The sequence below is a fragment of the Manis javanica genome, chromosome 2 (genome assembly GCF_040802235.1).
Source record: "Manis javanica isolate MJ-LG chromosome 2, MJ_LKY, whole genome shotgun sequence".
Classification (NCBI taxonomy): domain Eukaryota; kingdom Metazoa; phylum Chordata; class Mammalia; order Pholidota; family Manidae; genus Manis; species Manis javanica.
Window position 1 is genome coordinate 78,684,530 of NC_133157.1, and position 243,793 is coordinate 78,928,322.

Here is a 243,793-nt window from a genome sequence, read left to right on the forward strand (position 1 = left end):
TTCACCCTTACCAAGATCAGTTCAGTAGGGCAGCAGCTTTTTAACTTCTCTTTACTTGTACTCAAAATATTTCTCCATTTTGTTACTTGATTCCATCCCTTGTATTTTGTTTCAGAATTTCTATTTATTTTCAATCTCTCTCACTCTTTCAATTGTTATCATTCTCGATTTTCCCATTCCTAAAACGCTTCTCTCTGCTCTGACCAGACTAAGATTACCATGCTGCCTATCTCTTCACCTCCATGTACCCCCTTTTCAATAACAATTTATTGAACAAATACTCTAATTTCATTCCTCTCTCTAGCTCCCCACCCACTAACTCTTTTGGTCTAGTACCAGTCTTCTCAGTAACCACATCAGTGCCTATGCCCCTTACTCCTCTGTAGTGTTTAATGGCACTGCTAACTCCAGCCTCACTGGAATTTCTCTCTCATCTCCACTAAAAGTGGTTCTCCTCCTTCTCTGCCCACTTGTAGCTCTGCTTTCTCCTCCTGCTCCCCCTGTAGACAGCTTCACTGTGTCCTCAGCCCAGGAATCCTCTCTCTTTATACCCTTTCCTTCACTAATTGCATCATTCCTAGCATTTCCATCAGCTTTCTAGCCTTCTTCATTTTGTTAGGTAGAAAGATAGACATGAGCAGTCAGGGAAGGGGAAGACAAGATTCAAGGTAAAAACTGCCCAAACTGCCCAGGTAGGGTCCCACATGAGGACAACAAAGGCTTTACAGAGAGATAATGTCTTGCCTATCAGGACTGGGCCAAACCAGTCCCAACTGGTCCCAACACGGGCACAATCAAACAAAATAAAGAACCACCCAAACCATACCTCCTCATAATCTCACAAAAATAAAATTGTAGTTTGTTCACCACCACCCATGTGTGCATTTTAGGAAAAGACATGCACACCAGGAGGAAGGGGTGCAGAACTAGAGCTGTCAATCAAATGACCACACCCTGCCTCCCAGTTAGATGGTGATAAACAGACTCTTTCCTAAAAGTTTGGGGCCTTTGTCTACCTTGACTCTGGCCCACTTCTCCCTTGGAGTGTATTAAAAAAAAACTTTCACTCTGCTTCACTATTGTGTCTCTGCCTTTCAATTCTTTGTTGCAGCAGGGACAAGAACTGAGGAGAACAAACTTAATCCATAACAATTTGAACATCTCAGAGTCAGAAATCACAAAGTCGAACACATTCCCCACATACCACTTTCTCCAGAATTTTCTGCTCTTGGAAATATTCTTTATCATCCTTTAAATCACATAGAGCTAAGGCACAAAGTAGTTGCCAAGCCACACATCAACCTTTGCTTCCATATCTGGGCTGATCTAACAGCCAATATCTTCCAAATTCTATAGCTCTATCTAAAGTAACATTTGTGATCGCTCACTTTACTACCTCCTGTTGTTATGATTGGAATAACTAAACTGCCTCCCCTACCATCTGTTACTTCTCTAAGTCATCCCAGATACTTCAGTTGGACTAATCTATTTGAAGCATAACTCAAACAATAATACCACTTCTCCTACTCAGTCAGTCAATCGTGTCACATTGTCAATCTAATTAACTGCAAAAGTCCCATTCTGGCATTCAAGGACTTGTACACTATGGCCCCAGCCTATCTGCCAGTCATCTAGTCTACGTATCCTCTAATGGTCTAGTCATGTGAAGAAGCTGGAAGAAAAATACTGAGATGGGTTCAACCTGAAAAATGTCTTTTCCCCCTTCCTTTGTACTCCCTTTATACAGATTTACTTTATCACTTAAAATTACCTAGTTAAAATGTCTGTCTACTCTAGTAAATTATTTTATCTTTAATCTCCTGTTGGAGATGGATTGGGATGAGGGAAGAGGACAAATAAGCATATTTCTCAATAAACCAACACTAGTTGATCCTAAGCAGCATATAAACAAAATCATGTTACTGAAGAAATTTAATTGGTTTTAAAAAATTTCTAATGCAATGCCAGCACCAAATAAATGGTATTTATTGTTATCGCTGTTATTTAATCTAAACAAAACTCTTCAAAACTCTGTAAAGATTAAACTTAACTTTTTGTTTAATGAAGTAGTCTTGACATACAATCTTAATATTGGTTTCAATTATACAACATAGAAGTTTACCAGTTACCCATATTATTAAATCCTCACCCCCACTAATGCAGTTATTATCTGTCAACATAGAAAGATGTTACAGAATCATTGGCTATGTTCTGCATGCTGTACTACTATTCCTGTGACCAACTTATGATTGAGAAATTTTGGGCCCCTTTATCCCCCTCATCCTACCATACTTAACTTTTACAAACTAATAGCAATGTGAAGAATTCTTGCCCATAAGCATGAACATTAATTTAAATCCCCCCTTTCCAGCCAGTTTTGAAACCATTTACAAATTCATTTCAACATTCTTGATCCATAAATATATCTGTTCTTTAGAGTCTCCTTTGAACCAGTCCTAACGTCTTATTAGTTCCCTCATTTATTAATGAATTAAACAAGGACTTTGGGATATATTTACTTTTACAGGTCTTTACCTCTTTTTGAAAAGCACTCTTTAATACATAGCTTCACCACTCCAACTATAACTACCACCAGAGAAGAAGGGTGTCAAATCTGCCTTCCACCCACAAAGAACATTAGCAGTCACTGCAATTATAAACCTTGCTTAGCCTTCCAGGATGCAGCATGTTTGCAAGTAAAGGAATTTCTATGCTCCCCTCCACCTTTCCTCAGAGTTTATGGTGGGGTTACATCAATTTACCCTGATTTAAATACAATATTTAGGAGGACCCTAGCAACACACTTAATACTACATCAGGGTCCCATGAGTTAGTATACACTGTTCCTGAGGCCTCTGGTATGTGTCAAAGGAATGACTTAGATCTGGGGAATATCTGGCTGAGTGTAAGGAAAGAAGATTTTATAGATAAGGAGAACTAAATTGCAATGATAAAAAGATGAGTCTTGCCAACACTAAAAAGCAAGTCGGTGTGAGAAATGGGTGGCAGGCCTGACCCCCAGACTCTTGCTAACAGTGCAGGCCACGTGCTCTACCTGAGCCATCCTATAGTCTCGCAGAAGCTAGCAAAGGACAGACACCCACACAGGGAACCATCCTCCTGCCTGGAATGAAATCTGCTGAGAAGAGCTGCTGCTGCAGCAGAGCAGGAAACTACGAGGTCTCACTCTATCAAGCCTGAGTGAAGGACAATCTAGCTGTGAGTGCCTCCCACTTAGCAGTCACTCTATTATGGCTTCCATCCCTGCCTGAGAGGCAGACAGGGGAGATATCCACATATGTCCCCTGTATGTCTCCAGCATTTCCTGAATATTTGCCCCAGAAATGGACAGAAGAGAGCGCTATGTATTGGCCACCTAACCACCTGAATCCTCACCCTCTTAGGACAACAGTGCTGTTGCTGCAGCCCACACACATGCCCCCTTCTAGCCTTGGACAGCTGCCAAGGATGCTGTCAGCAAGCCCGACTTCAGAGGTTAGCCTGGAATGAAAAAATCTCTTTTCCCATTGTGTCTTTCAAAGTCACTTAATTCCCCCCTTTTCCCTATTAATTCACATTACAAAAACATTGTTCTGGTTTAGGTGGAATGTTTTCCTGCTTCATTACACTTGCCTTTCTCTCCCCCCATCCCCCCTCATTTTTTTTGGACTTCCCTCCCCTTCCCTTCCCTGTATCTGCAATGAGTACACACCACCTCCCTTGCAGCCTCTCTGCTTTTAGCAATAATTTGCACATAATGGAACAGCCAGAGGGGGTTTGATCAATGACCTCTGTCTCAGAGATGCTGTTCCTAGGGAAACACATCTGCCAACATAAAGTATTGGAGCAATCACAGCTCAGTGAACGCAGTAATAAGCAACTGTTACTCTGGCGCCATCAGTCATGTTCAGTTACAGACCTGAAAGGAAATGGCACCTCAGGGAGCAATGTCCTTCCATAAATTTGGGCAACAATGAAGAATGATTTGCAATCAAGTAATAAAAGGCCCAAAAAAGGTCCACCATGCATACTAACATCCAGTACAGCTGACAAAGGAAATAAAAAACCTTGGCATTGTTTGCTCGTTATGTAAACTACACAGCTGTCCAAGCAATTAAGATATGATTTTGGGAATTCTCTCGTAAAAATGTGCTAACAGTGCTTCCACTTGTGAAAGTGACATTCTTCTTTATCAGTAAAGTGCATTTCATTAAGGTAATGCAACTTCATCAAGCTTAATAGTAGGAATTGGTTAACCTTATGGCGAGAGTACGTAAACAACATAAAATTAATGTCGCTCCTCATGCAGGGGAATAGATTTGCATTAGTGACGGTGCTGATCGAGTCATAAAGAAAACCGATAGTGGAGCCTTCATGTCCAGGGGCTCCAGGGGCAAACAGCTGCTCCCTACCCCACACACTGGGAATCCATGCCTGCAGTAAAAGAGTTAAATGTCAACCTCCCTGCAAAGCACTGAGCTGGAAGGAAAGAAGAGATCTGACTAAGGCAAATTTGCTAGGGGAGGGGTGGGCTTTAAGACAAAACAGGACACCCAGCTGGCTGAGAAGGAGCACAGGCCTGCTAAGCAAGCAAAAGAAATGAAGAGGAAAGTACTCTGAACCCAAGCACTGAGTTGCATTGACCCAAAAGACAAGTGGCCCCTGCAACCTACTCTATACCCCAGAACCCTTGGATACTGGAGGAAACTGGGTTGTGGCTGGTAAAGGGAAATCCACTTTAGTCAGAATTCCACTTGAACCATTTTTATTTCCACCTATTCAAGCTAAGCTGAATTTCCCATCTCAAAGCACATATTGTAGAGTTCACACAGAAGAGTTAGTGCTTGAAAATAATTGTCAGTGGTAGAAAGAGCTATCTTCTCTATCAAGTCCAAAAACACAGTTATTCCTGAAAAGTTTCAGCCTTCTCTGCAATATATGCTTTCATCAAAATTGTTTATGATAAACACAATTGATTCATTTCAAATGCATTCCTCTAATCTTCCATCCATAATAAAGCAGTGAGAAGAACAAAACTAAATAGTCTAGGTTTTCCCAGATCATATAATTAACCACCAAATAAGTGCATGTCCATTGTGCAAGCAAGCCCCTTCCGTGTCAGCTGAGCGCAAGGTCACTGCTTGCTATGGACTGATTTCTAGATATGAGAAAGGTGGAGGCCCTGACCTCAGGGAGCAAGCGGCCTGATAAGGAAGAGAAGCATGGAAATAAGAGGACAGAAGGTTGAACAAAATAAGTAGTACTTCAGCATTTGACTTGGTATCAAGAGCAGAGAGGAAGGCGAGCTTAATTTTGACTGTTGAGTGGAGTATCTTCACGAACGGGGCTGCATTTCTCGATGAGTAGGACTCTCCAGAATCTGACTCCATTGTAAGGTCCTTTAAGGACTGGGAAGAGATTGTGAATGAGATGCATTGACAGATGTGGCTATTTGGGAGTTTAGACTCAGATCATGGCAAGCCTTGAATGATCAGGGCTTTTTGAGAGTCAGTTGGCAAGTTCAAATGAGATAATCAAGTAATGTTTCATGGTGGGATATTTAAAAGGCATGGACAGGATTAAAGGGAACTAAGAAGGGGTGGTGAAATAGTACAGCTAGCAATGACAGGGAGCCCTTATCACCCTGGAGGAGACTGGGGATGGAAGACTTCAGAAACCTAAAGAAAAAGCGATTGCTATTGCTGTAGGACTGGGTCACCCAGAGTGAGCTATGGTCTTAGGTAGAGGGATAGTCAATACCAACCAAGAGAGATACAGTCCAGCAAGGAGGAATGCAAAAGAACAAACACTTTGATCTCTGTCTGCCAAAGGGCAGTTCCAACCAGAAGCCAGAAAGCAGGGAGCACATTCACCCAATCAATAAATGTCAGCCCCAAGAACACGGAAGAGGGGAAAGAGGATCTAGAGTGGCAAACAGAAAATACCCAGTAAAGCCTACTCACCTGAAAAAGAAAGTTAGACCTGGGTTTAACCTTTTTGGTTGTAATTCTGGTAATAACACTATGTAAGGAGGACTGTAAGATTCTCATTTCAGATGAAGAGCTGCTTGAAAACAAGGACTATGTCTTCATCGTTGTTTTATTCCCTGCATCTGGCACAGGCTCATGTTGCAGTGTGAGGATGTGTCTAACATTAAACATGGTCAAGTCTCAAATGCCACAAGAATGTTAGATTAGGGTCTTTGGAAACCCATAACTGTCCACTAACAAGAAGAACACAGTATATGGATGTCAAATGCATGATGTGCTATATTTGAATCAGTACAATTTTAGATCAGCTCTGAGTATGTGGACCAGTCTTGAGAGGCTGTAGTTTCACCCTGCCACAATCCATCTACAGCAAAAGGAAATCTGAACATAAGTCACTGGGCTCTAGGGTCACCAAAACTTTAAAATCTACTGTAGAGGGTGCTTAGTGTAGGTTGGGTCCACTGAAGGAGGATAAAAGCACAGCACACCAGCTCCCTCCACTTGTAGAGAGCTGGAGACATGGTCCACTTTTCCCTGGGGATGAAAAGGGAAGAATTGGGGTAGCAGCCTTGCAGTGCAACGAGCTCTGGGCAGCACTTGAGACACCTCTCAGCACAGACTCTGGTTCCTGGGCAGCTCTGGTCCACTTAGAAGCAACCATGACATGATAGCAAGGACACTTGATAAGTACTCAGTAGACTGGGGTTTGAGTCCGGGCACACAAATTCACATAACAGAAAAAGTATTTGTCAGAAACTTTGCCTCCAGAACATATGGATAGATAGACTCAGGTGTGAGGATTATGCATGGGCTTAGCTCACAAATACACCTCAGGGTCTGTGATCCTTGCTAGCTCAGCTTCATTCAGAGGAAACTATGATATTGCTATTTCTGTTTTTTAATCAAAGGTGAGAGGAACACAGAGATGGGACAAAATATAGGTTGATCTGTTCACAAGTTTGGGGGATTAGGATACAGACATCTTTGGGAGTCCATTATCCTATCACACCAGTAGTACATCAGGGTGACGGGGACATTTTATGGCCTTTCACAGAAGGTGTCAGAGCACCACCCAGTGGGTTTCCTTCTGCACGTCTAGCTACAAGCAGGAAATGACTCTCCTACACAAGGAGATACCAAGGGCCCTTTCCAGTCCTACAGCCAAGACACTCAGAACCCTACTCATGGCCAGGAACACCAGAGTAAAACAGACAGATTCAGGGAGATCAATGTCCCAGAAATGATAAGTCAGGCAACTAGCCCTAGGCGCACATATTAAGCTGTATGCCCATAAGTACTAACTAACATAAAGCCCATCTACTGGGAAATGACATAAGACAAGAGAATTAAGGAATATAAACTAGTCCATAATGGGCTAAATTAAAGACTATTCCCTTGACCACACCATGTCAGTGCTGTCAGCAATTACCCCAGTCAACAGAAATGATAAGGTGATGGTAAAATGACATTAAACCAATGGGTCATTAGTTTGGTAGGGTCATTCCAGTGCCAGAAATTAACACCTGAAAGATAATAGGTGTTCAACGAGCATACAAAGATGTTGAATGAATGGATGAATGAACTGAGTAAATGCTCTTCTGGAGCCTTTCTCATATTTATACAAGTGATTATAATATTTTATTTTACATGCAGTATTTTAAAACTTCTAAAATTGAGACTTGATTTTTAATGAAGACCAGTGTGACGAAAGGCAGATGTTCATATCATGGGATAGTGTATATGTGTGTCTGGGTGTGTGCGTGTGTGTGTGTGTGTGTGGCATTTCATAATATCAGTGTTAGGAAGTAAGGAATGCCTAAATCCTGCTTTGCTCTATGACACATTAGTATGCGTATAGACTAGAAGTTGTAAAATCTCACACCCACAGAGGGTAGACAAGCCGCCAATAGAACTCAGGAAGGACAGAAAGCAAACGCTAGCACCAAGCTGGTCTCCAATAGCACTTACTTCCTAAGGTTGTTGAAAGAACACAGAACAGTTTAAAATGCACTGCTAGCCAACCAAGCCAACCAATAGAACAGCTCCACGGACTCCTCAAACAAGGACTGCAGTTTCCTTTAGTCAGAGGAGGGAATTGCTGTTTGAGCCCTCCCCAGACACTCTGTGATTCTGAAAAGTAAAGAGCTCCTTCCAATGGAAGCCAGCAGAGTAACAAGGGAAGTGATAAGACAGGTGATTAATTCTTTTAAAAGCAATAAACCGACAAATCTAGGGGAAAACAATCCGATCTGTATTGCCTAATGGCCCACCGCAAAAATGGTAGTGATCTATTATATGGGAGTAGAAGTGAAAAATAATGAAACTTGTTTAAATTATGACAATATATAATTTCTACAAGGTCCTAAAGACCATCAAATAAAACAGTTATTGAGGTGTAGTGCAGACATGCCCGTGCACACACACAGTATCATTAATTCATTTAGTGATACAGCAATAATAATTATGTTTTTGTTTTTTTGAGAGGAGAGACACTTCAGATTTTTTTTCCTGTAATTTTGCAATTCAGGACATTTACAGTCTAGGTTCTGAGGTTAGGGTTTTAAATCATGGTCAGTGCTACTGTAAATTTTTCTATGCCATATAAAGCATAAAATAAGATACTGACTATTTTGTAAAATATGCAACTAAAGATAAAAATCTCCCTTGATTTAAACTAAAAGGTTGATGTCATTTCTCTCCACAGTATCTGCAGTTTCCTGCCACTTCAGTCTTTTCATCAGAGACAAACTGGACTATAGAAAACCTGAGACTATTTTTCTTAAGCATTTGCTCTTTCAACAATGCAGATTAGTTTCCAGGGTACTCTTCTTTAGGATACAATGCATTGTTTTCAATTAATTCGGTGTCCACAGAAATTTGGAGACTGTCTATGGTTTCCCCTGTGACAAAATAGCAAAGCTTTAAATAGGAAAGTTTATTAGCTAAGACCTTATTTCACATTATATAGTTCCTGACTCTCCCAGCCTATGGTGGGCCATTACCATACACACACCGCTCTATGCAAAATACGGCATTTGGAAAGTGTTCTAATGATTACTTTTCTAAAGTTTTTCACCAGTAGCTACTCGTGCTTTACCTGATGCATGAAAAATGGCTCATCACAACAGAAATCAAAAGCAGAAATCAGAAACTAAAACAAAAATCAGAAGTCGTGGGTTGGGAGAGGCAGTTTCTAAGGGCTGAAGTTTAAAAAAAAAAAAACCACACACACTAAAGAGAACAATTAATACATCAGAGAATTCTGCCAGGGTTTTGTAGCATTACAGGGTTTCTCAGCTATAAAGAAACATATTGAATGTTTAGAGCACAGCCCATTCTTCACTGCTTCCGTTGCTTCCTTTTGTTTACAAGTCCCTGCCATCCTTCTTTGTGAATTGAATGCTAAGCTATCTCTGGAGAGATGTTATATTGCTTACAGAATGCTTCAGCAGATGGTGCTTTCTTCTGCAACAGAAGGCGGTGATTATACCTGAACTCTTCAAGAACTCTAACACTGAAAAACAAGATAAATGAAGTCCTGAAAAGTTTTACCAATTCCCTTACTTGCTACCTCGTCTCTCAACCACCCACGGGCCCCACTCTGTCACCTCAACAAATAGAAGTGACCTCCCCCACCCTATCTGATCTCCCCCAGATCCGAGGAAACCCCTCGCCCCACTTTTTAAGTGGTTTACACCTCCTGTCAGCAGAGTTTGTTTAAGAATTATTGGGAGTATTGCTCATTCGGATGCCTGGTCACTGCATTCGGATATTTGAACGACTCATTATAAACAATGAAGAAAAGAGAATAGGGCTTCATCAGGAAGTGTCTATAAAAATAAATTGAAATACGGAGAAGGCCACCTGGTGCCGAAAGTTCAGGGCTACAGAGAAATTTATTCCCCCACTTTTGGAGAGAAATTGTCCTTTTCAAAAGACTCTTAGACGCACCCTTTCCAGCTTTGCCGTCATCTCTGAAGCTGAACAGCACTTCTTGGTGAGTCTCAAGGACCTGTCACTTTATCCTTGAAATTCTTTTCTATTTTTCTCTTCCTAAATGTCTTTCATGCATTTCCTGCCATGATCCATTTAGTTCACTGTCCAAAGTGAAAGCTAATTCCTAATTTGTCCTGTTCTTCCTCTGTATACAAAGGAAAAGTATCATGATCTAATAGAAGCAAGAGAAAAAAATCTATATATACATACACCCACAGTCACTTCATAAATATAGATTGGAAGATAGCAAGGCTCCTCTTTAGAACCCTGCTCTCACACCTAGCATCTGGAAGCTTCCAGCCCTTTTGTATGATTCCCCGCTAGCCGGCCTTCCAGCATCCCAATGATGAACCAGTGAGTCAAAAGTCCTCCCCTACTTTAAAACTTAATCCCAGGGCTCTGTGCTGTCATATCACAAGGGACAAGAAAGACTGAGACAGTTAGTAGCTAAAGTGAAAGCCAGCCTTCTGATGAAATCTGTAACATGGAATTTCAGAGCTGGAGATGATTTGAACAATCATTGAATTCAAATCTCTCATTTCAGAGGTAAAATAAAATTTCCATTGGTCCACTCAAAGCCCTTGATAAAGTCAGCACAGTCCTAGAACTTGAGGTAGTTATTAAACATATGTAGTTACTAAACATATTGTCAGCCCTGGTTTGAAATATATAAACCTATAAGAGTGTTTATAAGACACTTGAATAAGTAAAATATTAAACATTTCAATCTGTCTCTGGGTTTGGCTGTTCAATATGTCTAGCCACAGTCTAATGTACCAGTAGTTAGAAACTCAACTGATAAGCATTTATTGAGTGACTTTACTACCTGTTCTGTGTCCATGATCACCATCAAAACCAGTCACTAAGGATATAATGATAATCAAATTATGTATCTTTATTTTTTACACAGAATAACAATTTTAATTAATATTGTGATGTATGCAAAAGCTCCAGGCTAGAGTAGGTTCCAAGCTCTGGGCAAATTTACTCTGGATTCAGTAAGACTGAAAAATGACAATAGAATTGTAATAAAAGGTGTCACACCGAGCTTTATTCTCACAGTGGCAGGTCAAGTGCTAGAATCACATCCACATCCATCAAGTCTGCATGCAGCTCCTCCATCTCCTTCTTTGCTTCCACTCCAGGCTGTGCCAAGCACTGGACAAAGCTCTTTATATAGCAATAGAGGCAATAAGGGTTTATTGCCAACACATGTGCAAACCTGTGCCTGCACAGTAGGCCAAGTATTACATCATTGCCCTTTAACAGTGGGTGACTAGATTAGGATCCGGTGAGGATCCTGGCCATGGAAATTCCAATTTCCCTACAGTTTCTATCTATTTCTGGTATTATTTTCTACGTTTACACATAGACTTGCTTGTACAAAATTGGAAAAAAAGTCGGTGTCCTTCTTCTCTTTCAACATTATATGGTGAGTATTTCCCACATCTTAAAATGTTTTCCAGCTTTAGTGAGGTATAATTGGCAAACAAAAAATCATATGTATTTAAGGTGTAGAGCATGATGATTTGATGTTCATGTATGTTGTGAAATGATTGCCACATCAAACTGATGAACACATCCATCACCTCACAGAGTTACCTTTTTGTGTGTGTGATGAGAACACCTAGGGTCTATTCACTTGGCAAATTTTAAGTAGCTAATGCAATAATATGAACTGTGTCAGCCTCTGGCAACCACCATTCTACCTTGTTTCTGTGAGTTGACTTTTTTAGACTCCATACATAAGTGATAACATACAGTATTTGTCTTTCTGTACCTGGCTTATTTCACTTAGCATGATGTCCTGCATGCTTATTTACACAGCTGCAAATGGTGGGGCTTCCTTCTTTTTTAAGGCTGAAAAATATTCCATTATGTGTGTGTATGTGTATATGTCACATTTTCCCTATCCATTCATTTGTCAATGGACAATTAGGATGTTTCATTATTGTGAATTAGGTGCAGACACTGTGAATATAGTGTAGATACCTCTTCAAGATACTGATTTCATTTCCTGTGGATATATACCCAGAAGTGGGATAGCTGGATCATATGGCAGTTCAACTTTTAATTTTTTGTGGCACCTCCATACTATTTTCCGTAATGGCTACACCAATTTACATCCCCACCAACAGTGTATAAGGGTTCCCTTTTCAACACATCCTTACTAACATGTGTTATTTCTTATATTTTTTATTACAGACATCCTAACAGATGTGAAGTAACATCATACTATAGTTTTGATTTGCATGATGATGAGTTATGTTGAGCACATTGTCATATATCCATTGGCCATTTATATGTCTTCTTTGGAAAAATGTCTATTCATAGCCTCTACCTATTTTTTAGTTAGGTTATTTGCTGTAGTGTTGAATGAATTCCTTATATATTTTGGGTATGAACCCCTTATCAGGTATGGTGATAATCACTTTAGATACTGTCATTGTCCTGATACTGCTTATATTCTAGTAGGGAAGAAAGAAAACAAACTAGAAAACAAACAAGATGATTTCTGGTAACAATTTATAAAATAAAATAAAATTGTGAAAGGATGATTAGGCAAGGGAGCAAAGGCAGTCTTGAGGCTGGTTTAGCTGGATTACTCAGGACGCTTCTGAAGGGATGACCTTGTTGCTGAGAGGAGCATGGAAGATGGAGCCACCCACACAAAGATCGGGGACAAGATAGGCAGAGTGTCGTTTGATCATCTGTCCTCCAACAAGACAGAATTTTCTGGAGCAAACATGCAAACCACCCCACCCAAATGCTCAGCAGTTTCCCAAAATGTGTGTATATATAACTTAAAATCTAAGCAGGCATACCTCACTTTATAGTGCTTCACAGATACTGTTTTATACAAATGTAAGGTTTGTAGCAGCCCTGCATACAACAAGTCTATCAGCATTATTTTCCAATAGCATTTGCTCACTTCATCTCTCTGTGTCACATTTTGGGAATTCTCACAATATTTCAAACTTTTCATTATTTTATTTCTTATGGTGATCTGTGATCAGTGATCTTTGATATTACTATTGGAGCCTGAAGATGGGACTGAATTGCTACAATCTCATGATAAAAATTTAATGGATGAGGAGCTGCTTCTTACAGATGAGCAAAAAAAGTGGTTTCCTGAGATGGAATTCACTCCTAATGAAGATTCTATGGAGATTGTCGAAAGGACCACAGGTGATTTGAAATATTGCATAAACTTGGTTGATAATGCAGTGGCAGGGTTCGAGAGGACTGACTCCAATTTTGAAAGAGTTCTACTCTGGGCAAAATGTTACCAAAACACTATTACGTGCTACAGAGAATTTGTGAAAAGAAGAGTCAATGGATGGTTCACTGTTGTGTTAGTTTAGGAAATCGCCACAGCACCCCAACCTTGCCCAACCACCACCCTGATCAGTCAGCAGCCATTAACAAAACCCCCTACCAGCAAAAAGATTATGACTTGCTGAGCTCAGCTGATGGTTGGCATTTTTTAGCAATAATGTATTTTTTAATTAAGATATGCTCATTGTTGTTTTAGACATAATGCTGTTGCACATTTAAAAGACTACAGTATAGTGTAAATGTAACTCATATGCACTGGGGACTTAGAAAATACATTTGACTCACTTTAGGATATTCACTTTATTGTGGTGGTCTGCAGCTGAACCTGCAATAATCTCTAACATATGTCTGTATAAACTTTATTTATATAATGTGACAGACATCAGCTCACAACTCTCAGAGCCATCTGTACCAGTGCTGTCCAGAAGAAAGAAAATGCAAAGCATTTATATAATTTAAAATTTTCTAGTAGCCACCTTAAAAACTCCAAGTATACTCAAATGAGATTAACATTAATAACAGTTTGTTTAATCCCATCTATCTAAAGCATTAATATTTTAACATGTAACAAAATAAAAATTTTAATGATATATTTTACCTTTTTAAACAAGTCTTTAAGATACAGTATGATTTTTTTCTTATACTCACAGCAGATCTCAGTTCAGACTAGCTACATTTCAAGAACTAAGTAGCTACATTTAGTTAGTGGTTACTGTGTTAGCTAGTACAAGTCTGTAGAGTTTGAATAGCACAGTGTCTAAAGGTTACAACATTTCTTTATTATACACTTCCTAGTGAATGAGAAAAATGCCAAAATATGCAATATCTGTGGGCTTTTTTTCTTCTTCTTCCAATATGGCCTGGCCTTATGCCACCGCATGGGTCAATACCACACTGAAAGTATTTAGAAATTAAAGCTTTTATTATTTTGTGATACAAAAATGTTGCTTCCTCCTTACCAGTTTTATCATCTCAATCAAGTCAAAGGCTTTTCATTTCTACGACCACACATTTTAAATCTTCTATCCCCTAAAAACGTATAGGCCCAGTGTCAAGCAGATTTGTGCAATTAGAGACTGAGCCAATAAAAAGGAAGTTTATTAATAACAAAAGGCAACGTGGCAGATAGGAGAGTCTAGGTTCATCCAACTTGGAAACTAAAGACCAAAAGGAATGTCTTATGGGACATATTGGAAAAATGTCTCCAAACGACACCAGCTGACTTCCTTCTGTTCTGCCGTTCACCTGGGCTTCTGACTGAATAAGAAAACTCTGGAGTTGCACATCAGTGAGAAAGAGCTTGAGCTAAACCATCTGTATTCATCTGGACGGCAGGATTCTTGAACAAGACACTATCAAACATGCGTGGAATGAAGAGGGAGAGCCTCTGTCCCCTTCCGCCTTCTAGACCATACTGTCCATACTCAGAATGCCCTGCCAATAAGACCCTCACTTGCCTGTGCAGCTTGTGAGGGCCTTTTCTTGTGTCTGTACCTGTGACAACACACAACCACTTGCGGAGCAGCCGAAGAGTAGCTGTTCCAGGTGGAAGGATGTAAAGCAGCTTGACGCTTGCAGGCGTGGGAATCTGTCAGCATGCACACAAAGCCACTCAAGATTTGGATGGAAGTCACAAGTGGGAAGAGAAGGGATCTCCTTATTCCCCACAAACGTTAGGGACCGGTGGCCTCTTCCGGATTAAGGCAGGTGGTTCAATCACATGGTAATTCCACATTTCACATTGGGTGAAAACATGCTGGATTAGGCCCTCTGATAATATTCTTCTTCACCAAAGGGTCTTTCTTTAATTGGCATCTCATAGTTAGTGGTTGCTGACTTGGGGCTGCTAGTTTTAACTTCCATATACCACAGGAAGAGCAGGCCTCAGTGTCCTTACTTCTGTCTGCATTGTGCGTGCTATCATTTATGCAGAAAGGGTGACACAAGGCAGGAAGCATTTCTGGTTTGAGAGCCTGAAATTACAATCAAAGAGCGACCTGAAGTCTCTGGGAGTCCAATCACAGTAGTCAATATTCTGCATAGCCCCCCTGACAATGGAACTGGAGGGGAAGAAAAGTCAGAAGTTTATGAGGCAAATCTGGAGAAACCTTTTAAGATATTCGGAAGGAGAAAGCCATCTGAATCAGACTGAGAATGCTTAAAGGCCTCTTTTACTTGGTGAGTTACTTTGGCTTTGGGGACACAAAGGTAATCAGAAAAAGATGGAGCCATGGTGATTTGAGCATATGGGGTCCTGAGGCATACATTCATTTTCCATTTCTTTCCCCCACCCACTTTTTGGAAAATTTATCCTAGCAATCACTTTCTTGATGGAGACATGAATTGTGCTTCCTGAATAATGAAGAGTAAATTTAAAAGGTTTCAGGGCTGAATGCATGAATACTCAGACAGTCAGCTTCTTCTTCCTAACTCGTAATTCCAGCCTTCCCAACCATTAAAATCAAATGGGTAAGCTTGTAAGAATAGGCTTGCATAAAATACAGGCAAGACTTCAGCCCCATTTGAATGAGGCCAGGTGTATCGCAAAATAGTAGCCTAAAAGAAAAGATCAAGGCAAAAGAGAATCTCAAAAATATCTCTAGTTAATTCAGATTATTGGTTAGATTTTTTAAACATAAAGTTGTTAATCTCTAAGATACAGAGCTATTTATCTGCATGATATTTAGTATGAAAAACTATTGTTCTGCTTTATTTTCCTTTACTTATTTTTTTGTATGAAGTAAAGAAAAACAGGTCAAAGAGAGTGAGAGATGTCTGTCTTTTTAAATAGCAACTTGAGCTTCTTAAACCAGTTGATATTCAACCCAAATCATCCTTACCTATAAAAGACAATGAGCTCACCACTTGTTGACAGCCTAAAGAAAATAAAAATTGAATACCATTTGTTACCAGTGTCTGATTTTCTGGGTGTGTATGTGTGTGTGTGTGTGTGTGTGTGGACATGTACATGCACACATGTCTCTAAAATTACTTTTGTGTTTCCTTGTTTCCTTTGTAAATTCTCCAAGAAGGCAGACCCACAAATGCAATCAAAGGGCATTATAAATTCCACATCTTACCTTTACACTAATAGAAAGATTGTTCCCATTAATCATTAAGTGCCCAACAATCTACATGGACTTGAGTTTCACCTATACTAACTCCAGTTGGCTAAATGTGGACAAACGGGCATTATTGTATGTGTTAAATGATGGGCTCTAGTCAGAAAGAAAAGACAAGTGCTTGATTTAGAGAACAGGGACAGAATTAAGTAGGCATTACACACCTCATGGAGTTTATTTGGTTTCATTATGCAGTATCTATAGCTAGTCACACAAGGGGAAAGGAATAAAAGAGGAGTGTGTGAGTTAGGTGTTTAAATTTGTTCAAGTATTACAATAATGAGTTCCAAAGTTTACCCAAAAAAAGTACTGTAAAGCGGTGTTCTAATAGCACAGCAGGCCCCATTAGTCACTGTGGGAAAAGCTAAGTGATTTAATTCCTTCCAAACTGTCAAGAAGGCAAGGAGGGATGGGGATTTGAAACTGCCTTTGTCAAAGATGTTTTTGTTAACTTATCTAGGAATAAAGGTGGTGCTAAGTTGGGGGCACACACAAAAAATCCTTTTTTGTACATCATCTGACCCTCTCCCAGCTGAAAGGGGTTTCCTGTGGCAGCTATAACAAATGACCACAAACTCGGTGGCTTTAAGCAACATGCGTTATTTTCTCACAGTTCTGGAGGTCATGAGTCCACCCATTTGCACTGGGCTGAAGTCAAGGTGTCCCCTGGGCAGTGTTTCCACCAGAGGCCCCAGAGGGCGCATCTGTTCCATGTCTTGCAGTTTCTGGGCACTGTCAGAATGCCCTGGCAGGGGATGCCTCATCCCATCCCTGCCTCCAAGGTCACGTGGCCTCCTTCTGTTTGAGTGTGTGGGGTCAAATCCTCCTTGGCCTCTCTCTTATATGGACACGTGTGTTTGTATTTAGGGCCCACCTAAATACAGAATACTCTCCATCTCAGGATCCTTAACTGACTCACATCTGCAAAGACTTGTGTGTGTTTCCTTTACTTTTGTTTTGTTGTCATACAGGGTAACATTCCCAGGATACAGGAATTAGAACATGCATATCTTTTGGGGAGACATTTTTTAGCCTGCATGGACATTGGAATGAATGGGAAATGACTCACGTCCTTGAGGGTAGTTTCTGCCAGCCATCATCGAAATATTAAAGATGATGGAGAAAAATTCCCTTATCTCTGTCCCACAGTAATTCTAATGAAAGGCCAACAGGGGTGGGGGCACAAACACAGTAATCTGCTCACCCCGAGCTACCTGATAGGCCCCAAAGTGGGATCCAGCTGTAAGAATGTGACTCTAAAGGGCTCTCTAACAAGCACAGGTTACCCTTATCTTGACAACCATTGCTGGTGATGGTGCCCTTTCATAGCACCATTTTATCACAGTCACCATTTCCAGGGTCTGCATTTTATCACCACCCGCTCACTCCTAATTCTCTAAATGTGTCTTCCATTTGTCTTCATCCCTCGACTGAAACAATTCCGTCTGTGTCCTCAGAGTCAGGCAGCAGTGTGCTTCTCCCTGTCATCCTCATGGGGCCCTGATCCTTTCCATCTCTAAGGGCTGCTCTTCCCTTTCTCCGGACTCCTCTCCTCTGGCCTTCCTGTTCAGTGTGAGTTGGATCTCACCCTTCTCTTAGAATACCCTTCCCTCCCTGAGAACTCTTAACCTCTTGTGGCTCTTCAATCAACAACAACTGCCCCTCAAGGTCTAGTCCAGTGACCTGCCAGCTTCTCCTAAAGCCAGATAAAATGCAGATTCCTAGGTCCCCTCGGAGTTTCTGGCTCAGCAGATCTGGAGAGAAATCCAGGAAGTTCCATTTTATAAGCACCCAATAAATTCTGATGCATGTGTCTTATAAGCCAGCATTCCAGGAACACTATTCTGGAACCATATCGCCACTGTGAACCTAGGAAATATCTCTCCACCAACAAAAACTAAACACATTAATTCAAACACAGACTTGCCAGATTTTGACTTTCCTGCTTCCCTTAGCGGCATTACCGTTCTGCCAGAGCACAACCTTGACTATCTTCCTTGCCCCACTGTGTCCAGATTCCAGTTCACATCTCAACTATTCCATTGAAACTCTCCTGGACACCTCTTGCAGACCACAGACTCATAGGATTCAGGAGCAGGAAGTATCTAAGAGGTCATCTAGCTATACCAGGAAATCAAAGCCTGGAGAAATTGTATCAGATGATAAAAAGCAACTGAAGGTACCTCTGGGGGCTGGGACAGACCTAGCAGCTGCATGACAGACAAAAGTAACCTCTCTGTGTCCCCATTGCACAGTAGTTCTTCTTCAATGGTGTGTTGTGAGGATTAATGGGCTGATATGCAGAAAGTGCATAGAACAGTACATAGTTATGCTATTAAGTGTTAGCTATGTCTATGATTGTTGTTACTATCATTGTTAGTATAAAAGCCATCAGGAGTATTCCCTAAATCAAAGCTTGACTTCTGTTCCTGATACCTTTCTGCTAACTCTCTGGATTTGCATCACACATGCACTGTCTTTAGCTCTAAAGGACATCATTTGACTCAAAAAAGGATTGCAGACTTTTTATAGAAATGAAGAGCAATGCACCACAGGTGTCAAAAAATCGAGGCGCATATCCACCATTTGCCCAAAAGTAAAGGTTATTTGTTGTCCATGCAGCTATTATTATAAAATATTTATTGGGCACTAGAAAATATTGCAGGCATTGTGAAAATATACAGAATAACAGTCTCTCCAAGCCCTAATTGATTATGGGCCATATATTTTTAAAGGAAGATGCTACTGAGTTACTTAACAGAGAATGAAAGATTCCGGGCTTCCAGGCAAAGGGAAACCATAAAGTCTAAAGGAATAGTGACGATTTATGGTGTGTGTAGAGGGTCTGTCTCTGTTTCTTCTTCAGCAGTGTCACATCTGAATTTTCCATGGCTGTTCTATACAGCATGCGGAGTGCTGGTTTTTACAGTGACCCAGCATATCTTCCAGTTACAGGATCCTTGAATAAACTAAAAACCTCTCCTATTTGAGGTCAGGCACTGGAGTATGAGGTGACCTTGGAAGTTAAAAATATCAGATCACAGCCATGGGACCATAAAACTTTCAATCATGTTAACATTGGAAGGGTGGGAGGGTTGCGACTGAAATGAAATACAGTATTTGAAAATGAGTTGTCATCTGGGAAATTTTCAAGTCAAAATATTCTTGCACATTGTATCATCACTATCCTTTCCATTACATTTTTGTTTCTGTCCTCTAAAAGGGGGAAATGCCCAGAAGATGAAATTTTGTGTAAACAAGCAGTAAGACCAGGAGAAGATATTCAAGGCTTAATTTTTAAAAATATAAAATCTCACGTCTCTTCCTCCCGTGCTCCTGAGCACATGTACAAACAAAGGTTCTTTTAGCTATTCTGTAACAATAATCTCCAAAGTCAGAGAAGAAAATCTAAGTCGAACAACCTAGTCATTCAAAAATGTACTGTGTGTTCCATAATCTTAAAAATAGCTTATACTAAAGAGAAATAAATGGAAAGAGGAATGCTGAGTATAATACCATGACAGCAGCTCAAAATACTCTCACCTTCCTTTTTTCCTGCTCTGCCCCTTTCATTCAGTAGAAGTTAACACAGTGACACCTAGTGTAGCTGGCGGGGCTATGACAGCCTGGAAGAGAGAAGCTGCTAAAATAAGCTAATTCAGTAAAGCTAAAAGGCTTGCTTTTCATCTCAGACCTCAATGTGCATGCATATCCTGATTATCACTTGAATCTATTTAAAAATGTATCATGCTTATGAACCATAATTCCAGCTCAGTTCATTTCCTAAGAGTTAGAAATGCTGGATCATTAATATCCATAATGAGGTAGAACTGCAATTAAGGGACTCAGCAAAATAGCCCCTCTCTTTCTGAGAGGCTTGCCAAGATGAGCTCGGCAGTTCTTGAGCTACTCATCCTAAGCATTTCTCTGGTACTCTTAACACACCACCTAAAGCACTCCTAGCCCCACTTCCCCTGAGTTCTCTTACAGGAAACCCACCAGGGACCTGCAGAAAATGCACACCACTTTTTGCAAAGCACCCTTCTTAACACGTTCTCATCATATGATCTCCAAGGCAGATGACTTTCTAACAAAAGGATTCAGAAGTTCCTTTGGCTACTTTAGATGCCCTTTGAGAGTTGAGAGTGCTTCCCCACGTTGCCACCTTCCCAATAGCCACTTACAATGCCTTACCCAGAGTAAGTGCTCAATAAAGTTTTGCTGAATGGATTTTCTCTTGTTTTCTTTCAGCTGAGAGCTGCCTCTCTAACTTCTCATTTCTCCCTTTCACTTGTCACCCATATGCATTATTTCATACAAATACTGTTTGGAGATTGGGTAACAGCTAAGAGAGAATCTAATGCTAAAGGTGGGACCCCTTCGAAGACATATATTCTACACACGCAGACTTAGCTTCTGCATTGGGGCAGGCCTGTAGAACTGCAGTATTTACTGCTATGGAGGATGTATTGGTGCAAGATGAGGCAGTCTTCCCAACAGCCTTCTGAGTTCAGAGAGTAGGATTAGCTGAGGAATATTTTTTTAGAAATTCATCTTAATAGCTTTAGGTTTGAGTCTATAAGCTAAGTTGCCCCAACATGTATCAACAAACTCCAAACACCATGCCATTTGACAAAGTAATTCAACATCTAAGCATGTCTTCTAAATAAATAAACAATAAAAATGTATGCAGCACATGTGTGCTCATTAGAGTAAGATTCATAATAGCAAAATTAAGGGATTTCAACCTAAATGTCCAATACTGGGAGAATGGTTCATTTAATTAGTGTGGCTGATGATATATCCTGGTGTCCTGACCCTAATTCCCTGGGCCCCCCACGCTCACCAGCGTTTGCTACAGAATTGCCAGCCTGCAACAGCTTGAGCAGCCTGGGTCTCTCTTCCTCTTGGTTTGAGGGCTCCCCTTAACTAAAGAGTCAACACTCCTGGGTAACCTCAAGGAATATGGACGAGAGATCGTGGATGTTCCACTAAGTGTCTCAGCGGGTGTCCAGCAGGACTGCAGCCCAGGTGATCCCATGATAAACCTCTCATCACTGCACTGCCTACCCTGCCTCACTTGCCCCATTTATCAATTGTGATTGCTGAGATCATCTCCAAATAAACTACCTGCACCCAAGTCCTGGTTCAATCAGCGGAACCCAAAATAAGACAATTAGGCCCCATGCATCATATGCAGTAAGTCAAATCAATGCCACATGGCAGGTGAATGCTGGTCTCACTGGAGTCAACACCTATGCCCACAGCTGCAAACCAAAGGTACCACCCACCCTGGTCTTTTAAAGGGTTCTGCAGAGGAGTTCCATGCAGTCAGGGGCCAGAAGTTGCCTCATTTTATTTATTCAGAGGCAGCAAAACCAGCCATTCTCCTCCCAACCTTCCCCTTCCCAATGTCTCTACAAAGACAGCTGGGGAGGACAGAAGTCATCCTGGGTCTTTGCGAGGTGCTGAGTTCATGAGGTGATGCTACCTCCCCTGCCCCTGTAGTCAATAGGGGAGGCTCCGAAGCAAAACTTGTAAGGGTTGCAGGATAGACCAAAGGAAGAGAGATAAGAATCTGCTACCCTGCCACCAGCTTGCTGAGGTGCAGCAGCCCGCAGCCCGAGCTGACGCCGTCAGGATTTGGGGGAGGGTTTGATATGTATCCTCTGAAGCTCCAGGCACCGCAGACACAGAAAGTGGAGCCAAGGGTGGTGGAAAGATTTCTGAAGGAAGAAGTCCCTTTTGGAGTAGCCAATGCAGGAAGGCATGAAGGGCCAGCAATGCAACCTTCCGGGAAGAAAGCATGGCAGTGCCTCTACATGCAGTTCTCTGGGGCCCTTGGAGAAAGCAAAGGCACCCTCAGAAATTCCCGCGGCTCCTTGTGAAGGGGCATCAAGATTTGGGGAGAGACTGGACTCGTGAGAAACAGAAGGCTTTTCCTGGAGAAGGCATCAGAGGGCCAAGCAGAAGCCCACTGAGGGGTGAAGTAGGAGGTCAAATGAATCTGAACACCACCCCAAGAAAACCATACATAGCCCTCCAACGGGATAAGCACATCCATCAACATCGGATGGAACCAGGACAAAGCAGAGTAAGGTGGGGACCACCTCCTCACCACGGGCCTAGGGCCAGTTACTCCCTGCTCCACCATGGGAGGGGACACGCTGAGAGCAGGACAGGGACAGTGATCAAGAGCCAAATTGGCATACCCTCCCAACACCCCAAACTCCCTAGCACCGCGACATAGAGCTCCCCTGTTCTGGAGATGAAAAGAGCCAAGTTTTGAAACTTGGCTTATTAAAATGCACAGGACACTAAGCCTTCAAGAACCTAAAACGGGCCTGTTGAAGTAAGAGAAAGCAATGGGAAAGTTGGGAGGAAAGGAGTGCGGGCTGAATACAGTAGCTGGGAATCTAAAACCATTTCCCATGTATGCCCTCCAAAACTGACTTTCCAATAAACCCAGTTACATTTATAAAATACTCTCAAAAATATCACAAAATACTTTTATATACAGAAAAATACAAAATAGTAAATGAAAAAAGGATAGAACATGACAGGAGAGAGAGATAGAATGATAGATAGGAGATTCATTGGCAAGGAAGAAAATACTCTCACAGTGTTAAGCAAAGTTATCTCTAAGAGATGGAATTATAGATGATTTTATGGTCTATAAATTTCTTAAGGCAAGTAAGTATAACTGCTGGAATTACGAAAAAAAAGAAAGAAGTTGCTTTAGAAGGATAAAAAACAAAGAAAATAAATGCCAAGGTATAGCCTACTCTTAAAAATATAAATTTCAGGACCTGCTCCTCAACCCCTTTGCGTATTAGCCCCTAATGCGTATTAGCCCCTACCATGGCTGCCAGCACACTGAAGAATGTTCTTCTTGTCCTTAGCTCATCTTTTTAAATATTAGAAAAATAAAATTCTCATGGGGAGCACAATTCTATTATTAAATGATATGCATTAAATACAAGGTTAAAAAACCATAAATTATTGTGGGAAAAGAGCATTAAAGGAAAATTCCTTAACCTTACACTCCATTATATGAATCATGTTTTGTTAATACAGCCAGCCTGGAGGGAGGAAGGAATTAGATAACAGATCATCTGGGCAAGGCATCCATTGAACAATATTTTTTAAACCACTGTGTTCCAAAGACAAATTCCTTTTCTGTTTTTGAGAAAAGTTGGGGACCTTGAACTCCTCAGTCCTAGACACAACATTGAGACACAACAGCACAGGGGTTACGGGCCCTGTCTGGTGCCAGGTGAGCCTGGGTTCTGATTCAAGCACAGACTGCCATTTCCTGCCTTTGCGACCTTAGGCAATCACTTAACCTCTCTGTGCCTCAGTTTCCTTGTCTAAAAGATGGAGCTACTCAGGTTTGTCACGAGATTTAAATAAGTCAACAAATGTAAAGTTTTTGAAAGAGTGCCTGACACTCAATTACTCAGACCCATGATTCTCATAGTAAAACTGAGCCAAGAACTGACTAACAGACAGTTTTCATTTATTTAGGAGTATATCATCCATACAAGGAACTTCCCAGGTTCTTCTCTTTTGCCTATCTTTAGGAGGTTCCATGACTTTAGCACCTGTACTCTGGGAAGAAAGGTCAAAAGTCACAGGTTCTAGTATCACATAAATGGCCACTGTCATTGTCACACAGGTAGTGAAGTCACCATTTAACTGTCTTGCTTTCCTCAACTCTAAAGAAAATGTAAAAAACATTACCTAAAACAAGTAATTTCAAATAACCAATAATTAAAATATGAAGGTAAACCTCAAATTGGCCCATCCTACTTTGTAAGAACCCTTGCAAAAGGTTAAGATCGAAATTATGTCTGAATTTTATGACTCCATGTTTTCCCAAGCCATTACTGATATTAAGAACTACAAGATGAATATGTATGATACCAATACACTATGTGATTCACAACAGTAGCCACTAACCACAAGTGGCCATTGAGCATTTAAAATATGGCCAGTCCAAATGCAGAGGCGTTGTATGTGTAAGACTCACACCAGATTTTGAAGAGAGTAAGAAAGAATGTAAAATATCTCATTAATAAACTTCATATAGGCTACATGTGGATCCTTTTATGTTGATGACATATTTTATTGATTACCTATTGGCTATATTGAGTTTAATATAGTATATTAATTAAATTAATTTCATGTTTCTTTTTACCTTTTTGATGTGGCCCATAGAAAATTGTCAACTACATATATGGCTCACAATATGTTTCTATTGGGTGGTGCTGCCTTAATCACAGATCCAGTTTTAAGAAGGACTTGAAGATAATTCTCAGTAAATGAAGTGCCTGGAGGCATGTGAGATGGGAAACAGCAGGTTCCTGCATTTATGTTTTTGTTGCCCATCTTCCCATTAGGAGAAGTTGCCTCAGCGTTAAAGCACACCGGCATGGTAAATAAAAATTCTGGCAGACCAAACAGAAACATTCAGTGATATGACCCTTTTTAGGACGAGTCATTGCTGTGGAAGAGTCACAGCTAAAGTCATGAGAGTACACTTTGGGACCCAATAAATGCTTTCAGTGAGCATAAAACGTCATAGCCCACCACCCCCTGGCTCAATTTTTACCCCAACTGAGGCAAGGTGGGCTTGGACAGACTTGGATAGAACATCTGAGTCAGACATTCAGAGGCTACAAAAATCACCAGTGCCTAGGACACCTTTTATGGGCAGTGTGGTCTAAGAGACGTCAGCTTCATAGAACAGTATGAGAAAAATGCATGCAATGTGCTTGGTTCTAAAAGAACACTTGCGAAGTGTGAGACAGCAGCAAGGAAGGCCTTTTTTTTACCTGTTCAACTCCACCTACCCCAAAATTTCTGAAGTTTCTGGACCACGAGTAAACAGAATATAAAAATAGTTTGCCTTTAGCCAACAAAGAACCTGTGGCTAAATAGCCAGTCACTTCTCCATTCAGGGCGCAGTTCATGTTTTGTCCCAGCCACCCGAGTTCAAGAAATGGCCAGTAAATAGGCTGTAAAGGACTTGGCTAGTCACAATGGATGCACTTGAGGCCAACTGCATGATGCATTAAAGAGAAAGAGAGAAAATGTTTCATTATAATAGGAATCCATTTTATGGTATTTAATGTCCTGTTTGTTTCCATAAAAGCAGCAGGGGGACCCAGAATTAGTCATGAATGTTGGTTTCCAAATATTGGAGGTTGAAAGGTAAGAATTTAACAATTAAGTGAGAAGAAAATATCACTTTTACTCCAACATAGACCTAATGTGAGCAGATGAAAGTAAAATAGTGCACAGAACAATTAAAATAAAAATTCAGAAAAAATGTGTTTTAAATGTTCAGTATCAATAGCCAGTTTTCAAAAATGTATCAAGCCAGCATCCTTCTTCCTCATAGGAAGTAGGCAATAAAGTTTGGATAGAATCGATTTTTTTATCTCCAAATATTTAGAATACAAACGAGAAATAAATGACTACTGAGAAATATATCTGGTCCTCAAAACACTGAAAATTTTTATGAATATCTTTTGAAGAAAATCCAAATGGACTTTCAACACTCTTCTGCATTAAATTCTTAGGTTTACATGGAAAGCAGATGAAAATAGGCTGCAAATACTATTGTATACAGGACATTAATGTTGCAGAACTTGTAAGAAGACCGTTAATAAGGAGAAAGGCTATGGGAAATCCATCTTAATTAGATTTTTACTTAGAAGCTGCTCAGCAAATTGAGCCAGCCAATATGTCAGTTTGCCACAATATTTTTCAGGGTTTGTCAGGATGTTGGCAGGGATGGTAAATAGATTTCCTCCCAGAGGCTGCCCAAGCTCTGTGTTGAGAAGGGCTCTGAGGTCATGTCTGAGCTTCAGCTCAGCTGATGGAAGTGCTGCCATTGATTAGTGATGTCTGAGTAGGAGAGCTGATCGTTATCCTCTCACCATGTCTTTGCTTCCTCTACAGGGGAAAGTGTAGCTGATGAAACCTTTCCTACCATTCTGCTCTGGGGCTAGCTCAGTTAGAAGAGATCATTTCACAAGCTACTGGTTGCAGTCAGATTGCTGTACTGAAAAAGCAGAGTGTAGGGGCTCTTGTTTCCTGAGCTCACCTCCCTCTGCTCCTCCAACCCTCTCTTCTTTACATAAGGTACTTCTATTTGTTCACCACCCCTCTTTTAGGGCACATCACCCTCTTCTTTCCACCTCCAGCACAAAAAGTTCCTGCATTTGAGAATTTCTCTGTGGGGTATAACCTAAGGGATGACAAAAATTCAGCAAAAGCAGAGATTTTTACCAGAAAAAAAATTCCATTTATTACCAGAAGGAACATTATAATGTTCTCCTCTCAAATTATTCAGACATAACTTTTGGGAGACTTAATTAATGCCAACCCTGCCCTTCAGCTTGCTGCCATCTGTCAGGAGTCATCTGCCAGGCAGGAAGGTCACAATGCTGAGTGTGACTCAAGCACTAGGGGACAGGCAGGGTCCAGGCTCCCCTCCCTGATGTCATTCACCTCTCTCACACCAACACCAGCCAGTGTCAGCTATCACTGTCAATGTCAGACAGTCGAGTGTCATCAATTAGAGGTGGCAAAAGCTCAACACTTCTGCGTCAGCCTTAAAACACAGCCAGAGCTCCAACCCACTTGGCAAAAACTTACTAAAATCTGTACGAAGGGAAGCACATCTTTTCCAATTAGAATGATATCCATTAATGCAGAAAGAGAAATAACCAGATTGTACCATGTGACACTGCCCTTCTTTCAGGCCAGAGATAGTCAATTAGCAGCAGTTCCACATGGTTCACACCAACAGAATGTAGACGATTGTTTGTACCAGTATTGGCATTTACTTCACCAGGACTGAAACTGTGACTTGGTTATCTGAGACGTGTAACAAGATAACCAAATATCCAATTTCAGAAACATTTCAGACTGCAGCAATTTCCTTATGAAAGGAAATGTACTTATTCGTCACATATTTCTTTTCTTACATGGCCTTTTGGCACCCATTTGTTGAATATTTATGTCAAGTTCTGCTGTGGATGTCCAATGAGACCCACGTTCCAGTGGAAGAGACAGATGTGTAATGAGTGCTCTGTGAGAGGGAAGCCAGGGTTCATAGGAATATATCAGAGGAAGAATCCAGGCAGACTTGGAGGAGGCAGCATCTTGGCTGGGTTTTCAAGGATGGGTAGGAAGAGCCAAATGAAGTTCAAGAGTCAGTAGAGGGAGGGTGGGGAGGACAGGGTCAATTTCTAGATCATCCTGGTTCCAAAAAAAGTTTGGCATAAAATTTTTCCCTTCACAGCATCTCTGGCTAGCTCCTCTTATTCTGATTCATTACAACCCTGTCTTTTCCAGCATAGATAGGGCCATGGGTTGCAATGAATAAATAGCAATGTGAAAATACCATCAGGGAAGATTCATCACACTCAATTTCTAATTGGAGAAGAAAAATGTCCTAAAACATCATAGGTTTAGTCTGGAGACCAATGTCATCTTAACTGATTAAATACTTTGGGAACCTGATCTTGCTGCTCACATAGTAATTGCTTTGGCTCTCTTCATATTTTGCCTCTTTGGTCACTAAGAAGAATATAAAACAGACCTAAAATTCACTTTCAGGGAAAAAGAAATATGCAAGATGTAAAATCCATACCTGCAATAATCTTTTTGGGTGGTGTTGCCATTGGTGATTACCCAAGCTGGCATTTGATTCTCACAGCACCTGGCGCCTGCTCTCTTGTCATTTAGCTGCAGGTCGACCAGCCCTCACACTGCTTTGAGACAGCATTAAGGGAACTGTCTTCTCTGGCTGGGAACAACCACTGGAGTCCAGAGAAGGAAAACAAGGGCAATCAGACCTTTCATGTTGAGTTACACTTGTCACCCTGAGTTGTGTGTTACTGGCATCTTCTGCCCAATCTGCTGCCATCAGACCCTCCCCACTCAGAATCCACAGTGAGCCTCCAACTGCTGCAGCCCAGGGAGAAAATCAAATACCTCTTCTACATCTCATTATCAAAGTGAAAATGAAACAGTAACTGCCCAGTTCAGCTTATATAAAAAAAATTCAGTGAATTACATTTCCATAAGTTAAAAAAGAAAAATACAAATGTTACCATCTCTAGGACTGAGATGGCAATGCTAGAGATACCTTGGCAGGCCTTGCAGACCTCTTCAGTCAGAGGCCAGCCTCCTCGACTAAGGGGTCATGTTAAGGGTCAGCCAGGCCTTTTCTGTTCTACTCTTGCTCAGTTTGCTCAGATGGTTCCTTCTGCAGCCATTTCCGTCTTTGAAACCTTAATCAAGGAGTAGGCAGTTCTACTTGGTCAGCTAAACTGAGCTAAAATCCTAAACCATTTAGCTAATGATCTTACTTTGATGAACAGCATGGAAGTGGAGGCAGTGATGGGCAGAGCATGAGGGTGTTTCTGAATTGGAACACTTAAAAATCATCTTTTGATCAAAGCATAACAGACACAGAGAAGGGCAATCATATGCACACGGTGTCTACCCCTGTGGAAAGTGCACCCAGATCAAAAACAGAACATTTCCCAGAACCCCTTCCCCATGCCGTGGCCCTCACATTATGCTGGGGCAATTGGCATAAACCAGTCCACTCCGAGACAAACCCAGAATATGTTACCATAAATATTAGTCACATTTGGCCTGTTTCCCAAGCACTTCACACTCACCCCTCTTCCAACATGTGTCACATTCTGCATATTTACTAAAAACGCAACAAAGTCCCTGCTATGTCAAATTTCATTGTTCAGGGTTTTCTCCCAGTACCATTCAGTGCCATCAGGGGCTAGAGGACCGACCCAACCAGCACTTGTATTTCGAGACTCCCCATCCCTCATTATCAAGCTGAGCAGAGAATGCACGTTTTTATCTCCTCCTGGCCTGATGGTGGGTTTTCTGGAAGAAGCTTTGGCCTGAGGAAAGTCTCCTGTCAGTCAAGAGTTGGCCGGGCCCCTCCCTGCAATCTAGTCATCACGTGACCCATGGCTCTGGCTAGTCTTGCCCATTCCCTGTGCCGTGTGCCTCCACCTTATGCTCCTGGCTTTGTGTGTGCAATTGGAAGGGTGGCAACAGATTCTTACCTTGACCGTCAGGCTTCTCTAAGTCTCTCTAGGCCTGGGCCCTCAGTGTCCATCTTTGTCAGACCTGCATGACCCAATCTTAGCAAAAAATCTTCGAGAGACCACCCCTCCTCGATATCTGACGACTCTCAGATAGCTGATGACTGCTGGTATCTGACCTCAGCAAGAATCCTGTCAAGGCCTTGCAGCCAGAATGCCCCCTTATTCCTGACATCTCCTCTGAATGATTTCCCCTCCATTGCCCCCCACCCTGCCCTGCAGCTATAAATCCCCTCTCAGCACTGCCGTACTTGGAACTGAGCCCAGCTCTGAACTGAGGTTTTCCTTTCCCCAGTTGCAACCTTGCCTGAGTGAAATCTGTTTTTATGCTTCAACTACTGCAGACTCTGGTTTTCTTTGGGAGGGAGAGAACACGAGCGCACACAGGCCTGTGTGTGTTCTCCTTGGTGTTGCTGCCCCTGGTCTCTGTTAAAAGAAAAAGATTCCTTTCCAGCCCCCACCCCCTCCACTCCTTGCAACCCACCATTTGACCCGCAGGCAAATGAAGCCATTCAAATATTTGTTCACCGTGTCATCTGTTCCCATCCGACCTTGCAATTCCTGTCATGCCCCACATGTCAGTTTGAAGCATCACGTCATTAATACCTCCGGTGCACTAATGGATGCTTCACACACGAGCGCATTAATGAAATGTGTGATTGTTTTCCCTCACATGCTGCGTCCCGAAGCCCCGCGGAGCCGCTGAAAACCACTAGCTATCAAATGAACCCTCAGTTCCGCCTCAGTAACTTTAAGTTCAAGTTTATCACTGAAGCGTCACTCATGCGAGAAGAAGATACAAGGCTCGGAGGGCTTTGGGGCCCAGCTTCAATTACCATAAAGAGGAACAGGAGGCGATGCTGTGGGAAGGTGGGGGTGGCCAGCGCCCGCATGGACGCAAACCCTGTCAAGATGGAATAGGAAAGATCTGGGTGTCGCTGGGATGGTTTGTTTCTTGTTCCTCCCCTTTGTCTGTGGCTGATGGTTTGAATGATGAAGACGGTATTGGTTTTCTTCTCGAGTATGCCAGCACAGGTCTGCTTTTCTGATGGCGCAGCTGACATATTAAGAGGGATTAAAGTTTCTGTACACAGGCAATGTTTAAATTGGCTTCCTTAAGCCCCAAAGAAATCTTTCCAGCTGATTTGCAAAACGAACCCCTGCACGGCTTGCAGCCGCCCTGCCCAGGTTGCCTAAACCAAGCTGCGGTGTCCTGTTTGGCCAGCTGTTCTGCCAAAGCAGAAGAAAAGGAAAGGTAATTCCCTTTCAACGTTGCCTCAGCCAGTGTTTCTTCTGTAATTAAAGTTGAAAGCTTCCCCAACAGGTTCTCTTAAGCTCTCCCGGAGAAACAGATTCCTCTTTTTCCTGTATAATTAAGCACAAATTGTAAGGTGCACGGCTTTGCCTTAGAGGAGCAATGAGTGGTCAAAGGTGCTCCAGCCAAGGCTGGGGGAAGTTTTTGTGTTTGGTTAGCTGTTAGGAAATGCTAATTGCTTTTTCTCTTGCCATTAGGCACTAATCCCAGTGCGCTGGAAATTTTCACAGGCTGCTGCCAGAAAGGTGAAGGGAGATGTACAACACAAATGTCACACCCGGAATCACCTGTCCTGGGGAATCGTTGCATGGCCTGGAAGACGGTTGTTTGCCCTGCATTTGTGCCAAGCAAGCACCCCACATGTTTACCCTTGTCCTGGGGAGCAGGTTTAAGAGTAGGTACTAAATGTGGTCTCTGGACATCTCAGGTCACTAGCCATGTAGCCTAAACATTAGTTTCCCATCGCAGTTAAGCATCTAATCAAAATCTCCTGGTGCAGGAACAAAGTCAAGGTTGAACTCTACCCCAGGCTACTGACTGCAGGAACTTGGTTGCTGCCAGACAGAATCCTGCCCACATTCCCCCATCTGCTCCTTTGAAGGGGAGCAAGCCCAGAGCACAGGCTCCCCGAACAGCTCAGGGAGGCCGCTCCTCAGAGGTCTGTGTGCTTGGCCTCTCACAAGGCAGCAAGGCCACCGCGCTGGAGCCACACAGCCCTAAGGCCCTAGGCCTCTGCCAGTCTGATCTCGGGAATGCTCTTCAATTTAAAGAACCAAGTGGCTAGAACTGTGACCACAGAGGACAATTTCCTTCCAGTTTGTTTTGGCTCTATGGGAAGAGCCTCTAGGGTGGCCTGGGACTCCTGCCCTCCAACATCCACACCCTGAATGGTCACCCATCTTTGAGTGTAGGCAGGTCCTGTGACACTTTCTGAACTGAATATGGCACAGGTGAAGGGGTTTTGCTGATGTTATGAAGGGCCCAAACCAGTTGATTCTGAGTAAATTAGAAGGAAGATTATCCTGAGAGCCCTTGACTTAATCAAGTGAAAGCCCTTAAAAAAGGGACTGGGCCCCCTCAGGTCAGAGATTCTGCCTGCCAGCTAGAAGCAAGCAGCCATGTTGGGGCAGCCCACATAGCCAGGACTGCGGGTGGCCTCAAGACCTGGGCTGGCTGCCACCCAAGAGCCAGCAAAACACTGGATCCTTCAGTCCTACAGCACCCAGGAACGGAATTCGGCCAGCCACCTCAGTGAGCATGTAAGTGGATTCTTCCCCCAGTTCCTCATACAGATGACAGTGGGGTCTGGCCGAAAAACTCCCAGAGAACCTGGTGAGACCCAACGAAGATCCCCAGTTAAACAGCACCTGGAATCCTGACTCATGGAACCTGTGAGATAAAACCTGTGTTGTTTTAAGCCCCCAAGTCTATGGTAATTTGTTGTTCAGGATGAGATAACTGATACAAACCCAAGGCACTCATAGCCTCCATTTTAAAATTACAGGTGTTTCACTTATAGCACAGCCATGGCCCTTATCACTAATATCTTTAAATCACCAGCCAATTAATATGTTCCTTCAGTGCACTGCCCTTTGGGTCCATAGTGCATATTTTTCAACAGGTTGTCTTGCCAATGGGTTTCAGCCCCGGGCAAGTTCGCTATGGATTCAATGTGACCAAAGAAATTGACAGCAAAACGCTCTTGGGGTGAAAGGGTTATACCCAACTTTATTTCCAGGTGGCAGGTCAATCACTAAAATCCCGTTCACTCAGAGTGAGTCTGCAGGAGGTAAGCCAGTCTCTGCCTCTGGGCCTCTCTGCCTACACAGTCGTCCCACACAGCCGTTCTCTGGGCCTCTGTCCTCAGTGCTGCCACCACTCCAGCCTCTGCTCTGCTCTCCTGCAGCTTTGCAGCCCTGCCACCATGTCATGCCCAGAGCACTGGGTGGAGCTCTTTATATAGACTCAACAGCCATGTATGGCCCACAGGTGTGCAGTGAGCTAGTCAGCTACAGCCTGGTGAGAATCCTGGCCACAGGAACTCTCATTTTATCCTCACTGGTTAAGATTTCTGTCGTTCATTTTTCTCTTCTTTTCCATTTTGCCTTCTTTTGTCTCTGAGACAGACCACATTGTAGGATCTCAGAGTGAATGGAAAACTACATTAAACAGAGAGATAGAGATCCTATGCTTGCCATACAAAAATCACAAAGATATATTTTTTCTTTTAATCAAGCTTTCTACATGCTGCTAAAAAAACACATGCACAAATAAGGAAAAACTCATATTTTGTTCCTGTTTGTCTTAAGCTTCAGGCTTCTGTAGTCTTCAGTTTATAAACTTCTAGAAAATCTTCAAAGTTCTCAACAAATACCTTTTATGGTTCAGATCGTTTTAGAAATCAACTGCTATGTATGAAGAGGGAATTCTCCCCACCCCACCATGAAGTTGGACAAGCCGAATCTATTTAAATGGAAGAGCAGGCCAAGAAAGGTCAGGATACTTTTGAAGACTCTGAACACCGTAAATGAAAATTATTATAAAATGATACTAATTCAGACAGTGGGATATTGGCACAATGATTTGAAAAATAATAAACCAATGGAATAAAAAGACATGCCATACACAGGCCCATGCATGTACTGAAATTTAATACATGGAAGGTATGACATTACAAATCAGGGGACAAAGTTCTCTGTAGTAAATGGCACCCACACAGGCTCCAGATATGGGTGTGGAGGACAGAACTAAATTCCCAAATAAAGTTTTCTTTCATTTAACTGCAAAGCAACGAAAAAGAGAGAGGTAAATAAGGGTACAAGCCAATATTTTAAAACTGTAACACAGTAATAGTTATATAAAAATCAAGTGACTTCATTGTATTTGGCCACTAAACCTTTCTCACTTTTAAAAAATTTAGGGTAAAGTGGCTGACTTACCTTTTAAAAATATATCCATTCCTGCTTATAATTCAGCTCTGAAACATGTGCTTACTGTGGTTGAGAAAAGTAATCCATCAAAAAATAGTTATAACATGCCTTTGATCGAAGAAAAGCCAAAAATGGGATGATACGATTTGGAGGAGATACTAGAACATCTTGGGTGGTGGAGATAGAGTGCGTGTATGAATGAAACAAGACTAGTCATGAATTGACAAGTGTTGAAGCAAGATGATAAGCATAAGGGGTTTATTATACTATTCTCTCCACTTTGATATATGCTTGAAATTTTCACAGTTAAAAAAAAAGAGGAAAACTGGCTCAACTCTCTCTCCAAGTATCTCAAGTAAGAAGGCAAAAGTTATACAAAACTCATGAGCTATTTTCAGAAAACACACACATGTCATATGTGTGCATGTATGTAATATGTATATATGTATTTAGGCATAATAAAAATACGTGTGCATAAAGAATAATGACATATACAGTATATAACATAACTTTCTGGAGAAGATGAGTTCATATTCCCACACCTTTATGTTAGTGGTTGATCCTTGTGTGTGGCTACCTTCTGCCTGCCTCACCAGGCCCACTCTCCACGTTTCTCTGGTGACCCCATGGGTGAGGTTTACAGGATCCCTGCCCTGGGGCTTCTGATTGGGTGTGGGCAAGGAGACCACCAGAAAGACCAGAGGGAGGAAGGAGGAGAAGGAACTCAGGGGGTTTGATTTGTCCCCCTGGCGCTAGATAATCTCGAAGCGGGCTATGTCCTGCCACTAAAGGTCACTGTACCTCTCAAGGAGGCCAATTCTACAGGCCCTCCTTCTGCTGGGTTCCAGTAACTGATTACTCTCTTTTTCCCTTAGGACATAGAAGTTGTATCAGCTCAGTGCTTCCACCCCCAGATTCCTGCACAATCTTTAGTGTGGGGGTTGTATGTTCACCTTTGTAATAGTCCTGTGTGCCATCTGTTTTCTGTTAGGACAGTGATTGGCACCCTCGTGGTTAAGAATAGATGACCCATAGTTACTGTAAGTAGAGACAGGGAGGTTATTATACTCTGTTCATGTACAAGGCTTCCAATGCTGCCATTAGGTCCGAGGTGACTCCCAACGGCACTGCATGTAGAGGCATAAAGGGAAAGAGAGATGTGGAGTTGGGAATATTGGCTAGATACTGAGTGGCCCACAAGATCCCCTTGCTAACAGGCACAGAGGGAACTGAGGGTGAAAAGCCCAAATGTGGAGGATAACTCAGCTCTTCTAACTCTCTGCGCATCCAAATCTAGACTCGGTGCTATAGCACTGTTACAGCACTTCAAACATTGCACTGTAATTACCTGAGTACACGTATTTATCTCCCCCACTAGGATGTGAGAAATTTAAGGAAAAGGGTCTATCTCATTCAACTTTTTTCTCCCACCATCTAGCACAGTGCCTGGCACCTAACAGACAGTTAGTTGAGTGGATAAATGAATGCTTGAATGAATGATTGCCAGTGGGGCTAGTGTATCCCAGGGCGTACAGACGGTCTTCTCACCCTGTAGTCGCCATCTGGCTTCCAAAAGCAGCACCAAATCCAAATGTGACCATGACACCCTGGAAAAAAGAATATTTCTCTTCCAAATCACCCCCAGCTGCCTGGCTACAGCCAACACAAGGTCTTAAGGCTGAGACACACCTTCATTTGTTAAAAGGGGGAGGGGAGCAGATGGTAAATGAAGATACTAAAGCTCATTAATTCCTAGTGGAGGCTTCCTCCTGGATGTAATTAGAGCAAAAAGAAGGAAGAGCCAAAGGAGGAGTGTTCAGGAAATAAAGTAGGCAGCTGGAAGAGGTTTATGAAAAGTACAACCCCTCAGGGAGTTTTCCATTAGAAAGGACAATAATATCCACACATCACAGTGGTATCGTTCCTCACAATCAGCAAACATTTCTGCATACATTATTTCCATGGAGTTGCGGAAAATGATTGCAAGACACGGAGGAGAGTTTTTATTTTTCCAATTATTTAGATGAAGCAAGGGGTGCATGAGAAGTTCAGTGGCTCACCCTGAGTAACATGGCTAGTAGTGATAGACTAGGGATGGAATTTAAGTATCCTGACTCTGAACTTGGTTTTCCATCCATTCTTTGACTATGATTAAAGAGAGTGACCTTCAGACCAATTCCAAAGAGCAAGTGACAGTCAACCTTGCTCAGCTCTCTCACACCACACTGTCTTTTCTTCTGTGTCCATCACCAATCACTTAAAGATCAGCCAGTTCCTTCTATTTCTGATCGGCAAGTGGGACAGAAGTTTTTATGAGCCTAGAGTTTTTATTTCCTTATGCCCCCACAGAAAACAGCATAATCTATTTCAAGCCAGAAGAGAAGGCAACTCCTATAAGACCTGGTTAATGCACTCCATTTCTTCCCATTGTTCCCAGCACAATATAAACATCTTTACATGTATAGTTGCACAGAAACTACAATTACATACTGTACTTTGATCTTATAGGAAGTGTGTGGTATAAATCTGAGATATCGGCATTTAAGTGTAGATTCATTATTAAGGACTTTCTGGTAAACCTGGGTATTTGTAGGTAATGTCAGTCTATCCAAAAAGAAGAAAATTATTTGAAAATGGATTCCTTGCATTAAAAGAAAATAAACTTGCCCCTTGAAGCCTTCTGCTCCGAAAGGTACACAACTGACCTGTTTCAGGAGTGGAAAGGAATAAGGGCGGTCGGTGTTCTTTTTTAACCAGCATCATATCCCACCCAACCCAAAAAGCATTCAGCCAAGATTTTTATTGGACTGATGCCCGGATGTGCTCCATTAATTCAGGCAGCCACCTTTTTTACTACTCCTGAATCCTACAGAACACAAACATATTACTAGAAATATTGGCATTTGTATGACCATCAAGCATCTTCATAAATAATCCTTCCTAGGGAACTGGAGAGCATTGGAGACTTTTGCTATTTTAGTATTCTTGGTTTCACTAGAAATATTATCTTTTAATTTACCGATGCAGTGTAACTAAGTTGGTTTTAATAAGCTGGGTCCTTAGTTTCACCAACATCATCATAAGGTGTTTTTAATGTTGTATGATCTTTAAATCAATAATAGGTATCTTTCTGATCTCTGGGTTTCATTGGTTCAAAGTTGTCTCCCAGTTGTGCCTTGACGAGCTATATTATGGCCTATGATGGGGACTTCTAGGCAGTGGTTTATTTCTAGTATTATATCTATTGAGTAGCTGAACAAGAAAAGTGTACTTTTGTTTCATGTACATTAGGCCATTTAGCGTGAAACCTGTCCATTCTCATATGTTTAGGCAACAGAAATATAATCATTTAATTATTAAATTATTTACCTTGTCCTAAAAAAATTGTCAGTACCTCAGCATGGTAATCGGAAAGTTCTTTCTCAAAATATTACTATTTGATTTCATACTGATTATAAAATGAGCACTGTTTTTCTACCCAACAGTTTCCAGGAAATCTTTTAGTAAATATTCTTGTCTCATACTAGGAATTTGAATGAGTAAAACATGATTCACAGAAAGCAAAGAAGTACTTTGACTTACTACACTGTGTTTGAAAGAAGAGTAGAACCATAATGTACTATGATATCCTGGACTGAAGAGGGTCTGGCACACAGAAAATCAGTACTGCCTGTGAAGCCTTGAGCAAAACTCTCTCCTTTCTCTGCAGACCGAAAGCGGCTATGTCATTCAGCTATTTCCTTATGGCCCAGATACTAAAGAGGAACTATTTCTTGCTTTCTGTGAAGGAAAAATCACCTATGAATAAGTATCACTAGGGTCATTATCACCAGTACACACAGGTAACAGGTGGCTGGCAACAAAATGGCATAAGAAGCTAAATGGATCTGTAGCAGGAAAGTTTGTCTTAAGGCATGATCGTAGGTAAAAGATTAACAGTAGATAAATATTTGTGTTGCCTGGCAAAGCTGGCCAAGTTCCAAGAAGAGGAAAACTCAGATATGAAACTTTACTTGAAACTTCTAGAAACTTCCAGTCTCAGAATGTATCCTCTTCAAAAGTTACATAGACATGATTTGGAGAAATGAGAGCTGAGTCTCTAGAGATTTTCAGAGAAAAGAAACTTCAGTTTCTTAGGTTAACCATACCGTTTCTATCTAATTTATTTTATATGGCAATATTTATGCTTAAGATACAACCCAAATCTACCTGTCCTTTCTTTTATCAGCATTCATTTATTCATTCAATAATTACTTACTGAATGCCTCTTATATTCAGGTACTACTTTAGGAGCTGGGATTCAGCAAAGAACAGAAAAGACAAAAATTCTTCCTCTCATGATCTTCATTATTCTACAATACACTGTTTAATTCTCAGTAACATCCCTATTTCTTATAAGAAACTGGGTCAGTTTTTCTGATCAAAGCTAATTTTATTTAATTTAATTCCTTCAACAAAAAACTCAGCTACATGAAAACCAACATAGATTTACTCTCACAATTTGACAGCAGTTGGGGCTGTTCCTTTTTTACTATTTTTCATTCTCATGTTCTGGAGAAGTAAACCCTGAACTGAAGAATGGTTTTCCTCCCTCCTGGAAGGATGCCCATGTCAGTCCCACAGGCATCTTTGGAGGAGCACACACAGAAAATGAAGAAGGGGCCAAGCCAGCCCTATGGCCCAATTTACCCTGGAAAAAATGCAATTAATTGACTTTATTTCATGTTTCCTAGCAAAGAACTGGGGAAAGGTCAGACCATAATAACCACACCCACTAATTTGTAACCACTTCTGCTACCACCAGTACTGACATCTGACTTTATATGCATAAGGAGACTCAGTCCTCACAGAACCCCACCAGGAACAGATGAGAAAATTGCAGCTGAAAAGACGAGGTGCCAGGATTTAAACTTGGGTCTCTCCAATTCCAATGGTCACTCTCTTAGGAAAAACATACCATGTTATTTCTCTAATAGAACTATAGAAAGGAATTATTAAACTTAAATCATCATTTTTTCATATCCTACAAAATGACATTATCCAACATGAAGAGGATACAGGTTTTGAATATCACCCATACATTTTCAGCTCCTTCTCTGAGTTTAAGCTACTGCAATAAAACCATTGTTTTTTATCCTCAAATACACACTCCTATAACCAGAAGACCATTCATGCTTGTGGTGATTCAAATTTAAAAGGAAGAACTATTCAGTATGGATATCTGTTTCTATACTTGGGACAAAGTAGCTTCCGGTGCTTCCATTAATTCATGCAGCCACCTTTGTTACCACCTTTGTTACACAGTTGGATCAAACTTTCTAAAGAGGACTCTCTCCATTCCATTTCTGAAAACAGAAATAAGTCTGACAGAAAAATAAGTCAGACAGGAAGGAAGTTCATTTCAGTTTTTTCCAGGGAAAACAAAGATTCACAACTTTAAGAAAAACAATCAGACCTTGTCAGGACATTTTGTTCTCATTAACAAGTGACAAAATGCCTCCACAATGTAACTATGTAAAAGTAGCTAAGAGTAATTTGAAGGTCAAAATTAGGTCAAGTAGAAGACCAAAAATAATTACTATAACCAAGATATGATTATTATTGCACTATTTTTGATTTTGGGAAGTGATTTTCCTTCATTTTCTTTTCCTTATAAATCTTAGAATTTTATGGTTTATCAATGCAAGTTTGGTAAGTGAACAAGTTAACTGAACATTATTTTGATAATGAAACATATTCCTTGTTAAAACATAAATCTCTGGAGCCGTAGTCTCCAATTCCCCTTCTATCCCCACAAAGCTGTCTCACGGCTGGTTTTCAGTCCTGTTGTTGCTCAATAAAACAAAACAAAACAAAAATTATCTGGTGGTAGCAATTTGAAAGAGGACCTGGCCCACAAGACAAAAAAGTGCTATGTAACCTAAGGCAACAGAATGTCACAATCCAAACCACTCATCTGGCATTTACCACAAATCCCTGAGTAATATTAGTTGTCTTTTCATGTAAACTCAATAAAAAAATTACTGAACATTTTCCATGTGCAAAGCATAGCACTAGGTATTAAGGACAAGCTGTCTTCTCTGTAATTTATCACAGAAGAAAGGGATATACACAAATAATCCTGACATCAAGCAATAATTTCAGGGATAGAAAAATAGTACGTTTTGAAGAGTAATTTTAACTTGATATGATCCATGTTATACTTTGATTAATTGTAAACCCATAAAAGCCAGAAATATATATATTCCAGAATCTTTGCACATGACTGTTTTAATCAGTTGTTATTTTAAGTGAAGGTCAGAACCACAACACAAATTGGATTTAAAAGTGTTCTAAAGTCCAGGTGTAGACTGGTATCAGCATCAGGCACCGTTGGATCAAACTTTCTAAAGAGAACTCTCTCCATTCCTTAGCTCTGGCTTCTTCTGTATATTGGTTTCATTTTCTAAAAATTCTCTTATAGGAATATTAAAGATAGCCCAGAAATATTGCACCTGATTAGTAACCCCAGCAGAAAGAGGCTTTCTCTTCCCAAAAATGTGAACAGAAAGTCATGGAATTCACTTCTACTAGGCTGTTTTAGATTGCGTGTCCATCACCATACAAGTCCCTGGAGCCGGAGGAATAGAGGACACCGATTGGCCAGTCTTAGTCATGTGCCCACTGCCAGAGCAGGCAGGGGACCCAAAGCACAGAGAGCTGCGGAGGGCAGATTCTCCAAAGCAGAAGCAAAGGCTAGCTGCCTTAGGGAAGAGACATGTTTCCCAGGCAAGACAAACAGCACGTGCCCACCACAAAAAGTACTCAACAAATATTTGTTAATTGATATATTGATTAGTCAGCCTGGGATAAGTGAGATGATGACAAATATGATGTGTGAAGGGCAACATAGCCAAGGTAAATTGTGAACTGAAGCCACAGAGGTGGGCACTATCCTGCAAGGCTTCTTGGAAATAAATTAACAAAAAGGAGCAGCTGAGCTTGGCTGTTTGTGCTGTCTAAGAAGAAGTAACTGAGTGTGTAATCAGTAGACAACCCTGAGGGTTTGCTAAGGTGAGCACTGCCTTCTGTGACAGGTGATAGGCGGGGACAGGTGAACATGGTTAACTGTCTGCGACAGCCAGAAAACCAGAGAGAAAAGCAAATCAAATGAAATAGAAATCTTAAAATTCATTCTAGCATCACAGCAGATACAATTATGAAAACTAGGTTATGTATTAATCAGACTTCCACATGCTATATATAAAAAAAAAATTCTCTAAAAAGCCCCAAGGAAAAGGTACCTCTCATTTGAACTATGGAATGATCAGAATTGGCAGCACTATACCAAAAGAAGATATATTAGGTTAGCCCTGTAAAAATAATGTCTATAAAAATATGCCAAACTTTGATAAATTATTTTATCTGGAAGGCAGAGGAACCATTAAAACTGCACCAATGTGGTTTTAATTCATTTTTTTAAATGACTTAATTTATAGTATTATATTAATTTTATTTGTAATGAATGCATGAAGAGCTTTGAGTAGTTCTTCCTTGACCCAACTGGGGACTAGAATAAGTTTCAAGAAGCCTTCACATCCAGCTGCATGTCTCTAGGAAAAAGCATGTATCGCAGATAAATGTTCTACAGTATCACACATTAATGTCTTCCTGTGTCAATTTTGGCATCTCACAATTCATACCACTTGCCCAACTCCTTACAAAAAGTCTATTTTTACATGGAACTCAATCACTTAAAATAATTATAAAGCCATAATTTTTAACTTATTCACTCAGAAACAATTTTTAGTTCCTACAAATATGGTGCTAGGTAATATTAAAAAAAGAAATGAAATATAACTCCTCCTCCTAACAAATTCACAAACCAAGGAAACCCAAGTGTGTAAGAGAGCTCCATACAGTATGATGAGCATTGAACACAGGAACACACATGCTAAGAGGGGCTGCAAAACCCTATGTGTGCCTAATTACACTATTAAATAAATTAACCACTCCCAAACAATTCTGAAGATGTTATATCCAGAGTGTATACATATGTTCGTAATTTCTCTGTTCTTTCCACTCTTACGAATTCCCTAATTGTACCAAAAGCGAAGACAACCGTATTTTATATGGAAAATCTGCTACAGGCCCATCTTCATAGTGATTTATTATATCCAATACCAAGCTGGAGAAGCCACTCTTTCCCATGGTGACATTGCCAGGACCTAACCATCCTTCAAACTGAGGAACAGTAGGACTGAAGTGAATCTAGTCATAAGCAAAAACAAAAAGATTGAATGGAAACAGTTTGTATAAAAGCATATACTTGTCATTTCCACACTAGACATACAGATTAAGAGACTGTCTGTCAATGTAAATCAGTTGACAAGTTGAGCCTGACTTTCTCCTCCCTCAGGAAATGATTTGCAAGTATTTGTGGCCTTTCATTTGGTTTGACTATTATTTTACCTTTTACTTGTAATTCTTCTTACAGAACACTTGTTTTTCGGTCAGGTTTTATTGAGCTGTAATTTACAGCCAGCAAAATTCACCTTTTCTAGCTAAGAGTTTTGACAAATGGATATAGTCATGCAACTACCACCATAGTGAAGATAGAGAATAGTTCTATCATCCTGAAAATTTTTCCCTGCCTCTTAGAAATGACCCCTGGTCACCACTAATGAATTTTCTGTCCCCATGGTTTTATTTTGCCCAGAAAATCACATAAATATAATAAAAAAGGATGCAACATTTTGAATTTTGCTTCTTTCACTTAGCACAAGGCATTTGACATTCATCCATGTTGTTATATGGGTCAGTCATTTGGGAAATGTGGGTTGGGGTATTTTCCTTTGAGTCTCCATTATTTTCTAAAGCCAAAGTCAATGGCAGGATCTCCTGCCATTACTGATTTGTCCGTGGTTAAAAAGGAACAGACATAAGTGTGGCCGTTGGTTCCCTGGCATACCAGAGAAAGGCTAAGCACTCTCAGGGGATAATCATCATAATCTGTGGTTATTACAGGCACTAACTCGTATGTCATAAGATGCAAACCTTTGTTAGTCAAATGACTGGGCACTAAAATTAATTTGGAGAGAAGACAGCACTTGGGTGTGGTTTTTATTATTTTTTCATTATTGCAATAGTAATGGCGTAATGGCACACCTCTTTGTGACTTAATGATACTACACATTAGTCTTCTTACCTGAGTTGCCTTTTGCAGAATGGAATTACTGCTGAGGCAAAGGAATCAAGAAGACAGACCTCCAACAGGAGTCAGAGGCAGGGGACTGAGATTCCTGTTTCCCAATCTCTAGTCTTCAAAGTGTTACCTTTATAATTTGGTTCTACTCATACAACACCAGTATCACTTATTTAACAATTCATATTAAATGGTTCACAGTTTTACTGACACAAATTTATTTTCAAAGTAAAATTTTTCCTAATATTTTAGTGGTAAGGCTTTGCCATAAATAAAACCATGAAAAATATCCAACAATTTTCAGTCTCTACCTATATGAGTCAGTGTACCACCCAGCCATCATCCTGAATTCTTGGATATCACTGGTGGGGTCCATGCACACACCCACATACACTTGCAGAAACACTGCAGTAACAGTAGCTGTACCATGCTTTAAATGCTTTCTCCTTGGCCATGTACTCTCTAACCTCTCAAGACAAAGAATCAGCTTAGATCTCTAGTAAAACATTAAAACCTACATAAAATTGCAAAATGAAGTATGTCTTTCTACTTAGATCAGGCATTGGAAACCTACTGCTTATTTGCCAAAGAGGTCACCAGGCTGATTTTTATGGACAAATGACCTGGATGCACCTTCTGACTCATCGCTTCAAACATCTTTCAGCAATGTCCGTCCCGGTTAGCTTACAGCTGCCACGGGTCTAATACAGTTGGTCTGCATCTCCTTACCCTAGACTAAAGAATGAACAGACCCATGGCCCCAAAAGACTTCAAAAACTAATTCACCAAAGGGCATATTCATATCTTCATGCTAGTATCATCTTCTTATATATTTGATGGTTACCAAAGGAATCTATGTAAGTGATCATCATTATTTTGGAAGGAAGCTGACTACTGAAATCTCCTCTGACCCACAGACACTATGTCTTTTGACAAGACAGTCGGCCTTCATGATGTAAATCATCTCATATGTTTGAAAGGGACTAAAATGTTTGTCCCACTTCCTGTTTAATGAAGCTATCAAAAGGATTAATGAGAGGAAACCTCTAGAATACTCCAAGCTCTTTCCAAAAAGACAGCAGTAAAACAGCAGGTGCCTCTTGTGAACATACATTTGTCTTCTTCCTGTAAACTCATCCTGAAGGACATCAGGCTTCCAGCTTATGTTTAACTGGCTGATTACGTTGTCATTCCTGAGCTCCTTGCCAAGTTACAGGGAAGAGTTTTCTTGGAAACCATAGTTTCCAAACTTTCTCCAGCTATGCAGTTTAATTACATCTAGCAAAATGACAACAGAGCTCATAATTAGCCTGGAGATTAATTACTGCTGAATCAGTCCAAACACCACAGCTACCAAATTCAACACAGGTGCTTAGGCGAAGGGAAAAGAGTTTTCTCAATACGTAGCAGAAGGTGGACATGGAAGTATGTTTTATGACTCTCTTCCCATGAGCTTAAACATACAACCTGTGCAAAGTGCCTTGTGTCTTTATGGCCAGAATGTCCCTAAGTATTTAAAAAGAACCAGACTCACATATATTCTCAATAGTAATACACATATAATCTGAAATATATAATGACTGGGGCAAACCTTTCTGTGCACATATCTGCAGCCTAGAGCTCCCTTTCCTTTTTCATTTTATTGAGGAGTTTAAAAATCCTACATAATTCATCTGCTGTTTTCAAAATTATAAGTGAGTGGCATAGAGAAAATAAAAAAGAAAGCAAAACATCTTTACTTTGTGTTCATCTTGTGATCCGTTATAGTGCCTCTAAGACCTTAGGTTGGGCCACAGTACTTCCAGAGTGATGAATACATTTTCAGATCAAAGGTTCAGAAGTCACCACCCACCCACCTGGAAGCTCCTATTTCCTATCTGAGAATCACTTAAAGAGGAAAAGGATAGGTTAGCTGGATAGAGAAAGGAAGGAGTTGATCCCGTTTACAAAAGTCCATTTCTTGGTCCCCTTTACCCACAAGCCATTCGAGCTACCTTTAAATATATGCATACATAGAAACCAACAAAGACAAATGAAATTCCCAAGTGATTCTAAGATACAGCAGAATTGAGAACGATTGGTCTAGAGTAACAAAGCAGTTGATCAGATTGTATAATTGCACAAGACTCAAGGAACAGGTAAAACCAGGTAGTGCAGAAGGAAAAACTCAGCTGCAAAGAATGAAGTTACAAACCCAAAGCCCAGTGGCTTGTATCCAAAAGAAGTTAAAGATATGTGGCAATAGACAAACACTCAATGCTTGAACCATCTAAGAAACAAGCAGTGTCTTCCAATTTCAAGCTGATGGGGCCATGATGAAGGAGCACTTTTATGGATTTGTAGGATGTACGTGTTCATTGGTGTGATTTTCTATTTGTTATTTGTGTGTTTGGAGAAGCTGGCAATTTTTGTTTGGGATGTTCTTGCAATAATCTCAATATTGGCTAAAAAGAGAGACTGTGTTCATATAACCCAAAGAAAAATCCATGGAAAGGAAAGAAGCAGTGAATCTGGAGAAAACCTTGTGGAAAGGTTGAAATAAGTGAAATGTATGCAAAGGCACAGGCCTGATGCTGTAGCCTAGCTTACCCCGGGGCTGAGGAAAGCTGCTGCAAAGCCATTTTGCTTGCACAAGACTGGAGGAGAGAGTACAAGGCTGCCAGGAGAGGAATGTTGTCAGAGCGGCTTTGAAACGAGCACAGCCGTGCTCTCCAGAGCTGGGAGGCCCGACCACTGTGCAACCAGCCGCACCACCATCTGTACAGGGCTGCTTCTCCAGGCTGGGCCAAACCCGAGCTGTGCCCCCCACGCCTGACCCGGGAGAGACGGAAGCAGGCAGTGCTCTAGAACACAGCCCTGTCAGGGGGGGGGGGGGTCCCACAGTGTGAGGCCCAGCTGGGACAGCCTCCCCAGTGGAGGCACACATGCCCATGGTAGGAAATGGTGCTCAGTGACCTCCTGAGGTGGCGCTGCTCAAGTCAGCTTGGTGCAGCTGCAATTTGAAATCTGAAGATCTGTGCTCAAGACTCAATTCTGCATCCTAGTTCCTGGATGACCACTGGCAAATCAGTTCATTTCTGTGAGCCCTGGCTCCCTCATTTTGTAAATGGAGGTAATGCAGAATTTTGGAGTTCATCTAGTCTGACCATACTGTTTTATAGCTGAAGACACTGAGAACCAGAGAATATAAAGTGAGTTCCCAGCTTCACTCGGCTAACTGATGACTCAGCAGAATTCACACCCAAACTTCCCAGCTTGAGTCCAGTTTTGTTTCCTAATTACCCCTTTCTGCCTCAGGACTCCCCAATCCACAGGATGCGCTTAAGAAGCAACCTTAGGAGAGCAGAGTGTAAGCCTTATGGTTCGAGTGGTGGGCAGCTGACTCCAGCACTCTCAAGGCCTTCCAAAAGCCCCAGAATTCATGGAAAAGATGTTTAAGAGGAGAAAAAGGAAGGAGAGGTCATCAGTAAGAACTTTATTAAATATACATCATATATTTTATATAACATAAAACATTTATATTATAACATCAGTATATCATATACCTATATATTTAATAGAGATACATTTTACATATTCTGTTTTAAAAGAGTATATATTACACTGTAACATTAAATGTATTAAATACATATTATGTATGTGTAATATGTATTACTTGTGTATAATATGTAATGTTAAATATATTATAATTCATACATATGATACACTACTACTACTATACAGCCTTTGGCATTCATAGAAGCAGGAAAGATCTTTATACACTTACATGAATGATGTCGCTAAGATAATGTCAAATGAACAAAAGGCAGAGTCAAAACTATGTAAATAATAAAAACCTATTTTGTGTGTGCATATAATACATTTGGATATTAAAAATGGCAAATACTTACACAGAGCTTGTTATGTAAATGACTGCAACACTGCCACAAGCACCATTTTGAACAGAAGGAAACTGAGACACTGAGAGGTTAAGTAATTTGCCTAAAGTCACAGAGTTGCAGTAAGTGGGGAGGCTGGGACCCAGATGGAGGCTACATGGCTCCCTGAGTCCATGTCCTTACCAGCGATGCTCAGCCTGTCAGAACAGCACGGAGAGCTCTGAAGGGCTACATACCTTCGTACAAGGAGGAGGTGTGAGATGGAGACTTTCCATTTTACTTTTATGTTTCCCTATTGTTTGTCTTCCATAAGAATATTATTTTTTTTATTTTGTTTAAAAATTTACCATATCATAAAATTAATGCTTTTTCTGATGTTTTGTAAATTATAGCACATGTCTGGATTCCTGTAACCAGTACACAGTCCTTTGAGATGTGCTTCTTTCACTCAGCATAATGCCTGGATGTTTATCCAAGTAGTTGTATGCCTCAGTAATTTGTTCCTTTGTATTACTAACAAGTATTAATTCATATGGATGTAGCAATTTGTTTATCCATTTGCCCATTGAAGCACACTTAGGTTGTTTCTATTTTTAGTTTGGGGTGATTAAGAATAGAGCCCCTATAAACATCTGTGTACAGGTTTTTTACATGAATACATTTTCAGATCAAAGGTTCAGAAGTCACCACCCACCCACCTGGAAGCTCCTATTTCCTATCTGAGAATCACTTACAGAGGAAAAGGATAGGTTAGCTGGATAGAGAAAGGAAGGAGTTGATACCGTTTACAAAAGTCCATTTCTGGGTCCCCTTTACCCACAAGCCATTCGAGCTACCTTTAAATATATGCATACATAGAAACCAACAAAGACAAATGAAATTCCCAAGTGATTCTAAGATACAGCATTTCTTTTGTGCAAACACATAGGAGTGTGCTTGCTGAGACTTATTATAAATGTATGAAAATACCTGAGTAGATATTTTTATTTCAGGACTTTATAAATAATAATCATAACTAATAATTGTTAATCTCTAACCACATGTCAGGCCCTCTTTTATGCAAATAAAATGTATTAATTCATTTAATTCTCAAACAAACCTATGAGGTGAGTACTGCTTTGATCCTAATTTTAAAGCTGAGGAAACTGAGGCAAATAAGGTGAAGATAAGGTTGTTGAAATCACACACTTATTATAAATGTAGATTTAACTTTATCTGAACGGACAACCTGTTTTCCAAAGTTGCTGTACAATTTTGAATTCCCACCAGCCATAGATGAGAATTCTTGTTGTTCTTATGTTCTCACCAGTATTTGGTATTTTCCATATTTTTTATTTTAGTCATTCTCTTGGGTGTGTAATAAAAATATATGACATATATTTAAGATTTGGAAAAGAATGGAATGACTTTGGCAATTATAAGGCAATGGGGTTCTCTCCTAAGCTGCTCATAGGTAGAAATATACATAAGAACTGTTTGGAAAGTTTCATTCATGCATTAAATATTTCTTGAGCACCTAATATGTGTCTACTGTGCTCCTCATACCCATGTTTCAAAACCTTTGGAATGTTCTAATACCTTATGATTTTACTTTTCATTTTGTCATTTCTATTTTCTATTCATTTGTAATACCCACAGTTTTTGCAACACTACAATGTAATAGAAAAGTAGAGTTCGATAAAGATAACATATCAAACTCAAAATAATTATTATTTATATTAATAAATTTTATTTGGAAAAACACTGTCCTCTACAGATACACAAGATAAGAAGTCCAGATAGATTGCACTCAGTTATAGAATTTTGCCTGCTTGTTCCACCCTAAATCTATCTTTGTTTTGTCAGCTATCATAGGCACCATAATAGGTAGAAGATGTTAGTTTATTCACTACAAATGCCTTGTGAATGCTTGACAATGAGAAATTAATTAGGGAAAATATAAGGGCCAATTGATTTTCTGGCAGCCAGATGTCCATTTTGCAGGTTATTTATGGAAGCCAGAAAGAAAACAGAAAAAAATGCAAAGCATGGTTGGACTGGAGGGTAGCAAGGGGCTGCCCAGGAATCCAGTCACTGCAACCCCTATGGCTCAGGGCTTCCCTGCACTTTGCCATGTCCTCTTGCCAAACCTGGGCCATGTGGGCCAAGCAACAATGGGTGTAATGTATCTGCATCCCAAAGACCTCTTCCGCCTGATTTTGTATAGATCATCAACAACGTCTTCAATGATACAAAGAGAGCAGATGCAAGAAAATCACTTTTGAAAATAAAAATCCATCTTACAGAAATGCTGAGCAACATGGACCCAGACTAGAGGAAAATCAGGAAAATAAATTATTCTTTAGATTACGTTTACCCAAGGGAAGTACTATATTCAGGGAAAGACTTGAATTTCTCCCTAGGACTGTCTCATATTGGCTCCTGACCCCAATTCTGCTAAACTGGGTGAAATTTAACTAACTGGTTAGAAATGCCCCTCATGATTGTTTTGTGCAGGTTCATAATCACAGAGGCCTAGAATTTTAAGTTTGGATGATTATATGATTTTATATTTTAGTCCAGATTTCACAGAAAGGACATTGAGGCCCAGAGAAGAGAAATGGTGACATCAGAGCAGAACCATGATGAGAAACTTCTCAGATATCCAGTCTGTAATGTGGGTCAAATTTATTCACTTTAAACATTGCTATTCCTCCTCAAAAAGAGCTATTCAAATACATTGCTTGTGGAGATTAACAACCATCACCTATGACAAGCCGTCTTCTTAATGACATCTCCTTGCAGAAATGCCCTTCAGGAAAGGAGAAGAAAAGGAAGAGGCAGCAGAGAAGAAGGAGGAAAAACCTTCAAAATGCATGTGAAAAACTGCAAAATAGTTGGAGGAAAACACTTTCATATTAAATCTGCCTTTAAAAATAAACATCTCATTCTTAATGAGTTCCAGTTGATCCTAAATATTTTACCAATTTATTGTATTTTAATTTGTATTCTGGTATTCCTGGAATATGGAATAAGATGCAAAATGCAGCTGCAGACTGATTTCAATTCCTCGCTCAATTTTTAAAGAATGAAATTCAGCCACACTACTTCAACTATTACTATTTATCCAGGAACTACTGGTGTGGACTTGGCCTTCAAAGTGAGTTGGAACAGAAAGAATGCAAGAAAATGGCTGAGGTTTCTGGGAGCAGAGATAAGTAATGGGTTTTCTATTTTCCAAAGAGTTCATTTCTTGCTTATATGAAAATACATTTAAGTTCATTTATGACTGCTTAAACTCCTGTCTAATGTTCATGTTATCACCCATATGGGGGGTAGGAAGCACTTAAAAAGAACAGGTCTGAATGATGTGATCTGTCTTCTTTGGGTGCCGGCAGAGTGACAGCCAGTGCCGGGTAAACTCTTGCAGCAACCTCTCCTGAAAATACCTGAGTAGATATTTTTATTTCAGGACTTTATAAATAATAATCATGACTAATAATTGTTAATCTCTAACCACATGTCAGGCCCTCTTTTACGCAAATAAAATGTATTAATTCATTTAATTCTCAAACAAACCTATGAGGTGAGTACTGCTTTGATCCTAATTTTAAAGCTGAGGAAACTGAGGCAAATAAGGCGAAGATAAGGTTGTCGAAATCACACAGCACACAAAAGGGGAGCCAGGAAAGGAGCCCGGACTGGTGAAGAAGCAAAACCCATTTGTGAATAAGTTACACAGAGTATATTAAAGAGTTCATTTAAGTACACATGGGAATAGATATGGATATGCAGCTACAACGAATTCACCTGGATAACCATGGTCTGGATTTATTGTCAGCTCCACCTCACTAATACTTTCGTTAAAGCTTTTAGCAAAAAGTGCCAAGAGGCATCTTTACCGCGGCCCACTCTCCTGTCTTGCTGCCCGGTGCTCAGTGTGTCCCTTCTGTTTTCAGTAGCTCCACATCTTACCCTCACCCACACCATCTTTTCTGGACTATTCAGTGCCTTTTTCATAATGAGGATGTCTATGGCAATTAGTTTTAATTTTTTTCAACTGCTGCATAAATTTCAGTCACCTTTAAAGGACAGAACTCTGTTGCCTTAACCATAAAACTTCCATGGGAGCTTCTGCTGCTCTAGCTGTTTGCTTCTATCTTCAATGGGCATGCCCTCTGCAAGCGGCTTCGGAGAACCTGTGAATATCCTCTGCCTTTTTTAAGTCTCCCTGGCTTTGATAGCCCCCCAGTTCAAGGGCTGTCCATAGACCAGAGCTTCTTAATTAAACTCTGGTGCTCATATGAATCACCTGCAGATCTCATTAAAATGCAGATTCTGACTCTATCTCCAGGGCAAGGCCTGAGATTCTGCATTTCTAATAAGCTTCCAGGGATGCTCATGCTATTTCAAAGGCCACATTGTAATCAGCAAGGACCTGGGAGACTTGTCACTTCTTCCTAACCAGTGTCTTTTATCCCTCCCCTCATGCTCTGTGCCTTCTCCCTTGCATCTCCTGCTCCAGCTGCAGTACCTGGCATATAGTATGTTCACATGCAATAGATGTTTCCAGTGGGGTTTGGTCCTGCTTCTGCGGTCACCAACACGTATGGTTCTGTGTTTCCTTAAGAACATATTTGACCAAATAACCTGGAAATCTCAAGGCAGTAATTCAGGGCAACAGCAAGAGTGAGAAAAACACCACGAGTGTTCCCCTTAGAAATATTTAATCCATGAGTAAATAAGCTGTGGCATTGCCCTCCCCTCAGCTCGTGTTTATTCTTCTCTAGCAGCTGAAAGTATTAGCAGCAGGAAATGGAAGGTAGATGGCAGGGGGGTTGCCCAAGAGAGCTTTCATCAGGAAGGTACAGAAGTAATTACTGCACCGGACAAATTCCTACTCCTTGTTTTAGCCCAGTTTTAATAAAAGAAAGATTCAGCAGTGGTTTATATTACCTGGCATTGACTTTAATTTCATCAGGCTCCAATATGAAGACTTGCCACATTTACACTAACGTGTGCTTTTTTCTCCTGAAGTTCATTTGTGAAGGCAGCCGCTGGGGCTTTAATCATCTTTTCTTCAATCTTTCATTTCTAACACACTGTGATTGATAATGGCTCTCCCAGGCCCCCATGTGAACTAGGCAAATTCTCCCCCACGTCAGTCCCAGCTAGTCGGTAGTAGAGAAAGCATCTGCTAATTAAGAACTGAAAGGCCATTTCAAATGCTCTGGCTATAAGGACTTAGCATTTCACATTCACACTGGGCCCCATCCAAAGGTGAGGTCCTGCTTGACTAGACTATATTTCACCGAGCTTGGGAACAGCAGGCAAACTCCTGGCATTTCAGAAGTTCTGTTGAAATCTGGGGTAATGAAATGCCGCTCGTGTTTGAGAGCACAAAGCCCTTAGAATAACCTTGTCAGTATTGAGTGGATCACACGAGTTCAAATCTCAATCACTGAGGCACCATTGTCTCAAGGAGCACTTAGGGAAACCTTGAAAATGTTTTATGCCTCCAGGATAACTCTTCTAGAATTGACGCTACTTTAAAAGTTCATTGCCTATGACTTTCTCTCCAAACCTGTAGGCAGAAAGTTCATCCTTTTGATGATCTGAAGAGTGTTTAAACACTCAGTCTAGAAAAGTTCCAGTTCAAGATGGCAACGCAGGAAGATCCTGGATCACCTCCTCCCACAGACACACCGATCTAGAGCTATATGGGAAGAATTTCTTTTTTTAAAAACCTGAAGGTGGGCTCAGTGATGTCTATGCATCAGGCAAATGAGAAGAAAACTACATGGAAGCAGGTAGGAGAGGCTGGGACACAAACTTGCCATAAACCCCATCCCTGGCAGGGTAAGCCACAGCTAGGAGAAAACTTAAAACCTGGAGCTTCTCCTTGAAGAGTGAAGGGTCAGAACCCCACATAGAGAACCTCAATGTTTAGGACCTGCACCTAAGAGACAGCCCTCAAAACATCCAGCTTTGAAAACCAACATGCCTTGCATGACCCACAAGATTGTAACAATCTGGAACAGCTCTTAAGGGGACCGTGACTCAGACTTACCCACCCCAGGCCCAGTTCAGAGGCACCCTGTTGCACCTAGACTTAAGTGACAGAGGCATACTTGCTTATATTAAAATATTGGTTTGAGAGACAAACATCTAATTTAACACACATGTTTAGGGGCTTGCTGGAACATTCTCCAGGGATGGCGACTGGTGGGTACCATCTTCACACTCCCATTTTGCTGTGCTCCAGAACACCAGTATCTCCCAGAGGGGAGCTTTTTACACACATCAGATGCCCTGATCTTTGTGGCTATTGCCTAAGGGGCACTTTTTTTTTTTAATCATCAGTCTACAATTACATGAAGAACATTATGGTTACTAGACTCCTCCCTTCACCAAGCCCCCCCCCCGCGCCACAAACCCCATTACAGTCACTGTCCATCAGCATAGTAAGATGCTGTAGACTCACTACTTGTCTTCTCTGTGTTGTACGTCCCTTCCTATGCGCGCCCCCCACATTCTACAGGCTAATCATAAGGCCCCCTTTCTTTTTTCCCGCCCTTATCTCTCCCTTCCCACCCCTACTGCCCAGTCCCTTTCCCTTTGGTAACCATCAGTCCATTCTTGGGTTCTGTGATTCTGCTGCTGTTTTGTTCCTTCAGTTTTTCTTTGTTCTTATACTCCGCATATGAGTGAAATCATTTGGTACTTGTCTTTGTCTACCTGGCTTATTTCATTGAGCATAATACCCTCTAGCTCCATCCATGTTGTTGCAAATGGTAGGATTTGTTTTCTTCTTATGGCTGAATAATATTCCATTGTGTATATATACCACATCTTCTTTATCCATTCATCTATTGATGGACACTTAGGTTGCTTCCATTTCTTGGCTATTGTAAATAGTGCTGCGATAAACATAGGGGTGCATCTGTCTTTTTCGAACTGGAGTGCTGCATTCTTAGGGTAAATTCCTAGAAGTGGAATTCCTGGTATTTCTATTTTGAGTTTTTTGAGGAACCTCCATACTGCTTTCCACAATGGTTGAACTAATTTGCATTTCCACCAGCAGTGTAGGAGGGTTCCCCTTTCTCTGCAACTTCACCAACATTTGTTGTTGTTTGTCTTTTAGATGGTGGCCATCCTTACTGGTGTGAGGTGATATCTCATTGTGGTTTTAATTTGCATTTCTCTGATGACAAGCGATGTGGAACATCTTTTCATGTGTCTGTTGGCCATCTGAATTTCTTCTTTGGAGAACTGTCTGTTCAGCTCCTCTGCCCATTTTTTAATTGGATTATTTGCTTTTTGTTTGTTCAGGTGCATGAGCTCTTTATATATTTTGGATGTCAAGCCTTTAATGGATCTGTCATTTATGAATATATTCTCCCATACTGTAGGGTACCTTTTTGTTCTATTGATGGTGTCCTTTGCTGTACAGAAGCTTTTCAGTTTGATATAGTCCCACGTGTTCATTTTTTTGCTTTTGTTTCCCTTGCCCAGGGAGATATGTTCATGAAGAAGTCACTCATGTTTATGTCCAAGAGATTTTTGCCTATGTTTTCTTCTAAGAGTTTTATGGTTTCATGACTTACATTCAGGTCTTTGATCCATTTTGAATTTACTTTTGTGTATGGGGTTAGACAGTGATCCAGTTTCATTCTCTTACATGTAGCTTTCCAGTTCTGCCAGCACCATCTGTTGAAGAGACTGTCATTTCCCCATTGTATGTCTATGGCTCCTTTATCATATATTAATTGACTATATATGTTTGGGTTAATATCTGGGGTCTCTATCCTGTTCCACTGGTCTGTGGCTCTTGTGCCACTGGTTCTTGTGCCAGTACTAAGGGGCACTTTTTGACTTGATAAAATACTAGCAAATGGAATTCAATAATATTAAAAGGATCATACACCATGATCAAATGGAATTTATTCCTGGGATATAAGGATGGATCAACATCCACAAATCAGACAATGTGATGCACTACATAAAAAAATGAAAGATAAAAGTCATATGTTCTCAGTAGATACAGAAAAAGCATTTGACAAAACCCAGTATTCATTAATGATTAAAAAAAACTCTCCACAAAGTGCATATAGATGGAATACACCTTAACATAATAAAGGCCATATATGACAAATTCACAGTTAACATCATTACTTAATAGTGAAAAGCTGAAAGCCTTTCCTCTAAGATCAGGAATAAGATAAGGATGACCACTTCTATTCCAGATAGTATTAGAAGCCCTAGCCAGGGAAATTAGACAAGAAAATGAAATAAAATCATCCAAATTGGAAAAGAAGTAAATCATCACTATTTGCAGATGACATGATATCATGTACAGAAAACCCTAAAGACTCCACTAAAAACTGTTAGATTTAATAAATGAATTCAATAAAGTTGCAGGATACAAGATCAATACACAAAAATCTGTTACGTTTCTATACACTAATAACAAACTATCAGAAATAGAAGTAAAGAAAACAATCCCATTTGCAATTTTATCAAAAAGAATAAAATACCTAGGAATAAATTTAACCAAGAAGGTGGAAGACCTGTAAATATTGAAAACTGTAAGATCTTAATGAAAGAAATTGAAGAAGACATAAATAAATGGAAAAATATTCCATGCTCATGGTTTGGAAGAATCAATATTCTTAAATGTCCATACTACCCAAAGCAATCTACAGATTCAGTGCTATCTCTATCAAAATTCCAATGACATTTTTCAAGGAAATAGAACAGCTTAAAATTTGTATAGAACCACCCACACAAAAATAGCCAAAGCAATCTTGAAAAAGAAAAACAAAGCTGGAGGCATCACAGCCTGCCTGGGTTCAAACTAATTACAAAGCTATAGGGATCAAAATGGTATGGTATTGGCATAAAACCAGACACAGAGTTCAAAGCAAAGAATAGAGAGCTCAGAAATATATCCATGCATATATGGTCAGTTAATTTACAACAAAAGAGACCAGAATATACAAATATACAATGGGGAAAGAATAGTGTCTTCAATAAATGGTGCTGGGAAAACCAGTCAGATATATATGCAAAAGAAGGAAATTTAACCACTACCTTATACCATACACAAAAATTAACTCAAAATGGATTATGGATTTGAAATAAAACCTGAAAATATAAAGCTCCTAGACAAAAAACATAGGCAGTAAGCTCCTTAACATAGATCCTGGCAATGATTTTTTAATCTGACACCCAAAACAAAAGCATCAAAAGCAAAAATAAGTAAGTGGGACTTAGATCATACTAAAATGCTTCTGCACAGCAAAGTAATTCATTAAAAAATTAAAAGGCAACCTACTGAATGGGAGAAAATATTTGCAAATCATATATCAGGAATGTGGCTAATATCCAAAATACATAAAGAACATGTAACTCAGTAGCAAAATAACAAACAATCCCAATTTTTAAAATGGACTGAAGATCTGATAGACATTTTCCACAGAAGGCATACAAATGGCTGACAGGTACATGAAAAGATGCTCAACATCATTAATCATCAAGGAAATGCAAATCAAACCCAAAATGAGATATTACCTCATACCTATTAGAACGGCTATAATCAAAAAGATAAGAAATTACAAGTGTTGACAAGGATGGAGAAAAGGGAACCCTTGTGCACTGTTGGTAGGAATGTAAATTGGTGCTGCCACTATGAAAAACAGAATGGAAGTTCCTCAAAATATTAGAACTACCATATGACCTAGTAATTCTACTTTTGGGCATTTATCCAAAGAAACCAAAAACAATAGCTCGAAAAGATACACTCGCTCCATGTTTATTGCAGCCTTATTTTCAATAGCTGGAATGAGAAAACAACCTAAGTGTCCATTGATGAATGAATGGATACAGAAGATGTGGTACATATATATACATAATGGAAAATTATTCAGCCATAAAAAAGAATGAAATCTTGTCATTTGTGACAACATAGACAGACCTCAAGGGCATTATACCAATAGTAGTAAGTCAGACAGAAAAAGACAAATACTTTCTGATCTCTCTTATATGTGGAATCTAAAAACAAAAAAAAACAAAACCAACTTCACGGATATAGAGAACAGACTGGTGGTTGCCAGAGGCAGGAGATGGGGTATGAGAGAAATGAGTTAAGTGGGTAAACGCTTGTTTAAATTTGTTTAAAAAAGAATCTGTGTTACAGACATATGACATAATTTCATTAAAGGGAGTTGGTGGGGTGGGGTGTGTGTGGAGATTTCCCTAAGTAGCATAGAAAATGAATAAAGATATGAGACCAAGGAACTATGCATAAGTGTTCTGTAGTTACTAAAACTGTTTCCCATGGTAGTAGAGGTTACCATTCTGATTCCACTTCACCTGTACACTAGGATGAGCAAATAAGCAAACAGTGGATGGAGAGTGGTAAAAAAGAAAAGATCATTTTCTTTTAATAATGCTAATTCTGCAGAGTTTATTAATTAAAAATCATGCTTAAGGGGCAACGTTCATCATTGTGGTTCTGAATGAGTCTTTGCTTTATACAAAAAGCTGTAACTTTTGCAACTATATAGTGATGGCTCCCTGCCCCCAGGTGCCAGGGCTGGAGGCTCCAGGGGTCCAGGCACTACAGGCCTCTGGCTTTTTGCCACTCATCCCCTCTCAGATCTGTCTCTTCCTTGAGTTTCCATGACTTCTTTCTTTCCTGGTTATCTTCACTTGTCTCAAACTGCTCCTTCTCAACCTCCCCTGCCTGTCCCTGGTCCGTCACTCTCACAAAATGTAGACTCCCTGAGGACATCATCTGAACCCAAGATGTCCATGCCATCATCCCTGTATGCTGAAGACACCTGCTCTACACCTTCAGGCTGCGCTCCCTGCTGAGCTCCAGGCCAGGCACCCCTGAAGTGAGTTAAGGGGTTTACTCACAGATACTTAGGATGTTCCTCCTGTGTGCCACATGGCTGGGTAAAGGACATCCACACCTGTTCAGACACTTCGAGTGTGATATGATAGGAACCGAACAAATCATCTTCCCCATTTGAACCCTCCCCAGCATGCAGCACATCGATCACCCAAGCCTGAAGCTTACAGACCTACACACATTCATACATAAATAACTCAGTCTAATTTGTGGGCAAGAAGTTACAAAATTTACATTGCACAAGTATGAGTCAGTAATTGAAATGCAATTGAAATATGGGATCCATTATGTCTATGGAGCAAAAATACTAGAAAGAATCTCATTCCAAAAATGCTAGGACATTTCTAATACAGAATAAAGAACTGTACCTAATGTGCTCTTACAGAGCTGCTTTAAGGACTGTGGCTGTGAGTTAAGTCTTCTGAACCAGGAAGCTGGCCAGGTTCCCCAAGGCAATGCCTCTGTCCTCCACACTCAAAGTATCGATTGGCTTCAGAGCTTTGAACCCAAACCTAGAGAAAGAAATGACTCCCATCAAATGCTCATCCCTGAACTGGCAAGGAAAAGAAAAAACAAAACTCCCTATTCTTGAGGTCTGATAACAGATGTTTTAGAGAAATATTGAAGAATGGGCTAGGAGACACATCATCTTCAAAAAACCTGTGCCAGCAATGAGAACAGGGGCTTGAGATGGAAGGGAACCCACTTGTGGGGTGAAACAGCGAAAGGGCGGCAGGGAGTTGCTTCCCAGAGATGGACCATCCTTGACTCTACACTCATCGCTGAGGACAGGAAACTTAAGAGTCAGTGTGCCACCTGTCTGCTGGGCCAAATGCACCTGTCAACATCCAGGTGACTTGAATTGCCTTAATTTCACCTATTTGTGTGAATAAATAAAGTTCTGAAAATGTTGGTAAGCAAAAATTTGCTCCTTGAGAACTCTGTCTTACTGTGACATGTTAGTTTTACATACGCACATACTGAGTGCCCCACCACCACCACCTAGTGCTTTCTGGGCATCTTCAGAGATGCTGGGTTCCGAAAACATGTTCCATTTGTTCTTCTACTTTGGTGGCCACTGGAATGTCAGGTTTCAGCTCACCTATCTGAGGGCAGTTCTGCGACGCTGGCTCTGGTGTATGCCCTCCAGGAGAGAGAGAGCTCTCTTTTCCAGTGCTTAGCCCTTCAGGATACCTGCAAGAAAAAGGTTCATGCCCTGAAGATGGCAGGATGGCCCTGTGCCCTTTACTGTCCTTGGGGCCATGTTCCACCCAGAGACACAGAGATGCTCTCTCTTTCCTTAGGACACAAACCTAGAGCAAAGGCCTGAACCAAGGAATCGAACCTTCTTCCCTTCTTCATTTCTCCATCTCTGCACCCAGGTATTTAGATTAAAACCATTACAAAATCCAAAAACATTTGTGAAATGCCTGTATGTAATTTGGGCCTGATATTAAGGAAGTAGATTAAGGATCTCTTCTAAGAGCTTACATTTTGACAGAGCATACCAGAATGGTAACCGAGATATAGATGGAGTGCTATGCTTTCAAGGGTTAGTGGGCAGTTCCTACTGCAATTAGTCCGTCTCATAAACACACTCACCTTCAGGTGATGTGAACACAGATGAATGGAACACCCCAGAACAAGGTGTACAGGCAGGCCCAGCAGGGTCATGTGCATAACTAGGCAAGCAGGACCTAGAGATTTTTTTTTAACTTTTTCTTTTCCTTTCCTTTATGAAAACTTTGCTAAAGAATATGAACTTCTAAGTGGTCCTTCAGGCAAAGGTATTACATATTCTCATATTTGAACTTGATATTAAATGCATCCCATACTTAAATTCTTTCCTGGAGAGCTGGACACAAGTCCACACCCATACAAAATGGAAGCAGAGAGGAGTTCAGACACAACCTGGGCTAGCCAAGTGCAGCCTTCCTTTCGAGGACTGACTGGCCAGACGCCCAGCAGAAGGGCTGCAGCTTTCTCTCCTTCCCAAGACAGACTCCCCTACAGCAGAAGCCTACCTATTTTCTAAAAAGCATTTAGTATGAACAAGAAAAAATCTAAACATTTCTTCTGCTCTGATATATGTATCCATAAACAAATCCCCAAGAAACAAACAAGACCCTCCAGAGAACAAGTACTCCCCTCGCTGCACATTTTGTGATCTTCATTTAAAGTGAATTCACTGTTAATGGTTTAATATTTATTGTTGATTTGCAAATCTGTGGGTAAGGAGACCACACAAATAAACAAAATATATCCCGTATTTCTCAAGGACAGGGGCCATAGGACCACCTGGACAGTTGTAGGAATAGAAATTGTTATTGGGCTCACTGTAGTTTCAATCTCTGTTCAATTATTATGCATGATACAATTCTATGTATCCATGGCTTTTGCCATGTAACAGAATTCCTGCCCCATTGCATTCCTGCTGAGTTTGGCCCTGCAATTTGCCAGTGAATCATGGGTGTAAGAGACAACGTGAGAGTTCAGGGCTAAGAACTCCTGTGGTATCATATTTTCTCTCTTGCATTCCTGCCATTTCCCATCTGAAGAGCAGATTCTGAATAGCTTCTGGTCTAAGGAGGATGAGAAACTTCTGGAGCAGACCCAAATCCAACCTAAACTACAGCCCATAGCCTGGAACCCAGTCTAGCCTTGCCCAGTCAAAGTGGACCAGACTCACACACTTGGGAGCAAGTTTTGGAGTTGCTCAAAAAAAATGCAGCAGTGTTGTAGAAATAGCTGAGCAATACACTCCATGCCCCCATGCCCCCATGAGATATACATGGTCCTTCACCCTGAGTGGCTGATCCACGGAATGTAACTGGAATTGATTTATACTCTACCTAAAACAGTCTAGAAATATCTTTTAAAATTCATGCAACAGTGAGCAATGCTTAACTACTTTAATTCTATAGCACAAACTTGCAGAGTGGCACAGAAATGTACTGTATGATTGTCTATTTATTTCCAGCTTATGCCGTATATGAATTCTCTTCATTTCTCCAATACTGGCTTATCATGAGATTACACAATCACTTAACACATCAATTCTTCAAAGGGGGCAATTTCAATTACATGGAAGCCTCCCAAGATTGTCATTAAGAAGGAAACACAGTAGGCGGCAAAATCCCAGGCTAGATGTTCGTGCAGAAGAACTGATGATTACCTCCAAAGTCCACATTTCCTTAATCACAGTATCACGCTCAGTAAAGTTAAAGCTTTATCAGCTGTCTGCTAGAATCTCTGAGTTTGAAAGGTTTATGCTTTTAGAAGGGGAAGGGAATTTGCATTATTCAAAATTGATATGTTATACAAGGCAAGGTTACCATCAAAACAGAATGAAATAGATTGCACTGCAGTCTTCCTTTTTAAAATAACAAATTCCCCCAAAAGAGAGAAAATAAGTAGAAGAGTCATATGTCATCTCTTCTGTACCATATTTCTAAATTCTGTCCTCTTGTACCCAAAAAGATTTCACTCTACAAAATGTACACTCAAACATGAAACAGCTTGATTGCTCGTACTGACAATTGCATAAACTAATGACAACTTTCTATGAAGAAAAGATCAAATTCAATGATGTTTCAAAACAATGTCTAATATTTTTTTGCAGGTCCCAGATAGGATATAACAAATAATTTCAGCTAGTGGTTCTCAGGCCACAGGTGACAACCTGTGGCCTAAATGAAAGAAATAGTCTTGCTTTCTGTGATCATTTCCCCTCGGAAGGATAAAATAAATCTAACCTAGCCCTTTTATAAGATATGCTATTAAGCTAGGCTCAGTACTGCTCTATGAATTGGAGAGGATTGGCTCATGGGACTGGGAGGAGGGGAGACGATGGGAGTGAAGAGGAGAGAAAGAAAATAGATCCTACTGAAAGTGACGGGGGTGAAAAAATTATCCAGTGTTTTCTCGTTAGTACCAGATGACCCTGTCACTCAACTCTTCTTTCCACGTTTGTGAAAGGAGTGGGAGAGACATATTTGCCCAGGAAAAGATTCTGGCTAAAGTAACACTAGACAGCATAGTTCAGTGGGAAAGGATATCAACGTGGGGCTGAAAAGTCTTGGTTCCTGCCCTAGCTTCACCATGAATTTTCCCTGCAGCTTTGGAAATGCCGGATCCCCCTAGGCCTCCATTGTGTCACCTGTACAATGGATAGCCCCTAAACTCCTCCCTCCCACAAGGATACATAACTAGCACAAAAAGGTTTATGGAGAATGCTAGGCAAACAGTATTACTCTAGCTAAATGATGCTCACCAAAACAAAAAGTGTCTACCTCTTTATCTGCACTTATGATTTGAGCATGTATTTTTATTAAAAGGAGTAGGTAATACTGGCCAAGAGGAAATGAGTCACTCTAAATAGTTCTAGCTAACTTTTAGAATTGATTTTTTGGGAATAAGCATCAAACAAGTTTTACCATCTGTCCCAATCTTACCTTTCTAGAGTCACTGTCACACTGTTCACCATCTTTCTAGTCTCAGCAAGCTGCTGTCATACTCAAACTCTATGCTGGCTATTTTGGTTCATGCTATGTTCTCTGCCCAGAACACTTCTCCATTTCAGCCCCTGACAAAAGATCTTTGGAGGGTACTGCCTGTCACCCTCCACACACACTATCGCTGGATGTGCTCCTTCTGTGTGACTTGCCCCCTCTCCGGATCCTTTCTTAGCTTCTCCTGCAGCATCCTCATTCGTCATGGCTTCACCGGCCCTCCCCCAGGTCACACCAGACTAGCCCCCAACCTTGCTCCCTATCCACAGCATGACAGAGGTTCACACCACCCTGTGCCATGTCCTCTCCACGTGAATGCCTTCAGCTTTAGCTGGTACCAATGGAGGCTTCTGCAGATTCAGTCTGGAATGAAGAGTAGATTCTCCTGGAGAGGAACAGTATGATTATCCCTGCTCACCTTTCCCCACCAACATTACTTGTGGGGGGCAAGGTCTTCCTGAGGACCCCAGAGGCCAACACAGCTGGTTACCAGAAGGAGTCCTCATCTTCTGGGCTGTGTATCTGAGAACTGCCCTACCTACCCACACCCAACCTAGGAAGCAACTCATAGAGCTGCTCCTACAAGCCTACAAGCCCAATGCCAAGCCACTGCCCCTCAAACTCCCCCTGGTCATATTATCCTGAAAATGCACTTGCTACCTTCCGTGGCCAGTCATTATTTGCCAGAAATCTGCCCTCCATCTCTCCAATCACCAAGTTTCTGCCCTGGTGGAGGGGTGGGATCTTCAGTTCATTCCACCAAGGAAGAATAATTTTAAGTAAGAGTGCACATGTTTCATAAGGAAGCAAATGATTAAAATTGTTTGCCTGTATAAATAAAGTTCCCCCAAAGACCTAAAGCAAAATAAAAACAACCCCGCTTTTGAATTCTCGTAAATGCACTTAATGAATTGAAAATCCCAGTAGATTCAGTGAGGGTGTGAGCATCTCAGGAGAGTTTGGATAATGTGATTCACCTTATCTGACTCCTTCCCATCAAATTAATGGAGGATTTAATTTAGATTTTGAAAAACATAATTGAAATATTTTTATTCATAGTACGACCCTATACAAACAAATGCATTGCTACACCATACAAACCTGAGACAGGCAAGTCTCAAACCTTTCTAGGGGCCCTGCGCATGTTTTTATAAAAACAAAGCAGACAGAAAGAGTATTTCTGTATCTCTCCCATATGATGGAAACAAATGGTTTCTACACAGGCTTTTTGTAAGTACTGCATTCTTCACAGGTATGCAGATTTAGGCTCAATGGTGAGGGGTTAGTTATGCTGGTAATGTTCTTGCTATGTATTTATTTTTCTAACTTGATAATTTTGTTTCTCTTTTTTCTCTACTATGAAAATCAAATCTTCAGAATCCCAAAATGCCAGAATCTGTATGTCGACAATAAAGGTCCTGGATTTTCAGAAATTGTTTAATGCTGAAGGGCAGAATGAATCTGAGATGAACCCCTCCTACCCAGGCTTGACTGTAACAACTTTTCCACTGACCCACGTGCAACCCTGGGCACATCATTTACCCTCTTGATGCCATGTTCCTTCATCTGGAAAATGAAGGTACCATAATAAGGGCTCACTGCCTCACAGGGCTACACGGAAGAGTCATGATTAATTCATTTCCCACACTCAAAACCAGAATCGTACAGCACAGCAATAAAACAGAAACAATGAAGGCACAGGTGTTTTAGGGTTCTTAAGTTAATGAGCTAAAGTATTACTTAGCTTTCAAATGCAATAGCAGACATGTTTCAAAACCTGGATATTTTTAACCCTTAAAATGGAAAGAAGATTCTCATGGAGAGAGGGCATTGGCTGGGGCCTCTGACGAGTCTTGGGACCTGATATGTACAACTGTCTCATCCTGCACTGCCTGCCTGAGCTCAGGGGAGACACTAACCCCATCCATATTTCATTTTTGCTGGATCCACTGTCCCTAAGTTCCTAAACCAGAAGTCCAAGGATTTCTGTCATGATGAGGGATCTAGTCCTTTCTTCCATAAACACCAATAGAAATGGCTTCATTTTACCATGCAGCTCACTTCTTGGTGGCCAGATTTCTAATAGTAGACCAGAATTATTTCCATATATACTAAGTTGAGACCCTTTTTGAAAGAAAATATATACTTTGCTTTTTCTCATCTAAAATTCCAGTAAGATGATATGGAAATGTATTTAGAAAGACAGAGAAGCCCGTTACTGTACTTCTCTCATGAAAACAATTTGGTATGTTTTCCTAGATAGTTTTATGAGAATATGAACCTGTACTATTTGTACTGTTAATATTTTAATAAAATGGGTTTACACTATATATACTTAGTAAAAAATCATCTTTGCTTTCAGAAATCCTTCCTGGTCTACATCTATCTTATTCTTTCTTAGCAATTGCATTAGATTCCTCTATGAGTCTATGCCTTAATATGAGTACCATTTTGATACATTTTTTTTGTCTAATTTTCCCCAAGCAAAAATTTGCTGTTCAGAATATCCTCCTACAAGTAAATGACAAGCAAATGACCATTCTACAAGTATAAGTAAATGACTCTTGCAGAATAATTAACCCAAGATGAAAGTTTTGAGTCATATTTTAGGATGTGTTTTGGTTTATTAATAAGCCAGCATGTCAGTATCAATCATTCAGTCAAATATGGTGCCACACACTGTCCTGCATGGCAAATGAGGGGTGTACAGGATGTAAGTTATTATATATGATAAAAAATTAACCATTTGCCTCAAAATGATTATATATTTTTTGAAATGTCTGCCCCCTTTGTTTGCTACAAATATTCATTTAGATAAAATATACTAAGCAGCATTTTGTCTGCATCCCATCGAGCAGATGCACTGAGGCATGAGGGTTATACAGGCAGTGGTGCGGAAGACTATGCCATTACATGGATAAATGCTCCCGAGTCACTGAAGCAAGACAAAGGCAATCACAGGAACATGGATTTCAGAATATGCTGAAGCAACCGTGTTCGGGTGGATGGCACAGAGGCAGGGGATTGGTCCTGTAGGAAAAACACAGATCCCATGATACTCCATAAAACTGAGTGTGTTTAGACTGATTCAGTTATACTGTTAGCTTTCTACCTATCAGATATTTTAAAGTCACCAAGAAGCCATGGTCAGTTAATAGATGTATATAATGGAACGTTTTACAGGATGACTTTCTTTTAATCACCCAGAGGTCTAATAGGGTGGTTGGCCTGCTTCCCTAATAAAATTTAAATAGCTTTTGCCTCAGGTCAAAGCGAAGTCGGCCGTCCTATGAAGAGATCATCTGTGACATCCATCACAGTTGCTCGGTCTCAGGGGACGATTTGAGATGACTGCCTCTGTGGGAAAATAAATAAATAATCTCTCTCTCTTTCTCTCCCTTTCTCTCACACACACACACACACACACACACACACACACACACACACACACACACACACACAAAAGTGTTACAAGCTGCAGCTTCCTGACCAAAACAAATTCCAGTCTGGAGTCTATGTCTTTGCTGTGTTAAGGCCTGAAAGGGCAGGATGGTCTCCCTGGGTGTCCTCCTGGCTTGGCATGCTTCCTTCCTTGCCCATTGCAGAGGCCAGAGTTGCCCTGTGGAAGAGACCACAGCCAGGCTCCAGCAGCTGAGGGACTCTCTGCAGGGGCGTTTTTACCCATCACCTTCTGGCCTTGAACCCTTCGAATGTCCTGCGGCTTCCTTCCCATTTCCTACCTCTTGGTTTCATCCATGCTTCTGCTGTATTTTCTGCTTGGTGTTTAATGGTGGCTTCAGCTTTGAATTTTGGAGAATGAATTCCTCAGGCCCATTACCCAATGCTGAGCCCAGATCTGGAAGGAGATCAGACCTGTGCAGCTATAAGCCTTTAATCGGTCAATCACACATGGCGCACACATACAAGGACATACATACACACACACACAAGTTAATAAATATATCTAACCATGTGTGGGTGAGCCTGCCCAATTACTTTTACAAGCAAAGCTCAAAAAGCTGCCCCAGGACTTAGCTTCTCTTCCCCACTGTCCCTGTGGGTACTTTGCTGTGCTCTTGGTGACTGTAGTAGTTCTAGTATTTCAAGTTCAGGTCCAGAAGGAAGATGTCTCTGCCCCTGCCCCTCAGTTCTCAGGAACACATTGGATATTTTATTGGTTTTCAATCTGTCTCAGGCATTCCCTGAACCAGTTGTTATGGCTGGGAAACTTTAAACACTGATATCTACCAAATTCACCTGAAGCACAGGCACTGGGGGTTAGAGAGAATCTCCAAGGAAACCAGATTCACTGCTGGAGGAAGAGAGCACAAATGTTGGGATGACTGATCAAGTACCTCTACGTTACGATAACCAGATCGATTGTTTCATAATTTTGTGCCAATTACGTAAACTGAGTAGCAGTTCAGTCAAGTTTCTAGTGACTCACAGAACCAGATAGCAGGTAAGCCTTAGCAATCATGTAGCTCCCGGATATTCAAAATGTGCTTCATGGACCAGTAACAGCAGTGTCACCAAGAAGTTTGTTAGAATTGCAGAATCTCAGGGTCCCTGTCTGCTGAATCAGAATCTTCATTTTAACAAGATTTCCAGCACGTAAAGTTGAAAATTAATGATCCAAACCTAACCATCGATTTAGAGGTATGGAAACTGGGATGAGGCAAATGAAGAGCCTTGCTGTCCAAAGTCATGCAACCAAAAAGTGGTTAAACTGGCACCTGAAATAGAATCCAAGTCTCTTATTTGCTGGAGGCTTTAATCCAAGCTGACACTACTTTGCATGGTGAACTTTCCAATTAATCATAATTATGTTTTTAATTACATTTTTGTTATTAAAGCATATGAATCAGGATATAAGTCATTGTAGCATAATTATGTTTTTAATTATGTTTTTGTTATTAAAACATGTGAATTGGTATAAATCACTATAGTACAATGATTTGGAAGTACAACTCTGCAATCAAAGGGGCTTGAATTTGAATCTCAACTCTAACATTTTATACTTCACAAGTATGGGGAGATTATTTGACTGCCGTTAAATAGTTTCCTCAACTACCCACCTTATAAAATTATGATAGGAATCGAAGGAGTCAAGGCGTCTATGTATACTATACAGTTAAAAACTTAATAATGAGTATTTTGAGCACACAGGGCTCAAAAACATCATTTTATCATTGTTTTTCATAGAATAACTTTTCCCAGCCATTTATTCTTGTCATCTGTATCTTTTAAGGCAATACAAGATGGATAAAAATGAGTTCCTGCCATCAAGGAGACTCTATTCTCTCGGGGGAGGTAGAAGAGCAGCACATCTGGCTGCAACAAGAGCAAAACCATCAGTATGAACAGTATGAAGGTGTCACCAAGCCCAGAGAAGAAATTAATTTTGTCTTGAAAAGGGGAACAAGTCTCCTCACAAAAAATTACATAGCCTGCACCTAGATGGGGGCCTGGGAGTTCATCAAGATACTCAATTAAACACAAATTAGCATGCATTTGGTGTTGATGGTTGACAGTATTAAAGTATACATAAGATAGCCGCCCCCGCCCCCAGCAGAATCTGAATCATAAAATGAGGGGCTAAAAGTGACTTACAATGGAAGCTGTGGTAGTCACCACGTATTTTCCCACTCCATGCCCACAAGTGCGGCCATATAACTAGTTGTGAGCAGAGAACCAGGGCCAGAAGTTACAGTTACAATGAACCAGAATCCATTACAGAACAGAGGGTGGAAGTCCCAAGAACACATATATTCCATGAGTGCCACTACAAGATGGCAGAGCTTCCATGATTCCCCTGCCACCCAAGTCAGACACCCTGGATGGGTGAGGAATACATGCTGGTGGTGCTAAATCGCTCAGATTTGGGGGTTGCTTGTTACCACAGCCTGACTCAGAACATCCTGACACACCCAGAATGCTAATGGCCATGGAGAGCAGCTCCTCCTTTCAAAGCGGAGAAGACCGTGGTGTCAGGAGCAGTGAGGGCAGTGAATGGCCTCCGTTAAATGGGCGGTAGGTTGTGGCTAGGACTTTCCCAATGTTTTATTAAGCAGCACTGTCTGGTATTTTCCTGTTGACACAACAGTGTTTCAAAATTTAATCTTGCAGCCCTACAAGGGACAGGCAGTCTCAACACGGCCAAGGAACCTGAAAAATGTCAGGGGTCACAGCGCATTTCAGTGTTACAAAAACACTTACAGATTGCCTTAAGGTAAACACATCCATCTGCATGTCTTTGCCCGACTTCAAAGCTGCCCCACCACCTAAAATCACTTCTTAGGATTAAGTAGGCTACAAGATCGAGACCTACAGTGTCACTTTTAACCTCTAGCAATTTTCACAGCCAAGAAGCAAACTCCTCTGAAACATTTCTAATGGGAGGCTGACAGACTTCTACTAACGCAGTTTCAGTGTGCCATTATAATAACCTACTTCTTCTGATTGCATTTATTTTTAATGATTATTTTCCCTGCATGCCAATCCAACCTGTGCTGCCAGCCAGGAAAGAGGGGGAGGGGAGGCAGCGGAGGCCCTGGAACCTTGTCTGGGGCTGCACTGCCACCTAGAGGTAGCGCTGAAGAACTGATGTACTGCGATTCGGGGAACAGTGGCCGATGGTGAGTCCAAAGGGACCTTTCTCCTGTCCTGGGTTACGAAAAGAAGTGAAATTATCCCTTCGGTTTCACTTAAACAAACCATATTATGGAAGAAGCATGGCCATAAGTTGTTTTCGGTGAAAAATTATCATTGGCCTTAAAGAGGGAGGTCTTTTAAGGAATAGTTGCAGTGGGTACTTGGAAAATGCTTTTCCCTGAACAGATCTTTTTTCATACAAGGGTTAGATTTGATTTGCGGCTTGAACAGAATTGACAGAAAATCATTCGGAAATGGATTGTTGCAAAAGTCTGAGTGGATCCAAATAGCCAGAACTTACAATTTAATTCTAAAAGTAACATTTATTCAAAAATTATTCTGGCTCAACTCAGAAGCCTGAAAGTATTGTGGGGTTAGAAAGGACAAAGATGACGAAAATGAGGTCCGGGGAGGTTAAGCAAACTTAAAAGAGAGTCTGGGTCCAAACCCAGGTACTCAGTCTGTCTTCAGAGTCTGTACTCTTAAAATCTGTACTATTAAACTATTTCATTAAAGAACACTTTCTATAGGACAATTCAGGAGACCATACTGCTTTTTCCTATGGTTTCTCCAAGACGGTGTCTCCACTTAATGGAAGCCATTGCCTTCTCAGGGACCATTTCTGCTGCCACTCTATAGATTTCTTTTACTACCTGTGATGCCGGGGAACTTCGCAAACACTCAAGGTAGGAGAGCAAGGCAGAGGCTTTTATTTAGAGATAAAGTGAAAGTACAGAGCTCCTGGCTCAGGTCAGGAGGGGACAAGAGAGCCCCAGAGTGGTGCATTGTCTAGGGGTTTGGTAGGCGGTCGACAGACAAACAGCTAGGGATGCACAAATGGTAAGTAGTCCCACAATGTTTATCTTTGAAGAAACATTAAATTTCTTCCTAGTCTTCTGGGTTACTTACAATAAATTTACTACTCTGATTTCCTCCCAGGATAGCAGCTTCCTGGTCTGGGAGCATATCACTCAAGGCTGCCTGCTTTGCTCCCAAGGTGGGCTGAGTTATTGTCTGTTTGTTAAGAGTGTGTTAAGAAACTTACTTTTTAGCTAGTTGGATTTTAAGATGCAATGTTATTTTCAAGATGGAGTCCTTCCTGTTTTTACTACATTGTTTTGGGCCTGCTTGCTACATTGCCCAGGTTGCAAATCATTTGTTTAGGGCTGGAGGAAAAAAAGCAGCCTGGGTAAATTCAGAAAAATAAGCTGGGCCCCCCAGCAGGCCAAAGCAAATCCCACAATGGATTATCTTGCTTTGTTTTTTCTGGAGGCCCTCACACTACTCTGTCTAAGCCCGCCATCCTCGTCTCACCTGAATGCCCATTCAGATCAGATCTTGTTACAGGGGCCTAAACTCTACAAGTATTCTGGAAACAATGGCTTTTTCTCCTGGATCCTTCTGCAGGAGCTGAGCCAACCAATCTTCAGTCATCCATCCCACAAGAAATTAGCTTTACCCACCCGGCTTCCTGCGCCTTCCCCTCCCACACCTTGGGCGAATAGGACTTTTCTGAGGTCAGTTAGTATATACCTGTCTGGGATAGGTGTGCAGTAAATGTTGAATAGGATCAGTGGAGGTCTTTCCAAAGCTCAGTCAAGCCAGAGGTGTGTTCAATATTGATGGGATTCCTGACAACACTTCTAACCTTACCCAAGGTCTCTGGTGGCTGAAGGTATAAAGTGGTCCACTGCCTGCAGGTATTTACAGTTCTCCCCAAGATGCCCTCAGAACACTGGAACATTGAAAAGCCTCAAAAATAAGGATTTCACAGGTTCAAAAAAAAGAAAAGAAAATCAGACAAGGGCAATAAAGTTAATCTGCAAATGTCATAAAACAAAATGCCTCTTTGTTGTAGTTTGTGGATGCTTTCTGGTGAGGGTGAAAGGGAGGTCATTTAATTATAATTACCAGTAACAGTCACTGTTCATGCAGCATGTTCACTTGGTTTAATTATTAAATCTCACATTATCAGGATATAATAAAATCTAAATTATCCATGGGGTTGGGGAAAAGGAAAGTAGAGGGACAGGAAATCCCCAGACATGCCCCTAACTGTAATCCCATTGGACTGTAGCTCTGGTTTAGAAGTATTGAATAAAGGAATGAATAAAAAAGCCAACAAACCAACAATTAAGAAACAAGTGAATGAAGGACCCAAGAGGTCCTGGGCCAATCAAAGGCAAAATGTCACTTGAGGCAGCCCCACGAGTCCATACAATGGACAACCATGTAGACATCCCCTCCTTGCACCTGGACAATGCCTGCAGCAGGTGCAAGCTGCCTAATGGCTGGCTGGCCTGGCCAGGAGTTGGCAGGCTCCAGCAAGCTGAGCTCCACAGAGCCAGAGAGCCTTTGTGGCATCATGCCCAAGACAGAGTGCCAGCGATGGAAGCCAGAGGAGCCTGTTTAAAATGGGTTGTCAGGACAAAGGAGGCTAGTGGTGGGTACTGGGAGTCAAGAGAGAGCCAAGGGGAGGATCCAAGAGGCCAGTGAGCCTGAAGAGGTGAACCTGGAAGAATAGATGGGCCAGAGAGCAGTTTGTGCCAGCACGGAGATCACAAATACTGTTTGGCTAGGCTTTCTTTTTGCTTCATGTGTGTGTGTGTGTTATTTTTTTTTTTTTTACATGTGCATGGACCAAATCTCAAAAGGTTCCGAAAGGTATATTGAATGGTAATCTTATTCTTGCCCTTGTCTCCCAATTCCTGAACTTTCCTCCCATGAATTTCTTCTTCATCCTTCCACAGGTAACCTGTATATATATATAAGTATCTATTCATCTATAACCTTTATGTCACAAACTATATCATAGCATATTGAATAGTCTGTACCTCTCTTTTTCACTTAATGATACCTCTTAGAGATGGTTCTGTAGCAGTATGCATAGAGCTGCTTCATTCTTCTTGGTAGCTGCATAGTATTCCAATATACAGCCACAGCATGATTTATTTAATCCATTTATTAAAAATGTGTGTTTAGTTCCTCTGCAAACTTTGCTACAGTAGATAATACTGTAATGATATGCATTTGGTTGTGTGTGAATATACTTGTAAAAGAGAAAGTTCTGAGTTAAAGACTTTGTGTATTTTAAATTGTGATAGGAATTGCCAAATTCTTTTCCAAAGAGGTGATACCAATAAATACTCCAAACTATGAGTGTTCCTGTTTCCCCAAATACCAACACAATTATCAAACTTTTGAACTTTCCAAGCTAATCAGTAGGAAAAACGAGATGGTACTATTGTTTTAATATGCATAAGTGATACTGAACAAACTTTACATGATTGAAATTGACTGAAACTTTAGCATTTCTTGGCATCTTGGGCATTACTGCGTTAGACCCATTTCATACAGCCAAAGGGGCTGATACTCTGAGACCCAGGAGACCTGGGTTTGGGGTTTGAGATGATGTCCCATCGATGTAACACCTACTATGTGCAGAAACATTTGCTCCTTACAACAAGCAGAATTTTTCTCTTCCACAGTGTTATTATTTATCTGAGCCAGGCCAGTTAAATTATTTTTCTAAAGCTACCTTGCTAAAAGGCAAAGAGCCAGAACTCCAGCCCAAGGCAATGGGACTCCATGCCTGTGCCCTTTCTGAGTCTTGGCTTTACTAACTGCTAACTTGGAGTGAAAAGATTAGTGGATTTGAGCTCAGAAAACCTGGGTATGGCAATCTGTTACTCACTAACAGTGTGCCCTTGGCTAAATGATTTAACCTCTCTGGAAGGTCTCGGTTTTCTCAATGCATTTGTCAAAAAGCTGAAATTGTTACTTCAAATCCTTCCAGGTCTCAGGCTTCAGTACCTTTTAATATGGCAAAAATTCAGACATCTTGTAGGTAAAAGAAAAGCAGAAGTCCTGGCCTATCTAAACGCATCATCATCACCTAAAAATTCAGAGATTATTTTCAAACACTTCATTTAGAAATTCACCACCATTCTAAACATCTCCATGAGTGCCACCAGCACCACAAAAAAAACATTTTCCTCTTTCATTCATCTTCTTAAAAGTAGTTCTCTGTCACATAATTTTTTTTCTTCTCCCACTCCCAATATATGGAGTCACCTTATACTCAGGAACCACAACTGAAGAGAAGCAATTTTCTTCTGGACAGTTCATCTGTATGTAGCCCTTTTATTTTAAACACTTTGAGGGCTTATAACTTCTCTTTTTTTGTTGTTGTTTTTAAAATATATTTCTCCCATTTGGTTTTTTTTTTTAATTCCCTGGAGAGGCCCTGGCATTCTGGCTCTATTTATCCTGAGTGTGCAGGAAGCCTGCAGGGCCTCTTTTCTCTCCACAGTATGGACAGCCAAGTGAGAGGAAGCAAAGACCGAGCTCCCCAATGATCCAGGCCACCAGGCCCAGCAAACACCTTTAGAGAAGGAGGTAATCAAGCTCTTTATCGAAAAGTGCTTCAAGGAAGAAAAATCTCTGCATATGAATGGCTCACATTTGTATATCTCCTTGACTTGCCTGTGCCATTCATTTGATGGCACAAGCAGAGGGATGGAAAACAGCCTAGCGAAGAGCTAGAACATCCACTTTGATCATGGAGCAGCAACATGAAAAGTACTTAACATTCTTTACCTTTTAATCTAAATCACCCTTAATATAGATTAGACAGAGGAGGAAGCTAAAACTCAAGAAAAGTTCTGTAAATTGCCCAAAGTCACAGCTAGGAAGTGGCAGAGGTGGAATTTCCAGCAAGGTCTGTCAGATTTCTAAGCCCATGATTTCTAGACAATGCTGTGCCCCCTGACCTCTGTCCCAGCTTGGGGGTTCCTAGGTCCTGAAGTTAGTGCTCATCTAGAACAGGAATTCTCAACAGGGTGATATTGCACCCAGGTGGGAGAAATTGCTTCTTGAAAGGGAAGGCTATCTTACTTTTTTAAATATATAAAGGACAGATAAGCCCAAAGAACATAAACAGATATATATGTAAGATATGTATGGTATTAAAATTTCATGCAGGAGGCTATTGGGAAAATATGTCTAAAATGACTCTTCGGTGGAAGGATAATGAAAAAAATGTTGAAAAACACTGATCTAGACATATCCCTGATGCAGATCCTTGGTGCCATCTATCTACTGTATCATGCTGCCTCCTATTCAACCTATTTGGCTGTTTCCAATAGATGGATAACCCTCTTCAAAACTAAGGGTTGCTAAATTGAAATTATTCAATGAGCAGCTGATTTTTAAATTGAAGCAGCCCATAAGTTATTTTACAAAATTAAATTGTGAAGCATTCAAGTCAGGCTTGATCAAGGTGCTTGCATTTTGTGTCCAAGTGTCTACTGGGCTGAGCCAGCTGACCAACCCTGTATGATTGAGTACAAACCATCTCTGTATCCCACTGTCACTGCTCCTTGCTGCTCCACCCTGCTCTAGACTTTCCACACTTTCTTCTCCATCCTCCTCTCTCCATCTTCTCCAAAGTCCTCATAGGAGATGGTTTGAACAAGGCTTCAGGGGACAAGGCCAATCTGAGTAAGCTCATTGGCACAAAAAGTAGAGCCACCATGGGTCCCCTCCTCCCTCTTTACCAGTTTGACTCTTTATGTAAAAGAGCTGGCAAATGATCACAACTTAATTCAAGTCAATCCAGCAGGAATTTACTCCTGTGGATGACTGGGCAGGGAAGGGTTTAGAAAAACAGAAGGTGACATAGGTCCTGGGGAGCTAGTGATCTCTGCACCTTGTGTTGCCTTGAATCCTGGCTAGAAGTATTTCCAGAGAAGTTTGTTTGATTTCTTCATCCCTATTCATCTTGGCTAAGAACTCCAAAATAACTCAAAACAGAACCCTCAATATTACCATTGGTTTTAGCAATGTAAAACTTTGCCTTCAGTTCTCTAGAGCCAATATTAATTATTGGCTGACTCTAAAGACTTTTTAACATTTTTCTCTCCTCACAGTTTTTCCTGTGATCAATCCCTGCATTGAAAGTGCAACACACGGATGTCACCCTAGATGTCGCCTGTCCTTCATTGCTGTTGTGAAAGGTGATATACCTGTGGGTGGGATCAGGGTACCCCTGAGGTTCCTGACCTGACTACTAGACTGTGAGTTCTTAAAGGGCAAAAAGCTTACTATATTCACCCTTATGGGCCTCTTTGTTTTTCCCCACTACACATGCTACTCAGCGCTTCTGGTATAGCAGAAATTTTGGAAATGTTTGGTGACTATTAATTTCCTATGGCAACTGTAAAAAATTACCACAAATTAGGTGACTCAAAGCAACATGAATGTATTCCCTTATAGTTCTGGAAGACAGAAGTCCAAAGTCAAGGCGTCAGCACAGCCATGCTCTCTCTAAAGGCTCTAGGGGAGAACCTGTTCCTTACTTCCCTCAGCTTTCAGTGTGGCTGGCAATCCTTGGCGTTCCTTGGCTTGTAGACACATAACTCTAATCTCAGACTCTTATCACCATATGCAGTTCTCCATGTGCATGTCTCTCAGGCTTCCCTTCTTATAAAGACACCAGTCACATTGGATTAGGGACGACCCTAGTCAAGCACGACCTCATCTTAATTTGAGTACATCAGTAAAGACCTTATTTCCCACTAAGGTCACATTCACTGGTGCCTGGGTTTAGGATTTCAACATATCCTTTGTTTCAATGGAAAAAATGAGTAAGTAAGTGCATACAACACAGAAAGAAGAATGAAAGGAAAGACTGAAAAGAAGAAAGGAGGGAAGGAAGACTGGAGAAAGGAAAAAAATCAGTTTTTATGAGACGAAGTATCATATCAGTAGAAGAAAAAAGTCAACTAGATTTCCTGAATTTATGTTCCAATGAGTCATTATGTGATTTGTATTTCTTTATGTAACTTACTCACATGAGCTGTTTTTTCCCCTAAGACCGGTGGTTAATTTGCTCTATCTTTTGCCTATTAGATTACTTATTTTAAAAAAATTACCTGATGGTAAGTGCTTTATAGTAAATACACCAAGTAGCTTAGGTTAAGGTCTGCTTACTTGTTTGTTTTTGAGATGTTGAGGGAGGGCAGGGACATGGGACAAGCATTATGATTAATTTTTCCTGCCTAAAATGAAAAATGCTGAAATAAGAAATAGTATAGTAAGAACAGGAGGGAATCCATCTTAAGGCTAAAATTTCATTTTTAAATACCAGGGAGTCAGGAGATAAGATTCTTAACATATTTTACAGTAATCAACAAACAACCTACTGTGTCTTAAGGCAGGGCAAACAGTCCTAAATGGTACGTCCCCACTGTTTGAGGGCAACCACAATCTTGGAGAAGAATAGTGTCAAGAAATTCTGTGTGCTAAGTTTATCTTACAGAATATCTAGAAGACAGACTATGGATAGTGACATAATGTCTTTCACTGGAGACAGACAGTATGAGACCACAAGTCAAGCCTATGCCACCCCCCTTCCTGCCCTTTGCCCATTCTTGAAAGCCTTAAAAGAGAATCCTAAGCCCTTAAGCACACCTCCTTTCTGAGGTTGCCTGTACTTGCCTTCCTTTGAGTGTGTACTTTGCCTTAATGACTTCTTGCTGTTCAGCTTAGTACATTTGTCTCTGCTCTCTTCCAATGGTGTCTTTGTTGCTTTGCTATTTTCATTGAATTTTCTAGACCTAAGCACAAGTCTTCACTCTCTCCCTTCCACTTCAGACAAGTAGGGAAGGGCTACTAAGAGCTTGATTTAGGCTTGCAAGTTCCTGTCACCTGTATGACTCAGACAGGACTGCAGCTGTACAATCATGTTCTTTAATAGCCTGCCCCAAAATCTCCTTTCTTTGCCTCTGGGAAGTTCTCAGAACATAATCTCACTCCATCCAGTGCTCTGTACTCCCCCAAATCCTGGGATGGTAGGGGCTTAGTTCCCATGCTCTGGAGATTCAAGCAGATACTGGACACCAGGTGACCCTGGCTTCAGGAGCTGGCAAGGGATTTGCCCTATGCGGAGCAGAAGTTCAATGAGCTTCCCTCTCCTCCCTCTGCTCTTCTTTGCTCTCTGCTGCCTGCACAGTTGCTGCCATCCACTATTACTCTTGCTTTAATGAATTCCTTCCTTACCTACACTCATCTGACCTGTTCAAGAATTCTTTCTTGATCAGAGTCAAGAACCCTTTCTTGTCCAGGCTAAGGTTTCCCTTAGTGCACAGGGACATACCTCCCCAGATGCAACTGCCTGCTGACAACAGTGTTAACCTAAAAATAAAACAGTCAATTATTTTACTAGCAAAAACAGGTTTATGGGGGAACAGCAGAGAACTGCAATTTGGGACATGCAAGATACAACAAAACCACAAGCAAGGCAAGTGTGGAGAACAAAGGAGAGGAACTCTTTTATAGAAATGGGGCTGAGCTGGGAGGGCTATTCTAAGCAAAAAGTCTATTGGAGGAAACTGAGAGTCTCATGTATCATGGCTTCTCATTGGCTGAGTTGTGACAGTCTCTCACTGGCTGGACTGCCAGGGAGGTAGAAACTTTCCCTTCTGGTGGGGAATAGAGTAGCTAAAACATGTGGTGTGGATTTCTATTGGTGGGGTCTGAATTTACAGGGAGTGGTGAGCTTGAGAGCTCCCTGTGCAGGCTTCCTTCCCAACACCACACAAGTGAGGTTTCCCTTTATTAATTTTCACAGGGAAAGAATTTTACTTCAGTGCTTATGTTGGGAAGAAGCATTTTCCTCTACCCTGCAAGGTTCTTCTACCTGGTGTAAGAATCAAATTGAAATGAGATAGATTAACAGAATGGAAGACACCCAAAGTTTAATTATGTATGTAAAGGGAATCCATAGACACAGATTCCACAGACAGGGACAATGAGATATATGCGTCATCCGGAACCACAGAGTAGGGAGTAGGTATCTGAGACTTCAAAGGAAAAAGGGAAGCAACTCATAGGAATGTGAAAGAGTAAATGCTTGGCAGACAAAGGTCTGCAGGGCCACACAGAAATAATGGAACACGGAGGAATTTTAGCAGTCTTTTTGGCCTTGATTGCTTCCATCTCTGACACTGGCTGCATGCCACCATGGCACATCTTTGAGGCAGCCTGTCCTTGGCCCCCGCACTTAACAAGGGAGTCACTAGGCCAGGCCTTATGCCTCTAGTTGTCTCCTTCCTCTGCGCCTTAAAGCCGAGTCCCCATGCCCTTATGCCTTCTCCTCTGCAACCAAGAGAAAGAAAAATTCAAGGGAAAAGAGAGAGAGAGAAATACAGAAACTCTCTCAGTTCCTAGTCCTATTAAAGAAGGAGGACGTGTGGTATCTTGAACTGCTGGCCTGAAGACAGGAGACCTGGGCTCTGGGTCCAGCTCTGAAACCACACAGACAGTCCAAGGCTGTCCCTGGATACCAGTCACCTCACCCATAAAGCAAAGTGCTGAGTGTAAATAATCTCCAGCATCCCTCTAGCACTGGCATTAACTCTCTCCTGGGTGTCCACTCACTGGGCTGTTTCTTCTGCCCACCAACAGCTGGGAAATCAAGAACTATTTTTTAGGAGCTTCCAATATAATGACAGAGGGAGAAAAGCCCTATAGCAACCATAGTCATTCTAACACAAGAATGGCAAGATTCCTGGCCTGCCACAGGGAACAAGCCATTCAGGTGGCCACCTTGAATTTGAATCAGAACATGAGCCACATTAGAATCTTACCATTCCTCCCAGGCACTTCAGCTCATGAGTCAAGACAATAGAAAGAAATGATGTTCCTGTGATTTTTTAAAAAAAGATATACATAATAATCATTAAATCTTGAGACATTTTCTTTTCCAAAACCATTTAGACTCAATACATTCGTGTGATCTTTAAGACACACATTGCCTGAGGCAGGTGTTCTCTTGGACAGTTTGAATCCCAGCTCCACCGTTTGGGCACTGAATTAATTTAGCCACATCACCCAACTTGGTTAAGTCTACTTCCTCATCAGTTAAAACAGGAGTTATTGCAAGGATAGCATGAGAAAATATGTAGAAAGCTTGTAGGATACAATAAATACTTAGGAAATTCCAGTTTTCCTATACACAGTCAAAAATGTAATTCCCTCTCTGTGTCTTGCCCAAATCTAAGGTAGCTACAAGTCTAGTTGACATTCTTCTGGTGCTCGCTGGTGGATGTCTACAGCCCTTTAGGATAGACCATCTGCACAAGGTCAGTTGTACAAGTTGTGACATATGTTTTTAGTAACTCATCAGTGTATCTGCTCAGTGCTCCCACTGAAATTCCATAGAATCTACAATTTCAGGAGTTATGAACTTCTCAAAGGACTGTATCTGTTAGCAGCCATTGAACAGCCTCTAAAGTGATAAGAGGGACAAAGTACACATTAACCCAGTGGCTGGAGGAGAAACCCATGGGAGCAGTCTCCCAGTTGCTACACTGCTGGAATTGGTCAATGGTTCCTTTCCTCACTCGCAAAGAGATGGCCTCTTCCATGATCTTGTCAACTGAATGACATGTGCTTCAGGAATAGGGAGCATACCATTTTTATTGTTTTTCTTTCTGCTCAACCTTTCAGAAAGTACACCCCCAATCAGGGTCATATAATTTAGTTGGCCAACTCTATGTCAAGTTTTGGTCACTTAGATAAACTTAATATTTGAGATGATAAATGCTCATTTCCTGTTTTCAAAAAACACTTAGGAATTTTTTAAAAAATCACCAACATAACCGCATAGAAAATAAAAGTCTTTTGGTTGTGTGCTGATTTAGGTTTTCAAAATTAGATTAAAAGACAAACGATTAAAGAGTAAATCTAACATTTAAAAAATTTGTGTCACCTAGTAACGTGGAGATTGTGAAAAGGAAAAGATAACGGTACAAAATTATTGTGGATGTTGTGCAACCTGAGAATATGTTACCTTATTGTCAAAGGGGTCTTTGCAGAAGCAATTAATGAGATGGAGAAGGTTTCCTGGATTTTTCAGGTCATCTCAATAGAATCACAAGGGGCCTTGCAAGGGAAAGAGCGAGGAAGGAGGGTCAGAACCAGAGAATCTGTGAGGGCACAAAGAAGCTATTGCTGGAGTGGGTGGGGGCATGATGCCATTCCAAGAGCCAGGGAATGCCAGCAGCCTCTAGGAGCTGGAGAAGACAGGACACAGATTTTCCCCAGAGCCTGTAGAAGCAATGCCATCCTGCCAACATCTTGAGTTTAGTCCACATGACCCGTTTTTGTACCTCTGGCTTCCAGACTATAAACATAAAATTTGTGTTTAAAAGCATAAAATTTGTGTTAATTTGTCAGATCAAGTAGAAAAACAAGACAAAATACATATAATATACTAATAATCGGGGGTTTGATATCAAAATTAAGAGCTGTCACATGTAAACAAATTAGAAAGATGAATGGATTCCCTGCATCTTACAACCTTTTTTTTTCTTTTTGAATCTTAGCAGAAAATGATGTGAACTAAAAAGTCCATGGGTAACTCACAGAATCAATATGAAGACTCAAGAACCCAGCGTGGATTAAAGAAGATAAGCAGCAGCCAAGGGAAGCTCGGCCCCGGGGAGTGCAGCCAAGGTCATGTCCCAGAGAGTCTGGGGCCTAGTCAAGATGTGGCCAACCTACACCCCCTGGCATCCCTGGCCTTTAAGTCTGCAAATCTCCTTTCTAGCTAGATGCTGGGTAGGAGCATGTGCTAGCTAAGTCTAGGTTTTTACACACCCTCTAGATTTTAGAGGATGGGGAGTAGGAATATTTGTTCCTTTCAGTTTCTCTCAGGATCCGTGGAGTTCTGCTTCCCACTAACATTCACCTGTGTGAGACTCCCCCCTAGAGAAGAAGGGTGTCAGATGCTGGTAGTAAAGAAAGTGACAAATAACTAGTACAGGGTCTGATAATATGAATTATCCAGCACCACATTTAATCAAAAAATTTAAAATACTATTGTGAAGGCCCATTTAGCTGTAGTTATTTAAAAAAATAGGCAAATGATTTAAATATTTTGAATGAAATTAAAATATCTAAATCAGAGAATGTGTTTTAAATTGTGTTCCCTTTAACACTAAACTTTCTCTTCCTTCCCTCCCTCCCTCCCTCCCTTCCTTTTAACCTCTTTCCTTCCCTCCTTTTGGGCATATCAGTTGCAAATCTGGTGAGTTAGTCTCTGGGAACAGGGCTTCCTGATCAGAGATGGGCGTGTGGGAGGAGGTGGTGTGAGCCAGGTACTAGGCGTCAGGGAGAGTGGGCTGCACTCCCTCGCTCGCTCGCTGTCCCTCTCTCCTCCTTTCCTTTCTTTTTTTCTTATTTCCCGGTGGCCTCCCACCACCTCTCAGGAGAGGTGAAAGTGGGAATATTCCTGTGGGATAGCATGACTGGCTAATCCAAGCAGCAGGGCATAGAGGGGTGAGCAGGAACTTCCTCAGCCATGACAAGGACAAAGGAGCACAGGTAAGGATCTGGGTCAGACTTACCCCAGCATCCTGTCCTCAGATAAGAAGGTTGTGGAATGGCACCTTGTGGTGGCAGCTCTTACATCACACTGCTCCAGTCTGGACCAGCATCTTTCTTCAACTGGCCAAGTTTCTCATCCTGGGCTTTCCCTGGGGATTGGACCTCATGCCATTCCTGTGCTGAATGTCTTGTTTCCGGGATTCCATGTCACTTACTCTTCATTTGTCATAGCAAGACCTCCAGGGCTTTTCTTAAAAAGGTGTACAGTGCATGAGAGATAAGGGGTTTTGAGACCTTGAATATTGTAACAATGTCATTATTATTGACATTTTATTAATAATTTGGTTAGGTATAGAAGAATTAAAGTATATACACTTTTATATAGTATTAAAGTTTGGAAATAATTTTTCTTCAGAAATTTAAAGGCAAATTGCTTCATTGTCTTTTTAGTTCTGGTATTTCTGTTGAAATGGGCACAACCATTCTAATTACTGTTTCTTAATTTCTTTTTCTTTTTCTCTCATATAAATATCATATAAATGTTTAGTTGGCCAACTCTTATGTCAAGTTTTGGAGAATGTTTTCACTACCATATACTCTATTCCTAATCATTCTCCTGAGCTCTAGGTAGGCTCTTTCAACCTACCCACTGATGTCTTTCAGTTCTGGAATTTTGAATTACTTGTCTGATTATGCTGCCCTGCTTTCTCTGTTGCCTACTTTTGGAAGAGCTATTTTTGGATGTTGGATTTCTTCCTCTCCTGGAAGGAGATCTTTCTCTTTTCTTTCTGAAATACTCCTCAAATTTATCAAGCTAATTCTATATTGTTTTTCAATTTCTGTTGTCATGTTTTTAATTTTTGAGAGCTTATTTTTGCTGTGCACATGTTCCTTTTGATAGTACTTTGTTCTTGTTTCAGGGCTGCAAAAGTGTTCTCTATCTAAACATATTAATATAGGGTTTTTCTTCTCTGCATAGGTTCTGTTTTCCCAAGTTGATAACTTTCTGTTTTATTTGGTCTCTGTTTTCCATGTTAGAGACTTTTCACAGATATACAGTGATCCTGGATTGTTCACGAGAGCTAAAATCTTGATTGAAAGTTCTGAGTGTGGGGAACAACTTACCAACTTTGAACTTCACTTTGGGGTGATGGGGCAGGGGTGCATTTGTTAGAAAGATGACTGATATCAGTATCTTGCAGTCTTTTGAGCTGTCTGGTCAGTATCCAGGGGGAAAATCTTTCAGTCTCTGGAAGATAAAGGTGTCAGTGTCCTGAAAGCAGTGTGGGAGTTGCAAGCTTTTAGCTCAGGATTGTCACTTAATTCCCTTGCTTCTTTGAATGGTAACAACACATTCAACTGTGCCTGGCATCCACCCTGCAATCTAACAAACCCTATGTTTTACCCTGTAAAATACATCTCCAGACTTTGGCCAGGGTAGTAATAGCAAAACATGGGAGAACAATGCATAAGGATAGAATTGCTTCTCAAATGGCATTCATCCCTCCTTCCCTCATATCAGTTTCAGAGGAACCTGCTTCTGCTAGTTCCTGAGCCTTTTGGGAAATTCGCAGTGTAAATCTAAATTGTTCTCAGCTTTCTCCCACTATTGTTTTAGGATTTAGCTTTCTTAGATTAACTCAGTTTCCAATTTTCCACCTACTTTCCAGCTTCTCAGTTTTGTTGCTATTGTCTTCTGTCCTTGTGGGTCTATAGCTTTACAAGAAAACCATGTGATTCTAGTTTTAATAGGGTTTTAGGGAGGAGAAAAATGATAAGCTGCTTCATCCCAGAAAACATTCAATATTTCCAATTCTTAACCCAATTATTCTCATCTTACGTACCATGTGCCAATTTGTGGAAATTTTGCTGTGGCTTTATTTTTGCTTTTATTTTGAGGACTTTATATCTCTCTTACCTCCTCAGCCAGTGTTTGTGGCTATAAGGAGGATAATTAAGTCAAGCTGGTTTCAGAGCTGCAGTTATAAGCAGGAGGTGGGCTACAACACATTCCTGCAAGGGGCACATTTTATCCTCACACTTCGGCGCACTTGATAGTCAAGAACTGCTGGCCACATTCATTCTTTTTCTTCGTTGAGCTTTATCTCTCTAGCATATAAACAGCATCGATGGGGTTAGAACCATGCTCCCCTTGCTTGGAGCTGGAGGGGAGTGTGTCAGTAGATCAGCGGTGCTGAGCAAAACAGAGCAGGGGACACCCCCACTTCCTCCAGTGGGCTTCCAGGCAGAAGCAGGCCTGAGCTGGATCAGGGAGAAGAGTAACTCCACCAGGTCAAGCTTGGAGTTTTGGGCATTCTCACCTGAATATATTAGATCTTCAGCTTCTCACCCAGGGCAAGGGGTTATCACTTGGGGCCATGGGCCCATTGGCTCTATGGGCAGAAATCCATATTTCCACTTTTGATGGAAAAAATGACACATTTATTTTCACTAAGCTCTAACTGAAATTTGAGCATTTAACATAAAATGAAATGAACCCCACAGGTCCCTGTGACTATGCCAGCAAGAAAATCACAGATATTTATGATTTACATTAGGTTGTTGCAGATGTCTCAAAATACAGTTTACCTTCATGACAATGTCAAAAGTATGGTGGCTATCAGACCTACCACCAGATATTGTAGTTTAATGTGCCAGTAAATCAGCACAAATACTGCTATTATCACAAAATATAAAAAGTATCTTGGAAATAGTCTTTCAATAGCATTTGGTTTCCTTTATAATCCTATGTATTTTACTTCATTCAGTGAAGTACATTATTCCAAGCCGTTCCTGGGCTTCCAAGGAGCCGGAGGCATAGAAAATCTAGAGGGTATCGGCAGAGTCACGAGCCTTGAGTGACCCTGGAGTGTACATCCAGGGTGGGGAAGGGTCAGCCCCCCTCAGTAAATCACCCGGCATGCCAGGCACCTGTCAGAGGCAGGCAAGCACAGTGGGGGGAGAATGGTGATCCGGGCAGAGAGTGGAGCCTGAGTACAGGGCTGCCACTGGGAGAGATGGCATGTCCAGGGACAGGTTCCTGTGCCCATCTGTAGACTTTGAAGTGGAGAAAGGTGGGGAGGAGGCAGAATGTGGGCCTTCTTTATTTGTTCTTATTGTTGTCAACCCCACCACAACATGATCAGCTTGAGTCTGTCTCGTCCGCTCTGTATCCCCAGCACCTGGACTGTACCCAGGACACCATAAATGGGACTGAATTAGTGGATGGGCAGTTAGGAGCCAGATCACAGAGGGCCTTAGAAATCATGTTAAGAAGTTTTTGGATTTTATGTAAGAGTTAAAATATATGTTCCTGGAATGGCTGATCAAGAAGAGAAATTATTTGTAGCAAATTAAAGAACACTAACTATTACCCTTAAAATCACACTGGAAACTATCCCCCGAAGGGATCCTTATCCGGCTCTTGGATGCTGCTCTGCTGCATGGTGATGGGAAGATGTGCCAGAAATCTTGGAATGAAATATTTACAGAAAGCTAAAATCCTAAGGATAGTGAAGAGCTCTAGAAAAGTGCATCAAATTCTATGCAGTGTGGCTCGTGAGCTATCAATCTAAGAGGTCACAAGTGAAAGAGCTTTACAACTAACCTGCCATTCTATGGAAATTTAAGAAATAAAAATTCAGAAACAAACCTGATACACAGAAGCAGAAAAATACCAAAAAAAAAAAAAAGCTGGGTAATTATTCCCAGAAATTTGCAGCTGAAAACTTACCCTGTAATTTCAAGTTGGAGCATTTTTGTCTGTTTTCCATTTTCAGCTATGAAAACATGTCTAAACATTGAGACCTGGAAAGAAAAGCTGGTGTTTTTATTTTTAAGCCTACAAAACCTATGCTTTCCTAGGGATTCATTCCCATCGTATGGACTTTTGGGTCTATCCACTGGAGGTCCTTCTCAACTGGCTGTTTGTCATAGTTTAAAGGTTAGCTTCTGTTCAGTTAGAGAATCCCTTTACCCACTACTTTTCCTGTCATTTAGATTTAAAATTCCACTCAGAGCTCTGCTATTTTCTTTATCCCTTCAACTACTTGATCCAACCAGCCCTTAATGAATGATGATCCCACACCTGTAAGGACAGCATTCACAATTTTCCATCCTATTCCTATTCAATTTTCCATCCTCATTTTTCTCAATGATTTCCTTCACTTTAAATCCTATGCAATATCCTGTCTATATGATTCCCAACTTTGTGTCCATTGAAATTCCAAGAAGATATGTGGGAGGTAGTTAATGAACTCATGTCCAAGTGAACCCTCTACCATGCCCCATACCTCCCAAGTAGTCTGGTAAAGGTTGGGAATTGTTCATCACTGATGGCAGTACCCAGGGTCCTGAGCAAGACCAATGCAAGCACTGGTGCTTCAAAATTTATTTTTCTTTGAGGGCGATCAAAGTGCCAAGTACTACCCCAAACCCTTCACATACATGGACTCATTAAGTCCTCGTAACAACTCCATGAGAAAGGTACTCTTATCATCCCTTTTTACCAATGAAGAAGCAGGGGTACACAGAGGTTACACCCCTTGTTCAGTTACCCCACTAGTAGGTATATGAGGCTAGATGGAAACCCAGGTGGGCTGGCTGCAGAGCTCAGACCTGTGGCCACTAAAATACGCTGCCTCTGCTTTATACTGCCCATGACTATCACGTACTTACGTCTCTGTACGTGTCTGTAGACACTCTTTACCAAGCCTGCCTTATTTAGACAGCTAATTCTTCCATCACCCATTCAAGCAGTGTGTACAGCAGAAGGGAAACAGCTGCAGACAACAGAGTTAAGGGTTTTCAGGGCATGTGCCGAGTTAGTTAAACAAGGACAAGGGCAGTAAGGATACTGACCAGTTAGAAAGGATGCTACACAAGGAAGCAGAGGCTTGTTCAGGGGCTAAGAAGGGAAACTTCTGGAAGGAAGTGATGTTTAAGCTCAAATGAAAGGGTGATGAGGAGTTAGCTGGGCAGTGTGGAAGTGGAGGAAGGAGGACGGTGTCAGAGAAAAGGAATAATCCCCAAAGTCACAAGGATGGCCAGAGCACATCCTGAAGTTTTTACTTAAAGTCTCTGTTCCTGGCTGTCACAGCCCAAGCTGGTTAACCTGCTGCCCTGCTGGCCAAGGTGACATTGCTGTGCCATAGCACCTAAGACCATGTGTTTATTCTTTTCTCCCACAAGCCAGCTGCCCAGGATAGAAAATAGAAGTATTTCAGAGGCAGTTTCATGTAGGCACATCATAGAATTAAAATTACTTCAGAGATGCCTGCAAGTAAAGCCGAAACAAAACCCAAAAGGCCAAAGAAGCACACTTGATTGAATTTACAATACAGAAAATATTTGTAGTTCCTTAGACATTTGCATTGCTATAAAAATTACACTTTATGGTATAATTATTAATGGTTTGGAGAGAAATAAACAGCACAAATGAAATATGGCCAATACTCTGAAAAAGTAAACCATATAAATCAAAATCATAAAACAATTATTCAATACTCAGAGGTCTACTTAATATATACACATGAAATTTCTTATACACATATACAATAAAAGCCTACAAAACCATCACTCTAAAGTTGATTGCTGTACAAACACGAAAATAAATCTTTATCTTTAACCTCAATTTTATCTTCCACAAGAGGTTTGTGTGACTTGGGTTTATGCAAATCACATTTAGTATCAAATAATCAAATGTCACATATGTCATATAAAGCAGCAAGTGGAAAAAATAAATTATGAAACTACATGAGGCTAAAAAGTTAACAGTGAAAAATATCTCCTTATACAACACTCTTCCATGATGAAATTAAAATATTTTCCAATGTGTCAGCATTCATAAAAAAGGAGTATAGTATAATTGTTATTTTAAAAGGAAACACTGAGTCATGATGAGTTACTGGCATAGGACTATGCGAATATATCAAATCAAGTCTAAGTTAAAAACATTAAATATTTTTGTTCTTATCAAAGATATGCCTTCAATTTTAGAATGCCTTCATGAAATTAAATATTGTTGATAATGATGATTTCCCACCAATGCAGCCTGAAAGAGCTTTACATGGCTTTTCTTTAACCATGATTGCTAAGCAGAATAATAAACCTAATTTGGATTTTGTAGCCAAAATATTCATTTAGATTCAAATAATGATCACTGCTTTGTCTATCAGAGGTGCTGATATAATTTCCAAATCAATTTGGATGTACTGGCCATGTAATCCAAAGGCAAAGACCACAATAGTACTTCTGTATCAAAGGTGTACTCCTATACACAAACTGTCAGATGATTAAAGAGAGACACATTGGGGGAAAATAAATAAAGGCAACATAGCAACATGTATACTAACACAGCTTTGTGCCATTGTGCCAAACATGTGTCCTCTCTGTCAACACACAGATACGAGGCCCTTTCTCACCTGGACTCCATGGATGCCACCATGGCAAACAGCAGTGGCAAAAGCTTGGTGTCACCATGACACAAAAATAACCACTCCCACCACTATTCAGTGTGACAGTTCTCCAGAAGCAAGGCATCCCTTGTTGGTCAAAAATGTAAACTTTTTTTTCTGGGATCAAAAAACAGGAAACAGGGAACAGGAATCCATGGCAGAGTTGCTCGATAGACAAAACTAGTAAAAAATGAGATGTCCTCAACAGAGAGGAGGTATGCTTTTGAAAGCTAAATGATGTCATAGCTAATTATAATCTGTATGCACAAGAGATGGTATCTGGTCAATTTTCATTTTAAAAAAAGGTAGAGAATTTAAGCTTTGATCATAAAAATTGAGCAGAAAAATTATTACATGGAAATGTTTTAATTTAACAAAAAGGAATGTTTTTAGCTTATATAATAAAATAAATAACAGCTATTATGTAAGTTTTTTCGACAGGCTACTTGGAGACTGGACCTGTATGAACCAAGTAATTTTAAACCTCCAGTTGGGGATAACTTACTGGTTCAGTCCACTGAAAACCAAAAACCAAAAAAGCAGGCTTCATTGACCCACCATGGGGTCAGGTGTTGACTCCTTTGGCTCATAGAGACATTTCCATGGGGATGTCTGGGAGGCACTGGGAGTCTAGAACTTCCAGGTTGTAGGAGAGCCAGACCAACAGGGTCATCAGTGAGGATGGGTCACTAGCACATTAGAGAAAGGCCTCTGACATACCTCTCCTAACCTCAATTCCTCTTCTTAAAGAGATGATTTTCCAAAACCATATATATCATTTCCTTCATTGCTCATTATTTAAGGAAGTGAATGCTGGCAACTAGGGAGTTAGGGATTTGCATTCTATTGGGAGAGAATGCTTTTACATCATGGGAAGGTCTAAGCATGCATATTTTTGTTAGCAAAATGTTAAACCATTTTAAGAGCTAGCATATTTTTTTAATGATATATAATTCACATACCATAAAATTCACCTTTCCAAAGTACACAATTTAGTAGATTTTTAGTTTTCACAAAGTTGTGCAACCATTATCACAATATAATTCCAGAACATTCTCCTCAAACCCCAAAGGAACCACACACCCATTAGCAGTCACTCCCTGTCCCTCCCTTTCCCCAGCCCCTGGCAACCACTTGCTGGTGCACCTTTTTAAGTGAAGAGTGACAACTTTCCTGGGCATTGTTCTGCCAGTAAGATGTGACTTTTTATATTTTCATGACCAATTGTAACATTGAATTTAAACCATGGACTTTGTAAGTATCCTGGGATGATAAAATACCTTCTTCTATATACAAATGTTTTTGTCACAAACGTGTTCTTTCTTTATACATAAAAAGATAGATATTTCTGCCTCCACTGCAGCCTAAAACATTACCCCTTTTTTCTCAATTAAATTCTGTTCTTCTTTCAGAAAGAATAACCAGTACTCCAATATTTAATAAGTACAACTAACCAGAGTGCTAACTGTTCTCTCCCTCCCGTTGCTCAAAGGGCTACAGGATCCCAGAGGCCAAGCTGCTTGCTTTACAGATGAGGAAACAGACCTAACATAGGCTGGTGACATGTCCAAGACCCCGGGCAAGTTAACAGCAGAGCTAGGACGATAACCCCCCTTTCCTAGTACTTTGTAGTACTGCATATATGACATATATGTTGTCATAGGTGATCTGTAAAGGCAGTTGCCACATGAATTTAAGTATGTCCATGAGTTTCTCCTAAAGCTTTGATCTGAGGATGTGAATTTTTACCACTTTAAAAACATTTACACATTATCTTCTGAAATTCTATAAGGACAAGACAAACATATGTAATTGGATGGTTCAAATCATTCATTGGCACAGAGCAGAGGAGCTGAGGTTCCTGAAGGCCCAAGAGCACAGCTTTCCTGCACTGTGGCTTTCCATGTGACAGTGTCTTTAGGATGCGCCACTCCATAGAAGAAGCCAGCAAGTCACACGGATTCAGGACTCCGGAAATGAAGACCTCCCAGGTCAAGGGTGTTTGGGATTTAACTATTGCAACAGTTCTTCATCTGCGCTGACTTTTTGGAGCTGGTCCCAGTCAGATTGGTAACAGATTTGCTGTCATCTTCATCAGTTCTTTTTTTCACTTCCCTGAGGAGAGAGAGAGAAGGAGAGAGAGGGGATTACTGAGGTACACATGGCTCAGGGGAAATTAACACAGCACTGCTGAGCCTTCACCATGGATCAGCCAGGCGCTGCTCTAAATGCTTCACAGGGGTTGATTTGTTTAAGCCTCACAAGAACCATATGAATTTCTTGTGCCCTGTTTTGTATGTGAGGAAACAAAGTTTTTTTAAAAAAGTTAAGTTCTCTTAGGTCACATGGTTGGAGAAGTGATGGAGCCAGAATTCAAACTGGCCTGCATGCTGAGCACCAGCCCCCCTGCACATACATGCATGCAGGCACACACAAGACACACACATGCACACACACCCACTCCTGGGGTTTCGCATGCTGTGTAACCTGCTCCATGCACCATGTACTCCTTAACACCCTGGAACCTGGCGTCCAGCCCTAACGCTTGCTGACTTAATCAAAGTAACAATGACTTGATAGTGGTTCTTTAGTTATACATGATCATGGAGAGAACAATGACTGGTTAAAACCCAGGGAAAAATCTTCCCTTTGCTTCTTCTGAAATTTCTTTTAGAATTAGCCACTAGAGGCAACAGTGACAAAAAATGCCTAAGACCTTACAGAGATCTCCTAGGGGCGTGTCCTTCTGGATGCAGCCACCAGGTACGTTTGTGAAATAGGAACCCGTTAAAGGCCCACACTGGACAAGCTGAACGGCAATCTCTGACTGAAAAAATTGTGATATTCATCCCCAAGATGGCCCCAAACAATTCCAGCCTTCCCTGTGAATGCCTGGAGGTGCCCCACCAGGAGTGGGGAGCCCGTCCCACGGACCACGCCCCGCCCCCTTAACAGCACTGGCTCTATGATGGCTTAGACTGACTGAGTGCAGAGGAGATGGTGGGCTGTGACTCCAAGCCAGGCAGTAACACTTTGAGCTGCCATTTAGAAAACTCCAGGGACCCTCAGTGGAGAGAGGCCGGCAAAGAAGCCCCGGAGGACCAGAGTCCCCAAGGAGGAGTGTCCTGGTGGCAGGCACCCAGCATGAGCCACAGCGCCGTGGCCATCCCACTGCCAACGCATGAGACACCCCACATGAGAGCAGTCGAGGAACCGTCCAGCTGAGATCCAGCTAATCCTGGTTATGTCGGGAAATTAAAATGTGGTTGTTGTTTTAGGGGACTAAGTTTTGGGAGTGGTTTATTACAGGGCAGTAGATAAACTGAAACTGCTGGGAATTGGCATATTCCCAATAGAGCAATGCAGAAATATAATGTAATCCACATAAGCAATTAAAACATTTTTAGTAGCCCCATTAAAAAGTGTAAAAAGGAACAGGTGAAATTGGCTTTATTAATATATTTCATTTAACTCAGTATAGCAAAAATATTATCACTTCAGCATGTTATCAATAAAAATATTAATGAAGTACTTTATAGTTTTTATACTGTCTTAAAAATCCATTCAGCATGTTTTAATACAGACAGCACATCTCAGTTTGATTAGCCACACTTCAGGTGGCTAGTGGCTGTTTGTCAGCACAGCTCCAGAAGGTGCTATATGGTAACTTGAAAAGTTAGTTATAACTTTTGAAAAGAAGATATCCCAGCAGAGGAAAAAGAGAGAGAGAGAGAAAAAAATTAATTCTTTCTAAAGGCCAGCTAATAAATACTAGGCTTCATGATTTTGCATTTTCCTTATTTAATACACATAATGCACACGCACACAGACACACACACTTGACAGGTGATAGGTGAACATTATTATCCTCACTTCACAGATGTGGAGATAAAGACTCAGGAAAAGAAAAAAGATACACAGTTCAGCCTATCACACCCCATAAGACTTATTTCAGACTTCTGACCTCCGGAGCGCTAACATGTTAAATCTGCCCTGCATTTACAGGAATTTGTTTCAGTGGCAAAAGAAAAGTAACACAACTTCCACAGGCATAATCTCAGTCGTTTGGCCATTCAACAAATACCCAATTTATGCCCAAGTCAGGGACCCCAATTAGTGATCTTTGAAGGATAGACAGAAGTTTAAATAAACTGCTACAGGTCCCAATAGAGCCACTAACACACAAGCACGGCGGCAGGACCAGAGGGGGCACCGCGGCTGGGTGAAGCAGGTGGGGGGCCTCGTGGAACTGGAGCGTCATGGGGACTCTGACCCTGCAAGGACCTCTGGAAAGAACAGGAGTTCCCCTTCAGTTAATGAGGAAGGGGATTCCAGGTGCCGGGGAGAGCATGTGTGGAGGCAAAGAGGCACAGAAAAGCTTGGCCACAGCTAGAAATAAAGTTTGCTGTCTACAGATTATTGTTTATTTGAGAAGCATGATATGAGCTGCAACCAGAAAGCCAGGTGAGGTCAGGCTGTGAGCAACTATCACCCACCCACCTAGGAGCTTGGACTGTGCTGTAGGCAGCGCACCTGTGTGGCATGCAAGCAAGAAAGTGGGTATGAATTTTGGATATTTATTTATAAAGATTACCCTGATTACAAGGTGGAGAATGAACTGGTGTTGAGGAAATTGTGAAGCAAAAACTTAGGTGCCTTCTGCACTAACCCAGGTAGGATATCCCCAGGCCTGAAGGAAAGGTGTGGAGACCAGCTCCACAAACCAGCTGAACCTGAGTGGAGTGGGAGTGAGGAGCTTAAGGACAATACAGAGAAAGATACAAGAAAGACATGGAAACCAAGGCTGGGATCAGGAGGTTCACTGCCTGCTGATGGCAGACAAGTGACACAGTTTATTTTCTGAGCACCACTTATATACACAAGCTCATAATGATGTCACTTCTGGACTGATCTCATATCTGGTGTAGTCACTTCTGTTTTCGGTGATCTCACTTCCAGTGCTATCACTCCCTGGTGCCCGCCTCTGGTAATGTCACTTCTGGGGTGACATCACATCTGGCCGTCCACAGAAAGGAGAGAGACAGAGACAGAGACAAAGGTGGGGTGGGATGGGGTGGTGAGGGAAAGAGGGAGAGGGAGAAAGGTGGGCAGAGGGGAGAATGAGAATGGACAGATTCCAGAAAGATTGCAAAGAGGTCACAAATCAACAGGGCCCCCAGACCCACTAGAGGCAGGTGACAGAGAGGAAGTGGTCAAAACTGACCAGCTTACTGTTTGTGAATTATAATTATGGCAGTTTCCTGAGATAGGGAATATGGAATAGGGAACAATGTAAAGAAAATGAACACTTCAGGGTTTGGGTATGTTGGGTACAGTCACTGCCTTTGGAATTTCCAGTTGTTGACGGTGTGGATAGAGTTATGGAATTTTAAAAAGAGGCAAGGGTTTAAAATACAGAAATTGGAAGTCACCAGATACAGATAGTTATAGCAACCATGGGAAAGGAAGACATTAGGAGAGAGAGGATAAAGAGGAAGAGAATGTATAACAGAACCCTGAGACCACTAATATTCAAGTGGCAAGCCAATGACTCAGATCGGTGGTGAAAAGCCCCAGCTTTGCCACTTAGTAGCCATGTCACATTGAGCAAGTTAAGCGCTCTAATTCTCCATTTGCTTATCTGTACAATGGGTATAATAGACACAGCTTCCTCATAAGACAACTCACACCTCTTCTTCCTGGGAGGTCCAATGGCCTCTATCAGCTACATGTCATATGGCTGCCAGGTCATGTTTTCTATTGATCTCCCATGTTAAATCTCATGACCTTTCTTACATTCCCTGGATATTTCTATTGATCCTTGTATGGGGCTTTCACATGCTGAGTGCTCATAATAATGCAGGCATTATTGAACCTGAAAGCAAATACTAAGGGGGAGAAGCATGTACCCACATCATTCATCTGGCCTTTAGTGCCTTCAATCCACTGCAATTGCAGGCATGTCCCACTTAAAGGAAATTCAGAAAGATATAATTCCAAACATCTAAAACAGGGTTTAAGGCTGGGAAAATTAAACTGCTTCACAAAAACCATACCATATGCTTATTAACAACTCCATTTTAAGTGTTTCAGTCTTCTGGACAGATTTATAACCAATGGACTCAACTCTTGGGCTGAACCAATACATCATCCTGAGTTTTTTTTTGTTTTTCTCAAATTTCAGGCTATTGACCAATTAAATGGCTGTTCAGCTTGAATCTACTGCAAAATGTTTAAAGTCTGTGGTTCCGGTGATGGCAAACTTCCTTACCAAGGGGCAAAGGATTGTGAGAGGTGTCCTGTCAGCACTAGAGGGAAATTTCACTTCTAGGAGAAACTTTTCCTGGCATTGAGAGGTTTTCCAAGAAAAAGCAGGGTAGCTCAGGCTGTAACCAAACATTTATGGCCTCCCTTTAAAAAAGAATACTGTTTCAGACAGTGCAAATCCATAAACTCTTCCAGTTCATGATTTATGACACAACTTGGTGTGAAAGGGATGTTGGGAATTATACTATGAAAGCTAAATCGAAAACTTCACATTTTTGCATTGTACATGACAAAGGCTGCAAAACGTTTTAAAATGATAAAATTTCACCTGAGGAGACTATACCATTTCCATATAAGATTTAAATACTTTGACAAATAAATCTGAGGGCAGAGGATAAAGCAAATTACTGTTTTTACATATTTATACTTCAATTGTGATTTTTCTATTTAACGCGTCGCTAACAAAGCTACACTGGAGGCCTCAAACAAGACCACAGTGCAATCATGACAAGAACACTCCTTGCTAAGTGATTCACAAGAAGCGACCTCATTCTCAAATGCCTCTGTGTGCAGGTGTTTTAGGTAAACAAACACAAGCCTGTGTGGAAGCTGCACTGTAAACAGGGCAGGCAGAGTGGATGGGGAGAGAGGCTCATGCGGTTTACAGCCTCTCCCACCTTTATGATATGATAAAGGCAATTGATTCCACAAGCTGGGTGTGACTGTGACAATTTGGAGTCATTTAACTTTAACATGATCCCGTAAGATGAATCGGCACTAAACAGCGATTATGTTTTTCAGTGCAGTACAGGTGTTATATACAGAAGCACAGACTGTCAGAACCAGGAAGGACTTTGGAGTCACTTTCTTCAGCACGTCCCCTGACTGTTTTGCAGATTATTGAGATGCCTGAAGCAAGACTCCCAGAGCTATTCAGGGGCAGTCCTCTAGCACATGGGACTGCAGCCGACAGTCATGCTGAGGGCCTGGGCTGGGGCACCCTTTGCAGCCTGTGGAGCAGCAACTCAACCCCCATCTGCCCCAGGCTAAGGAGGCACCTGGCTCCTGTCCAGTTCACCTGGACTGGTGAAGCTCTGAAGCCCTGCAGATCCTTCCAACACCTGGCTGCCTCTGCAGGCACATCACTTCTATCCAGATCCCCAGGGACATTTCAGAAACACCAACACAACCATCAGAAGAAGTGAAAACACTGACCAAGGCAGCGATGGTCCGCTTGCAGTGCAGCTCAGGGACCCCCGACCTTTGCTGACCATATCCTGCTCAGCTAAAACAGCTGGGGGTCCCTAGGCACCCACCGGGGAATGGAGACCATTATTTCGTCCAATTTACTATAGTTTTACTTGGGCTCTTGTTTGACAAATACGTTATTAGCTCTTGATCCTCCTACTAATCATAGGCAAAAAGCATGCAATTCACTTGAATTAACACATGTTTAAAGTTGGCCTTTTTTCTACCTGTTCTAGGTCACACTTACATTTAGGACTGTTTTTGCTTTAAACGAAGATGACTTCCAGTGTGGTAGGGGGAGGTGGCTCTCTCTCTGACGTCAAAGGAGATAATGTTCAAAGACTGGTTCAAGCCCGAGGCGTCTGCCAAGCCCCATCACAAACTAATGCAAAGCAGGCCCCCTAAGATCTGGGGCCTGTTTCCTGATTCTCTCAAGTGAGGGTGGCAGTGTTTCTGAAGGCCCCAGGCCAAGCATGCTAGACAGCACTATAAACACTGCATCATTAATAGAAAAGCAGCATTTAAAACACTGCAAAGTATTTTAATTATCAATGTATACCAGCAGAAGAGGCCAGTTATCACACTAAAGTTAACATGTCAAACCTTATAACCTCACAAATGACCAGGAGAATGACTACATGCCTAAAATCATGTTTTTGCTTTGTTAGAAATTAAAGATCATTGGCCTGGATTTTGTTAACACACATTTTGATTTTTTTCTTTTTCTTCTGTATCTTTTAATCCCTGTAGGTCAGTAAAGAATCATTCTTTCATTTGTGGCAAAAAAACTAGGATTAAAACATTCACATTTATATCCAAGTTCCTCAATAATATAATTTTCATTCTAATCCACATCCCAAAATGTTATTTATTATTAAAACCACTGCCTTAGCTTAATAATTACCTGGGCAATAATTTGAACAAACTGTTTCCAACTGTATGATATATAATTCGCTCTGTTGAGTTTTTATTTCCCCTTCACCCCAGAAAATGTCATAGTAATAGTTGTATTTGTGATAATCTCTTGTGTTTAAATATCTGGTTCCTGGAAATGATTCATACAAGTCAACTATTAGCTTTGGGTGACATTTTGCACAAATGTCAACGTCACCTCAGGAGCACCTGCTTTATTTGGTAGGCCACGTATCTTGCCAGTATTCACAGTGAACACACAGCATGACCAGTTTTCACAAAATGCACGTTTAATTGTTTGCCGATCACTACCAAACGAAAAGACAGTGTTTTCCAATGCATATTAATGTATGGTCAAGACATCTGGACATACACAATTCTATCCCATTTCCAGTTTTCCAAATATAAGGCAAAACTTTACCGGGCAAGATGGAGAACAGCTTCCACTATATTCGAACCATCTTTGGCACTGGTTTCACAGAATAACGCCCCATATGTCTACAGAAAAGAAATACACACCATTAAATGAAACCTTAACTAAGTGTCCTAGAATCTTAGCTTTTAAGACCAATAAAATAAAATAAAATAAGTCTCCCATTGAGTATGCTAAGACTAATAGCTTAGAAATTAGATTCAGCATGTCAATACTTGAAAAAAGTGAGTTTGAGCCTAGTGATTCCAGAAATAGTTCCTAGATTTTTATTTTGCATTCAAAAAAACACAACACAAATTTTCACATTTTAAAGTTATTTCCTATAGTCACACACATTATCAAATAATTTGAGAGAGATCAAAATGGTAGCTTAAGGTAACCACTCATGAATTAAATGCCTATCAAAAGTATGTCTCCTTTTGGCCCACAGCTAACACACATCTCCCGTTACATTATCATCTTTTCCTATCAAGATTCAGCAGCCTCCACATTGCTGAAATCAATGGGCAGTTTCTAGTCCTCTACTACTCAACCTACCAGCAGTTATGTATATCATCACTGATCATATCTCTCCCCTGCTTCAAACCTTTCAATGCTTCCTGTTCCTCTTCAAGTAACATTCAAATGTTTTACCATAGTTGACAAGGCCTAGCTTGAATGTGGCCCCAGCCAGCCTCCCTGGTTTATCCACCATCATTCTCCCTCCCTCACAACTCCCAGTTACCTTGGCCTTCCCCCTATTTCTCCAGTGCTCCAAACTCCCTCCCATCTCAGGACCTTTGCACCTGCTGTTCCCATTACTGAGGCTATCCCGTATGCCCATTAGTGCCCTTCTCCAGGCTGACTCCTACCTATCCTTTAGATTTTTAGGTAATCCTCTCTTGAAGTTAAGACTGTCTTCTAACCCTGAAAAGGCACTCCTAAGTCCTTTGGCAAGGAGAATTGTGTGTGCTTGGCCTGAGTGTGTGAAACTCAGAAATCATGAGGGAATAAAACTGGCATGTGGCCAGGAACTGCAAGATTTCTAGAGAAGCCTGTAGGACAGTCTGGCATATCAGTCACATGCATTTAATGTGAGTCTCCCCCAGAAAATAAACTACGTGAGGACAAGGACTGCCTGCTCTACTCTTTGCTCAGCACACAGTGAACAACCAAACATGTACTGAATGAATCTCTTCTGTATTTCATTGCCTAGTTTTGATGTTCATTATGTTTGGTTCATAGTTGTAAAATATAAAACAAGAAAGATTTTCCAACTTAATAACAGTGAAACTGAAATTTCTTTTTAAGGTTCACATGCATATGCTAAAGAGCAGTCCTTTCATAGTGCTGATTACAGGGAACAATGACAGTGACATCAGATTAGACTGCTCAGTATGAAGCTCTTATTTGGCTAAAGGTATACCTGATTTCTTGTCCTGGCAAGGCAGGTCACAAGGGGGCACAGAGCATTCAGATGCAATGATAACTGGGAGAATAAACACTGCCCACAGTAATAATGTAGGCAGGAATGAGCTTCATCCTCTATACAAATACACAGCCAAAATAATTTCAGACTATTTCAGCTAAGCACAAATCTTAGAGAAAAACACAAATCTTTCGACTCCCTCCCACCCAGGGGACACACTGCATGACTTCTACCTTTGGCACACTAACTAACCCTCGGTCATTTAGCCATCTTTTCACAACATAACACCCATTCTTTTTCCTCTACCAGGATTCCAGGACTAGAGCAGGATTCGAGGAACTGGCTGAGCATGAGGAGGAAGATGGGATAATGCTGGCCCCTCTTTATCAATGCTCTTTAGTTGGAGAAACGATCAAGTGATGGTTTCCCCTTCATGAGAGACTTAAGCTTTGGTGCAATACTTATATCCATGAAAGTCTGGGCCACTGGTACTTCTGCCTGAATAGGACGGGAGTCCCATCAAAGGGGGTGGAGGTCTGTCAAAGAACCTCTTAAAGCAAAAGTAGACAGAAGTCAAGGCCACTGACTCCAGAGCCCGTGAATTCTGAAGGTCTATTCCAGTCTGGACCATTCGTACACTTACCATGGCCAGTTTTTCTCCAAAGTAGCCTGGGACACATTTCTGTCCCTCTGCTGCAGCAGTGTCACGAAGATCTGCCTTGTTTCCCACCAACATGATTGGAATACTCTCCTGGATTGCATCCTACCATGAAAAAAAGGAAAAAAGTGTGTATTCATCACACACTAGACAAGTTATGATGACAGCAGCAGCCGTACCAACACTAGCCCCCATTTTCCAAAAGCCCCTTGTGTGGCCCATGATGCATAGATAATATCTTTTAATTTCAAAATATCTCCAAAGAGCCAAACTTTTCCCCCACTGCCAGGTGTGGACCTGAAATTCAGAGAGATTAAATAAGAGCTTGCACAGGCCAGGGCCAGGGTCCAAACCGACTCCACCCTTGCTTGCAGTATGAACTCAAGAGCCATGACCACTGAACTACATTTGGCTTGGTACCCACACAATTCTCTGCAACTTTCACTTCAACCAATGGTGATTACAAGTCAACTTATTACCCCAGGTACAAAACACACAAGCAATCCCTCAGCTATAATGGGCAAAAACAGAGCTGGAAAGTTCCACACTCACTGCTATGTGGTTTACAACATGAGCAAAATCGCAAGGTCCTGAAGGTCAGCATTTTTCTCATGAAGAGTCAATACCAATCATTGGAAGTAATGGATTCTAAGGATAATGCTCCCAAGTCAGCAGGTGCAAACTGTCCCCGATTCACAGTGGAGTGGGAGGGATGTAAGGCCTGAGGGGCAGAGCTGAGCTCAAGACCAGACACTTCCCAGCACCCAGCCACTCACTGAGTGAAATCAGGCGAGTCTCCTCACATTTCTGCCTTCATTTCCCTACCTGCAGAATGGAGGGGTGGTAAGGGCATACACCGCCTCAGCAGGCTACGGTGAGAACAGAGGAGGACAACCTGACGTGCACGTTCTGCCTCCTAAACAGGAGAGGCTGCAGCCCTAACTGAGACTCACAGGAACTGCTCTTTGTGGGGCTCTTTCAGTTTGGTGCCGTACCTAAGACAAGCTCAGGAAAGGAGCCTTAAAAATCATGAGATTACGTTGGACTCCCTTTCTCTTCAGAACATTTACCTATAACCAAAGACACCAGAGTAGAGCCACAGCACAGGGGAGTAGGGGATGAAAGACCCCCCCAAAACAAGTCACCCCACCCATTCAGGTGTTAACAAGGCATGTTCTCTGGTGAACAGCTCAGGATCCAAAGGAGCATCATGCGGACCCATTGATCAGATATTCACCTTAGGAAGCCGGGAATCCCCGGGTCTCAGTGACTTCCCCAAAGTCATACAGGTTCACACCGGCACCTCCTCCAAGTCTTGGCTCAAGTGTCACCTTCTGGTGAGAATACCCTGAGCACAGTAGAGCCCACTGCCTTCCCATAAAGCCTCTACTCTGCCCGCTGGTACTATACTATTTCCCATTTCTATCATTCTCTTTATCTCACTTGTGTTTTGGTTGCTTGTCATGTCTGCCCCACTACAGCACAAACTCCGAAAGGTCAGAGCTCTTTGACTGCTGATAGGTCTACGCAGCCTGCAACAGGATGGGCACAAGGTAGGTACTCCAAAAATACTTCTGGATGCAGAGAAGTCAGGAAGAGATCTCACATCTCCAGTGTCACCATTCAACTTTCACCCAAATATTTGATGAGTAAATTATTCATGAAAGGTAAGTGAGTGGCCATAGTTTTATTTTATCCATGATTTTGTCACAAGATTTTGTAACCCAATGGGGTTTTGATCCAGGCATCTGATTTTTTTCTCCATAACAAATTCAATAATCTGTCTTGAATATAGTTATCTTCCTTTTCAGACTCTGTGAAAGGTGGTCGGAATAGCTGAAAGGTCACTTACCATGAACAGATGCTTAGCAAATTCTGGCAGCAGGGGCCCTGCCACACACTGTGGCTGGTCACTAAGGGTTATTTCAACACTGGGCTGACCCCACCTTCTGTGCCTCCTTTTCTTGAGCATAAGCCAAAGACTTAAAATGAGGACTAACTTCACCAGTTTCAGCAGTAAAAAGTTCTATGGATTTTAACTACCCATGGATATAGCTGGTGAGACTTATCCATTACTCTCTGGACTCAGCTCTCTACGCCACGGAGGCCCATCTGTCCCGAGTAGATGGCTCTTCTCTATGCACCAACTGTACTTTGGAATTCCTTTCTGGATATGAAAAGCTTCCTTTCTTGATACGTTGTTCACTCTGGTGCTTTACTGAAGGAGTAACCAGTGTTGAATCAGGAGGTCCAATTCCCCTTCCCATCCCAACCTCTAAATATAAGCCAGTGCCATACACTACGTGTCCGGCTTCTCCTCAAAAAGGAGAATAACACGACATGTCTCATTTCCTTCCTCAGATACATTACAGACATGAATACAACATGCGGAAAACTTGGTGAAATAAAAATAGTACATAAATATCAACACACTTTCAACATGTTGATAATAAATTTAGGTCATGATACTTCAGTAGAACAAAACGCACATTTCTTTATCAATGTCTAAGTCTTCACACCAGTGCGACTGGTCACTCCTCACATCACTTCTTTAGTAGAAAGAGGACATCAATTCTGGTTTTCACAGGGTATAAGATAGCCCCAAATGAAGAATTGAGAGGCTACACTGAAGAATCTAGAGGCTCAATCAGTTTTCTGTTTGGCCACCAGTGCACTTAATGCCTGTAAAAATTAAGGTAACAGACTTACTTGAAAAACTGTATTAGCTACCAGTTGTTTTTTTTCCAAGAGAGTATGCTGACCCACAGCTTGAACTACAGTTTTATGTAGATTAATAACAGTTGGCAGCTCACTGTTGTCAAAAGGATTTTCTACTTTTAAAAATGAGTTACCATGAAACCAAAGGATATGGAAGCTCCTCAGATGAAAGTCACTGTCTCATTTGACACAAAGAAAGCACGGATGTCACCACACATGATTAATATACCCACTGGTCTGTCAGTGGTACTGTGGGATATGTAAAGACCCAAATCACTCCAGAACAACGTTGAGAGCACTGGTGCTTAGACCTGAGCTCTGCACGCACTCACATCCAGGGGGCATTTCCCCTGGACCCCCAGCACACACATACATGTCTCATCATGTACACACCCACCCATGTCCCCCCGCTTGTAAGAGCTGCTGCTTCTCCGGTGAATGGCACAGTCACTTGCTTCCAGTGGGGCTCTGCTTTTATCTGTAAGAAAACCCAGAAGTTCTATTCCCAGAAGTTCCCTTTAGCGGTGTTCTTGGCTGTGTGGAACTTGCTGTGCTACCAAGGAAGAGATCGGTACTGCCAAGTGTCCAAGAAATTGCTGCTAACGCCGGGCCCTTCCTGGTAGCTTGGGCCAATGACTTCTGGTCAGGGTGGCTTTAGCAACCAGGAGAGACAGCATTTTCCAAGAGAGCCTGCAGCTGTCCCACATCAGGTTTCTGTCTCTCCATTTTGATCTCTTACCTCAATCATATCTACCCATTCCCGTACATTAAGGAAGCTTTTCTCGCATGTAACATCATAGAGCAGCAAGACGCCATCCGCCCTCCTGAAGTAAGACTTGGCAATACTTCTGAATCTGGAAAAGAGAAAAGCATGTACGTAAGGGCCTGATCAGTTGGCCAGTTGGTGTGGCACCATCCTTCATCTCTTTCATGCATGCTTTTCCACATCTTCTAAAAAATACCCCAACTGATAAGAATCTCATGGCAACACGCTACCATGAAATAGCCTAGAATGACCCAGTACAGGGTAGCAGGATGAGGATCTGAGGTACTGATTTGGAAGTCGATCATTTTCTCCACCAAACAATCCCAACAATGTTTAGAAAACCCAGAGCATAGCCAGAACAAGGTTGAGAGTATTAGAGACCATAGTATCTAGACATTTCGCTACAGCAACAAGCTACCAGAACCCACATGGGGGACACAGAGGAGGAGGGAAGGAAATGCGTATCAGAGAAAAATTATTTTGGGGGTGGTGGGAAAGGAGTATTGTGGGTTGGGGGAGTAGAACTAGTAATGTGGAACACCACAATGTGCCAGAGGCTGTGCAAACATGAGGGCCCGGGAACATTCACTAGAGGAAGAGTGTATGTCCTAACTCTATAGACATGTCCTAATTCTAAGCCACATGCAATATTTTATAGTATCTTAAATAGGGCCATGTCAACCATACATATTTTTTACATGTTGAAATTCTCAGTCTGCTGGTGTATATGAGCTCAATGTGGGCAGGGTTTTGTGTCCATTCACTGCTGAATCTTTGCAGCCTGAATGGTGCCTGGTACAGAGGTAGTCAGGCACCCCGTACCTACTTTTAGACCAGTTGGATAGATTCTGTTCCCTAGACAAGATAAAATGCTCAATGCTTCTGGTCATCCACAATGCATGCAAGATAAGGTACTGTTGCCAGATACAAGTCTGTTATTTAGTCTGAGCCTCTGCCCTTGAGTCAAGGGAAGCTGACAGGTTCTCTTGCACCCCAGCTGAGCAGCTCCTCCCGCTGTCACTGCATTCAGAAGCGACCTCGCCTAAATTCTCATGTTAGTGCTCTCTTTTTCCCAACTGAACATCAGCTCAAAGCAAGCTAATGATCCTCTTCTCACACACCGATACATAAGAGAAGGCAGAAAGGAAGGTAGAAAGAAAAAAGCCAGCATTCTTGACATTCTAAATATATATATATATATATATATATATATATATATAAAATTATACAGTATACTACAATTATGTAACCATGAGTATAAAAACACCATGCATCCTACGAAGCCTGTCTGTGCAAAGCGAAGCAGAGCCTGAAGCGTTAGGAAGAGAGCTTGCCTCTCCTGGCCAGCCGTGTCCCAGAGCTGCAGAACTGTTCGCTCTCCATCCACAATGAGAGTTTTCATTTGAAAATCAACACCTGAAAAGGGGTGTAAGAGAACATGGAGAACGATGTCAGTAATTCCACTGCTTTTTACTTTCAAGCCCTTCTTAGAGACAAAAGCCAAAAAAGCCAAAGCTCACAGAGGCAGACAGGAATGAACAGGGCCTTCAAGGAGCATGACCTTCAAATAGGAATTATAAGTCAGGCCACACGTGTGTGCACAGACACCGGCTGCAGGTTGGCTGACTTGGGGAAGGATTTAATCTAGACAAAATGAAAGTCTATGTTCACTTTGCCCAGGTAATTAGCCAAACTCAGTTACATCTGTGTATGTGTACATGTATACACATTTATGTGTATACATGTGGGTACCTATGTATCTATACATGTATACATGTGTGTATGTATATATGTATGTACATATATATGTATTTTTATATACATATATATGTACATACAACATGCTCTTTAGCAGCTGAACCAAATGGTCTTTTTATGAATCAAATTCACCTTTCATCTTTGTTATCTTGAAGGGTGTAACAGAGAACCATAAATTTACAAAGACGCCCATGGTGAAGAGGGTAATCAAACTGTTCTAACACTTCTGGTTATCAAAAAAAGAACTCTTTGGATGAAGAAGAAAAATAAATGATCATTTGCATATCTTCAACTCCTCTTGCTGATTATTATGCAAATTTGGGAAATCAGAACATTATTTCTTTCCTTGTTCTGAGAGGTATTATATATTCCGAGGTGAAGTAGGGGAAGGAAGGAGTGTGCATCTGTCTATAACTTTGACCATAACGACAATGGGCTGGCAATAATGTCACCTTATCAACATCAAATTACATCTTATCCGAGAAGCTTTCCTGGCCCAACTCTGTGTAAAACTGTACCTCTCTCCAAAACTTATGCATTTTATTTGTTTTTCCATCCATTTCCCTCCTTTGGGATGTAATCTCCTTGTGGGCTGGGATTGAATTAACGCTATTCATTGTGTATCCATAGCACCTATGACAGAATCTGGCTCACTCAATAAGTGTTTGCTAAATAAATGAATCTGTCATCTCCAGCTCTACACTTGGTTTGGTCGATCTGACTGGGTAAGAAGATGCCTCTGCCCTTTGTCAGTTTTCCTTTCCTAAAGTTGGGCCTTAGCCAAAACAGAGGAGGACCCATTTTATGGACAAGGACGGACACACACACACACACACACACACACACACACACACACACACACACCTATATCCACCATGGATGCACACAGAGGGACAGCGAGCTGTGTATACAATCCCTAAAGAAAATAAAATCAAGCTAAAGGTCATGTCCCCATTATCAAAAGGGACCATACCCAGGGTGGCACTTGTATTTCCTCGAAATTCATTCTTGCAAAGTCTCATGAGGAAACTAGACTTCCCCACTGCAGCGTCTCCGGCAAGCACAATCTTGTAAGCCTTCTGTGAGCTGGCAGACTTATGGCTATCATCCCCAGTGTCCATCTAGGGAGAAAAAGCCACAGGGGTGACAGAGATAGTGTCAGGTTTGTCCCCAAGAGGCTACATGGCATGGAAAATGACAGCATTCCCAAATGGAAGCATCTCAGGAACACCCACCTGAGGCAAAAGGGCTGAGATGGGCTTCCGTGAAGAGCCAGAAACGCTGCCCTCACCAGCAGGTCCCTGGGGCTTCCAGTCTAAGACGGAAGCCACACCCTCTGCACCATAGGTCTCTTCATCCCTTATATCAGGAACCTGTTTTTTTTTTTAAAAAGTCAGCCATTAATAAAGTCTCTCATGACCCATACACATCATGGATTAATGAGAAGAAAACTATAGAACAGAGTGGCTCCAAATGGCAATCGTGAGAATATCTCCTTATCCAGTGGAGAAAAAAATACATTCTACTGACTGTGCTTCATATTTACCTTTAAAACGTATTCCCACAATGGATAAAAGTCAAACAGGGTGACAGATTTCTATTGAAAATAAGGCCTAGGAGCACAGCGCCATGTGGGGCTTACATCTGTGTCGGATGCATCACCCCCGAAGCTCTCCTGAGTGCCCTGCGACCTCCGAAATCCTCTCTGGTGCTTGTATTCCACCTCCGAGTCGTACTCGTTGGAATCTCTCAGGGTAGACAGGCCACTGTCGAAGCAGCTCTCGGGCAGGCTGTCAACTTCACAATTCATCCTCTGCATAGGATCACAGAGGGCCAAGGAGTCACAGTCCTCGTCTACATAGGAAGAGCGGGATGACCTGGTGACGGAGGGGAAGAGGGCTTAACCTGAGGGCTCACAATGCTCAGGACTACACCGCAAGGGATTCCGCCGGCAGAGGGACCGAGAAGGCCAACATGCTCATGTTCACCAGGAGTCACAGTGGTATGCCATGATTAACCATCGGGGAAATAAAATGTTCAAGGCAATATCAGTCCATTCTATTAAGAGAAAGTTCAATCCATTAAGATAAAGACACTCAAACATTTAATAAAGCTATTTTTTAAATTACCTTCGGTATTTCCTGATACAAAAGGAATTGCTGCATTAAGAAAAATGCAGCATGTGAATCTTTTCACTCTAACCTGGTCAGACCACATTCTGAACAACTTATCCCTCCTGGAGAAAACTTCTACTTAAGAGGACTGCTGAGATCCTGGATGGGAAAGGCAAGCGTGAGACTCAAAACCCTCAGACAGTAGAAATGGTTCAGTACTCAGCTTCCATCTCAATGATTCCTCTCTTCCGATTCTTACAGAGCTGAGAGATGAAGAAGAATACATTCTCTCAGGTTGCACAAAACAAAATAAAAGCTAACTGATAAGCTTTTCTGGAAGTAATATTGCTAACCAACATGATAAAAAAAGACAAGCCACCCAAAGTGTGTGGTACCGGAATGGTTTGACATATGACTTTTCTGTTACAAGGTGTTGAGTCATAGTATAGAAAGATGTCATTAGGAGGGGTTTCATAGGACGGTGCCTCAGATAAAAGCTAGAACTTGACTTCTGTGGATCTTCCCATTTGTAACACTCTAACATTTTATAAGTGAAGGAGAAATTCTCATCAATGGAAGAATCAAAATAAAGTGCTTATCTCCCTATTAACCTTTGCTTTTCCTTTTGATTTTAATAAGAATCTAAGTTTACACTGAAATAAAAACAATAAAAAAGGGGGGGTCTATAACTTATTTAGTCCCCACTACACACTGGGCACCATCCAAGCCACTAGGCATCCACGATCTCATCAGAATGGGGTAGTGGTCAGGTACTAAGTCTCCATATATGAGAAATAATAAGAGATGGCTATGCTGAGAAAGAGAGGGGGATCCCAACACAAGAAAGTATAAGACATATAGATCTGAAAAGTCAAAGATATCTTGGTACAATTAGCAAATGCTTAAAATTAACTAAAAACATAATTTAACCACCATATGATCTCTAAAATGTTGCTCAACTATAAAGTTTTTATCCTGAGGCAGGAAATTTCATACCATATCACAACTTATCTAGCTAGTTGTGTGTGTGTGGACTTTTTTTTGTTGTTTATCATTTATGAAACTGTTCTTCTGAATCTGGTTTTAGGTTAATCTATAAAGGATCTAACAAAACACTCTCATTATACAGTACAAACTACTTCCCCTCTATGTCATTATTCATCAGAACTTTTTTTAAAACTTATTTGTCTTTTTGATAAGGAGCAAAGGAGAAGTGAAATCCTGAATTGAGCCATCACCACCTAGAATATATAGACTCTAAATAAAAAATATAGGTACAGATCACACACACACACACACACACACACACACACATATACATATATGCTCTTTAAAAGTAAACTATTCTTATCTGCCTAAAGAATATTTTCATAACAATGAGGTCATGTGAAAATATAAAACAAATTATACTTTTGTTAGAGTTCCTAGGAAAAAACACAAAACTAATACACAAGTTGAAATCCAATAAGGCCACAAAAGCAATAAAATGAAATTTACAAGGGATTAAAGATGGCGGCATGAGAGGTGAGAAAGAGGCTTCCTCCTAAAACCGCATATAATATGAAAATATAATTAATACAACTAACACTGAAAAAAGCAACAGGAAAGAGGGCTGAGCCAAACTGCATACACCTGGAGAAAAGAATAAACCTCACAGAACAGGGTAATGTACCAAAACCGTGGCCAGCAGGACCCAAGCCTTCCCCTACCCCAGCTCACTGGCAGGAGAAAGAGACACAGAGCAGGGAGGGAGTGGAGGCCTGGGACTGCTGAATACCTAACTTCAGAGATCTGCTCTGGGAGCACAAACCTACATTTCATGGTGCTTGCATGTTACTCTCATGATTAGGAGGTTGGAAAGTTAAGACAGGCAGAATACCTGGAGAGATTGAGATTCCAGCTGCTTTGGAAAAGCAGGGATCCATATCTGGCTGCTCTGGGAAAAAAGAAAAGCGGGCAGTCTGAGAGATTTCCTAACAGCAAGAGGGCTGCTAAAGGGATAAGGATTGCACAGAGCTTACTTCTCAGGAGAAGCACAGGTAGACAAAATTGTCCAGGTGCACTCTGCCCAGTAGTTTGGGAACTTTCATGATCTACAGGTGCTCCAGCTCCCTGGCTGGCTACACAGCTTGAAGGATGCCCTCCATGATACACGCCTACTGCACCTTTCTCCTGGCGAGCCCCACTTGGCTCGCAAACCGGCAAACCCCACCCTGGTGTTAGGCCAGCCAGAGGGAAGCCCCGTCTATAGCAACAACAAATGCAAAGCACAGAGGCTTATACCTGTGTGCTCAGCCCACTGGTTCTGGCAGTGGAGGCAAGCATAGCAGCCAGGAAGCAGGAAACAGATCTTTCCTCTCCCCAGGCACCAATACTGCTCCCCTGCGACCCCTAACATTGCTTCAGGGGCTAAGCAGCTCCAGAGAGTAGAGCTTCTGGGCATGAGAGGGTGCCATATACAAATATGAAATGCCAAAGGAACCTGGTTCAGAGTAAAATTATGAACACAACACCTGAAAAAGATTCAAATGAAATCAACCTCATGAATCTTCCTGAAAGGGATTTCAAAAATAAAAATCATTAACATGCTCATGGAGGTACAGAAAAATATTCAAGAACTCAGCAATCAATTCTGGTCAGAGGTCCAATCATTGAAGAGCACAATGGAGGATATTAAAAGCAGATGAGATACGCTGGAGGAGACGATAAATAAAATAGAAATTAGAGAAGAGGAATACAAAGAATCTAAAGCACAGAGAGAAAAAAGGGTCCCAAAGACTGAAAGAATATGAGAGAACTGTGTGACCAACCCAAAGAGAACAATATTCGCATAACAGGGGTACCAGAAGAAGAAGAGAGAGAAAAAGGGTTAGAAACTGTCTTTGAGGAGGTAATTGCTGAAAACTCCCCAATCTGGGGAAGAAGATACTCTCTCAGGCCATGGAGGTGAATAGATCTCCCAACACAAGGAACCCAAGGAAGACAACACCAAGACATATAGTAATTAAAATGGCAAAGATCAAGGATAAGGACAGATTATTAAAAGCAGCCAGAAAGAGAAGACCACATACAAAGGAAAGCCCATCAGGCTATCATCAGACTTTTCAGTGGAAAAATTACAGGCCAGAAGGGAGTAGCATGATGTATTTAATGCAATAAAGTAGAAGGGCCTTGAACCAAGAATACTTTATCCGGAAAGATTATCATTTAAATTTGAAGAAGGGATTAAACAATTTCCAGATAAGCAAAAGCTGAGAGAATTTATTCCCACAAACCATCTCTACAGTGTATTGTGGAGGGACTGCTACAGATGGAAGTGTTTCTAAGGTTTAAGAGCTGTCATCAGAGGTAATAAAATCACAGTAAAGAAAGTAGAACAGTTCATTACTAAGCAAAGGCAAAATTAAATCAACTATCCCCAAAGTCAATCATGGGATAGAAAAAGAATACAGAATATGACACTAATATATAAAGAATGGAGGAGAAAGAAAAAGGAGTAAAAAGGAACCTTTAGATTGTGTTTGCAATAGTATATTAAGTGAGTTAAGTTAGACTCTTAGATAGTAAGGAACTTAACCTTGAACCTTTGGTAACCACGAATCTAAAGCCTGCAATGCCAATAAATACATACCTATCAATAATCACCCTAAATGTAAACAGACTGAATGCACCAATCAAAAGACATAGAGTCACTGAATGGATAAAAAAATAAGACCCATCTATATGCTGCTTACAAGACACTCACTTTAAACCCAAAGACATACACAGACTAAAAGTGAAGGGATGGAAAAAGATATTTCATGCAACTAATAGGGAGAAAAAAGCAGGAGTTGCAGTACTAGTATCAGACAAAATAGATTCAAAGAAAGTCACACAAGACAAAGAAGGAACATTACATAATGATAAAGGGGTCAGTCCAACAAGAAGAAAAAAACCATTATAAATATCTATGCACCCAACACAGGAGCACACACATATGTGAACAAAAAAATAACAGAATTAAAGGGGAAATAGAATGTAATGCATTCATTCTAGGAGATTTCAACACTCCATTCACTCTGAAGGAAAAATCAACCAGACAGAAAATAAGGACACAGAGGCACTAAACAACACACTAGAACAGATGGACCTAACAGACATCTACAGAACTCTACACACAAAAGGAGCAGGATACACATTCTTTTCAAGTGCACATAGAACATTTTCAAGAATAGATCATATACCAGACCACAAAAAGAGCCTTGGCAAATTCAAAAAGAATGAAATTCTACCAACCAGTTTCTCGGACCACAAGGTATGAAATTAGAAATAAATTATGCAAAGAAAATGAAAAAGCCCACAAACACATGGAGGCTTCACAACATGCTCCTAAACAACCAATGAATCAACGACAAAATGAAAACAGACATCAAGCAATATATGGAGACAAATGACAACAATAACTGAACACTACAAAATGTGTGGGATGCAGCAAAGGCCATGCTAAGAGGAAAGTATATTGCAATACAGGCCTACCTCAGGAAAGAAGAACAATCCCATATGAACACTCTAAACTCACAATTGATGAAACTACAAAAAGAAGAACAAATAAGGCCAAAAGTCAGTAGATGGAAGGACATAATAAAGATTAGAGCAGAAATAAAGAAAATTGAGAAGAATAAAACAAAAGAAAGAATCAATGAAAGCAAGAGCTGGTTCTTCAAGAAAATAAACAAAACAGATAAACCCCTAGCCAGACTTATCAACAAAAAAAGAGAGTTTACTCACATAAACAGAATCAGAAATGAGAAAGGAAAACTGACTATGGACACCACAGAAATACAAAGAATTATTAGAGAATACTATGAAAAATTAAATGCCAACAAACTGGATAACCTAGATGCAATGGACAACTTTCTAGAAAAATACAACTTTCTAAGCCTGATCAACAAAGAAACAGAAAATCTGAAAACACCAAAAACCAGCAATGAAATTCAATTGGTAATCAAAAAACTATCTAAGAACTAAACTCCTGGACCAGATGGATTCACTGCTGAATTTTATCAAACATTTAGTGAAGACCTAATACCCATCCTCCTTAAAGTTTTCCAAAGAGTAGAAGAAGAGGAAATACTTCCAAACTCATTCTATGAGGCCAGCATCACTCGATTACCAAAACCAGGCAAAGACACCACAAAAAAAGAAAATTAAAGACCAATATCCCTGATGAACATAGATGCAAAAATACTCAACAAAATATTAACAAACCGAATTCAAAAATACATCAAAAAGATCATCCATCATGATCAAGTACGATTCATTCTAGGGATTCAAGGATGGTACAACATTAAAAAATCCATCATCATCACCCACCACATCTACAAAAAGGACAAAAACCACATGATCATCTCCATAGATGCTGAAAAAGCATTTGACAAAATTCAACATCCATTCATGATAAAAAATCTCAACAAAATGGGTATAGAGGTCAAGTAAAGGCCATATATGACAAACCCACAGCCAACATCATACTTAACAGCAAGAAGCTGAAAGCTTTTCCTTTAAGATCCGGAACAAGACAGGGATGTCCACTCTCCCCACTTTTATTTAACATAGTAGTGGAGGACCTAGCCATGGCAATCAGACAACACAAAGAAATAAAAGGCATCCAGATTGGTAAGGAAGAAGTTAAACTGTCACTGTTTGCAGATGACATGATGACATGATATTACATATAAAAAACCCTAAAGAATCCATTCCAAAACTACTACTAGATCTAATATCTGAATTCAGCAAAGTTGTGGGATATAAAATTAATACACATAAATCAGTTGCATTCCTATACACTAACAATGAACTACCAGAAAGTGAACTCAGGAAAACAATTCCATTCACAATTGCATCAAAAAGAATAAAATAACTAGGAATAAACCTAACCAAGGAAGTGAAAGACCTATACTCTGAAAACTACAAGACACTCATGAGAGAAATTAAAGAAGATACCAAATACCAATAAATGGAAACACATCCTGTGCTCACGGATAGGAAGAATTGATATTGTCAAAATGGTCATCCTGCCTAAAGCAATCTACAGATTCAATGCAATTCCTATCAAAGTATCAACAGCATTCTTCAATGAACTAGAGCAAATCATTCTAAAATTCATATGGAACCACAAAAGACCCTGAATAGCCAAAGCAATCCTGAGAAGGAAGTATAAAGCTGGGTGGATTATTCTCCCCAACTTCAAGCTCTACTACAAAGTCACAGTAATCAAGACAATTTGGTACTGGCACAAGAACTGATCCACTGAATAATGGAAAAGACTCGAGAGCCCAGATATAAACCCAACCATATATGGTCAATTAATATACAATAAAGGAGCCATGGACATATAATGGGGAAATGACAGCCTCTTCAACAGCTGGTGTTGGCAAAACTGGACAGCTACATGCAAGAGAATGAAACTGGATTATTGTTTAACCCCATACACAAAAGTAAACTGGAAATGGATCGAAGACCTGAATGTAAGTCATGAAACCATAAAACTCTTAGAAGACAACAAAGGCAAAAATCTCCTGAATATAAGCATAAGCAACTTCTTCCTGAATGCATCTCCTCGGGCAAGGGAAACAAAAAGTAAAATGAACACATGGAACGACATCAAACTAAAAAGCTTCTGTACAGCAAAGGACACCATCAACAGAACAAAAAGGCATCCTACAGTATGGGAGAGTATATTTGTAAGTGACATTTCCGACTAGAGGTTAACATCCAAAATATATAAAAAACTCACATGCCTCAACACCCAAAAAGCAAATAAAACGATTTAAAAATGGGCAGAGGATATGAAGAGACAATTCTCCAAAGAAATGCAGATGGCCAACAAACACATGAGAAGATGCTCTACATCACTAATCATCAGGGAAACGCAAATTAAAACCACAATGAGATATCACCTCACACCAGTAAGGATGGCCAGCATCAAAAAGACTAAGAACAATAAATGCTGGCAAGAATGCGGAAAAAGAGGAACCCTCCTACACTGCTTGTGGGAATGTAAGCTAGTTCAACCATTGTGGAAAGCAATATGGAGGTTCCTCAAAAAACTAAAAATAGAAATACCATTTGACCCAGGAATCCCACTCCTTGGAATTTACCCAAAGAATACAACTTCTCAGACTCAAAAAGACATATGCACCCCTGTGTTTATCGCAGAACTATTTATAATAGCCAAGATAAGAAAGCAACCTAAGTGTCCATCAGCAGATGAATGGATAAAGAAGATGTGGTACATATACACAATGGAATACTATTCAGCCATAATAAAGAAACAAATCCTGCCATTTACAACAACATGGATGAGGCTGGAGGATATTACGCTCAATGAAATAAACCAGGCAGAGAAAGACAAGTGTCAAATGATTTCCCTAATTTTTGGAGTATAACAATGAACCAAAACTGAAGGAACAAAATAGCAGCAGACTCACAGACCCCAAGAAGGGACTAGTGGTTACCAAAGGGAAGGGGTGTGGGAGGGCGGGTTGGGAGGGATGGAGATGGGGATTGAGGGGTATTATGTTTAGTACACATGGTGTGGGGGACATGAGGAAATCAGTGCAGCACAGAGAATGCAAACAGTGGATCTGTGGCATCTTATTACACTGATGGACTTGATAATATGGGTAAATGTAGTAACCACATTGTTTTTTCATGCGAAACCTTCATAGGAATGTACTATCAATAATACCTTAATAAAAAAATTTAAAAAAAAGAAACGCTATAGAAAAAGAAAACAGGCATATTGAACAACAACTAGTTATATCTATTGTATCTATACCAATACTACTATGGTAATGAAAATAAACTCACTGAAACTAATAGTTTAATAGATTGATTAGGCAGCTGAAGAGGGAAACAGTGAACTGGAAAATAAAGCTGTCATTGTTCAAAACACTGGATGAAGACAACCTTCCAACCTGAAATAAAGGCCCTTCCCACCTCATCCACAAGCAAGTCCACCCCTCACAGGATAACTGGCAGATGTCAACTCTGACTTCAGACAGCCAAGGCGTCCTTGTCCTGTGCAGGGAGGCAGAGGGAATGAGCTCCGTGGACTCTTCCTGGGAGGGGCACTGGTTGGTAGTACCCTTGAGTGGAAGCCCCCAGTGGACAGGAGGTCACAGTTATGGTCAGGTGATCTCTGGTGATTTCCATGATGCCCACGATATTGGTGTCATGGAAGGGCACCCACACATGGGGTACCCAGCAGAGCAAGGCTATAGGCCACGTGTTCAGGTCCTCCCCGATCCCTGTTGAGTTGAGTTGAACTTCACACACTGCCCCCTGAGTGATGGGTGTGAACGTGAACTTGCTTCCTGACCCACCCCCACTCCGTCCAGGTGGAGGTTCCAGCAGCGACCCCAGTCACAGACTCAGGATCACCATCCCCATGGCCGGCCTGAGCCCTCATCCACAGGCAGGCTACACAGTCAGGCCTGTCTCTGTGTGACCACCACCCCTTCCTGAAGTACCGCTGGGAGGTGTATGGGCACACACATCTTAGTCTGGGGACATGTGCCACTGAAACCCAGAACACCACCAGGCTGAGCCGCAGACAGCATGGCTGTGATGTGCCCTGACTTGTGTTCCCAAGATTCCATAAACAGTGGCTGGGAACATGTTCACATGACACCCACAGTGACCAACACGAGGAGGGAGGGAGCCTTGGATGAGGGAGATGTCAGGACCCTGGTGGACAGCAGTGGAAATCCCTGAGGCAGAAGAAAATGTATAATCAAGAGACAGGGCCTCAGCTGGAACGTGGCCCAGCACCTCTGCCCTGACTTGCCCTCACACACAGAAAGGGACATGGCTCGGCCCTGTGTTGTCACCCAGGATGGCTGCAGGGCCAGGTAGGGAGAGCAGTGCTCTAGAACCTGGCTGGCCTCCCCTCCCCCACCTAACTGACCTGCCCTGTTATGAGGGCCCCTGTTGCCCTGAGTGACGGAACTCTGGAGGGTTCTGAGCCATCCCCTGTGACCATGGACCTGGCACTTTGAGGCAGAGCAGTGGAGCCCCTGCAGCCATGGAGGGCCTGCTGGCTGCCACCGGACTCATGGGCCAGCTGATCCTGAACCGCCTGTGAAGCTAAGAGAAGGCGACTGCATCAGACAAATGCTGGCTGACGCCCAGGCCCACCTGCAGCCTTTCCCAAGTGGCCCTTCTGCTCCTGTTGCTCCACCTGCAGCCCACGGAAGCCACAAGCTGTCCCGGGATCCCCTGAATCCTCAGGACTCCCCAAGAAGGAAGAGGAGGGTGTCACGGTGAGGGACCAGGGGGCAGGGGTGACCTGCAGGTGTGACTCAGCTCATGGCAGCCGGGTCCTGACAACCCACAGCCATGGCACAGCTCTGAAGGTGTTTCTGTCTAAGCTAATTTTGATTTATCTCTTTTAGGTTTGGCTACTGTTATTTAACTGATATGACAATTCTCTTATCCAAGTAAGCATAGCATGCTAATCTTAAGAGTATTTTTCAAATAAAGTTTCATTTAATAAAAAACAAAAATGAAGTTTACAACATGATTTTAAGTTTTTATAGTGGCATCAAAAAGAAAATCAAATGTTAACTTGTCATATCAAACTAGCAGCCCTCTGAAAAGGAACATTAGTCTGGACCTTGGTGGCCCTCTTGCTACTACTGTTCAAGGTCGTGTACACACGAGTGTTATGTTTCTGCACTCTGAGCCCCTGGACAGTGGTCACTTTGGCCCTTAGAACCTGCTGTCAAGGAGCTCTTTATCCAGTACCCCTGAGCCTTATTCATGGTGTCTACTCTTCAAAAATGAATCATGGTGAAATTTCTGAAATAATTTTCAGTTATGTATATCTTTTCCACTCTGGGCTCAGAACTGATCTTAAATATAAGTCGAGAAAAATGGCATCGTGCCCACACATTTTCAAAAAGTAATGCTCTTTCTCAGTAACAGAACAAGCTGCCTATAAATCAATAAACCATTAAAATTTTTATTTCACAAATCAGTGTACAATAAAAACATCTCACAACTGGATAGAATTTTCTTAAAAGAGATCACCAATAAGCTTTGGTCACAGACCTTTCTGAAAGGGAACTTGACGTTTTGCTATCATCAGGATATTAGATATATTATTCTTTAGACCAAAAGTTCTCATGAAAAAGGAATGAATATGAATTGGAAAGTCATATCAGAAATGGAGAGCCAGAAACCTGTAGTTTACGCATTCCCTTCTACTTTCAAACTCTGACATACTCTGAAATTAACTTTTTAAGTAACAACACTGGACACATGAATATGTACACAAATGTGCACACATGTAATCTTTTCATTTTTACTGCTAGATCTCAAGTTACATCAGGGCTACTATTTTACTTCATTTGATTAAACTGATCAGAAATAGAGCTGAATTCTCACTTCTGACAAGCCTCTGTGACTGCTTCAATAGCTCATAAACATTTGCTAGCCGTATCTCTATTTGTTTGAAAGTTTCCTTTTCTTCAAACGTAGTTTATACAGCATTACACTGCGCTCTCACACATTTACAGATCATGCACCGAGTCTCACATCATTCACCACGATATCACATACCGTGGCATCACGGGTCACCCTCAGACACCTCCTACTGAGCCCACTTCTAAGAAACAGGACATGATCAGGGATGAAGTAAGGTGAGCATATGTGAAACCAAGTCATGATAACCTCTTAAGGAAACCACTTTGCCCTCCCTGAAACATTTTTACTTTTAATTTTTACATGTTTTCATGTTCCAGAAACTTTAAGTAAGGTAGTAGGGAATAGAAATTAGGGCCCAAAATATATCCTATTACTTTAATTCACCTCTAAGGACATTTACTTTCCTTTTAACTTGAGCTCAAACAAGAAGTTAAGTAGGTGCTGACATACCTGTCATAGCCCAGAGGCTGAGGAGAATGACTATTAAATTTGGGACTGCTTCTAGAAATTGTATTCCCTGGTGATATATTATTCATGCGCTGTAATACATAAAATACATAAGTATTATTTTGTTGTTCCACATAGACCTTTTATGGATACACACACACACATATTTTTTAATTACAGCACACTAGTTAATGTCTAATATAATTAAAAGTTTGGTATCCTGTGTGAACAAATGTGAGCATGAAAATCAAGGCAAAAATTATAAGGTAAGTGCCCCAAGTACTCTCTCCATCTCATGCTGTAAGTCCATCTCCTCCTGCATAAACCATAAAGGGGCATCCCGGTTTCCCAGATTTGCTGGGACCTGCAATACCAACATCTTTGGATTTGTCTCTTCTTGAACCAGAACTTGGCTTAGTTATGCTAACCTACAGCACTGGAACCCCACACTTGGACCCAAACCCCAAAAGTGGGAGAACAGGCTTTCTGATTCATGTAGTCTCAGCAAGGTCTTCCAAATTCCAAATGCGGCTTAGCTTGTTTCTGTAGGAGGTGTTAAAATCCACGTCCCCACTAGGATAATCTCACTGGCATAAAGAATACTTAGCAGGTCTAAATATATCTCAGCTGGATGCACCTTTACAGTCCTCAAATGGGCAGTATTTTATGTGTACCTCCATGGGATTTCCCACTTTCTTTTACATTACTGCCATCTGTGCACATATTAGTTCCCTACTTAACTCCCTACACAAATATAAAGGTGTGACCAGGAGCCAGGTCACACCTTATACATCCTTCTCTGGTTTCCTTGAGCATCTAACAAAGAGTTTAGACATATATTTCTGCAGAGACCTGACATATTTTCCAACCTGGAAGAATTTTGCCTCCTCTTATCATATGGAAGTTTCTCCTTGCTGGAAGTTCTCCTCTAAATAAAAGACATGATTTATACCAGAATACTCTGCCAGAAGAAAGAACAAAATACATTATAAAATTCTATTGCATACCAAGGATCTGTTGAACTTGCTGTAACTGTTTTCAAGGGCACTGCGTAGGCCATCGTTACTGTCATGCAGCTTCCGGTTAGCTGTTCTACAGAGTAAGCAAATAAAATGAATAAACAGTTGAGAAGAAGGTAGGGGTGAATGTCACCACTTTCTTTTCAGGCTGTGATGTTCAGAATGTGGATTCACTTAAGACCTCTTGCAACTTTCTACCACTTCCCTTCAAACCTCATAAACTGAGGTTATAATCCATAACTAGAACTACAATTCAATTGATGTATTAGCTCTCTTTAAAAGTCTCAAGACATTTTAGGAAGGCATTAGCTCTGGTGAGGAACCCACTCCACCCTCAGGTAGTTTCCTAAATGCCTGGCCCCGGCTGGCCCCATGCACTGCTCTCTATCCCCCTACATGCACTCCAGCCAGGCGCAGATCTGAGATGTTACATCATGCTTCTTTCTCCTGGCCACTCCTTGCCCGGCTCATGTCCTGGTGCTGTCCTTCCAGGCACTATCATGGACCAGTTAAAGGCTTCAATGTTGACTCTGGGTTAAAATCCCAACTCAACCAAAGACCTATGGGGGTCATTAACGTGTCAGAGCATCATCAACCTCTTCTATAAAATGAGGATCATAACAGAGCCTCTGCCTTGGAGGGTGGCTAATCTTTCCCTACTTAAGACTTATTTGTCTTTCAGATCTCAGCCCAATCGCTGCTTCCACTGGGAACAATTCCTGGCCCTGGACCTGGCTGGGCAGAAACTCTCTAGTGTATTCCCTCAGGGGATGCACCCCTTCCATCTGTCCCACCACTTTCTTTTGACATTTTATATCTATGCCTATCAGTTTCAGTCTTCCTCCCCTAGACTGGCCCCACAGGAGAGAAATTTTTGTCTCCTATTTGCCCCTCCATCCTCAGCTTCTGGCACCCTTGGCCCATAAAAGGTGCTGCATAAAAACCTGCTGCATGAATAAATAAATAATCGAACAGCAGTACTGCAATACATCAACTTCATTATTGCAATATGTCAACTTGGTGATTGCCACAGGTGAGACTTAAGAAGTATTTAAAAATGGTGAAAAAAAAAGTTTGTCAAGCCTGACCTTACTTCACTGGGGAAAGTGAACCCAGAAGAAAACAATGCATGGGTAGAAAAGAGAGAAAGGGGTGAGGGAGGCTCAGAGGTGGGAATTACTGACTCAGCTGTGAGGTTGACAGAGCAGATATAGTATTTTCAATAGGGTAAAAAAAAAAAACTAAGAAAAATGTACCTTTACAAGAGCACAATAAACTTTGAAAGAATGAGTACATAAGTCTGGCCCTGTGACCTGTACTAACATGAGACGCCAGACCACCTCTCAGTGTGCTGAGCTGCAGAGAAAGCCCATGAGATCAGGCTGTTATTCTTTCCAGAGGTCTCACAAGACACGCTGGACCCATCACTGACATGCAAGGACTTTCAGAGAATTACACTCTAGTCCCTGGATTTAAACAGTTGGTTTAGGATCAGAAGCATCAGAAAGCTAAGTGGATGTGCCAAATGCAGCAACACAGAGAAGAAACGTGTGTGGACCTGCAAACCCAGGCTTTACAATATCGTAACTTGTGATATATGTGGCACGTGTTTTATTAACAAAAAAATAAGTGAAATGTAAATGTAATGAGAGTTTTACACAAGGACTTACTGGAGTATTTCAATTTGCCTCTCAAGACTATTTCGGTCTTCTGTGTACTCTCGGATTATTTCCAGGTCCCTGTAAAATTGTATTATATATTTGAATGAGAATTAGGTGTCAGTCCTGCCACACTTCTTCCTACCCTTCCTGACCCGTTAGTCCCCTTTTTTAAAGACATGGGTCCTTGGCCATGGTTTTCTATCTCACCGAGGTCCTGCTAGGCGTCCCTGTGCCGTCAGCAGCCTCTTCCTCCCCGTGTGAGACTCACAAGGTCACCCACACCTTCTGCTTCCTGTACAAGGTTCTGCTCCCTGCCAAGCCCCGTGAGCAATTCCATGCCCACCACTGCTGGCTCTGCTCCTCCCTGGGACCGACCCCTTGACCTCCCATTGCCCCCTCACCAGGCTCACTCCAAGCCCCTACACCTCAGCTTGCTCCCACCTCTCACCAGTCTCTGCTCCTTCCAAGACCTATGCAATCCCAACCCCAGCTGTTTTCTCCTCTTCTTGCCTGCCCTGGCTCCTGCTCCCCCTCCCCTCCCCTTCTCACCAGAAAACACAGGGGAACCCACAGGACCAGGCTTTCTCTGATCACTACAAACTCGTGCTCAGTGATTCCTCTTCTGCTTTATTAGGAAGCCCTGGCCTGCTCCTCACAATTCCACTCAGAACATCAGCCACTTGCCCACAGCCCTATTCCACCTCAGCCCCATTTCTAAGCAGACAAACCCCATCACCAGCTTCCAAAAATTCCCAGACTATCAAGCAAGCTTTGTCCACAATTCTTTGTCCATCCACTCTTTTGGCAATAAAGCTAAAAGTTCCCCAATTGCCTATAGGAATTTGAATTCTCAGCCAAGAATTCTGAGCCCTGATAGTATAAGCTACCTTTTAAATTTTTTAATTTTTTTAAACTTTTACTTTTCCATTCAAATTATCTTTTTTTGTCTGGGAGTCTGACCACTGTTCCCCCAGCCAGTCTTCCTCGACCCTATGAGCTCACCCTATGCTTTGGTTAGCGCCTCACGTGGGACATTCCTGAGACTCTTTTTTCCCATCTGTGAAATGGGGACATTGAACATCCCCACCTCACATATACTCTATGGACTGAAGGCGATAGTACTAGTGGAGCACCAAGGAGTGCCAGCAGGGGGCAGTGTTACCTATCTCTGCTCCCCTTGACGAACACACCTACTCCTCCCAAACTACGGCCTCATGTCTCCTCTTTAATACAGTTCTCCACCTCTTCTGACCAAAAAGAACACTATACCTACCTTTCATGTGGCAGTGGACCCAACCTGTGCCACTACCGGGCGTATCGTTTCTAACATTCTTTAGCACTTATGTTTTAACTCTGTAACCTGTTAGCTTTTTATCTTCCTCAACTGGATTTGAAGCTTTCAAAGAGAGACCAAAGCTTTTCTTTTTATATGCTGCATACTCATAACTCCTTATTTAGCTCAGGGATCTGTATAAAAGAAGTACTTAATAAATGATTCACTTCTTTCTATTACAGGAACTTAATTCTGATTAGTTTGCAAACAAACAAAAAGATCTTTTTCCCAAGTGTACAAGTATGTATGTGTGTGTATATGCATTTATATGCAAATATGTAAGTAGGCATATATATTTTATATTTGCATATATGTGTGTTTTATACTTACATGTCCTATATAAATATCCACGTATACATATAAATGCCTGTGTGTGTTAGGTCTTGTGTTATTAACACCATACCACAAAACTAAAGCATAGCAAAATAAAACAACTTGCTAAGAAATCTACTTTTCCCCTCTGTTGTAGAGCCAGGATTCCTACCTTCAGAACACTTTAGTTAGCAACCAACTTTTGACACTTTGGTATATTCTTCTGCTTCCAGTAATTCAAACATTTATTAAGCGCTGCACTGTCCTGAGTAGCCAATAATAAAGCTAATTAATCTGTTTAAAACTTAAAAACACAAAAAGTACTAGGAAATAAGACACTGAAAGTAAAATCTTTAGAAAGCAAAGAACATATTAGCAAAGTTAATAAATAGCCCTTTGTTTTTATATAGCTGAGCTTCATTCATATGGATGGTCATCTAAATATTCTGCTCAAACAATAAAAGAAAACGTGAAGTTTCATACCTTTCAGAATTCAGACTCTGATCAGCAAAATCACTTTTTAAAGTATCTAATTCACTCTGAAGAAAGGCTATGTTCGTCTGTGCTTCTAAGAGATCTTTCTTAACTTTCTGATTCTCCTAGAGAAAAGGAACAGGGCAGGTCATTAGAGGCAGAGTTCCATGATGCAGTCTTCCCACACACCCCTCACCCTCCACAATCCTTCAAATCTAGGATTTCAGAGAACTAATTATTAATTCAAGGTAATCTGAAATAGTTATAAACAATCAAAAATCTAAATCCTCAAGTTTTTAAAAAAATACTTGATATTTGGTCCTAAACTACAATAGTCAAGAGCTTACATGAGGTACTTCAACATATTATTGGCAAATTAATTGAGATCAAACATCTAAATATCTGTTTTACTAATGAAAGCCATGAAACTACAGATAAATATTCTGTGGATTGATGGTACCTAATACCAGGTTAGACTAACTACTTTTTATAATAAATCCTATCACCTAACATTTTAAAATCTTGCACTTAAAAATAAATGAGTGTAGTTAGGAAATTTCTATATTGTACCTTGTACCAAAAAAAAAAAAATTCCCTGGAGCTTCTAGTTCAAGATGGTGGACTGAGCACGTAAATGTGTCTTCTTTCCCTTTGGAGACCCATTAACATGAAATACCAAAGGAAACCAGTCAAAGTGAAAAGAATGGAAGAGGGGCCCATCAGCAATGATACGATTTAAAACACATTTCTGAAAGATAGAAACTGAATGGAAATGCTGACAAAGGGAGAACTGTACAGGAAAAGAAGGTATAGAAGATGTGTGTTGAAAGTTATGCTGCAGGACACAGAAGGTAATTGGCCAAGTGGAACCCCAAAGACTGGGAATGAGGGGTGAAGCTGAGAGATCAAATGTGTACATTGATGCACACCCTCCCAGCTCATCCCCTCTCTTGCACAGCAGATAGCCAGAGCTGACTCAAGGTAACAAGACAGGGTTTGTCTTTCTAAGAAGTGAATGCTCCTATAAGGAAAGCTAAAGCTTCTCTACGAATATCCATATCCCACTCATCTGACAGCCAGCTTCACACACAGGGGGCTCCTCGGGAGACCCTCTTTCAGGACAGAGGCCTTGAGGTAAAGCAATCTCTTTACCTATCTGCACAGGAATCTTACACCAGTGACCTAAAATCAGATTCCAGATGACCAGTAGCAAGTCAGAAAAGCAATCGGTCAATAATAGCTGAAGTTTTGTGGACTCTAAAATTAATATCTTCAAGAAGACAAAAATAAATGCCATGCACTGGGAGGAATAAATAAGAAGTTGTATCAGTGAGATCATGAGGATAGCAGAGTTCCTTTTCACAGAAAGAAACCTAAAGCTCAACCAGAAAATCCAAGAAAAACAAGCAACTCTACAAGAAAGTTATGATCCAAATACAAAGCCAGCTAAGATGTGACAGAAATTTGGAACTGATGGTTCAGAAAGGGGATTCATCTGACCATACAACTGGAAACCTTCCCTTCTGAGGGGTCCAGGGATAATGACTGGAGGAAAAGAAATACAAGTCTAGCTCATGCTGGCTCACTTCTCGGCTCTGCAGTGAGAATATTTAAGTCATGATAAAGGAAATGTTCGCTATTGGCCTTCAACTTAAAAACAAAATAAAGGTAATGATAATAGAACAGATGTAAATGTTATCAATTTTGGTAACAGAAAGACTACAGATCTGGTCGGCAGAAGATGGAAAAGGGACAGAAAAGGTAAAGGTAGAGGAAGGGTAGGGCAATAATACCGCCCGTCTTACAAAGCCAGGATACAGACCAGAACTGATAGGATAAGAATGCAGGGTTAGCCATTTAAAGTTTAAGGGCCATGCCATTATTGTTTTGAATAAAAAATAAATAGAAGCATTCACAACAGGTGGGGTAATCATTGACAGAAAAGCTCACATAAATAATACTTTTGGTTGGAGCTATTTCAAAGACTTTCTCTAATTGGTATTAACTTCTAAGGTGGCATTAATTTCTCTTGAAGTCATTACCTGTTTTATGCTTTTAAATAGGTTTAAGCTATACTTACATTCTATTCCTGGAACACTGAAGTAATAGCATAACTATGTTTAGGAAACAGCTGTCTAACAGGAAATACATTTCTGTAAGTCAAAAGATGATTCTTACCATTGATAAATCATAAATTTGTTGTTTTAATGCAGCCACATCTTCTTTTTGACTAATATGTTTTGACTGTTCTTCTAGCTGAAAGAGCAAATAAAAGTTGTTTTTACAAACCCACTTTGCATTGATTCAGTCAAGTTTAGGAATATCCTTAAACGGAGAAATGGGAATTCTATCAGTCTTCAATTTTCAACATTGTACAACTTCATAAATCACTGAACTACATATAACCCATAAGGATTTGAAAATCTGCCTTAAATAATTTCAACATTTGAAAAGGGGATTTGAAACAATTGGGAAGGTCTTTTGGGAAACTATTAAAATGGTAAGCAATTCAACCCTCACCTTTTTGTTACATCACATAGGAGTCTGGACCTTTATATTCTCCTAGAACTTTAACGGTTCTTAACACTGTCTATCCTACATTATAATTATTTATGAATATCTTACCTTTCCTACTAGGCCCTAAGATTTTTAAGAGCAGAGTTGCTGTCAGATTCACCTATGTTGTTTTCACTGGGATTTCAGGAAATCCTTACTACAATGACTGAAACCAGTAAAATTTAAGTATGACATGAAGCCAGAGACACCCACACGAAAGGACATAACTACACCCAGGAGCTTCGCTTGCTGGCTGACTTGTTATATGACCAGATTAAATTGGCCGAAAAGCATCTATAACATGGGCAACAAAAATGTCTCCCCTATCAACAGTTTATACCTCCTGGGAATTTGAGGGATCTGTGGGTTTCCACTGAGTATTTGTGCATTGAACAAGTGAATGGCATATTTCGTCAAGCTTAAGTCTAAGTCAAAGTCAAAGTAACTGAGCACTGGACTCTCCTCCTCTTGCCAGATGGCACCAACTGAAGGTGCTCACACAACTAGGTCACAACTGCCACATGTCTGACTGCAACTGAGAAGACTCACTGGCTATAAGATGCCTGATCATCTCAGAGGAGAAAAACTGGGGGAAATACTAGTTTCTCAGAATCAGTGGCATAAGGTAATGGCAATTCTAATAAATTTGTAAACTCCTATAGTTCTTTACAGCCTTTAATGTACTTGTATATAAATAATCTCTTTGTCTCTTGCAGAACAACCCTATTAAGCAGGCAGGAAGTCTGGTGTAAGAGAGAAAGCACCGACCTATAGTAAGACCATTCCATTGCTTACTTGTTCTGTGACTTTAAACAAGTTATTTCACCTCTCTGGAACTTGGTGTCCTCACCCATAAAAGTAGGATGTTTATACCATCCTCACAAAGTTTGAGAATCAGATTTTTCAAATTATGAAAAATAGCTCCATAGAATATGATATTGAAACATCAGCTATTATGGCTAGCCATAATAGGACAGTTAAATATTGATCCCATTTTGCCTACAAGAAACTAAAGATTAGAAAGATGAAGCCAATGTCCCAGTTCTAACAGGCAGACCCCAGCACAGTCACAGTAGGACTTGGGTCTCATCACCTGTGACTCTGCTCAGTGCCTGTTTGGGCTTCATCATATGCTGTGCTGGGGCACGAAACTCTGTGAATCTTCTTGCATAACTTTCTCTTAGGCTAAAGGTCTGGGAAGACATGGAAGTAAGTGAAGATAGTGATGAGAAGAATCTGTGACTTTTCCATAAACAAGGGATTGGTCCATTCAGACTCAGTAACACAAGCATCGTATGTATAGTCTAATGGCCTTTGGAAAATTAGATAAAAGGTCAACATTGATAACAGTTTTCTCCAAAGGCTAAGTCACCTGGGGTGAATTCTTAATAATTCCATATGTCTAAGCTGCAATAGCCTCCAAAATACCAGTTAATCATCACATAATCTTACTGCATATAAACATTGGAAGAAGCATTAAAGGTGATCGTATGAACAACCAGAGAAGCAAAGTGCTGTGCCCCAATTTCACAATGCCACTTTTTAGGGGTGATCATTTTTTCAGTATCCATTTTCATTTTAGCCAACATATTTCCATTATTTATGGAGACAATCCACATGCAAGAAGTGAATCCAGTGCTGTTCTGGAGACAATTGGTACCAGAAGGTGGGAGCTATTTTAAGCATCTCTTCCCAAACTCTGCATTAGGTGATGTTAACATGGTAGCTTGAAATCAGTCATGGTGGGAGTACTTATACCATGTAAATTGCCAAGTGTTAACAAAGCCCTCCCTTTGCCTCCCACCCCAGAGCCAGTTGTTAAACATTACCAGCACACCACCGAGGGCAACATACCCTACTTATCAGAAGCCAAATAGAGCAAAGACCAAAACTCCATCACACCTTTGCTCACACTTCAACAAGTTCTCTCCCACCTCTTGTTGATCAGGGGCCTCCTAGATCTGGAACTTTCTACACAGAAGAATATTCATTTCATTTAATAAACATTCACTGAATACCTCCCATGTATCTTGCAGTAAGCTGTGGACAGGCATACAGGAATACATGATGAGGAAAGAGCTCTACTACTGCTGCGAGCGGACAGTCCACTGGACACATGGGAATTGAGGGCGTTTGGCTGGTGAAGACCTCAGAAAAGAAAATGGGGATTTGATGGAAAGCTGTTCAGGGGGTCAGAAATATGCAAAAGACAGGTTAACCTTGGAAACAGAAAGGACACCAAGGGCCCTTAAAAAAAGTCTTCACAGGAGTCCAATTTGACTCTGAAATCTGATTCTATTTCAATACAATCTAAACACTTCAGTCACTCATAACTCAGACACACTGATACACTGTGGCTATTCCTAAAAGTCTAGATGCCACAACCAACCTTTTTGAGCTTCTTTATTGTCACTTGTAGATCTCCTACTTCTGTTTCATACTGACGTCTGAGGTCACTGAGAGCTTCCTCAGCTTTGCGTTTTTCCTAAAAGGAAAAAATATATATTTTACTTAAAAAGGTTCTTCAAAATCCCATAAGTGAGAAAATTTTTGTGTCAAACTAAGGCTGACACCAAAGGGTGGTAAAACAAAACAAATGACTTCAGATGGACAGCACTTCTGGAATTGAGCTATAAAGGGGAAGGAGCTGCGATCCCATAGCCGACACCCCACCTGGAGGGACACCCATGAGACCGCTACTCACTTTGCGACAGGGGCTGCAGCACGCTTATTAGCTGATTTAATTAATTGCTGCCATAATTAATTAAGAGATACGGCAATAGCCTGGGGCCCCAGTGCTTGCCAAATCCCACCACATCATCAGGACCCTGGAAGGCCTGGCAGGTTTACCCTTTTTCCAAGAGCTTAACACCTATTCTGAATTCAAATCACATCATCAGCAAATCTCTGTGCAGAGTGCTTCCCCACGGGCTGGCACTTCTCCAGTGTGTCCCGCTGGAGCAGGGATGGCAAGAGGGCACCCAGGAGGTCAAGGCCTGAGGCTCCCATGAGTCCAGACATCTTTGTTTCCTTTTTCCCTTTACAAATTATGGAACTTTACATCCTATGTTCAACATTCAAGGAAAGTTCTACTTTAACAACCCGTAAACTGACTATACACGTATCTGCTGATAGGCCTACTGTGTACAAGGAATGGCCCCGGGCACAGGGGAGCAGAGCAGGAACACAGATTAATGGATGCTCTCATGCATCCTGGTGGGGAAGACAGAAAGCAGATGATTTCAGGGAGTGGTACTAAGAGGATAAAACAGGGAGATGTGACAGGAAGTGAGCTGGATGGGGGTAAGGTATGGCCTCTCCACAGAGGTGGCGTGATCCCCCCATCTGAACAGCTGCCTGAGTTACAGGGTCTTCCTGCCCACTGACTGGCTGTCTAGCCAGGACAACTTACCTGGTGCCCCCATTTCCTTACTGGATTATTATGAAGATTACATTAAATTATCCAAGTAAATTAAGTAATCCATATACATTAAATGTACTATGCTTAGGAGAGGAGAAACATCTTCATGCATGGTAACCTTTCTCTAAGCGAGTATCTTGGCTTCGTCCAGCTTTACAGGTGAGACAACAAGTACTGCCCACCTCATGGGTGGAGGAAGGCAGTGAGGGGCTGATTGGGCAGCCTTCCTGGCATCAAAATGGACTTGGTTGCCACGAGGCAAATCTCTTCCTTAAATCCATGGCCACAACCCCAAACATAGCAACTTCTATAGCTTAAAAATATTTTATGCAAAGCTCTGTAAGGGAAATTATCACTATTGAGTTCTTCCCAATCCTAACTTAAAACAGGTAGGTGCCAGGAGATCAGAGAGGATGTCATTTCAGAAACACAAATGAGAAATGGTAGTGGTTCAGACCAACTCATCACAGACTTCCAGAAAAGTGAAACGGGGGCACAGTTCCCAACTCATTCTATGAGACCAGCATTAGCCTGATACAAAATCAGGCAGAGACATTTAAAGAAGACTACAAACCAATATATTTTATGAGCATAGATACAAAAATGATAAACAAAATTAAGCAAAATGAATTCCATAACATATAAAAAGGGTAATACATCATAACCAAGTGAGGTTTATCCCAAGTTTGTTTTAATACTAAAAAATCAATCAGAATAATTCACCATATTAATATTCTAAAAAGGCAAAAAAAAGGTGACCATTCCAATTAACACAGAAAAAGCATTTTTCAAAATCCAATACCCCTTCCTGATTAAAACAAAAACTCTTATAAACCAGGAACAGAAGAACATGCTCAATTTAATAAGGGCATCTAAGAATAACATGCTCTGGCATCATACTTCATGTTGAGACTGAATATAGACAAGGAGGCCTGCTCTTATCACTATTCTTCTTTTAACCAATACCAAGAAGGAAAGCAAAATAAATAAAATGATCATCCAGATCAGAAAGAGAAAAGAAAAACTGCCTTTATTCATAGAATACATAACCATCTACCTAGAAAATCTAATGCTCTCTACCAGAAAAGCTACCAAGTATAAACACTGTAAATAGTTGTACAGGGCATAAGACTAATAAACCAAAATCAAATGTATTTCTATATATTCATAATGAATAACCAAAAATTGAAATATTTAACAACACTGTTTAGAGTTGCATTAGGAATAAATTTGAGAAAAGACTTACAAGATCTGTGTATTGAATACCATCAGGTTTTTGAATAAGAACATTCAATATATTATTAAGATGCCAGTTTTCCCCAAATCGATGCAATGAAGTCCAATCACCACAATACAGACATACATACAGTACATATATCCAATATTGTCCTACTCTACACTTTAAATACATGCCTTTTATTGTATGCCAGTTATGCTTCAATAAAGCTGTTACAATATAAAAAAAACCTAACTGCAACCATGGAATATACACTACATGGGCAATCGGAGTCAAGGTTAGGAAGAAGTGACTAGAGGACTAGGCGCATTAAAGAGAATGGGGGGACTTTGAGCTTTGCAGAATTTAGGAAAGTGGGGAGGACTGGAACAACAGTCACCAAGGCAAAAAAAAAAAAAAAAAACAGCTGGAGGGAAAGCTGACCAGACCAGAGCCGCATGGTGAAGAACCACAGGGAGCCAGGGAGCCGAGGTGAGCCACATGTTATCATTAACAAAACATTAAGTTATAAGGGGTGGGGGGCCATGGTAAGATTTCCACTACAAAGTAACAATCTGAAAAGCACTTTGGGAGAAGAAACAGTGAGACTACTAGCACAATACACGTGTGTTGATAAGTGCTTGGTGAATGAATGAGTAGAGAATAGATGGTGAGAAAAAAAGGCAGAAAAAAATCTGTGATTTTCCTGTTTTATACTACAAAAAAAAAAGTGCTCATAGAAGAATGGGCTGCCTCTTGCATTAAGCTGGCCCATGGGCTCTGAACTACCTACTCTATTGAATATGACATCAAGCAGTTATTCAACCTGATATTAAGAGAGGAGACAAGAAAGACCCCCAAAGGCATTTATGTGACAAAGCAGTTTAAGGGCAAAGAATCTGAAAGCACTCAAGTACCCAGAGCAACAGGAAAGAGCAGGCTGGCAACACCCAGGGGCACCCCCACACGTCAGGCACTGCTAGGCAGACAAGCCCCTCATCAGGCTTACTCCCCGTGAAAGCTGGAGGGTGGCACTACCCCATCCTAAAGATGCAACAACAAAGGTCAGAGCTTAGGCTGTATTTCCAGCGTCACCTGCCCTCCACAAAGGCAGAGCCAGGGGCCAAACAGAGGCCAATCAATGCCAACACCCCAGCCTTCCCATTCCATTTTGCTGCCTCTCGGAGTTAGCAGGCAAATGAACACCAAAAAATACAGAATGTTCAACCTAACACCAAGCTACTCAAAGAAATAAGTCAATTTTCTATTTTCAGTAAACATTCATCACCTAAATATATTTCTTCGATAAGGAAAAAACTTAATTGGTCTTCTGTGCAAATCACTGAAGGCAGCTTCCAACTTTCAACTACAAGACTTCCTGTGATGATGGATAAAATACATTAAATTATAAAACACCAGAGATTGCAGAGAGAATTTTAATTTTGCTGTAATCTGGATTTCAAGTTGGCAGCGGAATTGGGCACGAATAGTGGAGCCACCCTGTCCCTGCAGGTGGCTCCGCCTTCTCCCTGGGGCCTCAGCTCTTGAGCCACCTCTACAAGGAGGCTGTGGCCCCGTGGCCTGCCTATCCCTGTCTATCACACACTCTCTTACCCACACCTGCCGCTATCTGAATTATCCACTTTATTTAATGACTTGTGTGTGTATTCTCTCTCCCCTTACCTGCCCCCAAACCACCACAACTAAAAATGCCCTGAGGGGGCTGGTCCCACAGACTCACGTCCTTCCGTGTCTTGTGCTCCGCGGCCTGAATCCTCTGGTCCATTTCCTCCTCCAGCTCACTCAGCTGCATGGCTGCCTTGTCCTGGGCTCTGGAGTTCAAGAGCATGTACACCTTTTCGTTACACTCTCAGACGAATCGTAAGAGAAAACGCATCTATTTCAAGCCCTCTATCTTACAATGACGAGAAACACGCCATTTAAAATAATATTCCCTGTGCCTTGCACATAATAAAACGAGATAGGCAATTTGACCATTTGGGTGGAAAATGACATTAAAACTAGATATTAAATAAATGGAGTAAATTAGAATAAACAATATTAAACTAGATTGTGGCAAAGAAGAGATAAAGATACCAAATCACTGGGAAACTCCCTATAAATCCTGAAAATCCTTTTAGCTGCCATGACAGAGCCACAACCCAGGACAAAAAAAAACAACTACATAGCAAACAGATGGTTTAGGTAGGATTCTGAAATTTTATTATATGAAACACACAGTGTTCTATGCTACAGTTAAAAGGGAAGAAAGGAAGGGATCTCAACAATTATTTTTAATAAGTTCCCTAAACTTCTAGAATGTAGGTATGGTTACCAGAAAAATTCTCTTTCTTTTATTAGTGTAATCAATAAGTCACACCTCTCTGGAGGCAGAACATACTATTTTGCCAAAAAGTTAGAAATGGGACAATTTCATTGAGAAGAGTTCCAAATAGTTTTATTTAGCAATTGTCTAGTATGGAGACATCTGTCAGTTTACAATTGTTGAGACTTTTTGATCTCTCTCATCTACATGTCCAATTACCTGAATTTTCACAATCGTATGTGTTTCCCACTCAACTAAGGGATATGAGACCTGAAAGCAGACACCATGAGATTTACAGTCAGTGCACTGGGACCAGTGGCATGCTGCTAGCAGTAAGCAGAGAACAGGACCTCAATGTAAGAGATCCCGTCTGCCAGTTTGATGGCATCTGACCATCCTACCTGCTTTCCACTTCTTACACCTATGCAGCACAGTCCGCTCGTTCCTTAGCTTAATTTCTAAAGTTCCAAACCAGCATTGAGGTAGGGGAACAACCCCGAAGTAAAATTTCGAGTTTTGTAACTACTTCTGCTCCTTTTTTCTTTGTTCTTACCTTGCAGCCTGCTGAGGTCACATCAACAAAGTTTGGAAAGTCTGTTATTTCTAGTGTGTTTATAAATACTTGCCATTTGATGTTTAGGAATTATGTACCTCCAAAGCAACTTTGTTTTGCTTTGTTTTGTGTTTTGGATCAACTTTGTACAGAGCTAAGCCACATATCCCTTCTCCCTTTGTTAGGACCATTTTTCCGGCCATTCTTTCTAGATATCCAGTCCCAAACATCTGGGCATCTGGGACTGCTCCTGAAAGTGTTCTTTTCTACCTTTTTCACTTCTGACCCTTTGTTTTATTTTTGGTAAACCTAGGTAGTTTATAACAATGCAGTGTTTGCCCCAGCAATTTCTACTTCTTAGTAGAAGGCTGAGTGTGTGGATCCACTGTAACCTAGTCCAGGACTCCCATCAGGACACAGGAACCCATTCTTCAGGTGCAAGGGCACAGCAAAAAGATAGAGAACCTCCCCAGCCAGCAAACAGAGGTGAGGGTGATGGCCCTTAGCTGAGAATGCAAAGGGCGCTCACAGCAGTTGTTTAAACACTGAGAGACAGAGGAGCCTGTAGGAGGTCCCAGGCTCCCGTCAGACACTAGCTCTGGATCCCACCCAGGCGGCAGGACAGAACCACTAACATAACTCAATGGAATGTTGCGCACTAGTCCACAGGGTGGGGGCAGCAGCCGAGCTGATGAAGAGAGCTTAAAGAGTGTCATTCTTTTTCCCTTCAGGGTTTGCATGGTGCTGTCCTGAAAGGTCATGTGAGTGTGTGTGTGCCCCACATACCTGTGTGGGGGTGTGTATGTGTACCTGTGTGTGTACATGGGAGTCTGTTTTCATAACACTGGGCATTCTAAAAATGCAATGGCATGTCTGCTAGTCACCCCCATCCCATAATGCTCCACAGAATGCAGAGTTCCAAGAACCACCCAATTATCCTATTGAAGGCCCCTAGCAGGCAAGCTGGAGGGAAAGGACCAGAGTCAGGACCTGGAAAGGTTCCTAAGAAACCTCCTAGGAAGAGTTCAACTCTTACATGACTCTAGGCTATCAAATAAGTTTTATCTAGCAGCAACATTTTAAAATGCTTTTTCTTCTACACGTGAATTCTCTTCAGTCACTCCAAAGGGTCAACTAGTTACATCATTGTGTTGAAGGGAAGAATACAGAGAGAGGGCAGCCCTGCCTGGCCGCATGCAGACAGGGCATCCTATCAAAGCAGCCATTTGCAAGTCCTGAGCAGAGACCCATGGGGTGTGCAGCATACTTGGAGCTGCTGAAAGAGCAACTGGCAGTGAGAAGCATCTGTGGAGCAGAACAGCCAGGAATTGTGACAAACAAAATACCCTCTTTCCCATTAACGTCAAAGGAGTGTTGTTCTTCCAGGAAGCAAAGAGGCTGATGTTTGGATTGCAACACATACACATTATTCTTTTGCACTGAGTTGCTGTTAGAACCAGTAAGATACCCTACATAAGCCAGCTCAGTACAGCTCCTGTAAACCATATGACAGTAAGGATTCAACAATTTTTTGGCTTTCAGTTGGGGCCGGGTGGGGAGAGCTGAAGAGAGGGAAAGACCCAGCTGAGTGCCTACCGCATGGCAGGTGAGGGGCAGGGGGCTTCACCCACTACATCATCTATCAAGTCTCAGCCCCCGGAGGATGTGGATATTGATGGCCTCACCGTGCAGACGCAGAAGTAAGACTCAGGGAGAGTAAGTAACCTGCCCAAAATCTCACACCTGTCAGTGACAAGGCCAGGCTTCAGATGAGTCCTGCCCGCCGCTCTGGATGAGCTGTTTCCTGCATGTTTCAAGGGGCTGGATATAAGGCAACAAATCTCTTTGAGCTGTTGTATGTGAAATTATTGGCCTTGAAGAGTTTATATATTCGGATCACAGTGATCTATGAATGGACTGCTGGCTGACCATACAAAGCACTGCCCTCATGCTTAGTTTAGAAAGCTCTAGATTCCCGAGATTCAGGAAGTCCACCCATACTGTAACGTGACAATGCAGCTCAGTTCATGTACCACCCGGGTCAGAGAGCCAGCTAAAGGACTCCAGGTGCCACTCAGAAAGCAAAGACCTCACCACCTTTTTACTGCAATGGCCAGGTTTTCCATTTCTGTGCTTTGAAGTTTGATCTCACGGATGAAGTTCTTTATAACATGTTCATAGGGCTGAATTAGTCTGGGCTCCACAAGGTTGATGTTTTGATACAAGGTACCAACTTGCTCTTTTCTGCCAAAAAAAAAAAATTGAAATTAAAAATTAAATTGAACCAAGTAAAAAATAAAAAGGCAAATTTTCAGAATACTTTTAGAGAAGAGACAAATAAGTAAAGAAATAAAGAAGAAAAAGGCAACAATGGATTGACCAGAATGGAGGTGAGATCTCAGAGAAGGGGGGGTGGGGTGCATCACCCTCCACATTACTGTTTTCACAATGGAACAACAACTTTATTTTGTTTCCAGCTTTACTGAGGTATGGCTGACAAAGAGAAATGGTGTATATTTAGGTTGTACAATGTTATTTTATTTAAAGCTATAGAATGTGATGATTTAATATTAAAAGATGAAGGCCTAAAGGGCATTGAAATGAACAGGGAGGGATTAATAGGGAAGGATTTTTTTTTTTTTGGTCACTGCTGGTTTTTCTTGTCTTCAGTAGAAAGGCAAATAGAATAACATAAAAGATGGTAACAGTAAACCAAGTACTTAATAGCATGTTCCACCAATCCCTAATAAAACATACTTTAGCCTTTATGATCATAAGAGTAGATACACCCATCATCTTAAAGTCAGTTAAAAATTACTTCATATAGTCATATTTATAGAATCCTATATATAATATACATATCTAATATATATAACATTTTTATATATTATATATAATATATATAATATATTTTCAAAAGAAAATTGGTGACTGGGCAGCTGCTCTGCTAGAGGAAAAAGGAGTGAGTCCATGAGGCTAGTAGGGCCCTTGACTCAAGTTAAGGGGCTGATGTGCTATGTGGCACAGAGGGAAGGGCTTGTGAAGACAAGGGGACAAGGTAGCCACCTGCAGGCCAAGGCGAGAGGCCTCAGAGGGACCAGCCCTGCCCACACTTGGATCTCAGATTTCCAGGCTCTAGAATTGCAAGAAATAAAATTTTGTTGTTTACATCACCCAGTCTGTTATTTGTTACTAGAAATACCCAGGCAATCACAGCGAACAATGAAAGACCCAAGGTCACACTGTGACCGAGCGGCTGAGTTGGGATTCAAACTCAGGCTGAGGCTGGAGACCACATAATCAAGCAAAACAGTATATTGCTTCAGAATTGCGTTAAACAGCTGAATCTTGGCAAAAGATATGGGATTCAAAATCAACCCACAGAACTATGAAACATTACAAAGCAGGAGATATATATTAACCAGGATGCTTAACTAAGCATGGCCTAAAGGTGTGTCCACACAGCTATAAACTCCCCCTGGTTTGCTCTTATAAACTACTCAATCTGTGAAGAGGCCAATTATGATAAAAGAACTGTTCAAGTGAAATATTATTAATAAATCTGCAGGAGTAAGTCCCTTTATATGATAATATAAGACACAGAAAGCTGTCACCATTCCTTCCATCAGAGCTGAGTCCAAATACTTGTTGCAATAGTGAGCCGTATTTACTAGAGAGCAGGGAGGGAAAACACTCCACTCTTTGATTTTCCCATGTAATTTCAATGCATAACAGGATCATAAATGCCTCTGCCTTTACTGACTGCCAGTAGGATACAAAGCATAACACCTTCCTTGTGAACAGCAACCTGCCTGTCAGGGATGGCCATTAAGATACTATCACCAAGTCCTTGTTTATTGGCTAACTGCACGGCAATGAAATGTTCACAAGTTGGATGTCTCAGTAGATTCTCTTGCTTTCTGCAAATTTCTAAAATAAGAAATAAACATAAAGATTTGCAAATTCTCTTGCATCCTTTGCTGGTCCTGGCGTTAATACATAGAATTTCAGGAATAGTTTACAGTGATGTGTACAAATAGATTAACTATAGAAAATATCTGCCACTATCTGCCACTAGCAGAAAATCTGTTCCATGGTTAACTGTTGTGCCACAAATACCCATCTGTCCTACTTCTTTAGGGCACACAGAGAAAGCTGACTTCCCAGAGTCTCAGGCAGGTACACTGGAACCATGTGACATTAGAAAAAAACAAAACAAAAATAAAAAATACTTTGTTGTAACAAGAGATCATACCTGATTTACCTGTGTAAGATTTACAAGGTGTGTCCTGCACAGGCAGCCTAACACCTGTGGATTCTTCAGCTCAGCACACTGGGGCCTTACTAGGAGCCAAGACAGTCTTTTGTTCTGCTCCTGTGAGTACAGTTTCCACCGGCCTCCTGGGTGTACTGGTTCCTGACGTCAAAGTGTAAACAAGCAGAGATGGCACAATGCTATACACGCAGCTGTTTGCATCAGAACCTGACCCAGTGTGGCACATGTGAGTGTTGAGGAGAGTTTCACGTAGTGACAAAGCCTGGAGCCTTGTATCAATCTCTTATACCCATAGCCTCATCTAAGGCGATTACACCTGGATTCACAAACACTATGCAAACCTGTTTATAGGTATACATGACAAACACCAGGTAAAGATTAAGAGTCAGGTTGTATGTTTTAGTCAAGACAAAAATAGTTTCTACTTCTGTGCTGAGAGAGCCATTAATGCTATGCTAATGTATGTCTGAAAAAAAAGAAATGAAATGCAATCAGAGAAAAATGCACCCTGAATCACCAACCAGTTTTACATGTTTAAAATCCAAGCTTATTCATCTTCTTGTTCAATAAATTACAAGACTGTTCATATGAAAGATGGTGGTAATGGTTAATTACCGATCAAAAATTCACAACTTAAAATTTTTTAATGATCAATGGGAAATAAATTTTTAAATTACAACTATCCCCATTGAAGCTGAAAAGGATATTATGAACTCAGAAGGACAACAGGTATGCCTAAAATGTGTAAACTTTTTAAAGGTCACACGTTTTCATAGGATTAACTTTTTATTTAGAAAAGAACATCTATATCTGTGTTTATGTGTTTCTAATGTAGTAAGAATGCCAGGACACCTCTGGTCTCAGGAATCTTGCAGGAAATAGTCAAGAGTAGAAATACCACTCCACATAAAGGAACACAGTGACCCAGTAAGGCTGTTAGGAAAATTATCCCTTAGATTCCAAGTCTTTCTGCTTTAAGCATTAAGAGAGATAGCTGCTCACCTGCTTCTTCAAACTATAAGTTACAACATAGACCTAAACCCAAAAAGGGTTTTCTATGAGCAAAAGCAAACAGCATTAAATGCCAATGTCTACATCATTCTAGAAACACCTAGGCAACCACAGTGAACAATGAACAATGAAAGGCCCAAGGTCACCACAGTGACTGAGCGGCTGAGTTGGGATTCAAACTCAGTCTGAGGCAGAGACCACACAACCATTACGCTAACAGTTTACTGCTTCCCAATTGTGTAAAACAGCAAAAGACATTGGATTCAAAATCAACCCACAGAACTATGAAACATGACAAAGCAGGAGATATGTATTAACCAGGAAGCTTAGCTAAGCATGGCCTTAAGGTGTGTCCATGCAGCTATAAACTCCCCCAGGTTTGCTCTTACAAATAAACTGCCATAAGAATATTGACACTATGACCCTAACATCTGGGCAAACATCCATGCCATCCAAAGGGCACCATGTTAGATCCTGGACTGAAATGCTAAGGAGCTACTAGGTTCCCTCCCTCGGGAGGCTCATTGTGAAGGTTAAATACAAGATGCTGACAGTAGAGAGCAGCTGAACACGGCCAGGCCTTGGCAGCTCACCTAAAGGATGATCAGATGTCAACCTGGCAGGAAGTGGGAAAAAGGTGAGGTGGGTAGCCTGTCCCGGGCACCAATAACCACAGGCTAAGGGAATTGGGGCCCAGGGGAGGAACCAGCACTTCCTGTAACTGGAAGAAGCTGGTGAGGCTGGAGAGACGGAGAGGGGTTGAGAGCAGCAGATTCAGATGTGGACTTGGTGGGAGGAGTTAGCAGGAGCCCAGTGACTACACAGGGGCCTGAAGCCCAGTAAAGAGATGGGAGGTAGGTAGCTATTCTGAGAGGAGGAGAACCCACTGGGAGGCTTAAAGGACAAGATGACATCACCAGGTTTGCATCTTAACTATTCCCATCTTCACAATATTTTGGCTGAAGCAGAGAATTAAGCAATGGATTTCAAATCAAGTTTGCAGAGATAAAGGTACATCTAAATCCACTGTCATTTAGTCCTGAAATTTGCAACTTCAGGAGTTCTCACTAGCTTCTACTTTCCTTTACTATAGAATATGTATAATTATGGACCACTAAAATGTAATAGTACAAACAGATCAATGGCACAGAACAGACAACCCAGAAAGAGACCTACATAAACACAGTCACCTGATCTTTGATGAATGAGCAAAGGTAATGCAATGGAGCAAAGATCGTCTTTTCAAGAAATGGTGCTGGAACTAGGCTTCCTTTTGCAAAAGAAGTAATATAGACACAGAATTTACACCCATCACCAAAATGAATTTAAAATGGAGAACAGCTACAAATGTAAAACGCACAATTACAAAACCCATTGAAGATAACACAGGAGACAACCTAGATGACCTTAAGTGTAGCGATAACATTTTAGACACAACATCAAAGGTGTGACCCATTAATTAAATAATTGATAACCTGGACTTCATTAAAATTAAAAACTTCTCTGTGAAAGACAATGTCAAGCAAGTGAGAAGACAAGCCACAGACTGGGAGATAACATTTGCAAAAGACACATCTGATAAAGTCTGTTATCCAAAATACACAAGAACTCTTAAAATTCAACAACAAGAAAACGAATAACCCCATTCAAAAATGAGTCAAAGACCTTAAAAGACACCTCACCAAAGAAGATATACAGATGGCAAATAAGCATATAAGAAGGTGCTCCACATCATATGTAATTAGGGAAATGCAAGTTAAAACAACAAAGAGTATTCACTACACACCCATTATACACCTATGGCCAAAATCCAAGAGTGACAACATCAAATGCTGACAAGGATGTGAAGCAGCAGGAACTCTCATATGTTGCTGGTGGGAATGCAAAACTGCAGTCACTTTGGAGACAGTTTGGCAGTTTCCTAGAAAGCTAAACATACTCTCACCATATTATCCAGCAATCATGCTCCTTGGTATTTCACACCCAAAGAAGTTGAAAACTTACGTCCACACAAAAATATGCACATGCATGTTTATAGCAGATTTATTCATAATTGCCCAAACCAGGAAGCAACAAGATGGTCTTCAGTAGGTAAATGGATAACTATGTCTATCCTGACAAGGAAATCCTATTCAGTACTAAAAGGAAATCAGATTATCAAGCCATGAAAAGAGACAGAGGAAGCCTAAATGCATATTACATGAAAAAAGCCAATCTGAAAAGACTACATACTATATGATTCCAATTATATGACATTCTGCAAAAGCCAGAACCTGGAGGGAGTAAAAAAATCAGTGGTTACCAGGGGTTGGAGGGGAGTGAGGGGGGATGAATAGGTGAAGGGCAGAGGAGTTTTAGGGCAGTGAAAATACTCTGTATGATACTATAATGATGGATACAAGTGATTATACATTTATCCAAAGCAAAGAATGTGCATCACCAAGAGTGAACCCTGATGTAAACAAGGTTTTGGGGTGATTATGATGTGTCGATATAAGTCTGTCAATTGTAACAAATGTGTCACTCTTGTGTAGGATGTTGAGAATAAGGAAGGCTGTGCATGTGGAGGGGCAGAGGTGCATGGGAGATGTTGGTACCTTCCCTTCAATTTTTCTGTAAACCTAAAACTGTTCCAAAAAATAAAATCTCTTTTAAAAAAACACAATAGCTTATATCGCTTTGGGGATAAGAATAATGAGTATATTCCCATACGGTAACACCCAGTTGGTCTTTCTAGATGCCATATCTGAATGCCACACTGTCATTAGTCAGCAAGTAGAGAGGCTTATCCTTCTTCCCCCATTCACGTTGAGTCAAAATTCCTGATTTCAAAAACCTTTTATTACAAAGTACACCTACTATCAGAATAAACCTCAACTAACCAGAAAATACATTCCATAGGCCAAATGCAGTTGTGCTATTAGAACAGGGCAGCATTTGTTCCCTTTCTGAAATTCAAGTCTTTCTTTCCAGATGAGATGTGCCTCTGCCTCAGCCACCTCTAACTGGAAATGACTCTGGTCTTTGTTCTTACAAAAGGTCTAGCTCCCCTACCTAACTGAACATCAATAGATGAATGGATAAAGAAGGCAGGTATATATACACAATGGAATATTTTTCAGCCATAAAAAGAAAACAAATCCTACCATTGCACCAACGTGGATGGAGCTAGAGGTTATTATGCTTAGTGAAATAAGTCAGGCAGAAAAAGACAAGTACCATATAATTTCACTCATTTGTGGAGTATAATAACAAAGCAAAACTGAAGGAAAAAACAGCAGCAGACTCACAGACTCCAACCAGGGACTAGTGGTTACCAAAGGGGAGGGGTTGGGGAGGATAGATGGGGAGGGAGGGAGTAGGGGATTAAGGGGCACTATAATTAGCACTCACAATACAGGTAGGTCACAGAGAAGGCAGTACAGCATGGAGAAGACAAGTAATGACTCTATAGCATCTTACTATGCTGATAGACAGTGACTACAGTGGGGTGGGTGGGGGAGACTTGATAATATGGGTGAATGTTGAAACCACAATGTTGTTCATGTGAAACCTGCATAAGATTGTATATCAATGATACCTTAATTTAAAAAAAAATAGGTCTAACTCCCCATTAACTCAGTTACAGAATGGTTATGTGGCTCTCCCTTCCAGACTCTCAAAGACAACCAGACCAGTGGCCTGGGCTTTCCTGGACTCTGTTTAGCCTCTGCTTGGTCAGAGGATGATCGAGTCCAGGTATGCAATGACTAATGGCTCATCCAGGGCCCCCCACCCAAATATGGCTCCTGCAGGTAAAATTTCTGCTGGATTCATGTCACCCTCAAAAATATTTTACTTACCTTAGTGCTTATTTGGATAACATCCCCCACAAAGGTTTTAAAATGGAAACTTCCTGGGACATGAGCATGATAGCTAGATTTTTTCAGTCTAGAAACATTTCAAATTGCAAACGCTTCCTATTTGAAATCACTGACATTTAGTTCCTGGGAGTTTGCCAGCAGAGGGAAGAAGACAGAAACAGCAAGAGGCATTGTGCTAAAGGTTTAGAGCAAGCACACCTGACCAGCCTCTGAAGCCATGAATGAACAGTGTGCAGGTAAGTATGATGGCCTGGCTCAGTCCAAATGCTTCCTCCCCACATCCTGGCTTCCTGATCCAGGGCAAAACACTTAATCTTGAGTTTCAGCTTCCTCAGACAGAAAGTGAGTATAGTGATGGAATCTACCAGGTAACATGAGGATTACCCCCCCAGTGCGGCACACACCTGGACAGGGCACACTGTAGTAAGTGATAATGGTTAGTTAGCCATTGCTATCATCTGTTATTCCTCTTGACTCTATTCAAATAAGTTAGAAACAAGTAGGTGGTTATCTCCTGTTTGGGGAAAGGGCTAAAAGGAAAGAAGTGCTGTGGTGTAGAAGCTCCATGGACAGAAATGTTGTCTTGTGGGTGCCAGAGCAGGGAAAACCACACCATGACAGCTGGGTCATGCCTGAGGTCAGTCTGCACAGCTTGTAGTCCAGGGGTCAGTAAACCTTTTTGTAAAACACAAGATAGAAAATATTTATGAGTTCTGTTACAACTCCTAAACTTTGCCATTGTAGCATGAAAACAGACAGAGACAACACATAAATGAATAAGTTGGGCTGTGCTCCAATAAAACAAGCAGAGGGCCAAATGGGCTTTCATTTGATCCTTGTTACAGTCAATTAACATAAGACCCTGAGCACAGTAATGACAATGGGGCAAAGCAGACCAAACCATTCTACATCCAGGAAAACAGGCCTCTGCTCACATCTAGGTGTGTATCAGTTTTTTCAATAAGGATGTCACATTATCAATGTGCTGTACGTGTGTCCACGAGAATATGCACGTCTCTGAGTACTTATCTTAGAATGCACATTCACGCTTCCAGTATTTCTCTTCTATCAACTTGCCTTCAGTCAAGTTAAATGAGGCATAATCTAATAATATTAGTGCAAATAGGTATATTAAAGTTAGTTTTCACTGAAAATTTCTTTCTATTTTGACAAGAAAAATACATGTTGGGGAGAAAATAAAGAGTACTGTATCAGTTCCTATGCAAATCTTAAAAGGGAATTAAATGATATCTATCACCTTCCCAGTCTCAGTTTATGCTTGTTCTCCTGTATCCTGTCCACTTTGATTCAACAAAAAAGAAATTTCTGGATAACTGCTAATCAAAAAGATGCATGAACAATTGGTGATTATTATTAGACTGTTACTAACTATGCATTAAAGCTATTAACAGTTGCATTAAAATAAGACACGGTGAGTTGATGGAACTGTACTTTTTACCTCCAGCTTTCACTTGGTAGTGTGTGAGACACTGGGGCAGTGAAAAGACTTCTCATTAATATGCAGCTAAATCAGAAGATGATCTGTGATGAACACAGCTCTACGTTCCTGACCCTTTCCAGTGACAATGTAACTAGAAGTTTCCTTTCAAGAGCAGGAAACAGAATGCTCACTGATAAAATAAATTAAGCTCAGACAAGAGAAGCTGGAGGCAGATAAGTCCTTAGGTCTCAGATGGTGATGGAGAAAGACTGGAGGTGGCTGCTCAGCTGGCCTACCTGTTAGAAGTGTAGGGCTGCCAGGAGGCCATTCAGCCAAACCAATGGGAAATTAGGAAATTAAAGGCACACACACATGAAACAGGTACAGAAAACAGAATTTGGACAGTCCTGCCACAGAGCAATAGAAAGTAACTGGAATGTTCTTGCTACTGAGATTAAACTATTTATATCACAGCTTAAATGTATGACTGGCTATTTTATTGAATGGTAATGCTTTTATAGTTCGTATAAACACTTTTAGCAGCATTGACCTCAAAAACAAAGGTGCATGCTGAATAAAAAGTTAAGAACCAAATTTCCTTTCCATTAGAAAGATGGTGATAAATGTGTAACTTGCTCACAATGTTTAACTACTGCAGCCAAGAGGAGACATGACAATTAAATGTAATGTGTGGAACAAAAAGAGGGCATTAAGGGAAAACTGAGGAAATCTGAATAAAGTATGGACTTCAGTTAATAACAATGTCAGTTCATTACTTGTAACAGTGGTATATGGGAACTCAGTGCTATCTTCACAATTTTCCCATATATCTGAAACATTCTAAAAAAACAAGATTACAAAAAGAAAAGTTTGTCAACATGTGGTCTCCACCATGGTGGACTACAGTGATACCATTATGCACATGAAAAACAGAAGATAAAAAGCTCCTGAAAAAGCATCAGCATCTACATCTTAAGAACTTTGTTCAGAGTCTACAGTTTCACTCATGCATCTGCTGAAAGTTCATTTCCACACTACCTGTAAAGCATGACCTTTCCCTTAGATCAAATGGCAGTTCTAAGTTAACTGTGTGCATTTTTTATTCCAAGTTTTCTTGTACAAATGCAAACAGTAAAGCAGTAGGTGTTTATATTGTCTCCCTTAGCAGAATGAAGCTAGTTTGATGTCAGTCTGATCAGAGGCTTCAAAAAGAAAATCAGTTGAGTTAATTCCAATAATGGTTTCATTTTTTCTACCCACTTCATGGAATCAAAGTAAAGCTTTTGGAAGTTCATCCATTGAAGATTTTTAAAAAATCAATCTACACTTTTATAAATTCAGTGAAAAATAAGAGTGAAGCATTGTAGTAAAAATTAAATTTTTACTAAATTAAGACATCTGTGAAGTAGAAATGTGCCTGGAATTGATGGTGCTTTTATTTGCATCCAAACAGGCTTTGCTATTCTACCAAATGAAAGAGAAACTTCATTTCAGCTGCCAAAATTTCAAGTATAATGACACAGATAGTTACAGTATCTAAACATTTCAGTGGTGGTTACTTACTCTCTTTGTGGACTGCCATCATTGGGGTTTTGGAAATGGCTGAAACTTGGAAGAACTACTTAGCAAATCATCCTATGTTTTTTGTAAACTAGTTTCCCAAGCTTTCATTACATTTGTTCAAAATTTTTTGGAAAATTTCTATCAAATTAGTGAACAATGAGAGCTACAAAAACTACCTTGACCTTTGAAGCAGATTGGAATTAAGCAAAAAGTAGGCCTGAAAACAGGAAGGTACTGATGGATGGACCAGATTACACAATGACACCACAATGCCATGCATATTTAATTCCTAAATTTCATGATTATGATTTGGAATATATCAACCTTCTATTATTACTGGATTAAATTTATATTCTAATATAAAATAATAACACCAAAATAAAATAAAATTAAAAAGGCCTACAATGTTGAAGCATCTAAGTACAGAAAAACATTCAAAAGAGTTGTAAGTGGAGACAACTTATTTGACAAGTTTTGTCTTAAAAAAGTTAACAAACTTGTCAAAGTATTTGTCAAAGAAAGTACATTGAAGGGAGACCAAAACATCAAATACTGTGACACTCATGGGCTGAAATATTCACATATGGCATATAATAAATATTTCACATGTCAATACCAAATTGAAAAAGAACTGAGAATTTACCAGAATTTGCTCTAGGCTTATCAAAGAATTTTCTCTACAATTGTATCTCAGCCCTTGTAGTGAGAATTTTTAATTAAAAACATTATGACCTACAGAAAAGAGTCATTGCTGGTATCAACAATTTCAAACATATAGTCATAAAATGTAACTCTAAAGAAGGGAAAGAAGGATATTACAAGCACCCACTTTCTGCCATAATTAACATCTTACATTAGTGCAGTGCATTGTTACAATTAATGAACTGACACTGAGACATTGCTATTAACTAAAGTCCATACTTTATTCAGATTTCCTCAGTTTTCCCCTTTATAGGGAAAAATAATCATAACATATAACTCTGAAAAAGACTGCCAGCAATTTTACAGGGGAAAATATCAAGCCATTATGGGGAAAGTATTCGAAATAGATATAAATAAGTGATTAAAATGCTTGAATATTTTCCCAAATGACTCTGTTTACTCAATTTTTTAATGTTCATGTAATTGATGTAAAGATTTTCTTTGCTTTAATGCACATAAAAAAATTTAATATATTTTAGAAATAACCTTATTTTTAAAAACTTTTTGAATAGAATTATAAGACCACATATACAATAAAAAATTCCAATAAAATTAGGTAACTCTAAGTATATTAGTTCTTTTCATTTTATTCACAAGAAAATTCAGGGTTAGAGAATCAATCCTATGGCCACTCTGCTTCTTATCTCATTTCCTTTCCCCTGCTCATTTTCTAAGCACTATTAGGTGCTCACTGTCCTCAAATACTTTGCACAGTGCTCAACACACAACACATAAATTTTCAACAAAGGAGACAATGTTCATATCATACATGTTATCTTTGTCAATTTCACATAATCCCATCCCTTAACTATTCTTTTCAATATTTGAGACTGAAAAGGGTTCAGAAATAGCTTTACCCCTCCCTAGTCAAAGTGTTGTTTAATATTGGTCTCTGATCCAAATCAAAATCTTTTGCATTTCCTATCTAGAAAGCCATTTCCTCCAGGAAGCCTGCCCTGACTGCTCCAACCACAAGAAATCTCTCCCCTCCAGATCCCCTGCCACACTTTATCTAAAGATCAGTGTACTGAGTTTTCAGTGGATGTTTTACCTTCCATTTACTCTACCAGCCTCCACAGCCCTTACTGCACCCATAGTTCTGACCACTGATGACTGAATGAGGCCAAAGGGGGAATGCAACTCTAAAGTCATTCCCTATAAAATTGCTTGTAATCTTCTTTAGTTACATTCATGACTGAATAAGGGGAGGTGAGACTCAGCAGGAGGTGAAGTGGAGAAGGCAAAGTTTTGTTCTAGATCAGAGGCAGGTCTGGACAGACTCAGAGACTCAATCAGTGAGGAGGGAGCAGATGAACATTAGCGGGCACATGGCTGGTGAGGAGACGAACCTGGGAAATCTGATTGCCAAGCAGAAAGAGTCAATCCTTTCTGAACAATGAGAAAAGAGATTCTAGAAAGCATGTAGACCGCATCTCAACTCTTCAAGAAAGAGCAGATGCTACTATCTTTCGACCAGCTGGCTGCCTTCCCATTGCTTAATTTAGCCCTTTTTGACATTCTCATTGTTTCCAATGGGGGTGGGAGGGTGCCCAATAGTTATTATATAATGATATAATAGAAAAGAGTGAGAAATTTTCAACTCAAGAAACTGTCCTGCTGGAACCTGTAACTAATAGTTCTGAAACCCAGAGGCCCCTTTTCTTCCTTCCACCTCATATTTATGTTTTTATGGGTTGAGGTTGCTGAAATCAGAACGCCAGCTGAACAGCTAAATACATTTTAGAATGTGAATCCTAAACATATTTCTTCAGTACTAAACAAGAAACAATTTTAACAAAAGTGTATGTACATTTAAGTTTATAAATATTATATATATGGTAGTTCCAAAAACACAAATTAAATCACAATTTTATGTAAATCAAGACAGACTTCAAATGTTGTATTACACAGATAACCAACCACAAGCTCCTACAGAAGATAAGAATTTTCTTGTCTTTCTAAAAATCTCCAAATGACTTCTTAATAAACCACAAAACCATGAGTACCAATAAAGAGCACATTTTCTCTCCTAAAATTAACCTATTCAGGCATGTAAGTGCATACTACCTGTTCACTCAGCAGAAAACCTATTTGTTGAATTTGTATTTAACATATATATTGAACACCTACTAATAATTATTGCATTACCAGCATTTAACTCTAAATTAGTGTTGATATCATGGAAAAATAACTGGTGCCTAAACTAATGTCACATTTTCTTCAATGGTTAAATCTCAAACTTAACACTTGAGTATAGATGATATCGGCAAGAAAAAACTTGTTGTACACTATACAACTTGCTCTGGCCTTCTTAAAAGCCTCTCTCAAAGACTTGACTCTAAAAGATCATGTAATAAATGATCACTTTTCCATGGCATCTTTGAATTCTCTTAAATTAAAACTATTTGTAGGCATGGTAGTGTTTGCTTGTTTACTGTATAAAAAACACATCATAGAAAGAATGTTCTTAATCTACTTTTAACTTAAAGAATCATTGATTTTTACCTACTTACCTTACCTTGTTATCTAACCTTCAAACATAAAGCTACATCAGTAAGTTTAACAATCTGTTTTATGCAAAGAGATGGACCCAAAATATCAAACTAGAGCACAATTAGTTGTAGAAATTCTCTTAAAATTTTCTTGAAAACATATTATTTAAAATAAAATGTTGATGTCTTTAATCTGACAATTCAACAGTTAAGACCCTGAGAGGTTCTCCACCTCATTCTATGCTCCCTGGGGCATATTTTCCAAGGTAAAGGCTTCCCAAGATATACTCCACTGCTCATCAACTGTCCACCTCACTGCTTTCCAAGCATCCTGCAGGAAGTTTAATGACTTTTTCATTTGATTTTCTAAGGAACTGAAGGGTGATTTTCTGGAATGTGATTCAACAAAGATGGTGGCCAAAAATCCTATTAAAATCTGACTTTTTCACATTATACGCGGACCAGTTATCCTGAAAACTAGTTCACTCTTGAGCTCCCAGAGACTCAGCCCACTAAGAGAGCAAACAACCTTCAGATTTGCAAACACTATTTCCTGGAGGAATCTGACCTCAGCCCCTCAGGAGAGCCCAGAAAGGAAAAGCAGGTCTTCTTTTAATTGAGTCATCATCTTAACTCCCTGGCTCATCAGATAACCAAAAAGCAATTTCTGTGAGCTGTGTATTTACTTTCATCTCAGTTTACATTTTTCATCTCAAACCTTTATTCTTCCCTGGCTTCCAGTCCCTGTTCCCTGTAGTATGAACTGCTCTCCTCTCTCACCTGTGTGGATAACATCCACTCTGGGCAGTACAGCTGGTCCAAAAGCTAAAAATGGAAATAAATGCTGAACAGTTACATGAAATCCAAGCAGCAAAGAAAGAGCTGTCATAAAGTCATTACAATAATTGGCTTGAGTGGAAAAGAAGAAACCACAGAACAGTAGTATCTGTTTACCTCTGTGTATAGATAGTTTTTGTAGCATTTCCCCAAAACAAAAAAATAAAAGAGCACTAAAAATAATTTCAGTGACTGAAAACTATTGGGCTGGGACCCAACACACACGTACGAGCCTCTATCTTGCCAGACTCCCATGGGTTCATCTCTACATAAGCCCTCGTCCACTCTTAGCTAGACATCTACTTCTCACATATATTCATGATAATATAAATCCATGGTTTGTGCTTATCTTTCTAAATGGCATAATTTCTATAAATATAATTTAAAATCACAGTGTCTACTCTGGGAAACTTTCAAAATGAACAAAATGGGAAACGGAGTTAAAACATGAGTAAAAATGGAAAAGGAATAAAACTGAAAAAAATAATTTCAGATTGATGGCAGCCTTCCAACCATCTGAAACTCAGGTATGAAAACCATGGAGAATTCAAAAAAAGACTGAAAGTCAGGAAAAAAGGTAAAACAGCCTCTGAGACACTCCTGCTTGGCAAGGGAATAGCCTTCACTCAAAGAGGGTTTTTAGAATGCAGTTCTACTATATCTGATCAGTTGCTTCCTGAATTCCCAGCAAAGGAAGGTGCCCAGAAAGGGAGGAAGGACAGCAACAGGAAACCATAACCTGGCAGCCTGAGAGCAAGAGCGGAAGAATGAATTCAGGAACTCAACTGGCCAAGATGAACTACCACCTCCACAAGTCCTGGGGATATACTACACACAGCTCAGGATGAAACTAGACTCCATTGTGATGACCTGACTTAGCAAGGAAAAAAAGTATTTTGCAAGCACTTAATTAAAAGCAATGTATTGTATGTGTCCATATGCTTACCAAAAGACATGTGTGTGAAACAGTCATAAAGCAGCAGCCACACAAATGGCCATGAGTAGTAAAATGGATAAATAAAATAGTGGTATCTTTGCACAGTGGAATAGTCTACAGCAATGGAAAAGACAGACCTACAACTACAAGCTCACAAACATGACACTGTGTGCAAGAAGCCAAGAACACTCTTGAGGCCATGTATGCAAGTAAAAAAGACAGGCAAAGGATAATGATCACCCTGGGAATGGGGCTCTCATAACTGGAGGGGGGCGCTGAGGGACTTTTGCAATATGGTAAAAAGTTCTGTTTCATTCTGGATGTTGTATTGTATGAGCATTCCATCTATGAAGATTCAACAAGTTGTACACTTAAGTTCTGCACCCTCTTCTGTGTGTCTATTTGTCTCTGAGGAATACATTCAGAAAATATTCAATATACTTGATAGAGTATACATTACTTATCCTCATGGTAAACTCATCACCACTTCACAATTCAGATTTCAAACAACCAGAGGCACCCAAGGCAAAATTCTGAAGTATATGAAGTGCATCTTGATCCCTAAGTTCAACATTCTCTCCCTGGGCCTTTTCTACTTTTTTAACAACAGGTCTCAGCCAAACATGGCCACACCCCATATCTTCATTTCTCATTTCTACATGCACAAGTCACCCAGGGATCTTGTTAAAATGTAGATGCCTTAGCAGGCTTGTGGTGCTGAGGGAGGGCAGGGACATAGGACAAGCATCATGATTCATTTTTCCAGCCTATGATGAAAAATGCTGAGATATAAGCAGTAGAGTAAGAATAGGAGAGACGCCATCCTAAGGCTAAGATTCCATTTTTAAAAGCAGGGAGTTTGGAGGTAAAATTCCTAACATGTTTTATGGTGATTAACCAACAACCTACCCTTTCTTAAGGCAGGGCAAGTAGTCCTAAATTTTATGTCCCCACCTCTTGAGGGTAACCACTATCTTAGAGAAAAACAGGTTCAAGAAATTCCTTGTTAAATTTATCGTACAGACTATGGATGGTGACATAATGTCTCTCAGTGGAGATAGACATCACAAGACCACATACCAGGCCTATGTCCACCCCCAATCCCCTGCCCTCAACCCTTTGCCCCTTTCTTGAAAGCCTTAAAAGACAGATCCTAAGCCCTTAAGCATGCCTCCTCTCTGAGGCTGCCCACACTCCCCTTTCTTTGAGTGTGTACTTTGCCTTAAATAAAGACTTCTCACTGCTCAACTTACTGCATTGTCTCTGTACTCTTCCAAGCCTCTTGGGAGGCTAATAAAAGACCCCTTTTCTCAGTGGTAAGCATCTTTGTTACTTCACTATTTTATACAATTTCCTAGATGTAAGCACAAGTCTTCACTGTTCTACTTCAGATATGTAGCAAAGGATTATTAAGATCTCTGATTTGGGCTTGCAAACTCCTGCTGCCTGGGTGACTCAGACAGAACTGTAGCTGTACAATCATGCTTTTTAGTAGCCTGCCCAAAAATCTCCTTTCTTTGCCTCTGGGAAGTTCTCAGAACATAATCTCACTCCATCCAGGCTCTGTGGCTCCCCCAAATCCTGGGATGGTAGGGGCTTAGTTCCCATGCTGGGGAGATTCAAGCAGACACTGGACACCAGATGCCTCTGGCTTCAGGAGCTGGCAAGGGATCTGCCCTATTGCCAAGAAGGAGTTCCATGAGCTTCCCTCTCCTCCCTCTGCTCTTCCTTGCTCTCTGCTGCCTGCACAGCTGCTGCCATCCACCACTAGTCTTGCTTTGGTGAATTCCTTCCTTACCTACACTCCTCCGACCTGCTTGAGAATTATTTCTCAGTCAAGAACCCACCCCAGTCCAGGCTGAAGTTCCACCAGGTGCACAGGGAGAGACCTTCCAGACGCAGCTGCCTGACAACAGTGGGGATCAGAGTCTGCGTGTCTAGAACAGCGCCCAGGTGTTGCCAGTCCCATTTGTCTGAGGCCCCTGAGCCCCAACACCCGAGACAGGGTGTGTCTGCTGAGCTCCGGGAACTGAAAAATGCCCCATCCTGGGAACATGAGCACAGAACTAGCAGCTTTCTTACAGCTGAATTTTAGGACCTGTATCTGTTGGAACACTTCTGGGCTTCCCTGTGCCTCTCAAATTGGCAAATACAAACTTGGGCAAAAACTAGTAGTTGCGGACAGCAGAGTAAGAAGTTGTTCCTACTCTAAGGGATTTCATACTATTTTTCATTAAAACTTCAGCTTCTGGACTTCTTGGCAGAACTCCCTTCTTGCAGAAGGGAAGAGGAAGAAGGGAAAGGCAGAAAGGATGTGAGCAAGCAAGCAGTTAGTTTGCCTGGAAAAGTGCAGCCATGTAAAGGCTGGCACAACTTGCCAGATGGCAGAGGCTACTTAAATCCAAAATGTCTCTTCTGCGAGGTGCGCGGTTTGGGGCTACACATATCCTGATGAAGAGTGAGATTATATGGTGAGGATGGAAAGGCGAGACGAGAGTGAAGTATAGCCCTCTTACAATTAGGGGGCCATTTCAGAGCCACAGACACAGGCAGGGCAGGCCTTTTCCTGGCAGACAGAAAAATGTTAACAACTTTAAATTTGCCGTTGAAATTTGGTATGTTGTTTTGAAGTGTTTAGACATTTGGAAAGGGTACAGGAGGAATATACCATATGTAAGGATTTCTTTTTTGGAAAGTTTTCTGGTACATACTTTATAAAGCTGCACGCACTAAAAAAAATGCTGTCTGAGCTTTTCAAAACTGATTCTCATAAAAGGGAATCTCAAAAACTGAGACTATATGAAAGAGTTTCTTAGTGGAGGTTAATGTTATGTATTAATTTGGCTAGGCTACAGTACTCAGATACGTGGTCATAAATGAATGTCTGGATATTGCTGTGGTGAAGGTATTTCTAAGTTAACATTTAGATAACTAGATTTTGAGTAAAGCAAGGTTACCCTCCTGTGGATAAAATGAGAGTCCCTGTGGCCAGGATTCTCACCTGGCCCTGGCTGACTAGCTCACTGCACACCTGTGGGCAATATATTGCCATTGACTATATAAAGAGCTCCACCCAGTGCTCTGGGCATGACACGGTGGCATGGCTGCAAGGCTGCAGGAGAGCAGAGCCCAGGACAGAGGCCAGCTGTGTGGGACGACTATGCAAAGAGGCCCAGAGGACAGCTTTGTGGATGGCTGTGCAGGCAGAGAGGCCCTGAGGATGGCTATGCAGACAGAGGGGCCCAGAGGACAGCTGTGTGGGCAGAGGGGCCCAGAGGCAGAAACCAGCTTGCTGCATGCAGACTTCTCTGAGTGAATGAGATTTTAGTGACTGACGATTCACCTGGAAATAAAGTTGGGTATAACGCTTTCACCCCAAGAGCGTTTTGCTGTCAATTTCTTTGGTCATGTTGAATCCATAGCGAACTTGCCCAGGGCTGAAACCCAATGGCAAGACACCTCCATAATGTGGTCAGGCTTCATCCAATTAGTTGAAAACCTTCCCCCAAGGAAGAGGTGAAACTGCCTTCAGGCTGTAACTGCTCCATCAACTCTTCCCTGGAGTCTTCTTGCCAATGGGTTTCAGCCCTGGGCAAGTTCACTATGGATTCAGTGAGACCAAAGAATGACAGTAGAACGTTCTTGGGGTAAAAGGATTTATACCCAACTTTATACCCATGCTGGCAGGTCAATCACTAGAATCCCATCCACTCAGCGAGTCTGCATGCAGCAAGTCGGTCTCTGCCTCTGGGCCTCTCTGCCCTCGCAGACGTCTCAGTCTCTGTCCTCAGTGCTGCCACCACTCCAGTCTCTGCTCTCCTGCAGCCTTGCAGCCATGCCACCGTGTCACCCAGAGCATGGACAGAGCTCTTTATATAGAGCCAATAACAACATATTGCCCACGTGTGTAGTGAGCAAGCCGACCAGGGCCAGGTGAGAATCCTGACCATAGGAATCTTCACTTTATCCATACCTGGGTCTGCAGCCTGCCAGCCAGCCCTGCAGATTTTAGACCTGCCAGACTCCACAATCAAGTGAGCCATTCTTTAGAACTCAGTCTCTCTCCCTCATACACACCCATGCACACACATATTCTTGTCTTATTGGCTCTGTTTCTCTAGAGAATCCAACTAATACAGTGACTTAAGTCATTGCACTTTCATATCCTATATAAACAAATGTACCAGTTTCACAGGGAACATATGCTAGTCCCACCTCCAAGAGATGAATAAGATTATTCAACTGAATAAGCTGAATTCAGTTAAGAACTAAATTCTTACTCGGTTGCTGAATAAGAACTTTAAGTATCATTCAACATGATAAGGTAGGTCACTTTTTAAGGCCCCAAATACTCAGCTATACCATAATATTTTCATTGTCGCCAGAGTTCCATTTGGATTGTACCAACCTGTTTCATGTATCTGTGGACTTCACAGGTTGTGGATTCAACCTACGTTCACTGACAAATTTTTATTAGCCTGAAGACAGCTTATTCACGTTAATCTATTAGGAGATAGGCAATGCATTACCCTTTAGACCAGTACTAAACCTCTGAGTCTGTACACACAGATCAATCTAACATCCATTTCTGGCTTTGGGCCTTACTGTAGCCTCTCATGAATTTGTGCTCCAGACAGACTGAGACCACAATGCAGGATCCTTTAGCATCAATTAGCTCATTCCCTAGGGCAACAGGTGAATGATGCTCAAGTGAAGGGTGCATTTCCCAGCCATTAATGCTCTGCATGCCCAAGTAACAGCTACCAAGTGCAAGTCCATCACCACAGCTGAGGGCAGCAGGCTCAGGGCAACACAGAACGGGACACAGCACCCACTAGCCCCTGGGCTTCTCCTTGGTAGCCTGCCCGCATGCTTCACCTTCGTTCTCTCAGATCTTCGTGCATTTTGTCCTTGTTCCCATGACTCAGCAGCCAGTGCCCATATGCCACATTGCATCAGCCTACCCGCACCTTCAAAAACAAGCTGCAAGAGCCTGTATTTTTGCTTTTTTAAAACATCCACAGGTTTTCTGGATGGGTTTATTTCTATGTCTATGAAGAATCCAATGTGACTTTTTTTTATTATATTGGTATCTTATTAGGATTGTTACTGGTTTTTGAGTATTCTGGATACAAAGTCATACAAATATTGAGTAGTGGGCCCTCATCCCTTTTTATCCCCATGCCCTCTGTGTGTCTGCAGAATAGTAAGTTTTCCTGGAATATATATATTGTGTTAGAGCAGAAATACCTGCACTGTAATTCACTCATTAACATCCCCAAACTATATCTGCCAGACTGCAGTAATGCTATGTCAACAGATCCCCAAGGAGGAAAAAAAAAGTATTTGTGTCACAGACACTAACCCTAGTTTATTGCATGTCTGACAGAAACCATGACAGATGAACATCTCAGCATATGACTTCTCTAGGCAAATGTGGGTTGACTCTTCAGGAATCCTTCCACCTCAGCCCAGAGCTCTGTTCTACAGAAGCAAGAACTACAAGGTGACTGTCATGTCAGGGGATGCCACGGTGCAGCTGCCATGCCTGAGCAGATGGACGACAAACCCTGCAACAAAAAGTCAGCAAATCCCGCACAACCTGCCACCAGCTCTTCTACCTGTGGCCCAGGTGAGCCAGGTGGGCCAGGCAGCTGGCGGCAGGTGATACTTCCAGCCCTGCATTCAGATTTCAGAACGAGTAATTCATCTGCCCTTTTTTATTTACATCCACACATTTAAAAACTATTCTTGGGCAAAGATACCACTAAAATAAAAGGGCCACGTGAGCACGTTCCATAATTTTACAGGTGTAAATGATCACAATGGGCTTTCATGGCTGACCAGTCCCTTATAAAATGTCCCAAAACTAAATCCAAAAAATTGAAATTAAAGGGAGTGGTTGCCCTTGATGTGTGGGGGAAGGGGTAGCTCTCAGAATGCGTTATTATCTTCAGTGTTTCTACTTGGTGACCTTAAAGTGACAGGTATCAGTACATTTAAGGAGCAAAGCTTGGCAGAACGTGTATTTCAAACTGCTCCAAAAAAAAAAAAAAAACACAAGGCAGAGTTTTTGTAGCTATTAAAATATCTTATCTCTGTAAAGAAAAATTCCTATTTCCATCATATTTGTCTTTGTTATGGTAAAAAACATAACATAAAATCTACCTTCTTAAGAAAATTTTAAGTGTTCAGTACAGTATTGTTGACAACATGCACATTGTCGTCAAGCAGATCTCTAGAATTCTTTCGTCTTGCAGGACAAAAACTCTATACCCATTGAAGAGCGACTCCCTCTTTCCCCCTCCCCTCAGCCCCTGCAGCCACCATTCTTTCTAAGAGTAGGATCACTGTAGCTCCTTCATATAAGTGCAATCAGGCAGCATTTGTCCTTCTGTGTCTAGCTTTTCACTTAGCATAATTCCTCCAAGTTCATCCATGCTGTCACACATTGCAGGAATACCTTCCTTTTTAGAACTGAATTATACTCCACTGTATGTATATATCACATTTTCTTTATCCATTCACCTGTCGTGGACATGGATTGTTTCTACCCCTTGGCTATCGTGAATAACGCTGTAGTGATCATGGGGATGCAGTCATCTCTTCAAGATCCTGATCTCAATGCTTCTGGAGACAAACTCAGAAGTAGGATTACTGGGTCATATGGTAGTTCTGTTTTTTACTTTCTGAGGAACCTCCATCCTGTTTTCCACAGCTGCTGTGCCAGTTTACATTCCCACCAACAGTGCACAAGCATTCTAATTTCTCCACATCCTCACTAGCATTTTTTACTTTTTCTTTTATAACAGCCATCCTAACCTATGTGAGGCAATATCTCACTGTGGTTTTGATTTGCATTTCCCTGATGATTAATGATGTTGAGCAACATTTCATCCCCATAAAAAACTTTCTGCCTGAACGACAAAGTATTCCAACAGTGAAAGACAACACCACTGCCTTCCAGAAAATATGACCTCTCATAACTAAATCCCCTTATTTTTTATCAGAAATCATTCCATTCCAGGTGATTTTTTTTTTGAAGCAGAGTGAAAGGTTTATTTAAGGTTACTTAAAGAGAGAAGTGCAGCAGGCAACCTCAGCAAGGAGAGGCGCCTTGAAAGGTTTGGAGAGACAAAGTTTAAGACTAAAAGGTTACACACTTAGAAAGTGCGGGTGACTTCAGAAAGGAGCGCCTCCAGGTAATTTTTTTACATGTTTTAAAAACTATGACATGCTTAAAACCTGTGACATGTCTTAGAACTGTTCCAGCTTCAAATGAAGAGATAGAAAGACAAGGGGAAAAGGTGTCCTCGACATCCCAACGCGGTCAGAGCTCAGCCCTCCTCCCCAAGGACACTACTCTCGGGGCAGCATAACCTGGAGGTAGAAATACTGTACAGTACCATCTGTTGAGCCTGAAAAAGGTAACACTGAAAATTACAGTAACATCCGTGAACAAAGCAAGAGAGTAAAGATAGACTGTCTTTGGGTCAAAATACTACCCCCACCCCCCCATGCTGGGAAGGGGAGGAAGCGGCACAGTTAAAGGTCTGAGCCAGGGTGCCATGGAGCGACCTGCTCACATCAACATGGGCCAGCAAAGCAGGATCACACCGGACACGGGGACGTACCAGCACACATTCCCAGGCAGGAAACAAAGGAGGCAAATGGGAAACAGCATTTTTCCCTCCTGCATGCGTTGACCTTCACAGAGGATGAAAAACTGAGAATTCCACTGAAGTCTGGATTTGTCACTGTCCTTTATAAGTCGGCATCACTGGGCCTACACGCGGCACGACAGCAACTGTGTGTCCCCAGCCGTTGAGGTGGAGGCTGGTACTGGGCCCAGACTCCCCTCCACCAGGCCAGTGTCACCCACCTGGCCCCAGAGGCCTCTGAGATTGTGAGCCCCCCTCCACTGCCCAAACCACAGGATGGCGAGAGACAAGAACCTGGATATCATCTGACAGGAGTCTAGGGTCTCTCTTGCTGGAATTTCACCACCACCACAGGAGACAAATGGAGAAAACTCCTCTACTGATGCGAGGAGGAATCTCCCAGAATTTAGTTCATCTACTTGACATGTGACCACCAATTAGGAGCTGGACTCGGACCATTCACCTGTAACTCTTCCCTTTTTATAACCCTCAGTGGTACTGTCACCCCTGGGTGGGAAGACACTGGCCAAGAAGCTTTGATTTTTGACAGGACACTATTTTAAAGGACCCAGTGCCTAGCACTGTCCCAGCCATACATGGGTATGAAAAAACATTTTAAAAGAAGGACATGCATGCAGGCAGGCATAGGAAAAGGGCAAGGAGAATCTCTTCCATAGAAAAATGACAAGACTGGGAACAACTTAAGATGAACTTCTTCCACAGTATTATGCCCTCGATTTAAATGACAGACAGGACTAATAAGCAACGAAAAACAGAGAAACCAATGTTTCCCATTCTACAGAGCTCTTGAGTGTTCCTAGGGCTTTTGGAACAGTATCTCTCACACTTGGTTAACATGCAGACTTCATTAAAGAAAATGTCTCCTATGGATTCCAGAGCTGATATAAATATTGTTTATGTCATGTTACTTAACCATGAACAAACATGAACCAGACATAAACCCCTTATACTCCCAGCTTCAAAACATTTATGAGACTAATACACATTACGTCCTTCTAACCTGACAGGATGCACTTCCAGCTAGAACTGAATCCCCACAGCCAAGGTCCATATGGCACAGGCAGCTTGCATGTGGCTCTCTGGAGCACACTTCCACGATTAACATCCAATCTCCCATCTCTTTCTATCGAGTCCACAGGCAATCCAACACTCTGTGTTGTCAGCCACTTCCAATTCACACATTTACCCATACATTAAGCCTGTAGCTCTGCCTTCCCACATCAGCCGAGACTGGGAACATAGTGCTGTGAGATCTGTACCATCCTAAACTCAAGGACAGGGTCTGAAACCATGTAGCCAAATCTGTAATGGAAAAGTCATCCAGGTGATTCCAAATGTGCTCAAATTAAATTTGTTTTCTGTTTCACCAAAATGAAAACAAAGATCTTTAGTCTTCTAAGACCCAGAAGCATATGTGTAAAGACCCCACATGTGGCCTGCAATTTGAGAAACACTCTTGACATGAAATGTCCATAGTCTCGGGCACAAGCCAGGAGGTATTTTTCCATTCATTACAGTGCATCCCAGTCCTTCAGGAACAGAAACTCCCCCTACGGAGGGGAGACAACAAGCCCCTTGAAGGAAAGGGTCAGATCTACGAAGCCTCTCCTGTGACTAGGACACTAAGTGAGTTAGAGAAAAGATTAAAGAAACATGTTTGAGCTACTGCAAAATCTGTATCTCATTTTTATAGGACATATGGTCTAGGACCCTAAAGACAAAATTTCACTCTTCTCTTTTTATTACTCTGACAAAAGCAATTATAATTTGTAAGAGCCCAAATATTTAAAAGTTGAAGCAACAAAGTTGTTTTTCTGAATAACTAATTCCAAGGAAATCATGTGTCATACATTAATTCCACCATTACAACTTCCCTCTGTGAAAGAGTGTTTACTTTCCACTTCATAACCCAATAGGAGACTAATAAAGTCAGATGACCCCTGTATAAGCAGATTACCCAAGGATAAGCAGAATACCCATGATAAATTAGTCTCTTCCCATTTCTTCTTTCCAACTACATTCTGCAGTCAGGTGCTACCTAATCTTTAACAACTTATACATGAAGCAAGAATGTGCATTGTATGTACAATCACAGGAGAAAAATAAAAACAGGCATTTGAGTCGCCATGGCATTCTAGCCTCTCCTACCACCTAAAGGTTCTCATTTGGTCTGTCAGCCTCCAAACCTCCCAACAAAGCAGATTAGCATAATGCAGCTACTTCCATTTTACATTTTACATATACCCCAGGTAGAAATCAAACAGGTGAAGATTGTTACATGCTCAGTGAAAGGAGTAGTATGATCATGAATTTGAACAGTGATTTTGGAAAAGCATAAATCAAAATTTCAGGTTCAAAGACAAGCTAGAGGAGAGTCTGTGGTTTTTGAAGTGTAGTCTTCCCAGTGAAACCCCACAATAAGCCTTTTTCTTTTGGCCCAGACCATAAGGTCAGAGTAAAGAGTCTCTCATCAAAACCTGACAGTAAAGCTCTGAATAATCAGCAACATCTGAGAGAGTAGACCACTGCTTATATGGCCAAAACTGATCATCCTCTTAAGATCGGGAAGGCCAGAATACCTTTCTGCAGTCAGGAAGTCAAAAAGAAGTTACTACCTTGAGATGAAATTCAAATACCAGAACCAAAAAGGACCACAAGCAAGTAAAATCCACAGAATAGAAGCTAAGCCATACAGACTCCTGCAATGCCCAGGAGAAAGGCTCAGAAGGTGCGAGGCAGAGTGTGGTTTCCTGACAGGTTTCTCTCACTCAGCAGCAGGGTGAAGATGCACACAGCTGTCACAGAAATACAGTAAAGAGAAAAAAACAGCAACAGACCAGCAACAGAAAATAAAGAGAAGTAGATATATACCTACACCCCAGTTCTGAACCCAGAAAAGGCAGGCAGTCTCTGGAAAGCCTGCAGCTGGTACACTGACAGGTCCCAAAGCCAGTACCAAACATAAATACCACACATAGCCAAAAACACCCTTAACCTTCTTCCAGTACTGGGGTCCAACCCACCATTATGCCCCAAGGCTGGAACAAATCTTCATCTCCTTGGATGAGCACCAGATCTTGGCCATATGAATGAAAAAAAATATGTATTTATCTTTGAACACTACCAGAATGATCCAAACCAAGATGCTCACATTTTGAAGATACTCAAGAGCTGAGATCAAACACAGCAGAGTGGCTTTGCCTCTTCCATCTCAAGTTGACTCCGGGCCATAAACTCACTGAGGGGGAAGAGACGGGAAACCGAGGCACTGTCCAGTCAAGCCATCAGTCTGTCTGCCTGTTGATCTCTGTCTTTCCCCTCCTCTCACCCTGGCCTCCCTCACTCCATGTCTCTAGCCCTGTCCCCTTGCTGACCTCTCTCTGCCTCCATCTCTCCTCTCCCTTCCCCATGCAGCCAAACTATGAATGTGTTGACACACGTCCCAGAGACCATTTCATCCCTTCACAATACAATATTATCGTCCCTCTAATATCACAATTACTGAGGAATGCCAAGCTTAACCTAAACTTGCTTAATATTTTGAACTAAGAGTTTGAATATCTTTGAAATGGAAATCCTGTCAATACAATCATATTTTGCCTCTACAAGAACCAAACATTCTTATATGGAATATATGTCCTTCTCAAACTGGACACGGATACCCGTGGAGATAGGCATGGGGGATGCTACCAGGGGTAAGATGGAGTGTCAGATGGGAAACAAAGCCCCCAGATGAAATACCTTCTTGGATGAACAATTTTCTCATTGGAAGAAAATATAATATTTTATATTAAAACAAGCCCAAATATATTATGGAGCAAAATGAGCAAATACATGACCTTTTCACTCAAGACTTTACAAAAAGCTCCTGCTTGCAGCAGTCTGTTGGGCTATGTCCACAGTATATGGAATTTCCTGCACATAACCCTCTTACCTTTAAAATGTTATTTGATGACATTGTTGAGAAACGTTTCACCCATGCTATGAACTTTTTGAGGGCATGAATACAGCTCATCCTTCTCATTATCCCCAGGAACCTAGGGCAGTACCTACGACAGTGTCTGGCACACAGCAGGCACTCAACAATGTTTGCAGAGTTAATTTGGCTGAAATAATGGCAACAGCATCGTCAATCGCCAAAAGATTTTTTATCACATCTGGATGGGAGAAAGGGAAGGTGAACAGCTGCATGCGGAAGTGGAGCAGAAGCAATCCAATTTACCAAAACAGTCCATGGCTGTCATGGTAACAATCAGCCAAAGGAACTCAGTTTAGTTCTTTTCCAATTGAACAAGTACAGGAAGGCAAATATTATATTTGTTAATCTTGAATCAGAAGGGGGTAGGGCTTAAAACACAGGTCTACCAGGTGACACAGGTGCCCATTAAATTAATAACCTCTGAAGGGTTTGGAGAGACATCATAATAACAATGTCACCAATAATATTAAGTCCTGGTTTGTACACTGATCCTAAGAAGGTCATTTTAATCATTTAAAGGTTAAGTGTCAAATAGTCAGTGCTGAGACTTCACAACTGTGCAAAGTAGGTTCATGTGTGTGTGCATGTGTATAAAATACCCTGTGGGCTCACCTTTCCTTATTCCTATACTTAATTACCTTATTACCTTTCTTAATTAGCTGGACCCGAACCAACTTACAGATGAAAGATGATTGAAAGAGTGGAGTTTATAGCAATGTTGAACTTGTTCTAATTCCCTAGAGACAGTGCATGGTAATTCCTTTGTCAATAATAGAGAAGATGGGTATCACACCCACTTTCTCTACATAATCCCTGTCATACTGTGGTGAGTCACTGTCTGTGCCCCGTGTTCCTGACTTTCCAAACCTGAGGGAACACCTGAGCGGAGAAGGAAGTGAGGACTCCCAGCCCTGCAGGTCTAACTGTTAATGGGTGAGCAAGGCCACAGGTGTCTTCCAGGGCTATTACCTTTCCTGAGTCTTATGTCTCAGGCAGGTGAATTGTCAACCAAAATGATACCTTTCAGATCTTCTCAACAATCACAGCCAGAGAACCATAAAATCTCAACTAAAATCCACAGAGCACAAGAACATGTGACAGCACTGACATGTTGGTAGTGCCTGAGGAAGAAATGACAGTAGCAGCTGGAGACACATGATGACACCTAGGCATGGATAGACACAAATTAACCTCAAAGAATAAAAGCTCAGTATTTTTCCCTTCATGCTCTGAATCTGCAGGCAACCCTTTTGCCCCTGAGAATTAAGTTAGTAAGGATATTAATACATCATTTCTGTCCAAGTCATAGGAGTAAAGAATTTACTGCATGGTTTTATTTTATTCGATTGTATAAGAAGCAAAAGTGTTTCAGTTCACAACATCTAGGATCAAATCCCTGCTCTTTTATTCACAGGGCAAGTTCCTTAACGTCTTGCAGGTCTAAATTTTGGGGTCTCAGTGTTTCCATCAATCAGAGATAAGAAAGTCTACCTCCCAGGATTGTTCTGAAAATTAAACAGAAGAACTCGGTAAAACACCTAGCCCACAGTAGATATCAGCGAATATTTGTGTACAGTAATTTAATGCCAACAGTGTCTCGTTTTCTAGGTAGTCATAGAAAAACAACATATGCAAAAACTATTACAGAGGCTGCAGAGTTGGCCGAGGGCCCAGGTCGCTGCTCCGGGTGCAGAGGAGGCCTGGTGTGGAAGGTGGCGTCACGGGGTCAGAAAGGACGTGTACAGCGCTCCCAAACCCGTGCCCGGAAAAATCTCCAGATGCTGCGGTTTCACTCAGGCCCCAGGAAATTAACAAAGTGCTTTTTGCGGGACTCAGAAATAGCCATGTGAAACTTTCTTCCCAAACCCTGCCTATGAGCGCATTCCCTCTCCTCATGTCTCCGGATCTCTCTTGCAAAAGTTGGAGGTGGTGGTTGGAGCAAAGCAGCTCCCAGGGAAGAGTAGGGTCCAGTGGGTCGGCCCACTCCGCGGGTTAACAGGGAGAGAAGGCAACGCACAGAGCGACGGGAACACCTTCTTCCCCCCCGCCCTCCTACCCGCTCACGCACCTGGGGATGAACTTGGCCTCGTCCCCGAGTCGCGCCTGGAAGTCCTGCCAAGCCCGGCCAGGGCTCGCCGGGTCCCAGGGTGCTGCCAGCGCCGCCGTGGCGTCCTCATCGCCCTCGCTCTCCTCGCTGTCCCCGGAGTCCAGCCCCGCCTGGGCCCCGGCCGGCGCGGGCTCCCGCAGCCCCCAGGCCCGGTGCCGCCCCCCGCGGCGGAACCCGCGGAAGCCGCGCGCGAACTCCTGGAAAGTGATGGCGCCGTCGCGGTCGGTGTCCAGCCGCTCGAAAACGGCCTCGGCGTCGGCCGGCCGCACGCGCAGCTCCGCGCACAGCGCCCCGAACTCCTCGCGCTCCAGGCGCCCCGAGCGGTTCGCGTCGCAGGCAGCGAAGACCGAGCGCAGCCGGGCCAGCTCCTCCCGGACCCCGTCCGCCTCCATGCCGCCGGGCGCGGGTAGCTGGGGGTGCTCTGGGGCGCGACGGGGCGCGCTGCCCGCCCTGCTGCGGCGAAGCGGGAAGTCCGGGGCCACCTGCTGCTGCCGGGAGCAGGGGCGCGCTCGGCTGGTCTGGCTGGTTCGGCCACCTGCGGGAATGGCGGGGCGGGGCGAGGCTCCTGGGCGTGCCGGCGCGCCCCGATGCTGGCCCCGCGTGGACCCCCGGTCGTCCCCTCGCGGCCCGGGAGCGATGTGACTGCGTTCCTGACTGCGCGTGCAGCGCAGCAGCGCCCACCCCCGCCTGAGGCCCTGCGGAGCGGCCCTGGCCCCTTTACCCCAACCGGCCCGGCTCCGCCCAGCCGGGAGGGGAGCCCGCGCCTCCGGTTCCCACGCCCCGTAAGCCAGCGGTGCTTTCGGTGCAGGAGCTGGCCGGAGCCTGGGTTTGGGGCTCCTGGAGCGGGGAACCCGGCTGGAACTCGGGGTACAACAGTAGCGTTGCAAGGCCCCTCTGAGAAAACACTGCTCTGAGAAACCCAAGAGCTGACACGAGCGTGGGAAGCTAACTGCACAGAAAGAGAAAAGGAAGGTAGGGGGAGGAGTCCACATAGGTTAACGTTATGTGTCTTTTATTCTCCTTTAATTCCAGAAAGTTAGTTAACTGTATATGCAAGTTTTCTTACAAACCAAAAGTCAAGACTTACCATAAGACAACATTCTCTGATTTTACTGGCTTTCCTTAACCCATGTTCGTCCAATGAGTAACATACGTTGAAAATTACATATATCTTCCAGACCCCACATCCAAATGATTTTGTTCAATTCTTGTTTCCTCAACCTGAGAGAAAATTAATCACAAAATCCTTGTCAGGCAGCAACATTTAAACAAAGACTGAGGTAGCTTTTTTCTTTAAACGAATCGTACGGAAATTTACACCCTTTGATCTTAAAACATTTATTTCAACAATGCTTTTGTTTAATACTGACTGCTTAATGGGTACAATATTTAAAATTCACCCGTTTTCATCTTTTCTTTAAAATTCTTGTCCTTCTATTTTAAAGAGACCCTCACTCTGTTATAGACATATATCTTTTCCCTTCTGTGATTCCCGTAGCCTGTGAAAATGTTTGGGGGTTATTTTTACTTTATTTCATATTATCCATTCCCTCCACTTTTTAGACTTTCTTTCATTGACTGCCATTTGTTTTAGGTATGACTGTATTTCTTTACAAATATCTTTACGAATATTTTATCACATTCTGGATTCTTTTTGTTGCTATGATTTTGATTTTTTTAACATGATACAAATAAAGTGGAGGATTTGATCTACATGGTCTCTCAGGCTAGTGTTCTTAAACATAAAGCTAAATGCTAAACATCTGAGGAACTATTTCTTCTTGACTAGTAGTACAAAAAGCACTAAATACAATCAACATTCATAGCACCTATCAAGTTGTAAATACCCTTGATAATGACCATCTGTAAATTTAACTGGTAAATTATGGAAGACATTCCGTTAGAAGCCCTGGTCTTAACCAATCTACTTGCTAAGTGAATATAATTCTAAGCAAGTGGCTAACTAATATGTTGAAATGAATTTTATCATTAGTGCACTATAGATTATTATTATGAGTTTATGTGTTTTCAATAATATCAATACTATTATGAAATACTATTATTATTCCATCAAGTAAAAAGTGGCTAGCTTGGTAATGCCTTTAAAGCTTTACAAATATACTTGTTAAACTAAACATTTGAAATACTATTATCATTATGCTTTAGTAATTAATAAATATCTATTTTCAAAATAGATGGGGTAATATTTTTGACTGCTCAGCATAAGTGCTTCCTCGAAGACTGCTCATGCAACTTCATTCCTGAATTCACTCTGACCTTTGCACTCATTTCTCATTTCTTATATTCTTTGACCTGCTTTGTCCTCTTACTGAGTCCCTTCACTGAAGAGTCATCAAGAAACACAAATTATTCCAAACATCTTCTCCTTTCCACTGATATTAATCTATTACAGACTTACTATACCACTTATCTATCACTGCATAACAACACAACACTTAAGGATTTCACCATTTTATTTGTTCATAATTGCCTTGTTATCGACTTGGGCAGGACTCAGGTAGGTGTTTTTCCTGCTGGCCTGTCCAACATCATGTAGTCATGGGGGCTTATTGTGGCTGCATGGCCTTAGAGGGCCTCACTCTTCTGTCTGGAAGTTGGGGCTAGCTGATAGCTGGGCCATGTGTCTCCAGGAGGCTAGCTCGGGTTTGTCACATGGTGGCAGTGTTCCAGGAGGGTAAGTCCCAAAGCACCAATGCTTTTCAAGTCTCACCTTATGTCATGCTTGCTGATATTCCACTGATCAAAGTAAGTCATATGGCCAAGCTCTAAGTCAATGTGGGAGGAAAATATACAAAGTCCTGGATACAGGGAGATGTGCTTTGTGGAAGGCCCTTAAGTAACATTTTACCATACTTTGGGGACTGGTGCAGCCTCTAAGACATTCTCTCAGGCTACTGTCCTGCTGACTGCCCATTCATTCTACACAACCACAGCTTGACGGCCCTTCTTAAACGCCAATTATTCTGTCATTCTAGAGTTCACTGGGTCTCAATCAGTGGTACTTTTCCTCCCCAAGACATTTGACAATGTCTGGAGACATTTTTGGTTGTCACAATTTGAAAAGAGGGAGACGCTAATGGCCTCTAGTAGGGAGAGGCCAGAGATGCTGCTAAACAGCCTGGGACACACCAGGCAGCCCCCCTAACAAGGAATCATCTGGCCAAGAATGTCACTAGTGCTGAGGCAGAGAAAGCCTGCACGCTAGCTCACAAGCCCCAGTACAAACAGAATCAAGGGGAAATGCTTCAGCTCTTCCCGGCATTCACAATCCTCTACAATGTGGGCCCACCATATACATCCAAACATCTCTCCCATCAGTCTCCATCAGGGCTCCTACTCCCCCAAGTTTGTCACTTGATCACATGATAAACTTAATAGCTCGTATTGTCATGGCAAAATGTAGGTATCAAACATCCTTGAGCTTTTCTCTCCTCTGCTTAACCAAACCATTTCCCAGCCTCAGTAAAGAGGTGGTTCCCACTCTTCCAATCAGTTTCCACAATTTTGTTGTTGCCTGTCACTTACAAGGACATTGCCTAGCAGGTATTACTTCAGCTCAAAAAACAGGTCACAGAAACACTTTGGGTTTTTTAAAGTCGTTTGTATGTTAAAACTCTGATCCATCTGGAATTTACTTGGGATCAGGTGTGAGTTGTAGATTCAACTTTACTTTTTTTTTAGATTTCTACCTAGTTACCACAACACCACTTATTCAACTGTCTCTTCCACATGAATGTGAACAACCACCTTGAGCATATACCAAATTCCCATATGTAGTATGTGTTTGGGTTTATTTCAGGACTTTCTAGTCTGTCCTGTTGAAGAATTACATTTTGAAAGGACTCTTCGGCTTGTAAAAGGATTCCTAAAGTAGGCCTGTTGGGTTGCCTTTCAAATTTCTAAATACTTGCTTGTCGATCATTAAGTACACAGCAAAGAACATTGGGGGAAAGTGAGAGGAAGCAATGAAGCTTAAGACTGATTCGTCAGGAACTAGTACATCTCAACAGCCATCTGAAACTGTTATGTAAGCCAGTGAGAAAATAGGAGTGGATTCATAGAAAGAGTAAGGAACCCCATTTATCTAAAACGTGAGATGCCTCAACAAAGCCACTCACCAGCTGCTGAAGAATACTTTTGAATACCAGCAAAACACTCAGGGGAAGTCCAAGGTTATATAATCTGTCTCTCTTTTATTTTTTTCAAGAAACAGAGGAAAGAAAAGAAACAGGAGGCACTGCTCTTCTACTGTAGCATCCAGAAACGGCTAGCGAGGAATTGGAGATAACAGAGCAGCCTTTGAGAGCCAGGGAATTGGAAGGTAAGGAGAGCTTGCCTGAAGTTATCAGCATGACTTCTAGAAACACCAGCTTGCTCTGTGGCTTGCTCAAGGATTTTAAAAATCAGAGATAATCTCGTGAGAGTGTGTTTCTCAAAGTACTGACAAGATATTATTGTGATCAAGTACCTTTCTAAAACACAAATAAATTTGGGAAAGAATCCTACTATCCCTTCTTGGATAAGATAAAGCAAGCTGTTTCTTACACATTCAATACTTCCTAACTGTATTGACTATGCAACCTTTTAGCTTTTGGTTTTGGTTTCGTTTCATTTTCTGTGGGCTTTCCACAGGGTTAGTGCTCTTGAGAACATACTTTGGGAAACCTCGTGCTAAGTAATGACCAGGGTGAGGAGCCCTGAGAAGTAATCCCTTGCCACGACATCATAAATTGGCCTGATTTCCTATAACAGAGAATGAGCACTACCCCTTAACCTCTATTCATCCAGTAAATGGGAGAAGCTTTTAATGCAAGCCTGTTGCTATCTACCCTGTAGGATTTCCTTCAGGTACAAGAGCATTCCTCAGAGCCTGACTTAACACTGCAGTCAGTCTGCTCCAGAAAGATCCAACAGGCCTGTTAAGATAGAATTAGATATCCAAGTAATGGCATACCACTTAGGGGCCAATTAATAGGTCAGGAACTCTCTCAATCATGTGAATCCATGCAAAAGCTTGAATCTTCGTTCCCTCATGAATTTCTACCCATTTACTACTAAAGAAGCTACAGGAAAGCCTTGAAGATTTTACAAAGGAGAATGTGTCAGCAAATTCACTTCATAGTGATGTACTTTCTGTTTATGTAAATATGAAAAAAGAAAAGGATAATATAACACCTATACCCAGAAATTGCAAATGGGAACATTTTTCATATTTGCTTTGGATCTTTTTTTAAAGAAGCATTATGGACCCAGTTGAACTTCCTCTTTGATTGCATATTGTTTCTGTTATCAATAGCATTGGTGTGTGTGTGTGTGTGTGTGTGTGTGTGTGTGTGTGTGTGTGTGTGTGTGTGTGTGTATGTGTTGACAGTTATCAGACTTTGATAAATCTTTCATTGTAAAAAATTAAATGTGTTTGTAGTGCTCTCAACAGCATCAAACACCATTTCACAAACCGGAGCACCGTAGGCATTCAATACTGGAACTGAGTAAGAAGTGTTGAATTTCTAGCTTCTGATCCATTATGTGATGACCCAGCAAAGCTCACAAGCCATTTCCCCACATTAGCAAATTGTGTGTCTCATACATAGTAGATCTTGCTCTTTTCAGTTGAGACAAAGTTTGTGTTTCATGTTATATGTAGTCACCATCTCTCAACAAGAGTAGTAAAGAATCTGTGGCCATCTTTACCACATCTTCCTTGCTTTGAGTTTGCCTTCCTGTTATACTCATTCTGTTGTATTTTTTTCCTACATCTGTACATGTTTGAAGTGGGATGGGATATTTTTCACTTCAGTTCAGTCCACCATATTGACCAGTTATCCTCCCCCTGCATTGGACCTCAATGTAGGTATCACTTCCTTGATCTTCTAAAAAGAGGTTAGGCCTCCCTCCTAAGTGTCCCCAGAAGACCCCATTTCCACTCCCATACCTACAGCTCACATGCCCTGCCCTCCAGCCATACTGTATACTAAACATTAAGCACTCTTTTTAAGACTATATTTCTCCATGCTATTCCCTCTGCCCATTTCCCTATTCTTTCCCTATTCTGCTACCATGCAATCATATTTAATTCTTTAAACATCCTTCATGAGGTAGGTCTCCCAATTTTAAAGCCAAGAAAACTAAATCTCAGATTGAGTGACGTGACTAAAATACATAGCTAGTAGAATGAGGATTCAAGCCCAGATAACCTGACTTAAAGTTGGCTGCATGTTTCCCTCCACAGTGCATGTAGCAAATGCTACCTTACTCTGCCCCATCCCCTCAGACACCCTGGGCATTTCCTCCCAACAATTGGCCACTCTGTCACTTACTGGGGGACTGGCCTCAGGCTGCTAGAGTTTGCCCTGCCTGTGTGTCCAGAGAGCCACAGGTGCCTAGCAATTTGTATCTCCTCTGGATAAATAGTGAGAGATACTGTCTATAAATAGAGTTTTATTGGTACATAGTCATACCCATTTACCTTCACACTACAAAGGCACAGTTGAGGACCTGCAACAGACACATTGGCATGCAAAACCTAAAATATTCTCTAGCCCTTTATAGAAAAAGTTTGCCAACTCTGCTCTAGATGAACATGTGAGGGAAGGACATAACTCAGATTAACTTAGTGCATTGGCAAAGAAACTCATTTTCAAACCAGTCTTCTAATCTTCAGTGCCTCTAAAAATTTTTCACACCCAATAAAAACATAATTCAATTTACAGAGGCAGTGAAGTCATTACAAGAGAATGGAGGTAGGGTAAAGGAAGAATGTGGGGATTCTATTGGTGATAGCTTGTTTAACATTTTTGAAAATAAATGACAAATGAGCAGAATCTTGTACAATTCTGCCTGATTGTTTTTTCTGTTTCCCTGTATTTTAGAAATATCCTATCATAAGTTCTTTAAATGCATTAATTTTGTCTTTAATCAAGAATTGCCAGGCCCTTTTTAGAAGGCAAAAAGACCATGCATGATTCATGGTGCTTCTTATTTTGCCTTCCCTGCTAGCAACTGCTACTTAACATTTAGTGTTAAAACACAGTACTCAGCTAGACCTCCATTCCATTTCTACTCTTTCCTCAGGGGGTTTCTGATCAAACACTTTTTTAGTATAATTTTGAATTGCTCAGCTGTGTGTGTATGTGTGTGTGCATGTGTGTTTTTAGCTATAAAAAGTCCAAAAGCCTTTTTGAAAATAGGATTTATTGATTATAAATAATTATAAAAAACTTATTAGGCAGTTATGTTCATTTTAATGTTGGTAATATTGGAATGAAAATTACATCAATATTTCCTTGTTATAAATTTACTAATTATCTTAGAGCTGCTTAGGAAAGACTCAACACTTTTCCGAACTTATATTCTGACAACAGACAGATCATGTACTAAGACCACAATGACTTTCTTCCTAGGGAAGCCTACGAATTTGATCTCAAACACTCCAAAATTACTTGTAGCTCCAGGGAATGCAATGTATGCATTGCTAGATCACAGATACATTTGTATTTGTCCAAAATAATGGACAAATGTACATTTCTATGTGTCATGAAAGTAATTTCCAATTCTATAATATGAGGAAATACTAAGATATTAATCCCTTTTTTAGATTAAAAAAGATTAAATCTGTTTGCAAAAGTACAAAAGAAAAAACGAACCAGATCAGTCATAAGAAAATCTATAAAATTCTAAACCCCCATTCCTGTTCCTCAGGAAAGCATTATGTAATTCTGTATTTAAAGAAAAAGATATTCAAATAAGACTCTTTTCAATACCCTAGAGTCTCAGTTGACCAATGAACTCGGAAAAGCATTTTCTTACTTATATGTAGTAATTGGATACACAGAATCAGGATTTCTAATGATGTTAAATGTACTCCTTAATTTGCAAGTCTTTAATGTTATAGAAGATGGGCAAATAAAATGGAAAGATGGCATTTAAACAATAAGTGCTCACATTTGCACCACACAATGCAAGAGTAGAAGACAGAATTCTTTGCCCACCAACACATTTGTTGAGAATGCCATACCTTTAGAAAGGATATTTGAAACAATGTAGATTTCATGGTCTTTTAACTTCTCAATTTATGTGTTCAGGTAATAAACAACTTATTAACTTTTGTAAGCTATCTACAATTGGCCAGCCAAATTCTCCTCAAATTGCTCCATTGCTTTGTTTGTTTCGAAACCTAAAAAGTTCCAGGGCTCCATACAGGAGAGTTTGTTCTACCGATTCCCCCATTTCATGAAAGACTAATTCTTTACAAAAATCCTGGGTTTCATTCAGAATGCTCAGATTGCACAGAGTGGATCAGGACTAATCAAATAATTCATAAAATATAGGACACCTGAAATGGCAACTTCAACTCTGATTAAATCCTGAAATGTTTTCCTTCCCTAGCTTGTATAATTCTACTAAATGCTCTTCTAAGGAAAGAGGTCAACATAGATGAAAGGTGTTTCATTTAAGTGTTTCCAAATAGTTTTTCTGAACTTTTTTATGAATTCCAAAGTAGAAAGGAACTAATTAGTATATTTTCTGCTACTTGAAAAGGTCAATAATAAACTTGGTTTATTATTAAACGAAGTTACCAGGAGCTATTTTCCAGAAATATTTAATGATTGCTAGAACTCTGTTAATAAAATGTAAACAATCCTGAGGACTTACAAAGAGGCACAACCAATGCACAACCAGTATCAAGTTTTCTCTTCACTTTGTGGTGGCATTTAAGACTGAAAGAAGCACAGGTGGGCAGAATCAACATTCTCTTCCCGCCTACAGATTTTGCAAAGTTTTTTTTAACCACATCCAGGGTGACATTCTTGCAGAAACTGAGTTTCACACATTCCAAACTAATATGACAATAATTAGCCAACCAACCAACTCTGGAGAGGAGAAAGAGAACACAAAGTTCTTAGAATAGATAGTTAAATGTAACTTTTAAATGTTCTCAAGAATTCAGCCCTTGCATTTACCTTGCCCTGCAAATCTACCAATTCCCCCCCAACCCCTCCTCACCTCCTGGTCCTGTCTTCCCAGACAGGCTGATGGAAGAGCCTTCTCAACAGCAAAATGGAACTTCCAGAAAGAAATCCACACAATGAACCCACCTAGTAAAATTTCCAGACCATAAAAATCAAGCTAAACAGTAAAGATGACAGGGGCAAAGATCTAAAGATGTCACAGTTTGAGATTCTTAGGGAAATGGCAATAGTAGATAAACCCACAGAATTATTGCAGTGTTATCATTTGGATGTATATTTAATAGGAATGAAGTAAAATAATCAATGTCTTACTATCTGGCACCAGAACTGCTCCCAGAGGAGAAGCCTGTCTGTTTGGGATATTACCTTGATAAACTCTGGCAGGAAGAAAGAATCTGCCAAACAACATGTGGTAGCTCTGGCACTTTTCATGGGCAGGGATGGATTTTCCTTCATCCTGATAGGTGGGTAGGCAGTGGAGAGAGGACAGGAAGACGAGGAGACGTGGGATCCAGAAGGGGCAGGCTGTTGCTGAGACAGCTGAAGGGCTTATGAAAGGGTCTTTGCTATGATGACTGAGCCCTTCCTAGGGTCCCCTGCAACATTTTTACCAGTTTGTTTTGCTCAGAAATGACCTAGAAGAGGTTGAGTTAACACTCACCATGTGAGCAGGAGCCCATGAGGCAAGGGCAGACAGGAAGGAAGATGAAAACCTATGTCCCACCCCAGAATTTGCCAAAATCATGGGCATGGAATTTTGACAAACTTAGGAAATTGTTTACCCAGCTCTCAGGACTAGAAGAAAACCTCTTCTAGGACCAGGGATCTCTGTATAACCTACAGCGCTAGTTGCTAAAGGATGGCGCCTGGACCAGCAGTGTCGGCATCTCACGGGAAATGGTTAAGAATCGGGGGGCTTCACTGCTGACCCACTGAAGCAAAAATTCTGGATGTGGGACTCACCAACCTGGCCTAACAGATCTTCCACGTGATCCTGATGTGCATAAAATTTGAGAACCACTGACCTTGAACAATGGTTCACTACCTTGGCTACATATTAGATTCAACTATGACATGATGGTTTTAAAATATTGATGCCAGAGAATCATCCTCAATGAATGATTCCACCATCCTAAACAAATTATACTTCAAAGAAATAAATTACTGAAAACAGGTCTACAGGCAGAAAAATCAAAGTCTCTGTTAAATTATTGTCTTCTGGTTGGATTTCCTAAAAATAATTTAATAACTCTAACTTTAAAAATCCTTGTTCAGTATTATATTTAATGCCCTCCAAAAGTGTTAATTCATCTGTTAGGCTAGTTGCCAAAAATTTCTTCTAAATTGTGGGACGACATGTGAGAGTACAGAACAGCAAGAAAGAGAGGGAAACTAGGGGGAGTAGGTTTGTGGCAAACATACTTCCTCTTCGGCAGAACTGTTGCATTAGTGGGAGCGTCATCGATCCCAGAGGAGTAGAAACAGAAACATGTGATAGTCCCATATAGATACGGCCATGCCTGCCTTAAAGGCAAAATAACTTTCACATCTAAATCCTAAGTATTATCATCTTGCTACCCAGGTATACACTATCTAAGATGGCATGGATTAGGGGTTTTGTTCATTTCATGTAGACTACCATTAGAGGGTGCTTCTTAAGGTTAACAAGGACAATTAAAAACTTCCACAGACTTCCACTAAAAAAATTCTCCAGGTTTCTGTAATGGTGAGAGCACATGTATCTAATAAGAAATCTACAGCTTTCAATGTTACACAAAACTCAAATTTCTGACTGTCTCACCAATGGGTTTCAGCCCCAGGCAAGTTCACTCTTGATTTGGTGAGTCTGAAAAATAACAGTGGAACATTCTTGGGGTGAAAGGTTTTACACCCAGCTTTATTCTCACGGTGGCAGGTCAAGTGCTAGAATTTCATCCATTTCAGGGCAAGTCTGCATGCAGCAATCCGGTCTCTGCCTCTGGGCCTCTCCATCCCCACAGCCGTCTCAGTCTCTGTCCACGGTGCTGCCACCACTCCAGCCTCTGCTCTCCTGCAGCCACACAGCCCAGAGCCCTGGGTGGAGCTCTTTAGGTAGAGTCAGTAATGGCGTATTGCCCACATGTGTGCAGTGGGCAAGCTGACCAGGGTCAGGTGAGAATCCTGCCCATAGGAACTTTCATTTTCTCTACACTGTTCTCATCTTTAAAATGGACATTTTCTCTAATTTCTCATGAATAATACAGAAAAATTGGAGGACATTAAATATCATGGTAATAGCCATGCATGCCAAAATTTTGATACCTCACTGGGTTCTAGTGAGTGGTTAAATTGGTACCATCAAAGCAATGTCTTCCTGTAATATTTATAAAATTCAAAATCTTCCTAAAGGGTCTATTCAAACTGTAATACTGATCATTTTTCCTTTCGTTGTAAAAAGAAATGCTTATTAAAAGGAGAAATAACCACCTTTCCTTAAATAAGTATAATAAATTTATGTACAGTGAGTAATATTTATTTGGAATAAAGAAAAATTTAATAGTATATGAACAAATAAGAATGCCTAACACTTGTAGAGTGCTTTCCACATAACAGGCCCCTAAATCTTTTCCTGTTAACCCACTTAATCCCCACAAGGAGCCTGAAGTAGGAGCTTTTGTTTTCATCTTCAAGTTACTGATGAGGAAACCGAGGCACAGAGAGGTTTCAGTGACTTGCCCAAGGTCTCACAGCTAATAAAAGAGCTGGGGTTTGGGCTCCAAAGTCCATACTCTAAATCAATCCTGCTTCCCAAATGAAACAAATGTCTTTTCATGAACATTTTAGTTAGAGATCTTACTGCTTCATGTAAAAAAGTCATCTGCTCCTATCCCTGATAGTTGATTAGTCAATCAGTGGGCATGATTCTGTGTTTGATAATTGTTCGGGCTCATTTCTGGCCCAAGCCTAGATGATAACATAAAACCTCCCGAAGGACGCAGACACAGGGTTCTGTTGAGTGTTTTCATGAGCACATGAGAATGGTGTTTTCTGTTTTTTTCTAAGCACACAAATTTACCCACATGAGGAAGGCAGTAAAAGACAGGTTTTCTATTGCTGTAACATAGTTCTTCCAAGTTACTCAGTCACCATTTGAAGTCCCCATCACTTTTAGAATAACACATTCTTTTCTCTCATGATGGAGTGAATCTGCTGAGATGGGCCAGGCTCTGCCGAAGAGGTGCCATTGCTCCCGGGTTGTAGTGAAACAACGAGGCACCAGAGCGTCCACGTGCCTGTCACCTATGTACTTTCTCCATCACTTCTCTATAAATTTAAAAAAACTACTGAAGTACTGGTCTGGGTGCAACAAACCATGCAGTGGAACTGGTTTTGAATTCACATTTTTTAATCAATTGAATGTTTTACTTAAGAGGTGGAAGTAAAATATGAATGGAAGATACTGAGGAGGCATGAAGCAGATAATCCTGTAAGAGTTCCAGGAGAACCAACAAATATGGCGGTGTTGCCATGGTTACCAGGTCACACACACACACACACAAACACACACACACAGAGCCTAGAATCTCAGTATCAGTGAGATATTGAAAATGTAGGAAAAGAAGCTCTTACATCTCAGGGTTGTTCTCTCCTCCGTATGCTAATTAGCATGATCTTGGCCTTTGGAAATAAGCCAGAATGAAAAAAAGTGTTTTCAGTCCTTCCTGTTGGCAAGATTCTATCCTCACTAAGCTTTTTCTCTGGAGCCTCTGTTGCATATAGTGCAATTAGAGTCACAGCGTCCTTTTAAAATGAAGATAATCTAATTAGGGAATCGGCCTGAGCTGTCTGTCACTCACGGAAGCCCACCACCACCCATAACCCAGGAAGACCTGCAGTTCTAGCTGCATCACACTTTAGCTCTACATCACCCAAGGGAGCTACTTTTGTCTCAGAGACAAAATCAGTAGTAAAAATACAACAGTTATTTGTCATTAGCCTCAGCATACCCTACAGTCACTTATTTCTTCACTATATATCAGTCAGACATTTGTAAGTGAAATTCAAATGTGTATAGTCGGCAGATCAAAAGGGTCATAACTATAACCCTTATCCAGATATTAATAGATGAAAGACAAAAAGAAAGAGAGAAAAAGGCAACTTCCACCTGTAACATGGCTTAAACACAAACAAACAAATTGGACCTAAGTGAAAATTAGGCTTCAAGTCTAAAATGAAGGAAATGGAGGATGTCTTCCTTCCTACTTGATTTGATTATTTGATTTTCCTCACATAAAAGTCTGTAGGACTTCAACAAGTTTATTCTGCCTTCCAACTGCTGGATAAGTTATGAAGGAGATAATGAATAGAAAGATAAATAGAAAGAGGGATGATATTGATGAAGTAGCAGACAGGAGAAAAACTTGTCAATTTTGTAAATCTAATAGAAGTTTGTGGGTCTAGAGATCTCAAAGTATACAGGTATGTATCTGTAGTAAATACCACTGTAGTGAATGTGAAAAATTCCTGGGTAATTTGAATTCATGTCTATTCAATATGGTCCTATTTCCAGCCGGATCCATTTCCAGACCCTACATCTAATATACATGCATTTCCACAGGAAAAAAAACAAATATGATCGCTATAATTCTTTTAGAACATCAATGGGTCACACCTTAAAATACCACCTTAGAGCAGATGACTTCCATAAAAGGGTTTGTATATGACCCTCCCAAATTTATAAACTGTCTCATATATTATCTTTAATCAGAGATTTTCAAGTTTAACAGATGTTCACTAGACTTATTACGGTGACCATTTTGCACATATATAAATGAATCATTATGTTATACAGCTGAAACTAATATGTGTGAATTATAAATCAAGAAGCCTGGCTCCAGAAAAAAAGAACTATATGTATTTATTATTGTAACACACCTTAAAGCACATATATTTTGTACATACTCATATATTCTACCTTATAATGTGCACAATAAATCAAGGAAACTCAAGAGAATCAACCAAAAAACGTTTCATAAAATGGTATACTTGGAAAAATACCTATAAAATATTTCAAAATCAAGCATTAATACCATTATATCTATAAAGAATATATTTACAAATCTATGAAACAAAATGTAGGTTTCAATAAAAAGGGCAAAAAAAACCCTATTCTCTCACACACACACACACACACACACACACACACACACACAAGTAATAAATACATCAAGTAATGCAAAATACCATTAAGAATACTTTAAAAATTTAATGTCAAGAATCACCAGAACAGCAAATTAAAATAAGATACTCCCAACATATGTCAGCTATTTAAAAGAGCACTCATGTTTCCAATGGTGTGGCAAAATAAGCATTGCCATACACTACTGTTGGAAGAATAAACTGTATAGCCTTTCTAAGAGCAATTTAACAATATTTATTTGAAATCTTAAAAATGTTCATTTCATGATTTTTGAACTAGTAGTTCTATTTCTATTGCTTTATACTAATGAAATAATCAAAAATGCAAATTTTTGTGTATGATTTATTACTATGTTATTTCCCATAAGTAAAATTAGAAGCAATATGTAGGTTGACCAATAGAGTAATATTTAAATCAATTGTTATGAAATACCAAGCAAGCATCAAAATAATGTTCTTGGAAAAGTGATGGATAATTAGGAGAACATGGTATAAATTTAGATGGAAAAGAAACAAATGACAAAATTATATTTACAGCATGATCCATTTTTAAAGGTATAGTACTAGTGCCATACCTTCATTTCATTATAAAGAACTAAAAAAGTTTTGATTATGAAGATCCTAAATCAGTGGTTAGCATACTTTTTCTTAACAGGCCAAACTGTAAATATTTTGGGATTTGCAGGATTTAATTTGTAGTTAATTACAGGCTAGGATACCAAATCAAAGCTATCATGTAGGTTCTTATATAACCATTTGAAATATAGATATTTTTTTTGAATCACTGATTTGAAAAGATACATGCACTGCTGTGTTTATTGCCTCATTATTTACAAGCCAAGATATGGAAGCAAACAAAGTATCCATCAATAGATAAATGGATAAAGAAGATGTGGGACATATGTACAATGGAATATTATTCAGCCATAAAAAAGAAAGAAATCTCGCTCTTTGCAACAACATAGATGGACCTAGAGGGTACTATGGTAACTGAAATCAGCCAGGCAGAGAAGACAAATATGATTTCACTTATATGTGGAATCTAAAAAACAAAACAAAGTAAATGAACAAAACAGAAATATGGTCATAAACAGAAAGGAGACTGGTGGTTACCATGGGGGAGAGATGGGGCTTGGTGAGTTATATATATATTTAAAGCTGTAAGAACCATTTTTAGCTTGCAGGCCATTAAGAAAACAAGCAAGACTATAATTTTTCAACCCCATCCTATATTAACTAACTCAGAAAGTTCTTAAGTGGCTTTGTATTTAATATGTCATGTTCAGTAGGTGGGAATATTAATACCTACCCTCAGTCCCTCACAGGATTGTGAAAAGGATTTGATATGTAGGGAAGCTTTTGGCAAATATAAAATGTTAAGGGGAAAAAATCACAATATGGAAGAATTTGCTCTCTCACCTGGAGTTCCTTTTTCCTCTTTTCTGCCCCCCTAAATCCTACCAGTCCTTCAAGGACTCTCTGTGGTTAAACCCTTTTCAAGAAGCCACCTCCAGGAAAAAGAAAATAGATGACATCATGAGTAGGGGGGTAGAAATCTCCTCCCAAAACCATATTTTGAAAATACAGCAAATACAACTATTACTAAAAGAATAACCAGAAGGTACAGTACACTAGCCAGGTTATACCCATGAGAACCCAACATCTCATGGATAAGGGTAAGATACAAAGCTGTAACCTTGCTGGACCCAAGCACTCCCCTCACCCCAACTCACTGACAGGAGGAAAAGAATCAGAGTGGGGAGGGAGCGGAAGCACAAGACTGTTAAATAACCCACTCTAGTAATCTGCCCAGGGAGCACAGATACACATTGCATGGTGCTCTGGATATTAGAGGAGTGGAAAAGCAAAATCCGAGACTAAGACTAAGAACAGGTTCCCACAGCAGGCTGCCCTGGGACAAAAGAAAACTGGGTGCTTTAAAACTCTTCAAGGGACAAGGGTCTAACAGGTGGACAAAATCATACTGGCACACGCAGCCCAGCAGGCTGGGAACTTTAAGGAACTTCCAGCACCCTAACCCCTTGATTGGCAATGCAGATCCAAGGACCCTCACAGCAATAGCAGCTTGCCATTCCTTCCCCTCTGCCAGCACTGCAAGCAAACCGGCTGACCTGCCATTGCTGCAGAACAGCCAGGGAGCAGCCCCACCTACAGCAACCACACAGCTTAACACAGAGGCTTCTCCCTGTGCACAGCTAATCAGCCCAGATCCAGAGGCTGCTCCCTGCACGTTGCTGAATGGTACAGACAGTGGAGATGGGTGCAGAGTCAGGAAGTCATGAAGGTGCTCTATTCTCACAGTAGAAAATGCGCCACTTGCCTGCAACCTCTGCCAGTGCCCTTGGCCATCCTGAGTGCCGCCCCACCCACAGCAGCTTAGGGGATTAACCCAGAGGCTGCTCCCTGTGCATGGTTGACTGTCACAGACAGCAGAGATGGGCACAGAGACTGGGAGGCATGAAGGGGCTTTGTCCTTGTGGCATACACATGTGCTGCTGGCCTGCGACCCCCACCAACACCCCAGGCCATCCCAAGGGCCACCCCACCCATAGCAGCCTAGGGGATTAACCCAGAGGCTGCTCCCCATGTGCGGTTAACCGCCACAGATAATGGAGACAGGTAAAGCAACCAGTGAGCAGGAAGGGACTTAGTTCTCCCAGCTGACACAAGCATCATTCACCAGCAACCACTCCCATCACCAGGAAAAGGCAGAATAACCTTGTTCAGTCCAAAATCCCTCAAACACCAGAAATATGGCTTGTTGAGACTGAAATAACTAATATTCCTGAAAGAGAATTCAAAATGAAAGTCATAAGCATGCGGATAGAGTTACAGAGAAATATTCAAGAGCTAAGGGATGAATTCAGGAGGGAGATAAGAAATGAAACAAACAATGGAAGGATTTAAGAGCAGACTGGATGAGGTGGAAGAGACTGTTAATGGAATAGAAAGCAGAGAACAGGAATACAGAGAAGCTGAGACAGAGAGAGAGAGAAAAGGATTTCTAGGAATTAAAGAATATTAAAGGAACTGTGTGACCAATCCAAATGAAACAATATTTGCATTATAGGGGTACCAGAAGAAGAACAGAGGGAAAAAGGGATAGAAAGAGTCTTTGAAGAAATAATTTCTGAAAACTTCCCCAATCTTGGGAAGGAAATAGTCTCTCAGACCATGCAAGTCCACAGATCTCCCAACACAAGGCACCCAAGGACGACAACACCAAGACATATAATAATTAAAATGGCAAAGATCAAAGACAAGGACAGAGTATTAAAAGCAGCCACAGAGAGAAAAAAGATCACCTACAAAGGAAACCCATCAGGCTATCATCAGACTTCTCAGCAGAAACCTTATAGGCAAGAAGGGAATGACATGATATATTCAGTGCAATGAAACAGAAGGGCCTCAAACCAAGAATACTGTATCCAGCAAGATTATCATTTAAATTTGAAGGAGGGATTAAACAATTTTCGGATAAGCAAAAGTTGAGGGAATTTACCTCCCATAAACCACCTCTACAATGTATTTTAAAGGGACTGCTCTAGATGGAAGTATGCCTAAGGCTAAATAGCTGTCACCAGAGAAAATGAAACCACAGCAAAGAAAGCAGACCGTCCAAATACTAACTAAATGCAAAATAAAATCAACTATCCACAAAATCAGTGAAGGGAAACACAAAGAGTTCATAATAAAACACATAACATATAAAGAGTAGAGGAGGAAGAAAAAGAAGGGAGAGAAATAAAGAATCATCAGACTGTGTTTATAATAACATAATAAGTGAATTAAGTTAGATGGTTAGATAGTAAAGAAGCTGCCCTTGAACCTTTGGTAACCACAAATCCAAAGCCTGAAATGACAGTAAGTACATATCTATCGATAATCACCCTAAATGTAAATGGTCTGAATGCACCAATCAAAAGACACAGAGTAATAGAATGGATAAAAAAGCAAGACCCATCTATATGCTGCCTACAAGAGACTCACTTCAAACCCAAAGACATATACAGACTAAAAGTGAAGGGATGGAAAAATATATTTCATGCAAACAATAGGGAGAATAAAGCAGGTGTTGCAGTACTTGTATCAGACAAAAAATACTTCAAAACAAAGAAAGTCACAAGATACAAAGAAGGACATTACATAATGATAAAGGGGTCAATTCAACAAGAGGACATAACCATTATAAATATGTATGCACCCAACACAGGAGCACCTACATATGTGAAACAAATACTAACAGAATTAAAAGAGGAAATAGAATGCAGTGCATTCATTTTAGGAGACTTCAACACACCACTCACTCCAAAGGACAGATCAATCAGACAGAAAATAAGTAAGGACACAGAGGCACTGAAAAGCACATTAGAACAGATGGACCTAACAGACATCTACAGAACACTCCACACAAAAGCATCAGGATACACATTCTTCTCAAGTGCACATGGAACATTTTCCAGAATAGATCATATACTAGGCCACCAAAAGAATGTCAGTAAATTTTAAAACAATTGAAATTGTACCAACCAACTTCTCAGACCACAAAGGTATGAATCTAGAAATAAATTGTACAAAGAAAACAAAAAGGCTCACAAACACATGGAGACTTAACAACATGCTCCTAAATAATCAATGAATCAATGACCAAATGAAAACAGAGATCAAGCAATGTATGGAGACAAATGAAAACAACAGCAAAACACCCCAACTTCTGTGGGACATAGTGAAGACAGTTCTAAGAGTAAACTATATAGCAATCCAGGCCTCTTTAAAGAAGGAAGAACAATCCCAAACGAATAGTCTAAATTCACAATTATTAAAACTGGAAAATGAAGAGAAATGAGGCCTAAAGTCAGCAGAAGGAGGGACATTATAATAAAAATCAGAGAAGAAATAAATAAAATTGAGAAAAATAAAACAATAGAAAAAATCAATGAAACCAAGGGTGGTTCTTTGAGAAAATAAACAAAATAAATGAACTCCTAGCCAGACTTATTAAGAAAAAAAAGAGAATCTACACACATAAACATAATCAGAAATAAGAAAGGAAAAATCACTATGGACACCACAGAAATACAAAGAATTACTAGAGAATACTATGAAAATCTATATATGAACAAACTCGATAATCTAGAAGAAAAGGACAACTTCTGAGAAAAATACTACTTTCCAAGACTGACCCAGGAAGAAACAGAAAATCTAAACAGACCAATTGCCAGCAATAAGATTGAACTGGTAATCAAAAAACTACCCAAGAACAAAACTCCCAGACCAGATGGATTCACCACTGAATTTTATCAGACATTTAGAGAAGACATAATACCCATTCTCCTTAGTTTTCAAAAAAATAGAAGAAGAGGGAATACTTCCAAACTCATTCTATGAAGCCAGCACGACTCTAATACTAAAACCAGGCAAAGACACTACAAAAAAAGAAAACTACAGACCAATATCCCTGATGAACATAGATGCAAAAATACTCAACAAAATATTAACAAACCGAATTCAAAAACACATCAAGAGGATCATACAGTATGATCAAGTGGGATTCATCCCAGGGATGCAAGGATGGTGAACATTCAAAAATCCATCAACATCACCCACCACATCGACAAAAAGAAGGACAAAAACCACATGATCATCTCCATAGGTGCTGAAAAAGCATTTGACAAAATTCAACATCCATTCATGACAAAAACTCTCAACAGAATGGATATAGAGGCCAAGTACCTCAACATAATAAAGGCCATATATGACAAACCCACAGCCAACAGCATACTTAACAGCAAGAAGCTGAAAGCTTTTCACCTAAGATTGGGAACAAGACAGGGCTGCCCACTCTCCCCACTTTTATTCAATGTAGTACTGGAGGTTCTAGCCACGGCAATCAGACAAAACAAAGAAATACAAGGCATCCAGATTAGTAAAGAAGAAGTCAAACTGTCACTATTTGCAACTGCAATGATATTGTACATAAAAACCCCTAAAGACTCCACTCCAAAACTAGTAGAACTAATATCTGAATTCAGCAAAGTTGCAGGATACAAAATTAATACACAGGAATCTGTTGCATTCCTATACAGTAACAATGAACTAGCAGAAAGAGAAATCAGGAAAACAATTCCATTCACAGTTGCATCAAAAAGAATAAAATACCTAGGAATAAACCCAGTCAAGGAAGTGAAAGACCTATACCCTGAAAACTACAAGACACTCTCAAGAGAAATTAAAGAGGACACTAACAAATGGAAATACATCCCATGCTCTTGGGTAGGAAGAATTAACATTGTCAAAATGGCCATCCTGCCTGGAGCAATCTACAGATTCAGTGCACTCCCTGTCAAAATACCAACAGCATTCTTCAATGAATTGGAACAAATTAAAATTCATATGGAACCACAAAAGACCCCAAATAGCCAAAACAATCCTGAGAAGTAAGAATAAGGAAGGGGATATCTCGCTTCCCACCTTCAAGCTCCACTACAAAGCCACAAAAATCAAGACAATTTGGTACTGGCACAAGAACAGATCCATAGACCAGTGGAACAGAATAGAGAGTCCAGATATTAAGCCAAGCATATATGGTCAATTAATATATGATAAAGGAGCCATGGATATACAATGGGGAAATGACAGCTTCTTCAACGGCTGGTGTTGGCAAAACTAGACAGCTACATTTAAGAGAATGAAACTGGTTTACTGTCTAACTCCATACACAAATTAAACTTGAAATGGATCAAATGTAATTCATGAAACCAAAAAACTCTTAGAAGAAAGCATAGGCAAAAATCTCTTGGACATAAACATGAACAACTTCTTCATGAACATATCTCTCTGAGCAAAGGAAACAAAAGCAAAAATGAACAAGTGGGACTATATCAAACTAAAAAGCTTCTGTAGAGCAAAGGACACCATCAGTAGAACAAAAAGGCATCCTACAGTATGGGAGAATATATTCATAAATGACATATCTGATAAGGAATTGACATCCAAAATATAAAAAGAGCTCATGCACCTCAACAAACAAAAACAAATAATCCAATTAAAAAATGGGCAGAGGATCTGAACAGACACTTCTCCAAAGAAGAAATTCAGATGGCCAACAGGCACACAAAAAGATGCTCCACATAATTAATCATCAGAGAAATGCAAATTAAAACCACAATGAGATATCACCTCATACCAGTTAGGATGGCCACCATCCAAAAGACAAACAGCAACAAATGTTGGTGAGGATGAGGAGAAAGGGCAACCCTCCTGCACTGCTGATGGGAATGTAAACCATAAGAATAAAACAAATCCTACCATTTGCAACAACATGGATGGAGCTAGAGGGTATTGTGCTCAGTGAAATAAGCCAGGCAGAGAAAGACAAGTACCAAATGATTTCACTCATCTGTCGAGTATAAGAACAAAGAAAAAAACTGAAGGAACAAAACAACAGTAGACTCACAGAACCCAAAAATGGACTAATAGTTACCAAAGAGAAAAGGACTGGGGAGGATGGGTGGGAAGAGACGGATTAGGGAAATAAGGGGCATTACGATTAGCACACATAATGTAGGGGGGTGCATGGGGAGGACAGTATAGCATAGAGAAGACAAGTCATGACTCTATAGCATCTTATTATGCTGATGGACAGTGACTGTAATGGGGTATGTGGTGGGGACCTCATAATGGGGGGAATCTAGAAACCACAGTGTTGCTCATGTAATTGTACATTAATAATAACAAAATTTAAAAAAAAAAGAAGCCACCTCTGCTCTTAAAGCTACAGCAGTCTCTCCTTCAAATGATATGTACACCATTTAGATTTTTGCATGTATCGGGGATATTTTTTTCTCAAATTAGATGTTAGTACCTTGAGGGAAGAATTTGTCTCAGGTATTGTTTTCTATCCTGCACTGCAAAAAGCTCACCATAATTATTTGAATTTATTGTATATTTAAAATATGCCAATTAAATTAAATGACAGGAAATGCACTGTTGCATCTATTCCAGGAATACTCAGCTTTGTGATTCCAGGGAATTAAGACTTAACCAGAAAGCAATCTTTTCTTTGAAAAATTTAAACGATGTACACTAATAACAACAAATAGGTATGACAATATTGTTTAATGTTTCCTGGAAAGTAAAATTGCTTCCAATATAATAATACCTAGAATCTGAGGAGTCCACTGACTTCTTATACTCTTAGGAAGTTGATTGTCTATAAATTCAGTTATTCTAAACTGTTACTTTACAGAGATAAAATCTCAGTTTTTACAAGATGAAATAATTTATTTCTAAGAGTTACATCATTAAAAAGAGTTGAAAAGCTTCTAACAATAATTAATAATGTGCATATGATCCTTCACACTGCAGACATTCCAAACCAATGCCCCCTCTATGTTTCTTATTTCAGTATTTTCATCTTGAAAAGAACCATTGGGTATCTTCAGCAAAGACGCTTTAAACAATCAAGAATGATTTATTGCTTATCTGCTAATGACCTCATGGTGTAATATGCTAGGTGCTGTGGGGGATGTGGAGAAGTAGAATTAATCTCTTAAAAACAGGTCATGTATTCAGCAACTTCAACTATTTGGAAAAGGTTCAAGAATAAGAATAAAGGGAAAGATCATAATTGCATATTTTCACAATTCAGAGCTGAAGAATGTATTTGCTAAAATATATGTCCTTAAAAGAGACCAGATTTGATACATGGGTTTAGGCAGCAGCTGTCAGAGATCACAACTGGGTAAGTGGGAATAATAGTACCAGCCCTGAACACTTAGTGTGTATTGGTTACCAGATGCATAACAATTACCCCAAAACTTAGCAACTTAAAACAATAACCATGTATTATCTCTCTTTGCCTGGGACAGAAATCCAGGTACAGGTTAGCTGAGTGGTTCTGGTTCAAGGTGCCACATGAGATTGTAATTAAGCTGTTGGCAATGCTGTAGTCTCATCTAAAGGCTCGACTGTGGTAAAATTTGTTTCCAGCTCACTCACATTGTTGATGGTAAACAGGCTTTAGTTCCTTACCGGTTGTTGGTCAGAGAATTTAGTTCCTAACCACATGGGACTCCTTATAGACTGCCTGAGTATCCTCATGATGATCACTGCTGACTTTCCCCCAAAGGAAATTATAAGAAAGGTGGAAGAAAGAGACAAGCAGAGCTGACTTAAATGGAAGCTACCATCTTTTTTGGTGGGGGCAGGGTGGAGATAAAATTTACATATAACATTGTATTAGTTTCAGGTGTACAACATAACATTCAATATTTGAATACACTATGAAATGATCACCACAATAAGTTTAGTTTTCCCTATCACCATATAAAGTTACATAATATATAATATAATGTTAACTATAGTCATCATGTTGTATGTTACATCCCCATGACTTATTTGTTTTATGACCTGAAGTTTGTATCTCTTGACCTACTTCTCCCATTTTATCCACCCTCCAACCCCCTTCCCATCAGGGGACCACCAATCTCTTCTCTGCACCTGTGACTTCTGTTTTGTTTCTTTTTTAGATTCCACATGTAACTGAAATCATACAGTATTTTCTCTTTCTCTGTCTCTGACTTATCTTAGTAGAATGTCCTCAAGATTTATCCATGTTACTGCAAATGGAAGAATTTCCTTCTTTTTTATGGCTGAGCAGAATTCCATTGTATGGCTATATAATGACTTCTTTGTTCATCCATCCATTGATGGACACATAGGTTATTACCATGTCTTGGATATTGTGAATAATGATGCAATAAACATAGGGGAGGCCATATCTTTTTGAATTACTGTTTGCCAGGTAATAGGATTTCTAGTGTGAGACAGCATTTTAGAAGTATTTTACAGAATGATAGCGCCATGAATGTTAACTGATATTTTACCCAAAAAAGTCTCATAATCAAGTAAGCTGTATAACACTGCACTGCACAGTGTTTAACAGACTTCCTTATTTCAGGACCTCTCATTGATTTCGATGCATAAGTCAACTATCATAAATTTCTATGCAGAAGATAATGTACCACATATTTCAAATTTACTTAAAATGGAACTACTTTTTCCATAGGTGCTTTGTTGTATGGGTGTTCCAAAGAGGAACTGAAACAAACTATCTGAGATGTTATTCCTGTCCTCTAAGATTCTATAGTCTAGAATTGTACCACCTAGTATCGTAGCCACTAGCCATATATGGGTCTTGATCATTTGAAATGTGGTTAGTCTGAATTGAGATGTGCTATAGACATAAAATACACACTGGATTTTGAAGACAGAACAGAAAAATATTTTTAATTGATTTCATGTTGTAATATTTTGAATACATTTACTTTAAATAAAATATATTACTAAAAATATTTTCATCTATTTCTTTTTACTTTTTTAATGTGGCTACTAGGAAATTTAAAATTATACATGTGGCTTGATTTATATTTCTGTTGGAAAGCACTTGTCTATACCCTTCCTGGAAATATCTTGTCATTATTTAAAACCAGTTCATAAACCCTGTATCCTGTTTATCAGCTCTGGGAAGTTACAGGCCTATGTATCTTTAACTCTTAAACTGGGGTATGAGCAATATTACAGAGATACAGAAAGTCATTATATTTCTTTAACACTGAGCTTTCTTTTTAAAGAATTCTCATCATCAGAGAAGGAGACTAAAACATTAACAAAGATATTCAAAAAGGAGAAACTGTCTAGCATATACCTCCCATTATGGAGCTGGCACTTCTAAACATTAAGTGAGTCAATTATACCTGATTATACATTGCTGCTTTAACAAGGATTCTGGCTAATTAACATTACTTATGGGCATGACATACACTCTGACAATGGTACTTAATTGCTTGTTTCTGACATTGTATATTCGACTTTACTCAACATTAGTGAAGGTAACCCTGTGCCCAACCCAAGCATAAGTGAGAATCTTGCCCAGACTGGTAAATGTAGGGCCCTTGGAAGACTGCAGTAGCCTCCACTGGGAGAGTGGTCTGTTACTTCCAATATCCCAGGGAAGGGCCATTATGATTTGAGGGTTTAAAAAAAAATGCTGACTGGGGAGGAAAGAAAGACGGCAGCTCAACAGCCATGAATTGACTGTTGTAATCAGACAACTAATACCCTGGGAAATAGCTGTGTAAGGAAACTGAAGGAACTAAATACTGGCAGGTACAATCTTAACATCCCAGTCCTGGGGCCCACTGCTTAGAATCATTGAGGCTATTCCCCCTCAAAGAACTCAGTTGGCTTCAGGGGCGACCTGGATCCACATGCATCACTGCAGCAGGGGACCGTGGAATCTACTGAACAGGGAAGCATGAGTCTTCAGCACTACTCCTTGTGGGAGCGGGAAGCAATGGCGGTAAGAGACTCGAGCTTCCAGCCTCTTCACCTGGGTGAAGCTGGATAGACCCTACTCTTCTCTCCACTGTGTAAACCTCCAGGGCTCCAGGATAATTTAGCGAGGAAGAAAATAGATTTCCTATAAATGTGTCGGGAATTGTTTAAATAATCAATTAATTAGAAAAGTAAATAATTCTGGCTATCTTTTCATTCCAAGTTGGTAGAGTAGTTCATCAGCCTATACACAGTACATCATGTGTATATAACCCTTTTGGCAAACAACTCTCCCCACAGCTGACTGATTAACCTCCTCTATTCATATTTTCATCTATCATATATAATCTCTTTTAAGAATCTTTAGAGGTTAATTTTTGCCCACATTATAGACTCACAGGTACCCTTAAAATGATAAACTGAAATGGATAATTAGCTCATGATTCATTTTCTCAGAGCAACTGAATAACAAAAGTAGTTTTGCAAATTTTGCAAATTTCCTACTGTCTTTTGCTTATCCCTGTAGACTTAGGTCCAGATACTTGAGCAGGTGGCTGCTTTTTGCCCAGGCATGGATTTCTATACTGGTTACCTGTCTGTACCCACTCACATTGAGATACCTGTAGAGTGTGAGTGAAAAAGAATTTAATACAGACTTTTCACAAACTGACACACTCAGTTTCCCCTCTTCTAGCTAGGAGGTCAAGAGTTGGTGTTTCTATATGAAAAAACATTAACTTCTACTTAACTAACTAGCTGAGAGGAGAGAACATATCAATGGAATTTGCTGATACAAAGAAGATATGTACCAATGCAATTCAAATCTCATTGTGCTTTCCCGCAAGTCCCACTTTCCTAAATAGGGGAAGAGCCCCATCTATATATGTTCCTCATATCCACATAGTTAAGTATCATATTTGGGTATTTAAACAAAGTTAGTCTTACCTAGATTTTCATAGAATGTTCTGATCATAAGTTATTTTTAAAGGATATTGAAGATAATATAAACAAGATTGCTATGACCAGAGTTTAGATAAAGCTCAAATGTTTTGCTGCTTTCATTTAAGTTTTTTTTTTTTTTTTTTTTTTTTTTTTTTTTTTTTTTTTAGGAGAGCAAGGAATAGGCTTTTATTTAGAGATAAAGTGAAAGGACAGAGCTCCTGGCTCATGCCAGGAGGGGACAAGAGAGTCCCTCATTTAAGTATTTTTAAGCATCAAAGTCAAGTAAAGACTTTCCTAAATGAAAAACTATTTGAGACATCATTGTCAAATTTTTCGAGTAAAATTAGCTTCACCTTTCATAGCAGAGAAGAACTTATATATAAATATCTACTCTGATATAATAACAGTAATCACCATATTATTAACTTTCCATTGTTTATATTATTTATAGTTTATAGTAGTCATCTCTTTTCTTCTTCCATCTCTAAAGTCACCGTGCAGACTCAGTCTAGAATCCTTCGAGTTTATGAGACAAAAATCACCTCTAGGATTTCCTGTTCCAAGGTCTTATTCCCAGAAACCACCACACCTTACTTGCCTTGCTTCTCCAAGAAAGCAAATAACCATTTCTGAAAGCCTCTGCTTGGCTCGGCTGGGCACCATCAGCAGGGGCCTGTAAGGCGCAAGTGCATTGCTGGCAGCAGGAATGGCATTACTTGGCTTCCACTCCTTTTTTCCTTGTCTAAAGGAAAGAGGACAGTTGGGAAATGGAAAGCACACTAGACGGGTTCAGGTGCCGGAGTCAGAAGTACTGGCTTGGTGTCCTTGTTCTTTGATACACTCCATGCCATCCACCCACTTCCCTCTTAGAATGCAAACTTTCATAGAACAAGGCACTCTTTTCTTTGAATGTTGCAAATTAAAGATTTAAACAATTTTCCTATTTAGGAAAACATAGCATAAGATATGCAGCCAGATGACTTGATACAGAGCCTACACTGCCATTCACTAATTAGACAAAAGTGGACAAGGTACTTAGGTCCATGGAGCTCCAGTTTCCCTTGGAAAAAAATAGGAATAACTGCTTGACGTTCACAGATATTATGGCAATTAAATACATGTGTCTTTGAAAGTGCTAATCAAATAGAGGGCGATATTATTAGAGAGGGAGCATACTGATGGATTTCCCAGCTTTTACTCCATCCACCATGCATTCAGTAGTGACGGCTGTCAGTGTTGTGCAGTCTTTGATGCTATGGTGTCATTTGCCTTACATGAAAGAGACACTTGTTTGTAGTGAGCGTTGCTCAGTTGCTAATACTCAGCATGGTGGAGAGAACACTACTTAACCAGGTGACCGGAGATCAGTTCTAGTACTGCCATTGCCCTGGGTGAGCTTGGACAAGTCACAGAACCACTCTGGGTCTTGATAATATCATTATTTAAATAAGTGTTTGGATTAGGGGGTCTTTAAGGTTTTCTCCAGGTCAAAAATTCTAAATCTAATTTAGTTCTGAAGTTATATATCAAGTTATTGATGCTTTCTCACTCTTGGGTGCCTCAGCTATGGAGTGGGCAGTGGGCATTTTTTTAATGGCCACACAGTTGTTCTTCCAGTTGAGAGGTGAGATGTATGTGCTCTTCCCTTTAAAACTGGGCACACTTGTCATGACTTCAATCAGTAGAGTAAACAGGAAGTGATTAGTACATGATTTCTGAGGCTAATTTGTACACCACGATACAGCTCCTGCCTTGACTACTGGGATATTCATGCTAGAACCCAGAGCTTCCCTGTAACAAGTTTCAGTAACCTGAGGCCGCCCCACTGTGAGGAAGCCCAAACCATAAGGGAAGGCCCTGTGTAGGCTATCCAGCCGACAGTGTCAGCATCAGCCCTGTCCAGATGCCAGGCATGGGAGGGAGCCTACAGATGATTCTGGACCCAACATTAAATCACCCGAGCCTTTGAGTCTTCCCAGGTGATTCCCTAGACATTATGGAACAGAGATAAGCTATCCTTCTTATTCCCTGTCCAAATTTGCAACCCAAAGATTCCAAGAATTTAATAAAACAGTAAGTTTACACCACTGAATTCTGGGTGGTTTATTGTGCATTAATGGCAATGAAACAGAGGCTAATAACAGCATAGATTTAAAGACAGGAGGTTGGTCCCCATTGTCCTTTGCAGCTCTGTGATTTGGGGTTAAAAGAAACTGGAGAAAAGAGTAATGAGAGGGGAATAAATTAATAGTGCTGTGGCTAAGGCCCCTTAGAACATCACCTTTAATGCCATCCCTTTCTCTGCCGAATACTCATGGGTAAGGGGGCTTCTATTGCACAGGGCATTTCTTCAACAACTACTCCACCTTCCCTTACCTCTTCTCACCAACCCTGTTCTTGCTTATATTTGATGATGGAAGGAAGAGGCATAGAACCATTCATGGATACCTTAATAGCAATCGCATTAGGAATGCAGAATGGACATAGCGCCATTGTTGAAATCATATCCTAAATTTTCCCTTCAAAAAAATCTTTGGCCAAACACAATCTCCCACAGCCCCAGACCATGCATCCATTCCTTTCTGTTCACTCTACCCCAGTCAGTGTTGATGGGTCAGGCCACTCCATAGAATGCTGCTGATTTAAATAAAGGAAAATCAAAGGACTAAAGCCATAGTCCTAAAGCAGAAGGTAACCACTTTGCCGGGGGCCAGTTAGGATGCTCCCAGAGAAGGAGGTACCTGAGGGTTCAAAGATGGGTGCTGATTTCCACCAAACGCACATCTGTTAACTGAGAACAGGAGCTGAGGAGCAGAGTGTCCTGTTTAGGAATCTGTGTGGCAATGAGATGGACGATCTGATCCCTCACCTACAGGGGGGAACACAAGAGTTTATTTTCAGGCACAAGTCTCTCTGTACAGCGAACACAGGGCAATGAATCAAGTATGTCAGAGATAGAAATGTGCATTCTTCCCTGTTGTGTTATCATAATGATCATCATCGTATTAACAGTTCTCATTTGAGAAGTATGCGAGGTGCAACAGGTTCTGAATGAGGCACTGTCTGTGCACTGGCTGTGATCCTGGCAATGATCTTATGAAATAGATGTTCATATCCCCACTTTACAAATAAGGAAATTGTGGGTGTTGGAGTTAAGTATCTTCTTGAGGCTTCCCCTAAGTAAACGGCAAAGCTAAGAGTCAAATCGGGAGCTGTTGGATCCAAAGCCCATACTTTTTCTGAAGCACTTTCGGTTGAGAACAAAATGGTAGGAGTCCAGCATCCAATGCAAGCACCTAGGTTCTCTGTTAATACAATCAACAAGTAAGAGAGACTTGATGTACTAGTAATGTAAAATGGAATTAGATATAAAATTCTAAAATGAATGTCAAGTTTAGACTTAGTGGGTTCAGTTTTAAATTATCATTAGAATATTTTGAGTTGTGAAACACTACGAAATTGACAAGTTATAAAGGATCAAAATGTACCAAACCAGAATCTAACAGAAAAATCAAATCTAATATGATTAATCCCAAGAGTTTATGTGTTTTGTTTTTTTTGCTTATTTCAAGCACAGCTCATTATGGGTTTTTTAACCATGATATTATTATTATTGACTACTTAGTACTCTATTAATAGGAAGATATTGTTAATCTCCCTAATTTTCATCATTATCATTAAAAATCCCTAATAATCACATGATTGCAAGTAGCAATGTGTGTGCCAGGCACTGAACACAGACCCAAATTTTCCCTCTAAGAATGTGCAATAGAGCAGGGTCTTGGAAGCCCTATCCCTTTATCTAACATGGAGGCACACACCCACCCACAAAGAAGGAAAAATTAAGTCCTACAGCCTTCATGAACCATTCCATCTCTATCTATCCATCTCTGTGTCTTTTTATATAGCTACATCTATGTTCTATCATCCAGCTACCTATCATCTATGATGTAGTATAATTATGTGGTAATATTTATTCCCTTTACTCAGTGTAGTCTGATTGAAGTGCACATACACATCTATGCTACTTATGCTCTCTATACAAGTGACTACCAAAACCCACTTTTCAAGCCTTGAACTCCATGGAACCACAAAGGCCACAGTCTCAAGAGCAAAGCAGGCATGCCCTTCTTCCATGGTGACTCTCTTAAGAACTTACTGCAAAGTTTTACATTCAGAGAACATGATAAAGGGTCTTTTACCTTCCAGGACCTAAAGCTTGAAAATCACAGGAGAGATGCTGTCCAGGATGCCATGCTATGCTAAGCTATTTTCTAATACATTCAGATGACCCACATTTTAGGGAAACCTTGTATAAGAGAAAGTCAAATGTAAGACAGCAGGTAAATTAAGAAGTAGATATTTATTTTACAAATAATTCCGAGCAAAGTCCCTAAATATAAGCAGCCCTCACTATGCATTCAAAATGAGATTTGATGGACAAAATTTCAATTGACCCATAATTTACTGTGATGTAGCCTTTGCAGTTTGGTCTTAGCTCAGTCATTAAGTTGACACAAATTTAAAGAGCACTTCATGATCAGCACCTAGAGGCCCAAAGATCTTTTGGGGCTCAGCTCTGAATCTCTGATCTTCTATATCTGTTTTAGTGCCAAAATCTATAGAATCCTCATTTGAATATACAAATCAAAGAGTCATGGAAGTGCTTATCCCATGTTGTACTTAGATTAACTAAGGAACCTCAAATATTATAGTGATTCATTTATTAAACTAGACTCAAATAATTTAAGTAATAGCTTCAGTCCTTGTTAGGCATCCATCATCTTCTTTAGGATATCAAGTACTCCAACATGGCATACGTAGTACTAATTTGGGAGCTCTTAATGATGAAAACTGAATGTCTAGAAATTGAGTAAGATTAAGCTGTTGTTGCTGTGTAAGTTTGCTGTTTTGAATAAAAAGAGACTAAGAATGAGAGCATATTTCTTCCAAGAATTTTGAGTTTGTGAAAGATTTCCCCACATATATCTAAATATATCATCAAGCAAGCTGACAGTAGACTGCTAACTTTTAATCAAGAATTCCTTTCAAGGACGTGACATTTTGATTACAAAAAAAAAGAAATGTAGTCTTGTTCCTCTCTCATTACTTCATTCAGAACAACGTTCAAGGCAAGACCACTTCAGAGCCCAAGATAAAGCTATAAAAGAGAAAAATAAGCACATAAAATTTTTAATTCAACTGCTTATGTCAGAACATCCTTCCACTGGCTTCCAACCAGTATCAAAAAAAAAAAAAAAAAAGACAGTCTGGTCTCAGTCAGAAGTACTGTTCACTCCAACTTCACAGAATTACAATCAACATTCAGTTTGTGAAAATCAGCCTGTCCCATGATTGCATCACTTTTTGGCTAATCACACCTGGAGGGGGAAGTCAGACTCCCTTCTGCCACACAGAAGCCAGTGGGATACAGGGGAGAAATCAGTAAACCCAGGTCCAGGCTTACTAGCTCTGTGAACTGTAACCTGTCTCCTTCAAGTCCCAGACCTCAATGACTCTACCTGTAAGTTGGGGATAATGTTACTTCTTACACAGGGCAAATGGCAAGTTAATGAAACAATGTGTGTAATAAGGGCCTTGCACAGTTCCTGGAATGTGGGGCTCAAAAAATGATAGCTAATATCATTATCTCTTATTTGTTCAGTATTTTTATTGAATTACCATAAATAATAGTTTGGTTACAAAAGTGGCAATGATCCTGTTAATGGGTTGACTTTTAGAGCTTTTACCTACTCCATGACTACAGAGCAATGTTTCTCTTAGGGACATTGTATTTGCTGCTCCAGTTTCAAATATTTCTTCTTTTGAATAGAAGAAATAATCCAACATCCAAACCTTTTCTATCACACAGGTACTGTGGGATTCTTTCCCCCCTTTAATGAACATTTCAGAGCATTACTTCATAATGAGGTGGGAAAGTCACATGAGCATTACTAGTTTTATGTTCTGAAAACATAAGAATATAAAAACCAAATAAAAAGTCAATCTGAGCCCAAGAATTTTCACCATTTTGAGTCCAGCAACTTTAAGTGCAGTTACTTCTCTTAAATTCTCCAGTATCCTGACCAGGCAGGCCTCAGAAACCTTTGGGCAGGTATGGACATTGCAAAGCCAGAGAACTTACACTCCTGGCAGTAAGTACAAGGCAGCCAAATATTTCTAATTTCGTAAAGAGTAGGGAAGGAAAAGACAAATCAGTGAAGTAGCACACTGTGCTTCTTGATCCACGGAACATGGCAGATCCCTAAAGCCACCTGAGTGACTTGGTAGAAAGTCTGCATTTTAATGCCATAGTTGAGAAATGAATTATAGTACTGATAACGTGAAAGAAGTCGGCAAATTTAATCAACAGATGAATAAAATTCACTAAGCATGGCATCCTCGGCAAATCCAAGCTACTTGAGTCTCCTTATTCTATTGACAGTTCTGTTCGGTTCTATAAGCTGTTACAGACGCTGAATTAGTACATACCCAGTCATCACCCCCAGGGTTGATACAGGATGAGGTTCCTGCAAACCTCCAGTCAGAACATTTTTGTCAACTGATCAACACACAACCTTGCTTTTTGTGTGTTTTAGTTTAAAGATACCTTATTTAATATATATAGTACTGATTCCTTAACATCTTGCTTATGGCCAACAGCCCTACAACTATGCCTAAACAAAAGTAATCTGACATCAGTATTTTCTCCAGAAGGCACTTCTCCATAAGGACCTCAGGAAAGCTAGACAACACTTCAGTACTGCATTTGGGGACCATTTTAAACAGTAAAATCAACACCAAAAACCACAAAAATGTGAAAAACATAACACCAAACAGACCACAAAAAGGACACCCTTTATAGCATGTGAGCATGGGCGCTAAAACACAAAGGCAGAGAGGCTTACCCAGTTGGATCTCAGCAGAGAACACGCACCTTGGGCAACTGGGATTTGGCACCATTCTGCACACGTCCACAAATAAACCAGAAAAGCACCATAGCGTCTATTTGGGGGTTTCAATACATTTTAGCAACTAGGCACACTCACAAATACAGAATCCACAAATAATGAGGATTGACAAATTCAATACACTAAAATCAGCAGTAGCGTAGATGGTAAAACGCAGCTTCCAGTAGTAACACTGCTTTATTTTGTGCTAGTGAAACCCAAACTATAGCATAGCCATGCTCAATGGCAGGGGATGTTTATCAAAAATACTTTTACATTTCTTACAAATTGATAGTACACAAAAATATGAAGTCATCCCTCACCCTCAGATCATTTACAGGACATATATAACCTGTCCAATCACTTTAAAGCATTACAACTTACTGGGATTGATGTACGTCTTCTATTAACTGGTGCTCTTAGCATATTTTTCACACATATTTGTCTGACTTGGGTTATTACTTGCATATGTTTTAGGAGTCTCCTCTTAGAAAATTTCCATTCATGGTTAAGGGCACAGGGAAGATAGGAATAATGTTGTCTATTTGGTGTGAGGCTGCAAGCTCATGAGTTGGCTCTGAAAGGGTCAGGAGACACCAGTCCTCTTTTTGTATGACTTACAGGTAAATATTAGCTAAGTCAGTGGCTCTCCAAATGTGGTCCCTGAACCAGCAGAAACTTGTTAAAAATACCATGCCTGGGGCTCACCCCAGACCATTGTTTCAGGACCTCTGAGGATGGGGCCCAGCGATCTGTGGTTCAATAAGCCTCTCTAGTTTAAGACTCAGTGACCTCAGGAATCTTTCCGATCCTGTACATGGGGCCTGGGTCCATGATTACATCTTGGATAAGTGAGTTATTACTGAATAATGAAGCTTTAATCAGATATTCCTCAGAACCAGTACAAAATAATAAAATACCTCTCTAAACTGACAGCATACTTTTAGGACATTACTCCAAAATCAACTCATATTAAAATTAAAAAGTTATTGTGAAGTGTTTTAACACACAGCCTATTAATTTATTGCCCCATCCATCTAGATAGGTTCATTTGAGTCAAGGAGTTTTTTTAAAAAGTCAACAGGAGAGTGAGTATTCAAGTGTGAGGTGTGTTTACATTGTATGTTTGTGGGTATTTGTGTATATATAAATAAAAGTTACAAAGAAAAATCCAACATATTTCATCAGAATTATGATGAAATATGACATAAATCATTATGTGATTTTTCTTCATAAGGAAATAGTTTCCTAGTGTAGGAAGGAGCCTCTAGAAGGAGGAGGTTCCCTGCCCAGGGCTAATTCTCTATGAATTCAGTGAGACTGAAGGAAGATAAGGGTGAGAGGGTGGAAATGAAATGGTTTATTCTCAGGGCTCAGTCTCTCCTCTGAAACCCAGCTGCTGCACTCTCCCACCTGTGCTAGGCCACACTATCTGGAGGAACTCTGGGCAGGTCCCTGGTGACTGGCAGGCGCATGACCAATTATGTACCAGGACTGGAGGGGAGGAGAGAATGGGTGCTTTCTCTCCAACCCTACCCTAGACTGGCAATCCCATCACTGACCAGTGGCTCCACCACTGGTAAACAACCCATAAATATGCAAACATGCTCTTATTATATACACAATAAGTGCTATTAAGGCCAGGTAGGAATCCTGGTCAGAAAGTTCCATTTTTCCCACACCCAGCTACCTAAATAAATATTTATTATATTGATTGTGCTATAGCCAAGTAACTCATAGTCCATTAGAAGTTGTTACTGTGAGATATAAACTGTACTGAATAGATATCAGATTTTACTGAAAATTGTCAGCATAATAAGGAAATGCGTACTTTAGTGTCCAAAGACAATTGCCTTTTGGGAGCCCATGTTCTGAAGACCAGTCTTTTACATCTCTGAAGTTCAGTTTCCTCCTCAGTAAATGATGATATTGGATTTAGAGAATTCCATGGTGTCTGACCTAAAATCTCATCTGAGATGGAAACTGAGCTGGAAATTCAAGTTAGCTTGAGAATGACAGTCTCAGAGAAGAGGAAATGGCCTGAAGTATGGTCATATACTGAAAACCTCAGATACAGTCCTTTACAGTAGACTGTGCAAGATAGTCTGGGATATACAGAACCAACAGGAAGGGTGATCTAAGGGAGGAAATACTGGGGAGGCATCAGCACTGAGATGCAAGGGAATGCTGCCTCCCTAGAGGCCTAGGGGAATGTATTTGAGATGACATATATAACCAAGAAAGAATATGATTCCCCCTGGAATTAACCAAATCCAGAAGCCAGCAAGGTAATAAATGACTGCCTATTTCCATTTAATTGCAATGTCTAGTGTGCTGTTGACCTCACTGCCTGCCCCCTGCTGCTATTCTTGTACAGAGCCTGATCTCCAACCTGGTTCCCTGATCCTGGACTCTTACCCGCTCCAGCTAAGCTTGTCAGATCCCCCAGCAGCAAGGCTTTGATAAGAGTCCCAAGAGACTTTACCCAGCTTTCACTGTCTTGTTTTAAATATAAGTTTTATTGAAAAGAGAGTTTGTTATACTACACACAGTTCCCAAGAGAGGGGCATGCCACACCACACTGGGCCACATGGGGAAGCACTAGGTCAGTCAAGAGGCAGAGGGAGTGAGGGGGAAAATGTGGCCAGGAGCCCTTACTGAGTTTCCATGGGAAGGAATGGGTGAGGCAGGGCTAGTTTGAATAACTCTGGTGGGCCCTAGGGCAGAAGGGCTACCCTGAGTTGTCTGGTCCCTGGCCCTACAGTGATTAGAACAGGCAGATAGTTGCCTAGCGTGTAAGAGCTGATGATAGTTGGGGGTATGAGCTCTGGATTGGCTGGTTTGCATATGAAAACCGCACTTGCAGGTGAGGCGCTTGCTCTCTCTAGGACTTGGAGCCCTAGGAGCAGCAGTCTCCATCAGCAAGGCCCCAGATGTCAAAATACCAGAATTAGGGCAGGCTTAATGCACATCTCCAAGGACCACTTTCCTCTGGCTACCTTCACTCTCCACTAGTTGGTCTTCAGGTATCATGAGACCAAAAGAAGTGAGCCTCTGCTTAGAGCAGTTGAAGTCAAATACCCAAGGAACAGCATTGAACTGGAGATGGTCATATACATATGGTCCTATGATATGGCCATATACCAAGTGTAAAATTAAGATAAGTGTTTGTAGGAGAACCAGGTTTAAAACCAATTCTCACTATTCAGTAGCTCCTGAGAATGTCCTTACAGCCACTCAAAACCTCTGTTTTTTTTTTAATATGCTCAATATGGTGATAATATATATCAAAGTTTTATGATAGCATAATGAGATAAGGCACTCTAAAACTATAAATCACCTTGTAAATTTTAGCACTTACAGTTATTTTGACAGCATAAAAGTAGATTAACAGAAGTGAATACTGAAGCATGTGTGGGTGAAATAATATATCTGGGTTTTGCTTTAAATCATCCCATCAAACAAACAAAAAAATAGAGGTGATGGATGACAGAAGATTGACAAAATATTGGTAATTATTGGAGCTGGATGACGGGAAGGTGGGAATTCTTTATACAAATATTGTTTTGTGTGTTCAGGAATATTTTCATAATGAAAAGTTTTAGGGCAATTTGAGAGACTTAGAGAAAAGAAGTATTAGTTTTTAGCAATTACTAGAAGATTGCTATTATATAAAAACCTAAAGTCTATTGTACAACACTTATTTTTGCTATCAGGAATCAAAAGCCCATCCTCCTTCCTTACACTCCTGGGTTGCTAAGGTGACTGGATCTTTTCAATGGCTCCAAATATCTCCAGGCTAATACTGACTTAGGTTAATCAAATTCTTATTAAAATCCATTTGTGTTAAGCAATGGAATTCCTAATGGTAAAACTATAATCAACATGTTATGACTGTTTTTGATGAGAGGTCCTATCCAATTAGGGAATTTCCCTAATCAAAGGCCCTTCTCCCTCAAGAGAGCTTCACTGAATACTAGTGGAGGTTGCTTAATTAGTAAGGTTAAACCATCCTTCAGAAACAAGGTCAAGATGACATTTCTATCTGTGCCAAGCTGATGAAAGAATCCTCCAAACACAGCACTCAGAAATCTTGGTGTGAAAATTCCTGTAACACATTTCAACAGAAGGAAAAGGATAATATATTGATCTTAATGGTATCAGTGTTTTTTTCTTCAGGCACATTCTAGGTATTAGATTTACATAAGCATTTTCTTAAACTTTCCATAAAGTGACCAGCTTTTTGGCTTGAGAAAACTCTTTTCCTAAATTCATTATTCTTGTTTGAAGAAATATTAATCCTTTAAAAGGCAAATCCATGAACCATAACTACAAGCCAATCAGCAGAGGAAGTTTTAAAAGAAGCAGTTCTCTGAGTGTCTTCTTTTTCATATCTGGAAAGCCACTGAAAGAGATTGGAAGAAACATTGAGTCAGTCTGGGCAATAAGAGGAGATGAACAGTGTAAGAGACCCTTTAATCAAAATGCTGTATGCAGTGACAGAGCTTGATAATCAATGTGTCTGCTAAGGAGAAAGAGTGAATGAATCTACACAAATACAATTGGTGCTATCAGTTCCTCCAACTATAGAATTTATTATCTTTTCCTCCCATAAAAATAAAATCCCAATGACAAACGCTGAAAAATTCTTTGCTTTGTCTAACCAAACAATTCTGCATTTCCCAAATGATTAAATTTTTGGTAGAGGGCATCAACTTTCAAACCCCTCATATAACTTTGTGTACTTTAATATCACCTACAAAGATATTAAAATGTTGTCAGCTCTCTAAAAATATTTAACTGCTCAGACTAGTATCAGGATGTCCAGAAAATAATACAACATAAAACAAGTTGCATTATTTAACACTTGTCCACTACAGAGGCTAGTTTGGCTTGGACAAAAGACCATTTTATACCCCTCCTGCACTTTTAAACTTCACTTTAGTGCCAAGTGTAAACAGTAGTTCAGTTCAAAGGAAGAAATGAAAGCCTCGCATTTACTGCATGTCCATCTTGTTCTAGGTATATGAGTATCATAGCTTTCCTTGTTAACAGGGAGGAAATTAGAGTTCAGAGCTTTTCTGTAGCCTTCTCAAGCCTGAGCATCTGTAAGAGGCTGTGTCAACCCATCATGCTAGTTCCGTCTCTTTTTGCTACTTCAAAGGATAAACTGAGTTTTACATTACCAACCAAATGCTCATAATAGCTGCTCCCAGCACCCCCATTCCTCTCCCACACCTACCAGTGCAATCACAAAGAGCCATGAAGCTAAATGAGAGAGTACAGACTCCTTCCCTGGAAACACTATGCTAAAAAAGGAAAAATAAAAAGGAGAGAAGCCATCATCAAGTCTAGAGAACACGATGAAGAGCCATCTGCTAAAATTAGTTTCAATTTCTTCCATTCCTGGTTCCTGAAAACTGACAAGGGGTACACCTTGCCTCTCTTATTTTCCAAATCTTAATCCCCCTCAATGTGTTTTTTGTTTCCACTTGGTAAAACAGTTAGTCTAACAGAATATATTAACCCCAGGTAAAATTCTCTTTTCTCAGACTGAGTTTTCCCATAATTGCAAATAAACCAAGAGAGAAAAGCTTTGTATTTATAAAAGAAAAATTCCTGGCATTATATAGTATCCTGTGCTTGAACGTACCCTGAATGCTGTTCTAAAGTCTGTAAAACCATGAAAGTATATGATAGCATTATTATAGATCCCAGCCAACTCAAACAAGTATGGTGAAGATATAAAAGCTGAAACTAATCATAGCCAGGAATTTTGGTTATAAGGCTGAGTAACAGTAAGGGTTTTACACCATCCCATGCCTTGGCTGCAGGGTTGCAGCCTAGAAGACCACCACACAAGGTCAAGTGGCCACAGAAATTGCAGATGCTATTCTGCAACTATGAAGACCAACATCATCTAAGAGAAGTTGTCTGGACTTGAGGCCCATCATTCAGTCTCCCCACAGAGATTAGTTGAAAACCCACCTGCATTTTGACAAGAATTATCTAAAGTATGAGTCTCTGGCCATCCATTCTCTTCTCCCCCATCATCCCTTACATCGGTTGAGCCTCTCTCATCCTTTCAAACGCTAATTTCTAATCTTTGGATCCCACTAACTCCAGCCATTTCCAGAACTATACTCATCTATAGATTTTCCACCTCCTATATCCAATAATTCCCTTTAGGTGGATCCTTCCCATTGTTCAAGTCTCATCAATGAAAAAATAAATGGTTCCTTTGGCCTCACATTCCTATCCAGTCATCACTTTCTCTCTCTTTTATGCTCTTCTGGACCAAAATCTCTATTTTCTATCTCCATTTGCTTATTTCCCATTCATTCATCACTTCATTTCAGTGTGGTTTTTCTCTCTGTCACTCTCCTAAATCAGCTCTCATAAAGATCACTAGTGACTGCTAGTAGCTAAATCCCACACACATATTTAAATCCTCATTTTACATACTTTAAGCAGCACTGTGTACTGTTAACCACTGCTTATTTCTTAAAATATTCTATTTTTATTTATTTAAAAAAACCCACACTTTTATGGTTTTCCTCTTATCTTCTTGGCTACTCCTTCTCAGTCTCTCTTGCAGACTCAGTTCTCTCTGATCCCTGACTACTGAAGTTTCTCAAGGCTAAGGGCAGGTCCTCTTCTCCCCACATACTACAACCTCTCTCTGGATGTCAACCATGGCCATAGCTTCTCAGACTACTTAGATCTCCAGGCAGATCCTGCTTTGAACTCTAGAATCCTATATCCTAACACCTACTCAACATCTCCACTTCTGTATTCCAAAGTAGTTTTAACTCACTATAGCCAAGAACACACTCAAATCTTTCCTCCCTCCAAAACATTCACTTCCAAGTTTTCTCTATCTGTTCATAGAAGCATTATTTGCAACAAGCCAAACTTGGACAACCTAAATGTCCATCAATAATAGACCTGATAAATACAAAAAGTATGATTTGCCAATGCAGTAGAATACTATATATTAATTAAAATGAATGCATCATAACTATATGCTTAAACTATATGCTTCAGTGCATCTGTCAAGCAATATTAAACAAAAGAAACAGATCACAGAATACATCCAGAATGATTTCAGTTATATGAAATTTTAAAAGAGGCAAAATTAAACTAGTTTTTAAGGATGCATATAGATGTAGTATAACTATAAACAAAAGCAGAAGAATGGTTCTCACAAAGGTTGGGCCATTGATGTTCTGTGTTACAGAGGCAGGTCTAAAAATGTCCGTGTAATGAAGTGACACCTACTTAACAAAGACAGTAGTGGAGGATGTGATGGAGGTGAGTCCATCTGAGATCATAAGCCCTAAAATGTGTTCACAATCTGAAAGCATGTGTTTTGCCAATATTTATTATACAGAAGCAGAGATGGCTGGGTAGCATCATCAGAACAAATCAGGTAAATATTATGATGCAGAGAGAATGACCTTCCTTGAATAAAATACACAATAAAGCCCAAAGAGGAAAACAGGCCCTTTCAGGTTTAGACATAGAAATGATGGAAAATACATGCTGCTTCAGCAGGAACTAAAATTCTTAAGTTCCTATGGCTGCAAAAGACTTGAGGCCAGAAGCAGCCCAGCCTGGAACGCAACCTGGAGAAACACCGGAGCTTCCACCGTTTACCTAACTGCACAAGGCAGACTCCTCGGGGTCATCCTTGGTACTTTCTCTTCCGCATGGCCTATGCCAGTTCCCCAGAAACTTCTAGCCATTTTAATTCAAAGCTATCTTCCTTCTCTCTGAGTTTTCGCTGTCTTTGCCCTTGGATACCATCATCTTGGGTAAATCCCATCCATGATGGTTACTAGAGAAGAGCGCTACTACTCAGAAGTGTTTCACATGCGAGCGGCATCAGCGCTGTGTAGGAACTGCTAGTACGCAGATTCTCAGGCCACACCAGACCCACTGAATCACAGTCTACATGTTAACAAGACCCCCAGGTAGTTCATATGCAATAAAAATCTGAGAAGCATTGAACCAACGGACATTAGAAACTTCCTCACAATTCTATGGGCCAATGGTATTATAAAACTAGATTTCTTTCCACCAGTCTAAAGGTAACGATAAACAAGAGATTCACTTTTTAAGAATATATTTAAACTTTCAAATTGTCCAGTGAGAAAGAGCCTGTAGAGTTCATACTTCAATTTGTTGATGTTATTATAACTAAGAGTTCTTGAACTGCAGTTTCTGTGTTTGTGGTTTAACCCCAAGTGGTGGGTGGAAGGGGACAAGAATCCTCCTGCATCTCCTGTGGCCCCTGGGGCAGCACTGCAAACAGCAGAAGGACCAACAGATTCTTGCTATTTAAGCAAATAGGATCTTCAGGAACAAATGAAGCAGGATATCTATATTAAAAATATCAAGTATCTATATCAAAAACACAGATGAACCTCAAAAACATTTTGGTGAATAAAAAAAGCCAAATGCACACAAAAAAATACACAGTGCTCTATAATCTCATGAAATGAACTTCAAGAAAAGGTAAAACTAAGCTATGGTGATAAAAAAGAGAAAAATGGGTATTTCCAGAGGGAGACTATAACTAAAGAGGAACATGGGGGAACGTTCTGGAGTGATGGAAATATTCTATAACTTGATGTGAGTGGGGATTACATGGACATATACATGTGCAAAAATTCATTGAGTTGTACTCTTGAGATTTGTCCATTTTTCCTCACATAAATTATACTTCAGTAAGAAAGAAAGCAAAATCAAATAAAATTCATATATTAAATAAAATTTTTATGAAAGGAAAAATTTGGATGTACTCAGCATAGTATTTTGAAAGTTCTATGTTACTAAATCAAGCCTAAGCCAGAGGTCAGAGAACTAGAGCCTCTGGCCACTTTGTTTTTGTAAATAAAGTTGTATTGGAACATAGCCACCCCCATTTTCTTGCAGAAACTCTATGGCCCTCAAAGCCTGAAATACTTACCACCTGGTGCTTTTCAGATAAAAAGTTCACCAACATGGGACGTAGGCCAACTGTTTATAACTTTTGGGGGGATTCATGATTGTCTTATAGAATCCAGGGAAAGCTATAGGCTAGCTCCTCAAGAAAACACACAACTTGCTTCTTAAATATAAAATACTAAATTTCAGGAAGTTTGTATACCCTCTGAAGCACAGTCATCAACCCCCACTTAAGATCTCACATCTGAGGTTTCCATCTCTACTGAGGTTGGCTCTCTTTTCCTTCAACCACAAATGATTGAACTTCAATTTCACACTTGTGTTGGGTCCATGGAACTACTCATGGTTATTGTCAATAACAAAGTTGTCCGGAGCACAATATCTGGTCCTGTATCAATCAATTAATCCTTCTTTCTGGATGACTGTCTATATACCTAATTAGGTTTGAGAAGTCCTTCTGAAAATGTATAGTTTGGTAGCAAGGTAGACCAAGAACATCAGAAGTGATGAACTGGAAATCCCTTGCCTCAACACTAGAAAAAAGCACAAAGTAATAGCTTATAGACAGAGGAGTGAGAAGTGTTACACTCAAGTGTGAAAAATATTGGCACATTCATTCAAAAGACGAAGAATATAGAAGGAAATAGAGACACATGGACCAAACAATGGAGTATATGCAGATACTGTGAGCTCTTCTCTAGCAGAGCCATGTTTTTGAAACTATTTAGCCCCTGCCGTGCCTTGCACATTGTAGGAATCTGATAAGCAATAAAAAAATGTATAAATTAAACCGATTTATGAAAACAGAAGTCATTATTTTATAAATAGTCTAGGCTTCTTGGGAGCAATGTGGTAGTTTATTTTGCATCATATAAAAGACAATTACAAGTAGGGGACACTCCCTGTGTTTCCATAATTCTGCTTTCATATTAATGTGCTCACACACCATATATCAAAGTTCTAGGCAGTGGGAGGCCTGCTGACTTATTAGCACCATTTATTGTCCCCAAAGAAAGCACTCACAGAAGTCATTTGATGAGGACATGTCATGTGTTGACCAATTCCTGAATAGTAAAAAAAAAGTCTTCACATAAAATAAAGACATTCCAGTCAGCATGATCTCTGATTTAATGCTAGTTCTACAGTTTTTCATTACTGCTTTCTTAGCTGCTATATGAACAGGGGGTGGCATTCTATAAAATCTGATTAATGCTGGGATTTTAAATAGCTGGAAATTGAAGAAATGTGCCCCATGCTGACAATTTGTTAATCAAAAATTGTTATTCCTACTATTGTGCAAGCCTTTAGCTTATTTTCTTCTCAGATATGATGTTATATATACTCCCCTCAATGAGATTGAATGCATTTTCCTAGCAATATAAAGGTTTTATGGGTTCATCAAGAGGCTAAATCTCTGATTCCAATGAATTAACATCCAAAGTAGAAGGAACATATTGCTGTCCATATTTGCTACCTTTTATGTTAATTTGATGAGAATTGACAGACCTGTGCTAACATGGACCTGTTACAAGTTTATCAAAAAAGCACTTTATTTCTTACAAAGTTATGTTTTTAAAGAAAATTAAATGTTCTTGCTTATTTGTTTCTAATAGTTAGCATTATTCAGGCTTTTGAGCAATTGGCATACATCAGCCTACACAAAGTGGCCAGCTCAATGTGGACAGATGGTGACTATCAGAACAACCATATTTAGAAGACAGAATAGACTCAAAAGAATATAAAGCAAACACTAGTCCACATGGCTCCTGAACCACAGGGAACATGAGCCGAACTCTCCTAGTGGTTCTCACTACCCCTTCCCACTTGGCTTGAGGTCAACAGGCACTTCCCTCCCCGACCAGAGTACACCAGTGACTTACTCCCAGCAAATCCCTTCTCCCAGCTCTTCTATCTCCACTTCTCACATAGCCTAAGAGGAGGTGTTTGTCAGTCTTGCAAAACTACCATTGCACTCTTTTAGCATGGGTTGCCTAGCACCTTGATAGAGAATGAAAATGGGGTGCTCATCTCAAACCCTTCATTTTAAGGGCACCACAGCAGACACCATGTAATAACCTAAGGTATGTACAGAGAGGTAAGTCAAAAGAGAAATATGCAGAGTCAAGATCTTAAACATCTCTACCTTCAATAAAACAATAAATTGTGCTCACCCCCAAAGGGGAAACACCACAGAAACTGCCCATCTCTCCTGAGTACTTATAATTGTTCACTTGGCTCTCACAGGGCTTTATGGTCTAAATTTGGACCAAACCACCTGTTTAGGCTGAAAAACCCTAAGCCCAGAATTTCTTTTAAAGTGATTCTGGGTTAGTAGTGTTCCAAAACCAGGAAGGAGAAAAAGCAAACCCTTCCTGGAGAAATGTATGTTTACCCTCCAGGTGTTCCCAAAGGAACATGAAATATGAGCTGACATTAAACATTCACTGGCTATGTGAGGAAACAAGGCACCATGAGCAAGAATTGCAGGAAGCAACAAGTAGCAAAGTCTGATGTGCAAAGCCTGCAGATATTAGAATTTTGAGATGCAGAATATAAACATCATAGTATCACTGAAGAAACAATAGAAAGTATTGGAAGTATGAATGAAACTGGGTAGTAGAATTAAGGGCAATTTTTAATCTTCATCTAATTGTTTAAAAATATATTGTTTTTATATCTTAAAAATAAGCATGGATTTAAAAATCTCTATGGATTCAAGACAATTTTAAAACAAATATACAAGAAGTAAAATAAAAATATGGATACAATAATCTAGCATCTAGTTAAAAAAGAACTGAGTTATCTTAATAGTAATGAGTAAAATTTCTTTGTTACAAAAACTACTATGCCTTCAATAGAAATGGAATGAATGGAAAATTTACAGTTGAAGAAATGCAAATAGCTAGCCTACAGATAAAAATAAAAAACCAGGCGGAGCCAGGATGGTGGCATGAGTAGAGCAGTGGAAATCTCCTCCCCAAAACACATAGAGCTATGAAAATATAACAAAGAAAAATCTTCCTAAAATAGAGACCACAGGACACAGGACAACATCCAGACCACATCCACACCTACAAGAACCCAGCGCCTTGCAAAGGGGGTAAGATACAAGCCCCAGCCCGGCGGGACCCGAGCGCCCCTCCCCCCGGCTCCCGGCGGGTGGAAAGAAACCACAGCGGTTTTTTTTTTTTTTTTGTGAGTGTTTTTTGGAAGCCTTAAAGGAACAGGGACCCCGGTGCTAGGGAGGCAGGGCGGCGGGACTGGTGAGCGGGTACCTGGGACCGGCGCCTGAGGACAAAGAATATCCCGCGTTTTTCCCTGCGGGACCGGTGGGCAGGTGCCTGAGACCGGCACCTGAGGACGGAGGAAATCGCGCGTTTTTCCCCTTTTTTTTTCTCTTTTTGGCGAGTGCTTTTTGGAAGCCTTAAAGGGACAGGGACCCCGGTGCTAGAGAGGCAGGGCAGCGGGACTGGTGAGTGGGTGCCTGGGACCGGCGCCTGAGGACAAAGAATATCGTGTGTTTTTCCCTGTGGGACTGGTGGGTGGGTGCTTTTTGGAAGCCTTGAAGGGACAGTGACCCTGGTGCTAGGGAGACAGGGCAGCAGGACCAGTGAGCGGGTGCCTGGGACCGGCGCCTGAGGAAAAAAAAAAAAATTGCGTGTTTTTTCCTTTTTTTTTTTTTTTCTGTTCCCTCTCTCATTGTTGCTGTTGTTGTTTTGGTTTGGAGAGTGCTTTTTGGAAGTCTTAAAGGGGCAGGACAGGTCACTTAGACCAGAGGCAGGGAATCTGGGGATCTCTGGGCACTCTAACCCCCTGGGCAGCAGGGAGCACAGAGGCCCCTTATGGAGATAAATAGCCTCCCGGCCGCTCCGCCTCCAACGGGGCTCCACCATTTTGGAGGAGCAGCCCCAGCGAGGCCACGCCCACAGCAACAGCGGGGATAAACCCCACAGCAACCCGGCAGGAAGCAGAAGCCCTGTCTGCACACAGCTGCCCATCACAAGCCACTAGAGGTCGCTATTCTGCCAGGAGAGGAAGGCCACAAACCAACAAGAAGGGAAGCTCTCCCAGCTGTCACTTGTACCAGCTCTGCAAACTATCTCTATCACCATGAAAAGGCAAAACTACAGGCAGACAAAGATCACAGAGACAACACCTGAGATGGAGACAGACCTAACCAGTCCTCCTGAAAAAGAATTCAAAATAAAAATCATGAACATGCTGATAGAGATGCAGAGAAAAATGCAAGAGCAATGGGATGAGATGCAGAGAAAAATGCAAGAGCAGTGGGATGAAGTCCAGAAGGAGATCACAGATGTCAGGAAGGAGATCACAGAAGTGAAACAATCCCTGGAAGGATTTATAAGCAGAATGGATAAGATGCAAGAGGCCATTGAAGGAATAGAAGCCAGAGAACAGGAACATATAGAAGCTGACATAGAGAGAGATAAAAGGATCTCCAGGAATGAAACAACTCTAAGAGACTAAGAGAACTATGTGACCAAGCCAAAAGGAATAATATTCGTATTATAGGAATACCAGAAGAAGAAGAAAGAGGAAAAGGGATAGAAAGTCTCTTTGAAGAAATAATTGCTGAAAACTTCCCCAAACTGGTGGAGGAAATAATCGAACACACCATGGATTTACACAGAACCCCCAACAGAAAGGATCCAAGGAGAACAACACCAAGACACATAGTAATTAAAATGGCAAGGATCAAGGACAAGGAAAGAGTTTTAAAGGCAGCTAGAGAGAAAAAGGTCACCTATAAAGGAAAACCTATCAGGCTAACATCAGACTTCTCAACAGAAACCCTACAGGCCAGAAGAGAATGGCATGATATACTTAATGCAATGAAACAGAAGGGCCTTGAACCAAGGATACTGTATCCAGCATGACTATCATTTAAATATGATGGCGGGATTAAACAATTCCCAGACAAGCAAAAGCTGAGGGAATTTGCTTCCCATAAACCACCTCTACAGGGCATCCTACAGGGACTGCTCTAGATGGGAGCATTCCTAAAAAGAGCACAGAACAAAACACACAACATATGAAGAATGGAGGAGGAGGAATAAGACAGGAGAGAAGAAAAGAATCTCCAGACAGTGTATATAACATCTCAATAAGCGAGCTAAGTTAGGCAGTAAGATACTAAAGAAGCTAACCTTGAACCTTTGGTAACCACGAATCTAAAGCCTGAAATGGCAATAAGTACATATCTCTCAATAGTCACCCTAAATGAAAATGGACTTTATGCACCAATCAAAAGATATAGAGTAATAGAATGGATAAAAAAGCAAGACCCATCTATATGCTGCTTACAAGAGACTCACCTTAAACCCAAAGATATGCACAGATTAAAAGTCAAGGGATGGAGAAAGATATTTCAGGCAAACAACACTGAGAAGAAAGCAGGGGTTGCAGTACTAATATCAGACAAAATAGACTTCAAAACACAGAAAGTAACAAGAGATAAAGAAGGATACTACATAATGATAAAGGGCTCAGTCCAACAAGAGGATATAACCATTCTAAATATATATGCACCCAATACAGGAGCACCAGCATATGTGAAGCAAATACTAACAGAACTAAAGAGGGAAATAGACTGCAATGCATTCATTGTAGGAGACTTCAACACACCACTCACCCCAAAGGATAGATCCACCGAGTAGAAAATAAGTAAGGACACACAGGCACTGAACAACACACTAGAACAGATGGACCTAATAGACATCTATAGAACTCTACATCCAAAAGCAACAGGATATACATTCTTCTCAAGTGCACATGGAACATTCTCCAGAATAGACCACATACTAGCTCACAAAAAGAGTCTCAGTAAATTCCAAAATATTGAAATTCTACCAAGCAATTTTTCAGACCACAAAGGTATAAAAGTAGAAATAAATTCTACAAAGAAAACAAAAAGGCTCACAAACACATGGAGGCTTAACAACATGCTACTAAATAATCAATGGATCAATGAACAAATCAAAATAGAGATCAAAGAATATAGAGAAACAAATGACAACAACAACACTAAGCACCAACTTCTGTGGGACGCAGCGAAAGCAGTCTTAAGAGGAAAGTATATAGCAATCCAGGCACACTTGAAGAAGGAAGAACAATCCCAAATGAATAGTCTAACATCACAATTATCAAAACTGGAAAAAGAAGAACAAATGAGGCCTAAAGTCAGCAGAAGGAGGGATATAATAAAGATCAGAGAAGAAATAAACAAAATTGAGAAGAATAAAACAGTAGCAAAAATCAACGAAACCAAGAGCTGGTTCTTCGAGAAAATAAACAAAATAGATAAGCCTCTAGCCCAACTTATTAAGAGAAAAAGAGAATCAACACAAATCAACATAATCAGAAATGAGAATGGAAAAATCACGACAGACTCCACAGAAATACAAAGAATTATTAAAGACTACTATGAAAACCTATATGCCAACAAGCTGGAAAACCTTCCTGGAAAAATACAACCTCCCAAGACTGACCAAGGAAGAAACACAAAAGTTAAACAAACCAATTACGAACAAAGAAATTGAAACGGTAATCAAAAAACTACCCAAGAACAAAACCCCGGGGCCGGACGGATTTACCTCGGAATTTTATCAGACACACAGAGAAGACATAATACCCATTCTCCTTAAAGTGTTCCACAAAATAGAAGAAGAGGGAATACTCCGAAACTCATTCTATGAAGCCAACATCACCCTAATACCAAAACCAGGCAAAGACCCCACCAAAAAAGAAAACTACAGACCAATATCCCTGATGAATATAGATGCAAAAATACTCAATAAAATATTAGCAAACAGAATTCAACAGTATATCAAAAGGATCATACACCATGACCAAGTGGGGTTCATCCCAGGGATGCAAGGATGGTACAACATTCGAAAATCCATCAACATCATCCACCACATCAACAAAAAGAAAGACAAAAACCACATGATCATCTCCACAGATGCTGAAAAAGCATTTGACAAAATTCAACATCCATTCATGATAAAAACTCTCAGCAAAATGGGAATAGAGGGCAAGTACCTCAACATAATAAAGGCCATATATGATAATCCCGCAGCCAGCATTATACTGGACAGCGAGAAGCTGAAAGCATTTCCTCTGAGATCAGGAACCAGACAGGGATGCCCACTCTCCCCACTGTTATTTAACATAGTACTGGAGGTCCTAGCCACGGCAATCAGACAAAACAGAAATACAAGGAATCCAGATTGGTAAAGAAGAAGTTAAACTGTCACTATTTGCAGATGATATGATACTGTACATAAAAAACCCTAAAGACTCCACTCCAAAACTACTAGAACTGATATCAGAATACAGCAAAGTTGCAGGATACAAAATTAACACACAGAAATCTGTAGCTTTCCTATACACTAACAATGAATCAATAGAAAGATAAATCAGGAAAACAATTCCATTCAACACTGCATCAAAAAGAATAAAATACCTAGGAATAAACCTAACCAAAGAAGTGAAAGACTTATACTCTGAAAACTACAAGTCACTCTTAAGAGAAATTAAAGGGGACACTAATAAATGGAAACTCATCCCATGCTCATGGCTAGGAAGAATTAATATCGTCAAAATGGCCATCCTGCCCAAAGCAATATACAGATTTGATGCAATCCCTCTCAAATTACCAGCAACATTCTTCAATGAATTGGAACAAATAATTCAAAAATTCATATGGAAACACCAAAGACCCCGAATAGCCAAAGCAATTCTGAAAAAGAAGAATAAAGTAGGGGGGATCTCACTCCCCGACTTCAAGCTCTACTACAAAGCCATAGTAATCAAGACAATTTGGTACTGGCACAAGAACAGAGCCACAGACCAGTGGAACAGATTAGAGACTCCAGAAATTAACCCAAACATATATGGTCAATTAATATTTGATAAAGGAGCCATGGACATACAATGGCAAAATGACAGTCTCTTCAACAGATGGTGCTGGCAAAAGTGGACAGCTACATGTAGGAGAATGAAACTGGACCATTGTCTAACCCCATATACAAAGGTAAACTCAAAATGGATCAAAGACCTAAATGTAAGTCATGAAACCATTAAACTCTTGGAAAAAAACATAGGCAAAAACGTCTTAGACATAAACATGAGTGACCTCTTCTTGAACATATCTCCCCGGGAAAGGAAAACAACAGAAAAAATGAGCAAGTGGGACTACATTAAGCTGAAAAGCTTCTGTACAGCGAAAGACACCATCAATAGAACAAAAAGGAACCCTATAGTATGGGAGAATATATTTGAAAATGACAGATCCGATAAAGGCTTGACGTCCAGAATATATAAAGAGCTCACACGCCTCAACAAACAAAAAACAAATAACCCAATTAAAAAATGGGCAGAAGAACTGAACAGACAGTTCTCTAAAAAAGAAATACAGATGGCCAACAGACACATGAAAAGATGCTCCACATCGCTAATTATCAGAGAAATGCAAATGAAAACTACAATGAGGTATCACCTCACACCAGTAAGGATAGCTGCCATCCAAAAGACAAACAACAACAAATGTTGGCGAGGCTGTGGAGAAAGGGGAACCCTCCTGCACTGCTGGTGGGAATGTAAATTAGTTCAACCATTGTGGAAAGCAGTTTGGAGGTTCATCAAAATGCTCAAAACAGACCTACCATTTGACCCAGGAATTCCACTCCTAGGAATTTACCCTAAGAACGCAGCAATCAAGTTTGAGAAAGACAGATGCACCCCTATGTTTATCGCAGCACTATTTACAATAGCCAAGAATTGGAAGCAACCTAAATGTCCATCGGTAGATGAATGGATAAAGAAGATGTGGTACATATACACAATGGAATACTACTCAGCCATAAGAAGTGGAAAAATCCAACCACTTGCAGCAACATGGATGGAGCTGGAGAGTATTATGCTCAGTGAAATAAGCCAAGCGGAGAAAGAGAAATACCAAATGATTTCACTCATCTGAGGAGTATAGGAACAAAGGAAAAACTGAAGGAACAAAACAGCAGCGGAATTACAGAACCAAAAAATGGACTAACAGGTACCAAAGGGAAAGGAACTGGGAAGGATGGGTGGGCAGGGAGGGATAAGGGGTGGGGAAGAAGAAGGTGGGTATTAAGATTAGCATGCATGGGGGGGGAGGGAGAAGGGGGAGGGTGGGCTGCACAACACAGAGGGGACAAGTAGTGACTCTACAACATTTTGCTAAGCTGATGGACAGTAACCGTAATGTGGTTGTTAGGGGGGACCTAATATAGGGGGGAGCATAGTAAACATAGTATTCTTCATGTAAGTATAGATTAAAAATTAAAAAAAAAGAAAGAAAGAAAGAAAAGGGGGATTACTCCTTGATAGGATAAAACTATGGGTAAATCAAAGATCAACACATGCTTTAAATATCCTTAATGTTGATCACTTAAAGGGTGTCAGATGATCAGCTATGGAGGTACTCTTTTCTGATAATATTCCTTTCTCTTAATAAAAAAAAAAAAAAGAAGCAGTTACTGTGTGCTGACCTCCAATGAGTTCTGCACAGTGGTATAGAGGGCATGTCAAAGTGTGGGCAAAGGGTCTGTTTGTTTCTATGCAGAAGATCAAGGCCTAGCTTGGATACCCAGAAAATGAACTAAGATACGATATGAGGAGGAGCTTCCAGCATCAGCACTCTCTTGAGGACTTGTGCCAGGGGGATGATCATCAAAAAGCCTCCACAGGGATCCAGACGATGCTGCGGTTGTGGCTGCATCCAGCCCACCGTCTCCTGGACTTGCCATAGGAATGAGGAGGGAGATGTCTAGGCTGCCATGTGCATACAGTGAGACAACGAATTTGACCGGATCTGTACTGTTGGAACTCAACCAGGAGTTGGGAGGGGTGCAAGTTGTAGCACTCCAAAATCTCATGACTATAGACTATCTACGGTTAAAAGAACATATGGGATGTGAACAGATCCCAGAAATGGGCTGCTTTAATTTGTCTGATGGTTCAAGTACAGTTGGACAATATCCATCATATCATAGATAAATTTTCGCAAATGCCTAGGGTGCCTAAATGGTTTTCTTGGCTTCACTGGAGATGGATGGTAATTATAGATTTGCTTTGTTTATGTCACCGTATTCCTATTATGTTAATATGTGTGTGCAAATTAGTTAGTAGTTTAAAACCTATACATACTTAAGGTACTCTAGAAGAAGATATGTCAAAGAAATAATCAATCCTCCCATGTTTCCTTCCATATGCTACCTCTATAGCTTTTCTTCTTCCATCCTAATTATAACCCTTAAATAGAATTCGTGCCTCATATCGAATTTACCGAGTATCATAATTCCTCCAGGTGGTAAAGATACCTCGAGACAAGTGCTGGGCATAGAAGCCACAGGGCATAAATCTGCAAAGAAGTAAAAAGCTAACCTTTTCAAACAATATGGCTTCTCTCTCACTTACCAACTTTACATTTCCCTGTATGGCCCCGGAAGATGGCTGGTTAGCCAGAGACGGGTAAGATTCCTCAAGGGAGGAACAACCTAAGACAGGCACAGTCGCATGGGGGCCATCAGGTGAGAATTTGGGGACCAACAGAGGTGAGGCTCAGAACCTCACCCTCCCTGCTTTGAGAGAAATCTTATGCATCCGTGGATGTTTTGCTGCCCTTGTCTAGCCTGGATTAATACTTAGTCCATAGGCACACACCTGATCATCTGATCATCTACATTTGCCCTCTTACAGCACTAAACTATGTTTTCTACCTTTATCTTGCATCTACCTACCACTTCAGCATTTTATTAAAAATAAAAATAATAATAATAATAGAGGGAGAAATGTGGGATCCACATATAAATCAAGTACAAAAATCAAATGAATATTCATATTTGACCTGATTGTTTATGGGTCATAATGCGTGATCAAAATCGAAAGTTTCTGTGATGAATGCCCTTGTACTGTTCACCATGTAAGAATTTATTCACTATGTAAGAATTCGTTCACCACGTAAGAACTTGTTCGTTATGCTTCAGAAGATTGGAGAGTGACGAGAATTAGGCTCGGGGTGGATTAATGATTGTACATTGAGCATTGACCCCCCTATACTGAATTTTATTGTTGTTAACAACCATTTGATCAATAAATATGAGAGATGCCCTCTCAAAAAAAATAAAAATAAAAAACCAAGTAACCAAAAACAAGACTATTAAAGCAACTGTGTAACAATGCAACATCTTTCTTTCCCTATCAGATCAGTGAAGTTCACTTCATCCCCACCTCTCAACTTCCCACCCTTCCTAAAGAACAGGGACTGGTAGAGTATGATGAGCAGGCACTCTTCCATTGTTCGTGGAGTATAAATCAGTTCAATCCTTGAGAACATCTGGAAATGTGAATCAAGATTATAAGGTTTTTTTCATATGGTTAGACCCAGAAATCCCACGGTGGAGATTCTAGCCTAAATGCATAATCATTAAAGGGAGGTAAGAATCTCCATGCAAAAAGATGTATCATTGGAGAAGCAGTTATTTTAAAATACTGGACATTCTAACTGTTCAAAACTTAAGAGATGGCCAATAAATTTTGCAAACATTGAAATGATGCTAATGGCAAGTTTTCAATAATGTAGGAAAATATTTCCTAAAATGCCAAATAAAAAATCTACAACTACTAAAGTTTTTAAAACCCCAGTGCATTAAAAACAATTTTGGAAGCAAATAAATCCAAATAGTAATAGTTTTAACAAAGAAACAAGAAAAATACACTGGACTTTTTCTAAACCAAAGGATTGGCATTAATATGCCATAGTGAGTGAAGGTGAGATTTAAAACCAGGACAACAGGAACCATTTTGGAATCCCCTGCCAAGACTTCATTTCTAGCTTTATCTTTCCATTTAATGTTAACTTATGTCAAAATTGTCCAAGAACTAGGATTCAAAAGACTTGAGATAATTCATAGAAGCCACAACCTGCTGCCAACTTGTTTAAGAAATGTTGGCCTTCTTAATTTACTTGTATACTTTGCCAATCAAAATTGAACTTGATGAGGTTTTTATTGACTAGCTATAACATTTTTTTAAATCCCAGGGACCTAACAGGCTATTACACAATTCACAGGCTGTTGACCTTGGGAGGATTCATGGTTTCCCCCCAAATTATCTCCTGTGTTGTTCCAGATCCTACAGATGCAAAAGTTATTCTTGCTTTAAAAGTTGCTTAAGGAGACAAGGTTATCATTACTGAAATACTAGGGAACAAACAGTATGTGTTATAGGCATTCAGAGAGGGGGATAATCAATGTAGGCTGGAATAAAGCAATTAAAGGGGTATTTATTGAGTACATACTGAACACTACTAAGTGTTTCATAAACATTATTCCTCAATTTTAACAACAGCTCTCCTTGATAATCACTGTGATCCATACTTTACAAATAAGGCAACAGCTCAGAAAGTAGACAACTTTGCTAAATTCACATTAACTAGTGAAGAAATCTATAATTCCCACATTGTTTTCATAATACTCAAAAAAAAGCTTCAAAGAGAAATAAGGATTTGAGGGAAAAAAGGAGTAATACATCAATAGGTAAAAGGATAGATAGTCTATAAACAAATTAAAATCCATCCAATACTTCTTCCTCATAAACTGACCATTACTTGGATCTGTTTAGTAGAATTATTTCTCCTTATAAAGTAAGAAGTCTAAGGCATAAAAAATAACCACAGTCTTAAAAAAACATCCGGAGTCTCTTAGTTACCCTTCCTAAAAACACAGTATGAACTGATTGCTATGTTTCATGATGTATAAGATTATAAGGAAGAGAGCTATCAAAGTGAAAATGTTTCAAATAGATCCTTGAGAATATACCCAACTCCCAGTTCACATTGGAGTCATCATTTGCCATGTTTCAAACACATCATCACATCTAATGTACTATTCAGTTTGACTTTCCCAGGCTAATAATATTGGGAAATGTTATTTAAAAAACAAAGAGCTAAGGAGAAGGCTGCAGCCTCTGTCTGCACAATGATTGAGCTGTTTATGCATAGAGTCCAAAGCACCTTAGTCATCAGACTCCTTCAGAATGTCCACAAACTAGAAGAATGAAAATCTGTCACCCTCTGAATCATTTCACCTCACAAATATGGAAGAAGCCCTCTCAGCTGACCATGAAGCTTTTTTCTAAATGTTTTCTGTAGGGTATGGGAGCTGCATCTTCTGCCCTGAGAGACCAGACATGGGTCCCTAATGCCACCTTACATGAGGACTTCTCACAGCCCCGCTTGGAAAGCCTTTGGGTCACAGAAGTCAGACCTCATCAGTCCCTTTGAGATCCTGTAAGTCTGTGGGGCCTTCATGCAGGTGCCATCTGCTACTGCCATCTTACTGTAGAGGGTAGATAATTCCTTGCCCAAGTGCGGGAGAATGAAAGCTACTGAAAAGATATTCACTTGATGATCTATCCAGTATGGTGGGTAAATGAATGGTAGTAACTCTTTCTGCTCAATACAGGGGAAATAAAATCACTGTAGGCAAAGTGCCTAGTTACTTGTGCATAGCCTTGAGGTTCTGAACAAGCAGAGAGTGGGTAATATATTTTTCACATTACTTCCTTGAGTTATACCACAACACAAAGAACAATAGGCTTCAAACTGGAAGGTCTAGCTTCTGTAACTTTCTGTGTGCCGGTTAGCAATTATTTAATGTCTCTGGACCTCAATTTACTCAACTGACAAATGTGGATAATGCCTAGTCCAATGAGTGCTTGAAGAAAACACCAAAACATGTAATACAAATAAAACAATGAATGTACTCTGTAAGCTGATAGGTGATACATAAATGCAAGTGCCACATGTAAATGAGAAATTTATTATTATTACCCATTTCCATGCTTTTTAACTAGGGCTTTAATGGCTCCATCTGTAATCTGACATCCATTAATGGAGAGTCATTGAAGGCTGGAAATTTCCAAAAAAAAAAAAATTACATCTCAACAATGCCTTTATTTCAACGGAAGAATTTCATACACAAAGCTTCAACTTCATTAGTTATTCAAACACCTCAAAAGATCTAAAGAGCAATTTTGTTTGGGTAAATGATGCACTTCAATTTTGGGGTATCAACTTAAGGGGACTTGATAGATCAGGCACAAATATATGACCTTATTTCTTGGATTTCTTTCTGTTGTTTTGATTTTTGTCTTACAGAAAATATATTTTCATTTCAAATTATTTTATCGAGGCTTTAGCTGTGTCCAGGGAATATAGTTGTGATATGGAATGTTCCTGGGTGTGGTAATTTAAAGCATAGCCTTCATCATCACCCCTATGTTAGTAAGCTAAGAACAGTTTCCTACAAAGATAAATTAAGGACAACACACAATGACATAACCACTATAAAGATTCTCTATGCTCACCACCAGACCAAGCTTCCACTAGAAGTTGACAAATCAATGTAATACAATGAGTCTTACATAGTATTTGATTTTAGATTTATCACCAAATATAAGGGAACATAAATGACTGTGCCTTTTATATAACACACTTCTTCCCATTGGATGCAAAAATTCAGAGAAGCTGAAAAAGCATCTTAGCTGACACTAACCGAATGAAATCAGCAGTATGGTTGGTATATTATATACATATATGCAATATATACATATCCATACTTGTATATATCGATATGCATATGAATATATACAGAAGGTTTTATGCATGCATTCATGTGGCTCTTTATGAGTAGGGAATCCATTTCTGTCATCTGATTCTCAAAAAATGTCATTAACCATAAAATTTTAAGCACTTTTCTAGACCAGGAGTCAATAAACTATGGCCCATGGGCCAAACACGGCCTGTCACCTGATTCTGTAAACAAAGTCTTTCTGGAACATGACTATGTTCACTTATTTACATATTGTCTATGGCTGCTGCAAGGGCAGAGCTGAGTAGTTAGGACAGATTGCATGGCCCACAAACCTAAAATATAAACTACCTGCTGATCCCACATCTGGACTCTGCTCTATCTAGAAACTTGACACTCCTAGTTATGAACTGAGACTAACAGGGTTGATTTTACAGAAATCATGCCTCTATTAGAGCCAAGCATCAAATCCAGAAAAAAAATGTCCTCACTGTTTTCTTTCTGCAGGGAACAGATAAAGGCGGAGGGCAATCAGACTCTGACATCCCATCATCTCGGCTCCAATACAGACTCTGCTGCTTACTAGACGTGTGAAGTTAAGCAAGTTACTTAACTTCACTGTGCCTAAGTTTTCTCCTCAGCAAAATAATAAGAAGACCTACCTCACAGAGACATTCTGGGGATTAATATAAAGCCAATACAGCACTTTGAGCAGTGGCTTACGTACAGTAAGAACAAGAAATACATTTCTAAAAATTTATTAACAATGAATTAACTGGGAAAATGGCAGGGTAATTTTGGTGCATTACCTTGAAGCTCCCTGTATGAGAACCACCATGCCCACATCTGTGGCCCTGGACCAATTTACATCCACTGCTGTCAATCTGCTGCAAAGGGCCCCTGCATAGAGCAGGACCCTGCCTCCCGTAAGCCCAGGACCACTGCAGCTTGTCACATTCAGCCCCTGGGTTAATAAAACCAAATGAGCATTCATTAGAAATGCTTCAGAATCCCTTCAGAATAAGGCATTTTCAGAAGGAGATTTTAGTAACACGAGAGAGGATGTGTAAACATCTCAGCAAAGGAAGAACATGAGGAGTAGTCAAATCTAGTATGTGTTTTGGCCAGCCCATCCTCCTTCAGGCCCATTTACCGAATCAGCCTCACCTTCCTTCTGATGCCAGGGGATTATACTAGAGGAGAGAAGTAACTCAAGAGCCATTACAGGATTACAGGAGCTCATCCAAACAGCCAACAGTTATATAGTCATTAAAAGTTATTTTTGTGAAGAGCTTTTAATTAACTGAGAAATTGCTGACGTGAAATGATGATTACAAAATGTTTTATATATTTTATAATCTCCATTATGTTCCTTAAATGTTGTTTTAAAGTGCTCTTTAATAATTATGTGTTCATTTTGTATCCTACAAAAATGTTAATACAGCAAGGCAAAATTAATTAATAGTGGAAAAATCCAGAATATTAATTAGATCTGGGGGATGGCGATGTGGGGATTGAGTGGAAGCAGCATGAAGGGACTTCCTGTGTTCATGATAACGTCCTGTATCTGGAGACGGGTGGGTTACACAGGTGTACACAGTTGTCAAAACTACATAAGTGGTACACTTACAATATGTGCATCCATTATACATAAATTTTTCCTCAAAAAGAAAAAATACTGTAAGGATTTACATGCTAAAGTTTTTAGGAGTGAAGTACACCAGATGTCTATAACTCACTTTGAAATTAATAATAATAAAAAAAAGATTGTCTGTAGTGCTCTTTTTATTAAAAGGCTCTTCATCCGAAATAAATACAGAGGAGATTCTCCCTTGGATATATCACTCTATTCTTTTTTTCTGAGCTGAACTGGATTCATTGAACCCTGAGGATCTGGCAATTTGGGCTTCATCCTCTGTGTGGCAGCCTTTCTGACATCCTTGTCCACGCTTGCCCTTATTGCCCCCTTACATGCATTACAAAAGTTGCTTCCATTTGATGTAACAAAAGAACAGAGAAATCAATCCTTCTAGGCTAGAAGCTTATCATCTCAGACAATAGGAATTTTCTACCAGTAGAACCGGAAAGTTTTGAGAGGCTAAGTTAAAACCAAATTATCTGAACTCATGATGACCTTGAAGCAGCTTCCCATGCCTCAGATGCAGCTCTTAATTTCCCACTCCCACTCCTGCTTCAATAGCACCAAAGGCAGGAATGGGTGCATTAACCTTGCAGCTTCATACTTTCTCTGGGAGGATTACCTGCTGCCTCCTGCCCTAGATGACAGCTCTTACTTTCTAGAATTAAATAACCAGCATTGCCAGATGTTCCCTTTCACCATCAGCCCCAAAAGTGTCATGTGCAATATTATTCTAAGTAAAGATTATCAAAATTAATTTTGTTTTGACATACCATACTTTTTTGAAAAAATGATAAGTGAGCCTGTCCTGGGACACCAAACAGGCCTGGATCCTCAGCTCTGTCTATTTGTTTAGAGAAATGTTTTGGCCCTTTTTGTGGTGTCCATTGGCTGACTGGTGAAGCCTATGGACCTGTGTCAGGATAATATTTATAAATAAACAAAATACGATACATAGGATTGAGAGGAAATCGATTATATTGAAATAATTATCAAAATTTTTTATGTTTTGTGATATAGTATGATATTTGATTCTTTGTTAATACAGCTTACAGTATGATCTAGTCACTGGGCCAGTAACTACCATGGTTTTGAAGTAGTGATAGACATAAACTAGATTTTGAGATTCTGCAACAACTTTAATGTGAAATGAAAATCTGGATGCTTTCTCCCAAGACACAGGTATTGATTGGTTGCCAGTAGGCATAGTGAGATAGGGCAGAGACGTGGGACAAGCATCATGATTAATTTTCCTAAAAAAGTCAAAACATAAATAGCATAGTAAGAACAGGAGGGACCCCATTTTAAGGCTAAGATTCCATTTTAAAAGCAGAGTTGTGAAGCAAGATTCCTAAAGTACTCTTTGTAATCAGCCAACAACCCATCTTAAGGCAAGGCAAGCAGTCTTAACTGATATGATCCCAGTGCTTGAGGGGAACCACTATCTTGGAGAGCAACAGGATCAATAAATTCCTTGTGTTAAGTTTATCTTACAGAATTATCTAGAGGACTGACTATGGATGGTGACATAATATCTCTCCTCAGAGACTGACATCATGAGACCACATGACAAGTCTACACCCCCTGGCCCTCTACCTCATTCTTGAAAATCCTTAAAAGACAGAATCCCCAGCTTTTTAGGCCTGCTTCCTCTTTGAGGGTGACCACACTTCCCTTTCTTCAAGCCTGTACTTTGCCTTAAATAAAGATGTCTTGAGGTTCAATTTACTGCGTTTTGTCTCTGCACTGTTCCAGTGGTAAGGGTTTTTGTTTTTTCATTCTATTTTCTAGACTTAAGTACAAGTCTTCACTCTCTCTGTTGTACTTCAGACAACAGGGAGGGGCTACTGAGAGCTCTTATTTGGGCTTGCAAGTTCCTGTCGCCTGGGTGACCTGGACAGGATGGTTGCTGTCCGATCATGCTCTTTAGTAGCCTGCCTGAAAACCTCCTTTCTTTGCTTTGGGAAGTTCTCAGAACGTAATCTCACTCCATCCTGTGCTCTGCTGCTCCCCCAAATCCTGGGGGGGTAGGGGCTTAATTCCCACACCATGCAGATTCAGGCACACACTGGACACCAGGTGACCCTGGCTTTAGGAGTTGACAAGAGATCTGCCCTACGCTGAGCAGCAGTTCAATAGGTTTCCCTTCCCTCTCTCTGTTCTTGCTCTCTGCTGCCTGCATGGCTGCTGCCATTCACTACTACTCTCACTTAAATGAATTCCTTCCTTACCTGCACTCGTCAGACCTGGTTGAGAATTCTTTCTCGTTCAGAGTCAAGAACCCTCCCCACCAGGTTGAGGTTTCACCTAGTGCACAGGGAGAGACCTCCCAGACACAGCTGCCTGACAACAATAGTGGAAGGAGATGCTAAATTTCTTCAGGGTAAAAGTGAAAATAAAGAAGTAATTTTTTTCCAAGTTCACAAAACCCTTGAATTTTATCCTGGGGCCCCAGATTAAGAGTGCCTGGCTGCGAGTTTATCTACCCTTCTGTTAGGACACACTGGGAAAGGAAAATGGGTTGGGAGTGTTGGAGGTGAGAAAGAAAAGAAAAAGGCTGAGAGAGAGAGAACAGAGACTGAGAGACTGAGATTCAGAGGAGAGCAATTCTAGCAACATGAATGAACTGTAGTGTATGCACTGACATAAAAGTGGAGAAAGAAAAGGCAGGAACAAAAATGAAAGAGGAAGCTGGAATAAGAAAGAGCCTCCTTTCTGAGGCACCAAAGGGGGGGTTAGTGACAGGGCTGTCCTGATCCGGGCTGTGACTGCTTTCACAGGCCATGCTTTGTCTTCCAGCAGCCCTGAAACCAGATACTCACAGCAAGGACGTGGGAAACCTGTCAAGTCTAGCAAGGTGCGTACCCAGAGCCTGCAGTAGCCACTGACTCATAGAAACAAATCTAGAAAGGATTCCCTTTATTTTCTGTGTATGTCAACAAGAAGCAAACCTATTTGTGGTGGACAATATTTCTCATGATATTTCTTAGGTGAGTTGATATTTGCTCCTACTCATTGAGCTGAAACTCAAGGAATAGGGCCAGAAAATGGAGTGCCTCCTATCACAGAGGGGATTTTTTTTTCAAAAATAATGGAATTATATACATTTCTACTTCTACTCTGTAATTTATATAAAGACATGATGTTTTTATTAGGAAGCATCTAAGCAATTCTGAAAGTCTTTAAAAATAATGATGATGACTTAAGTATAATAGTTTTCATCCATATTATTTTGTTCTTTTAAACCCATACCCTAGTAATTTGTAAATCACCATTTCTGCAAAAAGTGTATTGCATATACATGGCTATTCAGAGGAAAGAGTTCAAATCAGTGGGTTTATCCCTACATAGGTCAGTTATCTTTAAACAATAAAAAAGAGAAAAAAATCCACTTATGTTTTATATTACAGACTAAATACTGTTAACTCTTGTTGAATGACTTTCAAATAGTGCCTTTGGGGCTAAGAAGGCTCTGTAATAAAATCGATAAAAATTTATCACTGTATGGGAATTAATTTTAAGTACCTTGATTTAAACTTCATTTAAATTTTAACAACTATTGCTTTAAATTCAAATCTTTTCTTACTACTCTGGAGTATCTGTTTCTAAGAGAAGAGAAGCCCTCTTCTTATTAAAGCCTACAATTCACACCACACTGAGATATTACATGGAAGCTTGTTCATTATTTTTAGAGCACGTGGTTCCTCCTTAGGCCAGACTTAGCCTAAAAACAAACATGCATGGAGAACGCACAGGAATGGAAACAGTATCTCTGTGACAGTGTAGCCAAGTTTTCAAAAAGCTTTCATTTCTGAGGTGGTAGTTTCAGTATCATGAGCTCTCACCTAATCCCCTAGCTTCCAAACACGGGAAACTCTACTCCACAGGCTTTGGGGAGTCACCTTCTGCTGGATGACACTGTCCTCAAGTTAAGTCTTTGTGTAAATAATTGCCCATCAACCCACCTCACAATCTGTTCCCCCATTCTGTACACAGAAATCAGCTGTATTTCTCCATGCTATTGGCATTTATACAATGCCATATATGATATTTCATGTACGTAAGTACTTTTTATTACTAACAATGGTATGTTTTATTTTGGGTTACCCCAGAGTTAGACCCTAGGACAAGAATTTAAGTGTTGGGATTTGCAAGAAACACCTTATTGCTGGCCCTCAAAACTTGGCTCTACTGCCAGGAAGCCATTCCATTTGATAAGATCCCTTCTTACTTGATGAAGATTTTCGAGGGCCCTTCTGGATTGCAGTGGATCACTTATGAACCTGCTCCAGTCTAGATATATAGATGCTAAGAAACTCTGATGGAACTGATGTACAAGATTAAAGCAGTAAACCCTCTCTGAGCCATAAAAACCAAACATCTAAGTGGCTACACCCTGGGCTACAGGATTTAAAATAATGGTACCTTTTAGTATAGTCATGTCAAACAATCTCTTTGTGAAGTGTGTATTTGGACATCTCAGAACTTGTGAGAACATATTTTTTGGCCTGTCTGTCTTTTTTTACTCAAAAGCAGCTCTGGTGAGAATTGTCTAAAGCAGGATTCACAAAGTATGCTTCATGGAACCAACATTGAATAGATTCCAAGGAGAAGAGAGGGTTCTATGGTAGAATGTATTTTCCAAATATGGTAGGAATAATATCTCCAGGCTCAATGCTCTTATGCAATTTTGTCACTTCCTCATCAAGATGTGGAGTTGAATTCCCCCACTTTTGTGGTCTTATGACCCTCTTATAAGTGATTTAATGACTGGAAAGCAATGCTGTGTGATTTCCAAGTTTATATCATAACGGTCACTGTAGCTTTTACCTTGTGAGTTCAAATACCTTCATTGGAACTCTGAGCTGTTACTGCCCTGCTGTCCTGAGGCAGGCAAGCTGTGAGGAAGCCCAATGCAGCCTCCATGGAGAGACCAGAAGTCCTAAGGTGACATGAAGAGAGATGTCCAGCCTGTCCCCAGCTGCTCCTGCCACCTGCTGTTCCAGTACCAGCCACCACCTGACTTCCCTGCATGACTGACCCCAAACCAGAACTGCCCAGCTGAGTCCTTCCCAAATTCCCAATACACAGAAACTAGGACACAGTAAGATGATTGTTTTCAGTCTCTAAATTTGGAGGCAACTTGTTTTACCGTAATACAAGAGATTCTCTAACAAAATTTGGGCAAAACTGGATTAAGCCAAACTCTATAAATTAAAACTCTCTAAGATCAACCCAAACTCTGCAGCATTTCTCAGAGCCTTCATGTGCTCCTGAGTATATACATCTTTAAGACTGGCATTTAGTATGCAGTATTTCCCAATTTATTTCCCCAAGAAACCATTTTTATAGGTACTTTCAAGGGATAACTTTAGGAAATACTGACCTAAAATGACTCTCTCTTCTTCCACATGTAGGTTTTCCTCTTTCCCAGTGATCTGAACTACAGCTAATGATGACTTCACTTCACAGTGATAATAAACTGAAGAACAAACAAACGTATCCCAGCCCAGAAAAAGTCACCTCTTGGTAACTCCCGTGTATACTGAAAACTCATTGCAGCAATATCAGAGAGCAAACAGCATAAACTCTGAATGTCACTCATTATTTGCTATGCCAATAATAGCTCCAGGATGTGCTGTTCTTCCAATGGGTTTGACAAACATTTCATGCACTGAAATTTTCATAACCCTGTGGCTCTTCTATCTCACTTTCACACAGAAAAGCTCTACAAAGTTGGTTAGACAGAGATTTTATCTCTATCTCTTTGAGAGTAATGAAGGAATTATGCACAAAATTCACTCTGTTGTAATATCAGTGCCTGCATGGCTTTAAAATAGAGCACTTTCCCAGTCCAGAAAATTCTGAAAAGCCAGGAATAAGGATTAACCTGCTAGTGACTATTGGGAAATTTTTGCCCATTCTGTAAGTTAAAAAATTAGAAAGACCATACTGAAAAAGGTAGAAATAGTTCATTTTTCTAATCAAATAGGTGAAATGGGAATTAAGGTAAAGGGATCAAACCTTAGTAAATACATAACAAGGGAGTATCACTTTCTGATTTGATAGAAGAATAGGAGTGAGGAGTTCCTTTCCTGATTCCCAATTAGTCACGTTCTGGCTATCAATGCATGACATCAAATGATCTCATCCATGACTCTGTTTCCCTATGACTAAGCCACCACTTGGTTTTCTAGCTCTTTTACCTAAGGAACTCTAAACATAGTCAGAGGTAGGACTAAGGTGAGGCCAATGAGGCACTTCCCTTGGGTATAAAATTTAAGGGGGTTCCCAAAGTCATCAAGATATGTAATCATGGGTATAATAGTTTTTAAAACTCAACATTAATGCAAACAAAAACTATGATGAACAAAATGTCAAAAACTTTCAATAAAACAGGACCAGCATTACTGATTTTTCCCTTTTGCCTCCCATTCAGTCCAGCATGGGCTGTTACCAAGCCCTAAAAGTCAGGGAAATTGAGCTCCACCAGTTGCTCACACACAATAATTGTGACAGACAAGAAATCTATGCTTACATTGTTTTAGGTTCCCCCATGCAACTCAGAAACATTATTTTCCATAGAGGACATATTATTTATTTAAGCAAATTACTTCAGGACTCTGCCCTAGTCAAGATTCTGGTAGCCAACTTAACAGACAGAGGAAGAGATATGGGTATAGAGATAGCCATATGGATATTCCACTACATTTCCATGTATATATATATACACATACATATAGATAGAACTATCTACCCCAAATTTCTGCAGTGGATTTTCCATCACACACAAGCTTTCTCATCCCTTTTCTCCCTTCCTATCTCAGTCATCTGATCGGCAACATGGTTTTACTGTACTTTCACAGTTAAGTGTAACAGATCACACAGGGATAGGAACTCAGCAATCACACAGAGAAATCCTGGGGAGATCATGCAGTTATCACCCCTTCCCAACAGGTCTATCATTTTGGCCAAACTGATTGGGAGCAGATCCTGTCCTCCCACAAAGGATTTGTTCCTCTTTGATCACAATAGCTTCTACAGATAGCATGTGAGATAGAGTCCTGGTTCAGTTTAAAGACAAAGATAGTAGCCAAATGGATTAAAAGCCCTTTGCAAAATGCCCATGGCCCACAGACTGGAGCTCACAGAATTTTTAAAAAATAACTTAAAAAATAACTCTTTTTTTCCCCAGTGATTAAAGCAATAAATGTCCTTTGCAGAAGGACAAGTAATTGAAAGAAGAAAGTAAAAGCCACCTGCAATGGGATTGTAAACTTGTGTTGCTGCTTTGGAAAACAGTTTGGCAATTCCTCAGAATGTCCGATACACAGTTATCCTATGACCCCACAATTCCACTCCTAGGTGTACAGCCAAGAGAATTAGAAACAAACATATATCCATACAAAAACTTGTACAGAAATGCTGATAGCAGCACTGTTCATAGTAGTGAAAAAGTGGAAACAACCCAAATGCCCATCAACAATGAGTGGATAATCAAAATGTGGTATATCCATACAATTAAATTATTCAGCCATAAAAAACAATACTATAACGTGGATGAACCTTGAAGACATTATGCTAAGTGAAATAAGCTAGGCACAGAAGATGCATATGATTCCATTTACATGAAAACATCCTGAACAGGGAAATCCATAGAGACAGAAACTACATTAGCAATTGCTACAGGCTGGGAGAGGGGAAATGGGGATTGACTGCTGACAGGTACAGGATTTCTTTTCAGGGAAATGAAAGTGTTCTAACAATAGATAATGATGATGGTTGCACAACTTACTGAATACATGAAAAACCCTGAGTTGCACACTTTAAAAGTGAGAATTTTATGGTTTATAAATCATATCTCAATAAAGCAGTTATTCCTCTGTAAAGATCAACTCTCAGTCCAACACATGAAATTAAATACAATTAATATTTCAGTGTTGCAAAATATCTCCTAATGAGTATCCACCAGTCAATCCACTCAAAAATGGTCCCATCTGTTATGTTGCAAACACAGCTTGAATGCCTCTAAGCCTTCTCTGTGCGGGACACATTACCTGCTCCGTGCTTCACAGTTATTTTAAGGTAGGTAATGCTTCGAGAACATTTCTTCCAAGCTTCCCTTCAACACTTCTGTGAAACTGCACATCCTGTTCATTAGTGAGAATGTCAGAGGAGAATCTATTGGCCAATTAGTAATTATTAGTTTCCCTGGAGACCATCAGCTTTCCTAGGCTCATGAGAAAACAACATATATAAATTTTTTTTTACATATATAATATAAATAGTACAGAGATCACTTTATATACTTTAATTTAAACTACATTATTAAATATATATAAAAACAATAGTAAGACCATAAGTCCTTCACCCTCATAAAATTAATTTTCTTCTCTGTAAAGATTTTTTTAAAGTTACATTCATAATATATAATAATATACATTCTGCTTTTACTTACACAGTCCCTGTGCATCTTTAGAATTGATATTATTTGCATAGTTTCATAACATACCCTTGTGCAAAGTGAAATGCAGATAACCATTCCCCTAATATTAATTATATAGTTAGATTGAATACCTTAATGTAGAAATATACATGAATATGGAAATATTAAATATGTATATTTAGTATGCACATATGATATATTTAACCTTGTCTACTTCCTTAGATAAATTTATGCAAGGGGGATGAAAAGCTCTTATTACAAAATATCATAGTTCCTTCCAAAAGGCAGCCAGTTTATACAGCCACTACAAGGAGTGTGTATCAATTCTACTATAACATGGCTGATACTGTATGATATAATTTTAAAACTATTTTAGTTGGTATAGTTTAGATGTTCAGAGTTATTTATTTCACATATTTATTCCTGCACCGATGAGCTTTTAGAAATTTGCTTTCTATTTATTTTCCCTTATTTATTTATTCAATATTCATTACATACCTATTATGTATAAAATACAAGGAAATGTCCCTGTTCTTACAAAGTTTACAGTCTAGTGAAATACATTCATTTTCTCTTTTTCTTTTACACTTTAAAGTTTGGATGTCTTCTTTATAAACCTGAATTTTAAAAAATATCATATATTATCAACCCCTTTGGGATTTTTTTAATAGTATAGAAATTTCAGACATATATATTCTTGAAGCTACTAATCATCCCTTTAAAAATTCTTTTATTTCTTCAAAACTGAAGTTATGCCCTTCTGTGTATTAAATAAATGTTCTAATATTTATCAATTTTTATATAATGATTCGATTTTTATGTTTTTATTCCATATGGATTGATTTTGAAACATGATAAGGCAGAGAGTCATCTTAATTGTTTTTACTGAAATGTTATCTTGTTTCTGTAATACTTTTCTATATTAAATAATCCATCCTTAACCTCTTTGAACACACACACACACACACACACACAGTTTTGCCTACATATAATTGCCGTGTGTTGGTACCCTCTAGTCTGTTGTATTAATTGATACTTCTATTTATATTGTAGCAAAATACTATTTGGGGAATTGTTGGTTTATGGACTAAAGCTGATAGTACATATTTTAAAAAAACATAGTCACTGGATGCAAATGAGTAAGACAGTAAGTATGTCATAAAGAAGATAATAACCATAAGCATTGAGTAAGGTGAACTTCACAGGAAGTTCAGACTTGTGAAATATTTGTATTAAAACAATCTTGAAAATGTAATTGTGAGGCCGTCTTAAAGTGAGATAATATTCCTGTAATAGTGGGACATAACTTAGGAGACAGACAACAGGACAATGGTGAATGCTGAACAGGAAAGATAAAGAACTAAAGGCAGCAATACAATAAGACAACTTTATGCTGGGGATGAGAAAAATAGAGCAGCACAGATAAACCTGGGAAAACTTGTTGACCAAAGTCAGAAGTTAGATCAGCTGGGGCAGGGGTCATGGACACTGCTTTATCAGAAGGATGTGAAAAGGCATAAAAAGGTAATTTCAGCACAGTTTGGAGCCATGAAGAGTTGGAAGCTGGAAATTTAGTGAGCAGCAGTGGGATTTTTATATATGAAGGGACTGAAAAGGAATGCATGGAGAGCAGTAAGTGCTAAGAGGCAGAAGGGAGGGAGGGCAGAAGGAAGGAGGGGATGGATACAGGTTAAGCTGGCAATAGACTGATACGTTTCTGAAAAGGAAAGATAAAAGATACTTGAAAGACTGACTTCTTTGGTAGAAGATATGCAAAACTTGAACTTTATTCTCAGAAGGAGTTGGCCTATTTTAAGACATAAATACAGTAACTTGTAGTTACTTTGCAAACATCACACAGTATGAGAAATTAAATAACAATGCCAATGATTTGTCCAAAGCCATGCAATTGGTGTCAATGGTCCTTGTGTTAATCTGCTTTTGCCAAACATCTAAGGCCTTTAAAGCTTCCCAGGCACATTGCTTTCCTACCTGTATCTGTTGGCCAAATAATCTCAGCAGGCTGGTTTCAGATGTCACTGTCCCTGAAGATGCCACCACCACCTTTCCTGTAGGTGAGGTCTCAAGTCTACTGTTCAGGCATTTGCAGTTCAATGCCTTGCAATCCTTAGCCACAACACAGCCCATAAACTGAAACTGCCTGCCAATCATGAAGACGGTTCCCTAAGGAAAATATTAGAATAAGGAAGCAATAATGTTGGCAGAGAAGTTTGGAAAATAGTGGTTGTCAAGCAGCAGGAGGATAAAAAGTCTTTTCCTGCAAATGAACTCCAACTTGACACCATGAAGTGTCCAAATGGCAAACAAAGGACTACAGTGGGATTAGATTTTGAGGGGTCTTTTACCACATATCCTCCAAATAATAGGGGCATTTCTTTCTTTTTTTTTTTTTTATTAAATGTTAAAGTGTCAGCAACTCAGCTCTCGTAGAACAGAGCCAACCTTCTTAACCATGGCTTTTCCCCGTAACTCCAAGCACACCATTGGCTCTTTTCCTAGGAAGACTGCTTTCCTTTCAGAAATCCCCCTCTTGCTGTGTCCATGCCTCAGAGGACTGTGCATCTTTATGACACCACTCCACTTCAGACTCCTAGAAGCTTTTTTTTTTTAATAAAAATGTCTTATTGTATCATGAAAATGATAAGGCTTATCTATGATGGCCACCTCCTTGCTCCAACAGTCTTCGCCCAGATAAAAAGCACATAAGTATTTGAATGTGAAATGGCACACAGTTATTGACAGAACAATCACCGGGTGACAGTTCTTGCTTTGGGGGCAGGGCTCATAGAACACCCGGCCCTCAGGGAGTCTGGCAATGGTGATGTTGCAGAATTTTCCCAGTTTGTGTCTTCCCAAGTGGTAATCAAAACACAGGTGATTTGGGCTTCCAATCATGAGCACACCAGCTCTTCTAACTGTTCACTACAGCAGTACAGACAGCACCAAGGAGCTTGCTGGAATTGCAGAATCTGCATTTTACAGGATCCCCAGGGGATTCGTACCCACTTAAAGCTCTAGAGGCTCTATATATTGAAATTTAAGATTCTCTGCTCTAGCGCACATGCCTCCAAAACATTTCTCTATATATGAACCAAAATGTATTTTTCATTCATTTGGGCTAAAAATCCTAAGAGTCATAGAAAAATTTTCCTTTTGAATATGAAAACATTTCATTAATTTAGCCATATTTGGATATTTTTAGTATATGGTATCAGTTGCTAATTTCTCCCTCCCACTTAAGAATACCCACATACTGGGAAAATAGCAACAGCAGTGGAAACCAAGGATATAAATCAATTAAATCAACCAAATTTTTTAATCATTGAGAGGAATTAGTTCTAACTGTGTGCAATGTAGATGAATCATACTGACAAATGATGGTCAGCGAATTCATACATGGGTCTCCCAGGAAAGCAAGGCAACCATAAGCATTCATCACTTCAGAAGATACCTTGTTCCTGGAATCTTCCTCCCTAAGGGAATTCTTCCCTGGGAATTCCTCAGTGTGTCATTACTAAGCTGACTTTAGAATCTATAACACCCAGCAACTGAACTTGGCCATGAGCTCAGGGGCCTAGCAATTGTGCCTTGTCAAGTCATGAGTAGGTGGGGGCAGAAAGAGGAAGCAACCCACTCTGGAGCCTGGACTGACTTACCCATGCTCTCCTTCTAACACAGCATGAGCTACATGCTGATTTAAAATTTTCAGTTATAAATATACTAGCTCATTTCACTAGTTAGGAAACCAACTAATAGGAACAGAAGTAGTCCTGTCTCGATAAAGTAATCCTGAATTGGATAAATGTCTCCCAGACATTTAAAACCTAAATGCTAGGGACTTGTGCATCTGTTTGACCCCCACTTTATATCCTGAAAGAGAAATCTGATGGTACAATGGTTGCAGAGAATCCAAACAGAATACGTGGGTCCCCTCAGCTGGTAGATCAGACCAAAATCACTCTTCCTTGTTCAAAGTTGAGTAATCAGAAAAATTATATAACACATAGCTTTTAGAAGTCAAAGGAAGATTATTGCCCCAAACATTCAAAGAAAAATTCTTATTAATACTACGTAATCAGATAAAATTTTAGAGAGTACTTCTATTTTCAGAAACACAAAGAAAATAACTTTACAAAATTAAGAAAAAATGATGAAAATAGAGTGAACTGAGATGCAAGGTTTATATAAAAAGGTAGATAGCAAGGACATAAAAGATGTGTAAAGAAACTAATACTGCAATAGCCAGCAAAACCCATTTCAGTGGCATCACAGATCAGAAGATGCATTGCAGAAAACAGGACTAGTGTGATGGAGTCAACTAGGAAACAGAATCAGTGAGACCAGAGACCAACTAGAAAAGCTCCAGGAGGAGAAAGACATGAAGACGATCAGATAAAAAGACAGCAATAGATTACCAAGCACAAAGATCCAATCTGTCGGCCATTGACATCATTGCGAAAGAAACCGAAAAAAAAATGAGAAAAAAAGAAAAAAGTCCAACATAAATAAAACAGCGAGATTTCTGGCTGTGAGGAGGTTGGTAAATCCTCTTCTCAAAACAATGTACACAATAGCCTAAAGTATGTCTGCTTAGAAAACAGCTCAACTTCCAGAAGGAGCAGTGGAAGTTCGAGGCATTCTGGCCTGTGGCAGCTCCAAGCCTCACCACCCCTCCAGCTCGGCAGGCTGGGGCTCTGTCAGGGCAGGGGCACGCTGGGCTTCCATGGAAGGAGGTTCACTCCGCTGGGTGTGGTGTTACCACCGCTGGACAAGCGAATTCCTGGCTCAGTCCTGTCTAGGGCTGGGGCGTGCAAGCAGGGATTGACTGCCAATGAGCACTAAGGAACTTTCTGGGATCATAGAAATGTTCCAAAATCACTGAATTATACACTAAGCACTGAGTAAATTTTACATGAAATATGTATGCCAAGATATAAAAGTCATATACAAATAGGATAGCTTTCTAGGATGGAAAAAAGCCTGAGTCTACAGCTCTAATGAGCTCATGTCCCTGGCAACAGTTAATTTCATGTTGCTCGGTCTTCCACTTGTTTTGGCAACTGCTTTCTTTTCATGGTAAAAATTATATAAGCAATATGATCTTATCTATGCAGGAAGAGAAAGCCAAACAAACAGATTACTTGCAAAAAAAGAAAAATCACACTGAACCCAGGCTTCCCCTATGTGAAAGTAAGTGTCCAAATAATAACAGGAAGTAATTTTTACAAAATTTTAATAGGACAAGTGGAGCCCTCAAAACCACATGCCAAGCTAACATGTAGCTTCTGTTAAGGCAATAGAATTATAACCAAGTTTGCTTATTTGATGAGCAAAAGAATTGGCTTACAGTTATAGTTAATTCCTTTGAATAGCAAACGACATACATTTCAGATGGAGTTTGATTCGTAAACAATATTTTTCCCATAATGCTTCATAGAAGCACATCTATTGCAAATCTGGAGACAAGTTCACTTGCCTTCCATGAGAACAAGCAACATACACAAAGGGAGAAGGCCGGTGGATGACATGGAGTGGCAGTTGTCACTTGGGGGTTAGTACTGCTCTTCATGCTCTGCTTCGGCATCCCAGAAACTATCAGGAGTGGTAAGGACTGTGGCAAGCTGGAGAGGGTGCCGGCAGATTGACGCTTCGACACTTCTCAGTAATGGGAACCTATGTTGCTGAGTCTCTTAATTTTTCAAGGTAAATCATGGATCTAGATTTTGCTATTAAAAAATTGTGAGTTTATTCATCTGAAATAAGGGGTTTTGTCTGGAATCAGAGACTTTCATGCTATTTTATGTTATACAAGTCTCTCTTCAAATTAAATTCTCCACAGAATGCAAGAATATGAAACAGAAAGAGCTAGATTATCTTTCAAATCCCTCTTATTTTATGGGATCCTAAATAAGAGTTGGAAGAGTTCTGAATAGTCTTTGTCTAGCTGGTCTGCATATTTGATGCCAGCTTAACTCATTAAGTGAGCTCAATTTAACATAAACCAAGTGACTGCTATGGATGGACACTGTGCCCAAGTCATGCCTGGGCCTTTATGGATGTGTGATCCCTCAGTTGACAGCCACACATACTCATTCCAGGGCAGGAACACTAATCTCCACAGAGGCTGCAGAACGTCCTGCTTGTGGAGGAGGAGGGGGAGGGTGTCAGCCGAGGGGTATTTCTGCTGTGCCTTAAAGAGGGGGCTGAGTTTTTCCAAGCAGAGGTAGGACAGTGGGCACCTGGAACAGCATGAAGACAAACACACAGGTGTGAAAGCACACAGCTCCTGCTGGGAAAATGGGACAGCTGGTGCACAAAAGGAAACACCCCAGAAATTAAGCACTCAGCTGTTCACTGGGGAGCAACTGAGTTACACTAACCAGTCACTTTCTCATAGTGTTTTGCATGGAGGGGGAGAAAAACCAGGGCTCAGAGTAGCATGGATACAGATCCCAGTTTACACATGTAAGTCATTTATCCAATTACGTACTTTAAATTAGAATCACAAGGATAATCTGTCGCTTTAATAAGTCAAATCCTCTTAAATTTTATAAATATTTAAAACACAAATACTTACAGATTTTTACACAGAATATTATCACCATGCATTTGATTCTTGTCAACATTTCTAGTCTTAATTTCTAGGATGACAATCTGTTAACTTATAAAGAAAATTATTTAAATCATCCCAAACAATTTTGAGGCTACTTTTCCAGGCAATCCTTGGGGCTGTCTCCTCAGTGTGCTAAATTTCCCTAATAACCAGAATGATTGGCTGGAATGCAGACTGAATTCTTGTTCAAAATACAGATGACACAGGGCCCTATTTATACCTTTAACAAGGACTATAAAACTTACAGAAACAAGTAACCAAACATTTCACATCTTAAGTTGAGTAATACCATAGCATACTTTTCAAGTTGGATTTGAGCCTATAAACCCCATCTAGGGTTACTGGTCACTTAAGAGAATACTAGATTAATTTAACTTTTACAATATTATGTTCTTTGGCTATGCTGTATTGTCAAATATTTGTTAAATATAATAATTTATTTTCCCATTTTGTTCCAGAGACCTTTGAACTTGAGAGAATCCTGCATTATTTTAATATTCTTCCTACCTGATGGGACCCCAGAGTTCTTTTCAATATTAAAAAGATAGCTAATTGGACTCTACTTTTTAAGCCTGTCTCACCATAATTTCCAAGGTGGGTCTACTGACAATGTATAGTACACTTTCTTATGCAATAAATAATTTCTTATGCACTTTCTTATGCATAATTTCTTATGTAATAAAGCACAATTTCTTATGCAATAAAGAAGATCATTAAGCCTAATACTGAAAGGATCTAATGTAACTTCAAAACAGTCACAGTTCAATAAGATAAAAATAAGGGAGAAAACAGGGATAAGCGGGGGAGAAAAGGGGCAGGAAAAATAAAATAAGGTAAAAATTTAGGATAGTTTACAAAATATAAGTCATAACATGCTATGTCCTATTTAGATATTTACTTTCAAAAATTTCAGTCTGGATTTTCTTGCAGCCACCACAAAGAAAAAGAGCATAATCATGCCTTGCTTAAAGCAAACACAAACAAGTTATTCAGAAGAATGACAAATATCCCTAGATCTGACTTTTTTGCAAAATTCATTTCATGAGTCCTCACGAAGAGTTCAATTTATAATGGATCTATAAAGAATGCTCTGTCTTAAAGTTTAATAATCCATGATATTTGAAGCAGACAAACGAAGTGCTAAAAAAGCAAAAAGCCTTTCTTCTTCAAGGTGACACTCCTCAGGGAGCCATATGGTGACTCACAAGTTAAGTCCTCAAGGACAACCATGTAATAATGCAAGACAACTGTTTTTTATAAGCTCCTTCAAAACAGGCCAAGTATATGAGCAATCACCAGGAATTCAGTTAATCTCTGTGGGCCTCTGTATATTTGGTGAAAACCAAGAGGTGGGGCGGATGCCAGGCAGGAGGAATTGCCTAGATGATCCCTTTGGGCACTTATAGCTCTGAAAACATGTTTGTGGGTTGTGATTAAATTGTTAATTTACTATGAGCTATTTCCCCAGATTGCAAAGAATTCTAAACACACGCACACACTCCTTTGAGTGAGTATTTCATGATTTTGCTATTCTGGAAAGTAGATTTGCTACTATTTGTCTATTATTATAGCAGGAAAGAGTCCAATATTTGTACACCAATTGATCCATGAATGTCAGCAGAGAGCAGACACTCTGTCTTCCTAAATCATTCATCTGTGAACTCACATGAAGATTGGAAACTCTCACTGAATATTTGAAATCCTTTTTGAAAGCCTCTATCAGACAGAAATTTTTCAACAAATATGTGAATGGGTAAATATGCTAATTAAGATACTTAACACTCCACTGTTTTAAAGTGTCTTTGTATTCAAACTCCCAGGAATATTTCTCACCATTAAAAACTCTCAACCAAAAATACAACTAAAGTTTTGGGCTTTAGAAAATTTGAGGACCAAATTGTACAGTAAAGAAGTAAAGACGAGCCCTCAGAAACTGGATGTGAATGAAGGCAGTGAGACTAACAAAAAATTAACAATTGTAAGAGGGATTCTAAAAGGTACTACTGCAATTTTCAAGGTAGTTCATATTATCATTATGCTCTGTACCTCCCAGATGCCACAAATATGTACCTGTATATACATATATCACATATGTATCAAAGATATACATATATGTATTTTCCATAATACTTTAGAGGGGAAATATCTACAAACCTGACTTAGAACATCTGCCCAATCCCACTCTTTCTACCTCTAAAGAAGAAGACTATGTAACAAAATGAAAAGCATAAAAACATTTTTACAGCTGTAGATCCTGACATTTCTCTACAAATGTAGTGCTCTAGTTGTGTTGCCTTGGGGACCCCAATATTATGTACAGTGTTGCTATTAATGACTTTAACAACTCTTGGTATATTGCCAAATGAAATAAAACCCTCTTCTTCTTCAATAAGCCTGGGAGGTGCATTTCTGAGAAATTCAGTGCATATTAAAACTGTGCAAAAATTACTTTTGAGTGTATATGCAAACAGTGTTAAGTTTAGTGTGCACATAATTATAAAGTGTTTTTTCACCTGCATGAATGTCCAATCAGACATTAAAATAACATGTGGGATCTGTGTTATGGGTTGAAGTATGAGCCCCAAAACGTATTTTGAAGTCCCCTCCCCAGGGCCTCAGGATGACCTTATTTGGGAATAGGGTCATTGTAAATGTAGTCAAGATGAGGTCAAATTGGTGTAAGGCAGGCCCCTAATCCAATAGGACTAGTGTTTTTGTAAAAAGAGGAGATCTGGATGCAGACACATGCACCTGGGAAGAACACCATGTGAAGATGAAAGAAGAGATTAGGGTGATGTTTTGCAAGCCAAGGAATGTCAAAGATTGCCAGCCAAACACAGAACCTCAGGGAGAGGCACAGCACAGTCTCCCTCATGGCTCCCCTCAGAAGGAACCAGCCCTGAGCACACCTTGACCTCTGACCTCTAGCCTCCAGAACTGTGAGTGAGTACATTTCTGTGGCTTAAGCCACTCAGTTTGTGGTCCTTGGTTATGACAGCCCCTGCAGACTAAAACAATGTGGATGAGGGTCAGACTTCACAAAGGACATCTTTTTACATCATTTTCACTTTTGTTAAGCCAAGGGCATGTAGCTCCCATTCAGCAGATTGCATTTTTCATACAAATCCAAGCAAAAGAGCTATCACTTTATGGGAACTGAAGGGAAAGGTAGGTAGCAAGCCATTAGAAGCCAAACCATACAATTCCCCTTGGGGGAAGTTATGTCATGTGGCCTGTACTGACACCTGGAGATCATCCCAGTGCTGCAAAAGCCACTTTAGCTCACAGTCCGTCACAACCCCACAGGCATGGTGACAGTGGTGTAAACAGAGTGAGTGGGGCTGGCAGCAAGCTGGAGCCACCAGCCAGTCATCTCACAGGACACAGCACTCTGCGATCTGTACCTGTTTCCCTGGGGATTGAAAGAATAATAAGTAAATAAAATGAAGGGCCTTAAGGAGTTCCCCTTGGACACACCTTCAGGACAGGGCCTGTTCCAGGCTGTTCTCTCATGTGCCATAATGGTTACTGACACCAACAAGTGCTTGGCACTGAGGTGACAGTGGAGATGTAACACACCGACAGGGTGCCTGCTCTCCCTCCTCTCAGAGGCCAGCTGGGGAGCTGACCTTAATCTGAGGAGTGTGTGTATAAGGGAATTAGCAACCCTGATAAATGCTAAAGTATAGATGCTGGGAGATTTGATGAGCAGTGACATTAGAAGTCTTCCCCAGGAAGCGACATTTACACTCAGACATGAAGGAGGGTGGGAATCCACATGGCAAAGGGGAGACTGTTCATCGGCAGGAAGGAGCTTGGCACAGGGAAATAAGTAAAACTGGGCATGACAGCATTTAGACAGTGATGGGGACTCACCCCAGATGAGACAGCAGGGCTCAGACTGTGCATGGCCTTTCAGACCACAATGAGGGTTTGAACCCCGTGATTTTAAGCAAGGATCAGATGAGATTCTGGAAAAGATCACTCTAGCTACCTTGTGGAGGTGAGACAGATCATTTTCTTTTTTAGATAATTATTTTTTATTGAAGGGTAGTTGACACACAGCATTACATTAGTTTCAGGTGTACAACACAGTGATTGAACATTTATATACGTGATAATTCTAGGTACCAGCTATCACCATACCAAGTTGTTGCAATATTTTGACTATATTCCTTATGCTATGCATTACATCCCTGTTACTTATTTATTTTACAATTGGAAGTGTGTACTTTTTTTTTTTTTGAGGGCATGTCTCCTATTTTTTTTGATCAAATGGTTGTTAACAACAATAAAATTCTGTATAGGGGACTCAATGCTCAATGTATAATCATTAATCCACCCCAAGCCTAATTTTTGTCAGTCTCCACTCTTCTGAAGCATAACGAACAAGTTCTTACATGGAGAACAAATTCTTACATAGTGAATAAGTTACATGGTGAATAGTACAAGGGCAGTCATCACAGAAACTTTCGATTTTGATCATGCATTATGAACTATAAACAGCCAGTTCAAATATGAATATTCGGACAGATCATTTTTAACACCTCCCTTTCTCATAAGGCAAATTTATTTTTAATAACAATTATTATTGTCTAGAATTGTTTAGCTTTAGAGCAATACCTTTAAAAAAACATTCTATTTTAAAGACATTTTTTAAAATTTATCAGAACACTTCATGCATGAACTAAAAAGTACACATACCCAAGTTCTGCTGTTTTAAATTTTAAACATATGAAGTCTCTCTGTGGAATAATAGAATTGATGTAACTCAAGTTCTGTTCTTTCATCTTTGTAATCACTGTGCTATCACTGTTTAAGGTGGATCTACTGTTTAAATGCTTGAATGTGAAGCTACAGAAGGATTAGCGATATAAATCACAGCTAAACCCCAAAAAGTGAGTGCTTCGGATCCTAACATCAGGAACTGGACTTTCAAAAGATGCGGGTTGAGGAGTCCACACATGTCAGGGACCTGCTATGTAACTAACAGCTCTAATTTCCATCTAGAATGCAATGTTTATTAAAGGATAAGTAAAAAAATGTGCTCACTCAAAGCTTGTGGTTTATGTTATTTAAAATTCAACAGCAACCTAAGCATTTGCATAGAACTTAGACCATCAAAATACTCTTTTTCAGGGATTAGAACTTTATTGCTGAAATGGTTTAAAATTGCCAGTACATGCTAATAGAAAGCAAACTGACTTTTGCTTCTAAATTCTTTTGAGTCAATGCACCCCCTTACTAACTGTACCCTGGGCTGATCTTCCCTGCCACCTACCCCCTGGGGCATGGCTGGTGTGGGAGAGTGAAGGAGAACAAGGGATTTGGAAGAGGTCACTACGAGGAGAGCCCAAAGGAGAGAAAAATGGAGGCTTGACTATGAAAAATGGGCTTGAGAGAAATGCAGGTATTAGGACTTGGTGACTGGTGGGATATGCAGGTGGGGACAAGAATGAGGCCATGTTACAGTGTTCTGGATGGGACCCCAGGGGCATGGTGCACTCGTTGGTATAGAGAGGGGACTGATGCCACAAAATTCCATGCAATTGTCTGGGGAGAGAGGATTGTGTAAGAGTTCCACACCCCTGATGAACTCTAACATTTAGAGAAGAATGGGTTGGCAAATATTATTTCCATTTTGTGCCTGTAAAACCAAGGCACTGAGCGGTTACATCACTTTTCCAAAAGCAGGTGAGAAGAGAAGCCAGGGTTAATTTCTGCTCTCATCCTGTGTACCCAGTCACTTAGTCAAACTCCATTTTAGGAAGGAACCATCTTTGGAGGTGTTGAAAAGAAGCCCAGGGCTATCACTCTGCAGATCCAGCGAAGGACTGTCTTCAGACCTCGACCTCGTCAGGCTCTGAAATGCCTGGAATTTACACCTAAAGAGCAGGTGGGGTGAGGAGAGTGATGCAGACTTCCTTTTCTCTAGAAACAGATTTTTGTAATTTGAACGTGTTTCAGGAAGTCTAGGAAGGCTGCCAAAGATGTAGAAGAAAGCCTGAGAACATGGCATCCCTAAAACCAAGCAAAGGCATTTCAAGGACAAGAGTGAGGCCACCTGTGCTGGTGTATGTGGGTACCTCCCCAGGTAGGGGTCTTTTCTCCCCAATTCAACTCTGCTTTCTCTAAGAGGACTGGATTTGATGTCTTCTGATATCCCTGATGCCTAAGTACAGTGTCTCCCACGTGGTAGGTGCTTAATATTTGCAAGATGTTGGAAATCAGACTAGAAACAACATGGGCTAGGAATCAATGACCTGTACCTAGATCCAGCTCAAGGAAAATTAAATGTATGAACTTAATCAAATTTAATACATCAGAGATTGGCCCAAAGGTTTCTTTCAGTCCTAAAAGTCTACAGAAAGTATGAGCACTCCAGAATAAACAGTTTCCTCTCCATTCATCTGAATGAATGAGCTTCAAAACTCAGAGCTGGAAGGGGCCTTACAGACCGTTTCTCTTCTTTAAGCTCCTCATTCTGAGAAGAGAAAGAGCTTGTAATTCAGTAAAGCTGTGTCAGTAAATTTGACTCCCCATCTTCTCCCTCTCAGACCACTGTTCTGCACATTAGGTCCATTGTCTTTCCTCATGTGTGGAACTAAAATGAAAATGTTTTATAGTGTGTTTTTCCTCAATATCCTCATTTTAATAGTGCTGTTATGGTTAATGCCTGGGAATTCCTTATTCATGTTCTAACATGAATTACACTGAAGATCATCAATGAAGGCCACTTAATTCTCTGAATATGTACACACTGAAAACTTATTTATTTCAATCAATCTCTCCAGCCTCCTGCACAGTATTGACAGTGCCAGCTGTAATAAAGAGATAAGTAAGAAATCTTTGGTGCTGTTGACAAGCCTAAGCCTTGTTAGCTGCATACACCCCTTCTACTGCACCCAGTGAGGCTGCCCTCCAGACAGAATAAAACACACCATGGGGAAAACTTGTCGACCAATGTCCTCACCTCTGACCTAATGAAAGGCTTTGTACTGCTTAATTTTGCCATAATGTGGATAAAATGAGAATTCCTGTGGCTAGGATTCTCACCTGGCCATGGTTGACTAGCTCACTGCACACCTGTGGGCAATACATGGCTGTTGACTCTATAAAAAGAGCTCTGTCCAGTGCTCTGTGCATGGCACAGTGGCAGGACTGCAAGGCTGCAGGAGAGCAGAGCAGAGGCTGGAGTGGTGGCAGCGCTGAGGACAGAAGCCCAGAGGACGGCTGTGTGGGACAACTGTGCAGAGGCCCAGAGGATGG

General features: G+C 40.5%; 1 protein-coding gene and 1 long non-coding RNA gene across 3 annotated transcripts; one reads left to right on the plus strand and one right to left on the minus strand.

Moving 5' to 3' along the window:
- Nucleotides 1-83,733: 83,733 nt before the first annotated feature.
- RASEF (RAS and EF-hand domain containing) lies at nucleotides 83,734-164,447 on the minus strand. 2 transcript variants are annotated; one of them, XM_017677799.3, is made up of 17 exons: nucleotides 162,743-164,445; nucleotides 133,989-134,135; nucleotides 130,754-130,844; nucleotides 126,765-126,860; nucleotides 123,998-124,075; nucleotides 121,829-121,944; nucleotides 119,710-119,778; nucleotides 118,028-118,112; nucleotides 117,024-117,112; nucleotides 105,632-105,866; nucleotides 105,225-105,362; nucleotides 104,963-105,110; nucleotides 103,566-103,647; nucleotides 102,205-102,319; nucleotides 98,733-98,852; nucleotides 96,670-96,746; nucleotides 83,736-89,936 (listed from the first exon to the last, which is right to left on the minus strand). In XM_017677799.3, the coding sequence occupies exons 1-17, from the start codon at nucleotides 163,771-163,773 to the stop codon at nucleotides 89,831-89,833; spliced, it is 2,823 nt and encodes a 940-aa protein (XP_017533288.3). In that variant the 5' UTR covers nucleotides 163,774-164,445; the 3' UTR covers nucleotides 83,736-89,830. The 2 variants fall into 2 exon arrangements, with proteins under 2 accessions (XP_036847225.2, XP_017533288.3); XM_036991330.2 differs by lacking the exon at nucleotides 119,710-119,778 and having other exon boundaries at nucleotides 83,734-89,936; nucleotides 162,743-164,447.
- Nucleotides 163,629-222,406, plus strand: LOC140847712 (uncharacterized). The gene is made up of 4 exons (XR_012127766.1): nucleotides 163,629-163,753; nucleotides 167,010-167,123; nucleotides 218,365-218,502; nucleotides 220,313-222,406. It is a non-coding gene; the product is annotated as an uncharacterized lncRNA (long non-coding RNA).
- The last annotated feature ends 21,387 nt before the right edge of the window (nucleotides 222,407-243,793 follow it).

Bases quoted from the DNA above. Each gene is read 5' to 3' on its own strand.
- RASEF (XM_017677799.3), bottom strand. From the start codon at position 163,773: ATGTGGACTCCTCCCCCTACCTTCCTTTTCTCTTTCTGTGCAGTTAGC. The intron at 121,945-123,997 runs GTAAGAATCATC...CCTTTTCTCTAG, and splicing joins AAATTTATGATTTATCAATG to GAGAATCAGAAAGTTAAGAA. The intron at 117,113-118,027 runs GTATGCAATAGA...TATGTATTACAG, and splicing joins GCAAGTTCAACAGATCCTTG to CGCATGAATAATATATCACC.